This window comes from Sebastes fasciatus, chromosome 6 (assembly GCF_043250625.1).
Source record: "Sebastes fasciatus isolate fSebFas1 chromosome 6, fSebFas1.pri, whole genome shotgun sequence".
In the NCBI taxonomy this organism is placed as follows: Eukaryota; Metazoa; Chordata; class Actinopteri; order Perciformes; family Sebastidae; genus Sebastes; species Sebastes fasciatus.
The window spans coordinates 21201882-21490239 of NC_133800.1; the positions used below are offsets into that span (position 1 = coordinate 21201882).

Here is a 288358-nt window from a genome sequence, read left to right on the forward strand (position 1 = left end):
ATGATACAGTGGTTAAGATTCAATATATTACGATATATTGTGATACTGTAAGTAAGGCAATATATCTGTTATGACTGTCATAGTTTTATACTGGGCATACTTCCGGATAATATGACAGATAAAGATTTGATTTATTTATTTATTGAGAATACTACTTTTAATAGCAAAAAAATCTATAACAGCTTCCCGGCTGGAAACCACAGCCCCCCAACATAACACAATGGAGAGAATGAGGGTTAAAAATGTGTATATCTTGGATTTAATCACATCAAGAGTTCAGCTGGAAACAGATTTCCTGCATGCTAAAATGTCTGCTGTGAAAAAGGGTTGTTGTAAGATTTGAGTTTTTTCAGTTTGCAGGGAATTACATGACTGCTGGTGTCAAGGCCAAAGGCTATACTCTAAAGGATTGGTACACCATCTGTTGGTGAAGAGCTGCACATACAACTTATATATTTAAATCTATTTTATCTAAGAGCACACTGCAATGGCATCAGTCTGCTTCATTTCAAATGGCCAAAGGGTTGATATCGAACCCAGGCCGTTGCCAAGGACTCAGGTTAACGGGTGAGCTATAGGTCAGCCCATTAGATAAACTTCTTGCTTATTTATTCATCATAATTTTGCAGGCTACAAATAGTTTATCGATACATATCTCAAGTTAGCCTTGAGGTTATTGATATGATGCTACAGAAATACTGAGCAAAAAAGACCTGAAATACGGGCAGGAGTGGGCAGTGTAGAGGTTTCCCCTTTATGAATTTACTCTGTGAAGCACAGGTGTAATAAATATAACTAATAATGTCTCTGTTCCACTTAAGTGCACCATTAAGCCATGCTAATCAGCTTGCATACACAATACCAGGGCCTTGGAACTGGTTAACCTGAATGGACTGCAGCCATGCAACACACAAAACTGACATATTATCACCATGTGAAGTTGTTGTGGAGAACATGTTAAAAACAGTTGCCGACGACACATTTAACAGTCACAAAACAACATTATAAGATTCATTTGGAGTCATGTTTCTGTCAATCCTGACAAATGTAAGGCCAATATTCACTCTTTTAGCTCAGTTTTGCTCTGTGCTAATTTTACTGAGGTAAATATCGGTCTCTAACTGCTACATGCTCCATCAGCTAGTGTTTTCACTGAAAACAGCTGCCTCCTGTGACTGGAAAAGAGCTTGATGAGGGTGGAGCATAGATTTCTATGGGGTGGAGTTTGTGGGCTGGAAACAAAACTGAGCTAAAAGACACTAAAATGCTCCTTAGAGCTAAAGGAACTGCAGAGTCAGGCGATAATAGTGTGCGACAGGAATGAGTCCTAAAACCTGTAAATTAGTTGACATTTTAGTACTTCCGTTTCCCTCGTCTGTAAATCAATGTGTTTTTGAATGGCTTTTAGTTAGATGCTTGAAATAATGTCTGTGGTTAACACAAGCATAAGAGATTTTAATACATAAATCAACACTCCACTTGTGAATTTTGAAGCCTTCATCTGTCTTAAAAAAAGAGGTTGCTAACAAGTGGCTAAATGGGACTACTAAACGTAAACCGTAGCTTTGGTCTCCAGGGCCGGAGTCTCTGCTGTATTCTGCGCCTCTGCTCCTCTGCTCTTCTGCTTGCTTGCCTTCACTCAGCTCGCTCCACTCTCAAGTGCATTCGCGCACACTACACACTGTAGAAGAGTTAGTAGCTCTGAGAATATCTAGTGAATGTACAGTGGACGTTTGTGCAGAAATAACTGCTGCAGCTCCTCCAGACCAACAGAGGTTTCCCGTTTCTTGTGACATGACGGGGCTCCGCAACGAGTAACGTTATCGTCTCCGACCGGGTGCCGGTGTCTCCGCTGTTCCCTCCGGCCGTGGTCGGGAGGCTGAGGCAGGAAAAGCCAACACTAGGATCAGCAGGGATTCATGGAGAGACCTTCGTCTGGTCAGCTAACATTACTGCCAAGCAGGTGAAATATAGAGTGATATTGTAGTTTTAGCTGACGTGTGTCGCCTCACTGTTTTGAGCGATGCTCGTTCATGTCTATGTAGAGCGAGCACAAGCGCGAGCAACAGGACGCTGACTTTCGTTGACTTAACGGCCACAGGTGTCGCTGTTAACAAGCATTTCTGATTCTTACAAACAGTCCCTTTAAAGATGGAAGCCTTATCGTCACATCATTTAATAGCTTAGGTACTTTTGCGGTGTTGATGTATTTGGAGTGATTCGTTAGTATAATCAGATACAAACTGTGTGCAGCTCCTCTTAATTTATCTATTATGTTAAATGTTAACTGCATCAAAATGGCTATTCTCACCTGGCTTGTCATAATTATGGTTGAACAATTTGACCTGAACGCAGCATCACCTCAGCCAATGGGGACACCAAGAGGCTGGTGCGCGCGCGGGGACAGGTGCCCCCTTTCTCACCTTCACCCTGCGTCATCACACGCTCTGTGAACGCTTCTGGATAAAAGTTAGCCAACATTTGCTTTTTTTTTTTTTTTTACTTCCACTCTATAAAAGGTATGTAACCCGTCTAAAAAAACACAAACAAAGCATAAAACCGAGTGATACATTAATTAACTGTACTTTTTCTTCTCCTGACTCAGGCTCCCACAGACCTTCATCATGCCTCCCTCCTCCTCCTCCTCCTCCTCTGCTGCTGCAGAGATCCGCTATGGCAACAGGGGAAAAAAAGACAAGAAAAAAAAGGAAAAGATTTGACAACATGGCGCACTTTCCTTGAGAAAAAGTTCCTCCTGAACGCCACACACAGCTCAGTCTTTGTGGGGCTTTTCCTCGCAGCTTTTCTCGGCTACTTCGTGGACTTTTTGGGTAACTTTTTGCACACCTCGTGATACATAAACAGTGGATAAAAAAGCCAAGAAGGAGTGTGAGGGGATGAGAAGCCGTCGCACAAACCAACAGACAGGATGGAGAAGCAAGCTACTCTCAAAGAAAAGGTAAATAGATTAAAAAAGAACAACCACTTTTGCTACACTGTCATGCGAGCTGCTATTTGTTGTGCTTGTTGGCACACAATAACACTTTCTTTTACCTCGCATCCTGGACAGGAAATACCAAAATGACCATTCCTGCAAAAAAAAAACTCGTAAAAAAGACCTCTATCGATTTTCCAGTCATGCATACTGTACTGTAACTGCACACTGGGATGTGTGGGGCTCTCCTGCTGCAGACAACATCAATGTGATTGAAATGTCAACATGCAAAATCATGCTTTTGTGTTTTTTGCATGAACAGAAGCTTTGCACAGTAGCAGTACGTTTTGAGTAAATCTACACAATTCCCCCAACAAAAAGTGCATTCCAGACTATATTTGCACTTTGGAGAGCTGATCTCTGCCTCCTTGTGATTAAGTCGGTAGGGTGTCCTCTGTATTGGTGTAGGCTCTCATTATCTCCAGCCTTCCTGCCCACATGCAGTAGGCAGCCCCCCTAGTACTGTGTTGTTGGAGCAGATGAGACAGCAGCAACTCACAGTGGACCTTCCTGTAAAAATCCCTCTGATTAGTTCCCTTCTGTCTTGTCTCTGCTAATCATTTGAGATCAGCTGCTGGAGTGTTTGTTTGTAAAGGGGGGAAAACCAGCATGCTCTGGAAGAACTAATCTATAATAGATGCTTCTTCTCCTGACATTTCTTTGGGAGCAAAGCCTTTGAATGTCAGCATGCCGTGACAGTTGTGCTGTCAGTTGTGGTGTGTGTGGATGTAACTCCCTTCAGTCTTGTTTGTGTATTCCTGAGAGGTCGTCTGCCTCTCCATGGGAATTACAGTACAGCAACAAAACCCAGCAGTAAACACTTGTTTTAAAAACATCTGTGCACACCCACCCACTGGTTTACCTGTTGCAGCATAATTGATCTTTTTTTTTTTACCAATCCACAGGTGCTGAATTGGCTCTGAGAGGTACAATATTAAACAATATTGTAAGCCCTGACGAAGACCTACAGTGGTCGAAACATGCAGGCTTTTTAAATGATTTAACCACTACAATAAAGGCTTTTTAATATATTATCTTCCTCGTTGCTACTTTTTTTGATATTTTGTAGTGCCTGGATTGCCTTCCTGTTTATCCTTTGTACAATATTAAACACTTTAAAGTTCAATCAAAGTAAAACAGGACGTCTTTTTAGATTTTTATTATTCATTTTATTATTATTATTCATTTAATATAATACATAGAAGAACAAGAAAAGATGAAGGTCAAAGGGTGAACAGAAAGAAAGCAACTGGTTGGCGCTGCAATGTAACTTGATGTTGAATCTACTTGATACCCAAAGCCCTCACATTTGCTGCGTCTACTCCACGGGCCTCTGGAAGTAATTACCAAGCCTGCCCTATCCCAGAATGCAGTCTGAGGAGGTGTGGTGAGAAAGAGGTATAATGGAAGCTGGCCCTAAAAACATGCAACCCTGAGAGGACTTTCATGATTCAGTAATACTCAGCAAACCGTCCCTGATAAATGGATAGGGCGCTCATCTACTTAATCAATCAGACTGTACTGGTTGGATGCAGCTACAGTAAGACTTAAATATGATAATTGGTCTTACGGTCAAATGGTTTGCCTGCCAGTTTGTTCAGGAGTGTAACAAGTTGAATATGAATGGGGACGATAATAGATTCAATCCCACATTAATGCTGATGGCCTTGCTCGAAGGCAGATATTACCTTGATTTCCTAGGAGATTTATCAGCGCGATGAAGATATCTCTATTATTCCGGTTGAACTTTCGCTATTATTGTGTGTCTAAACTGCGGTTTAGACGTTTTCATTGCCATTATGTTGCTAGGGCAACAGCTTTGGTCCAAGATTATTTCTTGTCAGCTACTGCATTAATAAACATTGCAACAGAAAATACAGGTTGTCAAGTCTGAAAAGGTCTAGAGAAGAATAAAAGGTAAAAGGCTGAACATCAGAATAGATACAGGCTTTATTTTGAACCAACTGGATGTGAGAGATAAAACTTTACAGTATGTGCTAAAGACCTCCTTTATATTTAACCTTGGTGGACCTTCATAGACAAAAATGAGATTATTGAATTAACCCCACTTTGACTTCAGCACTAAAGGTTATATTACGACCGTTGCCATGGTATTCAATCTACAAATTACTATTTGAATGTTTCGTTTTCATTTTCATATATATAAGTATAATTAAGTATATAATAATAATGTATAAATCCCGAAGTAGCCCATGAAATAAGGAATAATCCCACATTATTCATTATCATCATTAATTATTTGTAGTTATTCTCAGACAGCTATCGCATACAGCCTTCGAATATTTCTCACCGAAGCTTCGAAGCCCAGAAAAATGGTATTCGGGACAGCCCTACTAGAGTCCTCTTTGAAAAAAACACAACAATTCAAATAACATGGATTATTTTGAAAGGTCATGTCACAATATATCCCAAAAGATCAATTGATCATTCATTTAGTTTTATTTTATTCATTATTATATCACAAACAATGAGATTTCCAGTGGATTTTGTCCCCCGTCCGTCTCAGTGTGCTTATCTGTAAAGTAATTTGTGATTTCAGCTAAATTAAAGTAGAGACATAACCTTCATACAGTTATATGATCCTCCCTGGTTTTTATCTTTTTCACAGCAGACACTGGTGTTCACTTTTCATAACAGGAAACGCACAAGTGGAACAAATTACAATGGCTCAGCTAAGTTAGTTCAGTGTCCCAGAAAGCCATAACACTGAGCTTGCATGCAGAATACCAAAATCCTGGAGCTGTCCAAACTAAATCAAACTCAGACATTATTTATGTTCATTAAAAAGTTTTCATGAGTGAAAAAGGTCAGTTCAGCTCAATTATTACATAGGACTACAGTATACTTTGTTTCTGTGGGAGAGTATCAGTCGGTTTGGCATACATGCAGTGTGATACACTGTTGCAGAAGCATCCTGCTTCATATTCACACATTAACTTTCCTTCACATTTTCACTGAACGTTCTAACTACAGTATATTCAGTTTGTTATTGAGTTCCTTGCTCAAGTGCATTCCTGTCAGTTAAGTTTTATGAGATTTTTCAATTAGACTGATTATAGCTCCTCTCACTCCTCTCTATCCATTTCTCCAGTTTTCCATCTTCGGTTCTCGGACAGCGGGCAGACCTATCAGATGTATTTCTGGAGACGAAGGTGCCAGGTATGGTCTCAGCAAAGCCGAGTTCATGGAGAAAGTGCAGCAGAGCAACGAGGCGTGTCAGCGCGGTGACTTCCAGTCGGCCGTTCATTTGTACACCAATGCCTTGCAAGCTGACCCACAGAACTGCATCCTGTACAGCAACCGTTCAGCGGCGCTTCTCAAACTGGGACAACACCAGTCGGCGCTGGATGATGCTGAAAAGGCTTGTGAGCTCAATCCCAAGTGGCCCAAGGTAAGTGTGCCTCAACAGCTTAAACTATGTATACACTAACATTGAACAGTGGAACGACATGAGGAAGAAGTTTTTCACCCTGCATTTTATAATAACATTTTATCTTGTTCTCAAGCGCACCAATAGAGCGTCCTTATCAAGAATTGTAAATCTCAAACATCAAATCTAATTTGGGGACTCTGATGTCCATATCATTGCCAATTGGAACTTTAATTATCAGCACTGAGCTGCATAGATTGAAATGGGGATGTGCTGTTTTTAAAATATGTGAAATTTCAAGTATGTTTCATAAAAAATTGAGTTTTTTTGTAAAAGTGTTGCTGACAAAACAAAGTGACCTTTTTGTCAATATAGTAGGTAATAATAGTACAGCAGGTAAAATATGATTTATCTTCAATTTGAAGTGTTTCAAATTCCACTCCCATTGTCACTCCCCAGTTGCGTTCCTGTGATCGATACAAAGTTTTCTGGGGTCTCGTCTTTGATCTTGTCCGGGCCACGTGGACTAACCTGCGATAGATTTCACATTACTCAGCCGCAGAGATCACTGGGAGACCAATTCCTCTCAGTGATAGAAACGCATTGATTTCATGATTTAGCATGGAGAGATACTTTTGTCTTTCGAGAGAGAGATTGATGATAATGTGGTAGAGTGGTATTGATGATAATTTGTCGCTACCAATGATGCATCAGTGGCCACCTCTTCTTTGATCTGAGGTCGTGTGTCTTTCGGATGCTCAGGTAGGTTTCCTCTGTGGCACCGCAGTGACAACTGACACTGTTGCCTTTTATTACATAGATCACACATGCTCTTCTTGCACCTATTGTTTACTGTAGTTCTTCATATTTTTTGTTGTTATGGACATACAGTTGCTGTCCTGCTATTGTTTTAGATGCTTTTCAGTACAGTGGTTTGTCTATATCATTTGATATCACCCATTCTACAACAATAGTCTCCCCTCCATGTTGTCACTTCTCCCTCTGCAGCATCTCTGAGCATTAACATACAGTACATCTCGTTCATTCGGGAGAGATTTCATAACCCTCTGAAACCAGTGAGGCCAAACTATAATTGAAAATCACTGCCAAAATCATTTCTCCTCTTTTATATGCTATCCAAGTACAATGAAGCTCTTTGTGGTCTGACTGGGGGATGGTTGGCTTAATCTAGGCAGTGTAGCTCTGCTTATTCTTGGATTTACTGCCTGACAGCTTTGACTGTCTCTCATGCTGAAGGTTGTGTTAGCAGACTCGGTGCCGATGTACAGCCTGCCTGATCCTTGTGTTTTACTTTGTAAAATGAGACAAAGGGATTAATATGTCTGTGGTATTGACAATTATACAGAGGGGTGCATGTTCATGTTTTAAATTAAGTGTCTTGAGTGACCACTAGGGGTCAGTCTTGTCAAACAGGAAGGCTGATCAAAGCATTTTGTCAGACAATTTAATTGCCAAGAGGCTTTTTTTTCTTCTAAATTCATTGGGTTCAAGGAAATGCTTATCATGACTGGCTTTAATATAAATATAGAAATGTGCTTAAACACGTATCAACACAGCCGCCATGGAGACCATTTTTCTACTTGGTTAATGTACAGGCGGAGGCCAAGGTCACAACAAATCCATCTTCCATTTTTTTAATCTGATATGCCAGGGGAAAAAAACAACGCAATTCTGATATTTTAATCAGAATTTGATAATATTGTATCATTGCACTATAGTGGATTGAACATATACATACATATGAATGCATATAAATGTCTTCCTGTATTCAGTTATTACTACCTCAAAGAATTGATTAGTAATGGTGGCTTTGACACTTATGGCGTTGGCCTGGGGGAAAGAGAGGTACAGACGTTGTACAGTCCATCTGCCACGCCTGGATGTTTGATGAAGGAACAGGGATTAAATCACAGGAGTGTGCTGGCATTCAGATCCTGTGTGAGTACATAATATCATCAATCATACCTCCCTATGACCGCACTTCTGGATTGGCCCGTCAAACAGTGACAGGCGTGGTTTTTTCGCTGCCCCAAGCAACAGTGAGCAGCCCACCCTCCCGAAGCCCACAGCCAGCCTGTGAAGGAACACCACCCCCTCCTCTTGTCTAATCTGTCAGCTTTGCCTGGTGTAAGTGCCAGAAAACACATTTTGAAAGAAGAAAGAAAATGTGTGGTTTAATGACCCAAGACAGCTTTAGGCCCTTTGTACCTCACCCCTCTTACTGAATATAAAAAGCTTAAATGAGAACAAAATAGGGTGTCATTTCATAGACACTTGTGTGTTCACATTTCATCTCTGTGAGCCAGTCCGAGAGGGAAACTGTGAGAATATAATCAAGCTTTTTTTCCTGTGCATGATTAATTTTTAAGCACAAAAGGAATGATACTGCAGCAAACTCTTCAACTTCAGCCAACACTTTTTTGGTAGACGTTGGTGCGAGTTGGAAAAACATTTCTATTTCCAGTGAGTATTCTGTGATTCTGTGTCGCACCGTATACCAGTGACTGAGAGGACAATACCCTCTCTAGATGGATTCCCTGTCTGTTCTGCTCCTCCATCTGGTCCCTCCCTCTCAACCCGGCTGTTCCAGTGACAGGTTAAACAAACAGCCCTCTCTGCTATCACTCCCATTTTCCTGCGTGAGCGCTGACAAGAGAGCTCCCAGGGAACCGAAAGACGACTGGCACTGCATCGTCACGGGAAACATCTCTATCATTTGCATATCTTCTGATTATAGGTTATGATGGTGCCTATCAAGGGTATTCTGTCTCCTCGAGTGTTGCTGCCGCGACACCCTCTCGAAACCCATCAAGCCTTGTTTCCCAGATGAGGCTATAACACATTTTTCTCCCAGTGCATGAGCATACTTGCATACATTTTTCTTTTTCTCCAACATAAAAACGTCCATTTACATCCCAGTAGAGGGGCCTTGGATTTAACGGAGACAATGAGTGTTTGCATTGGAAAAGGTCATGGTGTGTGGAGTGCTGAAAGGGGACTTTAATTACAGCAGCAGCATATCCAGTAATTGTGTAAGGAGTGGATGCTGACACCCCCGATGAGGCATAAAGCTTCTTTTTCCTGCAGTGCAGGGTGATGACATTGGCTTGTGCAGTTACTGTACACGGAAAAAGGAAGAAAAAAGGAATTGTGCGATTTGAAGACCTCATCCGTTGCCACTCTCGGCAGCGCTCTGCTTTTCATGTGGATGAAAACCACTGGGGTGTAATGCTCCCCTGTTGGTATGACAGTCCGTTAAACCAGCTCTCATCTGATCTCAGTGTGTGTAAAGAATAAAGAACCTGGCTTTTGATCTCATGTGGAGAGTGGTTATAGGTCTCGTACCTTTCTTCTGGCTTTCATTCGCACCGTCTGAAATATTTATTTCATAACATCTCGGTGACCTGTGCTATTATTTTGATACTTGCTGAATAATGAACTGAAAACCTCAGTGAAGCTACAGCAAGTGAGCTAAAACATGCGTGTGTTTGTGTTTGTAGAGCAGAGATCATGCATTAGGTGGCCTGCTTGTTTTAATGCACTATGATAGCACTGAGATATACATCACTTGTGTGTATTCAGTGTGGAGTTTATATTCTTTTACGTTGTTTTCTGTGGCTTTTTAGCCACTGGTAATCCCCTGACTTTTCCTCTAGCGCCATATTCAAATTAGAATTTTTAATTGCAAAAAGAAGTCTGACATAGAAGTCTATGATAAAATGATCCTACTTCTCACTTGAGTTATTACCTCAGTAAACATTGTAAACATGAGTTTATGGTCTCAAGGCTAGACTAGGTCGCTAGTTTAAAGTCTTCTTCAATACAGCATGATGTTCATTTAGTAAATCATGGTCCCGTTTTGGGTCAAATAGACCATAAAGCAGGGGATGCTTTACGGTGTGGCTACCTTGTGTTTGACAGGTCGCTACCGCGGCGTTGTCCGGTCTGGGAGTTTTCCCTGTTTTCATCTTACAATTTTAACTCCTTCACAGTGTGTTTTCACTTCATGAAAGTTAATTGTAACATTTTTTGGTCGCCTAAAAATGGCTTATTCAACATTTGGCATGTGGCACTTCTGGTTGCAAAAAAACAAGATGGTGAAGGCCAAAAACCAAGATGCCGACGGTCAAAATGCCGAACTCGAGGCTTCAAAACAGCAGTCCACAAACCAATGGGTGAAGTCATGGTGACTACGTCCACTTCTTATATACAGTTTATGTTAGCATGGCATGCTGACATCCTTTAACCTGAAGCACTACTGTGCCAACGTACAGCCCAACTGTGGCCTAGCATGACTGTAGACTCTTAGAAAACGAAAGATATATTTGTAGTTTGAACGTTTTGTTCTAACAAGACTGTCTTCCCCGTGCTGTCCTGTGCAGTTTTAGATTTAATTCAGTCTGGAAATTAAAACAGCTGACTGTTTAGAGCCCATATATTTCCTCACCAACTACTTGAAAACAAATAGAAAAATTAAATCTGATCAGATAAAATAGAAAATAAATGCAAATTCTTTTTAACTCTATATGTATATTGGGGCCGAGGTATGTATCAATGAATATTTATAATATCCTATGCTGCATATTTATGATTAGTTTGATTTGAAAGAACTGAATGCAGCTGACATCAACCTGCATATCTTCCCCTAGTTAGGAATAAACAGTTTTAAATATGAATGCTTCTAGTTAGCTAGTCACGAGAATGCTGATTGACAGCAGAGACTCACAATAGTGTGCAGAGAAAGTTGCTCTCCATGTAGTGCATTGCTTCTTGCTATTTCGTGCTTGCAAATTATTGGGTTATAGTGAAAAATGGGGCACGGGCGCTCGTCTACAACTGCACCTCCTTCACAAGATCCTGCTACACAGACGAGGCATATTTCGGGATTGTAATTGTCAAGTAATTACTGACGACTCTGAAGTGTTCAGAGGAGCTCAAGCTATTTAAAATTGAGTGGTGAGGCTGACGTAGGAGAGGAGCTCCATACATGTAAAAAAAAAAAAAACAACAAGAAAAACATATGAATTGCAAAACACAAATTACTTACCGAAACATTTAGCAAATGTTATAAATGAGCTGGATAGAGGTAGAGGAAAGGGTATACATTTATTGGAAGATGTGTGACTTACAGGAAGATATTCATTTATCCAAAGTAAACTCAAATCTGTGACAACATACTAGACCTTAAAATCTAGTATCCAGTCCTAGTTCTAGATCCTCCCCTATTCTAGTATAAATATAGCTGTTGGGCACAATTTTACAACTGTATGTTCTGTGGATTAAAGCAGCTTTGATTTGATTAAATTGTCTCAAAAGCACCACAGTGCATAATATGGAAAAAAAATGCTCCTATGATCTACACAGAAAAAGTGCTTCTTTGCCAGATATTTGGTTCATGCCTTTAGTTTTTGTTATCTGTAATATCAGCGTTTGGTGGTCATGGGTTGGTTGACCTTCTGAGCACCACAGCAGCGTTTCTATGTAAGAGGTTTTACGGATATACACTTATTATGGCAGTGTGCATGCCCTGCTGTCTCTTTCGGTGAAGATGTGTGCTTTGGGTTAAAATAAGGTCTTCCCGCCAGTTTCCCCTCTCCCACTGCTCCGCTGCTGTTTTCCACCGTAGCTCCTGAGCTCGCCATGGAGAGAGTCGAGTCATGAACCACTAATAAGAGGGTTCCGTTTTGCTTCTACCGAGCCGAGGCTTGAACTAATGAACAAATCAAATGAATGGCGTGTAATTATAGGCCAGAGAGAGCGGGATGGACAGAGGGTTGGCGCTAGCGGGGCACAAACCTGAAATTATTTGTCTGGAAAATCTGCGAAATGAGCGGGAGCAGTTAAATTCTGTCTTTTTCCTTTAGAAGGCCATTGCGGCTAAGCAGCGCTGCACATATGCACGGGCCATGATGGAGGGAAAGTGACCACACACACAAACTGAGTCGGCTGTTTTGATTTCAACAGCACTTCTTTGGCAGCTGTGTCGTTCTTTACGAAGATGAAACTAATCCTGCGCTGCTGTTGTCTGTCTGGTCAGCAACGCTGCTCTCTCTGGTATCTTTATGGACATGACGTCCTGCTGAAAGACGATTCTTTCTTGTATTAAGTGTTTTGTATCCCATGTGATAGCAGTCAGTAATATGCAGCATAAATGTATTTGAACGACTGCGTTGTTGTGAACCTGATGGATGCAATTTGCACCCCAAATCACATCCCCTTCTTTCAGGCTAATAACTTACTCAAAATTGAACGCATCAACATCCAACACAGAAATCGGCTCACATTACCATTTTCTACAATGTGTTGCTGCTTCTGTCTCTGTTGAATTGCCAGTGAGTAATACAGTTCACGCTCAACACGTAAATCATGCCAGTAATATGACTGATAGAATTTATATCCAGCATTGTGCCGCTATTATTTTAGTCCACTAACTCAATATACTGTTGATGTGTTCAGTATTTTTTCCTCTTTTTTTTTTCTTACAATATGGAACGGCTGATTCCAAATCCTGCTTACCCGGATCGCCGTGATGGTGGCCAAGTGGTTTTCCTCTCTGCCACCCAGGCGCCCCACCAAATTGTAGTGTTTAGTAAAATTTAATCTGCTTTCAAGAAACACCAGGCGTACACACACACACACACACACACACACACACACACACACACACACACACACACACATACAGTAAAAAAATGAAAATTGGTCTTTTCTTTTTTACGCTAACCATAAGCTCTGTACAGTATATATCTTCGGTGCTTTGCTGGATCCCACAAAGTTCACAAAAAAATCAGTGTCGGATGATGTAATGTGGTTTGATGTGTGTGTGATGACCTCCCTCTCACCCCACAGCTGTCTGTCTCTAGACCGTCCTGGGGGCACGGATGAGTTAGAACTGGGAGCTGATGTCACCCTCAGTATAATCTGTCAGGCCCATCAACACCCAATCAAACACCTACCGACCAGCTCACACTGATTTTATATCATCTTCTACCCTAAATATATTGAGTCCAAATTCTGTGTGTGTGTGTGGGGGTGTTTTTGTTCTAGCTAATTTGGTCAGTATTGAACTTTTAGTGTGTTAGTTTTGCATAAATCGGTTTTCTTTCTTTTTTTTCGTTATGCCATTTTGCAGATAAGCTATTCAGAAAATTAAATGCCACGGCCTCTTTGTCCCAAAAGAAATGAAATGTGTCAAAACCTAGGTAAGCACCACAAACAAGAAACTTTCAATCATGTTAGAGAACGTCTGCGCACTCAGAATGCTTTTTCCCTCCGGATACATCAATTGATTACCAGCTTAATAGCTTTTTTGCTTGCTATTACATGGCAAGAAATGTCAAAAGGCCCAGTAAAAGCCAGCTCATTGCCATGCTCGTGGCATAACAGCCCGCCGCTGATAGTGGATCAGCTTTACAAGCCCGAGGAAATGAGGAAAACAATTGCACCCTGCTCCTAGCACATAACCTCTTAGGTTATACAGATGCTCTTTTATTTTTTTTTCTCTTCCAGGGGTTCGTTTCGCTGTCAGCCTCATATTGTGCCGGCCCCTCCCACCTGGGAGAGCTTGGCAAGGCTCGGGTCTCGAGACCTGGATGTCTCCAGAATTAGCACAGCCTGGCTCTGCTGCAGGGAGGAAGCACTCCCATTGGGGAAATAGGGTAGAGCAGAGAGCAGCCTGCAAGAAGCCCATTAGTATACACTGCATAAGCATGGCAAGATGAATAGTGGAGCTGAGAATTTTTTCCCCGCTCTGATCTGCATCCTGATCCCTTTGTCTTCACCTCTGAACTTTAGGTGACGAGTACACTCATTTTTTTTCTCTTGTGTCAGTGCCAGCAGCTGTGTCAGACACATACGAATATTACAATGCAGATTAGAAGAAAGAAAAGTCATTCTGCTGATGCATAATATCCCAGATATATTGTTATATCTTTCACCTCTTTAAGGAGGTGCAAGGTTTGGTCTGTGCTCGTGCTTTAGTGGAAAGTGTTCCTCTCTGAGCTTGTGGTCTGTTTCATACGGCACCTATTCATGATGTAACCCCCTTCCCCGAATGAGTCATATGCCCTGGTTCCTCCCAGAGAAATAAATTGGTAGGGATAAAGGTGCCACTAATTTTGTTTCCAGGTGGCTGACTAGCATTTCTGGAAAGGAGAGGAGTATAGCAGTAGTTTGAGAGAATCAGCATGAAATCAGGTCTAACTTGAAAAAAAAAAAGTGGGTCTAGATCTAGTAGTTTGTCAACCCATTTCCGAGTGACTTCCCTGCTTGTCTCAGTATCTAATTTAATTGTTTTTTCTGTCATCTACTCAGCTTTATGTGTCTTTTATTTGAATACGGCTAAAACGAAAGAAATATTGATCTGTTATTCTCGGTAAATCTGTAATTACAATACAGGGATTACGTAATAGTTTTTATACAGTTTAATGGTTAAACTTAATTCGATATTCAGAGCATTAATATAGCAGCAAAAAACTATTTGCTATGTAAAGATATAGAGGAGTAATGTCTACCTGAGCAGAGAATGAAGTCACTCTCCCTCTTTGTGTGTTGTAATCCGAGCTTCTCTGCGCTTTGTTGACATCGCCGGGCTGGCGGCGCGTGCTATTAGTGCATGTGAGCGTGCGCCGCTGGCTAGCTCACGGCTGCTGCTCTGCCCTGCGCACATACAGTGGTTACAGCTGATGTCGTCGCGGAAGCGTAGCACCCACCTTCCGGTTCCCCCTCAGATATACACTGTTATCTTTGTCGGCACTTTCACCATTGTTTGCACTGTTAGCGCTGTTAGCGCTGTTAGCACCGTTGCTCCAAATCTCACATTTAGCACCTTTTAAATAGCCTGAAATAAGGCTGCAAAATGTGTTGTGTGTATCCTGAAAGGGATGGGCAACTCAAAATATGTTATTAGTATTATTCACTCCCCCTGTAGGCTTGAAATGCAAGTTACTGTGAATTAAAGTGAAGTTTTAACAAGAGAAAATGTATTGAAATGGCTGTCCAACTATAGTCTCAGTATGTTCTTAACAGTCTTAGTTTGACCAAAATATAGCTAAATACAGTGCATTGAGGTTGTTTTACCTCCTTAAAGCCCTGAAGCATGACCAGAAATAGCATATTTATGTTTTATGTACATGCAGGTGAAGTTCGATATATTGTTTGTGGAGCCACATTGCTCTATAGCGCCATCAATGGTCAAAAACTCCACATGCTGAATGAAATAATAGTGGCAAGGACATCTTTATAGATAGAAACGGTCCACGTTACTTTGCAAAGCACAGTATACACCAGTGTAAAATGTCAGTGCACATTAATAGAACACATTTGTTCAATAATATGTCACTTAAAATCTGTCACTGTTTAATTCGGAAGCAATCAATTGATGCATCAGCAAAGAATACACAAAGTCCTATTTGTCACTGTTGCTCATGTGGAACCAGAACATGAAATGTAATCAGGCTTTAGTTTAAGTATGACCTAATTTTGTCCGTTAAGTGAGTGCTGCATGGTCACATTTTTTCTGTAATTACTGACTTAACTGGCATGTCGTGAATGATTAATGATGGATGATTTCTAATAAATAATGGATGTTCGGAAGGCAGTCCGGAACAAAGAATGCAATATGCACAATATTATGTTAACTTTGCTTCTGTGATAATCTCAGATTTTTTTTTTGCTAAAACGGTAAGCAGGATCGTTTAATATTCAAATCCAGCCCAGTTAAAGATGGATCATTTTTTCTCTCTCTAAATGTCTTAGTGTGTAATGGCCTCCAGCCTAATTCATTCTTCTAAAGTGCTCCTTCTAGATCTCAGGGCTCGTTTTTAGGCAGCTAAATTACTCACTTGTGTCAGGTTATTACAATTAGCTGTTTGAGTGCCTGCACTGTTGTGTCTTACCTTGATACTTCCCTCTAATTCTTTCTCTCTGTAATGAGTTTTACAGGGAAATGCACCAGCAACAACAACAGCAGTAGAAAAATGGAAATGCCTGGGGAGATGTATTAGCTAAAAGACCATGGAATGCAGGTGGTGTATTTATGTGCGCGAAGCTGACAAATGACTTCCGTGGTTATGGATACAATCTCGGTATTTGACCAGAGGCTGAGCTGTTCCAGTCAGGCGTTAAAAACCACACGCACGTGTTCTCGAGCAGGACTCGAGTGTGTTGCTGTTTTAATGAGCTGGACAATCAAATATACAGTCAGTGACCAGAAAAACATAAACCTCGGCTCAGTTGCACCCTGAAGCATCTTTGGCCCCGATATTAGCTGGCAGGCATTGTGGCGGAGAGACCTGTAGCTTCCCTCAGTGTTGAATCCGACTATGCACACATTGATTCTTGCACCTTGACAAGGACACTATCTTTTTTTAATGTTTTTTTATTGAAGGACGCATGCAAGTCACACAATGTTACAACGGAAGCAATGTTTTTCCTAAAGATACAGGTCCAACATGCAATGACATTGATTCTATATAAGAAAATAAAGCACAGTAGAAAATAAAAATGAATAAATAAATGAGGAAAAAAAGGGGAGAGAAGGTAAATAAATAAAATGAAGTAGCAGTGCATGAGAGTGAATACAAATATTGCATAATTACATAATGTTCCTCTCCTATTCAGGGAGTACAAGGACACTATCTCGCTGAAAGTACCATCATCCTGGGAACATGATGGCCATGAATGAAAACATTTGTTCCAGTACAATGATACAGGATGCTCTAACACTGAGGCGCTGACACATACTGTATAATAATGAAGCCAGTGTATGACAGTTTTAATGCCCCCAAAAACCATCACACTTACTTACTGTACAGTAGGGGTGGGGGGAAAATCGATACAGCATAGTATCACGATATTTTGTGTGGAAATATTGTTCGATTCACGGCTGTCAAGTTGATCTTTGATTATAACTGATTAGATATGATTGAAATTATGAACTTCTTAACAATCTGACGGCCCGCTAGTCTGTCTCTCAGAAGGGACTCAGAGGGCTCAGTCTTAAAGCTAGAGTGAAATTTTATCATATCATGAAACTAGAAAACCTAAGAAATCGATTAGTACGAACCATGTCATGTTGTCGGGAAGAACGCTAAATAACGCTCCAAAGTTACACTAAAGTTTGGCAAGGAAAAACTGGCATGGCCATTTTCAAAGGGGACAAACCCTTCGTCCCATGTAGGTAACACCCTGAGTCTACCAGCCAATCTTACTGATGTTTCTTAGCCCACAGTAAATGCCTTCTGCAGCTTACTGCGAACAAGAGAATATCCTGCCTGGTCATCTGCTTGAAAAGCTTTTACATATTTTGACTCTCCATTACATGTACTTGAGGCCCAAACCACATGATGTCCCTCACATTCACCTGCCAGGAGCCTCCTGCCAGGAGCCTCCTCCCGCAGAGCAAATGTTTTGAAGTGTCTTGTATTCTGCTCCTTTCATTGTACGTCTTTTAAGATTGCTGCCTTTGAGAAGCGTAGCAATTCTGCGATCTTGGCAGTGCTCAAACCCGCCTCCCTGGAACCCACAATCATTCTCAAAGCCTGTTCATGATCATGATTTAAGGCCACTTTTGTTAACCCATTCACATGCAAAGCAAGTGTGGAATTGAAGTTGCTGTTGCATGCACCTGTTTACGTAGCGATACATATGCAAATGAGTGGTACCACTTTGACTGCAGGGGCAGCCGGATTTTTATTTTTTCTGATCACTTGAGTGTAGATCTTTGCATTTGTACAACACTAAATCTGTCTCAGAAGGAGTTCATTAGTCGATTAATCGATTAGTCAGCCTTTATCTAGAGATATTTATTTAATCGATTGATTGTTTCTATCGTTTTTAAGCCAAAACTGCCATCAGTTTTCTGGTTCCAGGCAGCTTCTCAAATTTGATGCTATTCTTTGTCATTAATGTAATTTACATTAGTTGTTATGTTCCCCTGCTGGTGTGTAGACTGCTCTGTCTTTGCTCCTTTTTTGGCCCTATATATTTCACACAGTCCTCTCTCTGACCATAACGCCAAGGTTAGCCAGGGTCAGGTCATGCAAATTACAATAAAACATATTTTTATTGTAATTGAAAAAATCCAGTAAATCCAGAGGCTAGGTTGCCGGGGTGTTCATTTTATATGCAAAGGGCATCAAGAAGGCAGCACAAACAATGGAAATAAGATCACTGTTTATCGACCTTGATACAATGGATTGTTAGACTAACCACTGAGTCAACACAGTTCCTTAACCATCATGACTATGTCCAATCCATGTCACTAACAATTGTCCAGTAGCCCTGGGCAACCACATCTGGACCGCTGTCTGCCACTTCATTTGGTGTAGTCGCTCCTATTGGCAACCACTTTTTTTGCGTTAAAAAAAACTTTACCCATGTTGTTTGTGTGTAATCTTCCACTTTGGCAAATGACAGTGAAAAGGTTATGTCAATAAGGAAAAGGTAAAAAATAAAAAAAAATAAAAACCATAATTGCATAATCCATATCCCTGTTTAACAGGAGATGGCAGCTAAAAAATATGAGGCAGACATCGCTTCAGCAGGCACACATTTACACCGTCTTTCAGAATATAAATGCAAAAAGAAAAAGTAAATAGATCGATAAATCAGGAAATGAGGCTGAAGGCAAAACATTTTAACGTTCACTACATTGTTCAATACGAAAACCCCTCTGTTATCCTCCTTGTTTACTGCAAATTCTGATTAAAAACCGTCTCTACAGGAGGTAATTATTATTAACCCTAATAATGATTACCTCGCAAATGAGTCGTCTTAAATTAGTGAGTAGATGTTTGTCTATCATTTAATTATTAATCAGACTGGCTGAGACAAATACTTTTTATGTGTACCTGTGTGAGAGCGAACCAAACCAGACCAGTGACTTAGTGATGTAGTTATTATCGATGCACAGATATCATACGTTACTCATGGCTGAAAGAAGGGATTCAACACTGAATTGTCTTCACACATTTAACTGTTACAATGTCTCCCCATTGGACTATAGGAGCAGATGTCGTAAATGTTGTGTCACACTGAATACTATTTTACTTAACCACATTATGTCGTTACTACTAAAATTTAAACAATTATCCAGAGGATGGGGAGGACAATAATGATGCTGATGTGAACATCAATTATGTCCACCCACATCTGGCATCATGCAGGCTCAGCAGAGCGTTTAATCTGGCAAAATCTGCCTTTTGTGTATCAAAAACTCAAAACGTCCACGGGAACTTCTGCAGTGTCCATCTGTATGCTCGGTTTGTTCCAAACAGTCATATTTATCAGTCTTAAAGCACTAATACCATTTTAATCCTCACACACAAGCTTGTGAGCAGTTGCATACGTTGGTTTTGTTGCACATCAACCCACCTTCATCGTCTACACTCTTTAATGTTGATCGAATCATTATTTTATTCTTACTCAGTCGTCTGTTAAAGCAAGTGTACATTGTTTTGTGATTTCTATAGATTTCAGTCATTCAGTTACAACTTAATTTAAAAGACTGCAGGAATAAATGTGTCAAATTAAACTGGGAGAATTGTTGCATCCATAATTGGGGTGTGGTGAGCTCCAGCATGTCTGTTTATTATTGATTAATGCTACCTAATTAGCGCTCGGCACCTAAACATGTTGGCTAAATGATGTAAGATTGTGAAAGACAAGAACGCTGTAAAAAGAATACTATTAAAGAAACATGAATTGCTTGTTCAAGACTTTGTAGCTGCACAGTTGGAGTAATAATCTGTTGCCGATGTGTGCTTGTAGTTGTATAAATGGTGGGATGAATCAAACGCTCTGACCAACTGTGATAAAGGTTGTGTTCTAGTAAACACTGCTCACAGAAATCTTTGTCTCGCAAAACAACCCACCTATCAGGTTATTGGGAGGAAACCAGTGCAATGCAGTTATTTTCACTCTGAGAGGAGAGGTGAAGCAGTCTAATCAATCACTTTAATTGTGACTGTGCAGCAGAATGACTTTTACCCACTGCCCTTCCTATCAAATGTCTCCACAAAACATTGTTCTGCAGCACCGTTCTCCATTTGTCATTTTACACAAATACCTCAGTTGACGTGAAAAACGAGGAAGAATTTTACACACGTGATGTTTTTGTATTTTTCCGCCATGCATGCAACGTTATCACCCCATCTTGTTCCATTGGACTGTTTCACTTTTGGTTTGATAACATACAGTGCAGCGTTTGACGTTGCATCAGCCACATGAAATTCTCTCTGTTCCACCAAAAAACACGTGTGAAACGACCCATCTGAAAAATGAGGTCAGAGCCTTCGTAGTGCACGCCGTCCTTGGGAAATTCATATCTAACAATGAGCTGAAAACAGGAAAATGTTTGGGAAGTTTGTCAACAAAGCTCGGAAATGACCTCTTGCATTTGCCAGGGTCACGGTTGTAGCTGTAAAAAAACAAAACACTTTGAGGAAATCTTTCCTTTTCACTTGATAAACCCAGACTGATGTAAACATAGACTATAATGGTTCAAGTATCAGCATCTAGCACCACATAGGAAAAATAATGACTGTTTATTTCAAGATTTCAGGGTTGTTACTCACGTCTGTCAGTTCATGAGTTGTTCCTGCAACTCTGACACACACTGACTGTTTCCTCATTTAACATAGTAGTGCAGTGCCAATCAAGGACGGCCTGAATGCTTGGCCTGTCGTGTTGTTGCTTGCAGCTTTTCTCGAGAACTGCTCATAATAACAACTTCACACTGTGCTTCCTTTTGTCCTGAGCAATACACCTGCCACATACTTGCATCACACACCCAAGTCATGGCTACTCATGGTCAGAAACCCTGGTGAAATACACTCTGGTTCACGGGAAAAAACAAACACGCACAGGTCGCGGCTAATCGCAGTCAGAAACATCGGTGAAAAACACTTACACGGACGTAGTCATTTCCAAATAGGCGTTTTAGTCGCTTGCTTCGATATGACCACCGCGGTTATAAAGTAGAGCATGGATTTAATGAGTGAGGTATTTTGCCAGCGGTAAAGTTACAAGTTAGTATGGCAAAAACTTTTTGAGTTGCGATGGCGCTCTTCCTGTAGGCTGATCTGCTCGTGCTCGTTGACTCCAGGGATGTGAAGAAAAGTTTGGTTGTAACGTTGCATCCGTGTGTAGCGGTAGCAGGATATATCCAAGGTCCAGCAGCTAAAGTGAACTGCAGTCAATGAGCCGCGGTCTGCCCGCTGCAGACGACATGCTCGTCTCAGTTTGCAGAACCCCGAAGCCCCGCCATCGCTGCTGCACAGAGTGCTATCGCTTGTTTATTCATAGTTTATTAATATTGAACGTGTCGCATGCCCAAATTGCACCAAATTCGACAAAGCACTCTATGGGGTCTCCAGCGATACACCCGCCAAGTGTGAAGTAGATCGGATGAGCGGTTCTTGAGATATGTGAAGGACAAACCCATATACAAAGATTCCTTGTGTATAGTAAGATAGAACTTTGTTATTGGAGATATTATGAAGACTCGCCTCGCTGTAAAGCATTTGCACACTGATCCTTTTTAAAGGCTGATGTGCTTTAATTGCAAAGTTGCTATTCAGTGATCACACTGGAATGTAAACCTATTTATCTGATATTATCATAGTTTATGTCCCAGTCTTTATTAAGTTTGTTTACAGATACACAGGCACTGAGCATCATAATGAAATATAGATGTATCCAGGATCCGAATGTTTCTAATTACTTCCACAGTTTTCATTGATTCATAAATAGAATAAATTACGCATTTACCCTAAGCATTGGCATGTTTATTTATGATGCAGTCTCCTTTAGATTTCATCTACGTACTTCATGTAATTGCATATTTGCATCCGCAGTACCACCACAGCTCTCATTTCCCCGAGCAACACTTATGGCACAACACACATTCATTCATGCCACATGGGATTTTACCATTACAAAGTCTGTGGTTACTATTACATTATTGGGGTCTGTTTGTGGAAACATTCAGTTTTCATTTCAGGAAAAATAGGGCAACAAAATATATGTGATAATATACTATATATTGCTACATAATGTGATACATAATGCTGCTATTTTAGCACATGGTTAGAATTATACATAAAAGCTAATGTGTATATGTGCTAATGTGCGTTTTTATGTGATTTTATTTTTCTGCATTTCCGTGCGTGTATGTTTGTGCACACCTGGATGTCAGTCCTTGGCGCATATTATACCAAAGCCTAATTAAACAAGATGCTTATGTGTACGTGCAGATAGAGCCCTCAGGGGAATTAAAATCTATTTTGTCTGACATGTTTTTGGATTAATAAATAGGCGTGTTTGGCCAATTGGGACGGGAGGAGGGGAAGGCAGTCTGGTAGGTCTGCAGAGGTCAACACAAGCTCACGGCTGGACAGTGCAAGCGATAGAGACATACAATATACATCTGAATATTGCCTTCACACACTGTGCTTAATTGTTTTTAGCATTTCAGTGTGTTCTCACCAAATGTAGTACTACTACTGTGGCTGAGATCATCTGCTATAGAAGCTCTGATATATGTCTTACACTAATGTAAGCTATATTAATACGTAATATTTGAGCATCCTTGGTGAATTGCCAAAGGTTTCCAGTTGTGTGGCCTAAATCCTGCAGGCAGCCTTACTGATAATTCACTAGAGGTTATGTTCAGAGAGACTCCACAAAGAAGCTGACAGGATGTGTTAATATAGTGGAGAAAACTAACCTTGCCTTAACTCCTCTCTGTTCCAAACAGTAATGAAACTGTCTCTTTCACTTGTTGCAGAGACCATACATTACCTGACATGTAATCACAAGTTGAAGTGTGTTCTGGATTTATTTTTTATTTGTTTAGAAGTTTCAGTGCCATAGGACTCACATTCACCTTGGCACGTTTAATTAAATAGCTTTTTCAGACCCGTTTGTCAGGCTAAAGCATTGGTCGTCTTTGTGATATTCTGATAGATACAGTATATAATTACCATAGATATGATTGAATCTAAAGGCTTTGCTACAGCTTAAAAGGGCTAGTTTTTTTCTGTCAATATTGGCAATAACAGGGATGAAGGCTCTGGTCACATTGCTCTCATTCTGATCATTGTTGATCTATTCCCTTGATGAATCGTAACGCATTGTTTGATTGCTCTCTCATCTTTATCCCTGCTGCTCCGTTATGGTCAATACCCTGGACCGTTTGGTGCCATTTCACAGAGATGGTTCCATTATGACGAGCAAAATGTAATCCATCTATGTGTGTGTTTGTGTGTGTGTGTGTAGTTATCTGTTTGTCTGGGAAGGTTGAGCAACACCCACACAGACGTGGAAGAGACAGATTGAGCTTCGAGAAGAGCTGAACGATTTTGAAAACATGTCTAATTGAGAGCATTTATTTATTAATATATTTTTGAGCAATATTACAATTGGGATGTGATTTGCAATATGAGAGGAAATTATCATTTTTACATCGTTATTCTCATTTTCATTGACAAACATCAAAATGATTATGGAGTGATTTTTGCACGGATCTGTATTAAACAAAGATGTTTTCTATAGACTATGATGTGTAGGCCAGGACATCTCTGCAGCACGACAATATTTAATTTAAGATGGTATTTTGATACAGATTTTGCCTTTAACAAACCTCCCTTGGATTTGGAAATTGCAGTAGGCCATATTGTGATTTTGATAAAATTCAGATTTATTGTTCAGCCCTAGCTTCAAGTGGAATACAATAAACACAAGTGTAAATGTTAGCATGCTAACACATTAAACTATGGTGACCATGGTAAACATTGTACCTGCTAGACATCAGCATGTTAGCATTGCCAATGTAAACATGTTTCAATGCTAGCATTAGCATTTATTGCAAAGCATCTCTGTGTGCCTAAGTACAGCCTTTTTATCTAATATTGATAATTTGGGAGTAAAATTATTAATATTTTATGTATCTGCCAATAACTTTTTAATATTATGTCTAGGCATGTCAAGATAACTAGTTTTGTTGGACATTATATTGTCCCAGAAAGTCCATTTTATGCCACTGATATAATGATAATATAATAGCATAATAATGCAAGGATATCCTTTTAAAGCTGCAGTTGGTAACTTTGAGTAAATATGATAAAATGTTATTTTTATAAAACTGTCACTATATCCTGACAGTAGTGCATGAGACAGATAATCTGTGAAATCAATCACTGCTCGCAAAACTCTTGAACTCCGATCTAACTGTCAAACTAGGTTTAGGATTCTGTTACTGTAATGCCTGTTTCTCAGCAGCTTTAAAAGTGCAATGAACTTTTAATTCTTCAGAATATTCAGACTTTGGAATTAGAATGAAAAGAATATTAAAATATCCAAAATAAATAAAATAAAACCACAAAAAAAAAAAATGCACTGTGGGGCTCTATTTACAAAAATGTGCAATGCCCAAGTCTTATAATGGTAGGGAAAAGCCTGCTGTCTATTCTGGCATCATGGTGGCTAACATGTTGGTGACACTCTTATTGCAGACAAACATGCATGTAAACACATCGGGCAATATCGAGGTCAGCAAAAATGATTGAGGTCGTGTCTATATATTGTACAATAAGTCGACGTAGTAATTATTGTGACAGGCTTATTTATGTCACCATCTTAATTCTGCTCTCAACCAAATTCCTGACCAGAATCCTAAATAAGATATCTTTGTGGTAATTTTGTTTAGAGTCGTATGTTGACCTCAGGATCAGAGCTAACAGTGGTACTCGTGCTGGGAAAGATTCATGGACACTTGCATAGCAGATAGTTGCCAACACCAGCATTTCGATCTCTTTACATCCACTTCCGCTCTACATGGACGGTAACGTGGGTTGGGCAGAAAAAGACTATCACTGTTTGGAAATATTGCCTGTGTTTGAGAATTTATTACACCCAGGGTAGTTAGAGCATCTGTGTGTTACTGGCTGGGTGATTGGCCGGTTACCTATCAGTACGTCTTGATGGGCTATGATATGGCTGAAGAGCGTCTGATACAGCTGTCTCAACCCCTGCCCTGGTCCTTCAACAGCAGGAAGGGAGGCTGGGTTTCATTCTCTTATATAAGGAAGGTTTTATTGGATGTGGCAGACTAATAAAGAGTCTCACTTTGGAGTTGAGGTGAGGGGTCAAAGCTGGTGATAAGGGTATAGATGAGGAGGGATGGGATTTTTGTGTGTGTCTCTGTGTGTGCGTTAGTGTGGATGTGCGTCTTTTGGGCCCCGGCTCATATTCCACAAATCCTCAGGGGACAGAGGGGAGAACTGGACCGGGATTACAGCGTCTCAACGCCGCGTTCCTGTCACTCACAGAGAGACACTTCCTGTGCTGAAAGAGTCTGAGAGGGATGTGAGACGTACAGGAGGGCCAGGGGTGATGATGAAAAAAGATACCGCACTGTTATCGCTGAAAAATATCATTTTCCACATGACACGCTATTAGAAAGATGGAGCTAACCATCAAATTTTATATCCGAGACATCATTCTTACATGACACCAATGAAATGCGAGCAAAATCAGACTGTGCCTGTTTTATGCAGATAATGTGCGCTGTATCGTTTATCAATAAAGTTTAATTTCAGTGAAAACGTGACAGTATTTCAAGAGAGACCGTGTTTACCAGACAGCTTGCAGGTTGACATGATAGCGTATTGTTTTTAGAGCCATCTACTGCTTGACTTTTGTGTTAATGTTGACAATGTGCTCATGCCGGGTGCACATTAGATTTATTTATGATAAGATTTCAAGCTGTCATATTGCTTTCAGTAAATCCATTTAGTCTAGTGGAAATAGGAACGTATTATTCTGGGTAAACAACTGGAGGCTCAGTTGACCACTGGGGTAATTTCCCTTGTAATAAAAAGGTAAATGAATCTTGGTGTAGCAGTAATGCGCACAAAGCCTTATTTTCTTTGTTTTTATTAACCTTGTGTGCCTTTGTGCGCACATAGATGTTTCATTATTTGGTGGGGCTTATTAGCTTCGTGGCTATGTGACACACATTTTTAATGCCGTAGATTGTAAACCTCAGTCCTCGGTGGAGGCGGCGATACATGTTCCCTATCTGTTCCCTGTGGTGTGAATGCTGTTGTTATGGTCGGGGGCTACAGGCATATAGGGGGTTGCACTAATTAGGACCTCTCTGCTGCTTTTGTGGCATTTTCATTCTAGCAGTTCCCTTGGTGGCCTTTTTATTACGAAAAAAAAAAAGAAACCTCTTTACATGGTCATGCATTATTCACAACACAGGTGTCAATCTGACCCTTGGCGACATCGGCTCACAGGACGGCACGCTCCACCACAAAACCGGTGCCCGCTCACGGCAGTGCGAAGGCATGTAGTAGTATACATCATGAAGGTAAATTTGCAAACAGATGCTTGGGGATTATGAGCTTTCTCACATTTTTTGCTGTTGTTTGGACCTAATTTCTTTCCTGTCTGGCTTCAATTCTTCTGTGTTTACTCAAATGAGAGTACATTCTGGTACATCATTAACCATATTTATCTGTGAAAGCACTTTAATCAGTAGATCTAGAGGTAGAAGTAGGACAGGGACCTGGCCGTATTTCACTGCTTAGAGAAATCCCACCGAGAGCTGTGGTCATCACTGCTACAGCTGGCCGCCCAGTTACCTTTCATTTTTTTCTATAATTGCTTTTTCTTTTTTGTAATGGAGTGAATAACAGTAAAAAACACCATAATTTCGAGGCTTTCTTTATGGTTGTTCACATGTCGCGTCTCCTACACCTTTCTGTCTGTCTGTTTCCATCTTATTATGCGGACCGTCCTGGTCCCATTATTCCACTAGTGAGGTCTCAGAGGGCATGTTTTTCCCTAATAAACAGCTCTCTGTGTTTGTCTAATTTCTCCTTATTAATGTGGGTGCGTCTGGCGCCGAACCGCTAGCTCTGGAGTATTAGGAAGCCCTAATTTGCCCTGCAGAGACATTGCTGTGTGAGGAGAAGGGAATAGACAAGGGCGTCATCATTAATGTTTCATGATTTAATCATGCTTCCCGCTCTAGTTTACCTACAAGGGGATATGGGTTATGTGTGTGTGTGTGTGTTCTTGTTCACATGTGTGTAATTCTACGAGAGAAGGCGACATATTAAAAAAGTTACAAGACAAAAGATGAATTGAAGTGTTTGTGCAATTTAAGATTGTGATTGTTAATCATAATTTCCAGAGGGATGAAGTCTCCTCCCTTTGCCCTGAGTGACACTGAATCAGTATCGGTGGACTATCCATCACCTCGCTGTGGCGGCATGGTCGATGGGGGTCACTTCTGAGCAGTTACCTGTTAACACAGCTAATGGAGGTCCGTATTTGCATAAGCCTGAGCAAAAGAGGGGACTGGAGCTGGATAGCAGACAAGCTAGGCGGGGCCTTACTCATTGCACAAATGAGACCATTCATCACAGCTTTGTTTGCCTGTATGCACCTTCTCATGAACAATTAATGTGCTGCAGACATTTCAGTGCGTATCTTCTCTTCCTTTATCTTACATTCCCTCTCTTTGTCTCACTTTCCTGGAACTGTCACTGCAGCACTAACCCCGCCCGCTGATTGTAACTTTAAGTCCATTTATTAATTTTGTCTTTCTAGGCTGAGGCTGGTGTTGTGTTTCCTTCATAGCCGAGGGGCTTCAGCACATAAAGCCTTTTGATATCCCCTCTCTGCCTTACCTGTTTTAGTGTTAACTGGCTTCTGCGTCTTGCCAGTGATGCGCTCCAGGCGTTTTCTGATACCTCAGACAACACAGCAAGCGGTGTGTAATGCAGGGGAGATTCAAGCACAGGATTAAGTTCTGCAATCTGCTGAGCAAGGCTCATCATCAAGATAATTACCTCCACAGATATCAGCAACATTTTGATGCTCCGCATGATTTTTAGGCATTTTAGTTGTCCGTTCAACATTGTTATTGTGCTTTTTTCCAGAGGAATCTTGTGTTACTTAATTGGTCCACATTTTTTATTGTGTGATCGATATATATTGTTGGATATTTACCTAAGCAATTTGGTTTAAGTGCCTGGCTGCTTGAGAGGTTATAGAGACCGAAGCCCACCTGGGAATAGATGCCGATATACCCCGGACAAGAGTTGTCAGCATAAATCAGCTGCCACTTACCATTAACAAAACACATCCATTAGAACATTTCAATTTTTTTTGTTTAAGCAGACTACTTAATGTTGTCTATTGGTTTTCACACCGGGGAACTATTTGTCTCAGCTTCTTCAAATATTAAAGCGCAGACATGAGTTATTTCTGTGTATGTGCCGGCCATGTTTTGTTCACTGCCTCGGCTAACAGCATCATAAAAAGAGAAGCATGAATAATAAATGATAACAGCGATAGACAATGGTGTCGGTTTGGACTCTTCATCTCTCACTCGCATGCATTTACACGCATGGTGTAACTTTACTATTGGCCATATTTCAATACAAGTGGTAATCAGGATAAGCTGTTTGAACAGGCTTTTGATACAGATTGAGCGTCCTAGTTTCCCTGAGTAGACCACTGAACAGGATATTACACTTTCCTAAACACATGCTGTATGCAACTTTCTCACTTGTAATTAGGAGTACTGAAAATTCAGATTTGTATTTAAAGGTGCTCTATACGATATCCAGAGAATTAATATAGCATCAAACAACGGTTTGCTATGTAAAGATATAGAGGAGTAATGTCTACCTGAGCAGAGAATGAAGTCGTTCTCCCTCTGTGTGTGTTGTAATCTGAGCTTTTCCACTGGCTAGCCCATGGCCGGGGCTCCACAATGCGCTCATACAGCGGTTACAGCTGATAACTCTGTCCTGACCGATGCGCCGTTGTGGAAGCGTAGCACGCACCCTGCGGTTCCCTCTCAGGTTAACACTGTTAGCTCTGTCAGCTGTGTTGCTGCTGTTTTTCAGTTAGCGCTGTGCGCAACGTTAGCTACAAGCAGCCAGCTACGAGCTGCCAGCTCAGCCATCGCCATGTTGAGAACCGTGTGGAGGCAATAGAAATGCTCCCAATCTCACAATTAGCACCTTTTAAGTAAAGTATCCAAAAAGTAATATACAGTACAGTATTTCCCTATTGTAGGGAAGTAAGACTACAGCCAGACATTTTAACTGGAGGTCTCAAAAGTAAACTTGGTAAACTTACTGTAGCCTACTAAACATTTGTGACTGTATTGACGTATACAATACAGCCCTTAATCAAAGTTATTTTACTTGACTGGGTTATAAACACAATTCTTTTTGCATGTAGACATAGCCAGTCTGTCTTGTCTCACTGCTCTGTGTGAATCTTTCAAAACATGAAACATCAAACCCGTATTTTGTCGTTTGATCTGGTGGGATTAGTGGACGTGTCAGAAAACTATTGGAGTCAAATACAGGCATTAAAGGGTGGCCGACTTTTTTCAGGTTTTTATATCATTTTGTAGCTTCCCAGTGGTGTTCCTTATGTATTCAAATCCGAACATTCAAATATTGGTCAAAGTATGTATATTTTAGTGTCAAAATGCTTTTTTCTCAAGCCCTTCTAAAAGCTTTTTCCCATGTGACCTGATGTAAGTTTCTGCATGATGACGCTGCTACATATACAATTTACGTATATATCCTTGTACAGTATATATACAGCCTTATAGTCAGTGTATTAACATTACATACAGTAACTTAGATGGTGGTCGGCACACTCCCTGTTTGGAGAAGCAGACAGGAATACCGGCACGGACGCTAAGCAACATACTTCTATGTAGACACCACATTAGTTTGAATCCGAAGGTCACACAATAACATAAACCGACTAACTGATTGATGCAGCGGTAGACCAGCTACTCCCCTGTTCTGCAAGGTAAAATTACTGTTTTTGTGAATAGTGTCTGGTCTGGTAGCTTTGAAGACGGTGATATAACAGCTTCAGTTCCCTGTCGGAAAGGGCTGCCTGATGGCAAGGTAAAACTGTGAAGATATTCTAGACGTAGCATACACTTTAAACTGATATTGATTTTTCTTTAGGTGGTCCATTTTTTAAGGTGGCTAAAATACGTATTTTATAAGTCAATGCTTTTTGCAATGGCTGAGTGGGTGTTTCCATTTGGAAAAAAAAACAGATTAGCACGCAGATGGATCCTTCAAATTCCATTTGCATATATTTAGAGTAAAATAGTGACCATTTCACATGTGATGTCACTTAACAAATGAAGATGATAATGATGAAATCCAGTACTCTTGTAGCTGCAACACATAATATTAATTACTGTTGAATATATGGCATAAATCATGCAGTTGTTATGTTTCTGTTGTAGATATTCTTCACACTACACGGAGAAGCAGCAGCAGCTACTGTCGTTTTCTACTCAGGGTGGCAGGACCCCCCTCCACAACCTCTCTGAGGCAGAGTGATAAAACATGCATTCAGAGACCTTGGGAATTCACACACATCTGTGCCTTTTCTATTGCACACACTGTTAAACACACTGTTTGCAGATAGAGATCTTGGGATGAAACATTAACAAACAACTGACACCCAGAGCTAGATCTCCCCCGTTTGAATTTCAACACAAGGAGCATTACCGCATTAAGCTATATCAATATTAAGACTCAATTTTTGCCATCTGGGCTGAAATACCAGAACAGATACGGAGAGGTTCATTTTGCTGTCGCTGTTTCTCTCTGCTGTGACAGAAACAGCAGTGTTGCTTTAAGCATCGCAGTGAAAATGGTAATAAAGATGGATTAAAAATCATAGAGTTGTTGTTAGAAAGCAATTGATTTAAATGTCAGGGAGCATCTCGCCCCTCCCCCTGCTCTACTTTATTGGATATTGTCACTGGGATTGTGTGCAGTCTGTTCTTAGGCGACTCAGTGAAGCTTGGAGATCCTTGCAGAGGGGCTGGTATGTGAGGGACTGGGGGAGGGAGGGAGGGAGACATGGTGGTAACATCAATAATTCACAACGGTATTGCTAGGGAAACAGGATGTAAAGGTATAGGGGAGTCATACCGATACCAATAACACATCTCTCCAAGCACCGTGCAAATGAACCAGACCCGAGAAACGCCATTTATTTTCAGAGCATTTCACAGCAATATAAATGTATTGAACCCATAAAAATCCTTAATGATTGCATTGATTTCAAAGAAGCTGTTTTTCCCACAAGCAGAGAGTTTAATTTACTGATGCGTTGAGGCATCTGGTTTTATAAACCCTGTAGTTGAGGGAGGAAGAGAAAAGGTAGTGTATAGCGAGCCCAGAAGAGCACGGGGCTGTTTCCTGGGCCTGCTTATTAAATGTCCAATCATAGCCCATGGTGCAATGGCATTACCACCATAAAACACCTCCTCGCTATGTAGCCATCTAGGCAGAAATTGCTATTGCTTGGTGGGAACTTGAGTGTTTCCTTAGCATTGATTTCTGTTGAGATGGATGGAGGGAAATAGAGTAGCGGCTATCATTAAAACTGAAACACAGAGGAATTCCTGCACACATTAGCTGCAGCTTCTGTAGCCTCTACCACAGGTGCTGAGTGGGCTTTATGAAGCACTCCCTCTTGTGTTTTTGGCTGCTCATTTTCACTGCTATGGAGGAGCTGGTCCCTGTTATGGATATAGGCTTAATCCATTATCGCGCTGATTGCCAGTGTGATTTCTGTCACACCCTTCCCCAGGCTTGGGTCAATTACAAAGCAGGCAGTAAACGCATCAGTTATTCATGGGGAGATCATGATCAGATGAAGAGTAATAAGTCGGATGATTACCTTTTTGATAAGCAGCGAAATCAGATTATGATTTGGATCCATGTTATGATGATGGAAGCCAGATTTAGTTCTTATTTCATAGTCTAACATTACACTACCTTTTTATCATACAGCTCACTGTACTGGTGTTTAGCTGATTTTTCATCTTATCCCTACTCCCCAGCGACTCTCCCTCCCTCTTGCCCCTCCACAATTTTCTCATTAGTGATTAGAGCAGAGTTTCCATTTCCAGGCTATTGACTGTGCTGTTGGAAGCTGAGAGCCCATTACATACGTTGCTCCCACTAATTGTTTCCAGTCATAATGAAGTTCCTCACAGTGGAGGAATGGTAGTTAAGGCACATTAGGTCATAGGCACGTACAATGCATTACTGTGAATACAACCTGTCTGCTGTTTCTTCAGTCATTCACTTCATGATTGTGTATTAATTCAGTATTGTAAAGTGGTTTTGGTAGCCATTAATGGGCGTAATCATTTAACATAGCTCCTCTTAGCAAAGTCAGACCTGATTAGTTTTCTCTTTTCTTATGTATTTATTTGGAGGGTAGACAAAAATGTGTCTGCAAGCGACAGTGAGGTATGGAGCATCTGTGCATGTTGTTGAGCACAGGCCACAAGAGTGGAGGATTGGATTTAAGGGATTTAACGTATCGTCAGTCAATCCTGGCTGTTTCTTGCTCTGGATGGCTTTTGTATGACCCACTTGTGAAAACACACTATACATCTGATACACTGATGGCTGTACAATCGATCCAACCATTTTCAAATCACTTGTCCTGAATATGGTCGACGTGGTGAAGATTCATTCCGGCCAGCTACTTCCTCCAGTTCCTCTTGGGGAGGGTTGTGTCTAGAAGGTAACCCGCAAATTGCAAAATGTAATCTGAAATCTGCAAAAACTCTTGTGAGACTCGCTGCCCGACAACCTATCCTAACCTTAACTATTCAAGGTCAATGCCTAACCTTAACTATTCGAGATCAATGCCTAACCTTAACCACCTTGCCAGAGTTTCCCCAAACTCACAGGTTACCTTCTAGACATGACTCTTGGGGAGCACCCAGTGCGTCCTGGATCTACTGTGGGGTCTCCTCCTAGTTAGTCGTGTCGGGAACACCTCCAAAGTTAGGCAGCCAAAAGGCGGTCTTGCTTGGTGCCCACATCACCTCAACTGACTTCTCTCAATGACAAGGGCAGCGGCCGGTTATGTATAGTTAGACAAGCCACCCTGTAGATATCTCGTCACGCTTTTCTCTGTGATCTCAGATGAGGGTCGGAACAAAAACTGAACTGGTAAAGTAAGAGCTGCGCCACCACTGCCTGTCTTTATAAATACCTCAAACAGAAGAGGAGACAAGGCACACCCAATGCCCACATTAAACATGCATGAATTGATGCTCAACACACAGCTCTTATTGAGTGTAAGCCATTGAAGTGCCATTTTACATTTTTAATTTGACATAACAATGTCATACGTTGACCACAGGCCACCAACATCGGACACAGTAGTCTTAGCTGCCAACTTTGTCTTTGATTAACCATAAAATAAAGGTGATGCTTTTTCAAAATGAAGTAGGCAATTTAGATTGTGGTATTATGTCAGAAATGATATCAAGTAAACTGTACTTATGGCAGTAAAAATCCATTTGAATAGATGTTCCTGTGTGCCCTAGATTGGATGAGATGGTCTTTGAGTGGAAGTGTAGGTACAATTGTATGCCAAAATTACACTTTGCCAAATGCACTGCATAAATGCATCCTTAGCCATGCCACTTCACCCAAAGGTGCATTAAAAACATGCCTTGTTCCCATCACAACTGGCTGGAATCAACCTGCCTCATGCCAACATGGAAACAGAGCCCACCGACTCCATAATACAAAATCCTGTCTTTAAACTCTGTTTATTTCCTCAGTTCCTTTCTTGCCTGCATATAAACGACAAATAAATGCAGGTACATGTGCACATTGCTCATACATTAAGCTCTCTGCCTTTCTGTATATGCGGTCATGCACGAGAACATCATGTTCGATCAGTCAGATCACGAGCCTCCATGTTGTTCAAACACTGAGTCACAGCAGTGCCAGAATGACAGGCGGTGTGAAATGGAGAGTGATGACACCAGTACAAAGAAGGGGTCTGGTTGAGATGACCCTTAAACATGGCACGATGCACTCGGCTCCAGTCAAGTGTTTAAAAAAAGCTTTTTCTACTCCATCTCAGCCTGCTGGGGAATGACTCACCCCCACGCTGCTCGCTCTCCTACCTGCCTCTTCAATATACTGTCATGGCTTCTGTCCCGGTCACATCTCTCTTCTGCCACTACACTTCGCTGTGGAGCAAGACTCATAATGTGTCTTCTGAGCAGCAGCATCATTCATCGTATTATGGTGTATGGACCTCATAATTTCGTAGTACATATATCAGTATACAGCGTGGCTTGGCCCCAGGGTGGAAGCAGGCGAGCAGCTTGAATCTGCTTGGAAGAATCAGTGCTTCAGTGATCCTCTAGAGTGATTAAATACAGTATTTTGTCTTGGAAATGGTCTCCGTCTTATTCCTATTCATCTTGCACTGCGCCCTACACTTTTTCCTCCTTCTCTCTCTCTTTCCTTTAAATGCAGCAGAGCCTTAGCCATTTCTGAATGATGAACTGGTGTTAGCACCCCAGCAAAAGTAAATAACCAAGCCTATGAATTATTGATGGAGTGCAGGACCTTTTTTTCCAGAGACCCATCTTGATGCTCTTACTTAAAAGCTCTGTTGCAATGCTGCTTCCTTATCTGTGTGTGTTTGTGTGTGTGTATGAACTTGGAGAGCTCATCTGCAATATGTGTACTTGGTTCTTGTTTTTCTGAACAATGCATGTGTAGAGACCCGTAGTGGATTGCATCTCATTTTAAAGTACTCTTGAGTCTAGTGCATCCGGGCCTTTTAGGCAGTTCACACACACACACACACGTATGCCTACACCAGACTTCAACTTAACGGTACCCTGTGGAGTTTCTGACCACTAGTAGCACTACAGAGCAATGTTTTATGTGTGGGTCAACGTTTTGTTTGCCCGAGCACACAGGTGACGGGATACACATGCCTGCAATGGTTTTGAATTATTCCACTGATCTACAGGTGGCGGTAACGCACCAAGAAATGTAGCAGTGTCCCAGCAAAAGGCTGAGAAGAAGAAGAATGCTCACAAGTAAACATGGAGGTTTCAAACTTAAATATTGGCTTTGCAAATGTTTTACAGTAGGAGGAAGGAAATGCATTCAACATGATTTTTAGACCTCAAGGTTATACACAGTTGAGTAACTCTGAATGTAAACAGAAACTTTGTTTAGGCACCTTTAACTCAGAGAGAAGTCACAACAATTAATTTGTAAATTAATCACACATTTTGTATCTGTTCAAAATGTACCTTAAAGGGAGATTTGTCAAGTAATTAATACTCTTCTCAACATGGGAATGGGCGAATATGCTTACTTTATGCAAATATATGTACATATTTGTTATTGGAACTGCAATATAGGTACTGCATTTAGCATAAAAAGTATGCTTAAGTCATAACAAGGCAAACTCAAGACCCAACAGGCAACAACAGTAGTCAGTGTGTCAGTGTGCTGACTTGACTATGACTTGCCCCAAACTGCAGCCCAACAGGCAACAACAGCTGTCAGTGTGTCAGTGTGCTGACTTGACTATGACTTGCCCCAAACTGCAGCCCAACAGGCAACAACAGCTGTCAGTGTGTCAGTGTGCTGACTTGACTATGACTTGCCCCAAACTGCATGTGATTATTATAAAGTGGGCATGTCTGTAAAGGACCCATTTGAAAATGGCGAGCTAGTATGACATTGGTTGGTACCAATGGATTCCTTAGGTTTTCTAGTTTCATATGATGCCATCTTCACTCTAGTTTTAAAACTGAGCCCGCTACAGCCTCTGACAGATTGAACATCACACAAACAATATGCAAAACTGCAGGTTTAAAACTAGTGAAGGGAAACTGCCTACTCTTAAATCATTATTATAAAACCGTGTGATTGCTTTGAGGATTTCTTTTTATAAGAGCTGAAGTTAAATACTCCCACCAAAAGATTGCAGTCACAATCACTTTGAACAAAAATTAAGTATTTTTGACAGGATGTTCTTTGAGTTTTTTTTGATAATAACATGTTGTGCTTGTTAGGAGATACCTTAGCTTCTGCCCTCTTATGCTAGAAGCAGAATCATGCAACATGAGAAGAATGATCAAAAAGCTGATGCAAACAGGGAGTGTAATAAAGAGTCACTGAATGAACTGTACAGTAAGACAGTAATTCTCTGCGGCTGATATCACCACGGACAATTTTGCTCACTTCATGATGCAACATAAGAATTGTTTCAGCAATAAGTTTACACTCCAGCATACAGTATGTGGAGAGATCATGTGTCTCAGTGTTAAGATGAACACATCGGAGTCATTTGGCTTAGTCTGTTTTGTGACTTGCTTGATTCTATCAACTGTTGTATTTAGTTAGTTTTAGTTTTAATATCATTCTGTAGCTTCCCAGTGGTGTTTCTTATGTATTTGAATCCAAACATTCACATTTTGGTCCAAGTAGGTGTGTTTTAGTGTCAAAATACTATTTTCACAAGCCCTTCTAAAAACGTTTTCCCACGTAACCTGACGTAGGTTTCTGCATGATGATGCTGCTACATACAGTACAGTATATATACAGCCTTATAGTCAGTGTATAAACGTTACATACAGTAACTTAGATGGTGGTCGGCACGGTCCCAGTTTTGAGAAGCAGATGAGAGTACCTCAAGGAAAGCTAAGCAATGTACTGCTGTGTGGACATCATGTTAGTGCCGATTCGAAAGTCACACAATAACACAAACTAACTGATCGATGCAGCGGTAGACCAGCAACTCCTGTGTGCCACGAGGTAAAAGTACTGCTTTTGTGAATGTAGGCTGGTGACTATGAAGACAGCGATAAAACTGCTTCAGTTCCCTGTAAGAAAGGGCTGTCTGCAAGGATTAAAATATTCTAAATATACCGTACACTTAAACTGATATATATATATTTTTTTTTAGGTGGCTAAAATATATATTTCTGCTGCTCCCGTCCACAGCCGCTTTACTTCACATCAGACAGCTCTTTCTGGGAACTGAAGCAGTTATATAGTCTCTTCAAAACCACCAGACTACATTCACAAAAACAGTAATTTTACCTCGCAGAATGGGGGAGTATACATACAACCCCACTTCAAAAAATCTGAACTAACTCTTTCAGTTTTTTACAAATTTAGCACAGCTATCATTGACTCAGCTAGTTCACATTATTCATAATCTTATTAATTGGCTTACTATGGTAACCTACGTCACTGCTTTTTTGCTAACGGCTGAGTGGGCGTTTCCATTTGGAAAAAAAGGGAAAAGAACGCAGATGGACCTGCCTTTTAAACAATAAGGTAATTTAACATTATGGAATAAACAGAGAACTAATACAACCGCTACTGTAGCATCCTGTGTACATGCATCATTTACAATTTAAAAATAAATAAATAAATGATTTACATTTTCTAACACTTGCTATACTTTAACATATGTGATATTTATTGTAACTCAATAATATTTGATTGTTGAGGCTTCCGAGGTAATAGAGCTGAATCTAGGTAGAGTTATCTGTAGAATTGCCTTAACTGATAACGGCATTATTTGTGTACACTGAGGTCAATGTGGTGTCGTACAATTCTGAATAAATAAAGATTGTACAGCATTTCCTCATTCTCTACATTTGTACCATTCATATTCTTAATTGAATTTCATTACTCCGCCAATAATGCATTTCACAGCAACGCACTGTGACCTCATCTGAAATTCATTATCTGCACGGTAAACATTTTTTTTTTGCATACATATTAAACTCTTGCACCAAACAGCGTGCTGCTTTACCTCGGGTCCTTTCAGCGTCTTGCTTCATTTGCATGTGCCTCATATTTGTTTTAGCCCCTCAGACTGTTGACGTGGGGTAATGCAATGCACATGGAGACAGACAGTCTCACACGCCTGCCAGCTTTCTCCATATCCAGCCGTCCGTCATGTTAACGGCTTTAAACGCTGGCGCTTTGCATCTCTTTCATGGAGGCTAAAGCATCATGTGCTGCCGCCCTACAGCGATGTAGCACCAGATAGTCTGCTTAATTATTTAAAATATCAATGAATTAAATAGTAACTTTGGATTTTTTATCATCCAACTTGTGGGATTTTGATTGGTCAGTTATATAATGTATTGGCCTCTTTGGCCCATAGACTGCCCAGTGCTGCAGCATTTTGATTAGTCACATTAGACTGTATTACCACGATAAATTATTCAAACCTCTATTTCTCTTCTAGTCTGCCCAGTTTCAGTATACTGTACTCCACATACACTCTGAGCACCTCATTTTAGATTTTCATTCATTTCCTCTTCTACGACTAACTTGCCCATTGTGTTTGGCTTCCTGTAACTGAATGGAAGGACCTCAGTGTGTTTTCTACCAGCTCCACACTCAGCCCTTTTTCACTCTCTTTCACATTTCACACCGATTCTCACCTTCCACTCATTGTTCAGCCTGTGAATGACTCTGACACCTCATCCAACCTCCTGTTCCTTTACCAGCTGGTTTAGAAATAAACAGGGTAGTGGTTTCTGTGTTGGCAGTGCCCCTCTGATCTGGCGGCTTGTAGGCGGCGTACAGCGCTGCCTGCTGCTCCAGATGCTCAAAATTACGCCGTCCACACTGCAGCCCCCTCGCTCCCCCAGACTGCTCGCAGCTGCCACTGAAAGGCTGGGATTTCATAGACGCTCAGTCGGCGTTTCTTCACGGGCAGCGTGCACAAAATTATTCTACATTACTGCAGTTTCAGCACATCCGAATCTTGCTCAGCGCTCTCTTTTAAAGACTACTCTTGACACATTTGAATAAGATAATGAACGAAGCAAATGTTGGAGCACAGATGGGGTTTTTAATGTTTCAGTGCTTCATGAACACGGCCCAATTACTAAAACACAGATAAGATGTGCAGTAAAGGAGCCGTCACTTTTCTCTCTTACTTTGACATTTGCACACACATAAAATCGTAGCTTTTGGTCCAGTGAGAGCTCCATTTGAGGGGGTCATCTGAGCTTAGCACGGCAATTAATCCTGCCACTCATCAGGAGCTTGCTTGAGAGTGGCAGTGGGTTATAGTGGAATTATGCTCTGCACTAATTAGCGGTTAGCATTGACAGTGTCAAGGAGAAATAGTGAGCTGGAGCGTTATCATGTGACAGCAGGGACAGAAGAGACTGGCTGTTAACGCCGTCTTTTACACACTTATCACTCAGAGAGGAGTAGATGTCAATATCCTACCCCCCCAATTCTATCCATTTCTACATTCATGCACATTTCTTTACAACCTTCCTCTTTCCTGTTCGCCTTTTTATCCATCCTTTTCTCCTCCACCCTTTTCTTTTTCTTGTCACCCAGCCAGCCCTCTGGCTGTGCTCCTCACAGTTGCCATGGTAATCATATAGTTTCTCATCTCTGTAATGTGATGTCTTATTAGGTTTCATTGGGGCGTGTGTCACTATTTTATTTCACGCGCCATTTGGTGAGCCTTCGGTCTCCCGTCGAAAAACCCTCGTGCCTGAGAGGTGAGCAGTGAGTGCACCGACGGCGAAGTGTACGTATGCGAGGGTCCTGATGGAGAGGAAGAGGACAAGATTGAGTGAGACCGAGCGAGAGATATGTGGGGCAGTGCCTGCTGGATAGCTACACTATATTTCCTTCTTGGTTCACAGTATTAGCTTGTAGAATAGATATATGAATAGTAATGTGAAAGGCGTGCTTGTCCCTGGGTAGCCCTGTCTTTCTCTCTGTTCTGTGAGGCTGGCACACCAGGGAGGGGTTTCAGCTGCTACCCAGCAGGAGGCACTGTGTGTGTGCTTTCAACCATCCACTGAGAAAGCACTTTATTCGCAATACTGTGTGCCTACTGTATCTCCATCTGTGTTTGAGAGGGTTTTGTAGATGGGTTAGTTGATGTGGACCATTGATGATCCAGTGGTGGGAGAGCTGCTGCTGCTGCTGCTGCTGCTGCTGTAGACACATTCCTTTCATTTTCCTCCTCTGTAGATATGCACAGTATTTGTGCTATAGCTTCATAATCAATGTTTTCTCACAATGGAGGCCTGTGTGTCTGTTGAGAACACGTCCTTTTGAGGTGCCTTGTATTGTTCTCCTCTGTGTGTGTGCAATTATAAGCAGTGCTTTGAACGGCTGTTAAAAAAAAGCGGTGGGAAGGGGGCTGCAGTCAATAGCTGATCAATATTAGCCCAGATGCCACTGTCAAACACATCAATAGAGTTTCTCCAACGGTGGTTTTTATCCCCCACCGTGTATTAACTGCCTTATGTCAGCCCACAGGGCCTTTTTAAAAATTACCCTCCTTGCTTCATCTGTCCTGTCTTTGCAGATGTGGACCTCCATAAGCGGCCTCTGTTGAGAAGTGACAGCTACGACTGTGCGATTGTGGCTATTGAACTGGCTATTGGAGTGGTAATTGCACATCGCCACTTCTCTTAATTTGCACAGGATTGCGGCAGCCGAATGAAGCGGTTCTGCTTCTCACCATTTTCAATTTGAAAGTACTCCACATTTCAGTGGGGGGTGAGTGTTAAAATGATTTTCAGCAGCCAAGATGACGTTTGTGTTTCATACTTGAAAACTGCCTATTTTCTGGTGGAGGTGCTGAAGCTGGCATCCCATTATACTGTTTTTTTTGCAAGACCAGAACATTTTGAGTGGAAAAATTAGACCACATATAAAGAGCCATTTAATTAAGTGTGCGGAATAACAATCAAGGCGGCGTATCATATCTCTCTCAGTGGAATCTTTTCATATCTCGTGCATCTCTGTTTGATTCGGTTAGTCAAATATTGGACTAAACTGAATTAAACTAAATGATGATATGGAAAGTATAACCATGTGTATGTTTTGTACCTTTTGGACTCTGTGCATTGGCCTCATAACAACATATGGTTTAATTTACACGATCTCCACCCCCCAAACTGTGCTGGAATAGAGCTTTGAAGTTCCCTTGTAGTCCCTTTTAATAATGCTCTCAGAAACCTCCTTTTGGCTCCGTGGGCGAGGAGGCAGGTGACAGAAATACCATCTTCCTGTATGTGTTAGTGATGAGACTTGAGCACCGAAATACCTTGTGTACAGTCGGCGTTTGGGCTTGTATGCAGAGCTTTGGTTAAACCATGGCGAACTAGGTGAAGCATGGTTTGGGTTTGTTCTCTTGGGGTGCACTTGTTTTTTTTTAATGTATCCTAGCCAAGCTCATATAGGAGGGATGGTGTGCTTTGGGTGGCATCTGTTGTCTTTCCTTCTCCTCTGGGCTCCATGCCAGGCATGTGTTTGTCAGATGGCAGTGCTGGTAAGATGGAGGCTTCTAATATATCTTGACACATTCGCTCCGCATTCTCCTTGACTGGGTCATTTGTAGTATTTTGAGACCATGGCACGTTCTAATTTGCACCTACATTCATCACAACTGAAATTAAAATGTTGCCCTCTGAGCACACATTTAGTAGTGTTACACCAGGAGCAAGGTCTGTTCAAAGAATGTAATTAGCATTTCACCCATAATAGACCTGGACTTTATAGCTTATAACTTGGCATGATACGCTGCCCTTAAAAATATGTTTTGTATCTTTTGTCTCTTTACAAAATCAAACAAAACAACTTCATTGACCTTTTGGAAAAATGCAAACAGTTTGTGATGATTAGACATTGACTTTGGACAAAGAGATGTTTAATTACTTATGTCATGCAGAAAAAGCACAATTTAATAATTCATGCTCTCGGTTTTGATAATTCATGCTCTCGGTTTATTATGTATTCTGTCTCTCTCCCTCTTGTAGAGGGCAGCAAACACCTTTGGCGCCTTCAGTCAGTCAGACGTTTGAAGAAAATGATGAAGACATTTATGACGTCACTCCAGAACCCGGGAAGCTGAGTTTTTATGAACTGGATGATCTCAGTAATATCATCAAAGTTGTGAAACAATCTATTATCCTGTAAAATATATTTTCAGGCATCTCAAACGAAACAAAACGTTGTGTCAAAATTTGACCCGCGTATCTCCGTCCAAGTTCAAAATATAACCGTATAAAACCCAAGCGATGCGTAATGAGAGTGTGAAGGATACACACAACAACGACTAATGGCATGAAGGTGATAAGATATGCTAAATCTCATGCATAAATTATTAATTTTAGAGCACAAATTATTAAATTGTTTGCAGAAATTACAAATTTAAGGAGCACAGATTATTAAATCGTGAGCACAGATTTTTTTTTTCTTCCTCTGTGACATGTTAGCTTGATTGGGTATCGGACTCTTGCCAATAAATATTAGAATATTAACGCAAAACTGTTTCTTTTTACTTTTACTTTTTTCAGGTGAATGAGTAGTATTCTCCTCTCGCTCGCTCACAGTAGCAGCTGCCACAGAGGTGCCCTTTAGTAAAGCACCTAACCTCAAACTGCTGCAGTAGAGCTGAACATTGATCAAGATTGAGAACTGTTCTCACACTGCAAAGAGGAAGGTGTTGATGTAGGTGACCGTGTGAATGTGAAGTAGGAAGATTTTAAAGGAATACTTCACCAACAAAAGGAACATTTGTACATCAATCACTCACCGCGTGTTACCTTGAATTCTTGAAGAGCCTCCACGGTGGACGGAGAATCAAAAAACGGAGAAACGTCTTGATGAATTGAAATAAATGGAACCGCGTTTAGCAAAATGATATCAAAACGCTGTGTAAAATGTGATATTTGAAGGTGTCCACTCTTCAGCTCTCTTCTCTGCTTGGGAGAAGCAGGAGCAGATTTAGGTCAGGGAGATTTGGGGGTGGCAGAGCAGCTGGAGAGCTTGTTCTGGACTGTCAAAGCTGCCCTGTATACCATCTGGATGGGCTGATAGTGCTGCAAAGCCAGTTATCCTCTTTAGAGAACTGTGGATCTGCATAGCAAGAAAGCCTCAGATGCAGCTCCACCTCTGGTGCATCAAAACTTCAGGTGATAATGACATGCCTATCACATTACCGCTCTCCTCCTTTTATACCTTTTGTTACTCACACATCCAGTATGAGCGAATGGCAATTCACCTGCATGCACACTGACACACAGACGCTAATGTAACCTGGCAGAGCGTTCACCAAACAGCCAGGACTTTGTGAATACATTTACAATTCGCCCTGAGCTCCAGAAAGTATTTTTCTCCTCTCAGCAGCTAAGAACAATCTCACAGATTTCTTCCTCACCTTCAGCCCTCCTCATCAGTACAGTCGCGCCCCGGACGTCCACACTGTTCCCAAAGAGTCACCCAAGCAGTCACAACTTTCATGCTCAGAAGCAGCCCTTTATGCCTCGGTAATAATCGCTACAGACTTATGAAGATAGAACACTTAACACTGAAAGCTTTCACAGCCGGGAGTCACTTGTCAGATTTGAGAAGTGTAACGCAAGTTTGGGTCCTCAGATATCACCGTTTGAGCGTTGGTGTGAAAGCATCAGCTTCCCCCCTCATTCTGCCTCTATGCTGCTCACATTTCTCTCCGGTTCAGAGGGTTTCTGATAAAGCCAACTGAACAGAAATGCCTGAATAGGGAATACAGTTGATGGGAAAATCCACTTTATCCCTAAATCCACTTCTTGTTGAGATGCCATTTACTGTAGTAATCGCACCTCAAGCACCACTTCTGCTCAGCCTTTTGTGGAGCTCTCTTCCCTGAGTGGAAGGTGTAAATGAGCATCGCACCTCTCAATTGATGCTGGTTATCGTACCTTTGGTTTCATCTCTAAGTGTTAATACATTTTGCGTCGATGTTAATGAGCGCATAATCCACTCTTAATGCCGCCTACTTGCGTGTGTTTTTTTTTAGTCAGTGTGGGTTGCGAAGCCCAGACAGTGATTTACACACTGTTGAACAGCTGGTAGTTTTCACTACGCAGTGAAATTGATCAAAGGTGCTCAAATCTTGATGCTAAACTGTGGCTTCCCATACGTTATCAGATCTAGGCTGGTACCGAGGGAGATAGATTTTCTGATCTTTCTTTTATTCATTATTTATGTACTCTGCCATTAGGAAAACACACACATGAAGCTTTTTACAAATCGTCCTTTGAGATGTTTGTGTGGCTGCGTTCTAGCTATATATAGAATCCATGCAGTTTACAAAGTATGAGATTATAGTTGTTTGCTCTTGTGCATTACGTCATTTTGCTTATCTCCACACGGACCACACACTGTGTGCAGTGAGCGTGATGAAAGACAATGGATGATTGATGCACGCAGAGCATCTACACATCTGTTGTGCTCCTCCGGGGGAGTTTTGAGGGATGCCCAGCCCCTTTGAGAGGTGCTGGGGTGTGGGAAACTGCAGTTGGGACGCGACGTGGAAACTCGGCAACTCTCAAACTCAAGCTTTCACCAGCATTACATCATCCCTCGGCCGTTTTCTACAACCACATCAAACGGTCCTGAGGCGAGGCTTGTTGACAGGGAAGGGCAGTAGATGGGCTCCTCTGGGCTTTTGGTTCTCTGAAACCTGGTATTCTTGTATTCATGTTTTCGGGCACCTGTGAACTCAAAGTCTGACCCAAAACAAATGGGATGATTAAAGTTTAAAAGACGTTCAGCTTCGACAGCCTGTTTGCCAAGTAAGAACGTGTTTAGTTTGACAATATCGCTGTATCGAACATCGTTGCATCTTTATTCATTTCAGTGATGCCACTGTGTTGGCAGAGCACGAGTCCTGACTCAGAGGGCTCTAGCAAAAAAAACAGTTGAAGTGTAGACCATGCGGCAACCTCCTTTGGTGACAAATAAAACCAACGTGGAAGTGCCAAAAACTACAGTGCTCTCTATTTGTATGGTTCATTGCTTGGACACCACAGAAGAAGAAATGCAAAAGTTAAAAAAAAACAATATATATATATATATATATATAAAAAGATCAGGGTGGCATTAATGATTTTTCTTTCAAATGTGGCCAATCAGAACAGGTATAAAAATGTTGTCACTTCTTACGACCTAGCTGGTGTCAAGAATACTGAAGCCTTAATGCAGCCTCTTGTGTTTTTGTAAAGCATCGCTGTTTTCATCCTGAACACCCGCTAAGATGTTTATGGTCACCGTTCAACTCTGTCACTTGTGTTTATCACCTGGTCATGACTCAACTCCATGAAGTGATTCAATTGTAAGCTAATAATAAATCCAGAAAATAGGCCACTGTCACATTAAGTACCACTGCATGCATCTTAATATCGCGTAGCCTTTAGTTACGAGTTGCCACAAATTTTTATTAAGTGCTCCGACAAAAGGGCATGACATAGTTAGGGAATAAAATATGGCTGATTGAAGTCGCTGTTTTTCTGATGTGTCTCAGTCGGCTGCTGATGGAGATGTTGTGATGTGATGAATGCCAAATTGAGTCCGATGAAGTGATGAGTCACAGAGGAGTGTGTCAGCACTGAGGCCCAGTGAAGGCTGTATCTGTTTCTGGCCGGGCTGGATACCGGAGGGAGGGAGGAGGGTGTGCAGCGCAGGGTGCGGGTGGTGATGGATGAGGACCGAGCAAGAGAAGGACGAGGCATGAAATAGAATGAGGATGAAGGACAGAGAAGTCCTGGCCGGCACTGGGGAGGGGGAAGGAGACTGTGAGACAGAGATGGAGAGACTGAGAGTGGAGAAAGAATGAGGGTCAGAGAGAGACTAACCTACTCTCAAAATTGCTGATGTTTGCTTCTCTGAGCTGCACCGCCGCTTTACGCTTAAATTTGCATTTACTCAGACAATATCAGGCAAACAGCATCAGGGAAGTATTCTTCCTCAGCTGTCAGACCTGTGAAGGTCAACATGTCAATGAAGAAGACACTGGAAGGACAGAAACCTCTGCTAACACTTAATAACTAACGAAAACTAACTCCGTTTTTGGATTTGTTTGACCATGAACATGTTCCCTATTCCCTAAGATATGGAGGCAAATTTCTGTCTCTGTTTATTTTAGCAGAATGGCTAAAAGAACATAGTGGTCTACCACTAAAATTGCATCAATCTGGCCGCAGAATTTTGTGTAAATTTGACATATTTTGAGTGTAAACATAATTTAATTTATAAGACTAGTAAGTGTAGTAAAGTAGATGTTTAAGAGGCACTTTGGAAATGTAAATGTAGACATTTTGTGTCTGAAGATACATATTTTTAGATTAAGTTCATTTGAGGAAAATATCTTTTTATTTATAAATGTTTAAAGCTTGGTTCAATGCATTCGATTTTCTACCACAGGGAGCTTTTAAGGAGAATTAAATCTTTTAGCCCTGATCAAAATGTAACAATTATTGCATTAATATGAAAGAACATTATCCTCATGTATTAGGAGGACTTTCGTTTGTAGAGTGAAGAAATGCCAGATGAAATACAGTATATAAAGATGTATTGCAATTTTAAAAAAGACAGAAAGTAGTGTTTTTGCACAGTACGCAACACATTAAAAATCCATGTCTTAACTTCTCAACCAGCACCAAATTATGCTATATCTGCGTGCTTCTTGCTCTCCAACATGAACTGGGATTGAAGATGAAGAGAACGCTACCCTGCTGGGATGGAACAAACCCAGCGGGCGGCGTGAATCATATTTTTTTCCTCCACCTTATTTCAAGGATGATCCAAGATTGAGCACATTCATATTCTTTACAGTGTCATAGTAATGTCAACGTAATTACTTCACCGTTCACATTGTAGCATGGAAAAGGAAAAAAAAGACCCTCTCCTGTGGGCTTTTTTAACCCCATTTTCTAATGACCTTCCAAATGGTCATCTATACTGGAAGTCCTGCTGTGGATCGGAGAATTACTGCTGAATTGTGGGTAAATGAAGCTTTCGTTCCGGCTGTGAGCTGTCATGATCTGTTTGAGAAAAGCGGGATTGTAGTCATGCGTGCACACATGCTCACATACAGTGTACACACACACACACACACACACACACACACACACACACACACACACACACACACACACTGTGGAGGCAAAGGCAGAAGGATTCATCAGTCATTGAATCACGCTGAGGGTGGCAGCTTAAAGGAAGCAGTGTCCTTTCTGTCTCTTACAGTCCCTCTTACTTTCTTTCTCATCCATTAGTCTGTCTGTCACTCCTCCTCCCTTCTCACTACTATATCCACTCCTCCCTCTCTCTCTCTCTCTCTCTCTCTCTCTCTCTCTCTCTCTCTCTCTCTCTCTCTCTCTCTCTTCCTGGCCATCGTAGGGTGGCCTGACCTTCCTTGGGTCGTCTTCCTGTCTGCAGCAGGCCAGCAGGGGAGAGGGGCCGGCTGTTACCGGGCCAGCCAGATGGCGGGGTCTAGCCCGGGACTGGAGACTCGGACTGGGGCAAGCCCACTGGCCAAACTGGTGACTGTGGCAGCAGACAGGAGCTCTGTGGGAAGCGGCTTCAGCGCCACTGTAACTCCCCCCACGGTCAAAAAGATGCTAATTAGCTCTTTTTAGCATTCGGACAGGGGAAGCGACACTCCTGGATTTGTGCTGTAGCTTTAGCGTAGACGTGGAGTCACAGGTTTGTCCCGGCGCTCTTTCACAGTTTCACTGCGGACTCTCAGCTGACAGGAGGCTGAGCCGGAGTGGGGTGAAGATGATTCGAGGAGAAAACCGATGACAAGGAGGTTTGACAGCAGGGGAGGAAGTTGGTGGGGGTGAGAGGCAGCATGTGTTGAGGAGTTTGATAGGAAAGGACTTGAGCGTTCCTGTCCTTGGAGAGGAGTCAAACCCCCCCCCCCCTACGACTTCCTTCTTCTGCTACATCACCTCCTGAGCCTCTACACGATGTGTATCAATAACACAAGCTGCTTTATTCCTGGTGAAGTCTTCGCCGCACCTTGTCCCGAGGATATCCCGTAAGCCACTCGTTAACATGGCAAATCATAAAGTATGCTTTACGTAACCCTCGTTTCAAAGGAGGCAGAGAGCACAGCTGTTTGATTCAGCCACTCTCAAAACGCCGGCTGCATGCAAATGAAGTCATCTTTTGCTGATATATTAGAGCGCGGCCTGCTATCAGAGCGGTCAGGGCGAGGGAGGACAACTAACAACAGCGCTGCTTTCCTGTAACTGAGCTCTCCGTATTCCAACCCATCAGTCAGGTGTTGAGATGAAAGAGAGGCCTGCCTGTGCTACATGGCTAATTTAAGGGATTAACACCTGTTCTACCAAGGCAGATTAATCCTAATCCTGCTTTAACCCCTTTGATCTGAAGTCGGAGTGATTTAAGAAGTAGACTGGCTTAATCCCTTCACAATAGTGACCAGAAACTACAGGTACACGCTGGCTTCACGCTACAGTATTTACTGTACCACAACTTTGTGTTCATTTACTTTTCCCTTTCTTACTCCGCAAAGGGAGTCATTACTGAATCCTCCCTCTCCACTTCAGAAGGGTTAAATCACATGCGCTCTCACAGTGTTAGATTAGTAAGGGTAGGCAGAGCTGTCGTTGGCATAATAAGCCTTTAAGTATTAAGGTATTATAGCCTGATCATTGAAGGAAAAAAATGTTTTGTTGAAGCAAAAGCCACAGTATCTGGTCTGGCTTTGGCTCAGCCCTGCTTAGCTTTTATAAATCTGCATTTTAACAACCGCAGTAACCAAACGAGAAGCTACAGAGGATCTCAGCAGAAGTAGTTAAAAAATTGGCGCTATTAATTGTTGTAGTCTGTTGAAGAGATCATCAGTCATAAATTGTGGCTTTAATGTGCTTATTATGATTACCAGATTGTGGTGTGTGACTTGAGTGTGCATGTGTGTGTGAGTGTGTGTGTGTGTTTGTGATGGTAACACATGGATACATTTGATACGAGAGACAGAGAAAGGGAAAAAAGAGACTGTGGGAGAATTTAGATAGATTTGGTGTGGTGACGATGGTGGGAAGAAAAGGTAATTGAAAAAGAGAGGTATGAGTTTGGTTTTGGGGTTTTCTAAATGAGGGACCAGAGATGGGTGGGTCTGACCACAGCATGATTTTGTGTGTTTTTATGTGTGCGTGTGTGTATTCGCATTCGTGGAAACAGATAGACACAACACACATCTGAATACATTGTCCTGCTCCGTCTCTATGTTTAGTACATAGACGGAGGAGGACCACACACAGAATCTCTGTCTCATGCGTCGGAGTATGTGGCAACGCTGTTATTATTGATCCTGCCGCAGACGTCAAACCCCAGCGCCTATTTTACTGCCGGCCTGATTTAAACAATATGCTGGAGCCTGTTTCATCCATGTCCAAGACCGCTGAATTATTAAACACATCTCTAAAGCAAATGGTCCTTCCCTTTGCATAATGTCTTCACACAAATCTACTGTTGAGCGTCTCCAGGGGATAAACAAGCCCTTCTTCATTAGTGTAATTGGGACTAGAAAAAGGAAAAGAAAAGAAAATTAGAAGATGGGATTTAAAGAGAATAAAAAGATCATAATCATATGCCTTTATCACGCTGTGTGTGAAGAATCATTGATTAAACACTATAATGTCTCAAAAGGAAAAGCTTTCAATAACATTTTCATTATCACACACTTTACAGAATACAGATAAGGGTGTTAATGTTTTCTCTGTGCGACTAAAGATGAGCTTTTGGGTGCATCGGGAAAAAACATTTACACTCCGGGGGCCTCAGTACAAATATCTGTGAATGTTCGGGTGTATGCATGCATGGATGTTCTTTATGTAGATGTAACAACACATCACAAATTAACTCCAACTCACACATGAAACCTGGCAGTTTTGTCTCGGGATTAGCAGTCAGGGACGTAGGAGCCAAAATCCATATATTTATACAGTTATTATAGCATCCCTTTATTGTGTACCATTCACACTTGTTTTTACTAATTGCCTGGCTCATTCAATTATGTTAACAATCTGGTAAAAACTGAATGACAGTTGTGGGCAGTATGTGTTGGTGGAAATGGGTGTGTTGAATCCACTCACTGACTCACTTCACAAATGGTTAAATGGTGGCATTTCCTTGGCTTGTTGTCTAACTTTCCACCAAATGTCACTAAAATCTGTTAAGTAGTTGTTTTTAAAAATAAAATGCTTCATAACAACAGGAAAGTAATTTTTTTGTCAGATGTAATGAAGCAGAATAAGCACATGATGTGGGTAATTGAAAGCGTTTACTTATGAGGTGAGTTTTGTGTGAAAGTGACACATTTAGTTTTTGATATTTAGTGATATAGGCTTTGTTGTTGTTGTTCCAGTTACAGTATACAACTATTCTGGTGCAATCATGTGTGTTTTGACATTTTTTGGACAGCCATGTGCCTCCTTTTATACACATTAAGACTTATTTTAACAGGCATTTCCTATTCCAGCCCATTCGCTTTCCCAGGGCGTAAAATACCGATGCTTTGTCATGCATCCCTCGGTGTGTAAATACCGAGACAAGGCACCCTGTAGCGCCTGTATGAGGCACACCGGCCTTTCAAGTGACTACAATGTAAACCCATCTGCGGCAATATGAAGTGCTCCCGGAATTTGGTAATGTAGTTTAAAGAGCGAAAAAACACACATAAGGAGGGCGGGAGGGTTGTTGGATAAGTCCAACAAACACAGGGCTTTCATCCAGGAGATCGATGTTTGTGTCTCGTGCGTTACGTTTCAATTTCACTTTACAAGCAGCTGTTTGTTCGTGTCTTGTAGTCACAACCTTAAGCTTCACTTTCACTTTACAAACGTAGTAATTTTAAGCCCAACCGTGACGTTTTTTTCCTAAACCTAAGTAAGTGGTTTTGTTACAACGTTATGCACGTATTTACGGCGACTGTAAAGTGACGCCAAGTGTTCTGACAAAGCGTCAGTATGTGACGAGATGGGATAAGAACATGTCGCCTATTCCAACTAGTAAAAATAGCAATTGTATTTACTTCCAGGATGAACCCGGGTCTCTATGTTTGCTGAGCGAATGTTTTGCCCTTGACTTCATGTGAATTGGTGCTTCTAGATGGGCTCAATGTTGTCGAGTGTGATGTGATCTGCCTGCAGCGCACATTACTGAGTAAGCAACCCGCCCACCAGCAGATGTTGAATTAAGGGCACTGAAGAAAGAAATTTGAAAAATGTGTATTTGTTAGAAAACACCTTGTGTCATTCAAGACCTAATCATCCCACTGTTTATTAAACTGCATAGTGGGTAGTGATGCCTCCAGCTGAACACCTGACTCATTCATCCTGGTGTGAGTGACTGTGAGTCTACTCTCGAGATGAGACACTCTGCTCCCCGTGGACAGGACCCAGCAAACAAATAAGATTTGGAATGGTTTTCAGGGCTCCGTAGCATCAGCCTTTGCTCTGGGGCACGTTGGGTGGTCAGTGCATGTGACCTTCTCATAGCGGGGCTCCCTAACCCCCATCCATCCCTATTAGAGGACACTTATCAGGGACAGCAGCCAGAGTGACACACTCCCAGCTGGGCTTCCCTGGAGAAAATGCTGTGCAGTGCAGGGAAAGATCCCTACGGTACACTGAGGTGTGTGTGTGTGCTCTGAGTATGGGTGCGTGTGGAGTTGTTCTCTGCAGATAGGACCCTGTGACTCCGAGATATGCACAGGCTCATTAATTAGAGCCTCTCATTATCCCCCCTCAGGCTCCAGACACTTAATCAACACCGAGCTCCAACTAAGACACACGCATGCATGTACTTACACACACACACACACACTCACACACACATGCTCGTGCACACTCGTCTCACATGATCCACAGCAGGCTAAATTCTGACACAACATCATCCAAGAATAGAGCACTGTAAAAGAGGTGAATGAATGAATGCTGATGAGGGTTATTTGTTTTCGGTGATGTACGGCACAACAGAGTGGGTGGGTGTCATTGCTGTTTAACACTTTTATTATTATAATGTTGTTAAGCATTTCAAAACAGATTCATCCATCTGTCACGTCTTACAGTGGAAGCAATCTGTCAGACACTGTAAATTATATTCTCCTGTTATAAATTTCCATGCTGGAAATATAATAAATTAGTTTTTAACGGCCCTCGTCGTTATTTATCGTGCATTTGGGTGATGTTTTTTTGTAATATTTTTCTTTAATATAGTCATTATTATTATTTATATGTATGCTCTCTTCCATACAAGCATGAAGAAATGAGACCTTGGAAAAGTGGACAATATTTTATGTGTGCGTAGTATCACATTGCATATCGCTATGTACACACGTCTGTGCATGTGGCATTAGGGTACATATCTCTGTGCTCTTCCTGTGGAATTTATTGCCTTGAAACTCCAGCCCTTGTAATTAAAAGGCTGCTGTTTATTCAAACGGGTGGCAGATAGCGCACAGCGACACTCCAGTGTCATGACTTAAGAGCAAGCGTCTGTGTGAAAATAAATTATCTTCACACATTCAGGAGAGCTTTTAGAGTGTTGCTCCTCGGTGGGGTTTTGAAAAGGCACAATGAGTCTGATTTTCCTTAAAAACTGTTTAGACTTGTACAAAAAAAATCCTTCCCAATCATCACTTATGCACAACTAGAAGTGTGTGATGGTATCTGTATCTGCAGAGACCCTGCCCTATGCTTGTATTTTCTTATTTTGTTGTGTTAGGGACGTTTCTGGGCATCTACCATTTAAGAGAAAGCTACAAAAATGGCGGACACAGCGCCGAAAAACCTCAAATATAGCAAGGTGAAACGCCAAGTAGACAAAGTTCGTTCCAAAACGAGAGTGAATCTGAGGTTGGCGTTCACCCATTAGCGAGCACCGTAATCCCCGTTGAGCCGGGGAGGAAGGGCCAACTTTGTTTACAAACCGCAACCGACAAATCCTTCTCATTGTGCCTTTAATTAAAGACCTTTCTGACAGTTTTATTTTTTTCCAAACAGCCTCTGTTACTGCTGTATCCCCTGGTTGAGGCACTTTTTACACCATGTGGACTTATTAATAAACACAGATACATCCTGGCTAATGATCAGCTGTGTACAAAACTGTATTACCCACACCAGATGTGATGGTTTCATGAAGATAGATTTCAGTTAGACATAAAACGTCACAGGTTCCACAGAGCTGTCTGATTTTTGACTTAAATCTTAAAATGGAACTGACTTGTTATATGTAGCCATATTAAAATGTGGCTGATTGAGCTGCAACATCAAGCTACTAAGTGTTCATTTGGAAAATATGTGCCTTGTAAAGAAATGTAACCGTTACAAGGACATTTTACTAGGAACATTTTGTGATTAAGTGAATCAATAGCAGTAACCAGAGCCGACCCTACCCATTAAGCGATACAAGCGGCCCCCTGGTCTCTGAGGCCCCCTTAGAAATGATTCAAGACAATAACAAAATAAAAATGTAACTTCTAAAAACTGACATTTCATGACATTTTTGCCAACAAATAATGACAAAACAATAAGCTCACAGACGGGTAAAATGAACAATTTATGTAGGCGAAGTAAATAATTTACTGTCCCCTACGAAACGAGCGCTCCCAGGATTCTGTGGTTAAAAGAAAAATCACATTTTGCGGTTGTATTAGATATGATAACTTAAACAAAATGAAAACAATAACAAAAGTCAACACAAACTGGGATAAGTATCTTTACAAGCTGTTCTTCAACAGTTTGCTTGCACTGCAGCTCATGATGATTTAAAGGTGCTAAATTTGAAATTCAGGACATTAATGTAGCAGAAAACAACTATTTGCTATGTAAAGATATAGAGGAGTAATGTCCACCTGAGCAGAGAATGAAGTCACTCTCCCTCTGTGTGTGTTGTAACTGGACATACCCAGTCTGGCTGCTCATTTTAGTGCATGTGAGGTGCCCTGCTGATTAACGAATCACCTGAGAAGGACCATTCAAAGGGTTAATGGGTGATACATAAATGCTGTAGCTATTTACTGTAGTAAATTTAAGGATTGTGTTACTGCTAATAGGTCCCACTTTAGTCTTTACATGCTTTTTTGTACATCATTATGTGTCCTTTAACTAATATATTTACAATACACAAGTTGGTTCAGTGCCATGTGAAGTGGCATCACGTTGCAATGAGGGGGGCCCCCAGACCAAAGCCTGCTTAGGGCCCCCAAACGTTCAGGGCCAGCCCTGGAAGTAGCATTCCTAAGGGTTGCTTGTACCTTTAACTATATCCCTTCACATTGCCCAGTCCAGAGTATTGTTAGCATACCACAACATAAGCCATGTTTTCCTCTTTTAGTCAGTTGTAAGACAGCTGACATTGGAAACACAGCTCTTATTTCTGAGACAGCCCTAGGGTGATGAGATTTTAACATTTAACATGAGTCAGTCTTTATTTTTGTCCAGCAGCTGTCTCATCCAGAGCCGAATTTAACTCTTTAGGCCACTCTCTAACCCATCTTTATGAAACCAGCCCGTGATCACAACCTACAGTGGAGAGACATTTTTGAGGGCATGATTGGCAAGAACAAGAAAAGGAAGCGCACACTTTTTAAATCGGCTCCAAGTTGTGGAAAATGAAAGAGGGGGTTTTTTGTTTCCCTCTGAAGGCTGTGGAGTCTGATTTCCTGTGCGGCTCTGATTGGGAAAGCAGAGGCACGCACAGGGAGTCTGCTTCTGTATGGAGATGCCAGATGACAGGCTTCACTGCGAACAGACTGTTGCTGAACAGCACGCTGAAGTGGCCTTTGATTGATCATCAAACATGCCTTTTATGAAACAATCGCTTGTGTAAACCTGTTTTAGATGGTGGGGGCTTCATTGTCTGTGTGTGAGCGTGTGGTTGAAAGAGAACATAAATGTAAATACAGGAGTCAGTCACTAGCTGGCCATATGAATAAAGGTGATCTATCAAAAAAATATAGATACAGTAACACATAAGCACACAAAAACCTCCTCTTTGACTACAAATGTGTGCTTTGATCACAGTGCTTGACCACTGAGTGTCAGTCTTCTTGGGTCCCAGCTGTGGCTGCGGAGGTAATGTCAAGCATTTTGTTCATGTTCATCCATGTGGACATACCAAATATCTCATGGACACCCTGTGCACAGCAGGAGTTTGTCCATTAGGCCATATGCCAGCTCACCCCACCCCTCCTCCTACTTGTCTTTTGTTATCTGAGTGACCCTTAGGTTCACTGCAGACCCAGCTGACCCTGAAGAGACATCAGCTTATTGACCAACTCGCAGCTCCATAGAGTCCATTAACCTAAACCAATTTAAATCACACGCTTATTGTTTAAAACTAATTTCACCTCGCTTCTGTATCGACCATTTCTTTGACTCACCCTTCCTTCCTTCACTTTGAGATAATTCCTCATGAATAAACAATAATGTTGTTAGTGTATTAATGCTGTCACATATCCAGCGATGCATATTTTGGTTTTGTGCTGCAGCAACGTGGGTTCAGCACCAGTAGTAACTGTTGATAGCTGTTTTCCTTCTGTGACTGTGGCAGTGATTGTGGTGGGAGGTTTCTTACCAGAATAACCATGTCCTCTGTTTTGAATTTTATTCAGCGCGCTTCCACATTTAATGATAAAAAAAAAAGTCTAAGCCTGGAAAAGCTCCGGGCAAATAATGCCCAACAAAAATCCTTGGCAATGTTATTCCTCTGATGGCCGTGTGCAGTAAAATATTGCACAGTGTATGATATGTGACAGCTGCTCTCAGAAGGAGGAAACGGGGAAAGTGTACACAAACAGTGCTTTAGTTGTCTCCAGCGTCCAAGGCTCTCGGTCCTTTGTGAATCATGTCTTTATATGCAAGAATTCAATCTACTATTCCCACATAAATAATCAAGAACTGTAGCCTCTATAGATATTAAGGCAACGAGTTGGTGGAGTGTGATATCATTTGAATCCCCTTAGCTCATTAACATAAGTTTAAACTATGATGAGCTTGTGTAGCATTGCGCGGTTTGAGCGGATGCACCTTGTTGGCTCTTTTCTTTATGTGTCAGAGTTTGAACTGTAGTAAAGCTCTTGAGTAAGAGATTTTACAACAATTTGAGCAAATCCTTACAGGGATGTTATTAGAAAAATGTAATGATGTGACTGGAGATAACTTAAACAAATCAAATATGGACATTTAGTTAAGGTTTCATGATGTTCCAACAGCCTGTGGGTGGCCATATAGCACGTTTATTATAGGTCCTGCTACACGTTGCATTGCGGTAATAGAAAATCTGTTGAAAATACAGTTTCATTATTATTGTTATTTCTTTTCTGGGTTTTGTTGTGGTTTTGAATGTTGAGGTTGTTTTCTCTAGTGTACTTGATGGGTTTGTCTGTAAGCTCTACTTAAAAGTTGGTTTATAGACTGTTGTAATTACAAACAGTGGATTGCATTATATGAAAAAAGCCTTGAAAAAAGAAAGTAGAAAAAAAAAGAAAATACAGTTTAATGTAAAGTGACAACTTTCACTTTGTAACCAAATTTAGTTGGGGACCTACATGCGAGGACCACCAAACAATGGGTCAGTATCGTGCGTATGCAGCTTGTTGGACTGGCACAGCAGGGTGGCATGTGGCTACAGTGACTCTTCAGAGGTTTAGTTCCTGGAAATGTGTCCTTGAGCAACACACACACCCCAAACCACAGCCTGCTGCCTCCTGTCTGGACGGCAGCAGCGTCAGTCAGCTCAGTGCGTAAAAGCTCTTTGGCACAACGTGTGTCCGGCGGCGCTATGACCCTGCTGCCTTCTTCTCCAGGCTGCTCAGCTCCAAGCGCTCCAAGTCTGGTAACTGCTGGTAAGGAAGTCATCTGAGACTGAGAGCTGTAGTCCAGTTTGTTGCTGTTGCTGGAATCAGGATATCCTTCCAGCTCCTCGCAGAAAATTCCAGGGATTTTTTTTGGTGCTTGTACCTCCTCCTCCTCCTCCTCCTCCTCCTGCTGAAAGTAATCTCCCTGCTTGTCGTGCTGTCTCCACCGCTCTCTGTTGGACTGTTTTCTCCACTAATACTTCCAAAAAAAGTGTGTTTTTGACCGCTGGAAAACGGGATTCGACCACTGTGATGAATATTTCTGCGTTTTGGCACACATCCTGTCGTTTCCTCTGGATCGAAGCGAGCAGATTGGACACAGCCTATCCGTCTGGACTAATGCTGTTGTAGCCTACTTACACTTAAAAAGTTTAAGAATACATTTTTTCCTAACACACAGTCTGGATTGGTCCTGGAGGCGCCGATCCTTGTGTTGAAGAGGGAGTGGGTTCGTATAAGGGACTCATACTTTGGATTTACGCACAAGAACCTTTCCTCTCCTTAAACACCGTCAGTCGACACCATGCGTCTCTGATTTATTCCTGTGGATTTAACCGGTGTATATGATTTGTGTTGACTGCGCTGTCTCACCCCCTAAAAATTGCCGCAAAGCTTGAGACTCTGCACATCACCACCACCATGCATCGCTTCTTGGAGAAAATCTGCTGCAAAATTGAGGGAAGTCGAGAGGCAGCATGACTCGCGCTCTGGATTTCTTTGCGTCTACATTCCATTCTCGTATAATATCTTAATGCTGTTCAATTTTGGTTTACAAATATGATGAAATGGCAGCCCCGGAAGAAGGTGAGTCTGGCTGATTTATTTTTTATTATATCTTCCAATTATGGCGATAAATAAACGTTTCTCTGTTATATAGAGCACAAGTTGGAAAGAGGGACTGCTGCTCTTTCTATTCGTTTACTACAAAATGCAAGGACCTAGAGATAGTCATATCCAGATCAGCACTGAACTGTAACTAAAAGAGTACTTTATAAGGATAAGCAAGTTTCTAAATCCTTTCCATTTGTGGCTATTTATACATTTTCTCTCACTGTCCTTCTCAATGATTGTGAGAGAGACTGTTTCTCACTGTAATGTATAGGACATATAACATACCTGCTTATTACTAGTGCTCATCCAGGGCTATAACGTGTTGCTATATGTTAATCCTTTATTCCCTGATCTGTGTTTTGTTAATTCTGCACCTCTTAACAACATCAGACAGGCCTATACATTCTTTATCTGGACTAATCAAGACATCAGTGATTCATGTATCCTGTAGGGAATATCTGGAGTTGTGGGCACAAACCATGTTCAAACCAGGGTCCGAATAGAAAACAACCTTTTTATGACAATTGAATGTAGAAGAGTGAAAGATTTGCACCTAAAAGTTTCCTAATGAACTGCCACCCCTCCCCTCAATACCTCCATCTTTTTAGAGGATTCTGTAAGAGAGACTAAGACATGTGTCTTGGTTTCTTGTTTCCATGATTAGACACACGTTTTGTGAGACAAATTTGCATTCTGCATGCATTCTCTTATTGCCCCATTTTTTTCGTAGCCTTGGAGTATTACAACATGGAAAATATCTGAAAATCATCTGGGGTCTATAAAAAAATTGGTAGCACTGAAATGCCTATGGTTCGGATTTTTACCAGCAGGGGGCACTTGTCTGACAAGAAGCAGCCTTCCTTTGCAGAAGTGGGCTTTTACACTGGTCCAGAGTGAGAGAAAGAAAAAATGAAAGGATGAACAACTGTTTTCTGTCCTCCATCAAATGTTTTGCATCATCCTAAACTGTCTTTTTCCCAAAAGAATTTGTTCAACAACAGCATACACATTTGCAGGATTTGTTTTCCTTCTGGCCTCGATATTTCTGCCTTCTCAGCTGAGACATGATGATGATGATGTCACGTCTTTACAACTACCCAGTATAAAGAGCACTATAGCTACCAGTACCAGAAGTAGTATAACCACCACCACTACTAGTACTGGTATAGGAGCTGAAACCCACTTCAGTTGCTATGATAACTTGCCATCTCTTTGCCTATAAATTAATTTCTGTTAGTTTGTTCCACATCAAGTGTCATTAATGTGGATGATCTCACCCCGAAAGATGAGATGAAAGTAAATAATCAAAACCAAGCTTCTTCTTAACGTTGAGTTATCAACAGAGAAAATAAAAGCTGTGAGCATGCACTAATGATTTCTACAGCTGTGGTTGTATCTGCCAGAATCATCCACGAGACCCCCCTTTGAGGACTAAAAGCCTCTCCTCACTGCAGGAATTGATTCCTGCCACACTGACTGCAGTCGTATGTGCTCAAGCTTACAAATTCTTAAAATTAACACTGTCCTTCATGTGTAGATTTTCTTTTCATCGTCAGATTTGTAGTAAGATGAGCACACCAGAGACAGCACTCTCATCAAGGAGGGAAGTGGTTACTGTGTTTTGTGTGATGTTGATTAATTAACCTGTTGGTCAGGTTGGATGCTGGATGCATACGTATGAACACAAGCACTCAGAGCAGTAAACACAGACACACACACACACACACACACAGCAGTGCACAATATTTTAAATTACTTGCCATCCACATTGTGTGTGTATGACATTGCCTCTTCACCCTGGCCTCTGGTTTATTGCCAACGACGTCCTCAGACTAAGATATTGAACATAGCAGGCAGGACACTTGAATAAAAACAAACTATTGTGCTCCACATGGTAAAGAAAGTGATTTCTGTAGAACGTAGTGCTCCCTTTCAAAAGTGCACACACAATGATGCCACAAAAGATCCCTCAATTTCCCCATTCTGGCTTCTTGTTTATCCGCTTTTCAATCTGTCTCTTTACTCCACTTGTAGTTCGATGGGAATCAATAGAAAGTGTGGGAGAATCAAATTGATTCAGGCTGTGAGCGTCCTGTCCACCTCTTCATAATGGATTACACTAATGAGTCAAAAATGTTGAAGAGAATCGAGAGCTATTACCTTCATGTTGCCGGCAGATAGGTTTATCTGCTCTGGAAAGAGAAAGAGAGTAAAATCGTTTTATTTTCAGGGGATTTATGCGATTAACTTTTTATACTGTGCTTTTTGAGTTGCTCTGACCACCTGAGCCGATTCAGAGAGTGTCTATTACACAATGTTTAAATGTGGAAGGGGAGACATATGACTAAAGGCTTTCTGATAAAGGTTAGATAAGACTGTCTCTCTGGCCATAATCAATGTTTTCTGAAGACATAGCTTTTTTGAAAGCCAAGTGCAACAATGCACACATAGCCCCTTTTCCTTTTAAAGTAAAGAGACAATGATGTGTTAAGTTGGGGTAGGGTGGGTGTTACAGCAGCAGCCACTGCAGTCGTCTGTGGTCGGGTTGTATTAGAGGAAGGTAAGCATTAAAAAATGTGGACAGCAGCTGTCCTGAGGGAGAGCTAACTCATTGAGTCAGGTAAGAGATGGCAGCGTGCCTAAAGTGCACTGAAAGGAATGAAAGCCACCAGGTTGCATTCAGAGAATGAAGAACCTGTGGGATTGTTGGTTTTTAAGACACCGGGTGCTTTCATGTGTTTGTGTATGTGTGTGTGCATATACACACACTTGTGTGTACACAAGTCCAAAGTGGTTTGGACATGAATTATGGACTCCAGCGGCTTGGCAAGTTTCTATGTGACTTATACCTGTCTGTATCAGACACTGAGTTCCACTGCGGCTTTTCGTTGTCCATGAATTTCTTTTTTTGCAACAGCTGAAAAACATTCCATGCGTCCCCTTTTTTTGCTGCCAGATGTGTTTTTAAGTCATCATCAGCTTATGTTTTCTTGGGCAAAATTGCTCACAAGCTGTTAATATGTTGGGTGGTCTCATATTACGAATCCAGGCTCTGCATTTTAAGTTCACATTATGCCCTGTGGCAGTGTGACCAAGTCAGAAGGAAGCGACTGTTTGTTTTTGTGGTTGTGCCAGATGTTTCTGTGGGTTCCACACAGTTGACATGAGGCCTTCCCACCTGAGAGGGACAGGATGCCCTGCTCATGTTTCTGCTGCCAGGCTCACGGGGAGCTCGGACTTTTACCGTCCAGCAGGCGCACTCTTACATCCCTGACCGTGTTCATTGGCTTTTCACTTCGGGGAGTTTCTCATGCTGCTTTTCCTCTTTGATTCGGTATTATTTATGAGCTCTCCGGCAGGGGGAAAGGGCTATCTCTCCCTCCAGCGCTCCATCAGTCCCTGTGACGTCTCCTGGCTGGCAGCAGCGCAGCAGTTTTGGAATACATTTACAGCGGGGGAAAACCCATCAGAATGTGAAGAGAAGCGCCCAGAAGACACATCTGAGTGGAGAAGAAAGCGGGCAAGGCTGTCAGTGGGGGAAGGATTCACTTGGGGGAAGCTGAGAGTGCTGGACATAGATTGAGATACGCCAGGGAACAAATGAATGAAGGTTAGATTGTGGGATTGTAGGAAATAAGGAGATAAATGGCTGGATATTGAGGTGGAGAATTGCCGTAGAGCTGCCGACAGAATTTGAGATGGTTGGAATTTGAGAAAGTGAGAGAAAATGGGAAAGGGTTGGCGGCTAGAGAATAAGATGGTACAGGAGATTTGGAGTTTAGGAGCGAGCGGCCCTAGAGTGATGCAGCAGGGATAATTAATGATAGGGAGTGATAGCACCTGCTGTTCTTGATGCTGCGCAGTATTTACGGCCCAGCATGCCGAGTGGAACGGGATGCGGCTGCGTGGCCAGCCCCCTGGCCAATCCTCCTGGGGCGTGAAAAAAGATAGGGGTGGGGCGGGCAAGGAGGGGGTTGCGTGGGGAACAGCGACTCAGCAATACGGCTGAAATTTATGTGCTGTACTCGCTTTGTTAATCCCAGTCCACCGCCTCCCACAGGGAGAGCTGGACAGAGATGGAGGACGGAAAGAAGAAGCCTCCTGGAATGCCTTCCTTAGTCGTATTGTGACGCAGTGGTCTGCAGTATACTGAATGCACAAGCTGCAGGTATATGCCAGGTACTCTTGGGAGTCCACTGTCAAAATACAACAGGAGAAAACAATGGAGACGACGGTGACTGGGCCATCGTGCTCCCATTAATCCTCATTCCTGGGACCTGCACATCTCACTGCGAGTGTGGAGATGGATTTTTGGATAGCAAGTGGTAAATGCAAAGATTGATTTATGTGTAGAACGGTCCATTTGTAATGTTTTCCTCCAAGCCTCAGAGCACTCATTTCTGATTTGCTACAGCGTGCCTTTACCCCCCCAGTGCTTCTGTTGGAGCAAATGGAGCCATGTTCGAGTTTATTGAGGTCATTGTTCCAGGGGTGTGGTCAGCTGCTCTCGGGGCTCAGGAGGTGCCTGCCTCTGGGTGCCTCCGCGGGGGAATAAAGCGAACCTGACTTGATGGACCACATCAATAGGAACACATTTCCTTGTTCTATGAGGTGGAACAGTCCTCTGCAGGATTTAAGCTCTTTTCTTTTCATTCTTTTCACTGGTTAAGCTTCTGTATTATGCACTCAGTCTTGCATATACTGAGAGAGCCAGTGTTTCAGACCTAAGCTGGCTAAAACATGTTTTGAATAAGGGCTGCCAGTGGCACTCTAGACACATCCCTTCAGCATATGGCCTGAAAAACATGCATACTTTTCTCTGTTTCACAACATTTATCAGAGCACAGCTGCCAAAACCGCAGTCCCCTACATTCCTTTATAACTCCACACTGGACTGGTTCCAGTGGGCCGGGCATAGTATCAGCTCAGGCTTCAGGCCCCGCAGCTGTCTCCATCCAACGCAGTGCTGTGTGTTGTGACAGACATTTGCTGCTAGTGTGTTCCAAAGAGGGCCTGTGATCCAGCCTGGATGGAGACGTGTGAAGAGCACCACTAATACCACCCTGCCTCATGCTGAAGCCCCTAAATCCCACTAATTCCATCTCTTCTTTTGTCAGAGATGGGATTCATAAGCCCTCCTTTGAAGGCTCAATTTTCCAGGAGTGTGTCCGTGGCTTAGCTGTAGGCTTCATGTAGACATGCCATTCCTTGGATTGACGGTCGGGTGTGGCACCTGAGTGGTCAGTATCTAGTTCTTGAGTAGATTATTGATGATTATTGACCGTGAAAAAACACGAGTCAATTAACCCCTGAATCTTCACGACCACTGCCCACTTGAATAAACGGTGCATAGTGTGAGAGAGAGTCAAACAAGATTAGCCTGAGCCTCTCTTCCCCCTTCAGAAAAGGACTAGGTGCTGTGTAATGTTTTTGCAGTCAAACAGTGTAGCACACACACACACACACACACACACACACACACACACACACACACACACAAGGCCTCAGCAGAGTGCTTCTCCAGGGGTCACAGAAACAACCAAGACTAGAGCAGATTGTTTTAGTTCCCCTCGCCGTCACTCTGGTCTATCTGGCCCTGCCTCTCCTTACTTTTCCTGCCATGCTGAATGTGGTGAGGGTAGCTAAGAGAGAGGCTTTTTTACTGCCGGCTGTAAAATCCTGCAGGAAGGAAGGAGAAATGGTGCCGAGCACGACCCACTGAGCCCTTTTCCCTCTCTGTCTCTCAGGGCTTGGTGTAGCTGCCGTTCCCTCTCGTAAGTTTGGATTTATTTATACGAGGCTTATACTGGGATACTTATGTCAGGCATATGTTTATAGTCGCTAAGATATGTGGGCCAGGAGCGCCTCCATACACTCCGTGGGCTTGTCTCCTAAGGGAGATTCATGATTCCAGCACCCTTAACAAGGCAGACCGACAGGTGGTGACTGACAGGCACGCTGAGATAGATTCCGTAATGAGGACTACAGAACAAACCCCCATGCTTCCCTATCTCAAATGATCTCATGCCTCATAGATTTTATATATTTAAGTAGGGGTTCTGTTGCAGTCTAATAGAGCCGTAGCTACTGACAGTACAACGCCTCCTCCCCCCCTCACTGTGGCTCCTCTCTGCCCCCTCCATGTCCACCCCAACAATGGTACCTTCTGTTGTTCACGTTCTCTCGGTTGTCTGCGTCTTAAACCTGAAAGTGTTTTGGTTGTTTGTTTCTCTGCAGCCCTACATTTGTGGATGTGACTTGAACCTTAATGCATACCCCACCCTCCCGGTTCCAGCAAATTGCATTGCCACCTTCCTTTAAATGAGCTGTGTAGGAAAAACAAAAGATCTATTTGTGTGTCCGTGAATATAACGTGTCAACATGTGCTGTGTGTATTTGTGCATTTTAAAATGTTTGTCTCGAAGTCTCTCAGAAAATGGTTGTCTTGACAAGTGAGCGATATGCTTGTGTCAGATAGGACATGATTTATGGAAGCTGCACAATATTATCATCCATCAGAGATGCTGAAATACTGTACCCTTTCCTTCTCTCCGGCAGCCCGTTCTTCCCCTCCTCCAGCCCTATAGCTTTTGATCTATATTCCTGTGACTGGGGTCAGAGGCCACATTAGAGCATGCATTGTTCAGCAGTCTGGAGAGTGCTCCAGTTACCACTGAAATCTCAAGCATCAGCGGCTTCTTAGCTGTTTAAATATACTGTACAAGGCTGAACACCGCTACAGGGGCCGGCCAGACACAGCACAATGTCTCTGGTGTGACGTTACATTATTTTAAGTAATGCCTGCCTTTATAGCCATGTAAAATGTGTTTGCCGCCTTCGCCACCTGTCTGGGTGTTCTGCATGATGAAATCAAGCTGAACAGAAACATGTTTAGTGCTGTGAATGCTACTCTGTCTTCTGCTATAAAAACGGGTATATGCACTCGGTCCAGCTGCTTGAATGAGGGCTGTAAAAAAAAAAAAGATACATAATCACTCATTGGAACAAAAGACCGTAAGTTGGCACACAACAGTTGGTGTAACGCTTCAGGTGTGAAATTACCCTCCCAATTTACATTTGGGAGTAAGCGTTAGCCCCCTCCTCTGCGTCCTCCTGTGAACAATGTTTTCTTTTTCAGTTGCAGAGAAAAGCTGCAACTGATGTAGTTGCCAGGCAAAAATGCTGCAATAGTGTCTCTGACAGAATAGTACAGTTCAGCTGCCCCATTAGGTCCGGATGAAGCTAAGGCACAGCTCAGGTGCTGACTCAAGCTGCCGAGCCTTGTGGTATAATGAATGGATATATTATACTGTACAGACACTGAATGCTTCTCGTTTGTTGCTGCTGGGCAGTGCACAGTTTTACAACAGTGCCCTGGGGACATTGTTGTAACATAGCCATGCTGGCTGGCATTTGGACATGTGAAATTATCCATGCCTGAGACTGTCAGTGAACACGACTGCATGTGTCCATCAGGCTCTGACCGGCAGCAGAAGCCCTCAAACAGGCTAAGCTGCCTGCCTTCAGCAAGTCCCCGAAAAGGCTGCACAGCTCAACTTGCATACAAACTTCTTACCTGGAAGCACTGGGGTTTTTGTTTTCTCCCAATGCAACTGGGACGTTGTATTATTTATAGCGTTGCCGTGCACACAAGCTCAACAGCTTGAAACTCATATGAATTCATATTAGGCCCTTCAAATGCACCATGGGCTGTTGACATTCACGCCAGCAGATCTGTTTCCCCCAGCTTTCTAACACTCCATCCCCTCACTCCTCCATCTCTGCATTGTGCTGCTGCTCCCAGCTAACAGAGTAGGGCCTCAGGCAGAGCAGGTGCAGGCTGCTGCGATGGTGGCTCTTCTGACGCGCGCACACACACATGCATGGGTACACTCAGGGGGGACGGGTTGGCTGTGGTGCCACTCACAGTGAAATGGCAGACCAGGATTGTTTGTTGGAGAGGAGGAAAAGCTCTGTGCCGGTTGTATATTGTGGTCTAAGTAGAGAGAGAGCAGGTGTTTAGAAATTAAAGCAGTCCTCCATGTGCCAACGTACTCTCGGTCCCCAAAGGAACAATTCTGATCTGGTAAAATCCTGTTCGCTGCAAATCTGTTGACAATGCTGGGTGTTTCTCTGCCAGTTGGTGTTTTGAAGTGTGTCTTTTTGGCACGATGTTAAAAATCGAATTTAATAAGTTGGTTTGTGCCTGTTGCTGTGATTCTGCAGTAGATGAAATTACATGGTTCAAGGCCTTAATCAATAGAAATCCTGGCTCAGATGCATTGTTATTGGTACGACAGGGCTGGGCGATATGGCCAAAACTGTTATCACAATATGTTTTTTTATATTGATCGATGTATATTTAATAATAATTACAATAAAGCTCAACTTACAGTTTTACAGTAAGTCTAGTCTCCTTATGACAGAATCCTAAAGAAACCAGAAGGGTAAAAGAACGGACAGGTGACAAACTGAATAAAAAAAAATAATGAATATGTAAACAACTGCAGTGATTCCCATCACATCAAATGCCTTGTTTCAAATGACGAGGAGACATTGAACCACCCGCCTCCCTTCGAAGGAAAGAGGAGATTTGAGTACCCGGAGGCTATGGCTGGGTATCGTTTAAAAAGTTATGATGTGAGTACCAATACTAGTACCCTTAAACTGATACAGATACCAATAGAGTACGTTATTCGATACCCATCATGTGAATGGAAGCTGTGTGAGTGTCCCACTGGCTAGCTAATTGCTGCAGCACTGCACAGTGCTCATACAGCGGTTACCCCGACCAATGGGTTGCGGGGCCGCGTTGTTGCGGAACCGTAATGGCCACCCTCCAGTTCACCCCCCCCCCACGTTAAGTGTTAGATCTGTCAGCACTTGTTGCCTTTGTTAGCGCTGTAAAAGCTGTGTGCAGGCAGGCATTTCTGGCTGTACGGGTTGCAGCTGCTGCGATGGTGATCCAATCACACGTTGCAATAAATCGAAAAACACTCGCGGTGATTGGCTGTGAGCAAAAAATTATTTTCTAGATCTGGGCACAAAAATAATCGACTGCAGGTATCATTTGACTGGAGACGATTCGATACTACGATACGATAGGATACTACTTCAATGCACAGCCCTACCGGAGGCGCACCACACTTGGGTTAAGGTTCCATATGGCGGGCCAGGACTGGGGGCACCGGACGGGAACTCCAGCACCCCCCCACTGTGATCGCACCTCAGCGTCAGGTCCATTAGCCGGAGACAAAGACTATTTTGCGTGCACCCACCAAGCCAGCGACCCACGTCGCACAGCTCTGATGAGGAGGCAACCGGTAAAAGTAACTATTGAAAATAAATCTCATAAATGTATCATCATTATCTGAGAAGATTTTATCATGGAAATTTTGGAGATCATTTTATCATCCAGCCCTAGTACGATATACAATAACGTTGTTCATCAAGAGAGCATATTGTCAGAAGTAGTAGGGAATAGGCCCAGTTATAAATATGGATTAATAGTAGTTTCCTGCTCTTCTTGCTTCAGCGGTGTCTGTCCTCTTTTGTTTTTGTTCATGCTTTGCTTTTGTTCTGTAAAATAAAACTTGACTTGACATTTGAAATGGATTTCTAATCAAAGTGAAAGACGAATGTAATGGCTGCGTGATTGAGCTGTCAGTCTGATGACTGTCGGCGAGGCGGCTTTGATCAAATACTTTGGAATTCTTTATTTCTACTATAGGAGTAATAATTAGAAACTGATGAAAAATGTCGAACAATGGCAAAATTGCTGATCAGCGTGCCGCTTTCCCCTCATTGCAGAGTACATGTGACACGTGTTTCCTTTGTCAGTGGAGTTTGTCAGTCTTCTGAGCACTGTATGGCACACAGACAGATGGACTGGCAGGTTGACAGATAATGGAGATGCGAATGTGGCGGGCGACACTCCTTCCGAGACACCTCTTTGACTGCTATCACAGCCACTTGTCCCCGTTCCCATAAAGGGAGACTCATTTAATTCCCTGTCCTCGTTTCCTGATATGACGGAAACTGTCGGCCTCACACGGGAACCGCTCATCTCGGGAGACGTACACAAAACAACACGAGACACAAAGATGTTTTTCATCCAGAGCGCATTCTGTTACTACATTCTGTTTTTTTTCATCAGCTATTGATGCACGTGCTCAGTTGTCTCAATCAGAGCGCGTCTTTAAGTGCTTTCCTGTTTGGGAAATTAGCGTCAAATGATCTTGTTTGAGTGCCGGTCTCTTCTTGGCGTGTGTGATGGCGAGTCCCGGGGGATTTGTGAGAGGATTCAGATCGGAGGTTGTTAAGAGGAGGGGGGAATTATGAAACCTGATTAGAATATGGTTTCAGTTAATTACCTAAGATTTTGTTCTCATTCCGTCTATCTATTTGTAATCTAATTACAGATGGTGGTTTTCCAGTTCCTATCAAATGAAAATGTAACTGGTCCCATGAGGAAGGGAGGAGAGGGGCGGGGGGGTAGAGGCGAGAAATGATACTCCTCCCAGCCTCCCACCTCCTCCTTCACCTCCTGGTCTCATCCTCTCAAAGCTGTGCTGAGGAGTTAACAGATGTGATGTCAGAGCAATCAGGGAAGCTTTGTCTCCATCAGTGCTCAGTTTATTCCACCGAGCGCCGTGAAACTGACACCACATCTGTCAAAGATCCTGTCGGTGTCTCACCATTTTAATTAATTTAGAATAAAAAGGCAGTTAAGTGTTGCAGAAAAACAATGACCTGGTTTCTACACGTGTCTTCAGACAGCTAACACCTCCGCATGTTATGTTGCTGTCAACAATTCACACACGTATAGTTGAACATAAATTGCATCATGCTTTTTCTGTGTGATTAGATATCGTAACAGCGCTACGGCACTATCTAGCCTAGGAAATGGTGGGCTACAGAGTATTTCAGCTGCAGTGTGGACCCCAGACATAATTAGGAACAGATGTCGGGAGGACCTCTCATATTCGTTTCTGTCGTCCTCCCTTCCACCGCCTTTGTTCTCGCCTGCTTCTTCCAACTTCTTCATATCTCTCAAACTTCTCCGAGTGTAGCGAACTTCTTCATGCTGACACCCTCTTTTGTTTCTGCTTGTTGAATATCTGAGCAGCTCTTGTCATGGTAGCTGATTGGAAAAGATCAAGAGCCGCTCTTCATCTCCAGTCTCTTTGTATAAGAGAAGTTAAAGGCCAAAAATGCAATTCAAGCACTTCTGTCTCCCCTCAGAGATGACACTCATATTAGCGCCAACGTCTTGCTTTCCTGTCTCACATCTTTTTCTTCCTTTTTTTTTCTCGCTCTCTGTCTAAATTCAAACCCCTCATCTCTTCCCCATCTACCTCTGCATATCCTCTGTACTCCATCTTTATGTCGGTGCCTCTTAGGAAGAAACAGCCTTTAGCTGTAAATTGGCCCATTTCTCACATTTCATTTCCGAAAGTTGAAGCAGGTAGAAACGAGTGTGGTGGGGGGCGGGGGGGGGGGGGGGGGGGGAAGAAGCTGCTAGCCCAGCACATTGGTAGAACTGTGAATTCATTAGTCTCCCCGGGTCCATGAAACAAGAGAATTTTTTTTCAAATCAGCCAGAAATTGTGTCCTTTCTGTTGCTGCGTAAGCTCATCAGCGTATGTACACAAGCGTCTTAAATGCTGGTCATGAAATGAAACAGAAGCAGGCAGTTAACACAGGACATTTTACAGCACACCAGGCAAGAAGAATATCAGGACATTTCCATTATTCTGAAAATGTGTAAGTCCATAAAAGCATAAAATTAGATATCTGTGGAGCATAAAATTAATTCTGAGACCTCTACAAAAGGTCAAAGGATATTTTCAAACTAAACCCACGATTAGCTTCTTGTTTGACATACACTGTTAATGCTCGGTAAGAAGTTACCCAGTGTGGAATTGGTATGTCCAGTCACACATTAATCCAGCTTTGAAGTCTTTTAAGTCTTTTGTGACCTACTAAGGATTAGGGATGAATTTCCCATATTGTTCCGATGCGTGTACATAACATTTGAGACATTATTGAAATTTGTGGTTGCTGCAGAGCACTTTTTGCTGCTGTGGCAATCTGTTCGTGCTCGCTGTGCCATTTTCCCCCCAGTCGCCACTTTCCGTGGTTGGAGATTAGGGGAAGGAAGGGGGAGTGTAGCAGCCAATTACAGTTATATCTTTGTCCTGCCGTCGACTCCCCACTGTCTGCAACCAAAAAAGCACCCTCTTTTCCCAAGCAGCCCAATTTGTCAAGATCACTCATTCAGATTGGTGTCATTTTGGAGTGGGGGGCTGGTGTCTGCCTTTGGAGAGGAATGATTACGGCGAAGGCGGATGAAAAAGGCAAAATGCAGATGATCCTTAATCTCTTTTGAGGAGTAGCACCTCCTTTTGCTTTTCTTCACCTCTTTATCTCATGATCCCATTTCCTTTTCATTCAAGGTCTTCCCGGTGTCCCGTTGACCTCTCATTTTTTTCTCCTTGATTCCACTCTCTCTTGATCTCCTCTCTACTCTTCATTATCTCTTCTCTGCCTTATTCCATTTCCCAACGTACCATCGTCCCCTTTTTTTTCTCGTCTTTTACTTTCCGCTTGGCAGCAGACTCCTTTTAATGTGTGGACGACACAGCCACCGACCCCGTGTAAATATGTAGGCTAATCTGGGCTTTCATTAGTTTGTGTACATGAATATTGCATGACTGCTTCTCCTGTGCTAACCCAGATTAGTCTTTTCCCTTGGTTAATTGAAAACCATTATAACTGACTGCAGTCAGGAGTCGTGCTCCAAAAAGCTCCTTTCTCGGGCTGCACGGCGAAGGCTGCTCTGATCTCCCCTACCCTCCGTGCCCCTCCCGTCAAACCCAAAGCCCGCTTTTCAAATGGACACCAATCAAAAGGCTCTTCTGGGAGAAGCAGAGAGCAGAGTGTTGGGGAAATGACGTTAAGTGCGCAGACTGACCGACCTTCAATATTGCGACGCCCTTCCATATCGGAATCTGACAGCCCGTGAGAGTGTGGAAAGGAAGGGCTTGGTGGGACGAGTTGTAATTGGACTGGGATACCAGAGAGTAGATGAAGCATTTAAGACTCCGACCTGTCTATTTGCAGTGCATGACGGGTACGAGATGACAGCCCATGTTTTTTTTTCTTCTGTTCCTTTTGGACTGCGATAAACAACATAACAACATCCATTCGCGATACATATATACTTAATCCCGTTATTCATTTTGGGTGGTAAAAGCCAAACGTGTAGAAAATGTCAACGCTGACTTCCAGATTTTCCGCTCTGTATTTTTTTTTTTTGCTGGTAGTTCAAATCTTCAGAAGAGTGTCTGTGGGGTGCTATTTTAAACAGGCCCGCTCTCCCTTCTCTATCTGATCTTGTGTGTTGTTACTCGGGGACATGGGGGGTTGAGCAGAGTGTGTCGAGACTCTTTGGAAACAAGGTCCTCCATGTTGCCCCTGGACACGTTCCCCTTGTCAAGCAGCTAATTTTATGCAACCCTCATCACGCCTTTGGAACAGAGAAAGAGACGGAGAGAGATATTATCTTCGGGATGGTGCCGAAATAAGAGGAGGAAATTGAGTGGAAACTCTCTGCTATGCATAAAAGCCAGCGGTAGATCATCATGGGAGCATCCTTCTTTCCTCCATTTATTATTTTTTCCAAAAGAGACTATCCTGCTGTTGTCAGTTTTCATTTATTTGCTATATATAAATAAATACATATATATAGATGTGTGTTTCTCCTAGATCATCTTGAGAATGCCAGTACCTGTGGTGAATGTTTACCCACATCGCAAGACTCGATTACAATTTCATATATTTTTTCACACCATTATTTCCCTGTCAAATATCTGTGCTGCACTTTCCTGCACCTGTGCCGGTTTGTGTAAAAAGAGCAACAGAATTCTATTTCCTACCTTGACCTTGATGATGTTCTGCTGACACATTTGCGTGCGCGAGCCATATTATTTTTTAACCTGAATACTCAAGTGTTTTTCTTCTCGCACAAATAAAAACACGTCATTCTCTTCCTCTTTCCTTTTCCTCTTCGCCTAAATTTGACTTCTTTCCCCCCTCTCTAGTCCCACGGCATGACACTGCAGTGCTGGCTTCAGGAATGGAAATGAGATGCGCGGTGGCACTGTGTCAAAGAGCAGCAGATTGAACATTAGCCTGAATGGTCCAGCAAATGTTTGCAGATTTTTTTATTCAAATTAGCCCAGAATGTTGGCTCGGGAGCCAAGGGTGCAGAGAGAGCTCCGCAGTGGACACCTGCTCTATTAACCCCACATGATGCGTTCATGCGTCGGTGTGTGATTGCACGAATTATCGCGAGCTACAATTCAGTGTGTGTGCTATTTGTGTTTGCCTCTGTGTATGTTGCCCAGGAGAGCATGAAAACAGAGAACAGAAAGTTAGAATTAGCCGCCTTTAGCATCTTATTAGTTGTTATGTCTGCTTTGTGTTTGTTTTCCCGAAAGCAAAGTTTACCACTTTTAGTCTCACATTTAGTCAAACAATGAATCTAAACTTGAGCAGAGGGAGGGCTGCTCCAGCCTGACATCAGACGGCGTTATTTATGGTGTATGTGGCTGTCGTTGGTGTTTGACTTATTGCAGGGTCACAGGATGTGGGTGGATTTAGATGGTACTTTATCACTCTTACCTCGCCATTCTTAATCAAGTCACGTCCCACCCTGTCACTGCGCTGGGTCACCTCCAGTATCTGCATCTGTATCTCTGTGTGTGTGTGTGTGTGTATGTATAGTATATACTGTATACAACTGCACTTGATACTATCGACTTGGACCACACACACACCATCTTCCTCCAGACACTGACGACATTTGTAGAGCAGCAAACAAACTCATGTCGCTCTCATGTTCACAGGCAAAATTAGAGGCTGTGACTTGATGCGTGCAATATATTTAGCAAGTTTCTGGCAGTCGATTCATTGCAAAACAACAATTTCTAGACTCATGTACCTTCTCCTCTGTCGACTCAAATTCTCTCTCGATCTCTACTCATAAATCTATGTTTCTAACATTCAGTTAAATGCTGTCTGTCATTTACTTAAAATAGAGACATAGATTTAACTATTTGGTATCAGCATTCATTAAAAGAGTCCACCGATGGAGCATTGCACTCTTTTTGCTGGACTCATCATGGACTGTTTTTGAAAAAAAAAAAGGTTCAAAATCAATGCAGCAGAACCAGAGATATTGTCTTTTCTTATTCCACACATCCTCTTCCTTTTCAAAACCTTGTGCCTACATCACCCACAAGGCAATTCAATCACCGACAGGACAGTTCGGTCGCCGATTCTGATGTGTTGTGCTAACAGTCTCGGAACCCATCGGCTATCGGTCTGACGACAGATAAGCCTCTGGGGATAAGAGGTTGTATTTCTGGGGTCCCGGTGTAGCCAGCAGATATCCGGGCCAAGACTTTGTTTTCCGTGTGCTACTCATTGTTTACAGTCCGATTAGCAGCTTGAGACGCGAGACTTGAGTTAAGAGATGATGTGTTTGACCGGATTGTAGTCAAATAGCCAGTTTACAAGCTACTTATAAAGCAATAAAAAGCAAGTGAGTGTTGAGATTTCATTTCAGCCAATGCGTTCCGCCTCTTTTGCTCTCCACATGGACTGTTTACATGCATTCAACCAAAGTCTGCTTGAACGTGATTGGTCAATACTACTCTGACTAAAGACGGAAACCAGAGCGCTACCGATACCAAAATCTTGTCCCGTCGCCTTCAGATTCTGCATATGAATGTAGAATATGTTCGTATAGATTACTGTGCTAGTAGTGGCTAATTCAGCCTTGAGCTAATTCAGACTCAAGTGACATCACTTGAGGCAATTTATAACATTTCAAGCAGCTCCTTATGGAGCCACAAAAAGCTTTATACACACTTTTTCTCACATATGCAGTTGTACTCCCCAAGACCTGTCAGCAGACTTTGATGTGTAAAATCGGTGGAGCTTAACTGGGAGGACTGACTTCCTTGTGGTTCGTTGCATCAACAACTGTAACGCAACAGTGTCATAACAAACTCTGCCCTTGTGTGGATCTGTGATGTTATATCTTTACGGTATACAGCATGTTGCCCTCAGCCCTCCCTCTCTGTCCTTGGTTGGTGGCTGCCGTGTCCCGCTTTTAACCTTAGTCTAAAGCCATGACTGATGGGATTCAAAAAGCCTCTTCCCTGCTTCGTCTCTCACAGATGATATATGTTTGGGAAGAAATTTACCTTTGCCAGTGTGTTTGTTTGTGTGGGTGTGTTTGTCAGATCTTTGATTTTGACCTACACTTGTGTTCTGTATTTATTTATTTTTCCTGTGGGATTTTGTCTTTGTGTGATTTAACTAGGAAGTGTAAGAAGTGTCTGTAGCTCTCCATCACACACACGTGTCTTGACTAAGTCTCGGCTGACTAGATATCATGTCAGGCGGGTATTAAATGTTTAATGCTAGTGGATGTAGAAGATTGCCTTCTACTTGTCCTGATTAAATATTTAGGGGTGTCTGAATGGTGCATTTGACATTGCTAGGTGCTGAGGGAGCCTGTTCGCTGTGTGAAGTGTGGGAACATAACTGACTGCCAGCTGTCTATTTGGTTATGACCAGGGTACAACTGGGACCTCGGCGAGTAAAACTGGTGGCAGACCCAGAGTGGGAGGTGAGAGGGGGGGAGGTTATATTTAGCCATGTCCTTCCAAACACAGCCCTGTTTCCTCTCTACGCAGCTCGCCACTGCCTCTGTATGAGAACCTCTGCTTTGTCCTTTTTGAATATAGCGGACACAAGACGAGGATAAAAAACTTGGGCTGGCACACAGACCTAATTTAGATGTCTGCAGACGACTGTGAGACGTGTATTTCTTAGTTTAACTTGACGGAGACTGCGAACGCTGCCAATTTCAGAACACTGTGAAATGGAGTATACATTAGCTAAAAAATAGTGTTTAAGACTACGGTAAAAGTTCTCCAAAGGAAAGAGATTGAGTTTATTTAAGTTTCCATCTGGAAAACCCGGCGAGGCACAAGTACAAAGACAGACTCGGATTAATATCTAAAAATCAAAGAGCCGCTCACGCACCGAATGGCATGATCCATTTACCTGACGTCTTTGTCCACGCTCAAAGTGGAAAAGACGGGCGAAGCAGCAGTATTTTTTTTGGGTTGCTGATAATTCTTTATAGTGGATGCTGACAGAAACTGTTTGGTATATAAATATATTAATGTGGAATTTAGTTCTTTGGCTGCTTGGTAGATCAAGTGCCTTCATTTCTTCTGTGGAGATTACTGTAGTGTTTGGCTTTCCAGCATTGGCAACAATAATGTATACACTGGGCTTTGATATGAAATGGCAGAGCAGTCTTGTAATCATAACAGTAATTAACTTCACAAGGATATTTATATCAATTTATTGAATAGATCACAGTATCTGAAAATCTGTGTCTGAAAAATTGGACATATGATCTCCTGTGTGTTTAGCATACGTCTGTGGTGGGACCTGATCTTCAGGGGCCTCTCAAGTTGCCCGATCTGCTCCCCTGCTCTCCATATCCTCCTTGGAAGCAGTGAGAGGTGTTAGGATATCAGAAGCATATCTTGACATGGGACCCCTGGGATCAACTCAGGAGACACCTGGTCGCGCCACAGACCACTTTACAGCGCTGGCTCACACTGGCTGCATTGTTCTGCGAAGCTCACAATGGAGACACACAGAGACATATTCTGCCGAGAGAGACGATGCATTCCTCTGAGGTTACGATAGTAGTGAACATCCTGGCGCTTTTCCTCAGCGCGCACATCCATATTCACATCCACATGGCGGAGACAATCCAATAGTGTGTCACCCAAAACAACTGCAGTCTGCTACGGCGAAGATAAAGAGAAGGGAGGCAAACTTAGTCCAGCTGGGGAGCATTCCCTCCGGTCAACAGAGCAAGACGAAAGTAAGCGAAAAGCATGTCTGACTTAGCCTGTCTGCTTGGGCCGGGCCTGTTGGACGACCCACAAAGAGACACGGGGGATTGATCAGAGGAGGAGAGGACCTTCACAGGAACAACCCGGAGGCAGGAGGAACCTTCTGTTCCACAGTCAAATCTACTTCTGAGGAGACAAACGCTCAGAGGATGAAAGCAGACTCCGCTGATGTGATCGCCGCCTGAGCTCAGTAATGCCACATGATGTACGTAGATGCTTGGATCACAGTTTGGCACACGCTCCAGCAGTCTCTGCTTCTGCTCTACCGGTGGTTGGCTTCCGCTCGTAATTGCCGGCCACACCTTTAAATGATAGCTCAACAAGATGACTCCAGTTCGTGGAGCTATTGGTTGGCTAACAGTCAAACCAGTCAAACTCTCTGACGCCCAGAGAGCAGATGTGGCTTTAGTGTGTTGATGGAAAAAAAGCTTCAGAACTCTGTGGGGGCTAAACTAATGATTTAAAGTGACTTGCTGTGGTCTCACACAAAATAAGCAAATTTCATGACTGTCTGCACCCCATGTCTATTCTTTTACAATATTCCAGAGGTTTGTGGTTGGACTGTAATGCTATTTTCATTGTGTGGTTCATTGTTTGCGCTGGTATCTGTTTGTTTGTCGTACCATTCTGCTTAGGAATGCTGTTGGGTCTCTGCTTTTCATTAGCTGGACTGCGTCAGGAGAGTCTGACCCATGATGTAAGGAGGGGTGGGAGGGATTAAAGCACGTATAGGCTATTGTAATCCTGTCATGCCTCTCTCTCTCTCTCTCTCTCTCTCTCTCTCTTTCTCTCTCTCTCTCTCTCTCTCTCTCTCTTTCTCTCCTACATCACAGTTCATTAGAGTTTCTGTGATTCTGAGGCTCCGGCTCCAGCATTTAGTCTGTGGTCAGAAGCAGGACTGGATGGCAGAAGCAGCTTCACTCAAGTGCTGCTTGTTAATATGCTAATGTGTCCACATGACTGATTGGTTTACACATAAAATGATAATCTTTTTCTTCCTCTAATTTAATGTCTGATGCACCACTAAGTTGGCTTTATCTTTCTGCGATAGCACTTAAAACTGGACACACACACACACAGGCACACACACACACACACACACACCCCAAGGCAAACAGGGCTGTTGTGCCCAGTGTTTAGGGAGCCTTGCTGGGTGGATCAAGGCAGGATAAGTGGTTAAGGTATGAAGGGGGCCTTATAGGCCCCGTTATGGCTGGATGGTTTAGCTATAATCCGATTGAGCACGCTGGGGAGACTTGATGCGGGCGGCATCAGGTCCTCACAGCCAGACAACCAGTGTGCTCACACCTGCCACTCCATTTCATCTCAATGTTCTAGCTGATTACTGACAGTAATTCAAATTTCTAATTATATCGGATTCACTATCAAGCGGGATTTGTAGAAATTCAGATTATTAGCTGGTTTTGTTTTGGCTCAATTACCCACTTGCCTCTCGTGGGAGCTGTAGCTCGTAATCTAGATACGAGCTCTGCCAGCTCGATATCTCCAGCAGCTCACCACGGCTCCGCCACCGTAACACCTGCAAGCGTTTTACACCAGGTCGGCCGTTTGGTCAGTGGGACTGTGTGTAATGTTGTGGCGTTAGAATAAGATGTCTTCCTGTGATGAGAGGCCCGCACATTGGTGGCTCTTGTTGAAGGGAGCTAATGAATATTCAGAAGCTACATCGCCATGTAAGGAAACAGATGAGCAGAGTAAAGTATTCAGAGCGGCATGTCATTGGGGTTGTTGAAGTTTAACCAATCAAACCCACAGGAAACATGAGCAGGATTCCCGAGTGGCGAAAAAGAAGGAAAAGACTTCTTCAGATTAAAAGCGAGAAACCAGTGGTGGAAAACATGAGTGGCAGAAGCAATCCTCTAAAGCAATCTATAGCAGCCCATCCAACCTTGAAGGAGCTTACAATAGCCAGAGCCCTTTCCTCGGCATTAGCAGTCTTGTGTGGGATGCTGTATAATCTACCTGCCAGATTAAGATGACATGGTCATTGTCTAGAAGAGAGAATTGAATTATGGTGTGTGAAGGGGGTTTAAATGAGATTATGGGGAAAGAACTCATCCAGCATGCGTGAGATGTGCAAAGTCAGGGGCTCGGCACACACCGACTACACTCTCGCTCACATTTGCACTCATGCAGTGTAAGCTATTTTGCATACACTTAAGCATCAACACAAAAAGATGTGAACATACAATGCACACTTACACATTCAAATGCACATGTGCACCCATACAGTACACACGCAGGCCACACTGCATTGGGGCTCATTCCCTCCTGGTTTGCTGCAGAGACGATGATTTTCTTTCTTTCTTTCTTTTCTTTTTGTGGTGACAGTGCATCCTCCCTCTGTGACTCTGTTTTCTCCTCACTAATGTGCCTACTGTGTTGGCTTGCTTGGGTTTCCTCTAACACAAGTATATGGGCTAATCCCCAGGATGTGTGCGATTAGCCTAACAACTCTGCAGCATATTTATTAGTACATGTATCTGCTCTGTTTAAGCGCAGCTAATCTCCTAGCATCCCCGAACTGCAGAGTTCTCATGATCCTCCCTCTCCATGTTTACACTTCAACTCTATCTCTTTTCATGTTTTTCCTCAGGCTGTGTGTGCGTGCATGTGTGGATGTTGTCGTGTGTTTGCTCAGAAGCGTATGCCTTACTGTGGTGGCTGAGCGCGTGCATGTCTGTCACACGTTTGTCTACCTGTGTATGTGTGTGTCTGTGTGTGTGTGTGTCTGCTCTGTGATGCAGTTTAATTCCTGTGGATGCCGTTATCTCAGAGGATGTTGCTCCCCGGAGGGACAAGAATATGTTTAGAGATGCTGCAGCAGCAGCCTGCCATTTATTTTATCATCATTGATCATCAGGTGATAGGACGCACAAAGGCTTTATAACAACAGTGATGGTATCAATTAATCACGTTTACAGTATTGTGCTCCATCAGATAGGACGGGATCTCATCCCTCAGAACTGTGTTTATGCCACACATATACGCAAATGCGTGTGCGTCTGTGCCTGTACATCAATCGAGCGTGGATGGATTAGAATTAGCAGATGGACTGTATTTGCATTAGCCACCCGGGTGCTAACACAGACGGAGTCAATCTGGTGTGCAGGGCTGAGACCAGGTTGTGGCTCACTGGGGTAGAGCCAGGCCAGGACACCCTGTCTGGGACTTTGCAGCAGCAGGGGGTCCGGGTGGGGGCCAGAGTACAGTCTGTCTGCATGTGTGGCTAATAAGGGGGTCAGCAGGACAGGTAGAATAAGTGGGAACTCTGATTTGAGTAGCTGTGTTTGTGTAAAGATCGAAACAGGCTTCAAAAATCGGAAGTTGAACTGTGCTGCTGCTCTGCAGAGGCGAAGAAAGACAATATTACAGGAACATAAAAGGAGAAGAAGAGTAGGAGGTTACAAGTTGAGGAAGGCAAGCACAGCGGGAGGGAGGGAGGGCATGTGAGGGGAGCTCACAAACCCCAAAAAACCCTCTTGCAAGTGTTTTGGAGTCAATTAGCTTTCTTCCTGATATATTCATGCTTTTCCATTTCCCTTTGTTCTCCGTTCTCTTGCTCAGTTATCGCAGTCCCAAGCTCTCCGCAAACACTGTTGCAGTGTTTTGCTAGGCGAGGCTTGTGTTTGTGTCAACCAACCATCACATTCCCTGCAGAAATGGCCAAATCTTTTCCTTTTCTCTCTGTGTTTCTCAGATATATATTTCACTCTGCCCTCCTTCCTCCTTTGAAAATATATACAGCATGCTTTCAAGGCAACATTTCGAACCATTACGGATCCACAATTCAGCCAATTTGTTTCCTTAAAAAGCTCTGCTATAAATGTTTGTCCTATTTGCAAATCCCTTTCCTCGTTGAAGGCAATATATGTATGCTCCTTTAAAACCTGCCCTTTACAATAACATTCTGCTATTGTTGTCTAAATGCTAACAAATGAGTCTTGGAGAGGTCAGGCGAGCCAGACTGCTGTGATTATTGCTCATCAGGACGTACAAAATCGATGTGAACTAACATTCCTAGTAGAAAACAGCAAATGGGAGGAACAAGGTTGTCGCCGTGCTGGTGCCGCCAGCAGCCACATGACTGTGCAGGGTGAAAAATAAGCAGCCAACATTCCCTGCCAAAAGCAGACAGCGAGAACTCCTCTTTTTAGGATCAGCTCTCGAGTTAAGAATTAAGAAGTGATGGCAACTTGGCTGGAACCACCCAAGGGTGCTTTGCAGTGAAAAACAACAGAGATACTGACAGATACTTAGCGGGTTGTTTTAGTGGCGGTTTACAAGCATGGCAGTTGTGGAACAAAAGGAGAGATGAAGGCTACTAGTCCCCAGAGTTTTTTAAGCTTTAGTGCAGGCTTCTATTTTTGGGAAGAATGATTCTTTGAGAGAACAAGAGAGTAGGAGCGGAGCTGCCCTTTTTTTATTGCACCCATTACATGTCATCACTCCAAACTAATCATGTCCTGGAAATTGAGCCTGAGGAGGACTGCTGAGCTTGGATTTTACTCTGCTCCCCTCCCCCCTTTTCTTCACTCGTTCCCTCTATCTTCTCCCACCCTCGCATCATTTTGCCTCTTTATCTCGGTCCAATCTGTAATCCCTCCCTTCCTCCATCCATATCTGTGCCCTCTTTTATTACTTTCCTTCTCTTTGCTTACTTTTTTATTCCTCCTGCTCCATTTCTCTTTCCTCCCCCCTCTCCTCCCTCTCTCTTGGTATTTCACTGTTAACTACTGAGCCAGGGAATAGTGCCTCAGCTCCTCTACACTGGATTGTTTGCTCTCAGACAAAGAAGTGGATTTTCAATTAAATTGGCTGTCATTAGAAAGACGGCGGCACTCTGCCGTTCCAGGGCAGTCTGCAGCCTTCGCACATGCTTTGATGATGGCTCATTTTCCCCTCAACGTTGTTCCCCTTCTCTTCCTGATCCCGTCTGAGACACTTGAGCTCCACGCCGTCCAACGTCTGTACATCTCAGACGCAGAGCTTGTACGCCAGCGGTCAGGGCTTCCAGCAGACCTGCTTATAACAGCAGCTTCCACGGTCATAAGGTGGAAGTCTGCTGCGTGTTTAAGATGCTGACTGAACCAAGAAACCCCCTGTCTGGTAATTGCATTGGCTTAATAGTACCAAGAATTCTATCTCCGCATGACAGGTGGTCACGAGATGTGACGTGATAAATCGCCGCATGAATTACCCCGAGTGGTGGAATTGCAGTTTTGCTGAAAAGGGAAGAAGTGCAGGCATTTCAAGGGGGGAGAGGAGGCGATAAGCTACTGGATGGGAAATGTGATGGGAGGTGGAAGAGGGGACTTAACCATGACACAGGGGAAGCACAGGGGGGCTTTAAATGGCTGAATTCTGAATGCATTGTGGGCAGTTGTTATCTTTCAATACAAAAACACAAATGATTCAGGTCTGGGTGAATGAGTTTGAAGAGCAGGAACACGGGACCCTGGGGACAGACAGCGTGCAGATTACATACGCGGTCTATCCTCCAGGGTGGGAAGAATACGCTTTTTCTCTGTAACGCGGTATTTTCATACATATTTGAACCTCTCCTGGCTGTGATTACCACTCACCACATTGTCAATCTCCATTTCTCACCACTTCCAGTCTGCCCTCCTGTATGTATGTATGTGTGTGTGTGTGTGTGTGTGTGTGTGTATATATGCGCTCACTGTGAGAGGAGAAGGGGGGGCAGTTATATTAGATTTGGCAGAGGCAGCAAAATTTGTCTGACGTGTTGAGGGAGAAGATTAGAAGGGGGAAACACAAAATGTATTCAGTATTACACTCTCATCTCACAGCTGTAGCAATTGATTTTTTTTTAAAAGTACACATCGGAGCGCCTGAACCGCCGATAGCTGAGAGGGAGGTGTGGAAAACCCGCCATTATCAGGCCAAAGACTCCAATTCACGCATGTAAAAATTCCGAATGAAAAGAGGATAAACAGCAATAATCTGTTTCTGCGGATGGAAGCGTATCTAAAGTCATTTGGGGGGGGAAGCCGCTGTGTATGAGTTTCTCCACCGCTCTGGCTCATTGTCCTTTACTACATGGCTCGGCCTAAGCCTGCCCTCTGGGTCAGATTACTCACAAAATGCCTCGTAGCCTTCCCAGGATTCCCCTAGTCTGAGCTTATCATTCTCGCACACATTCAGCAGCAACCCCGCTGGAAAGCGAGGGCACTGTCTTAGCGCGAGTCCACGTTACGCCTGCCAGTTGACCAAACACTGAACAGTGTGGACAACAAAACAATGAGGAAAAATGCATTCATCATCAGCGGATTGCTAATATGGGTCAGGCACCTGCAAAAAAGCCTCCACAGCAGTGAAAAGACAACTGTAGTGTGTGTTTGAAAAGTGAAATAGATTGAGATATTTCTATAGTCCTCTGCTAAATAAACAGACTTCTCCCACGCCATCGATGAGGGTGAACTTCAAATGAAAAGGCACCAGTCAATGTCAGCCAGTTAATGCCGTCCTTTGGCAATGAATGGTTTCTTAATGGTTAGTCAAGAACGCGTGTAGTCTCATATGAAATGATTAGTGACGCATGGCTGTGTTAAGAGAGGGAACATCAATCAAGCCTGAGAGAAAGGATGGCTAATGACACATGTGTCTGAGAGGGAGGCCCGAGGGGGCGGTGGGTGGCGATGGCGGCGGCGTAGCTGCCTTTCACACTCAAACGTGTATTTTTTTCTTCGCTTTGTTCTCTCTTCTTATCTCACGACTTGTAATTATTAGCTGCTCGCGCAAGTTCACTCTCTTTGGCTCCTCTCGTGAAAAGAGTTTTAAAAAGATTTTTAACAGGAATACTTTTGGTCTTGCGTACATCTTCGCCACACAATGGAGCACACAACAGAATCCCCCTGGTTTTGTGGTATCACAGCTACAGTCAGGTAAACATACGGGCCTCAGGGAGTGTGTGTGTCTGCTCTGTTGCTGTTGACGTAATGCCTGTGTTGTTTTTATGAGTCCCCTCTGCTCCTCTCTGACGTCAGCATGTGGCGCGCCGTGAACCGTGAAGCCCCGCATATCATGTGAGCGTAGGAACAGAAGAGACTCTCAAACTCTCTCTTTGATCAGTCTGGAAAACTCAAGCCAGCTTCCATCATCCTCCAGTGTGTGGGAACACTTTCACACAGTATTTACCTTGATGGGGAATCGAATCTGACTTGGTGGAGGAACGTGACTCTCCCGGGGTTCAGAACAAAGTGCTTGTGTTTGTAAACAGACGCATAAATTGCATTCTTCTTCGCTGTGAGTAACAGCTCGCAGACTTGCACAGCTTGCGCGCGGGGGTGTATAATTTCAGCATCCCTCGAGCTTCTCAAGGCTTTGGTTAAACATTCCGGAAATACCATCCTGGCGATCCGTCTTTGGCCACCAAGCCAAGGAGTGGCTTCCTGCTTCTCCTCCTCCTCCTCCTCCTCCTCCTCCTCCTCCTCCTCCTCCTCCTCCTGAGGTCTAGTGATGTGTGTACAGTTCCCTTATGGAGCGATCAGCTGGCACTTTGTGCTCCATCCATCTGCTCACACTTTTTTCTACTCTTGTCGTGTTCATAGCTGTCACTCAATGTATATAACCCATGTGTTCCTTTTTATGGAGCGAGCAGTTCTATTTTATCGTATTGTGCCACTGGCAGTTTGATATCACTATTTTCCCCCCCTGTGATTATAGGTGATTATTATAGCACAGATTAACATTTTATACCCACAAAAAGTAGATACCATGGAGCTTGGCATGCCATTTCTATCAGTTTTGGTCTAATATGTGGCTTTTACTTTTTGGTAAGTCAAATAATACAATAGGGAAAAATACGCCATAAAAAGGTCTAAGGAACTAAAAGTTACTAAATTAAGTTGCATTATTTTTTGACTCTGTAAAACATTAAAATATATTTTAAAGGTGCTAAATTTGATATCTAGAGCATTACTATATCAGCACACAACTAATTGCTATATAAAGATATAGAGGAGTAATGTCTACCTGATCAGAGAATGAAGTCTGTGTGTTGTAATCCGAGCTTCTCCTCGCTTTGTTGACATCGCCGGGCCGGCCGCACGCGCTTTAAGTGCGTGTTCGTGCATGTGAGCGTGTCCCACTGGCTAGCTGACGGCCGCTGCGCTGCACTGCTCTCATATAGCAGTTACTGCTGATAACGCCGACGGTGTCATCGCGGAAGTGTAGCACCCACCCTCCGGTCCCCCCTCAGGTAAACACTGTTATCTCTGCCAGCACTTTCGCTGTTGTTTGCACTGTATAGCGCTGTATAGCAACGTTAGCTACGAGTCGCTGGCTCGCCGTCGCCATGTTGAGGAGCAATAGAAATGCTCCCAAATCTGTATTTAGCACCTTTAAAGGAAAACATTACAGTCAGGTTTTTGCTAATTAAATGATAACTGTATTTCCAACTGGGAATCAGGTCATGGGCTAACTAGCCAATGCCAAGCATCCTAAAGCTACATGTCACACTTTATATACCTTGGTAGAGATTCATAGCGTGGTATCGCCCTAATTCTAACTCAATTACGCCCTTCCCTCCTCTGAGCCCCAAGCTTAACCTTATCTTAGATGGCCATGAACCATAACTGATATAATCATAGCAGTCCCTGTGTGGATGTGTTACCAGCACATTATCAGATGTAGTAAATCAGTTTATGGATTAATCAAATTTAGCTCCCACATTTTTAAATAGCAGTCCTCCCTCCCCTCCCTTCCTCCTCCTCCTGCGGTGGAATCAGCTGAGCGCTCTGCCCATTTCCAGAGCATTCAGGTGTGGCTCCACCTCCGCACTCTGCTAATAAGGACGTAATGGCTCCATATCTGCTCCCAGGCCAAATGAATTGAATCAGTTCCACATTGTGATTAAGAACGTGGAGCCGGTGGCCCGAGTGTCCTGCGCAAGGCTGCGCTGGTGCTCCGGCTTTGGCTGAGTTTAGCGGAGTTCAGGGGAGAGGTCTCGGCCCGTCTTTGCTGGGTGCCTGAAGCACCTGCCTCCGCTCAAACGCACATGATCAAAGCTGCTCAGTGGGAGACGTGACTGCAGAGTTTGGAAGGAAATATGTTTGGTATTTTGAATATGGAAAGTCTATTTGAACCAGTGACACCACCATTCAAGTATTGAGGTAATTAAACCCATATTGTCTTATGAGGGAATTTATAATGTGAAACATAAATCTTTCACATGGGCTGCATGTCGTTTTCACACAGACATAAATAGAAATCAGAATTATTAACCTTTTTTTTGTTCACACATCTTTAGTATAAAAGCAACCATCACCTCTCATCTTTCTGTGTTTTAGTGATAAACCATATACATATGAAGAACAAAGGAGGCAGACAAAGCAACAGCACACACCCAGCCACCTAATTAAGTATTTCTTTAGCCAACAGCCACAGATAATGAAGGAAGCGGGGGTTGGTGGGAATTGGTTTGACAGCCTTTTCTCTGTTTCTCCCTCCCGCAGCCCCGTCCTCTTCAGGTCCTCTGTAAATACCATTGAGATAAATTAGCGTCAATGATAAAAACAGGCCTGCTTCACAAAAGGCGCCATAAGTGACGGTAATTGTCTTTCTCAGATTACATTTCTAACCTTTGCACCTCATTCCCTCCTCCTCTTAGCGAGCCTCGGCTCTCAAAGCGCAGCGGCATTGAACTGACAGGCTGTGTTATTCAGACGCGCTGTTACTTTGTAGAACTTAAGAGCTACTTTCTCTCCTATTTCTTTGACTGGTTGTCACACACTCCAGCGCCGCTGATGGAAAGAGTCGTCACTCGCTGTCGGAGCGGCCCCTTGCGCAGTGGACAAATATGTGACAAAACACCTTTGGTGCTTTTTTTGAATCGCACATCTCTGCTTTACACTTCTAACAGTTATTTATAATATGCATCTAAAGTCTCGGCTGGCATTGATGCAGCCAGAATACCGTATATTGATGCATGCGTAACATTCACAGTAAGCTATGTGCTATATTGTGTTCTTTTTGAGGAAAACAAAGCTGCAGGAATGCTCACGGAGACAAACTAAAGTGATGGATACAATAAGGCATAGAGATGTAGGGATGGGTGGAAAGATAAAGCAAGTGTGAGGGAGGGGAGGGACTGAGAGAGAGGAGAGAGGGAGAGAGATGAATAACTGTTTGACAGGTGGAATGAAAAAGCCGCAGAGGGTGTTTGGAGCAGTGTGGTAGGAGTGTGTGCGGTGCGGTGTGGCGCAGCACAGCGTTTGGGTCATACATCACACTAATACAGCAGGAGGACATAGCCTAGCGCAGCGCTATGCAGAGCAGGGGGGAGAATAATGTGCTGCGCTTGCACCCGCTCAATCTGATTGAAACGCACAGCACAAGGGCTACATTTACTCACCCCCCACACGCACACTTTATAAATCTACTCTCGGCCTGTATATTCTCCTCAGATAATCCCCGAAAACAGAAACAGAGAACCGACACATGGGTTCTCCATCATGGTGGGAGGAGGGTCTACCGCATTGTGTGCGTGTGTGTGTCAACTAGCTACATGTTGCTGTGTGGAGCAGCCTTGCCAGGGCCTTCAAGACATTAAAGTACAGTGACACGGCGGGTTAATTGCAAGGCTTGCAATTAAAAAAGCATTAGTTTGCCATTAAGAATGGGTTTGTCTTGCTATAAAACATTGATTAGGATTGTTTATTCATTCATAAAGACAGAGAATGGGGGAATAATAACACAGACATTTCTCTTCTATTGTCCTCATAGTATATGACATGCTAATTTATCTCATATCTAAATCTCTGTGTTGCTTTATTCTTCCCTATATGAGTCTTGACATATGGGTATAAGGGCCCCAAATTATGGGTGGAGCCTTAAAAGCTGCTGAAACATCGACAAAAAGTCATTATTGCAGATGACTGTGGTTTAAATGTTTCAGCTCTCTCAGCGTATGAAATACTCTAACATTCATTAAACTGGGCCTGGCTCTGCGCTGCTCTCTCTGCACGCCTTTGATCACTGACGCAAGATTCAAAGCAATTCTGATGCGAGCTCAGAGCCTTTCTCTCATGCCACTGACATTTACATTATCCAGCCTGGTCTTTTTCTTCAGCCCTGATAATTAGCTCCATCACCGCAGCGCTGCAAGAGAAAAGTACGACGATATATTTACCTCTGGATGGATGCTATATCAGGCAGCCTGTCACACAGACTCCCGAGCTAGGAAGGTGATGGCCCTCATGCCAATCACACCTAACGACATGCGGCAGACAGGAGATGTGATATTCATGCGACGAGTATTACACTGCCATCCCTTCTGTGGGTGCATCTAATTGGCCGAGGTTTCAGGTCTGGGAGCCTACCACCTGCTTACGCCGTCATTAGCATGGGGAGTGTGTACTTTACATTTGTCACCTCTCACCTCCTCCAGGGAGCTGTGGTGTTAGGTGGGCCCTTTGCTGTTGTGCCACTCTGACCTCAGGAGGTGATTAATTAAGGCGGAGGGCCAGCCAGATGATCGCACTTGCTAAAAAACACACGCTGAGGTGATGATGAGGAGCGTTTAGATACCCCCCGTCCGGTCTCTCACCTCCCGGCTGTGGAGCTGATTGAATAGAGTCCTCACTGATGGCAACCTCTTCCTCAGATGTGGGTGGGCTACTGGGGACCTCAAAGTCCACCTTGGAAACAGGATTGGATTCCCACCGCTAATAAGGATTTGCTCACCAGGGAGTTAAAAAATGGATGGAGGTTGTCTTTGAAAACTGTGCCTGTAGGGTTTTTAGGTGGGGGTTGTGTTAGGTTGAGATATAGAGGTGTATCCCACTGTTGACTAGGATGCTATTTTCATTATTGTCCTGGTCTTGTCTCTGGCCTGTGTTCATTAGAGTTCAAGGGTTGGCGTGCACCAACTTTCACAGGGGTTGAAATTGGGGTTTCAAGGGGTATGAGAGGGCCCCTCAGGCGTTGAACTGGTCCTTTGGAGCGGTGTGGTATTTGACAGGGCAGCTGTAATTGCTCCTCCGAGACCGAGAAGAGTCAGCATCATCAAAACGAGCACTTCTGAGAGGGATTCACTCCCAAAAGGGAAGAGATGCTGCATGGGGAGGAGGAAGACCTCAAGAGAGCCGGGCAGGAAAAGACATTTATTCATTTTGTTTTAATAACTTTTATATCTGTGGAGAAATTACCTCAGATGTCTTGCTTAGGTCCTTTGGGGCATTGAAATCTCTTGCCCCCTTTTACTGCCACGTCCCTTTTTCCTCTTAGCAATTTTTTTTCTTCCTTCAAATTTCTTTTCTTTTCATTTGTGTCAATGGCTGTGTATTGAAAAACATGAGAGAGTGAGGCCAAGGCTCAGGGTCCCCCTGGGGCCGGCACTGAGGCTCTCTTTCAGCATGCGGCACGATGTTCAAAGGCTCCTCCGGTTTTCAGCCCAGTTGAAAGCCAAGTGTTTAGGTTGATTCACAGTAATGGCCGTGTCCTTTTGCTGCACTGGGTCATGAGAGTGGCCTGGGTCACGGGTGGACGAGGGGGTTTTGTGGACGGTGCCGTTTGAGGATAACTAGCCTGTAATAGCCATATTCACATCTGCCGCTAGGAGATAGTAGTCGTGGTGTAGCGCTTGGATTGAGCCTTTCTGCGTGAGGTCTGTGTGATAAATATACCTCTGTAATTGACCAGGGTGTCAGAAACCACTCACTTTTGTTTGTCTGGATTCAGCGAATGTTGGTTTATGACTGGAGGGCAGAGACAGCTGCAGGAACTGCATGGCAGCATCTGCTGTTGTGTAACTGTGTGTGTGTGTGTGGGTGAATTATCCAGGTCAGATGGGTCACCGCTGGAGTGATGGGTGTGTTTTTGATGGGTGACCTAACTTCCCTCACCCTTTCACCTGCCTCCTCTCTCTTCCATCCTTCACTCTCGTTCTCTACCGAACATGATGTATCGCTGTACACCCCGAGAGAAGAAATACGATGATTTAATCGTATCAGCTGGCAATTAGTCCGCCACCTCCGCCCTGTGTAACGCAGATATATTTGCATTAATAAGACCAGACCTTCACGGCTGATTGCCTGCAGAAAAGATCCCTTTCCATAAACAATAGCTGGCGTCCCCCTGGGTGGGGACCTGGTAGTTGACCCATGATGAACTCCTGACCAGAGCTGCCATGTCCTCCTGACTTGGTGCAGTGACACTCTGGATTGTGACCCACAGACAGCGAGAGCGAGAGACAGACTGACAGTCTGACCCAGACACACTGGAATGCAAATAGGGGGATCTATGGAGATTATACTGCCTGCCTTTTTAAATAGCCTCGCTCCTTCGGTGTGCAAGTCACCCCCCGCCGGAGAGGCCTGGTCAAAGAGATAGGTGCTTTTTTTCTTTTCATGTTGCAAAATGTAGTTTCACTGGAACTGATTTGTCGTCACAAGCAAATTATTTCCTTTCTTTTTTCGTCGTTTTTTTTAGGCACTACTTTCGGCTGGGCTCAAACAGAGTGCAGTGGTGAAAGATATACGGTTGGCCCTAATCTTATCCTCTCTTTTGTGTGTATGCAGTCCTAAACCGGCTGCCTCTTAACTACCTTTGCCCCTTATCCTTTCTCTCTCTCTCTCTTTCCTCCCCTCTCCCTCACCTCCCCGACTGCCACATTGAGATGGTTTAATGGAAATTATTCAGAAATGGAAATAAACGAAAAAGTCCAGGGTTCACTGGCTCTTTGTCAAACTGTATCTGTTCAAGTCAGAGAAGGCACAGAAGCAACTGGGGCACACATTTCTTAACTTTGCTGAAAGGCCATTTGTTATTTAGGCAGTGTAAGCACTGCCTTTCTTTCGCTTGCAGTGGAGTCTTTTATGACTGTAGCGCTTTCTTCCCTGTTAACAATGAGGGACAGTGTCCTGAGTTCACATGCTTTATTCCTTATTTAGTTTATTTAAAACCTCCATCTGACTTTGGGATCTTTGGGGAATGTGTTTCCTCTGCAAACAATCTGTTAAGGGTTACAGATCATCACTGCATTGAATGGGACCAGATCACCAAATTCCATTAATCACCAGAGGCAGATCATAATGCATCAGGGCTACATTACGTTTTATCATAAGGTTCCTTCATGATTTACTTCCGTTTCACTGTTTGTTCTTTAAGTGCCTTTGAAAATATAAAGTACTAGGGGTTGGGGAAGAAATGTATACATCATAGTATTGTGATATTTTGCGTGGCAATGTCGTATCGATACACAGACATCAAGTATCAATCTTTTATCTTAAAAATACGACTTTCCGAGGTTGTAGCGGGCTCAGTCTTAACCCTAGGGTGAAGATACTGGTATCATGAAACTAAAACCTAAGGAATCAATTGGTACCAGTGTCATGTTAGCTTGTCGGGAAGAATGTGAAATAACGCTTCAAAGTTACGCTATATTTTGGCGAGGAAAAACTGGCATGCCCGTTTTCAAAGGGGTCCCTTGACCTCTGACCTCAAGATATGTGAATGAAAACTCTGAGAGTGAAAACTGTGTCTTATTAGATAAAACAGATGTTGACAAACTGCATAATTTGTAGTTGAAGAAAGGTAATAAATCGTAATATATTTTATCGCAATACTCAGCATAATGTTTAAAATCACAATTAGATCGTATCGTGACTTAAGTATTGTTATTATATCATATCGTGGGGCCTCTGGTGCTTCCCGCCTATAAAGTATCACCTGTCATTTAATACTCCTTTTGTCTGTCAGTGTCAACATTGCCTTTAAATTCTTCAATTTAAATGAGTGGAGAGGTCAAAGCTTTGACAGTTCATTGGCTTTAAAGGTAGTAATTCAGGGGATTTACTTCATCATGCTCATATTTGGAGCAACACATGCAGTCCTATATGACAAACACGTTGTGTAAATTGATATTAGAGATGTTCTTCTGTGTTTGCTTTGCATATTCTCAGTGGTACGTGACATTAAAATGTCCTTCTCAAATCCTTCCCTCCTGCTCCGTGTTGTCCCCGTTCAATCACAGGTAGCGGTGGAACATGGGACTCCTCTGTAAGCCCGGTGTCACTCTCTCAGAGCCGGAAGACAGCAAAGAGAGGAGGGGGATTTGTCTTCCTTTCCCCTTCACTTATCTCTTTTGTTTGTCCTGGTTTCCATAGATGAGCAGCAGCCCTCCATTCTCTTCTCAAGCGAAACTAAGTGCTGCCGCTACTCTCGACCTGCCAGCTCCAAATTGGCAGCCTGACCTTCTTTTTCTTCCTTGGGGCGTCTGCACAAAGCCATACCTCTACCATGGGGGAAAAAATGCAATTAAGAGGTGACATAAACACTGAGCACCCGTTGTAGCCGTGCCCAGGAAGAAGGAGAGGGGGGGCAGCTGCCATTGTGACACGCATGCATAGATACCGGTCCATTAATTGGACTTTACGCATTGCAGAGTGACACTGGGGTGAACAGAATAGATGGAGAACAGTGCGTGTGACTTTGCCTCACTGAATGAGCCTTGACAGCGGAGTGGTGTCAAACTTTGACCTGGCTGGTGTTAGCATTAAGTGTGGCTGCTCTCTGACCTCCTGTTTTGATTTGTTGTAGGCAATTATCACCCAATGTTTCTGCACTCATGACAAAGACAATATGCAAAGTAGGGATGCATATTTTTAGCACCATCCTAATTGATATAACTACTAGCTACTAAATATATTTCCTCAGTGAAAACTTTATAAAATCTTTGGTCATATTTTGAAATAGCTCAACTATTTCAAAACGGACCTTGTACAGAGATTGTTTCGCGTCATCATGTTGTACGCTTGTGATGACGTCATCACATTATGTTACCTGCTTACGTAACAAAACTACGACACTATCAAAACGCTTTTGCATCTGCTCATAATAATGAGCATATCTCAATAACTAAAAAATGTGCATAGTTCAAATAACTTCTGGAGTATTGAGAAATATCTTGTTGATGTTTAGATATTTGGAAATCTTTTGGATCAATATGTTTTGTGTGTTTATTTAATAATATTTTAAGAAAAAAACATGTATTATTTTTTTTAATTTCTGACACGATTTCAATACTTTTATCAATTATTGTGGTTGATTGACATATATAACCTTTTAGCTTAGGTTGTACAGATCTTAGGGATATAATACATTTGAAGATTCTCCAAGAAATGACATCACAATAAGGAAAAAATGCCAATGAAGGCACAGGCAATCATTTCTATTCAAATGGTTAAATTTCAAACAAATCAGAATTAGATGAGACACTTAAAACAAAACCTAATCAATTCTTGTAGCAACAAAAAAGTGTTATAGCTTACAAATGCCAATATACTGTAAATATAATGGGCTGCCCGTATCTCCTGGTGAATGTTGTCACTCATACAATACAAAGACATCATGTCGCTCTAATTGAGCTTAATAACTTGTATATCTGCGAATAATATATGAATTAAGCTCTATAAAAACACAATACCCTTTATTGTTATGTGATATGAGAATTTATTTTAGAGTAGAGGAAGCCCATTAAAACAGGCGCTGAGGGAGAGCGGCGTTTAATTGCCAGCTAAGGTGTGTGACATTTGAAGCAGCACATCGAATCTGGCCCAAAGTCCAAAAGGTGTTGTGTAGGGAGTGAGTAATTACTCTGGTCTCTCCAGGCAACGAGTTTAATAAGACAACTCGGTGATGGAAGGGGAGCACGCACACCACACCACACCACACCACACACAAACATTACGTAGACCTTTGTGGTGTCACCTTTAGTTTCTTCATGCCTGTGTTTTTGTGTTTGATGGCGAGGATTTCAGGAGATTAAGATTATTTTTTTTACCATTTATGGTGAGCTTGAGACTTTTTGTTTGAAGGCAGTGGTCAGAGATATGAATTTTATCTTCTTTTACCTGTTGTTGAAGAACTTGTTTTTCATTTCCACTGAGTAAAAAAACAACAAAACCTCAAAGCAATGTTTATTTAAGCAGCTATTTGTCACAGTTAACCTCCTGTGGTCCCAAGCTTTCATTTATTTGCATCTGTAAGAACTCTCAGTTAGGGCTGACCTCGACCAAAGAAGTTCTCAGTCAACTAAAACTCATACAACTAAAAAATTACACAAAAGCACCTCTTTAAATCTCGTGTTTACCACTGTGCTCCTAAGTTTCTAATAAATAAATCATTCAGCATGAAAAAAGCATAAAAAATGTCTAATCGACAAAAGAAATGTTAGTCAGCTAAGACCAAAATGGACGATTAGTCGACTAAGTGGGGGCAGCCCTACTCACAGTCTCAATGTATCTGCTATGTACTGTAATTATTACAGTCTAGAAGGTAACCCTCAAAATGTGAAAACTTGCAAAAACTCTCGTGAGACTCGCTGCCCGACAGCATATCCTAACCTTAACCATTCAAGGTCAATGCCTAACCCAAATTAAGAATTTCAATATGTTATTTCCATGACCTAATAAAGTTCAATCAATATTTGTGAACATGAGCTACTCTCTCTCAAAGCCAGAAACCAGAGAAGTAAGTCTCAAACTTGTGATGTCATAAAGTATAAAGTCTGGAGCTGCTCCATAGACAATGAATGGGAGACTTCGTGTTGTTTTCTTTTTTATACCCAAATGATGAGCTTTATTCTATTGTAGTGTTGTCAGTTGTGAAACAGAAAATGTCCCCATATACTCAGAACATTCCCCTGGGTGCTCTGTGTCCTTTATAACATCTCTCCCCATTCATCGTCTATGGAGCAGCTCCACACTTTATACCTGATGACATCACAAATTTGAGTTTTAGCACTCTGGTTTGGGATTTGGGAGAAAGTTGTTCATGTTTACTAATATTTTTTGGACTGTCATAAAACAATAGGAATAACTGGTATGAATTTTGAAAATGGGCGTAGTTCCCCTTTAACTATTCAAATTCAATGCCTAACCTTAACCATATTGCGAGAGTTTCGCAATTTGCGTATTACCTTCTAGACACAACCTTATTACTGTGTATGAACATATCTTCATATTGCCCCTTCGTTCAGAGGCCCTCTGAGAGAGTGATCAGGAGTGATCCATTTGCTTGGTTAGGCTTGTAAACAGCCTGCCGCTCCACCATGTCTATGCTTACCATGTTTGTACAGTAGATGAGTGGCTCCCTGGACCTCTCCTCGGGGTTGTTTAGCTTTCAGACCCCTGACAGAGGAAAGGAAACCCCCCCCTTGGGGGAAAACATGAAGCACTACAGGTTGAATGAAATTCTCTCTGAACACTCCAAAACTCTCTTCATCTCCACAGGCTCTGGGGGAAGAAAGCAGCAGAGAAATGTTTAAAACAGGATGCTTAATCCAGCAGCACCGAAAAAGCATAGTAGCGCATGGACTTTTTTTTTTTCTTACCCAAGAGAGAAAACACTTTAAAAGAGGCCCAGCATGATAGGCCGGCATAATGAGCCATCACTGGCTGATATTAGGAAGTTTATTCATAGAGTAGCACTAGAAGATGGCTTAGCGCAGGATGTTATCTTAATGCCACAACATGATAAATGATGCAGGGAGGATAGTGTTAGGAAATAGTTAGAAAATATGTTGTAACATATTTTTTTTCCAGCACGGAGAGCAGTAACATATTTTGCGGAAAAGAGAATATAAGCAAAAAATGAAACCATGTGCTCGTGTTATGTGCTGACATATAAAGACTACTATGGGCGTACAAACTGCAGGTAAACACAGTATTAAACGAAACGGACGCATTGGCGTGGGACCCTTTGCTCATGTTTTATAATTAGCTCAGTAAGCATGATATAATATGCTTCAATATCTGTATTGTAGTTAAGTAATAGAACATCACTCATACACAGTGCCGTCTAATGATAAGTTATGAGTCCTCCTTAAATGGTCCAGAGGGTGTGTGTGTGTGTGTGTAAGTTATGGCAGGGTCTCAAAGAGGGGCAAGTAGCTCAGTAAATGATGGCAGTGGGGTTGGCTACACCGACTGGGGTCATCACTCCCTGGAAAGCCTGATAGGTAATTCATACACCTTTGCTATATCGGGGGGGGGGGGTCGGCGCCTTTTCACCATTTATCACGCCACATCTATTCCTAAAACCCCCAACCCTACTGGTCTGCAGGCAAACTGTTGCATTAATACAGAGAGAGACGAGAAGTGCCGTGTGGGGGGAGATACAAAGCCTTCAGTATTTAGCTTGAGCCAGAGAATCATTCCTCTTATTAGCCAAACGGCGTCCTCGAGGTATCGCACCACAGGGCTGCATGCGCCGACCGGCAGGTCCGGACAATGTGCTAATTTGAATTTGCAGGTTTTTCTGATGTTCATTTGCAAAGCGGTGTGTTGCGGACCTGCACCTTGCTCGGGGTAATCATTAGCACGAGAGGAGAATTTAGTATTCTGCTCAGCCGAGGCGCTGACATAGAGGGGTCCCTGGCTTCTGTTTCTATTAGCGTCTAGGCCCGCGGCTGCACAGCCAACACTTCAATGAGCGCTTTCTCAACGCGTGGCCATTTCTCTGCTGCAGCTGCTGCCCTTCTAACTCTCTAGCTTAGGGATAGAAATATGACACTAGAGAACACCCGTAGTATTCTCATGCCTCTACCCCTCTGTCTTTTCTTCTCTACCCCACTCACGATTTCACATCCAATTTTCCCATCACCCGGTGACGCCCATTCCCCTAAGACCCCCAGCTATACTGCGGGATCACTGGACTCCCCTGTGAATGTGTGTGTGTGTGTGCTCTTATTGATCAGGTCTCTGTGGCTCTGGGCTCCTGCTGCTGTTATCACTGCAGTGAGGAGGGCGGGGAGGAGGGAGTGTGGTTCACAGCACTGAGAGCCTCAGGACAGTGTGTGTGTGTGTGTGTATGTGATCTAATGGGATTAACAGTATGCACAGTGTATTTTCAGTTTCAGCTTTTTCTCTTAGCTCTAATTTTTGCAATAAGCACAACAATTTGCACAATTAAACTGGCCATAATCACGGCCTATTTGGTCCGACAGCTAGATACAGTAACTGTCCAGCAGGAGAAAGGTAGCGAGAGAATACATTAACAGTGTGTGTACACACATGCTCTCTAGAATCACTGCAAGTGTAAGTAGGAGTAGGGTGTCTAATGTGATAAAAACAAGACCACTTATAGATTCGTCTTTCAATTAAAAACTGTTTGTACGAGCAATTAAAATGTGATGGATGCGAAATTGGTTTTAAGGATGTCGCTGAAACACTCCAGTTTTCTTTTCAGAAGGAAAATAAGTGATTTCGAGAGAGGGAGAGACTGGCCGTGATGAAACAGAGGGAATGTTGTTTATTTCATTTTAAGGAGAAGTAAGTTGCCTGCAGCAGAAGATGTAACCCCTTCATTTCACTCAGAGCAAAGTGAAGGTGAAGGAAGGAGAATTCTTCCTTATTTCCCCCCCATTCCCACCTCCTTTATCCACAGTTCCCCTTGACTGTAGTTCTCTGCTCAGTGGGTGTGGATAGGACTCTTATGATGGATTGCACTACTGGTCCTCTTGAGTGCATGCATGTGAATAAATGGGTGCAGTGTGCGCATGTTCCTCCCTTCTCTACCCTTTTTCCTCCATCTGCCTGCTTTTTTTCTCCCTCCTTTTTCCCCAAAGTTCTCCTCACCACCTCCTCGCACTTCAGCTGTTTCGGACATGCGTGCAGAAATGTATGCCGGGGCACGCGTATGTACTTGTATTCACATATGGCTATGCACACGCAGACGCGCAAACACACTCAGCAGAACTGCATATAGCACTCCAAGGCGCCATTCCTCCGTGGCCACAGTGATTAATTACTTTTAACAAAGCAAACAGAGTCCTGCTTGTCCGGATCAATCTTTTCCCCGTCTTGGTGCGAGGCGCTGTCACCAGTAATTGCCAAACTCTGTGTAGTATGAAATGAGGGCTATTTTCACCTCTCCCTGGTCCTAAGCTAACCATAGCCTCAATTTTCCACGCTTGTGCTCCTGCTCTCCTGGCTCTCCTGGCTCCCATGGCTCCACTGTCCTCTTCTCCTCTTTTTTTCCCTTGTAATGCAACCCCTTCCATGGGAGTTATTGTGCCTTTCAATATAGCTGTGAGACGGGTAGTCATGTCATCTCGTTTGAACTCTGTCGTTTTTTAGTAGCTGCCATATGCTTTTAGCAGCACATACAAAAAAATCAAGCATCATGCCTCTTGCCATCCATGCATACTAATCGGCATCGCTCTGCCAAGCTGATCAAACACCATTAATCTATTTGTAGTATATATTTGTTTCTAAATGGGAAAATTAATACATTCTGCTACTACAGCCAGCTGGGTGCGGTGAGCCCCATTGATTGTTGGCACCCACAGTATGACTCATAGCTCTGAGCAAGTGTGTGTGTATGTGCGTGTTTTCTGGCGGTGGATTTATTTTATGTTGAGACTAGTTGCCAGAGGAGTTTCAATTACCATATTTACTTTTTTTTACATATAAAGTGTCCACAGGTGGTACGGAAACCTGTTCACTTCATCTTATTACTGGACAGGCCATCGGGTCACGCAGCACGCGCAGAGGTATAGTAGATATCAAAGCCAGGGAAATACAGCTAACGTGATTAGCAGGCGGCCGCAATTAATGATGCATGGTGATGGCCAAAGAACGCTGAGGGAACTTGCTGTTTAATGAGCTAACGCAGAGGCTGTGCAGATGTGTTACAGGACCGCTCAGTGTTATCAGAGGCGGACACCTCCTCTCAATAGAACTCTGCCAATTAGCCCAATTATGGGAGTTGACTGTCAGGATTTCAGTCTAAAATAGTACTTCTTTCTAATGTGTGCATTAGCAGCATTGTGCTTGCTAAAATGTGCGTATTTTTTTCCCTCTGTGGGTGTGACATATCCTGTGAAAATGGTACCACTGTTAAGCTCGACTACATCTGGGATTGACTGATAATTCTCAATAGGAAAGCAGCCCTGAAAACCACTTTCCTCATTAATAATGAAAAACCCACACTGGTCCAGCCCATAATCTTACTTTTTTTTCAGCTTCTGATATTTCCCCCTATCCCAGCAATGTGCCGGAGCATGTCATATATATGATAAGCAGAGGAGCCTGTCCGCGTGGGACTCATCACGCACTTAAATTGGTGCAGCATGGAGTTCATATTGCAGTGTGGCCGAGGGGGAATTAGCGAGTCTATATATAAACTCCTGCCGCATGTGTTGTGAATTAAAGTGCATTTATCTGGTAATCGCTGGGGAGATCTCCGTGTGCACAAGCATGGCAAAGCAGCGGCACTGAGGCCACAACAGCCCAGTATACTGATGCTGCTGCTGCACTGGGAGATGGGAAGGAGAAACAGGTCATACGCAATAAAGAGCTCTGATAGCCTGGATGGTAGCCGACATGTATAGCACACTAGGAAGGAATAACAAGAGGCATCTCTGTGTGTCCTTCATGTGCTAACCTTTACCTCTCTCCTCCGCCCTCTTCCTCTGTATTTACTCCTCTTCCTAGTTTCCAGTATACGTCTAACCCTTCGGGTTACATCATCATTGTCTTTCCTCACCCTGCCCTCTTCTCTCTCCAGTCTTCTCAGCCTCTCAGCACCTTATCTGTGATTCAACTTGCTTTTTACTCAATCATGTATGACTCCTTACTACCAGAATCAAAAGCAGCGGGGCTCATGCCATGCTTTTCATTAGAGCTCCCTCCATAAAGGCAGGCTGTGAGTCTTTTGAAGTGTTGCAGGGGCAACTCTGGAGAAGCCACACTGTCAAGCAGCCTGTGCTGCTGCTGACTCTTGTTTGATGAAGCAACTTCCCACCGAGGCCAGAGCAACCTAATGAACCCAACACAAGTGCTGACACTGACAAGGAGCTGTGCCTACTGTGTGGCAGTGTGAGGGGGGTAATGACTTGGTGGACTTTGTTTCTCTTTGGGACCTTCAAACTCAGCAAGTAATGATAACCAACCCCCCAAAAAACACCTCAGGCTCAGAAATACTTCTTTCACTTGGCAGTCAATTTTACACCTCAGAAAATGCCAGTTTGAACAGCTTTCATTTTGCACAGGCTAAATGGTTTGTGAATTGGATGTTGCATTGTGCACTACATCGGCCTTTGCCTCCCACCAGAAATCCAATACGTCCGTTGAGATGGCAGCAACGTTTGAGATGTGAAGCTCGGAGTGTCATGCTTTGAAGAGGCATTGAGAGAGGGTCAGTTGGACATGACTACCCATCCTAATGGCTAATGGAGCTGCCTGGTTTCCCATGTTGAGAACATGTGTCTCTCAGCCAGTGTTTACTAAGAGGAGGGTATTTTTCAGCCATGCTTGAGTTCACTGTCAAAGCCAATTAAGGGAGTACAAATGAAGATGGAGGATGTGGTGCCTCAGGCCAGGAGAGTACAGCACCGGGGCCAAGTAGCCTCTTCTGTCGGCACTGTGGGGCTAAACACGTCAGGGACACATATGGTCAGGCCTGCTTATTCAGATGGTTATTGGCTTTGCATAATCAGTACCTACAATTTGTATTACAAAGAGTGTGTTTTAGTTCCATCATTAGCTTATTTGTTGCACTCTTACCATTCTGCCTCCTTTTTTTTTAGAGGGGTGGGGTACAGGGGATGTTCAGGGGTAGATAAATGATGGTCATTCCCGTCCTCACTTATGGCTCATAAGTTGTTGGCAGCAATTTTTAGGTTGATACCATTTGTTACAAAGATTTGGTGCTAAATTCAACCACTTTTTACCTCAAGAATTGATAAAAATTGTAAAAAATCTCTCCAAAATACCACATTAAGACTCCAAGATCTTGAGGAACACTGTAGAAAAAGCCATGCTGTGATTTGGTATCAAAAACTTTTGACATTTGGAGATTTCTGTAAGAATTGCATTTTCCGGCGATTGGATGGCGAGCACTTCTGTTCTGTAAACTGCTTGGTAAACCCCCTTATTGTCAATCTAGCTAGGAAAGCCATATGTCCTCTGAATGCTCTAGGTCTCTAGTTTGTGGCTGTAAAGTTTCATGAGGCTGTGATTATCCTAGAGGTCACAGCAGGTAATTTTATACAGTGAGGTCAAGTGTCAAAAAATAGACTTTGGGGATTAACATCATCACACATGAATATGATTGGGCTCCTTGGATCCACAAGAGTCTCAGCTTTACAGTGATACCCAATGTATGTAATTCCAAAATTGTTTAGAGACCCCGGTATGCATGAATGTTACAAATATTACCATTTTAGTATAGGCAAAAATAACACATTTATGCAAAAAACTGCATGTTTTTTTTTCAAAGTGGGCATGTTTGTAAAGGGGAGACTCATGGGTACCCATAAAACCCATTTTCATTATATATCTATCTTGAGGTCAGAGGTCAAAGGACCCCTTTGAAAATGGCTATACAAGTTTCTCCCTCACCAAAATTTAGCCGAGGGTTATCTAGCCTCCGTTGCCGACCATCTGGCATGACATAGTTGGTACCAGTCGATCATATGATACCGGTACCTACGCTCTAGCTTAAACACTGCCTGCTACAGCCTCTGAATGACAGTATGTTGGCCGTCAGATTGCTAACAGCTTGGTAGGAAGTTCAGTTGTGACAATCAACACAATCATCAGCGGAGATCGCAGCTCCCTGCTTAATAAGCCTTTTTGGTAGCAAAATAAACTCTGTAAAATGTTAGCCTTGTGGGGATTTTGTAATGAAGCCTTTTATGGCCACCTCTAGGCTAGTCGGGGTGGAAAGCACTTCTGCAGCTGAGAGTTTGCTCTCTTTTTCAGGTTCACCATCTGGCCTTGATTGATTAAAGCTCCTTTAAGTAATTAATGCCTACTTTAATTGAGAGTCAGCCCCTGTGGCTGTGGGGTTCGTGTGCAACGCTCAGGCAGAGCAGAGCCAAGGATCTAGTTGAGAGGGGCACGGAAATCTGTTTAGCACCCTGACCCTCTCAGCCTCGCATCTCAAGACTCTTAAGATGCTAATACGAATGCACGTATGCTAGCTGCATCCATGTGACAAATCGGGCTATAAATCATAGTGGAAGAGTGTGACATGGTTTTCCTAACATTGGAATTAACATGCTCGGAATGAGCTACAGGCATATTGCCATTTTATCTGCCGGTTTATCACTTTCCGTTGCTGTGTTTCCTTTGTGAAAGCCCTCAGATATGGTGGACATGCACGCAGTGGAAAGAAAATTGAATTCCTTCTGCCAAACAGTGTATTGTGACAGCGCGTCACCGCGCGACCCCACACAGCTTGCCACTATTGTGCCGTTTCATCTGTTTGTGATGAATGAGAAATATCACGTTTTCCCCTTCTATTTCACTTTGACTGTCACAATGGATGTGCACCGCCTGACACTTCCCAGATCACGAGCCCTGACCTTTTTTTATTGAAGCTTCTCTTTGTCTTTTGGTAATTGTTTTTAGAAAACGTTAAACCATCCCCCCAGCCAGATAATACGAGACACAGTGAATACAGAGTGATCAGCATTGATTCCACATACCTGACTATGACCTTTTCCAATCTGAAGTCCGGCGCTGGCTGCCAGTTTGATGTGAGCCGGCTAATCGATTCCTCGCAGCCACGAGAGTCTCTCACGCTGAAGGCTCCACCAGGCACTCTGAATTTTTACCTGGGTCTTATTGTCACCACTCACTGAATAATGAAACATTTACCCTTTAATTGCCGGCTCCACAAAGAAAGATCAGTTTAATTTGCTCTCATTAAAGCCATCTAATCTAATGGGCTAATTAAGGGCTTTGGATGGAACAGCAATCACCAGAGTCTACAGCGCCCTTAGGGAGGCATACATCAATGGATCATAAATATTTTACAGCGTCTACCTACATGCAGATTGTAAGGTGTTTCAGTTTGACTTGCATAAGTGCCTAACATGCACCTTTGGTGTGGCTTATGTTGTTAACATAAAATCACTTTAGACTTGAACGGGGTTGTTCCACAAAAGCCCTCTAGGTCAGCATATAGGACAAAACAAAATCCTGAAAAGGCAACATTTTTCATCGATTGGCTGGATTAATGCAGAAATCTTTCACTCCGTGTGAGGAAAAATGAGTCTGTCAATGTTTTTTCTACACTGATGCAACACACACACACATGATCGATGTAGGTCAGGGGTGTTTGCTGGTTTAGGGTTCGGTCTTATTAGATTGGGGAGATGGTAATAGACAGGCAGCTGTGTCATGATTCTATCCCAGTGACCTCGAGGCCAGAGGTTTATGTTTGGCCCGAGGCGACGGGTGTGATGCCCCCACCGCCGCCGCCGCCTCTGTGAGGACCGACCTCAGACCTTTTCAGTCCTGGGGAAAGAGATCTGTACCTGCTGTGAGGCACAGGAAGATAGGTAGAAACTCACTGACTTGGCTTCAGAAATAGATTTAATTAAGTACAGGCTGCATTGTGCTGTACTGTGGCTTTCAGCTTGTCAAGTTGAAGGGCAGAAGGCCCAAAGCAGCAATCATTCCATTTCACTTTTTCTTTTTTTCTTTTTTGCTGTTCTCCCAGCTAATTTGTCATGGCCGACAGTTATCCCTGGATATTAAATTAAGCAGTTGACATTTTGTGTACCCGGCGTATCGACTGTGTCACCTTGAAAGCGTAGTGGCAGAGATTTGCGAGGGACGGCGGAGGCACATGTCTGAAACCCTGGTCGACACATGACATTTCTGGGTCACATTGGAAACCAGGCAACGACACCTATAGTTAAAGAGCCAAGAAACGGAGGGAAGAAAGGCAGCAATCCCTTTGTTCCTGTCACACCATTAGTGTTAATCTGATCCCAGCGTCCTTGCCTGTGTGGAAAGCTGATTTCAAGTAATACATGTTTGTTTGAGACAGATGGGTTTTCTCGAGGAGTTATTGATGTATTTTTCTCCAGTTTGTATTTGTGTGTGTGTGCGCAGTGTGTTTGCAGCCCGCTGTCCCTATTTGATGGTCTGATTTGGGTTCCATTATGTCGGCAGCAGGGGTTCTGTTGAGAGTCGCCGCATTGGCACCAACCGCGCTGTGGGTGATCAGAAACCATCTGCAGCAGGCGTATCCTCAACACACTACAGCAGTGAAGGGCGTGGCACGGTCTAAACGGAGCTTCTATTGATTTCCACATTTGAGAGCATCTCTATTATTGCTGATCACCGATCAGGGCACAGCAAGCCATGTAAGTCCTTGGGCTGCTGGAGCACAGCTGGAGCAGTCGGTTCAATGACAGGCTGCCTGCACTGCTTGTTGGCGAGGAGTTATGCTGTTTGTTTAGAGAGACATCATTGTGTTTGAGATTTTACAACTATAAAAATGTGGCAGGAAACAGCTTCAACTGTCTGTAAATAACATGACTACATGGGCGGGTTTCCAGCTCCAGTACCCTCGACACAAAGGATTTACAAATTACCTTAGCTATTTGATTTCTTGCTGAAAATGACAGATTCAGGATAGGGTAAACAAATAAATTTGGCAGTCTTTAGTAAGCATTTTGGCTTTGTAAGCACTGCATACATCTCATAGTGCTACCTGGGGAAATTGATTTTGATGTAGGATACATATATAGGCTCTTGGAAATATGCAACAACTTATTGACCCATCTCCTACAAATTACGTTCCCGTACAACGAAACTGCATTGAGAATTATGTTTGGAGGGAAACATATTTTGTTGCGTATTATGTTTGTTTTTGACGTTTCACAAATACGTTTGTCATGATAATCTGCGGAAGTCCGCGTAGAGGAGGTCGGGGTGGTGGAGGGGTCAAACAAACACATGACTTTCGCCCAGGATCCGGTGTTTGTGTCCCTTGTGAAACTAAAACTCCACATCATAAACCGTATAGGTGAATTGTTTTTTGTCTGTCACCATGTTGGATTTTTTAAACCAGAAGTGACATGAGAGGGTGGAGCTACGAACAACCGAACGTTGAATAAGACATTTTTAGGCGACCAAAAAAGGTTATAATTAACTGTCATGAACTGAAAACACACTATGAAAGGGTTAAAGTTCTACGACGAAAACATGGACAACTCCCAGACCGGACAACTGTCAATCACAAGGTAGCCACGCCATAAAGCATACCTTGCTTTATGGTCTATTTGACTTTAAATGGGACCATAATTTTCTAAATGAACATCATGCTGTATTGAAGAAGACTTGAAACTAGCGATTGAGACCATAAACTCATGTTTACAATGTTTACTGAGGTAATAAATCAAGTAAGAAGTAGGCTCATTTTCTCATAGACTTCTATACAATCAGACTTCTTTTTGCAACCAGAGGAGTCGCCCCCTGCTGGCTATTAAGGTTAATGCACTTCGGCATTGGCTTCCTGTCAACATTGTCACCTGGTCAACATTTACTTATTTTAATCATGATGTTTTTTTTTAGTAGACCTAACCATGTAGTTTTGTTACGTTTTTGTTGTTGTTTTGTTTCAATTTACAACGTTAACCATGTGTTTAAAAGTGCGACAGTAATCCGGGAGAAAAGAGAGCAGTTTTGTTGTATGGAATGTAATTTTTTTAGGAGACGGTTGATTGACTGAACAAGCTTTTCCACATCCGTGGGAGACTGTGTGTTTTTGTCAGCATTCATCCTGTTTTAAGATGATAGATAAGGAACTTTGTACAATGCACATACAGCATATCTACCATGCTAAAGCACCAAATCATACTCCTGTTGTTCACATCCGTTTAGCAAAGATAGACAAAATATATTTTCAATGAATTCTTCCTTTAAGCCTGTTAGGCCCAGATCTTGAACAGGGATAGACAAGCGCAAACATAGACATGCTCCCAGGGGCTGATGACACCCCTGGGGTTACAGGGTACTGACGAGGAGTCTAAGAAGGGGGCAAGGGACATATGTCGAGGCATTAATCTGCTAATAGGAAAGGAGCCTCTAACAGCTGGTCTTGCACCAAACTCACAATCTTAATCTTGTCAACTTTCTGTTCAGCTGCTCCGACTGTGGGGCCTTATTGTGAACAACAGAGCTGTCGCTGAGAGAAAATTGTCCATGTTTCATTCTAAGTGTCTTGTTAGGAGGGAAAGAGAGCCTATGCGACTGGTGTGCATGAGCTTGTTTGGGCACATGAGTGCGGAGAATGTTGGATCCCCGCAGTGTGTAGCACAGTGTACCGGAGTGAATAACTTTTTTTTAATTTTGCATCATTTCCCTCTTCCTCCAAAGCATAAAAACATGAATATTTAAAACGACATCAAACACGCATTCATGAAATATTAAAATGTGCGAGAAACAAGAAAAGCTTTTATCCTCTCGCTTATTCGTATGTGTTTTCTAGCCCCTCTCTCTCTCTCTCTCTCTCTCTCTCTCTCTCTCTCTCTTTTTCTCACACATACACACACATATGAACAAGCATGTACTGGCACACATGCGCATCAGCACTCCCAGAATTTACCCACGGGTAAGAACGACAAAGCTTCCCTCTCGATCCACTCTTCTGTGGTATCAGCACATTGCTGCATTAAACAGAGAGGAGGCAAAGATGCGGGAAGGTTCAATAATTTACCCTAGATTGAATTTCAGGCAAAACACATTATTAGAAGTCTCGGTTTGTGGATGTCATGTTGTACAAGATGCCTGAGAGATGCGTCACATTTCAGGAGGGCCTGTGTTCTGTGAGAGCTTCGCCTTTGGAGGAGTCATTCTCTTAATATACCTCCTGTTCAGGGAGATGGTTTTTGGCTGGGAGATTAAACACTAACTTGTACCATTCTGCTGTATGTTGACAGGGCAAAGTTAATCTGTTGAGCCCTCTCTTTTCCTCTCTCCCCCCCTCTACTGTACCTCTCTCTATCTCTCTATGTCTGTGCTAATCACTGTAGCAGCAGCTCTAAGCAGATGCTGCTGTGTTTTTAAAAAAATATCCTGTTAAGCGTGAATTAAGAAAAGGTTGTGTAGGGGTAAAAATCGTGCTTTCCCCTCTCCCATAATGCCAATAGCGTAGCCAGCCTCTTATGCACTATTTGGCATTCCCCTACCTACGCTAGGACGTATTCAGCTAATGTAAATTCAAGTGAGCCCTCTGTTTTATGGGCATCACTGGATGAATTGACTTGTTGGATTATGCAAAGGCTGAGGTTATATACCGTGCGTGTATGTCTTTGTGCAGCTACATGATGTGTTTTGAAGGCAGGGGGAGAATAATGGAAGAAAAAAAAAATCCTATGAGGCTGAACGGCACATTGATTCTGTCATTTTTTTGCCGTGGCTCTTTCGTTTATGCATTTATTCTCCTGCTTGTGTTTGCAGTATTTTTAATGCACTCTCCGCACACGGTCTAGTCTTTCAGCCGTATGTATGTAGGACAGCAAAGGGTAAAATAAAAAGGATTAAAGAAGATTTTTAGTTTGAAGCGAGCCTTATTTTTTATTCATCTTTTTTTTTTGTCATCCTCTTTCCCTGGTCGTCTCAGTCAGGGCACGCCGCTTAAGAGAATGAAAGAAAGATCTCTGGGCGAGCAGTCATATTGTAGGCTAAATCTAATCAAAGGGAGAAGTGCTTTTAAATGTCTTTTGTTCCCCCGGGCGAAACGTTTGTTGGGCCTCCCTGCTCTCGCCAATGCGTCCTGCCCAAACTCCACCGCCACTAGATGCAATTAATATTGAGCGGCTACCCTGGCCTGCACTCCCCTCATATAATAACAGTGTTAGAACAAAGGTTAATGCTCTGAATCTAATCTCTGTCCTCGTCATTTTCAATGGAGTTGTGATGCAAGCGGAGGGAGGTAGAGATGTTGAGGGGGGCAGCAGGTTCTGGAGAGAGATTGGTAGTCAGCGGGGGGCTCGGACGGAAGCAAAATTAATTACTGGTCTCTATAAATTCGATGTCATGTCTCATTTTCTCTAATCCTCCTTCGCTGCCTTGCGGTGCTAACGGAGAAGCTTGGGAAGACTAATGAAAAGGCCTCTTAGATGCTAATGGCAAATTAGCCCTGGTGTCACTTTTGGATGCTGCGAAGTGGAGTGACTGTCTGCTCGGTGAGGAGGTGACCAGACGGCAGCTTGGACTGCCACAAGCACAAACACACAGAAACACCAGAGAAGGAAGAAGTGTTAAAACAAGACAGATAGCTTAAAATGTAGACACATTCTGCTGTTTCTTTGCCTCACATGATGCTCATCCCTCATTTTTCCCTCATGCTGTGCTGCTATAATTGTTCGTTTCTGACACGCGAGCCCAGATATAACTATTCTGAGACGGTTTGATTTCTCTTGGGGGGATTTAGTGGTTTGGATGGTGAATAATGAGCTGGATCTAGTTCCATCCCTCTCTTTGCTGCTGTTGTTAGACTGGACCCGAGTCAGGTTTAACAACTCACTAGGATTATTTTCTGATCAGGCCTCAGACGCAAACATACTGAGTCACAAACTTGCTTGGATAAAACGTTTCTTTTCTCTCTGATGGTGAGTCCAAACAGACATTGTGAAGAAGAAAAAAAAAAACACACTTATTGATGGAGCTTTGGATCCCAGAGACGGCGTCTGTTTTAGTTTTCAATCTGAAAAATGTTCCAAAACAATTTAGTCTCTCACAGAAAGATACAGTATGTCAGCAGTCGCATGCAGTTTATATCACAGTGGTGCTGAATTATTATCCTCCGCCGCAATGTGACTTTCTCAGCTCTGTAAATAACTGACTGGACGACAAATGCATTTAATTTCTGTCTGCTTGCAAAAGCCGTCCACAAATCCAAAACATGACACGAAAACAGACTCCGGCCAGTTGTGTTGTTATTTTACAACAGTGCCCCGACAAAGGGAATGCACAATCTGAAGTATTTATGGGTGTTCTGTTATTGAGCTCCAGACCGACTTGAGTAAGCAGCTCTCTCTCATTCTCCTTTTTCTTTCTCTTTACTTTTTTTCCCAACACGGCCCAAGAGAAATCCCAGTTCTCTACTTGTGTGCACTTCACTCCCACAGCAAACAGAAGAAAACTAAAATATTGAAGAGAAAAACAATAGTTGCTCCTGACGAGGCAACCAGCCAGAGTGTAACATGTGCATTTATGTAAAACTTATAATCCAATTAATAAGTACAAAACCCCAGTGATCACTCTATTATGGGAATACAAAGGAGAGAGGTGCCATGTTCAGAAAACTGCTCATGTGGAAAAAATGCAAATGGCGTGAAATGAGTGTGTCTGGTAATGTGTTTGTATAGAGCCCCATGCTGTGGCACTAGACTGTAGCTGATGACTCTTACCTCTCTCTCCCTCTACAGGCATACTTCCGACAGGGTGTTGCCCTTCAGTACCTTGGTCGCCATGCCGACGCACTGGCCGCCTTCGCCTCCGGGCTGGCCCAAGACCCCAAGAGCCTACAGCTACTGGTGGGCATGGTAGAAGCCGCCATGAAGTCGCCGTTACGAGGTAAGAAATGTCGTACGTTCGTACGTGTGTTGACAGAGCGTTCATGTTTCCTGTCTGTCTGCTTTGCCACCTCCGAGTTTTGTCTGTGAAATAATCCTCACACTCTGTCAGTCAATAAGCGTGTTGGGGTGACTTTACCTGCCAGTTTTTCCACCCGTTCGGCAGGCCATCTCTCCATCTGTCCGTCTTTCCGTCTTTGTGACTGACTGCTGGTGTCAAGTACTTACCTCCGGACTCTTGAGTCCTGACGCCTGCAGCTTCAGCATATCTTATTGTCAGACGGGCTGATCACACACACAGATAGCCCGTTATCTTAATGAGCATCCAACACTAATGCCATTGTCTGCGTCTGCCCCTGTGTAAGCCTTTCTCCTAAAGCTGAGTGGATTCATAAGTAGCTCATTCAAGCCCAAGACTGTTACTAAAATGGGTTCTTTCTGTTATTATCTGTTGTATCAGCCAACTGCAGTGACCTGATTGTCCATGAGTAATCAGCGTGGGGCCAGCCTAATGAGCCTCAAAACAAACCTGGCAGCAATTTTACCTTAGATGACCACTGCAGAGGATTTGATATTCTTCAGATCTGTATGCCAGCATAGACTGAGTCATCTTGCGGTCTCGCTTTGTCATCGACTCTTTTTCCTAAGTGTGCGGAAAACGGAGCCTGTGAATAAACGTGGCCTTGTGTGTTTTGTAATCCAAAATTTACTGAACTGTACAATGAGATCAGCAGCTCTGAAGGGCTTTGTTCGGTGAGGAATCAGTTTTTCTTTGATTGAATACAGTGCTCCTCTGAATATTCGTGTGCAAATGCAGAAGGAAAAAAAAATATTCCAAAAGAGAATAAAGAATGGAGAGCCCATCTGAGCGACATTGAGTGTATAAGCCTGTCGCTGGAGCCAAAACAAGAAAAGGGTTTGGGTGCGAGCCCAGACCTGAGCATCACGGACCAGAATGGATCCTCTCTGTAGGGGAAGACCAACATTTAGCCCGAGCCATTTAATCTCTTAATTGTTTACCTTATTTCCCACGGCGCCAGGCAACCAGCAGAGGACCTAATCCAAGGTGTGTTGAGGAGAGGTAGCTAGGTCAAAGGATTAAGAGCAATGATGATCCTCTCAGAGGGGCTCCTGGCACAGGGGGACGATAATCAATGTTACGCCAGCAAACAGGGAGGATAATCAGTGTTACGCAGCCAAAGTCCCCTGATAAGTGAAAGGTAGGCGAGCGTTCTTTCCTTCAAGGAGGAGCAGCGCCACGTTCTTGCCAGCCGTGTTTGTCAACCACGTACATTAGCATCCCAGAATTCAGCTTGTTGATACTTCACCCACCAATGTCATTGCAGTTGAGCAACGCCAAAGCTTTTAGAAATGTTTCTTTAACACCTTGAGCCACAAAAACGGCTTCTCAAGTCGCTATACGCCCATTTACATGAAGTCATTGTACACAGCTGGTTTTCCACCTTCTTATTTTGGGTTGTAACAACATTGTAATTACAGTTGTAATCCATTTTAATCTCTTATAGCAGTTCAGCAAACACTGCATTATTCCCCCCTGTGTATAAACTCAATGTTGCTGCCATGTTGCCAAGAAAGCGCTGATTGTATCTAGCTGTGATTGCAGTGTTCACTTATCTTACTCATTTGTCTTACCACACAGACTTCTCAGCACACTGTGATGTTTACAGTCCTCCCAAAAGCACCTTTATGTTTATTTTCTGCCACAGAGCGAAGAGATGCATCCGAAGACATCCATACCAAATGAGTAAATAAATAAATCAGGAGAGAGGAAGAGCAAATAATGAACCTCAGAGCACCATATCAAGGCATATGTCCTCAAGGAAACAGTGTAGTGAATTCATCAAAGCCTGCTTTGTTTCCGCAGTAAAGTTAATATTATATGTATAATGCCCCAATTCTTAGCGTGTCATATACAATTCAGCCCTCTCTCCTTGACACACACACACACTCCCACTCCTCCTTGCATAGATCAAGGTTTCATCTCATTATTCCAGAGTCAAGCAGCTGTTGTGCTCTCATGCGATTCATACTGTATTTCCCACAACAAAAGGCTCTCACACAGGTGGAAACTGGTGCATTCTCACCTCTCTCTTCTTACTGTATCTGTCTCTCCCCATCTGCTTCTTCCGATAAGCCCGGCAGCAGTTCCCCCCCAGAAAAAATCTGCATTGTCCATCTGTATCATTGGGAAATGAGCCTCTCCTAATTTTATGTATTGGACGCTGTGTTTCATAATGTATGTAATCACATGGGTAATATTTTTCCTATTCATCCCGCTCCAATTCTGTCTCTCACTCGGCTGCTCGGAGCCAGAGAGAGTAAAAAGCAAAGGGTCCATTAGCCGTTAATTGTCGGATTGTTTTTCACATATGCCAACTAAAAAGGGGCTTTTTCACTTGATGATCCCTCCAGATAAACCATAGAGAAGATGGTTTCACAGCGTGGCAGCTATTGATCCAGGCTGGATCACTTGCCGTTACAAACATTGTCCTCAAACTGGAGGATGTGGAGCCTGTGTTCATTACCATCTGTCCTGCTGAGGAGCCTTTGAGCAAAGTGCTTTTGATTCTTAAACACCACGAGTGCCAGAGGGGCTGCTATGTAACTCACCCTGACAGCTGATCTCCCTGGAGACGACGAGCAAGGGGAGAATTTTCCGACAAATCAATAATTTATCACATTATTACTAAAGGGGAGACACCACAGGTGAATAGGGTAAAACATTTTAACAAATGGATATCACCATGAAACTTCCCCGACCCCAGCTAATTATTTATATTAAGGCAATTATTTTTTGTATTACAATTTTTTTTTTTTTTATGTTTAAATATGCAAATGAGGCATTATCTTATTGAATATGTGCTAATTTGCATACCTTTCCAAAACAGAAATCTGGATAAATCCAGGTTCAAAATTCTTGTTTCATGTTGTTGACATGTTAGAGTCAAATGTTTTTAAAGAGGGAATTTTGGATATCTCTTTGTATCACTCCATAAATCAGAAAAGACTGCAAACAGCCATAAAAAAAATCAATTTTCGCCATGTTTTTTGGAATAAAATGTTCTATAAATCAGGCTATGAATGATATATGAACAAACCTCTCTTTGTAGAAACATTCAGAATATAGATGAGAATGAAACTGGAAAATTTGGTGGATGTAAGTGCTGCTGAAGTGGAGATTAAAAATAATTTTGAGAAAACAGCCTTTAAAGATATGTAATGTAAAATATCCATACATTTATCAACACTACAGATAAACAGGGTAAAAAATTTAACTAATAGATATCACCATGAAACTTCCCCTGTTGATTACTTACATTAAGACAATTATTTTTTGTATTACAAGTTTTCTGAAATTATATATTTAAATATGCAAATGAGACATTATCTAGTGCTAACTTTTGGTGAATTTAGGAGAAATCTGCAGACGCAAATAGACAAAGTGTTGTAAAATAAACACTTAAATGTGTCTTTAGGATATTTTCTTTCCACTAGTTTTAAAGAAGACGTGTTGTGGAAGCAAAATGGCCCAAAATCTAAAAATAGCCTGGCGTGTCTCGCCTTAGAAAATAAAAGGTTGCATTCTATAAGTTCTTATTGTCAACAAATCCAATGAAAAGACCAAAACCTACAATTAACTGAGCCTACTAACAAGAAAGCTTGTGTAGCCTAAGCCTGATATAGCTTACGCCATAAAGCTCCATAGTCCAAAACTATATAAAACACATCAGTGGGCCACAGTGTTGCACTGGGTGACATGTGCCTTCATTACAATCAAGGGAATTGTAGTTTATTTTGAGATGATTCAACATACACCATCCTACTGCCATAAATACTATACTAGTGCACCAAATCCATGGCGGAAAAAACAATCATAGCTCATCAACATCATAGTTTTAGGAAATGATCAAGCCCTATTTTTATAATGAAAGTATAAGTTTGTGACCCGTTTTTAAAAATGTACATCTTCAGTATGAACCAATGGACATAGACAGAGTGGAGTCAGAAAGATAGACACATTACTCAAATACAGGAGGGAGCATGAATGGTTTTTATTCACATGAGATGTCAGGCAGAATAACTCTTTGGTACATTGCAGATGTGTATTTCCGTCCATGAGTATACTGTCATTACAGTAAGGTGTGGTCCTGGTTGCAAACGTTCCCTTAAAAAGCCTTACTCACAGTACAAGACAAAAGAGGAGAAAGATAGGGGGTGAAATGACTTTCTGTTATGACTTCCTGTTAGCTGTGTGCATATCAATGAGGTAGAGGTTGTAAGTCTTGCTTCACATCTTGATACAAGCCTCAGTAAACACTTTAGCATTTGACTTTGTGTGTACGTGTGCCTGTATATGTGTGAAAACAACACGCGCCGATGTTGTCATAACTACCTGTTTATGAATGCGGCAGCAAAAAAGGATTCTTCTCCGCGTGTGATTTATGACTCAGCTCTCGGTGTCACTCTGAAGGCAATTACAAGCTATGAATGGATATTATATGCACACACCGACTCGGTAAGCACGACATTCTGCCAAGTGCTGGAACAGAGGCAGTGCTCTTGAAAGAGCATCATCAGTTATGCTTTTGAGTGCTTGTGTGGGGAAGAAGCATCTCATATTGTGTGCGCGCGTGTGTCTAGGTGAATTAGTGTCTGTGTGTTTCCAAGAACTATTGTGACCATTCACTTGTCGTGCCTAAATGTTTGTCTAAATAAATGAAAGATACAGTTTCTGAAAGCTTGTGCCTTATGCTGAAATGCAGACTACACAAAACAGCAGCCATACATAGCTACAGTTGTACAGGCACAGTAACACCATGCAGTCTTCTGTAAAGCGCTTTGACCTAATTAGTAGCAATCCTGCTCAAAATATTTGCAGATACAGAGCCATGAGAATTAAGCATCCCCCAGATACACTCCTATACATGAATGCAAATATACTCTGACACACACAAATGCATCAATAGACACACTTGGGCGTGCCCCCCTTCCTGTTGTTCGATGTTGGTGTCTGCCAGAGGGCTTTGTAATCTGGAGGGGCTGTGGATCCCGAATCCCGCGCGGCCCACCATTGATTTATGTCATTGTGTGCATTTTCAGCCTCTTCAAAGGTCACCTTGTGTGTCTCCTTTGCTCTGCATTCCTCTGCTGCCGCTACTGTTGTGCATTAGCTGCATTAGTTTCCCTGTCACTCTTTAAACTCTATCTCAGAGCCCACTCAGCCCTCTGTATTCTCCTCAAACAACCATATCAGCTGACACGGAGAGAAAGCAGAAATGTAATTTCGCTTTGTGGTTTTGTAAAGACAGTTGGCCACAATGCTCTAAACTGCTGTTGGAAATTGCCTGAGATTACCCCAGTCAGAGTGGAGGGAACAGAAAAACGGCTCATATGTTGATTTATTGTCAGATTGTCAGTGAATGCCATCACTCAGCCCGAGCTACAGGCTACTCTTATCCAGGCAGACAAAACACAACCACTACTGGAAAAAAGTACAATCTGAATTCAGACAGCAGTCATGTTTGTCAGGGTCGGTGAACACGCAACACAGTTACTGCAATCAACGTCACATACTGTATTGTTGTCAGTCACCACGTCAGCACAAGGTTATGTTTTGTAATGTTTTGGAGCCTGTTTCTAATCTCCTTCTTACCCATGTTCTTTCTGTACAGAGTCTCTCGAGCCCACCTATCAGCAGCTGCAAAAGATGAAGCTGGACAAAAGTCCCTTTGTGGTGGTGTCTGTGATTGGCCAGGAGCTGCTGACAGCGAGCCACCACACGGCCTCTGTTGTGGTGCTGGAAGCCGCTTTGAAGATCGGCACGTGCAGCCTCAAGCTCCGCGGCTCCGTCTTCTCGGCCCTCAGCAGCGCCCACTGGTCCCTGGGCAACACCGAGAAGAGCACTGGCTACATGCAGCAGGACCTGGAGGTGGCCAAGACCTTAGGTAAGAGGCCTGAGCTGGGAAAGAAGGAATAATAAAGTAGATTAGGGCTTCAGATAATGATTAGGGTTAGGATTATTCTGTTGATTAATCGTTTAGTCTTTGAAATGTCAGAACACAAGTGCAGAACACAATGTCCCCGAGCCTCAAATCTTGAAGATGCTTGTTTTGTCCAAAAATCTAAATATATTCAATTTATAATTATATAAACGGAGCGTCTATTTGCACCCATGTGAGAATAGTCACATGGCAGCTGAATGGCTTTCTGCCAGAGTCGTAGTAGTAGTAGTAGTAGTAGTAGTAGTAGTAGTATAAAGAGCAACAAAGTTAGTGCAGGTAGTAGGTTCAGATGGACTAATGGGTCAAATTCAGGACTTTCACACAGGAGGCCTGAGTTTAATGAGATGCCTTGTTTTACACTAAGTTGACTTATTATTTTCTGTCTTTATTAATTTCAGTTTTCAGTCGCAGTTTGATTAAGTTTAGGCAACAAAACTACTTGGTTGGGTTCAGGTAAAATATACATACACTACATATATACATACAGTATCTAATGTGTGCCCGGGTCGGGTGCAAATAGCATTGTTTGCTACAAACACCAGGGTGCTTGTTTTGCCATGCTACATAAACCCGGGTGTAAATAGCCACATTGACTATTCCACCCCGGGTGCAAATAATATTGTTGGCTACTTACATCTGGGTGCTAATAGCATCTGCCTTATATAATACAGAGAAAAATAGCAAATCCTTACTTGCCAATGTTTGGCAATAAATGACTTAAACAACCAATAAATTATCAAAACGGTTGGCGATTCATTTTAGCCAGTGATCAATACGTATACACATATTTTCTGCCACCCATTTTTGACTCTGATGACAATGTCAGTCTGTCAGTCGGTTCACCACTTTGGTCCAGACAGAATTATCTGAACAACTATTGGATGGATTGCCATGCAATTTTGTACAGACATTGCTATTCCCCAGAGGATGAACCCTACTGTCTTTGGTGATTCCTGACTTTTCACCTAGTGCCATCATGATTTGTCCAATACTTTGACTTCTGACCTGCAAACTAATGACATTCCCATCAGCCTCAGCTGTACTTTTTACTTTTGGTTTTGAGCATTGTAAGCATTATACAGTACCTGCTAAACATCAGCATGTAAGCACTTAGCTCAAAGCACCACTGTGCCTAAGTATAGCCTCACAGAGATAAGAAAAAACAAGATTTGTTTACCTTTCATCTCTTTGTATTTTTCCCCATTTGAGCATCTTGCACAAAAATTTAAGGTATTTAAAATATGCAAGAAATTGACCCATTTCTTTGTCAAAAACAGATGTTACTAACTATACGGAAAGTATGGATGCACTGTGTGGGCGTTAATATAGGAGGAGGAGAGAAGGTTTGAGAGAAAGACAGTTAAGGAAAGAAAAAAAACTTGAGGTAATGTAGGAGAAAAAATGAAAGGAGTAGAGTAGCACAGACTGGCTCCACTCGTCTCACCCCCACACAGTTTGACACATGACTGGGCAGAGCAGCTGGAGATAAGGAGCTGTGGTTCTCAGGTGGTGCACAGAGACTCGCGCTTTACTTTGGCCCTGTCTGTGGGGCCTCTCTGTCAGGCAGAAATAATAAGGCTTTCCCCTCTCACCCTCTGGAGCATTGAGATCAACACTACCAGCTGTCAGGGAAGCCGCTCTACTGTGGAGAACTTTTAACGGCCACTTTCCCTTTTAAGGGCGCAGTGGCATGTCAGTGGCATAGATGTGGTTCATCACATCGCTGTTCAACAGTGGCGGTGGGATGATGGGGAAATAAAACACCAGTTGCTTTGTAATCACGTAGGCTGTACTGTAAATATGCTTTGTTGACTCTTTCATTCCTCTTCAGGTGACCAAACGGGGGAATGCCGTGCTCATGGGAACCTGGGCTCGGCATTCTTCTCCAAGGGAAACTACCGCGAAGCGCTGACCAACCATCGCAACCAGCTGGTTCTGGCCATGAAGCTGAAGGACAGAGAGGTAAGAAGCACACACAGTTACAGCAGTCTTTAAAAGGGTGGAGCAGGCGAACTGTCACTGCAGAGGACAATGAATTGAGGTTAAAAAGTTATTTTTTATTCCGAGCCTCTTATCATGTCGTAGGTATGGGATTGTGCTGTGCCCAGCATTCCTCTGTTCTGGCTGTTTAGAGGGTATCTCAAGGAGGAGTCTGAAGGACACAGAGATGCTGCTGCTCTTTGTCTATTTAAAAACATGGGTGTCAAGTTGGTGCGGAGAACGGATGAAGGTGATGGGGGGAGGAGAGATAGAGTGCGAGGCAGTTGAAGGAAAGGCCAACAGGGTAGCCTCAGCAGCTGGTTCACCTTATTATCAATGCAGACCATTTATGCAGATATTATGCAGATGTTTATCTGATCCATGTAGCAGTAAGTCTAGGGCTTTGTAACGTACGCCTGTTTTGGAATGCAATTTACACAGATTAAGTTGTTTGAATATGGGGCAAAGAGAGAGAAAAGACGAGTGGGAGGGGAAAGAAGAAAATGAAGGAGAGGGAGGGAAATTAGTTAGACAGACTGATCCACTTTTCTGTTCCGTTTGGTGCCCTCTTTATTTCCTCACTCTGTCTCCTGCTTCTCTCTCTCTCTGCCCGACCTCTGTGGTCATTGTTGGGGTGGGAGACAGGTGCTTGTTCCAACACAATTCCCGTCACACGAGGAGAAGAATGGCCTCCGTTTCCCCTTCATTCCTTATCCTCCCCACCAGGCCTGCTTGTTTGTGTTCCCTGATATCAGGAGACATTTAAACAGTCCAGTCAAAGGCAGCACAATGCGCCAGGATGAAACTTACGGTTGAAGAATGAGGCCGGAGGTCCCCTTGACACCTCTCTCTCCCACAGTTTGAGGATATGTGCAGAGCAGACGTATGATTATGAGTTTACAGACAGCAGTGCCAAAAAACCTCTGTCATGTAATGAGGTTAGAGAGAGAGCGATGGGGTTGAGTCATAGAGGACACACGCAAGGTCCTCAGTGTGTGCTGTGAGGGTTTGACTGCTCGGCACATGGTTGGCTGTAGCAGCAACCGGCCGGCCAAATTTCTGATTAAATGTTTTAACTTGTATGTGTGCGAGTGTGTATGTGGCCACTACCATATCCAGTGTACAGACTAGTATGAGTGTGCTCCTAATGGTGTTTAAAGACCTAGCAGTACGGTATCAGTATATCAGTATCAAGCTGCTGTAATCCACAGTGCTCCACACTCTCAGCCACTGAGGCCCATGCTGCTCACATGTTGCTTCTTAGAGGAAAACAATACCCAAACTGCAACCCCATGCTTACACACTCATGAGTGCCAGAGGGTCCCGGGACCCAGTGGAGGTCATTGAACACCTTTGATAGTTGCATCATATAGAAAACGTCCTGATTGGCCCTGCACGCCCCCCCCCCCCCCCCCCTTACTCCTCTTGTTCCTCTGAAGGCCCCCTAATCAGAGTCATATGTGTGTCACACCACCTGGTCTCCCTCAGAACACACTGGAGCCTGGCGGATAGCTCATTACGGCCGGCCCGATGTTTTTGTTTCTGATGTGGACGTTTTATCTGGCCTTTCTGAAGCTGAGGTCACTTCCTAGAGGCCGGGGACAGGATGTTGATTCTGACTGGATTTCCAGTGTGCGGCCTACTAGTCTAGGAGAAGTGGAGAACAGAGAGAGACTTAGACTGAAGAAGTGGCATCGATTCCAATCCTCAGTGATAAAGAAATGTGTGCCATATGTGAATTGTAATAAGTTTAATGAGAGTGCATTGAGAATGTCCTGGAGACTTTAATGAAATCATATCCATAGTGAAATGTTTGATGTGATAAAAGGACCTGGTGGACCATGTGGCTTTGATATGACGTGGGATGTGGGTTTTTGATTCTGTTGAGCTTCAGGTTTTGATCGTGTGGGAAAAAAAGCTTGGAAGATGATAACAGATGCATTTAAATGAACTCTATGAACTTGTTACAGTTTGTGTGTGGGTGTGTGTGTCTAACCAGCCCAATAGTCAGCTCTTGTTTTTTATGTTCGCTGATAGATTGTTTTTGTTGTTTTGGCCATCATTCCCATCGATTACAATGAGATTGTACTCATCTGGGCATGTGGGGATATCACTGGCTGAGAAAGTAAAGGTGAATGCTAAAATTACCCAAACTGTCAGTTGTAAACATCCGACATTACCAACATGTCTGGTGCACTCACCTTCACTTTTACCTCCAATTAAAATGGTTTAGACCAGGGGTTTTCAAAGTCTGAGACTGTGGGCCTCCCCTCAGACTAAAAGGTAGGACTGGCCCCTCTTACGCCGGGTTCACACTGGATTTTCGGAGAAGCGCTGCCCACGTTCTTTCGACACCCATGTAAACCAATTGGGCTGTTTCCACAGGACGCACCGTGCAACAAAGCTCCGCGGCTGGCTCGCAATGTCCAATGATAGTTTCAGCGCCTGGTCTATTTTCTCTGTCAGTCGATTAGCAAACTAATTGGTTGTTTTGGTCTCAGTCGACTAAGATTTCTTTTGTAGATGAGTCGTTTCTTATGCTTTTTTGTTTATTTCCAAGTAATTTATGAGCACATCTCTGGTAAACACAAGATTTAAAGTGGTGCTTTTGTGTGATTCTTTGTGGATTCACAGATCTGTTGATTAAATCAACTAATAGATTAGTCGAAAAAATCGTAAGAGTGTTAGTTGATTAAGAATTTCTTTGGTCGAGGACAGCCCTAGAAAAAGGCGCCCTCTCTCCCCCCCTTTGTTTACTTACTTCATTTCGTTCAATTCCTGGATGCCTATGGGATCATGATTATGTTATTTGATCCCATAGACACTCAACAACTGAGCCAAAATATTCTAATATTGCTGTTTGACTTAACTTCAGACTAAGTTCAAACACATGAAAAAGGTCTGTCCTACGGCATTTATTAGTTTCTGACTCCGGGGAAGTGGGAAAAACAGTAAACTACAATATCTCTGAACTATCTCTTTAAACAAATCAAACACATTCAGCCTATTCTACATGATTTTCTTTTGATAACTATTATAATATTTTTTCGCCTGAAACTGTTTGGATTCCCCTTGGGAGGCCTGCCTCCCCCTTTGAAAACCTCTGGTTTGGATAATCTGACTAAGCTGTTGGCTTGTTTACAACCTGTTTGATCATTTTACCGCCAGAGTTATTTTTTCATGGTGGACTTTGTTGTAGCATTGTTTCCAGATCTCAGTAATGTTATCATAGCTATGATGATGGACTAAACTCAGAAAATAAGACACAGTTGTAATAAACTGGAATTATCATTTATTTTTTTATTATCATTATCACCTAATCCCTTAAAGGTGGCAATATGATAAACTGTTTGTCACTAGGCAACATTTACCTTCTGCGTATGTCTGCTAATACTTCTACTGATACCACCACTACTGCTAAGTAGTACTGTAACTCAAAGTTTACCACAACACTTCAGCTACTGGTCTCTACTACCGGGTGCCTGTGTGTAATGAAGGAGCAGAGAGAGACAAAAAACAGAGACTCCAGATGAGTGTTCTCTATAAATCAGGAGGCAGTACAGTACCTGGGTCCTGTTCTATCAGTAATGGAGCCATGCATCGGATCTCTTTTCTTCTTTTAGGGAAGAAAATCTCTGTTGTTGCTCTTAACCGCACAACGCAGCAAAGAAAAGTTAGTTCTAGTGTTGTCCACTTGCCTGTAGCTGACCAGCAGACACTAATAAATCCCCCTGATCCTGACCAGGATAATCATCTGTAAAGACGGAGAGCTGAGAGAAAAAAAAAAAAGAAAACAGAAATGAAGGTCGAGCTGGGGAAAGGCTCAAAGAGTGAGTGCTCTGTCATCCGCGACTGGGACTGGAAGCTGCGGTCCAAACCTGTGAGGTCATAGGCTAGCGTGAAGTTAGTGTTTTTCTTTTAGCTCGCTGCCTTTTGGAAATATCCTTAGCAGATTTTCAGCTGTCATATATACTGCAGATAGAACATAAACACACTCCCAAGTCTTTTCTAGCTGCGTGCGTCTTTTCCAACTTTTTGTTTTTGTCCCAGTTTCCACACCTGGCTTTATCCAAAAGGCCTGCCAGTAACCATCTTTAACAAAGGCCTTCTCTGTCATTGTGAAACAAAGCTGTTAAACTAGGTCTTTCCTCTCCCAACTCCCTTTCCCGTCCCCTCTGTTTGCCTGTGACGTTTTCATCTTAAATAGTAGGTTTAACCAGAAGGAGGTAACCCCTAATTTTGGGGTGTGAGTATTTAGGAGAAACTGAGGCGGGCTGGCAGTGGCGCACTCTGTAATTATGTCTTGTGTGATGTTAAAAAGAGGCTCCGCTGCCGACTCCCCCAACCCCAAGTTGAAATGGAAATCACGATGAGGGAAAAGGAAAAAGGATACAAACAATGTTTTTCTTTTTCCATAGGCTCCACAGTTCTACTCTGTCTCCTACCGCCATTCTCTTCTTTCTCTTTGTTTATCTATACTCTCTCTCCCTCCCGCTCCATCTGCCCAAAGGAATTTACTCAAACTTTGCCCCTCACTCTGAAAGTGACACGGACTATTTCATCACGGCTGTTTATCTTGCTGCTAGTTTGGGGCTGTATGGATTCTGCCGGACCCCGGCTGATATAATGAGGCGGACGGCTGAGAGATGAGCCTCTAAATAAGGGGTGAGGAAGAGGGCCAAGTGTGGGTGTTCCTCTTGTCAGGGTCAGGGTTTGTCAGTGTTTGTCAGCACTCTCGCAGAGGAGGGGATCATTAAGGAGTCATTAGGGTATGGACGTGTGCCTCCGACGCCTTCCTTGGGGCCCCACGCTAATAGAGGATGGCAGAGGGGGGAACTTGGCACCCCTGTCTCCTTTCTTTAGCCTCCACTGCTTTGCTGATTAAGAAGGAGGATTTGGGGATGATTAGAGGGGCTAATTTGGCTGCAATGCTGGGTAGGGTAGGGGGGGGGGACGGTGTCCGACTAAATAAAAAGCAACACTTCTCACTTCACAGGGCAAAGGTAGTCTGAGGGTGCACTCAGCTGTTGATATTAGCTTTCTAGTAGAACCACATATATAGAGGTACCTGCTTCTTCACCTCCTGGTGTGCTCCACGGAGGCATAGAGCTGGCCGCGGTGGTGCAGCGGCTCTAACAGCATGTCCAGCCCGCTGTGCCTTAATGACACACAGGCTCTCCTCGGCCCAGTGGTTCAGAACTGCTCTACAGCAGCTCGCTTAGCCATGAATCGTGAGAGATGGACGGCAGGCATCGGCCAATGGGCCGTGACCAGAACTGGAAAACAAGGATGTGTGTGTGTGTTAATGGGAGCACACATCTGTGTTCCCGTATTTCCAATGTCCTGTTCATGTGCATGTTTGTCTCGAAACGTTTCCGTGTGTTTGCGAAGAAATATCGAGCACATTTCACAGAGGAATGTTGGATAGTAAAATGTGTGTAAAACTCGAGATGGTTTTCCACTGTAAAGGTTTGCTTGAACTGCCCTTGAGATGTATTGCTCTTGATTTGATTGTTGCAGCACATGTGCATCAGTTCAGAAAAAAATCAGCAGATATGTGTGTGTGCATATGAGTGAGAGAAAGCATGTGTAAACGTGTGTGAATGTCTAACTGTGGCTATGATTTGTGCTTTTACAGGCTGCAGTGTAATGGTGTATGTACTGACTTACCCGCAACATACCGTTGACCCCGAACATGGAGCTCTGTGTGTACACGCGCAGCAAAATCAAGGTTCATAAACATGTATTTCCTCCGTGTGTGTGTATGCACATGTATGTGCGCCGTGCATTTGCTGCATTCGAGGTGACGCAGCTTTGTGGCTCCCCTAGTGGAGCATTTGGAAGGCTGTCAGAGAGATGAATGACTGCCGTTACATCGACTACTGCTCTCTGCCTCTCCGCTACCTCCTCCCTCCTTCCTCATCGCCCTATGCTCCATTTCTCCTTCCCTCCGCCCTTCCACATCACCTCCGCTTCCTTTCTTTACTTCTCTTCCGTCTCACCGCACCTCCTTTTCCCCCTCTCTTCATCTAATTCTTTTCCTTTCACTTTATTTGTCTTATCCTTTCTCCATTTTACAGAATCACAGTCACCATATTGTGTGTGAGAGTGGCCTTTAGAAAGAGCAGACACAATCCGCTGTTAAAGGATTTCTCTGCCGTCGGGGGCTTGGGTTTTTAAATTGGCTCCGCAAAGCTGAATGCTGTATGGACTCCTACATTTACTGATCAAAGCGTCAATACACAAGCATCACTAGCCCCGCCGCTAATGCTACTCTAGCAAGACCTTAATCCAAACACCGCAGTGTCTCGTGTAGATTGAACCGCTCACAGTTGGGAAGTTGAGTAATTTGTCTTGAATATTACACCTTGTCTATCTTTTTTCTCCCAAGCTGCTCCAATCAAGGGCAATACAGAGGGACGGATTAGATAACAAATAAACAGTGACATGGTCACAGGAGACTCCATCGCTCTCTGATACGCTGCTGTGGTGCACTGTATGATTATAGATGACATAGATAGTGCTCATCAGAGGGAGGAGGGAGTCCAACAGGCTCCTTGGGGCTTCCTACTGCACCACAGGACACCGAGTACGCCGTAGAGACTTTAATCATTAGGAAAATCAAAAATCCGATCATTAATCTTGGCAGACGGGGTTTGATGTCATGCGGCGAGAGGGATGAAGACGGAATGTGCCAACTCATCTTCCCTAGATAATGGCTGACGATAAGGGACGGAGCCTGATCAAAGGCGTCAGCCAGCTGAACGTTAGCTCGCATGGCTTAAATTGAAATGAATTGTCAGTGTAGCCAACTGAAACACTCCCACCTCCACTTCTTCCCAGGCTTATGAGCAGTCCCATGATAGTTCTCACTTTCAGGAGAGCCGGCGAGTAGCCTGAAGAGGCAGGCTAATGTGTTGGCTTTCAACCTGCGTGATTAATTCATTATCTGATCTCATCGGTGTAATCCTCGCTGTATTTCAGAGTCGGTGAGTCATTTTCATGTCAGTCCTGACCCCTGCCATCACAGCAATCTAGCTGTTATTCACAGGTGACCAAAAATGCATCAGAGTCCAGACTCGGGGCAGACCTCCCGGCTAAACCCGGCACTCCCTTTTCCTCCCCCTCCTCTCCTCCTCCGGCCTCAGTCCAGCCCAGCCCTCATCCAAGCTGGCCAGAGAGCCATTTAAAGCTCTGGAACTGCATCCCTTTCTCCAACCCGATCGATAGTGGAGCTGTCAGCAAGACGAATGGAGGCTTTAGGAAGTCCATTTTAATGAAGGAGAAGGAGCAAGGGAAAGAGAGGTACTTGGAAAAAGGGGGGGTGGAAGGAGAAAGGGAGAGCCACCGAAGGTAGTTATGAAGGGAAGGAAGGAAAAGGGAGAGAGAAAAGGAATGTGTATGTGTTTATTGAACGTGTGTGTAGAATTATGTGTGTAATACTGTCTCCAGTGACAGGGGGAGGGGAGGGCTGGACTGGGTTGATTTAGCTACAGTAAGACCTATTTCTAGCTCAGCCGTGTGAAATGGCTCCTTAGCTACAGTAACTTGTAAAGCACACCCCAACACAGAAACCTATATTAGTGGACTGAGGGGATTTCATCTGGCCGGCACACCAACACCACATCAAGTCCTCTGGCTCATGAATCATGTCAGCAGCTCTGTGGTAAAAAGATATTGTTGTGACAAGGGAGAGCTACAAATCCAAGGCTACTCCCTCCACAACTGCCCTCAGTCGACACACTGGCTCACTTCAAAAGCTTTGTGTACATTTGCATTTGGAAGCAGAGGATGTCCTTTGGAGCAGTTGTTTAACTTGGGATTCTGTTGATGTTGTACTTTTGTTTGTTTTCAGCCTGTTTAATAGGCATTCTGAGCTGATACCCTTTACCTTACATCAATATGCAGAAAAGGGCTGCATGCTAATTGATGATTAGGAGTTGAGGTCAGAGGTCAGGCACAGCCAGTGATGTAGAGCAACAATCTCCTCTGGGCAATGGCCCAGCCCAACCCAACCCTGTTTTCACTCATTGGAGCAATTACTAGCCCTGATTAGTCAGTGCGACTGTGGGAATGATTGTCGATTTATGCATATGGCCAAATGGTAAATGGTAAATGGACTTGGACTTATATAGCGCTTTTCTAGTCTTCCGACCACTCAAAGCGCTTTACACTACATGTCAGTATTCACCCATTCACACACACATTCATACACTGATGGCAGAGGCTACTAAGGTGCCAACTTTGCCCATCAGGATTTAATCTAAATACTCATTCACACACCGATGGCTATGCCTCCAGGAGCAATTTGGGGTTAAGTGTCTTGCTCAAGGACACATCGACATGTGACCCGTAGCAGCCGGGGATCGAACCACCGACCTTCCGATTGGTGGACAACCTGCTCTACCCTCTGAGCCACAGACGCCCAAATACCTACTCTGGTCAGCCAGAGCTCTACACGTCAAGAGTGCTCAGTGCCCTGATAAAACCACTGACATCCAGACAGATAAAAGACAAAGTGGACCAGGGACCTGGAACAAAACACTGAATAAAGATGAGTGTTGTAGAAGAAGCCTCATTTAATGCCTTCCTGTCTTCTTACTTCTTTCTGTCCTTCTGTTTTAAGGAGCCAAGGTGGTTCTGTGTCACCTGAGGTAGGAGGCTTGGTCAGTGTCCCTCGGTGTCTGATACCGATGCACCGGGGCACCCTTTAGCATCTGTATGGGCCGCATCAGGCTTTCAACTAACTCCAAAGTAAACCCATCCGCCTCATTATTAGACAGACAGAGCAACTGACGTAGTATAAAGACCTGGGTGGGAAGGGAGGTTGGACGGGTCAAACAAACACAGGAATTTCATCCAGGAGACCGTTGTTCATGTCCCGTGTGAAACCAAGTCAACGTTGACTTATTTAACCATAATTTCGTTACATAAATTCTGTACTTTACTTACGTGAGTTATGCAACAAGCGTAGTTTTTTGTCCTTCCGTCTATCCGTCTGTCCGTAACTACGCCAAGGTCACTGACCTCACGTCTATCCCATTCTTGTGATATCTCAGGAACGCCTTGAGGGAATTTCTTCAAATTTGGCACAAACGTCAACTTAGAATCAAGGATAAAGTGATTCGATTTTGGGGGGTCAAAGAGGTCCTAGAGCATCATAGTTTAAAGTGTGGGGCCGCTGACCAAGCTGCCGTATTTGACGAGTTGGTTGGTGACTATTGTGTTAGTTTTCTCTAATGATATCTTGAAGAAATGTATGGATTTCCTTTCAGTGGCCCAAAGTAAGCAATAAATGAATAAATAGACAAATCAACAATGTGTGCATCATTCCTGAAATTATCTTTCAATGTATGTGCAATTGTCTCTGTATCCTTATTCCTGTTATCAATACATGAGATATTCCCGTTAACAACACTCGGCACAGTGACAAAGAAAGGAGCTACTGTATGTTCATTATCATGGTGCAGCATATTTTGTTCTCCTGTCTCTGAAAGAGGATGCACTGTGAAGGAATGCCCCTCCTCCTTCTTTCTCAGATCTTTTAAAGAGTGAAATCAAAGATAGGAGCCAGATTAGTCCTCACCACTCACCCATCTGTAAAATAGAGACGAGCTTGTCCTCAGAGATAAGGTGAAACTCAGATGGTGCGCTGGAGTTTTAACCAGTCTCTGTGTGTGTGTGTGTGTGTGTGTGTGTGTGTGTGTGTGTGTGTGTGTGTGTGTGTGTGTGTGTGTGTGTGTGTGTGTGTGTGTGTGTGTGTGTGTGTGTGTGTGTGTGTGTGTGTGTGTGTGTGTGTGTGTGTGTGTGTGTGTGTTGGGGAATGGTTTCTGTATTACGAGGGAACAAGGGGTCTCCCAGGGAGAGAGAGGTCAGCTCAGTTACAAGCGTTTGATGTTTGCATTATATATAGCTGCGGCGCACACTGGGATGTAGGAGACAGCATTTTTGCAGAGTGAGGAAATGGTCTTCTGCAAGACTCCCTGACATCACGCCAAAGACGGGGATTATAGCTCCACAGTTTGGCTCGGCTGAAGCCTCCTAACAACTCCTATACACTGAGACACTCTCTTTCTCCTCCTCGCTCTGTCTCTCTCCACTCTCATCTTTAGCTTTTGTCCCGAGTTACAGCACTGTCAGCATTCTTGTCCCTGTGGCACAGTATCCAGACCTTCCCCACTCTCTCTTGGACGGGAGCCCTGTGTCTGTATGAGGAGGTGGAATGTGTCTTTGTGGAAAGCGCTCAGAGAAAGCAATAAAATGGAGAGAAAATACGAGGCCCCAAGTGAGTGAAATGAAAGTACTCCATCTTAGGAGGGGATGGAGGCCTACGGTTCTGCTTATACTTGACCTTGCAGCGCACACAGTACGGTCTCTAAATAACAGTCGAGACAGACCTTCGCTGGCTACACATCAACGTCAGAAAAAAAACACTATTGAATGTTCTGTCTTAAATAGAGAAAGGAACCGAGTGGAATCAAGGTTGTAAAATATTCAGTGGAGGGGCCCAGAGGTAAAGGCTGCTCGGGTATTTTATTGTAGCCACACTCAATTTTGAAAAGTTAGTAGCTATTGCTGGTGCTGTCACCTAATTTAATTGTAGCCATTGGCTTTCGCTTGTGGGGAGATGTGGCTATCACAGGTTGGTGCCACGCACACACACACACGTAAAATTGCACACATACACTTTTATGAGATTAGTGATTACAAGGGCATATATTTTGGTTTTATAATAAAGAGAAATGCTGTGTAAATGACTGCATAATTAAAGCACTAACACAACCTTAAAATAATGTTTACATTCCCTGATCAAGACCTGGTACTTGACATACTACGACACATAATGTATTTTCATCTTTACTACAAAGAGCACTGTGCTTTACCGTCTTATCGGACCCGATTCGACTGTTATCAGGCCATTAAATAGGCATTATCGGTTGCTATAAGCACCATAGATATGGGTCAATAGGGGTCAATAGGGGCCTAGTTTTTTTAACATGTTGTAAAACTGAATGAAACGTTATGATTTGAGCACAAAAAGGCTTTTTTAGGTTTAGGCAACAAAAACAGTTAGGTTTAGAGAAAAAAAAATTGTGTTTTGGCTTAAAATTACTACGTTTCAAATGTGAAAGTCTCCTGTGTTTTGTGACCTATCCATCACCCTCAATCACAACCCCATATGGAGTGTCATGCTATCAAAACTACAGCGCCTGACTTCTGCTTCTGCTCCTGTCAGAATTTCTACGGTTGCTAGATGTCACTGTCGTGTTCTTTTATACCTTCTTTCTGTGATCTTCCATGTGAAAAGATGATAAAACCTACTATTGGATGTAGTAGGCCCCTATTGACCCATATCTATGCTGCTTATAGCAACCAATAACGCCTATTTAATAGCCTGAAAACTTTGATTGATATTACATTTTGGTGTCATTTTTAGGAGACTATTAACTCTAAATAAAGGCGTACCTCAATTAAAAACCCCAACAACCTTCAGTAATAAGATATGTTGCTCAAGAGAGAAAATCCAGGTTTAAAAAGTGTGCACATTACAGTACGGTTGCACTGTTGCTTATAAAGCTTATTGCTATGAGTACATGGTAAAAATTGAAGGTGACAAGTGTCCCAAATGAAAAGTAAGGTGGACATATACTTCCCAAACTCAGTGGTAATTACGCCCTTGAATATAGAAGTGATCCTTTAGTTTTATAATCTTCCTGAAAAATGTCTATAATTGGTTCCCACAGTGTTTGGTAGAAGACTTGTTCTACAGACTGCACACAGCTGCTTGTGTGTATTACATTTTGTGATTGTGGTGATGAAAAAGCCGTTATGTGGGTGTGTGTGTGTGTGTGTTAAATGAGTTGGGCATCAGTGAATATGTGCATGGGCACGTTTTTGACTTCATCGCCATTCAGAGAGGCTTAGCGTGATTAGAGTAGCGTGATCCTCTGAAGAGTTAATGATGAGAGAAGCAGTAGCTCCACAGAGGCCAATCACACAGCAGCCTCTGACAGCATGCGGAGGCTTATCTTGCTCTATGTATTGTTTGTGTCTGTCCATGTGTGTGCGTGTGCACCGCATGGGTTTTAATGCGTGGGAACATATATGATGGGATTCCAGCTATCATTTCTCACATGAGAGTGTTTGCCATCATCTACCGTGAACACCATTAGAATATGCATGATTCCTTTGTCTGGATGTTTGATATTTGTGGGGTTTATGGACATACAGAGCAGAATTTCTAATCATATGGCTTCATTATGCTGGTGTCAGACATGGATCCAGCTCAGGAGGGGCTCTCGGTACCTCCGGGTCTAGTTCAGGGCTGCACGGCACATTGGAGAAGGCCGATGGCGGTTTCCCCCTCCCCACACACCAGGGGACTGACTGACAGGCTTAATGACACTGTCGGGGTTACAGCACGTCTCCAACTCATTTTCGAATGTGATTGAAGTTCGCAGTGGGTAGCTTTTCATCAGTGTTGAGCAGACAAAAGGGACCTTTTCAGTGTTGTCTTTTCATGTGTGCGGAGATTGTGTGTTTGAACGTGTACGCCCGCAGTCCTGAAGAGATGCACAAGAGAAAAATCACTTTATGGTTGTTATCCGCGCTGTGTCGGAATCTCACGTTCTCAGAGATGATGAGTTTTGTATGGGCTTGTCTCCAGTGGGTACTCCGCTTGTTTATTGCATACCGCGTATACACACTCAGGTACTTGCAGGCAGACACTGAACAGAAGAGACTGCACAAATAGGATTTATGTCTGGGTCAGTGTGTCATTAAACCAGGTTGCCATACCCAACTTTACATCAAGACTTAAAGGGATGGTTTGGGTGTTTTGAAGTGGGGTTGTATGAGGTGCTTATCCATAGTCAGTGTATTACCTACAGTAGATGACGGTCGGCACGCCCCTTACCTTGGAGACAGGAGTTACCACATGGAACCAAAGCAATGTACTGCTGTGGATGAGGCCGGCAACAGAATGTATTTTAGCATCCTAAAAGAAAGGCCCATCTTAAAAAAATCTATATAACTTTAAGTATATGTTATATTTAGAATATTTTCGCTGGTTTACCTTGTCGTGAGACAGCTACAGTCTATGTTTCTGACGGGGAACTGAAGCCCCTATCTATGCTCTCGCCAAGTCAACCAGACACCATTGGAAAAAAAAAATTAATTTTACCTCGCAGAACAAGGGAGGTGCTGGTCTACTGCTCCCTTGATAGGTTAGTTTGTTTGTGTTATTGTTTCTTTGCTTAGTTTGGATTTACCAAAGTCACACAATAGCACAAACAAACTAACCGATCGAGGCAGCGGTAGACCAGCAACTCCGGTGGCTTTAGTGAGAGCATAAATGAATGCAACGGCTTCAGTTCCCTGTCAGAAAGGGCCGTCTGACGGCAAGATAAAGCAGTGAAAATATTCTAAATACAGCATACATTTAAAATGATATCTATTTTTTTGATGGACATTTCTTTTATGTGGTTAAAATAATGTTTTGCTGCTGGCCCTGTCCACAGCAGTACATTGCTTTGCTTCTGTGCATTAACTCCTGTCTGCTTCTCCAAATTGGGGGCGTGCCAACCATCATCTACTGTAGGTAATACACTGACTATGGATAAGGACCTCATATAACCCCACTTCAAAACATCCAAACTATCCCTTTAATATGAACAGAAGTTAAATGCAGAGACAACACTGTCAGAGCCTTATTGGACAGGTCCTGTCCTGAGTAATACAATATACAGGAAGTGTTATGTAAAGAGTCTAGTCTTATTTAGTGTACTTAGCAGTGTGTCCATTGGCTGTACTGCTCAGCTAGGCTCTGGTTACAGTCCACCTTAGTCCAGACCCGAGCCATTCGTGGCTGCAGATGTGGGATGAGTCATGCAATAGTTGTTGGTGTTGGCTCAGCTGTACTTCTAACCCCCTCCTCTTTCCTTTCTCATTTCCGCCCCTTTCTTTGCTCCCTTTTTTCGGAGGAACTCTAAACTAGGCCGCTCTCCTTTGTTAAGCAGCAGATAGGCATATGTTAAAGCTGTGAAGCCTGCATCCTCTCACTTAATGGCAGCGCAAAAGTGGCCTGTGATTGCTCCATCACTCCAGTGTGAAGAGGCCAATCTAGCACAGACAGAAATCCACTTTGCTTGAAGCCACACTGGTGTTTTCCTATCATTCTTGCTCTTGACTGGTGGAAGTAGAGTTCGATTGGTGCTTATGCGTCTGCTTTGAGTCAGCTGACACTCTTCTGCTCTTGCTCAGCATGCACGGAGCAGCACCTTCTTTTAGCTTCAGCTTGTCGCGTTGCTTGGGGAGAGTTTAGCAGAGCCAAGTATTCCTCCTACACTGGCAAATCCCACTTCTTACATTCCGTGACCTGAACGCAACATGCATTCCATAAAAAGCAGGTCCTCAAATTCCAATACAGTCCCTGCAGAGCGTTTTTTGTAAACATATTCCCCTCTCTGCTCGCCGTCTCTTTCTAGCTCTGCCTCCTGAACACCCCCTTTCCCCTCCATGTATCTTTATCCATTAGGATGTGCTCCTCAGAAGGCTTATGTTAAAGTAGCAGAGACAGTTTTTTTTTTGTGGGCACCGGGCGGGTTGTAGGAGCAGAAAGCAGCTCTAAGCAACGTGCATCTCGGGTGGCTCGGCTGAGATGCCAACTTAATTTGTTGCTGAAGGGCTGTAACGAAAGCCAATCACCCTTCCACTCTGGCTTCCATTCTGCCAGAGGCGAGAGATACAATCAGGGCCCCTGCTAGCAACTATTTACCCTCCCTGTCAATCAGAGTCCTGTGGCGTGCGCTCGCAGCTGGAGGCAGCACTGGCAGGTGGCCCAGCATCTCCCGGAAAACATACCTTAAAAGCAACGATTATTTCCTGATCGTCCCTTCCTGTCTCATCTGCACCACGCCCCGCGCTACAACCTGGCACGCCCATAATCCTTCATCCGCCATCGTCTTTATCTTTCTGTCTGCCTGCCTCTCGGTAGTCCATATTAACTCAAAATGAATGGAATCAGTGGAGATCTGCTGTACCGTCCTGGGAAATTTTGGACTTAAGGAAACTAATTAGGCGATTCTGGTTTAGATCCTCCTGCCTTTCCGCTCACACACACACACATACGTTCAAAACAGGGACACAGTCCCCCCCGAGAGGCAGATGTGTCTTACATGGGACATGGGAAGGAATGTTGCTGGGATTTGGTTTCCATCATGCTGCACTAAGGAAGCTTACCATCCTCATGGTCTTAAATCTCTGTCACAGTGGGAGGTAGTGTGTGCACACATGTGTGTGTGCACAGTGTGCATATGTGGATAATGTGTTTATGGATGTGATAATACAGCCCAGTAGGGAGATCCTCTTTTCAGTCTTTATCAGTGGGACCAGTTCTGTCCGCCCGGGGCTAAGGCGGAGGACCCAGCGGTGCTGAAAGCACGGGGTTAGTCTGGTGTGGCCTGGAGGAGCCACAGTCTACGGAGCAGTGAGGTGCGGAGGTGCTTTGGAGGGACAGCCCCGTCTTTTGATCCTACCAAGTGCTGGTGTTGATGCTGTGTTCTGCAGGCTTCCCAGGCCACAGTAGCCACCCTCAGCAGGCTTGTAATTACATTTGGGGAATAAAAGCACAGAGGGAGGAAGGGATTTAAATGGTTCGTGTGCCGGGCTGGAGGTAGAACGAGGGTCCTTTCGCTCTCTTAGCTGTATGTCATTGTAGATTTATTCGCCCAACACTTCAGAGCATGATGACAAGAGTCAGTATAAGGCATGATAGAGCTGGATATTTAAGTTACAGGTGAGAGATGGGAGGTTATGTTTTTTTTAAAGACACATTGACAACATAGATCTCATTGAGCTGCACTTGGTGAGGTATACATTACATTAGGTATACCTTGATCTGTCAACACGGCCGTCTTTGAATTGGCTCAGCATGCAGAGCATACTGTATATTCGTAGTTGTTCCCTGACTTTTATTTTCCTTATTTGATCACTTTCAACAAGTCTAGCCACTCAACTTAATAGTGAAAATAGTTTTTTGACCACTTGGAGGCAGAGGCAGAAGCTGAAAACACAACATCTGACATAATGTTTTAACGTGATAGCAAATGTGCCTATCGGCCTTCATTTGGAGTCCTGGTTCAATGTAAGTCCAATATTCACTCTCCTTTTAGCTCTGTCATGGTCACCACCAACTCCTGAGAAAAATCTGTGGCTTTTTAAGCTGCTAGATGTTCCAGTTTCTACCAGTATTTGTCTTAGTCGCATACTGTAGGTTTATCAGAGCTATTTTGTTGACAACAGCTGTCTGCTGCTGCTGGAAACGGGATTGATGAGAGCAGAATTTTTTGGGCCAGGAAACAACTACAGTGAGCTAAAAGAGGCTACAATGCTTTGCAGAGCTGTCCTCAGAGTTTGTCCTCACCTATCACACATCATTTGATCTATTGTTAATGTAAAAGTTATTGATTGGTGTAGCTTTGAGTATCTTGATGGAAATTGGATGCTGTGCAGATTTGGTTTCCGTCTCTCTCGGGGAAAGTTCAAAGGCTGTCATGGGTGTCTCTTAACAGTCAAACTGTTCATTTATACAGTTCACTCACAGGACCGTTTCTAACACATAATTAAAGCAAAGCCACAGAGAGACTTGAGCCTTCTGGCCTGTGGCAGTCACCAGTTCATTATGTTAAACAGGAACCAGGAAAGCAAGGTAACCTCTGTTTCACCGCTGTTCACCTGATCCTGACATGACAGGAGGTGGGAATAGGTCAATCTGCTTTTCACCACTCCAGAACTACACACACTGACTGACTGTAGATCTGGTTAGACTTTTCTTAGATATGAAAAGAAAGAACTGAGAAGGTGACAAAGGTATATGGTACATACAGTAGTACAGCCAATCTACACCATACCAATTATTTCTCTTGACTTCTTTCAAAATTGATTTTCTTTTTTATTCGCAGTCATTTCATGAAGCTCACCTTTACATATCACAAAAAACAAACAAAAAAACACTTAAAAACAAAGCAATTGAAAGCAGCCATGCATCCTTCTATTTCACAGAAATCTGATTTGGTCTAAGTGCATTAGGCACTCGCTGTTGCAGATGGATTAGAGGAGAGCAGCACAAAGGCTCTTGTCTTCTTTCTCAAAGAGGACGGCGAGGTGCTGAGAGTCTGGACATTTGGTTGTCACTCTTCATTTCTTTCATTGTGTCAGGCTGCTGCAGGCAACAGCTCTGGCCAGCTCATATTGATCCGGGTCCTCAGACCTTAACCTGTGTTCTCTTATCTCTCCTCTCCTCTCCTCTGCCACTTAAGAAATGGAATTTTTCGTGTCCCACTGAAAAGGGCTGGACTATGTGTGGTCCTATATGTCAGGCCTGATTTGTCCAGTTGTGTGGGCTGACGGGGGGACAGCGCCTCGCCTCCCATCCCCGGGCTTCCAAAACGCCCTTGAATAACCCTGGACTCTTGCGTCCTTGGATCGACTGCCTGGCTTCCTGCTGAACGCTCTCGGATGCAAGTGGGGGCCTGCAAGCGGTGCTATATTTGGCACTGTGTCCTCCGACCCAGCAGGAAGCCATAAGAACAGCTAATTAGCTTATAATGGATAGACTTTGAGATATATTTTTTTTGCTGTGGCTCAAAAGAGTTCTGCCAACAGGTAGCGTGATTTAGATCATTTCTGATCACATTCAGCAGCGTCACTTGAACTGCTCCTAACCTCTATTAGTGTTTAAAGAAGGAGTTATCCACAGCGTTATGCGTCTCTCTCTGCTCTGTCCCTAGCTTGAGGCCTTGCAAAGTGGCAAACCTTGATGTTTACCTCAAACCCCTCCTGGAATGACTTTCAAACACCACTGTGATTTCCCCTTCTGTCACCACCGCAAGGTCTCTCAAGAATTGATTCCCTGCACCAGCAGGCATCACACAGCTATGCCCGTGGAGATTTGACTTCAGTACAGAAATAAACAGCAGCCCCGTGCAGCCCTTCAAGGCTTTGCTCTGATTTAGAGTACATTAAGATTCATTCACAGTGCCCCGCTTCCCCCGGTGTGCCACCTCTTCAATTTCCTCCTCAACCAGACTTAAGATTCATGTGTTTATATCAGAAGGCAGGAGGGCTGTTTGTGCATTTGAACAATGCTGACATCCTGTCACAAGGGGACATGTGCTGGGACTGAGGTAGGGGGCTGTGGGGAGGCTGGAAAGGTGGAGCCGCCAAGCTCCAGCTCAGTTACAGCACCTCCCCTCCCTCTCTTTTCCTCACTTAACATTTGGCCGTGTCTGTAAACCTTGTTTTGTCTAGCGTATTGTCAAAGAGAGGAGGGGAGCTTGAAATATCAAACCCCCACACCACTTGAAGGGAACAGTCAAATTTTCCACCAACACCAATGGAGACTGTCGGATCCAATTTAGTTCGGTGCCTCTTGTGTTTCTTCCTCTTGGCTGCCTCTTTGCCACCAACTCTCACAATATGGCCTCAAACAAACACACAAGCACAAGCATAGTGTAAAAGCACACACACACAGACAGAAGCCACAGAGCTCTGGGATACATTTGCTATATTTGTGTACTACTTTGTGTCTCTGCGTAAGGATGTGTGAGAGAATGTATACTGGGGTCTCTGGAGTAACCACAAATGATCCGCCATTTGCCTGGCACCACTGCACAGACTACCCACAGCTCAGATGACAAAAAAATAGCTTTTTCACCAGCGTAAGCGTTGTCTGCTCTGCAGCATGTCTTAAGTTCACTTAATGAAATGCTGCATGGCTGTTTATGTGCTTGTCCCTGAGTGTACAGTATGTGTAGCGCGTGTGACCGTTTGAGCAGCAGACAGTCTGACAGACAGCCTAGTAGCTGTCACGAGTGCCCTTACCCGTAGCTTGACCTTTGGTGACAATCAATCCTCTGTGAACATCTGCTGTGAAGGCTAAAGGAATTATCAAGCCTACAGGCCCTCTGGCGTCATTTATCTACAAGCTGGAGGTCACACAGGTTACGGAGACGCAAGCGGCTCCACTGTTAATTGATCTGATTAGCGCTGATGATTGATTAGAGAAATTGGTTAACAGCCAGATAACTTATGATATCTGTGTTTGTTTTCTTCCAGAGTCTTTTCCATAAGTAGGCTTTTCCACAGTAAAGTATACTGGAGGACACTGCCTGTTTTGCATTGATTTGTGATTCTGGAAACCACAGAGAGATGACTTTCATGAATATCATTTCAAAACTTGGAGAGGTAAAGAGAAAGGGGGTCTGTAATTTGGCTCCAGAGGAAGCGAATTCAACTTGGCCTGTGCCGGGCTTATCCGCCACAGTGGGCCGCTGAATCCTTCTGTGTGTGTCCGTGTATGAAAGAGAGCAATCAGGCACAGCTGTACCTGCCCTCACTTGGCAGAGCGCAGCATTTGTCTGGTTAGAAAAAGCAGAAGGTTTTGATATGGCAGAGAGGCAATCGTTTGGCTGATCTAATGGTGGCTCCCATAGGATCCATATCTGTGTGCAAACACTGAGCGAGGGAAAAGAATGGAGTACACACCCATAAAACCAGCTGAATATTTTATCACATCCATCCCCGCCCCCAGCCTGTACACCGGCATCACCAGCATGCCTCCTCTCATTTCTCTCTCATTTATGCACACACATACATGTCTCTTTGCACACACATACAAGAGTACGCATCCCTGGAAAGCGTCTTTCTTTGAGCGCCTCTCTGACTGGTCTGTTCCGTCTCTCAGTTTATTACACTTGAGATATTTCCTTTTTTGTCAAAATGCGTCTCTGCAGGTGAATTCAGATCTAAAGACATCCTCGTCCTGGGGATGTTTCCAGCATTCTCTTCTCTCATCCTTCAAACACAATCTCTCCCGTAGCCTTTTATCTGCCCCCCCTCCCCAGCACACACACACACACACACACACACGCTCAGCTCTCTCCAGTGTGTGCAGTTCTGTTCCCTGCCAGCCAGCTCCTGTTGCTGCCTGAGCCCAGCTCGTTAAGGGAAACACTGGTGCATGGTCTTCCTCACCTTCCCTCTGCACTGCCTTTTAATTAGACAGCTGTTTGTGTGTGTGTGTGTATGTGCGTGTGTGTGTGTGTCTGTGTGTGTGTGTGTGCGCGTGTGTAGTGTTTCTGTGGAGTGTTTTTTAGTCACACGAGTCATCTTTTTGAAGTGATTGGTATCACGGTGGCTTGTTTGTTTCTCTGATGTCCAACCCCGTCATTAAATAGCAGTCTGCACTCAATACAAACCGTTTGTAGCTTTTGGACACACAAATATTTTCCCAGGATTATATTTGATCATTAAGCTGTGCAGTTTTTAGTGCTGAAACAACTGTGGAATGAATCGGTCAATAGACAGAAAACATATTGGATAACTGATCATGTATTTTTATCAATAGTTTTAATCAATTATCAAGCAAAAATTGTCAAAAATGTGCTTCTCAAAATGAAGGTTTGCTGCTTTTCTCTGTGTTATACTAAAGTTAATTTATTTGGTGTTGTTGACAATTGGACTGACGAGATGAGTATTTGAAGATCTTGTCATCCTCCCATCTCTGGGAAATTGCAATGGGCATTTTTCACAATTTTCTGACATTTTATTGACAGTTAAATGATTAATTTAAATTCATTCATACTGTGAATTTTAATTTGTCTTTTTAACCATGGTAATAAAAGGTGCAGTGTGTAGGATTTGGCGGCATCTAGCAGTGAGGTTGCAGACTGCAACCAATGGAAACTACACATAGGAGAACTACAGAGGCTGACGCAAAAACGTGTAAGCATGAAAATGTGAATGGCTCTATCTAGAACAAGTGTTTGGTTTGTCCGTTCTGGGCTACTGTACAGAAACATGGCGGCTGGCTCCGTGAAGAGGACCCGCTCCCTATGTAGATAAAAACAGTTCATTCTAAGGCTATGAAAATACGAGGAATCTTATTTTCAGGTGATTATAAACTAAAGAAAACATATTTATTTATATAATATTCCATTTCCGCCAATAGATCCCCCTAAATGCTACACAATGTTCCTTTAAGGTATTATATAGCAATGTAACATCATTCGTTTCTTTATTCCAGTGAATGCAGTTAGTTCATGTGTCCGCAGTCGTGCGAGCAATGTTTTTTTCCCAGGCCAACAGCCTACTGTAACATCTGTATTGGTACAGTGAAAGACGGGGTTGTTGTTCCCACCTCTGCGGTAATGGAATCAAACCTGTTCTCCATCCCCTCTTGTCAAGAGAGAGTCACTCCTCTCCTCTCCCATATAATCCCATTAACAGCACTTTACTGAAGTAGTGGCTGCCCTGCCCTCCTGCAGGACATGGCGTTTGGACAAAGGGCAAACTGTGGGCTCTTTAACACCTTACACCTCCTAAGCCTGCCTCTCTCTCTCTCTCTCTCTCTCTCTCTCTCTCTCTCTCTCTCTCTCTCTCTCTCTCTCTCTCTCTCTCACTCTCTCACTCTCTCTCTCTCTCTCTCTCTCTCTCTCTCTCATGCTCATCTCACCTTAGTTTCCGTGTGACAATCAGCGAAATTGTATACAGCGAATATGTATTATAATTACACTTTTGTCTTACTAGCATCAGGATACACCAGGTTATACCTTGGTGATTTCTGTTCAGGTAGAATTAGCAAAACCTTGTCAAGGGAGGCTCTGAATCAACAATCACAGTATCACAATATTATGTTTTGTGATACTGTATTGATTCTCAAAAACACTATTCATTTTTAATTAATAGTTTACATGCAAAGATTCGTGGCAGAGAGTGGCTCAGATTGAACAAAAAGTAGTCCTATGATGTTGGATGGAATATCTTATTTTAAAAATCGCAATATATCGCCTTGCTTACAGTATTGCAATACATCGCAATATACTGAATCGTAACCCCTGTATCATGATACATATCGCTTCACCAGATTCTTGCCAATACACAGCCCTACTAGCAAATGTAGTTAAAGAAGGCAAGTCTTTCTGTATGAAAGCGGTTGATGTCAGAGCACCGGTTGCTTGCTTTGTTTGCCTATTTCTGTCCCCTCTGAAGGAGATTCCACACGCGTGTTCATGAGCTTCTACAAGGCCTGGCAGGCCCTAATCCAACTATTTACATCTCCATGACAACCCCGCTTGTCCCACAAGCTCCGCCAGCCTGTGATGATAGCCTTGGTTGTTTGGAGTATATCAGAGCTCAGAGGTCCAAAGTGAAATGAGGAGGATTTTCAAAGGCATATTCACACAGCTGCAAGGCGAGGCATAACCACACACAGCTCAACACAGCAGTGAAGTGGTGGGCAGCCCGACTCTGCTGTTTCAGAGTAAGAAATAAAACACACCGGGGGCTCAGAGGAACAGATCTTGCACCAAAACCCAGCCATCAAGAGCAGCTCTGCTCTGCTGCATGACATAAGGGGCTAATTATGCTAAGTACAATGCATTACCTCTTGCATGTGCTATGAAAGCAGCCATTTCTCTAATGTGCTGCAGAATATAAACATACTTAGTGGAGGAGGCTGACAGAGGACAATCAGCAAGGAGTCCTAAACCACTGTCCTTGTCAGAGGAAAGAAATGGAATCATGTTGTTGGAGCCAAGCATTTCTGATTAACATGTCATCTCTCAGCCCTCCCCTGCTGCCTCCGTTCTCTCTTTCCCATCTCTCCCAGGCAGAACTAGTTTACCTTTCATTAGGAGACCCTTGGCGCAAAATGTGTTTGCTGATAAGAGCCAGCGGTTTATCAACAGTTTATAAAGCACGGCGCTAGGATTAATCAAATCAGCACACATCCGGAGAAGGGCCGGACTCTGTAAACACAATCAGATCTGACTTTGCAGACGGATTGAGAGAAGTGGGGGGAGAGAGAGAGTGAGAACAGGGAGGGAGGGAAGATAAGTGCGGAAAAGAAATGGAATCAAATTAGAATGAAGTCAATTTGGCAGAAATTATGTATTTCGGGCAATTATTTCTCTCCCAGACAGAATGTTATTTCGCGATACTGGTGGGAAGTCAAAATGAGCAGTGGTGGGAGAGGTCTGCAGTCAGAAGTGAGAAAGATATGGTCCCAGTGTCTGTCCCTGAGCCAAACACAGTGCATCCTCTGTGACTAGCAAGGCTGGCTCCTCATTATCTTGGCTTCCATCTGAGGAGAAAATGCAGCGTTGCAGTCTCACTTTAGAGGGACACTGATCACAAGAGCAACTCATCTCAGCTGGAGAAAGATTGCGCCCCCCCCCCCATCTCGCTTTCTCTCCCCGTGTCTCCCACCCTGCTCTGTTGAAGACAGACAGAGATGAGGAATCCTCTCTGTTTTTGGCTCAGAAAAGTGGAAGTTTGAGTCGGAGAGATGGAGCGAAGCTTCAAAAGGCACATGTAATTGAGCAGCCCTAGATAGGCTATCTGGGAACATGAAACAGCAACAGTTGTGACGGAGGGTAATTGCCTCCCTGGGCCTGTATAATGCCTTGTCGAGTCTTTAAACTTGAGCAAACTGCTGGAAGTCCTTATGTCAGCAGGTAATTGGTTCCAGGCATCAGCAGCTATGTGAAATGAAGGAGAGGTAGGTAGGTGGGGTGTACGCATGTGTGTGTTTAGAAAAAGAATGTATGAACGATTCAAAGAAAAGCGTCTTTATAAACATCTTCAGGAGTTGAATTGATTTTTTTTCTCAGCTATGTGCTTTGCTTTTCATTTATTCAGAGTTTCATTATGTAGCGCCAGAGCAAAGAGAAAATATCACCTGCTCTCTGCAGGCACATTTCTTCAAATTACATCTTGATGTATATGCGGGATAGTATCTATGTAAATTTCGCATTGAAGATGGTGGCGCTCGTGTCTCCTCTAAAGCCCAATGCATGTATCAGTGGCCAGTTTTGCAACATATGGTTATGAAAACTGCTTTCACAAACATCTCACAGCTGAAACTAGTCCATCCTTTACTGTAGCTGACTTTCCAGTTGTCTGGCTCTAAATACCCCCAAGATGACCCAGGTCATCCCTGTTGCTGAGGCAAGATGTTGTGGCCTTCAATGTCAGGGTGTCTGTCCTCTCTGCTGGCCTTCATCCAACCCTCTTTCCTGGCTGGAGGATGCAGAGTGGGACCTCGGGAAGGAGATGCTTTATTAGCTGGCCCTGCATGATTAATTGAACATCTGGTCACTCAAAGACAGCTGACCCCAATTCCCAGCTGTTTACCCTCTGTATAAACAGTTAATAAGCCGGCAGTTAATGTGTCACATCGGGGGTCAAGACTGCATTTTGAGAAAACTCTCCATTTCACCGTTAAACCTCTCTTCATGCAGTTGTAGCTAGTGTTCAGTGTTGCTGTATTTTCACAGGTGAACGCTGCTTTAGAAAATGGAAGATGAGAATATACAGAATATTGTTCTCTCTGTTGTTAGCTCGAGAGGTCTTGCCAGCAGTCAGCCAGTCAGCCAGTTGGCCCCCCATGGCGCTGCTGTGGAGCTAAAACCCCTCTCCTCTCCCTCCTGATTAGCAGGGCCTTTGTTCCGTTGGTGGTGGCGCGCCATGAAGCGTGATTGCAGTGGGCAAACTGACGGCTTTAAAACAAGCCTGCCGCTGCGCTGATCTGCATCGCACTTTACCCCCCCCTCTTTGCTTAGCAAAGACAAAATCAAATCAGGTTTTGCTTGTTGTTTGGTCTCTGAGCAGTAAGCCCCCTAAGAGATTTGGGAATTCAGATTTCTTTTTTTTCCCCATTTGATGTACAGTCCTTCTGGCTAAAGGGACGTTTAAGTGCGGGTGGGGAATCTGTGATGCAAAGGCAACAAAATGACTCACTGTTGATGGAATGTGGGTATAATTAATGGGGCTATTTGAGATTTTTTTTTTTTCTCATTTGCCTACAGTTTATTACCTTGCTGTTTTTCTTACTTGCTGTCTATCTGTCTCTTTATCCATAGGCTGCCTCAATGGCGCTAAGCAGCTTGGGCCATGTATACACAGCCATTGGGGACTATCCGAACGCCCTTGCCAGCCACAAGCAGTGTGTCCTGCTGGCCAAGCAGTCCAAGGATCAGCTGTCTGAGGCTCGCGAGCTGGGAAACATGGGGGCGGTCTACATCGCCATGGGAGACTTTGAAAATGCTGTCCAATGCCACGAGCAGCACCTGGGCATCGCCAAGGCCTTGGAGAATAAACGAGAGGAAGCCCGGGCTTATAGTAACCTGGGCAGTGCCTACCACTACCACCGTAACTTTGACAAGGCCATGTCCTACCATACTCACGTTCTGGAGCTCGCCCAGGAGCTGGAGGAAAAGTCCATAGAGATGAGAGCCTACGCGGGACTGGGTCATGCTGCTCGCTGCATGCAGGACTTGGAGAGGGCCAAGCAGTACCATGAACAGCAGCTGTCTATAGCTGAGGGTTTGAAGGACAGGGCCGCAGAGGGAAGGGCCTCCTCCAATCTGGGTATGTATGCAAAATCCACTAAATGACTAAATGAAATGATGAATTTACATGTAGCTGTTAAGCCAGAGTCTTCCATATGTTCCTGGTAGATCATCTTACTTTCTATGGTAACATTTTAACATACTGCATACTGGATATATCACTATCATTGTCTCAAATTTAAGGAAGTGATAACTACTAGTAGCCTTTAAGATAAATCTTAATCCAAAATATGTTTAAAATGTGTCTATGGTAGAACATTTTTTTTTGTTGGATTAGTATAAGGTGAGTTTGATTAGCAAGACCAAGAATAGTACTTTGTTGAGGGTGTTCTATTTGTTATCCAGCATTAATATAGCAGCAAACAACGATTTGCTATGTAAATATATAGAGGAGTAAGTGACTCTCCCTCTGCGTGTGTTGTAATCTGAGTTTCTCTGTGCTTTGTTGACATAGCCGGGCCTTGAGCACGTGCTTTTTGTGCAAGTTCATGCCTCACCGGCTAGCTCACGGCCGCCGCTCTGCACTTCTCTCATACGGCGGTTACAGCTAATAACGCCGTCCATCCTTAAAACAAGTAATACATCCCTATTTCTTTCAGACACCAAAGTGGTTTATGATGCTATGACTGGATTTTACAACTGCAGAAAGTTAGTATAGCAACAATCATTTTATCCTCTGTCTTGACAATCAAGACACAAACTGTAGATTGATGCTGTTCAGGATACAAAGTAATCTACCAGGGATGTATACTAGCATGCATTGATTGGCCAATGCAGCACCTTGCTGGAGGTGTTGTTTTGCGTTGTGGCAAAAGTTAAGCCAGGTTCAAATCTTTTGTTATTTTTGCTGTTGCCCTCTATTGTTGCTCTGAACGCAGCCTCATCAGTCAACAGTTGTCCATTCTAATGTATGCGTATTAATCACTGGAGTGAATCTCCCAGTACAGGGGACACATGACGGACGTCGGTATTAGACTTCTCCTTAGAATTGAGTAGTTGGATCCCCCAAAATACTGGGCATCCCTTTTACACAGATCATCTTATCACCTCTAATGGAAATCCACTCGCAGCATGTACAGTATCTAGTGAAAGTTGTCCTTTGAGATTTCTCCTAGACCCTTTCAAGGACAATGTAAAGATTAGTGTCCAGCAGCACGTGATAAATCTCTGTTTCAGCACATCCTCAGAGAAAAGGAAGCACCTGGTAGAAAAGACAGTGTGAAAGGTGTACTTGCTGCCCTTTTGTTGTTGTGAGGATACAGTATGAGAGCTTCCATTTCCTGCTAGTGTTTTCACTGTGCTGCTGCTGGCTACGGTCCTTTGTTTGTCTTCATTTAAATGAGCTGTTTACTTACAGTTGTTCCCAATGATATTTATGGTTAGTGAGACCTGAGTGTTTTTGTTACTTTTAGGCCGAGGCCAGCTGCAGTATGTTACTGTATCATCATCATAACTATTTTATGTAAAGTTGTTTTTAGATACAGTATTTAAGGGTTGCATTATGTATGTTTCTACAGTGAACAGCACCCAGTAGATTATGTAAGCAGCATAAGGTAGTGGAGTGCAGGCTTTCTGCATGGGAGCCAGGAGAGAACACGGTGCATGTAAGAGAGCCAACAGTTATTCATGAGCCCAGGAAGTTATATGATGACAGAATGCCAACATGTAACGCACACTGTCAGAGTATAAATAAACCACGTAAAACATGTTTAATTTATCACGAGAAATCTCTTCGCATTAATCTGCTCTGCTCTCACCTTCACACTAGCTTGGATTTAATCACGTCTTGAAATGAAAAGTGGTGTGAAGATAAATATAAAAACGAGATGGGGAGGGGAAATTAAATATGTACAATCAGGTCTTTTGATCGAAACTTAAAATGTAATTATTGTCCCCTTTTACAATCCACAGCCAAACCCTGCTAGAATGACATTATTAGCAAGGTAACCTTGTGTGAGTATAACGATGAAAGAAACCTTGGTGATAAAGGTGTCCCTTTGGGTATTCAATACCCCATGAGATAAATGGTATGGCCAATTCTCCTGTATTTAGTCCAGTAGTTCCAACCTGCGCTGGGTGACTTATGATAGCCATCGAGACCGTTGTAAACCTGACTCTAATGGACAACTAAAAGGCATAATAGTTCCTCCCAGATGAGTTATTCTTTAACCTAATGTGTAAAAGTGTGCAAGCACAGAGTGGGGGTTAATCAGCCAAACATAAATTGAAGTCGTCCTCTGACCGGCCTAATGTTCGCACATCCTGGAGTGCTCTTAGCACCAACATGCACCTGATTTTAAAACTGAGCTGGTAACTGGTTGTCATAAATTAGGGGGTGAGAACATTTTATGATCCTACAGTACAGCACAGTACACGTGAGTTTTATTACGAATGACTATATGTCATGCAGCAAATGTATTCCTATCTGTAGTGTGATCGCCTTTATGATGGCAAGAGCGCTCTTGTTCATTATTAGTTGCAACATTGCAGTCCTGCCAGTCCATGACAGAGTAATGATAGTGTAGTTGACGCAGTGTCAGAGACCTCCAGCTGGTGACAGGGTAGAAGCTAAAGAGTGGGTGGTAGCGATGAGGCCTGTTGCTCCGTGAAGACGGCCTGAACAAGCCGCACCATCATGTGGATTCAGTATCTCCTGACACCCAGAGAAGGTTCCTACCCATCTCAGTGCTGCCTGATCTGTAGCTACTTCTTGTCTATTTTCTTCCTCTCCTCTTTTCAGTTTTTGACGCCTCCCTCTCTCACTTTCTCCCCTCACCCCTACTGATTGTAATCTGCAGCTGTCAAGCTCCCAGTAATTGAAACTGACTTGATGAATCGCTTAATTACCTTTAATAGCTGATTCAAGAGGAGCTGAATAATGAAGATAACAGAGAATGAAGTGGAGGGTTGCGAAGCATCAGTCTGTAATTGCCCCAATGTTGTTGTTTTTGTTTGCGGCGGTGGAGTGTGCGTTGTTACTCCGTCGTCAACGCCCGCGAGCCTGCTTAGCACAATAAGATACGGGCTAAAACTAACAGGATGTTGTTTCAGACTTCAAAAAAAAAATGATGCCTTTTACGCCGTGCTCAAACAGGGGAAGGATGATCGAGCGAAGATTAACGAGCCAGCGATAAAAGCAAAAAACACAGTGCAAGAGATGGGAAGGAGAAGTTGCAGAAAGTTTTATTATGCCCTCTCAGCTTGTCGTTAATGTTGCGTGTAGTGTGGGTGGAGCAGCAGCTGACACGGCTCGGAGGTACAGTAGTATAGAGATGGCCATGCTTTAATATCTAACCATGATGCCCAGCGGTACCAGCAGCCCCGGCTCGGCACACTCTGACCTATAAAGCATATGAATATGTTGCATTCCAGCCCCATTTATTATTCATTAATTGGCTAACTTACCCCCTAGTCAGCAATATTTAATATCTGAGAGGAGAGGACTGAAGTGGTGGGTTCCCATGTAGCTCGCATTTCTGGTATTCATGAAACAGAATCTAAATTGTATTATTTTCCCTTTGCATTTCACTTCAAAGAGGCTTTGAATAAGTTTGTTTGATAGCGTTTGTGTTGTAGCCCGGTCTCTCTTGTGCTCCTCCGATTCACACCTCCTCGTTTGACCATGTGTCTCAAAGAAGTCACTCGAAATGTCGACTCCATCGGCGACAAAGGCCGGAGGTAACAGTCCTAATTAAGCGTTTTTTTTCCTCCTTCCTTTTATCCAGCATCCCCGGGGATTGCTTTCTGCTGATGCTCACAAAAACAAAGCAACAGAGAGAGGAAAACAACAGGAAGAAGAGTTCAACAGAGAATCAGACAATGTGCACTGCGATGCTCTGTATTCAAATCGCATCGGTGGTATCTAAAAACAGGGCACATAACTTCTGCATTTAATTAGTTTCAGAGCTTTTATGTTAAACCCCTTTTACAGCTTTTTCCACTTACGGATCATGTGAGAATCTACATTCCAGAAAATCACTTGTGGAAATCTGCTTCGTCCAGACATCTGATTACCAGGTGTTGTAACGTGTCTGACGGTAACAATGTCACACCAGTGGATTAAGCACTGGGATTTGTATTTTTTAATAGGCTGTGTGTTTGATGGCGGTTGAAATATAGCAACAGCGACCCTGAGACTGAGAGCTCTTCAGCATCGTGAAAGGAACTATTATGTCAGCCTTTTAAGTGAATGGCATTTAAATAGGCGGAATCATCAAATAATTAGCAGATAAGATAAACATCCTTTCTCATGACATGCTTTTACCACCAGTGCATCATCATCACCATCATTATCATCATTATAACAACAACAATGGTCGCATGAACATAAATCCAGTACCTTTTCAAAACAGATTTCCGACTGCCTCTCAGCAGGGACAAACTACAGACGTGGACCAGACTTGCCCGGGGCACTGAGGCATAGAGATTATTCCGTTTTGTACCTAAGCCTTCGGAAACAGCACTGATTGTAGATATATTATTAGTCTGACCAGGAAAGCGAGCAGGAGAGAACTGAATTTACAGAGGAATTTAGCGAGCCTAATGGCCCAGACAGGATGAATGAAAGGCCGCTGTAAGGGGGGAAGACAGGGAGAGAGCCTAACGAATACATAAAGAAGTGCATTTATCTGAGATCGGTGACATCTTCAACTCTCCGTTAATGACTGGGTAAATACCTTGAGTAAATATTATCCTGCAAAAGGAGAGAGGGGGCAATGGTTGAAGAAGAGGAGGTGGGCTTTTTAGGATGTTATGTTACTGCCCTGGAGAGATCTTTAGCTATCTAGCTGGAACCCAAATGTTCTGTTTGTTGGAAAAGCAGCAGACGCTCCCTGCCTCCCCCTGCACGGCCCCCTTCAATCTCCTGACAGAGGACCATGCCAGAAAACTGGACTAGAGGCCCTGCGAAACACACTCACCCTAGTCTTTATGCTTACACTAAAGTTTTAGCTCACTGTACGCAGACTTATTCTCCTCACTGCTGAGCTATTAAGTGAAACAAAAGAGCCGTAGCATTCTTCTGCGTTAAGCAACTGTGCCCTGCGTTAAGCACATCTGCAGATTCAGCATGAAATGTGATCTGTTCCTAAACGGAGAGGCGATTGTGCGAAAAAAAAAAAAAAAAAAAAAGTGGAGACGCTGAGACTGAACATTGTTGGATTACGTGGTCGGAGGAATCAGATGTCGTGCGTGTGGACAGCACAGCAACAGTTGGTTTGAAGGAGGGGTGAGGGTCATGAGAGCTCAGCTCGTGCTTCAGGAGGACACGTTCAGAGAGATCTGTGTGTTTCTGTTGGCAGACCACCCACACTGCACGCATCCATGCCCTGTCCTTTTTTATCTTCGTCCTTCCTGTCTCTCTGTCAGTCAGACTGTAGGAGATGTCTGAGTCTGCTGGTGAGGATTTGCTACCTCAAGCCCAGAAACCCCCCCCAGCTCCGCCCCTTCCCGACTCCTACAGACCCAAGCAGGATCTAGACTCTGCCTCGGCTCACTACTCCCCCCCACAGATCATACAAATACATTAATGTATATTGTGCAAATCATACAACTCAGTTAAGACACTTTGCATATTATAATGGGGTCTTTCAACTTCCATTCACCCTTTCGTTTTCACAGATGCGATTAGAGTGGAAGTCTGTATGAAAGTAATCCAGCGTATTATGATACAGTCATCCATATATCATCTGTGGAGGTTGCACATAACCCGGTATGAGCCGTTTCAATCCGGTGTTTCCCTTTCTCTGTGCTCGGTGGTGCAAATTTAGATTATTTTTTTGACTTCACACTAGAACCCTTAAGTATAAAAATGGGTTAAGGCGGTTAGTCCCGTTTGCCATTTCTGATTTTCTGTACTGTGTGGGGGAAGAACTGAATTATTGTTTGAAGAATTCTTAGGAAAAAAGGAAAACAAAATCAAAACTGGTGCATCTAATAAAAAAAGGGTCGTGAAGGGTTTTCTACCTTTACCTTTTTAAGTGCGTCTCTTCACTTACCTCACAATTACTTAAAAACATATTTATTCTGCATTTTAAAACCATTATATGGCATGATATAGCCTTGATTTGTCAGACACATTGCATCCATTAGTACTGTCCCTAAACTGAATAATTAAAGTAAATGCTCTAGAAATTATAAAAGGTATTCAGAAGCACTAAACTAAGTATGCTAGCTATGGCAGAATAAAATGTTTTGTGAATGCAGCTCAGTTTCATTGGAATTTCCTTCCAACATTGACTTCCCTATTATGGTATTTTACACGTGCCAATCTCTGTGAGCCAAGACCTGTTTTCCACCAACAATTCCAGCATCCGGTTCTGGTTTTCTACTTCTCAAACATGAATGCAAATTATAATGTTGACCTCATTCTAAAATATAAATGAGGAACACACCCAAGTCATTATTTCGGGCTCAGGCTGGTCATCTCCGCTCTATTCCTAGTATCATGCTGGCCCAGTGGCAGCCGCACCATTGTTGGTGAAATCCTCTTAGCCGACTGTAGAGCTCTGGACCTCCACAGCTCCCTGGAAGAATGACACAGTGATTTACTCAGAACAAGACACCATCCCTCAAAGTCATCACTGCTGCATATCCCTCTATGTACAGCCAGCTGTGTAATGAAAAGTGACAACACATTGCCATGCTTTTAATGTCTTTGGTTATGGGGGGATGGAGCGGGCTATGGATGGATAGGGCCCTGTGTGAAATGTTTTTCACAGGCGTCGTCTCAAGCTGTGCACAAAAGAGAAATAATTGAGGCGTATTGTTTAATATGTTACAGTCAAGTGCATTTAGTACGCACCACAGACTTACAATGTTAAGACTCAAATTAAATTGAATCTGATTGGAGTCATTTTCAGTTGGATACCACACCACAGTGACCGCCTCAGCCAGAATACCCGCACTAATTCCAAATTTTTGTGTTTCAGCAGTATTTACCGGCACGTTTGGTACGGTTTTATTTACTATCCTGCTAGATGCTATTCCCAGAGGGTTCCCTAATCCTCTTGCCATATGGGGGGGAGGGCAGAAAATATTTTCTTGCTTCAAGTGTGGCTCCAGGCATAGCCTAAGGCTTATGGCAATTTTGGCTGCAGCTTCCAAGCCCAACCTCAGACCCCGCCATACACCCCCCAGCCTCTGTCCCGGGCTGTCTCTCCTACCCCTCCGTCCATCGCCGAGCCCCAGATCCATTTTTAGCCTGCAGCATGGAACATGTTTGCTGGTAATACATCAGTAGGCATTATATCCTCAGAAAGATCAGCCTCCGTTGGGGGAAGCATAACCTTGGGAGTGACTTTGTGGCGAGAGCTGCCAGTGCTCTTCCAACTAGCCTGCTGTGAATCTTAACATGCTCCCACTCTTAGGAGAGACTCCCAAGAAAGGCAAAGCTGAGGGGTTTGTCCAAGGTGGAGGAAATGTCTCTGCTAGTGGAACCTTAAAATCCAAAACGCCTCATTAATTTATTTTGGCTCAAGCAAAAGACAGTTTTACAGTATTTGTCCTGTACATAGTCCAAAGAACCACTCGTTGTGCAGATATGTCATTTTCTTCCTGTATTATTTGCCAGCGCTGCTTCTCTCCGTGTTCTACTCTGTGATACGCCGAGCATACCAACTCCTCAGGGCGGCGACCTGATGATTACAAGGTCAGAGTTCAGGTTGTACCACTTTAACCTGAGAGCACAAACAAGCAAGCAAACAAACAAACAGCAAATCAGGTTTTGATTTGTCAGTAGGTGTCTGCTGCATGCTGAATCATGGTCTGAATTAAGTAGGCAGAGAATCTCTGATGATGTTTTCCCAGCAAAAATCCAATCTGTCTGCAGAAAAAGCTGTTAGATTTCTTCTCAAACACCCAATTTAGGCAGGTTTAGTTTGAAACTAATCTCCTCATTTAGGCTTGATTTAGAGTGAAATACTCATGATGCATCTTTCACTCTCGTATGGATTTCTTCCGTGTCCACCAACGTACCAAAGTATATACTGTATGTATGAATGTATTAATATCCATACATACCTGGTAATGTGTCAAACCAATATACAGCCCAGTGGCTCATACTTCAGAGGCGCCAAAGCTTTTTTTTCCTTATTCTCGTTGGACTAATGTGCAGCATTTTAATTGAGCCAACATCTGAATGCATAGCCACATCTATCGTTCAACTTCTGCAGTCGTTCGAGCCGTCTGTTTAGTTTCACTCCCACTGTTTATGTAGCCTGTGTTCAGGCCCGTAATGTGGCAGGTTTCGGATGAAATAAATGGGAAAACACACATGGCGGTAACTAATCCCGGCGGCACCATCGCATATTCACCACAAGCCACAGAGCCCCCCTCCGCCCCCCCGGTTCCCACCTACTCTAGCCCTCTCCATCCCCGGTGTCCCATCAGCGGCTGTAACCCCCGTCCTAGTGGCCCATTAGTCTCCGTGCTGATGCAGCAAAGCAATGATGGCCAGGCTGGTGGATGAAGTTATTTGCCTTGTAGCTGGTTTCTCAGTCTCCATCCACCAGCCTGCAGCCATCCTGTCTTCTCTCAATTATTATCATTGAAAGCTGGGTGACGATGCAAAAAGGAGAGACCCAGAGATTAGCGGTGAGTCTCAGGAGGAAGGAGGAGAGATACGGTAGATGTGCTGTGATGTCTCTTTACTCTCTGCTGTGTATTAGTCAGTGTGTATGAGTGGGCGTGGGAGCACATTTTGTTTGGATGTTGTGTGTATGTACGTGTGCCTGGCTGTGAGGTAAAGCTATTATTTTTCAGAGGATGGTATTTTATCAGAGATAATACTCTCAATGCACCGGCTCCTCCATTATTTATTGTTTCTCCACACTTATCTCGTTTTTCTAAAGTTGTTTGCTGAGCTTTCCATTGGCTCTTCAAGCTCTCCCCCCACTTTTACTTCCTCTGTCTTTCTTTCCTGTTCTCTCGTAACCATTTTCAAACCCTGTGGAAAAGTTGTTGGTTTTGTTAAAATCCCTCTAAGACACGATCATCAAAGGCAGCTTAGACAATCAAAAGATTCTATTTTGGTGGTACAATAACTCTGTTTGATTGCACTACGTTTTAATGACCATAATTCTGTGGAAGAGCGTGTTGTGTAAGCAGAGAACAGATGGCTCAGAGAGCATATTTTAACAGCCAAATGACTTGTTTTGTACACGAAGAGCTGACTAGGCACTTGAATTTCACTCAATTACAATTTCCCCCCGAATGGGTCTTTAACTTCGTGCTGTTGCGCTCTCTCCCTTCTCCACAGGCATCATCCACCAGATGAAGGGGGACTATGAAACTGCACTGAAACTCCACAAAACACACCTGGCCATCGCTCAGGAGCTGAATGACTATGCTGCTCAGGGCCGATCCTATGGTAACATGGGTAACGCCTACAACGCCCTGGGAGCCTTTGACCAGGCTGTCCGCTACCACCGCCAGGAGCTGCAGATCTCCATGGAGGTCAATGACAGGGCGTCGCAGGCCTCCACTCATGGAAACCTGGCTGTAGCGTACCAAGCCCTGGGAGCCCATGACCGCGCTCTGCAACATTACCAGAACCACCTCAACATCGCTCGCGAGCTCAGAGACGTCCAGAGCGAGGCGCGGGCTTTGGGCAACCTCGGCAACTTCCACTGCTCTCGAGGAGAGTTCCCTCAGGCCGTGCCCTACTACGAGCAGTACCTCCGCTTGTCCCCCGACCTCCAAGACATGGAGAGCGAAGGGAAAGTTTGTCACAACCTGGGTTATGCCCACTACTGTCTGGGCAACTACCAGGACGCCGTCAAATACTACGAGCAAGACCTAGCTCTGGCCAAGGACCTTCATGACAAACTGAGCCAGGCCAAGGCATACTGTAACCTCGGTTTGGCGTTCAAGGCCCTGGGAGACTTCACTAAGGCGGAGGAGTGTCAAAAATACCTGCTGTCGCTGGCCCAGTCCCTGAACAATGCACAGGCTCGCTTCAGAGCTCTGGGGAACCTCGGGGACATATTTGTCTGTAAAAAAGATGTGGCCGGAGCCATTCAGTTTTACGAGCAGCAACTGGCCTTAGCTCACCAGGTACGCCCACACACACAATGATTGTAGCACAACATATACTAGAACAATTCATCATATAAATAGGAAATGTCATGTGGAATGTAATGTCGATATCACTCACTCACGTCCCTCGTGCTGATATTCTATCTGGTTTCAGGTTAAGGAGCGTAGGATGGAGGCCTGTGCCTATGCCGCCCTCGGGGCCACCTACAGACTCGTGCAGAAATATGACAAAGCCCTGGGCTACCACACCCAGGAGCTGGAGGTGTATCAAGAGCTGGGCGACGTGCCGGGAGAGTGCAAAGCCCACGGTCACCTGGCTGCTGTCTACATGGCCCTGGGGAAGTACGCCATGGCCTTTAAGAGCTACGAAGAGCAACTGGAGCTAGGGCGGAGGCTGAAGGATCCCGTCGTGGAGGCTCAGGTGTACGGAAATATGGGCATCACTAAAATGAATGTAGGCGTGATGGAGGAGGCTATTGGCTACCTGGAGCAGCAGCTGGCCACTTTACAGCAGCTGAGTGGCAACGAGGCAATGATGGACAGGGGCAGGGCCTATGGGAACCTGGGAGACTGTTATGAGGCGCTGGGAGACTTTGAGGAGGCCATCAAGTACTATGACCAATATCTGTCAGTGGCTCAGAGCCTCAACCGCATGCAGGACCAGGAGAAGGCCTACAGAGGCTTAGGAAATGGGCACAGGTGAGTCTGCTTTAAATGAAAGGCATCCTGTTTCAAATTCACTATTTCACACAGCTAGAAAAACACACTCCAGTATCAATATCCCCTAGCTGTCGCAGTAGCAGATAATTGTATTGACTAATAATCACAGTAATCCTACTTTGCATGTTATTTTCCTCCTCGCTCTCACTATAAAGGACCACCGTAGTTTAGAGACACCTTGCTGGTGAGCAAAACCTGGATGTGAGCCTGGTGCTAGCTGTCTCAGCAGCAGCCTAGTCAGTGGCCCCGGCCTTATCTGTATGCAAAGAGGCTTTGGCACACAGACGTCTGAAACTGAGAAGCGCAGTTATTTCGAGGCAACCTCTTACATCTCGTGTCTCTTTCTCCCTTTCTATTTCTCCTTATGCTTCAAAGAGCTGATAGCATCCTGGGAGACTACGCTGCAAAATAAAACACGAAAGGCTTGCTGAAAATCCTCATTTCGTAGATGATTTTCTTCTTATTGTGCGGCATCAGCATGGCACCACAGCAATCACACACGGCAGTATTAGCCATGCATGAGTTCCGGGGGTAATAATAGACATCGCACTCAAACCCTTCTCGTCTCCTAACAGCTCTTAGTCAAGCACATATATTATCACACAACATTAATTAAGCTTACGGCTTTTATTCTTTTAATGCTCCATTTGAACCGGCATCCGGCGATTGTCGGTGTGCCTGAGCGTGTGAATAAAGTCTGTTTGAAGGCTGTGAAGGCGAACAAAATGCCGGGATGGGATGAATGCCACTCTGTCAACACATTCACCAGAGTATGGAAGCGAGGATCCTTTGACAGATGATGACCCATCTCGTGTTAAAGGAGGGTAGACAGTGTTACTCTTCAGACACAGCCTCAATTATAAATTCCATATCAGTGCTCAGACATTTCTCATATAGCCTTCCAGTCAGTCCACATCAGCAGCTATCAGGAGTGTGTTGGACACACTAATAGTACTCTGTTACAGGAGAATAATATCTGTATGATAATCAAGAATACATTTGCCCCGAGATATGAGATAAGCAGAGAGTGTTGAGGGCATTAAAAATATCTGATGTATTTGCTAAATTTGGACAGAAAAAGCCGATGACAGTTTTTCTTTGAGGTTGTCTTGTTGCTTTCTTATCTCACATATCTCCCTCCTGATCTCATTGGTTTTCTGTCTGTACCTGCAGGGCCATGGGAAACCTACAGCAGTCGCTGGTGTGTTTTGAAAAGCGGCTTGTAGTGGCTCACGAGCTGGGGGAGTGTGGAGGCAAGGCTCAGGCCTACGGCGAACTGGGCGCACTGCACAGCCAGCTGGGAAATTACGAGCAGGCCATCTCCTGTCTGGAGCGTCAGCTGGCCATCGCCCGCGACACCCAGGACCGACTACTGGAGGGCGACGCCAGTTGCGGTTTGGGCGTTGTGTATCAATCTATGGGAGAGTACGAGACAGCCCTGCGATGCCATCAAAGTGACCTGGAGATCGCAGAGGAAACGGGCAGCCCCGCGCGCCAGGCCCGCGCCTATGGGAACTTGGGCCTTACCTACGAGTCGCTTGGAAACTACGAGCGGGCAGTGGTGTTCCAGGAGCAGCACCTAAGCGTGGCGGCTCAGACTAATGACTTGGCTGCCAAGACACTGGCCTATGGCAGCCTGGGGAGAACACACCACGCACTGCAAAACTACTCACAAGCTGTCATGTACCTGCAGGAAGGTGAGTGAGTCTGGGGTAACGGGAGAGAGGATTGCCTTTGTTGCCTGAGCTGATAGGCTTAGAGTTTGTGAATTCATGAATATGAAATGCAGAGCATATTTGTTGCTAAGCCTTTGCCACATTTTTATTAGTCTGTGTGCATGTGTGTGTGTTTGTGCTTATGTGTTATAAGTGCACAGGGGGATTTTGTGTGCGTATTATGCGTCTGTGTTGTCTTCTGTGCTGTATAGGTATACCAGCATTTGTGTGTGTGTATGTCTGTGCAAACCCATCAGGATGCACGCCAAGGCATTTTTCCTGTTTACTGCTAGCTGTTATTCACACCTCTATATCTACTTTTCTCAGAGGGTTCTTTGCAGCGAAGTGCCAAAGGATCTTTTCACACAGTGGCTGACAGACTCCTGCCTCTCATGCTTCATTGTCCCCGGCAGATTATGGTGAAATAAAAACCTGCAGCTTGCCTGCCCTCGAAAATTCATTATGTCAGTGACAGTGCAGGAAGGGTTTGTCACCGAGGATGTGATAAGTGAGAGCGTCCATGGATGTGAGCTGAATGTCCACACCACCAGCCTCGCCCGTGCCCATTGGCGGACCTCATTCTCAGGCACACCCGCCGTTTTTACGACCCAAACCCTGTTTGAATCCGGGAAAATTGCAGCTCGTGCAAGAGGACAGTTGTATATTTCACCCTGCGGGGAGTGAATGCAAGGGAACAGGAATATAGCTCCTCTATCGCTCCTCCGTCCGCTCTATTAGAGTTAGCCGGGCCTGCAGTGACCCATACACCCTCTGCAGGCCTGCTTGTTGAGCTTTAATGGAAACAAAGGCGACAGGCCATTCTGTCTCCACCCTGTCCTCCTGTTGTCCCCCGCATTGTCCTTGTATTGTTCCTCGGTCTGGCTGTGAAAAAGAACAGTGCCTTCACTATCCTTGACAGCCAATTATTTCTGGCCAACCTACCCAGACCGAAAAGTTGGCAAGGTTTTTTTCCCTTCAGTTTTTCTATTTTTTCTACTCCTACTGCTAGTTGTGTGTGTTTTTTTTTTTTTTTGTTCTTCATGCTGCACTGCTTGTTTTTTGTTTATCGAAAAAGATTAATTGGAATGAGGGATAGAAAGGCAGCTCTGAACTAGTGCAGATACCGTTGACAACATGTGACCTCCAAATCAGTGCGTGTGTATTTATGTGTGTTTGTCTGATGGTTAGTCTGTGTTGCGCAGTAATACGGAGTGACAAGGCTACAGCGGAAGACACGTGAAGACACCAATTAGTTTGCTAGTAGGCAGACATAAATTCTGTCACTTCCAAGTGTTCACACTGCTCCCCAAGTTATCTCTCTGTAATTTTACATTAAAGGACATTGCACATCGCTGTCTCAATCTTAAACAAAAGAGGCATTTCACACCAAGATGCACTTTTCAACGATTAACGCGACGGTGTCATTAAATCAATGCCGTCATTGTAGCGACTAATGGAGGTATTAAAGTTTCTACACGCTTCGTTTATGGAACCACAACTAATGGAATAACAATACAACATTAACCTGCAGAGACTGTTTTTGGTCAAACTGTACTTGATGCTTAATATTTGAACCTATAAAAATGAAATGGTATATCGATTCACGCAGATTGGAAATAAAAATCAAATATGGAATATTCAGAATATACCCTTATGGAAAAAATGTAGAATTTATAGAATTTGTATACGAACAGACCATGTTTTGTTTCTTGGCTTACATACAAAACATGCATGGGATAATAAACTCATAGTATATGCTTGTATAAATTAACTGCATAATCTGTAAGAAAGGGGCCTTAGTCGTGTGTAAGACAAAACAGACCTTGTAGGTTCATATACAGACTATATAAATGGTGATCTTATGCAGTGTTATAAACACTGATAATTGTAATAAAACACATTTGAGTAGCTAGGCCTTTGGACAGCTTGTCAGGAGGCATATAAATCTTAATGCAGCTAGATGATAAGTATCACAGTGTGAAATGACCTTTCATCATCGTATATGGACCCCTCACAGTTCTCAGTGTGTCTGTTTTTATGCTATAAATCTTGGATGTTGGTTGCTGTTAAAGTGGCAGTAGGGGTTTGACTGGTGGCATAATGAGCAGCTGATATACTGTTTTTGCTTTCAACTTTTGTAGATCTTTGAGGCTGTTTTATTTCTCTTATTTTATTTCTTTACTTCTTAGGCTCAGAACAGACACATATTTCACTTCACCTCAATATATTTTAATGAATACGAAAATATGAAGTGACCTGATCTAGTGCTGGACGATTTGGAGAAAATCAAATATCACAATACTTTTGACCAAATACCTCAATATTGGTATTGCAACGATATTGTAGGATTGACTATTGGTGCTTTCACAAAATATTCACACGATGAGATTTTTGACAAATAATCATCAGTAATGTGGATATAATAATTAAGAGGGTAAAGACAATAATAGAAGAGCTAGAACAATATGGTTCAGAAAATAACATCACTTTACTGAAATGCAGCCTTTAAAACCAGAAAAAAACAACACTTATACACTTACATATTACGATATCCAGGAGACGATATCTAGTCTCATATCACACTATCTATATATTATCGATATATTGCCCAGCCCTAACCTGATCTGATTAAGGGGAAAAACAAACCTAGCCTATTGTAGTATTATCTCATAAATTATTAAGCAAGCTCTCACAACAATATTTACTTCTCAACTTAATGCAAATGTCTGTACTGTCTTACTACCAATGTGAATTTTCTTTATGAATTTGGTGTCAGTGTCACACTTCCCATCATGCTCAGTGTTTAGACTAGTCAGAGGTGGAGTGGAGTGGAGAAGAGGGAGTCACAGCACTGAGAATTTGTATCATGAAAACATCTCCAGGATTTTTACTCTACAAAAATAGTTTATGCTACACTTGCTGTATATGACACACTGTCTCTTTTCCACATGTGGTCATGATCAAAGAGTACTGCGCTGTCATGTGCCTGGGTATTTTGTTTCCGGCGCAACGCACTTGCGGTTCCACAGTGCATGAGATTTCGCTGCCTTGTTCCGACGCACGTGTATGTGGTGTCTGCATTTAAAGCTTGTGTCTGAAGCCAGAGGTGCGAGGGCCTCAGGGGCTGCAGAGAATCTCTCACCCAGCTGTCAAGCAGCCTTTAAAGTGTTCTCTAGTTGCTCTTCAGGGTGCAGCCAGCCACGGCCACATCCTCGTGTCAGCCGCCGCTACGTGACTGTGCCTGCGGGGCGCACCAAAGGCACGCGCGGTGACAGTGACAGACACTGAATGATACAGGGCGGGAGAACAGAGGGAATAAGAGAGTCGGGGAGGGATGGAGGGAAAGAAAGAAAGAAAGAGAATGGCGGGCGGGCGGGCGGAGGGGAAAGACAGAGATCGGCGTGAGTCATAATTCACATGTATTATTTCACTGTCAACTGGAGAATAAAGAAAACATAGAGTTGGTTGACATTCAGGCTTGATCATAAAGAACTATCACAGAGCAGCTCAGAGAAAGAAAGTATTTCTTGTGTGAGGTTGTGTGTGCGCGCAGATGAAAGGCTCGGAGCCGGAGTTGAGATGAGTGAGGGGTGAGGCTGTCAGAGAATGAAAAGGATAATTTAGATCTGTTTCCTCTCTCTTGCTCCAGCGCCTAATGAGCCCTAAGCATCGCCGAGTACCCGCAAGCACTGCCACCACAGCCAAGATGAAACAGGTAGAGAGAGCAGAGGGGGGGCCAGAGACACAGGAACGGAGATGAGAAAATGAATACGGGAGGTAGAGGGAGAGAGCGAGGAGCACAGCAGATGCATGGGGGAAGAGGGCAGACAGAGGGGAGGGTGTGTGGAAAGATAAGGCGAGAGGGGAGACTGTTGCAGGCTTCAAAGGCTGCCGGCTAACGTGGCCATGGAGGAGCCATGAAGTCTATGGCTGCGTGGTGTGCTGGGTCTTGCGGAATAGGCTGGCTGTTTTCGGGTCACGCTCTCTGTTCTTGGCTTATCTGGTCCAGCCACAGACTGTTTTCCAGGAATGCCGCGGAAAGCAGACTCGGATGAGGGTGGCTTGGCCCATTTTCCTCCTCTCTTTGACCAAAAGCATGTTTAGACCCCTCCGTCGCACAAGCGAGCGGAGAGAACGGACTTGCAAATACGCAGAGCCCGCGTTAACTGAGACTGTGCATGAGCAATAGCCCATTGCAAACGGCAGACTGCTTGCTGTGCGTTTAGCACCTTGTGGGTGATATGTGGCCCAGCAGCTGTCGTTTTTTTTCATCATTGTCCTCTGCGGAGTGGCATTTTCATCTCAGTAATTGGGCAGAACCAAGTACTCGGCAGCCAGACTGAGGACACATGCAAAGATGTGACATACGCCTCACTGCTTGAGGGATTGGAAGTGAAAAACAAACCGCGCGCTCGCCAGGTGATCTGACACAGGCGCTCTCACTGAGCACACACACCTATACACACACACACACACACACACACATTCAAACTTCCTCTGGCTTCCCAAACAACTGTGAGAGTCTCTCAAACAAAATATCACAATTAAATCGACTTTTGCACCGCGAGTTTGCACACGCTCTATTATTAGCTCATCAATGTGTTTGCAAATATTTGTAGACGTCTTTGTGATATTGTCTGGCTTCTTCTCTGCAAGCATTAAGCGCGTGTTTGTGTTTGCTCAGCCAGTCGATGCTTAGCATTGATTACTATGCAGTCCGATTAGTGCTCTAACAGCTTCCCTCTATGGCAGAAGAAAGTGTGTGAGTGTGTGTTGTAGCCCCAGTGTGAGAAGTATCTTACAACTGAGGCCAAATATCCAAACCTGTTCGCTGTCAGAACATCAGTACCACGCTATGCTTACATCTGTTACTCTGAAAGATACCTAAGAGTCTGCCTGCTCTGAATAATTTTGACTCTCCTCTACTCTCGCCTGCTCCCGTTTCCTCCCCTCCTGACAGGCCTGCGGCTTGCAGAGCAGCTGGCTCGGCGTGAGGACGAGGCGAAGATCCGCCATCGTCTCGGGCTCTCTCTGTGGGCCAGTGGGAATCTGGAGGAGGCCCAACATCAGGTAAAGCATCTCCTTCGCCTTCCTCTTCTTTGCCTCGACTCACCTTGACTCATCTCTCGTCTCGTCTCCTCTCCTCTCCTTTCCTATCCTCCATCTGGACTCCCTCCAGCAAAATCCAGCACCTCTTGTAGTTAAAACTGACCTCTAATAAGCACACATCTGTTGGTCGGCAAAGATTACAAATGAGAGCAGGAAGCAGACGTCCAAAGACCTGGAGTGTGAAATATAACTTTTCAGTAATGCCCTTACGGTGAAAGAAAGAGCCCAGAGGAGAGAGAGAGAACAACAGGAGGAGAAGATAAAGGAGAGGTGGCTATAGAGCTCGAACACGGCTGCTGGCAATATGCTGTGGAGTCTGTTGAGCTGGTAAATGCTGTCGTCTCAGCAGACAGGCGACAGATGACTGAAGATTTTCTTTTTTGTATCTACAGTACGTGCATGGTCTCAGGAGTCCCAAGCCTCCGCATCACACACACTCTCGCTCCTCTTCAGCCCACTGCCCACCTGGCAAGCATGGAATATCCCCGTAACATCTCTCTTTGCAGTCTGTCCACACACCACAGCTCAAGATTTGATTTTTTTTTTTTTTTACCCTTAGCTTGTGTATCCACGTATAAAGTCTGTGAACAGTCAGCCAACAGCAGTGGCTGTCACGTGTGTCTGTGGGGATGTTATTCAGCTGCTTTCATTTTCAAAATCTAGTCCAAAACATTTCTGTTATGATACACACGCACACTACGTACATCTATGTGACCCAGATAGCTCTCCTTTTTCTGTCAAAAAAGTAACTTTGTCTGTTTGCAATTATCTGCAACAGGAGTTGGAAAAGAAAGACTGGACCAAGGTGGTGACTAGCGCGGAGGCTCATGAGTCATATTGAGGAATTTGTGTTCAATTAAAGCTAAATATTATTCTAGCAAGCCGATGCAACATATTTTCCACTGCGTGTTTGCTTTCCAGTTTAACGCGTGCCCTTAAGACCTTAGTAGTGCATATTAACATTGTGTTGTTTTTGTTGTAACATACAGAGATCCAGTGTTTTGCCCACATATACCACAGCGATTCTCCCTGTGTCAGCTTGTAGCCCCCGGGGCGAATTGGTGGTGGGAAAGGACACTGTTGTCCTCAGAGTACACATCAAATGGTTATTCATGAGCTGGCCTGTTGCTACAGATGACCTTGGTAAACACCCCGACCCACTTCAAACCTCATTTGTGTAGTCTTGTATTGAAATTCATAAAGCATCCACAGGTGTGGAAGAATGAGTGTACTTGACCTCCTGTTCCTCATTCTCTATATATTTGAACCCAATTGAAGCTTAACACCGTAGCTGTGATCCCGCTCTTCACCGTGTCACGCAGATTGACGTGTCCTGATTCTAATCCGCTATTTCTACAGTGCACGTTCCCTTCATATATCTGAGGAGAACATGAATCAATAAATTCAGGTTTACTTAAGTATCAGCGGTATTCTGTGGATTTTTTTTTTACCTCTGATATCATCTGTCAAACAGAGAGAGAGATTACGAGGAGGTTACTTTACAAAAATCATTAGTGTGTATCAAGCTTCGTTCGGGTTCACTGTGACATTGACATTCACTTAACATGTCAGATAAAAGCCATGTAAGTGTCAGTGACGGTAAAACACGAGAGTGCCATCTGAATGCATAGCAGCTGAAGAATGTAGCAGATTTCACCTGTACCAAAGCCAAGGCGAGTCACTGCTGCGGACGCAGCACATTTGGGATTGTTTCCCTTTCATCTGTGCCAGGAGGGGTCAAGCCTAGAGGAAAGGCGCCGTGAGAAATTAGTTTCACTCTTAAAGGGATGTGTGCGAGCCTAACAGATTAAACTAGCACTGCAGCAATCCGTCCACACAGTCCTATCAGCAGAATCAGCCTGAGACTAGCAGCTCCATCTACTAGCTCTAATGCAGCAGAGCTTGCTGATTCTATGCTGATCTCTACTCTCCCCATTCACTCCCTCTGACACACTTTTCCTGCATGACCTTGGGATACGCCAGACGAGCTACAGTGTATGCATATTATGTGTGCGCACAAGAAACACACGCGCTCTTTCTTTCTCTTACCCAACCCATTGTGCTGATAGAATCCATTTCATCCACACCAACAATCTTTTCTCCACTGCAGCTCTTTGTCTTATTTGAACTGTGGTCAAGCAGTGTGAGCAGAGTGCTTTACCCTCTCTGCTGGCCCCGGACTCCCGGAGAGTGGCTCTATAGCAGTCCCAGTCACCCTACGGGGCCGCCATAGGCGCAGAAATAGGAAATCAATAAAGGCTCCCATGAATCAGCAGTCCTGGGTAGCTCTGTTCGGCCAATGTGCAACACCACGTGCCGCCCCACCTCTCCATTGTCTCTCTCCGTCTCTCAATCCAACATCTGGCACTGAAGAGAAAGGTCTAATAACACAGACAGGCCTACTGACTTCACAAAGCATTTATTTCCTGTCTGTCCAAGATGTCCAGGTTAATGGTTTAGCTCCTCATCGCCCTTTCCCATGTCGAGGCAAATAAGAGCTGAAGAGAGGTTTACTTGTGTTGGGAGGCGATTCATCAAGCTACATTACAGTACTTTCCTCAGTTGGGAGAGAAGCAGGATTAGAAGGCAGCAGGTCTCGTCCGTGGTGACCAGTGAGGTGGGATGGTGCCATCTAGCGGCCACAATCATTCTCATTCTTCAGAAGTCTAAGCATACATGCTTGTTGTATATGAATGTTATCCATAGTGTCTTACTGTAGCTTCAATTTTAGCATGGGTCAACCCAGTAGGAATCAAACTTGTAAATCAAGCGGTGATGCTTCCCTCAATAATCAGAACTGATTCGAAGTGTGATGTTTTACTTTGTAAGTGAACAAACAAAGAATATCTGATTGTTGTTGTTGTTGTTTATCCTCAGCTCTACCGGGCTTCTGCACTGTTTGAGACCATCCGCCATGAAGCCCAGCACAGCACGGACTATAAACTCTCCCTGTTTGACCTGCAAACCTCCTGCTACCAGGCACTCCAAAGGGTCCTTGTCAGCCTAGGTATGACACCCATAGATAGACACTTCTCATACCTTCACTCCTTCAGTTTGTTGAAAGATTAACTTTTAGCATTTAGCTGTTAATCAGCATTGATCTCCAAATACACACACAGGCCACCATGATGAGGCTCTGGCGGTGGCGGAGCGGGGTCGTACGCGAGCCTTCGCCGACCTCTTGGTGGAGAGGCAGACGGGCCAGCAGGAATCAGACCCCTACACCCCAGTGACAGTGGAGCACATCTTGGACACCGTCAACAGCCAGAGGGCCCTGGTGCTTTATTTCTCCATGGCGGCTGGTTACCTGTACAGCTGGCTGCTGGCTCCAGGAGCGGGTAAGGACCGACTCTGCTTGGGCTGCTGCTCAGGTTGTAAATTGTTTTTATTGGGGTGCTGAAATCCTATCATGTCTGTCCTCTTGTTATTGTTTTCTGCCATAAGACATTTTCTCCGTCAGCCACCATATGTGAACAATTAAATTTGGTGACTAGGTTTCAAATGTCCCCCTTTTTCTCAGGTAAAAGAAATGATACCATTTGGCCATATGGTCCCACTATGACTGGCCATTTTACACTTTAGCCAATAACTCCTGATTGTACTTGTTTTTCCTCACAGTTCTTTGTTCAACACATTTAAGCCACAGACTTTCTACAATTTTTACTATTTCTCTTTCGAAGTTGTTATATTCCCTGTGAAAAATTGCACGCAGCATGTATTCTTCTTGTAATACCCGCATTAACATATTCAAACAAATATAACACAATAGTTCCTTGGTGGACGCTAGATGCTAAAGCAAACAAACACAATGTAATTGCAGGGATGGACTGAAATATTTACTAAAATGTAACATATACTATAAATATATCGACATAAATAACGCTGATCTCTTCTGTGTTGAAGCAGCTTTCTTGTACATAGTTTTAAGCTGTAACAGCCACACAGGTGAAAGCACGTACACAAAAGTAAACACACAGACTTGCTTGTTCAAATCAAAGCGGATAAAAGGGCCTGAGGCTGTAGCTTGTTCTCAGCTGCGGGGGTAAGAAGGCCAGCTTTAACACCGAGCGGCAGTGCCACCTGCCACTCTGCTGTTAGGATTTGCCCCCCGCTTTGCCTCTCACCCCAGAAGGCATCTGCCAATGAACCATGCTAATTGAAAGTGACGCAGCCAAACAACATCGGCAACATCTTCGCACATGCCAACAGGAAAACGCTTTGCTGTTGCACCAAGACGAGACATAATTTCTCTGTCTCTTTTCATCCTGTCTCCTTTGTTTTTGTTTTCTTTGTTTGATTTTTTTGTGGTATTGCTATGCTTTTTTGCACTTCTTCATGTACTTCTCCATTTCTGACTCTTGTGTTGACACACCAAGTAACACCAACACAGAGGCAGAGGGATTAAGATGCAGCTTGTTTATATGACTCGTGAGATTCCAGTTTCACAAGGAGAATGTGCAAAGCTGTGGTTGAACTACAGTGCGTGTTGCGTGACTCCCGTGGCTGCCATACTGTTAGCTGTTCTTTGGCTCTCTTATGCTCTCTGAGAGGAAATGAGAGCCGTGACCCACGTCCCATGACGCCAAGCCTGAACATTTGATCAAATCCAGCTCCCAGGCGATCAGATGAACTTGACCCCCCAGCACTACTAGTCATACGGAGGGGAGGAACACTACAGGGACCAGTGGAGATCTTCAAAGTGCTGAATATTACCCTAGGCTAACAGGGAGCCACTTGCTCACTAATCGCCTGTCTGTCACTTCCTGGCATTCCCTGGCATCCAGCTGGCACACAAACATGGCCTGCTCTAAAGAGGCAATACAGCGGGCTACAAGGGTTCTAATTACTTCAGTAGTGTCACACTCTATAGACCTGGATCACATATACTGGTGTTCATTTTATTGCATTTAATACAAAATCTACATGCAAGCACACCCACTTATGCAGCACTGACACACACACAGCCTGTACTGCATCTCCCAGTGTGCTCGTCCCCGCCCCGCTCTGATGTTCCTGCTCGCAACTCAGCGGAGCTCTCATGGCGGGCAGCAGATGGCACAGGCAGCCTACTCTTATCTTTTATTGAACATTATTTGTTTTATTCATTTTGCTCAACAGATGCGCTACTGCACGTGGCCCCACTTACAGCTTCCAGTTGAAACCATCCAATATTCCCTCTTGTCGGGGAGCAAGTAATACACATGTATTACTTATTAAACTTTTCACTTCATGAACACCTGAAAGCAGCCGGTCATGTTTGCCCTCCCTTGTGTCTCCACAGGCATCCTGAAGTTTCATGAGGTGTATCTGGGCGAGGGCATGTCAGAAGTAGGGTCAGACTTCCAGGAGGGAAGCGGCGGCGGGGTGATCAGCGGCTCCTCACTGGAGCAGCACATCGCCAGCGCCCGCGAGGCTCTGGGAGTAGAGTCTTATTACAGCAGGTGAGATGTTTACAGCTATCACAATGAAATGCAAATTGTTCTGTCTGTTTGTTAGCTCATTATCTATATCATAACACACTTGTTTAGGAATAATTTGCTAGGATGTTTGCACGAGCCTGCTGCTGGTATCTAACAGGTCAAATCTCAAGTCTCATACGGTTGTAATGAGCGTTCTATCATCTGCTCCATGCCATCCGGTCTGATTAAATCACTGCATAGCTATATCTAAGGAATTCAAAGCATGTACTGTATCATTATCACTCCTTTATTTATTAGCATACAGTATCAGTATTAGTGTTGTCACTATACTGGACTATACTATATACCATTTTCGATAAATATAAAAAACATTGAAGGGCTAACATTTTTTATTAAAAGATAAATATAACAAGTTAAATGCATCAATCTGGTGCACTTTGAGAGCAAAATTAAGAGGCTAGATCTATGAAGAACTTGCTCTCAGGTATTTTGAGGATGAGTCTCAAGTCAAGTCACAAGTCACTGCGTGTGCAACTTAAGTGCGACTCGAATCCAAGTTGCAGACTCGAGTCCCCATCTCTGGTATCTAATCTAAGTCTAAAGATTCCATTTTGCTGCTATCACTGATTTATATGAGCCGGCAGCCATTTAGTCTGTACCCTGTTCTTTGTTTTTGTTTTGTCCTGAGCAGGGATAGTAATTATGGCTGAGCAGACAAAGAAGAAAACACACCCACATACACTTTATTGACCAAAAAATGAAGGAAAGGCGCCACAGATCACAATGTTTGTCATCACAAACAAGTGTAAAACCAACATGACTTCTCATCAAAAATGTATCCCAAACAAAAACAAAGATCAACACTTTTTTCCACAGAGATTTCTGAGGAAGTGTTATTTTATCATTCAGAAAGTGTGTGTGAGTAAAAGAGTGTCATTCTGCCCCATTACACCCTGTGATGACAGGCCTCCACTACCTTCCTAAAGTACTCCTCTCTTTCTTCCTCCTGTGGGAATAAATGAGACGGAATAATGGCTCTTTGGATAGGCAGACTATTGAACCCGCCAAACAAACATCGAACCTGACAAGTGAAGGAATAGAGAATGGGGTTTCCTGAGAGTATAAGGAAGAATGGGAAGAAGAAGGTTAAGATGCGCTGGTAAAATCAATGGAGTAAAATTCAAAGAAGCAGAGGCTGGTGGTTAAAGACCAGAACAGACAACAGGGAACGTAGCCAGAGGGACTCTGCAGGAGGAGATGGAAAATGTGGCGAGATATATTGACAGCTAAAATCACACATTGACATCAGTGTGTGTCTACACACCGCATTTGGCGTTGCCGTCGTTCTCTAGTTGGTGTTTGATCCATAGAGCCCAGCTGGTCCGCCCAGTGCCAGCCTCCGCCACCCCAGCAGCCTGGCCCTCCTGCCCCATTACCAGCTCATTTACTACTCCAATGGGAAGCTGCACACACGCCACCGCGCCTGGATGGGCACAATATGGCACCACTTACCAGCCCATTCATTCTCCAGAGTGGAGAGAAAGGGAAATGAGTGGAGAGGGAACATGAATGGGATGGAGAAGAATGGGGGAGAGCATAATGTGTGTGTGAAAGGAAGGATGATATAGTGAGGGGAGGATGCAGCCTCTGTGACAGTACAAATCTATATATTAACAAATTGACTTTTTTCTATTACTATCATCTTTTAAAACTGCATTGTACTCTGCATTCAACATTTCTTCAGGCCACATAGGTCTGTCAGTATGTACACCCTGGGAGAATGAATCTCAAATGAGCCACATGGGTTGCATCCAAAATTCCATACTAACATGCTATTTATTTAGTAAGCTAAAACAGTATGTGAGATATTTTAGTATGTCCAAAATATTAGTATGAAACCGTGAATTGCATACTATTTTCGGTGAGATATTACAATATGCAACGCTGGAAACTATGGCGGCATAAATATCACACAATGCAATGCGCTAGTGAGGACAACGTTCATAACAGACGTTGACGGACAGCTCTGTAACATTGATCATTTTTCAATTTAACTGTAAGTATCAGAGTTCACTTTGCTAGTCGTAATACATATTTTAAATTAATTCCGACTTTGATTCTCACAAAACGTTGTTTTGGTCACACTAGGTTGGTACCGGTTACCATGGTTACATGTTTCCAACCGGCTAGGAGATCTCTCAGGAAGTGACGACGTAAATTATTGCTCAGTGCATCCGAAAAGATACATACTGCTGTTTATTCACACAAAAGTATGTTGAACGATAGTACACCTATTGGATATGTAGTGCATAGTATGCGATTCAGACGAAGCCAGGCTGCAAGGATTTAAAAAAAAAAAAATGGTAGTGGTGGTAGTGGGAGCATAAGATGATAAGAGATCCCATGGTGCAAGTTCACACTCAGCTACCATGAAAGCAAGAGGCTGACATAAGAGTTACATGATATGGGTGCATCAGAGGAGAGGTTGAGGCATGAAGGGAGAGATGGGTAGGGGGGAAGTGGTGGCGAGGTAGTGATTGTGGGGCGGGGGTGGTGGTTGACTCCCTACTGACTGGATCAGCATCACCAGCATTATAATGAAAGGATTTAACTCTGCTTATCATCATCAGGGTGTTGGACCAAGCCTGGGAAATTAGGCCAAGTGTGTGTGGGTTGAACAGTGTGTGTGTGTCGGGCAGATCAGGAGTATGTGTGTAGTTGACTTATCCGCAGAGAGACAATGTAAGTCTGTGTATTGTCTACTTCGCTGAAGGGCCTTTTTCTTGCCAACGTTTCATGTCTCTCACTCCATCTCTCTCTCTCTCTCTTCTCTTTCAGAGGGTGTTCGAGCAGCGAGACAGAGAGCGAGGCAGGAGATTTGTTGGACCAACAATTTGAGGAGCTCAACAACAAGCTTAACTCCGTCACCGATCCAACAGGCTTCCTGCGCATGGTGTCCAGAAACAACCTGTTCAACAGGTGGGTTGCAAATCACCTGGACGTTCCTACACTCGTACTGTGAGACAGCCTTCATCAACAAGCGCTACATAGACCCACTTTTCCACGCACACAGAAAAAGATTAAAAATATCTGCTTGGGTAAGGAGATTGGTGGGTATTGTGGCTCATCTGTGAAAGGAGTCTTTTCTCCATTGTTTAGCCAGCGCAGAGGCAGCATGTGAATCCTCCTTATTAAATAGACTGAGTAGAGCCAAGCTGCTAAAGCCCTTATCAACTGCCTACTCTGATGGGGCCTCATGTGTGTGTGTGTGTGTGTGCGTGCATGCCAGACACCGATGTGGTTTTAAGATGTTTGCCCTGCCTGTGTTTGTTTGCGGTGCAGATTTATGATTGTGGATATTTCAGTGTGGAGCCTGCCAGAGTGGCTCGCTCACAATATTATTCAACGATAAGATGCAAAGTATTCATTTACTTTGCGCTGATTGGTAATGTATACCAATAGAGCGCGTGTGTGCATGTATGTGTGTCTGGGTCATATTTCCCTGTCCTCGTCCACAGTTGAGCTGCTCTTTGATGAGAGGGTAATTCCAGCTTTAATTGAGTCTCGGTGCTCATTAAGCCCCTTTAATGGGCTGCCGGTAATAATCCGCTCATTCTTTTGGGCCTCAAAAAACTCTGAATTATAAAGCTCCTCGTGCTTGGGAGCCTATCGTCTATCACAGTGTTAAAGCAAGGGAAAATGAAGAAAACCTCATTGTCATTTCAAGTCATCCGTCCCGGGGTTTCATGTCAGATTATGAACATGTATGTGCTTCTCAAAGGCTTGCTTTGACTTCACATCCCCCTCCCCTAACATGTTAAGATTTAGGCTATTAGTGGTATGAATACCTCAGTATTTCCACAATTACTCATAATTAAGAGAAAGGATAAAAAATTATAATGAATTCTAAATTGAATGACATTTAAATCAAAATAGGTACAATATACTCACATTAAAAGATCAGTGCTTCTTGGTGTCTTCATTTGGTATTATCATCGATTGCCCTATTTCAACACGGAGATCTAATCTCCACCGGGGAGCTTGGAAGGATTACTATGGGAAGGTGATAATGAAAGTCTTCTCGTGTCTAATCCTCTCACTGTGTAATTGAATACGTTTTTATGCACATTGATGGCATAATGAGATTGTTTGAGGATCTCGATGAAGTTGTCAGTAAAGAAGCAGTAAGCGCTGATAGAGCAGGACGCCTGCATCAAAAGATCCGAGCGGCCGTTAGCAATAATTTAGAAATTAGGTCAGTAAAAAAAGCTTAATGTGCGTGTAATAGAGGCCAACTTGTCTACCCTTGTATCACCTCTAAGATCACACTTCAACACGTCTTTCAACTGGAGCCCAAAATAGGCAGTCGCTGAATGCAATCTGCAGTCTTTTCTTTTCGCTGTTTCCCTCTACACTTGACACTCACCTTCTCCTGGCTTATCCCTCTCCTCCTCTCTCATTCTTCCTGTCAGGCTAACAAACGATTGTTTGCTTTCCCATGGAGGCTCATGCCAAGGCCTGGGAGAGAGAGAGACAGAGTGTTGGGAGGCTGGAGAGAAGCCAGTGGCCGGGGGCTACCAGAAGGACAGGATAGATGTCTGTTGGCTGGGGCCCTTAGGAAACTCTGGCTGGTGGAACAGATGGAGAGTAGTGACAAGTGCGACCGTAAAGCTCGGCCCTGTGTGCCTACAGCACCAAAGGCTCCTAACCCCGCAGCCACCATTAGCACAGTTCTCAGTATGTTGTGTGTCTCTGCCTGAGCGGGGAGCCGTCACCCCTGTCACACAGCAGACACGTCTCAAACGCACACCTTATTTCTGTTAGTACTGCAAAATACTCATTGGCAGTGCATCACATTCTCATCTTTCATTAACTGGAAGCTCTGAGTGTCGATTGCATGCAGAGAAGGTCCCTGTTAAGATGGGATGAGCCCCGCTCTCCGACTCCTCCGGTTGGGATTCTGGCAAGCTCCTTCATGTTTCTGTAAGCGCTAGACTACCACAGTGCAATACTGCCATCTAGTGGAGCGTTTCATATTGGCATCATATTCCCAGTGGTATTGCTTCCTGTCATGTGAAATTATATATGCGTGTTCGCAGAGGGATTACAGCACATCACAATGGAGATCCAGTGTGGCCTGCCTTCATCAGTGTGATTTAGATCTGACAGGGAGCATGTTAGATAGGCCTCTGTGATAGAGAGAGTTCTTCTGCTGCAGCTTTGTACTGCTACCACACACAAACTCAGAAGTTTGTGTCTTGCTAGAGCCGCATCTGATGTAACACTATGCAGCAAGTTAGACATAGAGCCATGTTCCCAACTCATATGCAAGGCTCATTGAACGCAGCAGGGTGGTTTGTATGTAGGATTTTTAAATTGCATAGTCTTATTACAGCCTATGCATGTTTTTTACAATGGAGACTTTAATTATTACACAGTATTTTCAATTACAAACCCTCTGTTGACCTTAAGGTTACAAAAGCATCTGTCGTTTTTGTCGGACTAAATGTGCATTGTTCAACTTTTTTATGTAGAATAATATCAGATAAGACCTGATACCGGTATTGACTCAAGGACACTCCTGGGGACTAAAGCATTATGATATCTTGAATATCTGGAGAACGGGAAGGTAATTTTGTAACTTAAAGAAAACAGAAAAAAAAAGATGTTATCCATGCATATGCAGGAGCTTGAACTGTAAATGCAAGATGCCTTTAACTGCCTTGGGGTTGCAGCATAAAAGCATGAGGTACAAAATAAAAACAGCATTCCTCTGTGTTGTGTTTGTGCAGGAGTTGCCAGAGTATGACCAGCCTGTTCAGTAACACCATGTCACCTGCCAAAGATGGCAACTCTTCCCTGCCTCGCCGCTCCAGCAACCTCGGAAAGCCTCCGCTACGGGCACTTTATGATTTGCTCATTGCACCTATGGAGGGGGTGAGTGCTGCCTCTACGGGTCATCGCCTGCCTGTTGGTGTAGTAGTTGTGTGGTAGAGAGAAGAGCATAAGAGAGAATGCAATTATATCATACTAATCCTTTTGTCTGACAGGGCTTGATGCACTCCAGTGGGCCAGTTGGCAGACACAGACAACTGGTGATGGTGCTGGAGGGAGAACTGTACCTCATTCCCTTCGCCCTGCTAAAAGGAAGCTCTTCTAATGAATACCTGTATGAACGCTTCAGCCTCATCGCTGTTCCCTCCATCCACGGCCTTGGATCCAGTGCAAAGGTTGACCTTCTCATTCAGATTACTGAAAAATAATGCAATACTTCAATTTGAAACTCCTTTAAAAACTGATGAGGACTTTTAATGGCCACAAATTCTACTTTGAAGTCATCTTTAACAAAATACTGAACTACTGTTGTTAGATTTTAGATGTAACCTTTGTTGTTGTGCTCCTAGGCTCACTCCCGGCGCCCTGGACCAGCTCCCTGTGGTGGTGTCTCAATGGCAGCAGTGGTGGGGAACCCCAGACTCCCCTCACCTGTGATGGACCGCTGGCTGTGGGGACCCATGCCCTCTGCAGAGGAGGAGGCCTTGATGGTGGCGGAGCTGCTGGGTTGCCAACCCCTGGCCGGCCCTGCCGCCACCAAGGAAAGGGTGATGAGTGCCCTCACACAGGCCGAATGCGCCCACTTTGCAACCCACATTTCCTGGAAATTGGCAGCCCTGGTGCTCACCCCAAACCCGGAGAGCGTGCCTGGTGGGGCAAGTGCCAGTGTGGGAGTGGGAACAGTGGGGAGAGGTACAGGGGGGAGGAGAGGCAGCAGCGGTCGAGGCAGGAAGGGATCCATTGGAAGCGGTTACACCATCCCAGAGTCTCTCCACATGCAGGATGACAGCAGCGACGTGGAGAGCATCACTGACAGTCCGCCCCTGCAGGAGTTCCTGCTTACAGCTGCAGATATATTGGACCTGAGGTTGCCTGTCAAGCTGGTGGTGCTGGGGTAGGTTGGCTGGTTCAGGGAGACACATTTAAATAGTGGTCTTTATGTTTTAGGTTCAGGCATTTTAAATTCTATGGCATTAATTAGGTTATTTTATGTCTAAAACTATGATCAAATTAGTCACACTGTAAATGTGAATTGAGGATTGATTTACAGACATGAAAAGCGTTATGTACAATGAAGTACTAAAACAGAGATTGTATAATGTTACTGATGAGAATGGGATAGAATAGCCTAGAAAGATAATAAAAGCAAATAATGCTTGAAATATTGCTATTAAATGTTTTATAGCTTTCTAATTCAATTATTCGCTTGTGTGTCATTTTGGCTACAGGTCGTACCAGGAGTCCAGCAGCAAAGTGACGGCAGACGGTGTCGTGGGGTTGACCAGGGCCTTCCTGGCCGCTGGGGCTCAGTGCACCCTCGTGTCCTTGTGGCCTGTCCCCGTCGCGGCCTCCAAAGTTTTTGTCCACGCCTTCTACACTGCCCTGCTGAACGGGACCAAGGCTAGCGCAGCGCTGGCCGACGCCATGAAGACAGTCCAGAGCAGCAAGCAGTACTCGCACCCCTCCAACTGGGCAGGTTAGAGATGCTGTTCACTTGTGTGTTAATTCTACATTCACGTAATAAAAAGAGATGACCTTGTAACGGAGCTCTCTTTATTGCATGTTTTCTCTGTCCAGGATACATGCTGATTGGCAACGATGTGAAGCTTAACAGCCCATCATCCCTCATCGGCCAAGCTTTGGCAGAGATTCTACAGTATCCAGATCGAGCGCGTGATGCTCTGAGAGTTTTACTCCACCTGGTGAGACATGGACACACACACACACACACACACACACACACACATACACACACACAAGGACTTACTATAGAAAGTATCACAACCAAAAATACTGATGCTGCACTTCCCCGGTACTTGCAGGTGGAGAAGTCTCTCCAGAGGATACAGAACGGCCAGCGTAACTCCATGTATACATCTCAGCAAAGTGTGGAGAACAAAGTAGGAGGTGTCCCTGGCTGGCAGGCCCTGCTGACAGCTGTGGGCTTCCGTCTCGACTCTGTGGGCACCGGTATGCCCTCTGCAGTCTTCTTTCCCACTGCTGATCCAGGAGACAGGCTCCAGCAGTGCAGCACCACTTTACAATCACTACTGGGTATGCACCTGAGACGAGGCTCTACACAGTCTAATAAGATTCAGAATCTGTCCAGTGTTTTACTGATATGGTGTTTTTGTATTTATTTGATTTCCTTTAACATTGTTTTCCACATACACCATAGCGAGTCCTCATATCACTCCACAGATCACCTGTTTAGTCATAGTGCTCCTTAGTTTGGGTTATAAAGGACGTGCCTTGTGTATGAATAATGAGGAACTTTCTTTGATCCTGTCCCTCAGGTCTGCCGCCGCCAGCTCTCCAGGCTTTGTGCAAACTCATCACAGCTTCAGAGGCAGGAGAGCAGCTCATCAATCGGGTAGGCCCCTGCAGATACTGAATTTTCTGAATCTAATGCACAAGTTAGAAATTGGTCTTTGGCTCAAAACGACAAACACCAATGCTGTTATTCAGTGTTAAGAGCTATTGAGACAGTCCCTCTCACTTTCTCTCAAACTTTAGTAGTACCATGCAGTTCTTGCTGGAAGAGAATGGGCCTCATGCAGCAACATTTACTTAGATTTCTCTCATATTTTCTCAACATTTTCTGTTAAGAGAAAAAATAAGAGTCAACTTCCAGATGCACCAAACGTTCCTGACCATCTAACCCTCTTACCAGGTGTGATGAATAATGAATGATCATAATAAATTGGAGCCGTGTGGCCGATGGTTTATTATTAGCATAGGTAACGCACCCTAAATACTACATAAGGGCAGGTGTTGTGCCGTGTGCAAATACTCTGGCACATGCACCAGAATAGGATGTAAGAAGAAGAAGTGAAATTGAGATGCTGTTAAATAAACTTAAACAAAGTAAATATGATTTTCAAGAGCGTCAGTACTGGCATTAGAGGAAAATTGGGATCAAAGGACCAATAATATTTCTTTAGCCCATAAATTTAATAATCCAACCATTGTAATTACTCTTAAACATTACAAGTTACAAGTTACAAGTTCAACTTTATTGTAATTTTTCCACATACAAAGTACACGGTTAAAACGAAATGTCATTGCTCACGGACCAAGGTGCAAACACAGACATACAAAAACAGTCACAAACATAACATTGAACAAAGTGCGATGGTGCAGCACAATAAAAAGTGGACGACAGGATATTAACAGAGTAAAGCAGTATAAAAGGAATCAGGTCTTTAAAAGTGCTATATATAAAAAACGAATAAAACATATAACAATCAAAATGTTATTATATGATATTAATGTGTTTTTTAATGTTCCTCATGTTTCTTTGCATTGGACAAACAATTTGTGGACTGAGAAAACCAGATGTTTTTTCTTATCTTGGTAAGAGGGCTCTCGACCACTCGTACAATGTTTTCTTACCTAAGAGAAGAGCAACAATAAGAAAACACTGGTGAATCCAAGAAATCACTGAGTACTAACAAAATAAGAACAAATTGTGGATACGAACAAAAAAATATGTGGAAATTTGTTCTTATATTGCTTCCTGCATGAGGCCCAATATCAGGGATATATCATTGCGTAACTTGGTTATGTCAGGATTGGATACACATTAACATACTAGCAACTCAAGCTGCAGCTTAATCTGCATTGAAATGCAGCATGGAAGCCTAACTAGCAGTCCTTCAAGTACAAAGTCTTAACTACAATCTGAGTCCTGTTCTCGAGCTTGTGACACCAGAGAATTAATCCTACGCCTTTATCCCTCTTTACGTGTAACACGTGGCTATCACATGCTTTAAGTGAAAGTCCAGTTAGTTGGGGATTAGTTTTTGTTTTCTGGTCTCAATGCAAAGAACATGGAACAAGTTCAGCTTAATCTATGTATGTTGATTGCATCAAACTATTAAACACCTCTGTTACTTGTTGCTGTTATCCTTCTTGTTGACCTGAACCCTTGTAACCTTTGTGAATGGCCTGTGTGCATGCAATTAAAAGCCTATTCTCTCTCCCCTGCCCTAACGTGCGGTCTGAAGGCTGTTAAAAATATGGTGGCGATGGTAAGTGTGCCTTCACCTACCTGCTCTCCATCCCATTCTACCCTTTTCCTCCACTCTCCACTTTCTGCCCTGCTAAACTTTCTACAAACTACCTTCTTGCGTAGAAGCTGCATGACAATTTAATGATCAGTTTTGCTGTTTTCATGCCGTTTAGCATTTGCATGCATGTAGTGTAGCCGAGCAAACATTTACTGTGTTCATAATGTTTTCATTGCTGGTTCCCCTGCAGTCAGATCTTAGGGATTTTGAGTATTAAAGGATTTACAACCCAGGTTCATTACAGGTCAGAGGTTTCAGGGTGCTAGAAGGGATAAAGCTATGATGTAAAAAACAAACCTCTCATAATTATGAAGTGAGCAGACGAGGCATGTTTCTACTTTCGGCACAGTTAGGTCAGGTTGACAAAGGTGTCTCTGTCCCGAGCCAAGTAATCCCCTAACAAAACAGGCCAGTGTGCTCCCAGGGCACTTGTAAACCCCCATAAAGCTGATACCCTTTCAGCTCTGCTTCCCTACAGATGTTCTGTAGCCCTGAGTACTCATGCATACGACTCAATATCTACTCCAGAAAATATGTTTACATTAGTTCCACAATAAGATGTGGCTGTCATTATATTAGATAGATAAAAAGGCAATATTCATTGAGAGCATGGAACTATATAACTTAATAGTTGGATGATTTAAGGTCTTGATAGAATAGAAATTGTTTGATCACACAAATTAATTTACCCATTAATCACATCTCCAGTAGAATTCACCAGTTTATTGTAATATTGTACTCATTCCTAACCGCTCCATGCGTCTTTTCCCTTCTTGTCTTCTCCCCTTTGTCTTCTCCAGCTCCACCAGGTGCTAGTCCAACTCCAGACAGGAGAGAAAGAACAGGATTTCTCCCTCCTGCCCATTCAGGTGTCCATCAGTGTGCAGCTATGGAGACTGCCAGGATGCCATGAATTTCTGGCTGCTCTCGGTGAGTCAACTGTTGCCTTAGAAAACTGTCGGTTCCTGCCCATCATGCATCCGTGTGTCCCTGTGGATTCACAGACACATTGTCAAATGTGTAAGTTACAACTGTGGTGCTCTTGTGTGTGTGCAGGATTTGACTTATGTGAAGTAGGCCAAGAAGAAGTGGTGCTGAAGACAGGCAAGCTAGCCAACCGTCGCACCTTGCACTTTGCGCTCCAGTCTCTGCTGGCGCTGTTTGGTAAATATACTTATATGCACATTTCAGTCACTTGGCTGTACATTGGAATCATCCAGAATGTACATTCATCCTTTTTACCACTTTTTATCAGGTGTCACATTGTTTCCTTTTCTCTTCTTGTCTTTGTTCAGACTCCACAGAACTGCCCAAGCGTCTAAGCCTGGACAGCTCATCTTCCCTCGAGTCTCTAGCTTCAGCCCAGTCTGTGTCCAACCCCATGCCCATGGGATACTCAAGCCTTCCCTTCTCTCCTCCTTGCCTGGACAATCAGGCGTCCGATGCCATCTCTGTCTATAGCCTCAGCTCTGTAGCCTCCACCATGAGCTTTGTTTCCAAGTCAGACTGTGATTTCCTCGGTCATCGGCAACGCAGCGGGGCCACCGCACACTACTCTATCCACAAGCACCCTCACGTTCCCCGCAGTCGCTCCTCTCCTCATGGGGCAGCTGCTGCTGCAGTGGCAGGAGCCCGGGGGGAGGATGAGGAATACGAAGGCTTTTCTATTATCAGCAGCGAGCCGTTGGGAAGCCACTGTGATTCACTGCCCCTGCCGCCAGGCCACAGCCAGCGCCACCACCGTGGAGGCAGGGGGAGTGTTGGTGGGTCCAGCTCAGGAGCAGGGAGAGGCTACACTGTATCAGTATCGTCAAGGGGCAGTGTCAGCACCCCCACATCCCCTGTTAAAACATCCCTGATGCCCAGCCCAAACTCGCCGTTCCAGAAGGTTGGTAAGGTGACCAGCTCAGATACAGGTGAATCTGACCAGTCCAGTACCGAGACGGACAGTACTGTCAAGTCTCAGGAAGAAAAAACTGTCCCTCTGGATCCTCAGGAGCTGGCCCAGAAGATTCTGGAGGAGACTCAGAGCCATCTACGGGCTGTGGGTAGTCTTCAGCGGGCTGGGCCAGAGGGCGCGACAGCTGGAGGAACCTCGGTGCGGAGCAGCGCCTTCCGCTCCTCTGAAACTAGCGCATTCAGCCGCCCTAACAGCAGCGCTAGTGGCCGAGCTCAATCTTCCCCGCGGCCCAAACCTCCCTCCCGTTCCTCTTCGCTGCAGAAGATAAGCTCTGGCTACAATAGCCCTGCAATCTCTGAGTCTTCCCAAAAGGAGGGCAGCCATCCTTCGCCGACTCTGGACAGCCACGCACAGTTCAGATTAAAGTACCCGAGCTCTCCGTACAGCGGCCACATCTCTTCTCGCTCCCCGAGTAATGTGTCTCCCAGTTCTGGTCACCAGTCCCCGTCTGGTAGCGCTCCATCCCCTGCCCTGTCGTACTCCTCTACGGGCTCCACCTGCTCTACATCGGCTGATGTCCCGGACTTGGACCGGCTAAGAAGAGGGGTCATTGATGAAAAAGTCCAAGCTATCCACAATCTGAAGACCTTTTGGGCTAACGCTGCAGCCCAGCAACAGCAACATCTACGTCCTGTCCGAGGCGTCCACGGCGGTCCCGGACCCCTCGCTTCTGCCAGTAGGGATGTACTGAGCCTTCTGAACCTCTCTCCACGCCACTGCTCCCCTAATGAAACCCAAGACAGCCTGGAGCTGCGGGAGCTGGGGCTGCAATCACTAGATAGGGGCAGCAAGAACTCTTCCAATGGACACCACTGCTCCAACCCTAGAAAAATGGCCCCGTCACCTACTATTTCCACAAGCAGTAGCCCTGGTGCTCGTTCTATCCGACTACCTGCTGGCAACGGATACAAGTTCCTGTCGCCTGGAAGATTTTTCCCTTCCTCTAAATGCTGAGACATTTAAAACGGTCCTATACTTTTATCTATCATTTACTATCCTGTGCGCTGGAGGAGTAGGGCACTTTTTGAGGATCACTGTTGGTCCGCCGAGCTTGACCGGCAGTGAGAAGGATTCGATTGGTCAGTGAGTGTGATCCTGCAGAGGCACATGAATGCTTTAGAGAGTGTCTTGTCTTTGTGCCCATAACACTGTAAATGGCAATGAGAAATACTCAACGACCTGATACTGTGTTTGTGTGTAACTGTGTGTCAGGTAGATGTAAATGCCATTTGGTATTTTTCTTTGCTGTTTGTGTGGGCCAAGATGCAACAGCTATGACTGATTTCCTCCATTCTATTTTTTTGTTTTGTTTTTAAATTGAATGGTTATTGTTATTATTGTTTGTTATTGTTATTAATATTATAATAATTATTATTATTATGTTTTGTAAATTAATTCCAGTGTTTCACAATCAGTATTAAGCGTTTTTATATTATTAAAAAGTGAACAAACCTGTACCATGTAAAGATGGATAGAGTGGGGGAAAAAAAGATTTAATATTTTTTATTGAAATCAAAAGGGCACTTTGCCTGATTTCTTTGTGAATTGAGTGTCTGCTCTGAAGCATGGATTCTCTTGCTATTCAATGTTAAGTACCATGTATGACTTTTTAGCCCATGATTTTTTGAGATTAAACATGAAAGTTTCATGACAACCATCTGTCATTTATCAGTAAACTGTTTCAATAAAAAAAAACATCATGTTTGCTTTGTTGTATTCCTGACTTTACATTATTCTGATGTAAGGCACCATTGAGATTTACTTAGTTTTTTGCTTTGTATTTTTTTATACCTTTTTCTTGGTAAATACTTTCACCTCTTCAGGCTTTTAACAAAACAAATTTAACAGTCTGAGAAGGAAAAATCACATGTCCACAGTAAGGATATGATTCAAGATTCAAGATTCAAGATGTTTATTGTCACGCCGGTTATACAGGTACAATCGTGTGAAATGCTTTTTGCTGGGAAGCTCCATTAAAATAATAAGCTATATTACAATTATAAAAGGAAATACTTTGTACAAGGGCATATTAAGAACATATACATATCAGGAAGTATGAATGTACATATATAAGAAATACTTTGTACAAGGCATATTAAGAACATATACAGGCATATTAGGAACATATACAGTATATATTGAGGGGCCACAAATAGACATAGTTTGCAGAAAAAAAGAAGAAGTTTGGAACCACTGCCACCCATGACAGGTACCAGGTCTAAGGACACGTCATTGTTTAAGCATGTAGGTTGTGCAGCAGATAATGAAAATGCATGCTCAAAATCTTTAGAAACTGATGTGGTTGATATGATTGACTGACCTAAAAGAACTGGTGCTCAGGGAATGAAACTAGCACCTGCCACCTGCCAAATACAGGGTAAATGTTGTCTGTGGCAGGTAAACATTTCAGGCCACCTGCCATATTCCTTATATTAAGAAATATGATTTTTAAAAAGCAATTTCTAAATTAAAAATAGTCCGGGATTAAGGTTACATGATCCATATTTCTACTGTCTGTTACCACTGACTCAGTGTTTACTAGGGGTGGACGAAAATATAGAGTATTGCAATATTATGTTTTGTGATACTGTATCTATGAATTCTCAAAAACTCTGTATTGAATTCGAATTAATAGTTTACAAGCAAAGATTAACTTAGTCAATACTTTTTTATTTGCAAAGATATGCACCGTCTGTGATAAATGCAAATTGCAGAAAGAAAAAAAAAGTTTGGAACCACTGCCACCCATGAGAGGTACCAGGTCTAAGGACACGTCATTGCTTAAGCATGTGGGCTGTGCAGCAGATAATGAAAATGTATGCTCAAAATCTTTAGGAACCGATGTGGTTAATATGATTGACTGACCTAAAAGAACTGGTGCTGCTCGGCTGTGCAGTAGGCGGGTTAAAAGCCCCCAGAAAGAGCTTCTATTGGTTATAATACTAATCAGCAGGAGGGGCAGCTCAGCAGCTCATCCGTCAGCAGCCATAGCGGTCTCTCTGGGCAGTACCAGTAGTTACCGAGAGGAACAAGCTACCATGGTCCTCATCAAGGAGTTGTAAGTGTTTTTCTCTTTTAAACTCTTTTTGAAAGTGTTGAAACAACTACATCGCGTGGTAACGGATTGGATTAAGCAGGGGCAGTTTTTCCAGTGTGTTTTGACGCTGATGAAAACTTTTATTCATCTGGTGTGTCGGACACACACACACGCGCGCACACACACACACACACGAGGGCAGGAGGGTGGAGGCATTGCTCAAGAGCTGCTGCTCCGGCCTACCGGCGTTGACAAGCGGTACAGTGTGTGACAGCTGCTGTTTATCTTCTCATGTGTTCACTTAAAGGTAGCTGGCTTCTAAACACTTCAGTCTACTGGTTGTATTGTGTGTTTTAAACATAGGAGTTGCAGCACGTGTGCTTTTTAAGCTGTAAAACTTGAGCTAACGGTTTAGCTTCAAGGCCTATATAAAGGAGGATGGGACACTCGTCATCATCGCGTCTTTTACACATGCACAGCAACATCTGGCCCGCACTTGAGTTACACTGCGCATGTGCAGTACCCCGCACCCCCCAAGACCCGTGTCCCATCCTCCTTCCATAGGCCTTGTATAGCTGTTAGCGTGAATTAGCACTGCTAATGTTATCTTTACCACATTTGACACACATGTACACTTGTGGCGGCGACAACTAATCTTATGCAAGATAAGAGACTTTGATTAATAGGCTCTCAGGTGTCAAACCCATGGTCAAACCAAGCTGATGTTATATCAATCAACTAGCCTGCTAGCAGTGGTGACTGAGCTAGCTGTTAGCTGTGTGAGCTACAGTATGCAGCTGGAGCAACAGATGTTTGTGTTGACATTAAAGCCATCATCAGTGAGATAGATGTGCCAAACCACAGCAGTAAACTATCATACTCTTGCTAGTTAGTTTTAATCAAGGCAGGAAGTCTGTTTACAAAATGATTCTTCCCAGACTTAAATATGTTTCTTTTCTCCTGTTTAATTTTAATTTTTTTAATTATTTTATTTATTTGCACATATATATATAAAACTGCACAAAATCCAGTCAATGAAAAAATAAACAAGAAATGTGTCAGGAGAGGTATACAAAGGACCTCCCCCAACCCCAGGAAAAAAAAAATAATAGCAAAAAAGGAAGAAAGATCTAAACTAACATAATTTAAAAAATACAACAAAAGTTAAACAACAACGAGGAGCACACAAAATGTGCAGAAAAACCTAACCAAATAGTGGAAAACAATCCAATAAAAACAATGAAATACATTCAAAAAACAGTACAGAAGAAAAGAAAATATATATAAACATATCAAAAGATAATTAGACATCATTAATTAAATGTGATGAGAGTTTCCTTTTAAAATGTTCTAAGGATAACGAGCTCTTGATAACATGTATTTTGGTGTTCCATATTTGTACACCACTATATCTGAGGGAGGAATTAAATTAACCATAAGTCAAAGTCCTGTAGCACAGGAATGTGACACCAGTCTAACAAATCAAATATACAATTATTTTGTTGATTTAATTTATTATTACTCTCGTATTTTTGTATTATTAGTTTTTTTTGTTTGTTTTTAACTCTATTCCTTTTTTATTATTATTATTATTTCTTTTCTTCATTTTATTTCAATTTTGAATGTTGAAGTTTTTTTCTCTAGTGTACTTAAGGAGTTTGTCTATAAGCTCATCTACTTAAAAATTGGTTTATAAACTTTTGTAATTACGAACTGTAAATTGCATATATGAAAACAACCTCGAAAAAATAAAGTAAAAAAAAATATATATGTTTCTTTTCTCCTGTTCAAATTAAATTAACTATAAGTCAAAATCCTGCAGCACAGGAACGTGACACCAGTCTAACAAATGAATGCTAGAATGTAATAGAGAAATACCTATATTAAGTTTATTGTAAACTTTATTAAGCGAGATCAGCAACGTTTTGAAACAAGTCCCAGATTTGGTTAATGCATTTCATCTTGTTTGATTGAATGTTAAAAAGATTAGTGTGGTATGATTAGTGGTTTGATCTGGCTCTCTTAATGAACTTTATTCCTGTCCATACTCCCGACCTTCCTTTTTTCTGTGTTCTTGTGCTTGAGTCATGAACTCTAAATTGAGCTGTGATGCTTCTATTGTTTTGTTCTTATTGTGCAATTTTCTCCTGTTGTAATGTTTGTTTTGTACTCATATTTTTTTCATTTGAATCATTAATCCTTTTGTAAGGCACTTTGTAGCCTAGGTTTTCAAAGGTGCTTACATACTGTATTTCTGTTCAGGAACAGGCCTTTACCTTTTGCTTGTTTTGTTTTTTTAACATGTGACCTAAGGTGTCCTTGTATTTATGCATATTGCAACCACTTATTTGCACTTACAGTTGTTGTGGTTTATGCCTAAATGGCAGGGTTGAAATTAGCACCTGCCACAAGCCAAATGCTGATAAAATATGCAAATGGCTGCTAGATTTGCTTCACTCACCAGCCTAAAAAAACAACGGTAATCTATTGGGTGGATGGTAGATTTTGGAATCATCCAGCCACAGTGGCAGGTGGACAAAACACTTAATTTCCAACCCTACTAATTGGTATTAACACCCTGTTGTTCATTTGGATATTAGAGTGGATGCAAGGACGATTATTGCTCTTTTTAATTCCACATACCACAGAAACTCTGGCAATATACAGATTAGAGTTAAGCTAAGTACAGTAAAACCGTGTTACCACAGTGTCCAAGTCAAAACCATTATACAGCAATACTTTTAACATGTTTAGAAATACATTTAGTTGCACCTCAACGCTGCATGGCCTTAATTGATATATATGATTTTAAAAAAGTTTAGTTTTTTGTTTTTAAAAAAACAGTCACTATATCCTAACCGTAGTGCATGAGACAGGTAATCTGAAAAAAAATCATGTTCCTCTGTGTCCTCCGGTGCTCCTAACGGCATCTGCAAGATTTCACAGACCGGAGGAAAACAACCAATCAGAGCTGATCTGGAGCCTGCCGTCTCTGAGCAGCTGTCAATCACTCACAAACTCTGATCAAACGGTCAAACTAAGCAGAGCTGATCAAATATGAATCAATATTATGTTACTATAATATCTATTTCTCACCTCAAATGTTTTCAGAAACATCTTGTAGTGTACTGTTTAGCTGTAAAATGAGAGTTTGTGACCCGGCAGCCATGTTGACCACAGAGATGAGAGTGACGGCTGGCTTTACCATACGTTATAGTTATCATGCAGCTTTAGTCATGATGTCTAGCTCTGCTTCTCCTGCCAATGTATGGAACCCAAAGTGTTTCGATACTTTACTGTATGTGTGGTGTTTACCACTTTGGATTTAAATTGTGAGGGTGCAGGTCATATCCACGAGGACCCTCCGCCGTTCTCTACTTTTTTTGTTTCCTGTCACTGCTGCCGGCTGATGTTTGTTTTGGTTTTTGAAACGGATATGACGTCACGTTACTCCGAATTCAGCATTATTCAACAATAATTATTCAACAATAAAAGCAGTAACTTCCTTCTACCTCCGCATAGACTCAAATGAAGCAAATATATTGATTCTGGCATTAAAAAATCAATTTCAAAATCGTAAAAAAAAAAAATCGTGATAAATAGGTGAATCGATTTTTTAGTTTATTTTTCACCCGTAATCCACACCCACGTAATGTTCTTCTTAAGTGCTGTAGCAAATGCCGTGCATAGTTTTAAGACCACTACTCCTCATTTACTCACTAACTATGCTCCTGTCCAGCTCATTTATCAAACTTGAGAACTAATATGATGTGCCCTGTGCCCTTGATTGTGTCGAAAGTCAACGTCACTCATCATTAAGCTTTGCTTTAGAGTTATCAGTGACCTTGTCGCAGCAGCCTGGAGAGATAAAACATCATCTGTCACTGGTGTCATTAAGATTAACCTAATTTCCACACAAGTTAAAAGAGTTAATTCTGGACAAAATGCTAAATCTCATTGTTGTCATGGGTTGCCACAGCTCATCATCAAAAGAGCACATGGGGGGGGGGGGGGGGGGAAGTGCAGTCAGAAATAATACAACAAAAATGCTGTGCCAAGTGTTTTACATGTCAGCGTAGAATACAGCCCTTGCTTTAGATTTATACTTTGAGAAAACTTCCTCCGCCTACTTTTTTTCTCTCGCCCTAATGTGAGGTTAGTGGTCACTGACTGAAGCTTCATGTTCATCGGGGTAAATGATGCAATTGGTTTTGGCATACCACACCCCGAAGCAGTAGTCTGTTGAGACATGAAGAAAAAGGTTACCGTGTCCTGAACTATGCAAAGAGTAAACACTGTCTTTTAAAGTTTGGATATCTTGTCTTATAAAGATTCAGATAATGTTTTTTTTTCTTTTTCAAACAGCTGTACGTGCTGTCACTGGTCTGTGCAGCACATTTGTTGTTTTTAAGCAATGTTTTTAGCCCTCACTGCTTACATTTTCCTTTGCTCCTCTTCCTCTTTCGCCTCCTTTCATTGGAGTTTTCTTCATCTCATAACCATATACAATATCAGCTTTATTCCACTCTGGTTTAGTGATGGGTTCCTCTCATCTTGCTGATGTCAGCACTACTGTGTTGAACTGGGAGCTGACCTCGACTGGCTTCCTGTTCTCTAGCAGTGAGGTGGTTCCTGTGCATTGTTGAGGTTATTTCTAATGCGTGGCTACGGCATTACTGCTTCTTCTGCAGTGGTTCTTTTTTTTTTTTTCATAATGTGTGGAGATTTTTTTATTATTTGAGTGTTTTTATACATTTTGGATCATGGTCCAAACTAAACATTGAATTGAATCATGTTTTTCTGCATCTTCCTTGAGTGTAATGTTATTTTTGGTGGTAATGCTATATTTGTCGTTCACTTTAAAGTAAAATTATAGTGCTTCTTCTGGCAGGAGTGCTTATTGAGCAGTGTATTTAAGAAACAAGTGTTGTGTGAATGTTACCAAACGTCTCTCTCTCTCTCTCTCTCTCTCTCTCTCTCTTGCAGCCGTGTGGTTTTACCCTGTAGTGTTGAGGAGGTGAGTAATCCCTCTTATTATTACATTGACAAAATGAGTAATGTTGAAAATGGCTGTATTATTATTTTCATTTTAGAACTTGTGGGTTCTTTCCTGTACTCTTTGCTCATTATTAAATGACAACAAACAAGTCTATGCCAGTCAGTGCAGAGGATGTGAAATACTAGCCTTTATTTCTCTCCTACATTTCTCTTGCAGCCTTAATACTGGTCGACGTTCACTTTAATTAAAGAAATCTATATGAATGAATTGATCCAGTTCCACTATTCAGATATTTTACACTTGGATCATGTTTTCTGTTAGTGTCACCTGCAGCAGAACCGGATGATCCCTTATTTGGGCTTTAAGTGTGTCACAGAGTGGGGGTTTATAGGATTTACAACAAGTCTCTGTAATGCACCTTTCTTAAAAATAATTGCATTATCCTCACAAAGGTTAAAGGCAGTGAATAACAAATGCACTACTCTTTTATCATTTCCAGTGTTTGGCTTCTGGTTGCAAGTTAAAGCAACACAGTCTCAAAATATCATCATTTATAATTCTTATGAAGGGCAGTGTGTTTATAAAGGTTCATGTCATCAATCCCAGACATTCACCGTGCTGCCTTATATGGTGATTAAAATCTCTTGGCAGTTAGTGCCGCGTTTTTTTAAAGCTCATTCCAAATAATTGAAAACTAAGTGTTCTCTTTAGGGGAGAAACACTAATAAGAGCTCTGGTAGCTGAAATATAAGCAGACATCCACCCTTCTGTTGCACCGTCATGCGACACTAGTTAACTTGGAACCTGCAGAATGTGGGATAGACTTAAAGTTTGATATGCAAATAGACGGTACAGATTATGGCTGCTCTTCATTGTATTTTAATTTGGAAAGACAGCCGTATAATTGAAAAAAAGGACCCTTGCTCCTACACAACAGGTCCGACACAAGCTTATTTGTCTATTGAGTTCTGCGGTAGTTTTTCTTGGCACGTTCTGACAGCAGTGTAATAACACATCTTTGTAAGTTTATGTTGGCTTCTGTGGTCAATTTTAAAACACAAAAAAAGTGATATATGTGCTATGTCTCTATAAGCACAACTTACGACACAGTAGGTCCCAACCTGGGCTTTATATATTCTTTCTGACTTTTCTATAATTAGTATTCTTTCTCTTGTACAATCCTGCAAAAAAATCCTAATGAAACAGTCTGAAAAGGAAACATAATTTTGTCTGAACTGCTCACATGTCATGGGCACAGTAATGGTCTGTGATGAGGTAGACATTGCTTCATTTTAAGGGGTCACATGCAAAGAAAGGTTGGGAACCACTGGCCTAAAACATTGAAAAACAAATAAAATGCAAAGAATAGAAAAACTTCTGACATCATTGGCATGGCTAGTAATTCAGGCAGCCTTTAATAAGAAATACTTAAATTTACTGAGATTCTGTTTATATCTTTTTATATAAATAAAAATAGAAAACAGCATATTTTACTTATTATTATTATACCTCATTGAACCTGGAGCATCAATACGTTGGTTTAGACCAGCTTTATTTTGTTTCCTGGATGTACTGTAAGTGACTGATGTATTTTTGTGTTAAGGTTGTGTTTTTATGTGTTACAGTATCAAGTGGGGCAGCTGTTCTCAGTGGCTGAAGCAAGTAAAAATGAGACAGGTGGTGGCGAGGGCATCGAGGTACTCAAGAATGAGCCCTATGAAAAAGACGGCGAGAAAGGACAGTATACACACAAAATCTACCACCTAAAGAGGTACCGTTTTCAATCAGAATCCCATAATTGCACCTTCTCACAGTGTAATAGCATCGTTCTACCAGGCAGTGGCAGCGTTGTCTTAGCTTTGTTGTGAGGCATTTCAAGTTGTTTGTTTTTCCACCTGCACAATCTTTCCTGTAGAACCTCTGATAACTGAGGCGATATGTCTTCCCACTCCCTTTCTCCACTTGCATCAACCCGTTCCCATCCTCTTTCCCGACCCTACAGTAAAGCCCCCGGGTATGTCAAGCTGTTTGCCCCTGAAGGCTCCCTGGTATTCCACGAAAAAGCCTGGAATGCCTACCCCTACTGCAGAACCAGTGAGTCCCCCTCCCCATATCACTTTACCTTTGCTTTACCCTGAGTCCTTTCCATTGTTAAATACACTTGTGTTTTCTGTTGGTGTGGATTTATAGTGTTTGTTCTATTCTATATATAATGTTGTTTTTCCCGCCTCTTTTCTCCTCGTGCCTAACCGTGATCCAGTTGTGACGGTAGGTAACCTTAAATAGCGTTTGTTTTATTGCATTTATTAAATTCTCAAAATAGTCCTTCAACTAAGTTTAAGGTGTTTATGCACACTCCATGTACTTTCTATACATTCAGTTGTGTAATATCATATCCTGACTCTTCCCTCTAGAATGAGTATATGAAAGACAGTTTCTTTATTAAAATTGAGACTTGGCACAAACCAGACCTTGGAACGCAAGAAAACGTGAGTACCTCTGCATCTTAATGAGCTAATATCAATCTAATCTGAATTTGTATGCTCTTCTTCTTACAGTTTTATTTTTGTTTGGTTGTTCAGGTGCACAAACTAGACAATTACACGTGGAAGACTGTATCGACTGTGCCCATTGACATTGCAGACAGAAGTCAAGTGTCCAATGCTGTAAGTAGAAACTCTTCTGGCAAACTTCCAGTGTAAGATAAAAATGCAGTTTGGCGCCTTCGTGTGGACAAGCCTGATCATTACCAAGCTACCTGCCAAACCCAATCCACTTTACATAAAGACTGTTCTTATGGGGGTTATTGGTTTATTTATGATGAGCAGTAATTGTATCATTTCATTTCATTTTAAGCAGATTTTACTCTGGAGACACAAGAACTTTTTTAATTTCTGTGTTGATGGATTTCAGAAATTTTGGAGATTTAATAAATAGGAACAAAATAACTGATAAACATAAGTATTGTCACATTTTATAATTGTATGTGTACAGCAGATCAGCATTCATTTATGTCTGTGTTTATCAGTTATTTTTGTAGTCTATATGTCAGAAGAACAGAGCAAATCCCCAGAGCCTGGGGCGACGTCATCCTGTAGCTAATTTTTCAGAACAAAAAAAACCTTTTAATAAATTAATTTTATTTAAAATTATTTGAAATTTAAAATTATAATAAGTAAAACTTGCAAATCATCACATTGGAGAAACTGGAATCTACAAATGTTTGACATATTTATTAGACGATTACCTCAATAAGTTAGCAATATTTAAATTGTTGATTAATATGTTGTTAATCGACTGATTAGTTGTGCTATGTACTACCTTTGTAAAATTAACTTTTTTAGCAATGCTGAATAATTTTATCTAGCTATTGAACCCACTCACTGAACAGTGACGAAGTACTTGTTGTATTTAGTGGAACTGTTTTAGTAGAAATAGTGGATCCAAGGCGGGAAAATGTATTTTAGTGAAATGCATTACCAGAAGGTGAAATACCATGAAACACATAACTGTCTGGCTGACAGTGGATGGGAAGAACTGACAGCAGAAAGTCACATTAGACGGTTGGAGTAGATTGATTTAATCATTTCATTATGTTGTCAATAAATGTGAATTATCTTAACATTTGGTCTCCACTTGACATGAGCTTCACTAGCTTGAATTCATTTTAAAGCATTTGAAAACTACACACACACCATTTGAGCATCCTAAGATTGCCTCAGTAATATTTCAAAATATAAATATGTGCTTTTGATACTCTTTGAATCTCTGAAATCTCATTTGAAGATGTTACACATTATTGCTGTTATTTGACATCACATTGCCTCATTTCACTGTGGCTCTGTGTGTGTGTATCTATGTGAGGCTATTTGGTTGAGAAGCATTGGTTTCTGTGTGTGTGTGTGTTTGTTTGTGGTGGGTAGTTAACGAGGCGGAGGTGTTTGCCTTGCTGGAGGAGTGTGTTGTGTCTGAGGACCCTATCAGCCCTCAGCCTCAGGCATGGCTGCAGGGCCTGGGGCGTACCGCCAGCACAGATGAGTTTGTTAGTGTAATTAAGGCTCACAGTGCTTCGTATGCCGGAACTAGACAAACACACACACACGACGCAAACACGCTCGCAGTCTAACACACACTGTTTTACTTGTGGAGTAGCTCCTTTTCGTCTAGCACGGCATATCGATTCACAGACCTCATTAGTGCAGCACAGTGTATTGTTATAGTGATGGAGCTCTCAGCATTAAAACAGCCAAATTATCGTGTGTGTGTGTCTGTGTGTGTATGTGTAGGGGTGGGTTTCTATCTCTTTCCACACGTTTGGCACCCTCCTTTTGGCCGATAGCCCTGAAAAGTAGCTTTTAGCTGCAGGCGCATCATGATTTATTTAAAATTGCTGGGCCCTTGAGCTGTTGATAATTTGAAAGCCATTTCATTTATTTGTATTACTATTTCTCTCGCCTGTTTTTATGAAGTCAACGTTGTCATGTGCTTGGCATATGCGCTCAGTATTTTTTCTATATGCTTTAAAATGTTTTTGCCATGGGACCAAGATTCTCCAGTGCAATGGGCAGTAAGTGGTTAGTTCACTACAATGGGTTTAGCAGGACATGACTGTATGTAGTGTGTGTGTGTGGGTGTGTAAAAAGAAAAAAGAAAAAAAGAAAATAGAGTAGGGACTAGGGAGTATTGTTGCAGTTAAAGCAGCTGTACTTGGCAACTTGTGTGCTGCAACACAACCTCACATTAGCACACATGCAGCTAGATGCAAGCACATTCAAGTCTATGAAGCGGCACCAGTGTCGCCCTAATTAAACAGATGTTGCCGGTGGCATCAACGCCCCATACACACTTTTATCTGCGAGCCACTTAAGGCTGAGTTGTGCTCTGGTCTTGCTGCATGACATTATCTCCGGGGGGTGGGAGGTTTTTGGAGAATGAGTGCGGTACTCTTTGGCCTTTCAGTGGCAGCGACTGCTGTGCTGCTTAGTTTACAGCACAGTGCACGAACAGCAGTGTAGAGCAAACACAACACCAATTCTGTAACCTATTGAATGCTATCATGAAATGAAACTTTCTTTTGTTTGATGCTTTGTTTTAGAAAATTATAATAAAAAATGATCTTAACAGACTTTTTTTTTTAAATTTGACAAAACATTCAGATTTCTTAAAGGAACAGTGTGTAACATTTCAGGAGATCTGTTAGCAGAGATGGATAATATTCATAACTATGTTTTATTAGTGTATAATCACTAGAGAGAGCCTTTTGTGTTTTTATGTTACCTGAAGGCCACCGTAGTTTTTCGACACACTTGTGAAATTGCGGTAACATGAGCTGCAGAGTGCAAAACCGTGGTACCGCTGTCTGACTTCTGTTGCTCCTAAAGTAGTGTTATTATGGTAAGGATGACCTCTGAGGGAGATGTACGGCGTTACCACGGTTTTGCACTCGGTGTTACCGCAGTCTTGCAAAAGGCAGGCGTTAGCGGAGGGGTACTCAGTTGTTTGCAATCTGCAACCACACCACTAGATGCTGTCAAATCCTACACACTGTACCTTTAACATCTTTGTTGCCAAATAAAACAAAACACCTACTTATTGCTCAATTCATACTTACTCAGTTCATACTTACTCAATTCATGGTAGAATGGCAGTATTCATGTATAAACATTCAAATCAGTCATACAGATTACCTCCGCTTGTTGAACAGTTTGTGTCAGCTAAATACAATGTGCTGTGTACTGTGTACTGTATTAATTATATAAATTGCTCTCGCTGTAGGACTACAAGCCAGATGAGGACCCTGCCAAGTTCAAGTCAGTTAAGACCGGCAGAGGACCCCTTGGGCCCACCTGGAAGGTAAGGCTCTTGTGAGCTGTGGAAGTTGCATATATCGCATTGACACCCAAATGGTAATTAATGTCACAGGAGACTAAACAAAGATTCAACCCATGTTTGAACCCTGTATACCAGACTATATGACGGGGGTTTATACCTGGTCATTGTCGCTCACACAAGACCCGGATCCGCAGCTTTATTATTTACACATATTTTGCAGACCATGTATAATTCTGTGCAGAAATTTTCCAAAGCACTAACTAAAGCAAAGTGGGTCATAATAAAATGGAAAGAATATGGAACATCTGTAAATCTGTCTGGAGCAGACTGTCCTCCCCACAGAGAGGCCTGTGCCAACTCTGAAGAAGCTACAGGGTTCAATGGCTGGGGATGGGAGACGGAACGCATACAACAAAACAAAACCCCACTGTTGAAAAAACAAAACACATCTTGGCTAGTGTTGCCAGAAGGTACACAGTGGAAGTGAGTTCAGTGGTCTGAGACCAAACAAAGATGGAGCTTTTTGTGTGCTGTTTGGTGGTGGCAGCATCATGCAGTGGGGATGCTCCTCTGCAGCAGGTCTTAGACGGTAAGAGGGTAAAATGAATGCAGCAAAAGACAGAGGAATCCTTGAGGGAGAACCTGCTGCAGTCTGGAAGAGAACTGCTACTTGGGAGAAGATTTATTTTCCAGCAAGACAACAACCCCAAAAATAAAGCCAAAGCTACTCGGGGAAATGCCTAAAAACAACAATGCTCATGTCCTGGGGTTACAGAGTCAGAGTCCAGACCTCAATGCAATCAAGAATCTGTGGCTGGACTTGAAAAATGCTTTTCACTCGTGGTCCCTACGCAACTTGACAGAGTGTGAGCAGAAGAATGGAGAGAAATCGCAGTGTCCAGATGTGCAAAACGGATGCAGACCTATTCACAAACGGTAGACTCTGAACAAAGATATCACCACTAAATTTGACGTGAAGGGGGCGAATACTTGCACAATCAGTTCTTTTGTGTTTTTATATTTTTAGATCAATTTAGAGAGATTTCTTTTCACATAAACATTAAAGAGTCTTTTTTTCCCCCACAGCAGCCCCATCCCCTGTAATAATCAGAATAGCTCTGTGCACAGGAGAGCACAGAGCTGGAGTGGGGTCGACAGAACTGTAACGGCTGCAATTTGATGAAGACAAATCACCTCTTTCTCAGCCCTAATTGGATGTAATAGAAATTTCTAGTCACCAGGTCAGATAAAGGTTTTACTCGGAGCTCCGTCTGCCAGACTTCGTGTGTGACAGTAGATGAAGACAGAAATGGGGAAGAAAAAAAAAACTGCGCATGGACATTGATTCTAAATTTGACAAGCGGCAGTTCTGTATAAAGACTGATGTACTTTTGAAGGAGGGTGATAAGACAATAAGACGTAGCTCATCCACACAGAGAAACTTTGTCAGGAGTTTTGTTGCGTTCCCCTCTAAACCCCGCCGTATACCCCGCAGCCTCAAACGGGTCCTGCTCACTGTTAGAGCACTGAGAATTTCTACTCTGCAGCGGAGCCCTCAAAGTTCACCATGGGAAACTTTCCTCTGCTTCAAGAATTGAAGAACAAAGGCAGCCAAACAGCTTTAAAAAGTCTGAATAAAGAAGCACAACTTTTTATTTTGTGTTTTTTAATTAGATCACTTTCCCCGTCCGCTGTGGACATGGAAAAAGGCTGTTTTTGAAAAGGTGGAGAGAAAAAAAAAGTAGTTATGTGACAACAGAGGCACAATTTCTGCCAGCTTCTCAGAGCAATAAAACTCTTGTCTATCTCTGCATGCACACATGCTTGCATATCGGTACCCTTTGTATTTCTGAAAACTTCTGCTCCTTTGAGTGGGGCACAGAGAGGGAGAGAAGAAATGTCACCGTAAGTGTTTTGATGTAGAATCCGTTTCATGTGAAGTTCTCCTTTAGCGATGACAACTTTTCTAAACCCACTGCAAATTTAGAAATGTTTCTCATTTTCCCGCTCCCCTCCATGATCGCGGCATCAAACGGCAGTGGGATGAGGGTGATTGAGGCGGGTCTGTGGCATTTTCTCTTGGAATGCCGAGCCAGAATGAAGTGATTAATTAAACAGGTGTTCTCGGAGGGAGAGTGTGTGTGTTCTGGGGGCGAGGAGGTCCTAGGTGTTAATAATGTAACCAGCTTTGCACCGCGACGCCCTTATCGCTTCGCGAGCGCCGTTTTATCTGCCTTCCGTGGCCACAAAGGCATTCCTGTCGGGAACGGTGTCGCTGTCAGGGCGGAGGCAGAGAAATGGTCCCTTCATCTGGAGTTTATCCACTTTGCTCTGCCCCAACCCCCCTCCTCCTTTTCTTCTCTTCTTCTTCACAGGGAGACAGAGTGCAAGCTGCGGATGGATTTAGAAAGTGTGTTGTAGATTAGGCACTTTTATCTCTGCACAGCACATCTTCATATTGATAATTATTTCAGCAAGCTCCATACCCAAAGCATTATGTATTAATGATTTTTAGCTTTGAATGCGGCCAAGATTAGTCTAAAATAATATTCTCTCAGCCGTCTGCTGTTTTTAGGATTATTCTCTCATTGGGAAGTTTCTGTCAAGTCCTGACTTATTTATTCTGATCCTGAGCTTTTAAAAGTCTTGTCGTTCTTTTGCTGTTCTTCTCCTAACAGAGAGACCTGGTTAGCAAGACTGACTGCCCGAGGATGTGTGCCTACAAACTGGTCACTGTGAAGTTCAAGTGGTGGGGCCTGCAGAGCAAAGTGGAGAACTTCATCCACGAGGTTAGCGTGACATGTTTTTACACAGTTAAACTTCACACAGTCGCTTATCTTGGCTCAGGAGTTGCATTCTGGTTCAGTGAGTTCCATTTAGTAGTATTGTTTTTTTTCACTTCCAGTGTAAATGTATCGTGATGCTAAGAGTTTTGACACGTCATTTATGCCAGTTTATGTACATTTTCCATATTGAGTATACACATCTTTTAAAGAATACTCTTAATATTGTGATCACCCAGTCCTAACCAAGACTACCACTGTCTCCCTCAGCAAGAGAAGAGGATCTTCACTAATTTCCACCGCCAGCTCTTCTGTTGGATTGATAAGTGGGTGGATCTGACTATGGATGATATCCGGCGGATGGAGGCAGAGACACAGAAGGAGCTGGACGAGGTGGGTGCATAAGTAAAAGCTTCTAAACATTGTGTATCTGAAGTTCTTATTATTGGTCAGTGATGGGTCTTGTGCACAGAACTGTCTCCAACATCAAGAGTGTACAGTCTCTGGCAATACATTTCTGAAAACTTGCCCGAGCTTGAAATGAACCAGTGCAGCACGCGTCGTGTTTTTCTTTTTTTTTTTATCCTGGTGGAGCGGTTGTCTTCTAATCACTAGATATCAGATAAGTTGAATAGACAAGTGGTATGCTAGCGTGATAGAACAGGAAGCTTGCTGGAAAACATTGTGTGGCTTAACCCCATGTTTTTGTGTGCTGTTTAATGTCCTGATCACAATAACTACTGCAGTGATGAAACATGGAGTACTCAGAATATTGAGGTGGAAGAGAAGGATGTTGATTTCCCTATTAACTCAAATAGGGTATGTCATGATACCAGAACTTTAGTAATCGATGCCAATACCAGCGAAATTCCATGATTCTCGATACCAATTTGATACTACGGTAAAAAAACAAAAGTAAAACAATAAATCCCATGTACTTCAACATCCACTCCTTTTATTACCGTTTGCATACTAGTTTTTGTTAGGAAGTTAAACGGGTCATAATTCCCTCTGTATTATCTATTTTATATTGCTGTGAAAACATCTGCTTCAAACAACTGGATTAATTCAAGTTTCTCACCAAAAAATACATTTCACAAGATTGCATTTGAACACATCACGATAACGTTAGAATTTACCTTCACCCATCCTGAGTGCATCATAATGTAAATCAATGGCTCCTCCCGTGTTGAAATCGGCAGTACGAGAGCTAGTTAACTTTAGCTGTTAGAGCACGGAGCTAACGGCTGACATTAACTAGCTCTCGTCCTGCCGATTTCAACACAGTTTATTGTTCTCAATGTAGCATTATCAAGGAAAAATATGGTGCGTCAATAGTGAGTTTACTGCGTCCCAAACATCTTCTATTGTCCTTGGGACGACATTGGTTTCGAGCCCTGGCGGTACCGGCAGTACTGTAGAAAAACGAGTACCATCATGTTGTCGGTTTTCTTGACATCCCTAAACACAACTTTTTCACTGGCTTCCCAACAATTTGGCACGCTTTTCTTTGTTGATATGTTGCTGTACAAATATGACTTCCTTGATCCCCATTGCATTTCAGAATACATTCTGGGATGCATAATTAACAACTTTCCATGATTACCTACTCCTGACTGCCCTCACATGCTTCCTAATCCCTGTTTCTGTGATTTGCTGTATTTTTATTTTTGTCTAGATGCGTAAGAAGGGCTCTGTGCGAGGCACAAAGGCTGCAGAAGAGTAGCCAGGCCAGGTGTAGGTCTGAGTGTTGCTGTGTAAGTTCTTGCTAGTATAAGCCAGTCTCTTAGGTGCTCTCTCTGCTCGCTGTTGGGTTTCTGTGTCGCTGCACGCCTAATGCTGCTTTCACTCTTCGGTGTTGTGAAAGGGATTTAAGTCCACTATGTCTATATGTGCACGTGTGTGTGTGTATGCTTTCACTTACACCGCCATAGCTCACTCTGAATTAGTTAATCAATAACACCAGATCGCTGAGAAATAGGACTTATGTGCTAGGCTGGTGTTTTGCTGACCCAGTGAAAACCTCCTACCATGGTTTGTATGAGTGCCTGTTGCGTATGTGTACACACTTGTATATGCAAGTGCCTCAACATCTGGGGCAAACTTTTCTCAGAATCACACACGCTGTTTTTTAAGAGGTAGCCAGCAGTTAAAAACATACACAGAAGACCTGCTCACAACCAGTACCTGCAAACTACAGCGTCCACACAGAGGACAACAAAGCAGAGAAGAAAAACAGTCCTCTTTTTAAATCACAGGCTTTAATTTCTGTGAATCACATTCTCTGTAAAAGCTTACCACCGGTTTGCTCTTGGAAGTACTCTAAATATCAGTCTGGGAGCTTTTGGCCGTACAAGGAGAAAAAGGGAGGAATCCGGGCTGGACTGGCCAAAGTGGGCCCGGCTCAAACATTCCTGGCCTACTACCAACCGCCCCCCCACCCCCCTTCACATCTCGCCCAATTCAGCATGTGTTTCTCATTTTGCCTTGGAGTAAGTAAACAGGCGGGTGCCATCAAAGAGGGATGTGGTGAGGAGGCCGACGAGGCCTGGACCTCTGGACTCGAGGGTTAGCAGTTGGGACTGTATGGGAGGACACAGTACCTACATACAGATGCACTGGGCGAATGAGAAACTCCATGCTATGGAGAAGATGCACCAACAGTCATGTCTGCCTCTTTTTCGTGTATACTGGTTGGGTGCTGTTGGTGGAGAAGGGGGGAGGCGTGAGGAGAGGAAAGGGCAAGAAAGGAGGAGGGGCGGGGGGGGTCTCCAAGATGGCTCCTTTTTTCCTCATTAACATACAAATGGAATTCTGCAGTTGAGAAGGAGTCTGTGCTGTGATTGAGAAAAAAGGGGGGAGGAGGATGGGTAAAAGGATGGAGAAGTCGGGAGGGTGAATCCTCGTGCCATTTCATCAGATCCGTCTATTCCTCTGTTTAGAGCCAGTGTTGGTTTGAACCGTTCCATTAAGGTGTTCGGCTATCAGATTCTCCCACTAATTGACTTTCCAAAGCCATCAGCCTCAGGGTGGGAGAATTTGAAAGTGATGCTTTTATCTACCTAGAAGACAAACAAGGGGCTTGATGAGGGCTGTTGGAGCAGATTTCCAAGGAGAAGGCGAAAGATTTCAGTTTGCAAAAAAGGACATTTGTTGTATTTTTTATGGGTTTATGATGCAAGAAGTAAAACTCAGTCATACATAATGAATAGAAACTTGTGCGCCAGTAACCAGCAGCCATTCATGAAGGGTTCCACTGAAATGCATCCACTAAACCTTCCTCTCACCTGTTCAGCTCACATAAATCTAACGCGGTGTCCTCTGTTCCCCCACAGCTTCGCAGACGGGGAGAAGTGCGAGGAACCAGCGCTGCAGACGAATGAAAAGGCAAAGGATTTTAAACGCCCGCGATGACGGCAGCGACGGAGATGGCTAAGAGGCCTCCTTTGGTGCCACTTTTTTAACCAGAACTGATCCAGGCTGTGGAGAGGGGGGGATTTGGGGGGGGCAACTCTGCTACCTGCAATCAATAGAGCAGATCCCTGACTTGCATCCAATCATAGACATTCTATACACTGAGGAATTGATTTCTAGAAACCAACACGATCGTAGCTGATAAGACTCTGGTTCGTTCTGATCTCCTGGGCAGAGAAAGGCCAGCTATCAGCATCATGTTATTGACAAGACCTAGCCTTCCTGGAGAGATGTATGAAGAGGAGCTACTTGCAGCAGAGAAACATTTTTACAAAAACAAATTCTTGATTCCACAGTGAAAGATGTTGGACCAAATATTTCCTCCTGTCATATTTAGATTTTCCTTTTTCTCCAAAAAACATTCCTCTCAAGATGATGCCCCGTCTGACCTCTCTTTGTCTCCTCCTCGGTCTTAACCGTACACACTGTGGCTCAGCGGTTTGCATTCCCCGGCATGAGTCTGTCTGTTTGTCATACTCATGTTCCTTCCTGCCACAGCCTCAATTAAGAGATTACTAACACCCTCGGCGCCTTGGCCCATTGTAATCCTTCCCCCATCACCCCACCTCACCCAAAGCACTGCATCTTATTAACACTGACAATCATGCCCGTACAGGTATTCACTCTCACTCTCTAAATACAGATTTAATAGAAACCCACATACACACATGCATATGACGCATATACATTGTGCACATGAGGATAAACATGTGAATTCATTCTCACACACTCACAGGTGTGGATGCCTTTGCCGTGACTGATCTCTTGAAAGCTCAAGCTGGGCAGATCCATGCAAGCTTGTTCAGCTAAAGGATGTTACTTTGGAAGTGTTTACAGCTCCCACTGATTTCCTTTTCTTTCTTTTTTTTCCCACCCCCCTGCCCTACACACACACACACACACACACACTCCCTATTCTGAAGACGTTCACACATAACATACAACACAGCATTCACCTCCCTAACAGATGTCCCCAGAGACAAACTGCACTGAAAAACAGCCACAGATGGTGCTACACCCCTTGAGCCTCTGTCACAAGCCAAACTGCAGCGCACCGTTCGCCCCACCTCACCCGGCCCACCCCCAGAGATCCGTCTCACTCATCTGGTTCTCCGAGGTAGACGGTTTTCCAAAAAAAGGCCTCGTCTCTCCTGCTTCATTCTAGGTGTGTTTACAGATTCATAACGGCCTTACCAGTCAGTCGACACCAGCACCGCACACTGCTTGCCTTAATCTCCGGACCTGTTGGACCTATCGGACCTACTGTACCTCTGCTGCCAGCTGTTGCTCTAGCTACCTCCCTTGTTTCTGTCTGGCAGTTTTTCCTGACACCTAAAGGTTAGCACGAGCTATTAGCCTGCTACCTGTTAGGAGTAAATCATGGCAGACAGAGCTTTGAGTTGTTTGTGATGACTCTTTATTTTCTTCTGGGTTGCAGAACGAATTGCATGTGACTCCCTTTTATGTTTCCTGATATGTGTTGCCAGTGCAATTCCTTCAGCAAGCAAAAATGATGTGTAAGTTGCAGCCAGAACAGCCTGTACACTGCTGTTGGTGCAAAGAGCTGCAGATTTACATCTTTGATATGCCATATTAATGATTCTTCAAAACTCCATGGTGCACTTTCTCCCCTCAGGCTTCAGAATGGTGTGGCACTGGCCTACAGTGTTGGCCATCACTAGTGTTACATACTTAAATAGTACAAGTGGTTCCTCATTTCATCCTTGTTTTTTTGTGATGTGTCAATGTCTTAAATTGTGCAACAGGAATTGGGGGTTTGTTTTTAAGAGATCTATTTTCCATATTTTCCTTTCAAGACACCGATTACGTAATGAAATAGTCTGGGTTCAATGATCTTAATGTTTTTATTATCTGTAAATCGTATGAGGGAGTGTGATCACCTCCTCAGTAATGGGTTATTGGCTTGTCCAAAGAGTGTGAATGGATTTCTGAAATGTTTACATGACTTCAGCATTTGTAGGCTGGTATTATAGGAAAGATTTGGAAGCGATTGTGCGAGGCAACATTTTTGTAAACAATCAAAATCTCAGGTGAACAATACGACACAAGGATCTTTTGTTGATATCAGTTGCCCCAAACAATTGACTTCTTTTCACCATACCGTATTCTTTTCTGTGGGAAATATGGTAATACAGTGTCAACATGTTGATGGGACGTGGTTTGCTATATAGCCTGTTTTCGTTTCATCACAGTATGTGAGAAAGCCAGTTGGTTTCTGTTACTGTACTGGGAGTGTATGCATACGTCTCAAAGAGCGAAACAATTGATCTTCAGTGTTTCCAAGTCTATCTTAATGATTCCTGCTGTCTGATGAATAGAGAAGCAGTGGCTAAAGAGAACAGCCTCAATCAATGGTTCGCCATCTGTCAAGACAATGATATGGGGAGAGGGGAAGTATTCGCAAAAGCAACTGTACAGTTGTATTCTAATTTATAAAAATCTACAATCGTTTATTTCTGAACTGCTCGCTTTTTAAATGTTTCTGATCAGCTTTTGAAATTCAGGGGACGTGGTAGTGAATGTATGAGATTTTGTGCCTTTTCTTTTTGAGAATCTTGTGTGCCATTAAGTCTACATATTGTATCTTAATATCAAATAAATTTCATCTGGAAAATTGAATTCCAGATTGTGCTTCTGTTGTATTGATTGTTTGCAGGTGGTTGTTGAAGATTGAAGGCTAAACCTAAAGGGGATGTGGTAATACTCCTTTCCTTTTGCTTTCAAGTTTGCTTTTAGACCAGGGCTGCCCAAAGTGGGGCCTGCGGGCCAAAGTTGGCCTGCCAGATGTTTGCGATTTAAAAAAAAAAAAAATGTTTAGATTAAAAGGCCTGCGTAATCACTGGCAACCCCGACCAACTTTCCTGTCTTTCGGTGGCATCAGCAGGCTCAGTTTTAGAGTTAGAATCCAGTGGTACCTGGGCGCCTGGGTTAGCTCAGTTGGTAGAGTGGGCGCCCATGTAACAAGGCTTGGTCCTGACTGCGGCGGCCCGGGTTTGAATCCGGCCTGTGGCCCTTTCCGCATCCACTCTCTCTCTCCCCCCTTTCCAAGACTCTATCCACTGTCCTCTCAATAAAAAAAAAAATGGAAAATGCCCCCAAAAAAATAACTTAAAAAAAAAAAAAAGAATCCAGTGGTACCAACCATGTCATGATAGCTTGTCGGGAAGGACACTAAATAACGCTCTGAAGTTGGGCTACATTTTGGCGAGGGAAAAACTCATGGCCACTTTCACTGGGGTGACATATATGTGAATGAAAATGGGTTCTATGGGTACCCACAAGTCTCCCCTTTACAGACATGCCCACTTTATGATAAACACATGCAGTTATTTTCACCTGTTCTAAAATAGTGTATTTTAATATTTTTTGGAATTGCATAAATTGGGTATGACTGGAAATGATCCCAATTGTATTCAGCAGGTGGGTTTTAAGGGGGTTAACTATGTAAAAGCTAAAATAATATTCATTTAGGGGAGCTTGGGATCCTAGTACCATTTTGCATCTTAACAATACAATACAATACAATAGGTGTCTGCTTTTGGCCTGTGGCCCCCCATCGAGTTCCAGTTTTGGCCCTCCAAAGGAAAAAATTTGGACACCCCTGTTTTAGACCAATGGGCGATCAGATCCGTTTCTCCCCTCGTATAAAAACCTTGGGTGGACAATAGCAAGCCCGTAGACGTGCATACTAGCTTGGGATACAGTCTTCACAACATATACAGCTTTTAAACAACTGTCCACTAACTTTTGAATCATTCGCAATAACAGATTTGAATTGAAAATGTAGCGAGAGCTCCATCTTGAATTCATTTTGAGTAGTTTAGACGAGGGCTGAAGCTTGAGTTCTCTACTGTAAAATGCACATCAGAGAGGATAAACATCCCCTCAGAAAAAGTTACAGCATGGACTAGACTTTCAGTGACCCGCAGGTCACAAGAGTCACACAATAACAGCGGAATCCGTGCTAAAGAGCAGGAAGAGCCGCCAGTCTGCTGCTTGAGATATCCGCCTTTTTTATTGTTTGCGGAGGAATGGTCACATGCGCCTGCTGCAAGGAAACCAGTCATATCTGCCCCCCAGAACAAGCAAATGATGCTGTTTCTAAAAGCGGAGATGGGCAGGCTCGCCCACACACCTCCTGTTAAGTGGCAGCTCGCAGTTAGTCTACGAGTAGGCATGTATCCATCCATCCATGTGTCTCCCTCGCAGCGAAGATGAAGGGACATGTCATGAGTGAGCCCCTGTCGTTTAAATAGACGAGGCAACAGATGAAGAGAGGGAATGGATCTCGAAGGGAGGCTCGAGACTTGACACAGCAGGACGTCCAGGCGTGATGCCGAGGAAAGACTCGATGTTCGGTGCTAAAAACACTTTGTGATAGCCAGATCGACCGGCTTATTGCTTTCGACGCATACGCAGAAGCAACAATATTCTTTACCGTGTCAAAATGAATTGTGTAGGTCTCCAAAACCGAGAAACAAAAAAGCTCTACCACTGTGTTGCACCACATGACTGGGGGTGAGAGTGTCTGTTTTTGGAGGAAAAGGCGCAGTGAAGATTTAGCTCCAAGTCAGGTCCACCCCTACTGTGTTTGCGTGTATGTGACCTTCCCCTGCGGCCAGATTTTGCTCAGGGGCCTGCAGGTTTTCTTGGAGAGGAAAGTTATTTCTGGCCGTTTGTTGGCAGTGATGTCACGAGTGTTTCCTCATCCTCCGGGCTCGGGTCAAGTTTAGCTCCAGAGATTCTCCGGAGTTTTCCTGTTGTTCTGGGAGAGGTGGAAAAGGTGTGGAGCCAACCGACGAGGAGAGGAGGGTTAGAGGGGAGGGAGGAGGAGGTCGTCTCTGTCGCATCCCTCCCCTTAATACAATGGTTCTTCTCTGGATGACAGATGCTGCTTAACCCACCCTGACCCAGGGAGTTGTGATGGCTCCGCTGAGTGACAGGCCCATAGAGGACACACTGGGCTCCGCTCCGAACGGCACAGGACGCCGTCCACCCCCCCTCCAACAACGGAAGGAACAGTCTCTTTGGGCAACCCCCATGGTAATATACGTCTACCCAAGGAACGCCATGAATTAAGGGTAGAGGAGGGCACCCACTTGTGCTATCTTGTCCTATTGAGTGAAATATTGAGACAAATTGAGTCCTAAATCACTACAGAGAAGAGTGGTATTGTGACAGTGCTTGAAAGCCTGTAGACTGTCCATTGTCATGGAGTCGCCTCCGCAGCAGCAGCAGCTCTGAGCTGCATTTATCATCACTGGGGACAAGAGGGGGGGAAAGAGACCATGCCATCGGTTTGTCATACTTAACTTGTCTGTCTCCATCTGAGATGACTGGAGTCAGAGCTGGCAGCAACTGTATCACAGGGGTATTACAGTCAGAACAATATCTTGATTTTTTTTGTTTCTAGTGTTGTTGATGGGGTTTTGTGATACAACGGGCCTTTATCAGTTGAGAAATGAACATGAATCGTGATATTCCTGAGGGGCTTCACAGAGCAGTGATGGCTGCCTCGGCTAAAACAGTGCGTTATGCACACACACTTCTGTGTTTGTCTGACTCTAATGATGCTACATCCAGCTGGCTCTCGGATATGAAAGCGGTCCTCTAGCAAGGTGATAACTGAGGAAAAAGTGTTTTTTCTTTTTTTTTCTTATCCAGCAGCACACCACACGAGCACAGCAGCTTTTCAGAACATCTCAACGTGCTTCTTCTTCCTTCTGGAGAAGACAGGTACTTTACACCATGTCTCCTTCACACAACACAACCACCGTCTCTCCCCCTGCCTCCTCGCTCTTGAGCTGCTGTCCTCTCCGCTGCGAGGAGTGCACATACACACACATACCCCACAAATTCCAAATATAACACACATCCCAGCACCTTCCAATGCCTTGTCCTGACCTGTCTCCAGCCTCAGCCCTGACATATACAGCCCTCCCCTCCTAGCACATAGTCTGCTGGTTATTTCTTTGCACACATTATGGCTAAAAATGACCTGAGACATCCATAAAATTTGAAAATGCAGTGTAGTATAGAATATCTGATTCTATTTGCAAATCTAAGACATTTTTTGTGAAATATCATACACATGCGTTACATTTACTTTACATTTACCTCAGCTGTGGTTGAAGAAAAGGAAACATGTTGACATTAGTTGGTGATTATGTTCCCTCATATTCCCTTAAAATAATAGGATTCAGTGAGACTGGACATAGTGTTTTTTTTTTATATATATATATAATTAAACAATGCACTGCTTTAATATATGACAGTTTAAAAAAAATAGAACAGATTCTACAAAACCATAATTGATAACTAGTAAATTATCTCCCTATTTACACTCTCACACCCAAGTGTTTTATATGGTTTTTATCTGGTTTTATAAGCCACAATTGTAGTATTTATTTGCAATAGATTCCTATTCAAATTTAAAAATTGTATTTACAGCATGTATACCAGTTTAGAGCTACATGCCTCATGTCCTCTAAAACTATTCCCTGAATGCTTCAGCATGATGGTGATCAGCCTCTAGGTGGCACTGTGTCTGTTTGGTAGAAGTCCTCCTGGTTTTCACCCCCAAAGGTACAGAGCTGTCTGACACCAGATTCTCTAAATGCCCACTGTCCACAATGTCGGGAAAAGGATAATGTGGTGTTCTCATTTCACCAAAGTAAATATCCATGGTGGTGAATGGAAGTGCATTGAGTTCAGTAATCCCATATGTTCCCTTTATTCCAAAATAATGACTGTTAATCTTAGGAGGCAAGATTCCCACAAACGCACACACACACAGTCCTGGATTAATTGTAGGATATTTTTAATACATCTTTATTAGCATTTTTCTTAAGTAGTTTAAATTTTACACAGGAAAATGAATGTGAACTCTCAAAATTGAAGAAAAGATCCAAGGAATTCGTATGATAAATACACTAAAAGAGCAATAAATAATAACAATAAATACATGTGAAATATGCCTCTGCAAAATTCTAAGCTTTGGCATAACATTAAAATATATCAGAAAGTAGGTTATTTTGTCTTACTATACCAGAACACATTATTTAGGCTGACATTTTTACACTATAAATTGAGACTTTTGTCTCAAACTCCCATGAACATGAAGAGGCTATTTGCAACAATTATAATGCCTTATCTCAGGCTATTGCACCACTTAACCTTGCACAGATCACCTCGACCATTGTAGGTTTATACAGCTAATTAACCTGTAAAGTAAATGATCCTAATTTGGCCTTGGAAAACTGTTCTATTTTACAGACTATAATACTAAGAGAATGCTATTGATTATCGGAACCGAAGCCCAATATCATCCACATGATTTAGTTCAGATGGTCTTTTAAGGAGGATTTTTTTTCTCTCCCTCTTGGGACACATTCACATACAAGACTGGAGTTTGATTGGTCACTGGGGGGTTTGAGCGACACTTAATAATATTAGTCTATTTTATACTTTCATTCCAACAGACACAGATATTTAGGTTACATTATAATCTACTGAAGCCAAAGCACATTATTTTCATTTTACACCTGAGAACAAATTTAACATCCTCAACATTTGGTGGTTGCTTGTTATTGTGTGGAACTATATCAAGTTATTGCATTATTATATGTTGTTGCAGTAGGAGATGATGCTGGTCCACTGAAGTGGTCACTGCGTGGATGAGATGGGTGCAAAGGCTAGAAAAAGTTTGTTCATCAAGTTTCAAGTTTATTTGTCATATGCATTTAAAAGTACAGTGAAATGCAATGAAATGCATTTTACCCTGGCTCTCTCTCAGCCCTTAAAATCTATAGATAGTACAGTTGATAAATACTACAATAAATAAAACAATACCTGAGAAAAAAAATTATAAAACAACCTAAGACATCATAAAACAATCCAATCCAATCATAGGTGAAGAGGGCTGAATTTCACTTCAAGCATTATTCCAGTGGAGGATATGAGAGTTGCAGAAAGTGTTTCACTCACCTCACCTGTAAAACAATTCAGTGGTATAAAGAACAAATCAGAATCAGAATCGTGTTTATTGCCAGGTGTAAGAGGTGTACACTAGGAAATTGCTTTGGTTTTGTTGGTGCAAGTAAACAGTATAATAACAAAAGAATAGATAAAAACGTTAGAATAAAATAAGAATAAAAAAATATTATATTATTATTATTAAAAAAAAGGATCCCTTTGGAGAAATTATAATTATCTTCAAGACCAGCTCAAATGTGATGCTGGGTTTTAATGTGAGAATACTATTTTAAGTGAAAGCCATCTGATTTTTTTACCCAATCTCCTGGACTACCTTAACAGCGTTTGTCCCGCCCCCTCGGAGCTTTTCTCCGCTCGTCCTGATTGGCTGAGCCCTCGTGGATGGAAGCGGCTGCAGAAATGCAAAACTTGTTGCTGGCTCCTCTTGGACGCGTTGATCTCACACAGCGCCAAGCGGCAGAGCGGAGTGAGAGTGTATCTGTGAATCTGCTCCAAAAGTGCACTCAGTCAGACCATCACCAGACAAGACAGGACTCGGTAACCGGAGGGACGCACACACACATTATAGGAGCGGACACACGCACTGAGAGGACTTCTTCTTTAAGGCGAAAAAAAGGCGCTTCACTGCAAAAAAGGCGCATGACCGAGCGACCGGCAGCGGGGTGAAGGATGCTGTCAAGCCGCAAAGTGGTTGTGGAGTGCGGCTAGTGCACTCCGCGCTGCTCCGGTCGGACGCTCCGGTTCTCCGGTCCCTGGGTTGGAGATCTGTGTTTTTGTGGACTTTTCCATCAATTGGACTTTTTTGGCTACGTGCCTGCTCAGCAGTTGTCTAAGGACATCAGTGGGCACTATTTATTTAAAGAAATATTTTTTTTTTTCCTCAAAGCCACCAGAGATAGTTTTTAACAACACAATTGGACTTTTCCTTTTCCCCCTTGTTTTCCAGTATGGGACCTTCTACAAAAAAGTCGCTCTGGGACATTTGTTACATTGGACTGGAATAATGAATTAGCTGACAGAAATTTGCCATATTCCCTGTTCGGTCGGTCCAATTCTTCTCCTGCGCTCCTTCTCCTTTTTTGAGTTTGTTAGTTTTTGTGTCATGTTCGCACCGAAGAAATGCGCACAGAAAAAAAACTGTGGAATATGGTAGGTCACTCATGCAGCAAGTTAAATAACAGTGTTTTATATTTGTTTGCTTAGTCAAAGATAAAAAAAATTAAATAAAAAAAAAGAAGAGCAGTCAAGTGCACGCATAAATACAGGAGCAGGGACACAGTTTAGGTGCGTATTTGGACACAGTCTGTCCTCGGAGAAGTTAAAAAACAAAAATTCACAACAATAAGAACTCAAGTTGGTGAGTTTTAACATTTAAAAAAAGATAAAGCAGTTTGATCAGTAGAGTGAAACAAACATTTGAATAGTTTCTTGTATATCTTTTTTTTTTTTTTTATCTTTTTTTGCTTTTGGGGACAGACAGAGAAAAACAAGACAAACAGTGGTTGCCAATGTCTGGCAAACTGGCCGTCATGTGGGATTGATTGCAGAGGAGTATGTTTGGGCTGGAGCAGTTTGGTTCTCAGATTAATAGCAGAAACCCTGGCCAGTCAGAGAGAAACATAAGCCAACCGAGACTGAACATGGGCTCCCATTATAAAAGCCCAGCAGGTTTTCACTCTGGAGGCCCTCCTGGAGCCGTGGAAGCCGGCATGGGCCCTCTGAGCGAGCCGCAGATGCTCGGGCTCAACATGAACATGAACGGAGAGCAGCAGCAGTATGGGGGCTTCCACCCCAGGGGCCACTCGGACATGCATGCAGGAGGAGGACTTCAGCAGCAGCAGCAGCAGCAAGGACCCATGCATGGATTTTTTAACAACCAACAACCTCATCAAGGACATCCTCATGGCCATCAACCTCACCCCCACCAACCTCACCCTCATTTCAGTGGGAATTTTGGGGGCCCAGAGCCGGGGTCTTCATGCCTGCATGGTGGCAGGCTAATGGGCTACAACAACAATGGCATGGGACCACAGCAGGGCTTTGGAGAAGGATTTGATCCTCTCGCTGAGGGACAGGCAGGGGATGGCTTTCCCCAGCAGCAGCAGCAGCAGCAGCAGCAACAGCAGCAGCAGCAGCGGCCTGGTAACATGCCTGACTTTACACATCACGGGCCTCCCAGTGGCAGCCATGCTGTGCCTGCTCCCTGTCTACCCCTGGACCAGTCGCCCAACAGAGCAGCATCCTTCCACGGTCTCCCATCCTCCTCGTCCTCCTCCTCCGAGTCTCACGGCCTGGAGCCTCGGCGGATGCCCAACCAGGGAGCTGTGGAGGGATTAGAGTATAACTTCCCAAGTGAGCCTCCATCTGGACATTTTGATGTACATGTATTTTCCCCATCAGAATCAGAATCTCAGTTACCCCATTTTGGCCCAGGAAGGCCTGTTCCCGGCGGTAATTTCCCAGGGAACCCTGGCATGCCACGGACACCAGGTATGCCGGGCATCTCTAAAGGACACCAGCCGCCCCCGCCACAGCCCCAGCAGCCTCAGCATGGAGTGTTTTTTGAGCGTTTTGGAAACGGCCGGAAGGTGCCCGTGGGAATGGAGCCGGGGGTCAACGCGAGGCATCCTCTCATGCAGCAGCAGCAACAACAGGCTGGCTTGATAGCCAGACAGAATTCATGCCCCCCTGGCCTCCCCCGACCCCCTCAGGCTGAGCCCGGCTCCACTAACCCTAACATTCTGGACGGAGGGGTCATGATGCCTGGCCAACACAACCAGTTTGAATATCCCATTCACAGACTGGAAAATAGGGGTCTGAATCCCTATGGGGACCCCATGTTTAGTATGCAACAGCCAGCTCCCCCTCCCTCCCAGCAGCCCCCGAATCAGAGGCTGCAACACTTTGACTCTCCTTATATGAACATGGCAAAAAGGCCTAGATTTGACTTTCCCAATGCACATGGCGGTGAGGGCTGGTGTGGTGGTATGGATAACCACCTCTCTCCCTCGGCCTATCCCGGCCTGCCTGGAGAGTTCACCCCACCTGTAAGCGAAGGTTTCCCACCAGGTCCCCTGCAGCATCCGGGGCCCGAGCAGCAGTCTCTGCAGCAGCGGCAGAATGCAGCTATGATGATAAAACAAATGGCCTCTCGCAACCAGCAGCAGAGGATGAGGCAGCCCAGTCTGCAGCAGCTGGGTCACCACGGCGATGTACCTCCCGGCCCAATGGCTCACGGAGGCCCGGTCGGGAGCATGCCCCAGCCTGGCTTCGACAGGGAGAACGGTGGCAGGATGCCCAACATTGATGGACAAAATCCTCATGTAACTCAGGAGAACTCCTGGTTCCAAGGGTCCCACCCACCAGGGGAGATGATGTCACGGCGTATGGGTGGAGCGGGGAATGAATCAGGGCCCCATGACATGGGGCTACAGCAGAACGGGGCTGGGATGATGTTTAGGCCAGGCATGGGCATGCAGGAGCCCATGAGAATACCAGGAGATGGGCATGTACAGGCTCTCCATTCCCCGGGCATGCACTCACAATTCAGCGGCAACATGGGCAACCTCTCACAAATGCAGTCTCCAGGAGCGGGGACGGGGCACCCGAACGCACCGGCGGAGAGGCGGCCGGCTGACTTCCCCGCACCTCCAATGGGAGCTCAGCCAACGTTTCCCTATGGGGGGGCTAACCGTCAGGGGCCGGCCCACAGTGCTCCCCAGGGGGTGAACACCTCACCAGGGAGCTACCCTCCTCAGTCTGAGTTCCCCCCAGGCCAGCGGGCGTCTGTTAGTAAGCTCGGAGCGCTGTCCCTCGGGAACTTCAGCAAAACCAGCGCTAAAGACAGTGTTTTCGGCCAGAGCTGCCTGGCGGCCCTTTCCACGGCCTGCCAGAACATGATCGCTAGCCTAGGGGCCCCCAATCTTAACGTAACATTCAACAAGAAGAACCAAAATGAGGGCAAGCGAAAACTGAGTCAGACAGAGCAGGACATTAATAGCAGCACATCTAATGGGACTGGCAGTGCTGGACCTGAATATTTTCAGAGCAGCACTTCCCAGAACAGCCAGATGCCTGGCACTGGGAATAGCAACTCTAAGCCTGCAAGTCAAAGCCAGACGGTGCAGGGGGAAGCCAGTGCCCTCTCCCCAAATTACAACATGGACGCTACCCCATGCAGTGAGGGGAAGGCAACAACAGGGAGTGGGAGAGGGAGAGGCAGGAGAAAAAGAGACAGTGGACATGTGAGCCCTGGAATTTTTTTTTCCCCTGACAATGGTAACCCTGTTGTAAGTCCAGGCCAGCAGACCCCCTCTGCTGGCGTTGGGGAGAGGGGTGGGGGAACGCCCCACGAGAAACACCTCCAATCACCCTCTTGGGGAAAAGGAGGCGACCTAATGTTGGGGGACCAGGCCGACCTCATGTCTTCTTTGGACAGTGGCATTCAAAGTGTCGCCAAGTCTGACAGTAGCTCACCACGAGTGGACTTTCCTGACGATGTCAGCACCCACTACGGCAACGAGGACGAGGTGTCCTCCAGCTCCGACGCAGGAGGGGCCTCGGCCACCAAGCCCAATCGCAGCCCCATGATCACCGGCTCACCCAAAATGCAGAGGAGCGACCACGGGTTGATAAATGGACAGAAGCCCCTCGGCATGGGCATTAACAATCATACTACCTCGCCGCCAGACAGCTATGGACTGAACGCTGGTGGGGCCACAGGGGCCAGTGGGGTGAGCCACCCGGGCACTCCCGGGGTGGAGCAGGTACGCACCCCATCCAGCACCTCTGGCCAGGAAGACATCCATCCTCTGGAGATCCTGCAGGCCCAGATCCAGCTCCAGCGGCAGCAGTTCAGTATCTCTGAGGACCAGCCCCTGGCCATGAAGAATGGCAAGAAGAATGGCGACTGTCCCTCACAGAACGGAGACAATGAGCTGGCAAGCTGCAGCCCGGATGCTGGGAAGGGCTCAATGGGCACTATTGACCTTGACACCCTCATGGCAGAGCAGCACGCCACCTGGTACGTGCCCAGTGACAAGGCCATGATGGACGGGTCAGAGGATGACAAGGCCATGGGACCATGGGAAAAAAATAAGAGCCAAAACAACAGCAAAGAAGGTAAATGAAACTCCTTCCTTTTGGTTATATTTCACCCACTTTTTCCTTTCACTCTTCCTCTCACCCTCTGTGTGTCTCACACATGCAACACACTACCTGATCCATTTTTTGCTCATAAAATGAGTTTTCTTCCTTAAAATGCTTCATATTTTGATGTGAAATGCAGTGTGACATGACATGCATAAGAGGTAAAAAGCTCTAGTAACGCTGAGAACCTTTTGTCCATATTGTGCGCCAGAAAGCAGCCGTCTCTGTTTAACTAGGCTCTTTGGATTTTAGAGGTTTAGCCTATAGGAAGATAATAAATTTAATGGTAGCGCCATTCAAGTCTTTACAAAGAAAATAATAAAAAAAAGAAGATTTATGTGGTATTTTTCTTGTTAAATTGCTCCGTGTTGAAGAATGTAAAAGTGATATTTCCAGAGTGGAGCACTTTTTAAATGCCATCTGACTGAACAAAGTCAACATTACGACTGAATGTATTTTTCTGGGTTTCTTCATTGTAGAGGCGCTTCAAAAGAAGAGCTCAAGTAAAGTCAACATTTCCTGCGGTTCTTTATCTCGGTTTTCAGGGTGAACAACTACATTGAGAAGATTAATAGCTTTTTTTGAGGATATGCGTTGAACTCAGCGGGGTTTCCCTCGTCTTGTTCCGTGTTTGTTTTTGTTATTACCATGAGATAATAGCGACGATTGATTTGAGATTGGCAGGACAGGATTTCAAGGATTAGATGGCATGGTGAAATGAATACAGATACTTTCAAATTTATTTTCCGTGGGAAATAGTTAATTTAGAATTATTTTTTTTTTAATATGATTTAATATCTAGTTTAAAATTGCAGTTTTATTATTGTTAAGAAATGTGTTATTTATTATTGTCTTTTTAAATAATTTATTAATATTATAACATACCTTTTATAGTGTAAAAATATTTTTGGCAGTATTTAGGATAGAATATAAAGTTTCTCAAGGAAAATGTAAAATGTTCTGGCCTAAAGGCAAAGAGGACGGAGATCTTACAGTGTGCAGATGGAGGTTCATGGTTACAAGTAGTTTTTCTGTTTTTATGGTGACTCTTAAATCTAAATGCAGATGAACTATTTTACTGTTACGTTGCTGCGGATTAGTTTCTTCTTTTAATTCTTCTTCCTATAATAATAATAATAATGATAATAATATTTTTTATTATTATTATTAATATTATTACTACTTCATTATTATATTATTTTGTGTGCTTTAATTTGAATAGAAAACGAATTGCATGCATTAGTGTGCATTATAATTGCAGAATTAGGCGAGTTTATGTACTAGAATATGCTGGTTTTATTTATATGTTTATAATTTTTTTATTTCTTTTTAACATTTCTTGTCTTTAAATTTTATTTTATTATTACTTTTTTTTTTTTTAAACGTTGGTTATTTCCAAATCATTTCAAACCAAAGCAGCAGACGGAAATGTTTTGACGTTGCAACATAAGAAAATGTGGAAGAGCTCCCCACTGTCAGGGTTAAAGCTCCCGACAGGCCTGTGGCTATATGGATATATATAATAATATGGATGTATGGATATATAGTCATGTGGATGTATATAGACTATAATTGTGGAGAGCGCCTAGCGCGTCTCGAGCGCCTCTTTGTTCTGAGCGGTGCGGGTGCAGAGAGGGGCGGGTGCGCGCGCCGAGTCTGGAGCCCATGCAGGCGCAGCGCATTGTTTATATGAGCCTCACTGAGCTCAGGGTGTCCGGCACTAACACTAATGCCATTACTTCCAACGAGCAGCACTGTAACTGATGAAGCAGACTTATATCACCGGTCAACCCAATTATAACATCACCAGAAAAATAACAAGCAGTGAGCATTTTAATTTGAGCCACAATGATCAAAACTATCAGCTACAGTTCACTTGCAACTATTTGTTTTCCTCCTAATTGGACTCCACTGGTCCTCAGCTAAATTACAGGACAAATGACAAGATCATTGAACATTGTGGCTTTTTTTTGTTCCCATGATCATTTACAAAATTGGTAACCCAGTTCTACTAATTTATTTATATATATATATATATATATATATATATACTCTTACACTTATACACTTATATATATAATATATATTATACACGTGTATAATATATATATATATTATACACGTGTATAATATATATATATTATACACGTGTATATATATATATATGTGTAAAAAATAAATAAATAAAATAACAGAGCATGGATGACAAAAAAAACAAAAGAAAAAGCCCACTGATGCCAGGAGATGATAAGTAGCCTAACATCATCACTTTTGATATTGATTAATGAGTATTCTTTTGAGCCGGAAACCCAACACTGATAAGCAGTCACCCTGTTGCTCTCACTGTTTTAATTTCTCTGGGGCTGATAGCAGGTTTAATATTATAAATTCATAAAAATCAGTAGGTATTTAAAAGCAGAATAGTCTGATTTCTGCTCTCATTTCCTCTCCCCTCCTCTATCTCCTATCTCCTGTCTCCTCTCCTTCTTCTCCTCTCCTCTCCTTCCACTCCTCTCCTCTCCTCTCCTTCCTCTCTTCTCCTCTCCTCTCCTCTCCTCTCTCAGCCCTCCCTGCATGGACACGAGGCATGCAGCTCTGGAGCGATCGATAGCTAGTTAGCACAAATCACGGCTCCTGACAGTTTCTCATTTGAGTGCTTCAGACAGCAAAGATGAAAAAAAGGGTGGAGGTGTATTTGGGAGGGGAGGGGGATTTCGAGATTGAATCTGATGCTTAGGCTACACAGAAGGGAGCAAAATAACATAATAATTTAAGATAAGTCATAGCCCACAGTGTAGTTCCATAAGAGCCAGCATCCCACAGGCTTTGCACACTGCAAAAAAAATATCCACCTCTGCCAGCCAGTCTAGTCCTCAGTCTAGTGAAGAAAAACTCTGCCATTAGGGAGATAATGTCAGTGACACTAAATTAGGCCAATTCATTAGTCCATTAGCATTAACTTAATGTAGCTTGGTCAAGAAAATTCTTAAAAGATGATCATTTTCATTAGGATGAAATTAATTGATGTAATTCCAGTGACAGTGGAATTTTTTTTTTTTCTCACTCATAATAAGTTGAAATAACATTTTAATCATCAGCACAAGATGACATAACCAGTTAAGATATTTTTTGCAGTGGAAATATTCTGAAGGGTTATATAAGTCTGAAATATAGACTAAGAAAATTAGCTGTCTAAAGTGGTAGATATGATATGATAGGACTTTTTTTTCTGTCCACTTCCCAAAACTCCTTTTGTCATCAGCATTATTTTCTCTCTCAGTTGTGTTGTTGAACTATGCATAGATTATTTTCTTTTTTAAACAATTAGCATTCTATCAGGTTATTAAATTCAATAGCGATAAACCGTAATTAATACATTGATTAAACACCAAAAAATGTATTGTTAATACCTAATTAAAAATGAAAATGTCATTGAAAATTCATTTAAATTAAATATATTATAATTACAAGCAGAACTTTGAGTGATTTCTCAGTTCTCAATGTGACTAAAAATATGAGATTTTCTGTTTCTGGTGAGATTTTGTCCTGAGAACTACATGATGCGTATTATTTGTTGTGTTTTAGGTAGTGTGTTTTTAATCGCTGTTGTATAATAAGTTAACTTTTAACTGCTTGAGTGGTGAATTATAGTGTTGTGTGTATTTTGGTGATGGAGAGGAGTTTGCTTCAGATGAGTAGATTGCAGTGAAAGTAAAAGACCTGGGGAGGTCAAAGGTCAGCGTGGTCGTATGAGGTGAATGTTTCCATCGCTCAGTGCAGCTTCACTATAAAGCGAAGTTGTGTGAAACTTCAGAGGGACCTCAGATCAGTTTGTTGCCAGGTGCGTTTGTGTCAGCGCTGTAGAGACGACAGGAGCCACAAATCTTGCCATGATTCGAATACAAAATTCCATATTTAGCAAACTTCCTCTGAATGTTTGAATGTGAGGAGCTGTGCTCTCGGAGCTGATGTCTGTCCACCCAGTGCATCCCAGCTCACCCTCTCTGTGCTCCCTGTGTGCCTGTTTAAAGTGATGCGTGCTGCACTAATGGCCCCCTTTGGACCCCATATTTGGCCTCATCTCTCTGTGACAGCATGTAGCTCAAGTTTTTCACCAAGACACAGTTCTACCTGCCGCTGTAAGCTCACGGCCTGCAGAGTCTCGTGTGTGCAACACGTCTTCTTCGTGTGCTCCCACAGAGGCGAGGGGGGAGAGGTGTATGCGAGCAACCTTTCCTTGTACGGCGTCAGTTAATATTATTTCCCCTTTTTAAAATAAAAAAAAAATTCTTTTACGCTCTTCCTCTTCCCTTCTCTTGTGTATATCTTAGCCAGAAGCCGACCGTTCATTTGGAAACTCGTGCGCAGTCTTGATAACAGGCAAACCAGCAGGCGTAGGAAGTGATTCAGTTATTTTTACTTTTTGCCACATACACACTTACTTTTTTTTTTTTTAATCAGCAGTTAAAACACTTCACAGTTGACCCTGTGGAATAGCTTCACTCTTCACTCTCAATAATCAGCCCATAAACAGCTCTAATCATGATCAAATCTCTTTCCGCTCTGACTTTGACAGGTTTGAAAAGAAGGAACTTGCATCTTATCACACCTACTAGAAAGCACTTAAATCCACTGAAAGAGCCGTATTGATATTCCACCATGGAGAACAATCCTGTGAGACTGGCTGCCTTTGACATTTCAGCACGACAACAACCCCACAAATCACACCAGTAATTTCTATTTCCTTTTTTCTAAAAAAAAAAAAAAAATAAGGAGAAAGTGATTGGCACATGCTTGAATGTGGAAAAAAACAGCTCGGGGCAGTCTATGTTCTTTACCTGTCATTACAAGGTGTTTCATATTGACTTTTTTACAACAACACACATCCACCAAGTCCCTCGCACACTCCCGCACTGCAGTAATGATTATCATTATGATAATCATAGCAATTAGCCTCGGTAATATTGTTTCCAAAAGTCATAATTCATCCTCGGGCAACTCCTGTAAGTTGACTTTGTTATTGACGGGTTCATAGCGGCCACAAAGAACAGCTAGTTTATGTCTACAAGTGCTGAGTTCAGCAACATAAGTACATGATTGTAATGACAGAGCAAACTAACGTCCTCCTGAGCAAAATCGTCCCTGATGTGGACACAGAAAACACTTTCTCGCTGTATGTTTGTGTGCTAGCGTGCACGTGAGTGTACGACGAAGGGCAGGTTTGTAGACACTGCAACTTGATAGTGTGGATTTGTCAGGTGTAGACATAAAGTTTGATTTATTTAGACTCGGTGTCAGGCTCACGGCTTCAGGTGTCTCGCTCGGTGGAACGCGCTCACTTAATTCTAATGTGTTGAAAAATATTTAAGAGTATTTACTTGACTTGTAATTTAAATAGTGCAGGACTGAAAAGTGCCTATCATGCATTTAAAGCGTCTGGAATTTTTGCGAGTGTGTGTATTCGTGTTTGTTGCATTATGCTATGCGTGTGCATGTGTGCTCCATGTTCTCGGGCTTTTTTTGCAAGACATTGAGCACTAGTGACAGTCAAAGGAAGCCTATTAAAGAAGCTTGTGACTGATGAAGAGAGAGAAAAAAGATGAACAAAGGTGTCAGGCCTTTCTGGATTTTCAACTCTTCAAAAAACTAGCAGCTCATCCGGTGTTTTGTTTTCCCTGGGGAAGGGTGTTAGAATAAAATAAAACTTGTCTCAGCATGTGGTAAATATTCTCCTCGGATGCAGCAGGGAACGGAAAGCTGAGTTTATCTGACTGGGAGATGCACAGAACGAGGAGTTTCAGACCCTTCGATCGTGGATGTATGTGACGTGCCTCCAAATGGCCACTGTCTTGTTGAGTGACTAGACACGAGGGGGAAAAAAAAAGCAGCGCTTGAAAGGTGTCCTGGGTTCATTCATATGTTCCCCGGGATACAAGCACGGCTTTTAAAAGCTGAGTGTGTGTGTGTGTGTGTTTTCAGAGGTGTAGGTGTTGTCACGCTGCCAGCAGCGGTTATGTTATTAACCATACAGGTAGTCGTCAGGCGCCTTTAATTTGTATTGAGCAATTGACAAATGGGTTATGACACCGGAGCTGTTTCTCCTGGGTGACAGAAGTAGAGACTGATGGAGTGAAGTAGAAAGTAAGAGAGATAGAGTTTTTTTTCAGAGAACATCTGTAGTTTCGCTCACGAGGCGAGTGGCTGGGTAATAGCTACCGTTTGCATGTATGGAAGAGAAAATAATTCAATTTAAAACATTGTTTTCCATCAGTTTCATACTCCATGACTATTGTTCATTCTCAGTCTGTGTGGGAGTTTTAAGAACAAATTTATCTTTATCTATTTAAAATAACTATAACACACAACAGCAAAAGACGAAATAGAGAATATAATTTTTAAGTTTAATTTAATTACAATGATTAAAATTACCTTTTTTTTTTTTTACTTTTTTTGCATCTCCTGGAACATAATTGATAATAATTACCCCGACTATTACTTTCATCTAAAACAAATGTCTCTGTCATGCATGTGCTTCTAACCTCAAAATAGTAACTGTTTTCACGTGCGGTTGACCTTTTCCAAAAAGGTGAAAACACAAAGTGTTGCAGCAGCACTGTGCTGAAGCAAAATAGAGACAGCGAAGTAGATCAATATGTCACCGACTTGGACGACATCCTGGACAGGTCCTGGACATGGTTGTGAGTTATGAAGGAGGCACTAAATCACTTCCCATGTTCTGATTTGTGTCTGGTTTCCTAAGCACTTGTGGCCAGAGGGGGAGGTGTGTATATATATGTGTGTGTGTGGGTATGAGTTTGAGGGGATGGGAATGGGTGTGTTGCTGAAGAGAAGGTAACGAATGCTGGGGGCAATGCCTGCCTGGGCAAGTTTTTCCCCCTTTATGTTGCAGGCCAGAGAACAACAGAGAGGAAATTCAAACCAAAATAACCCCTGTGTGAGAAACGTCCCCCCTCGCTCCCTCTAGATATCCTCCCTGCTCTGAGGGAACGGTCAGTACCCACCCTGAGGCAGGGGATACCTGGGCTGGAACAATACCTCTGTTAGCCCCCACATACATCATTAACTCAACATAACTGCACTTAAGGGACATTATTAGATTTTCTCGGTGGCTCACGTATTCGGCAGACGTGTCCTGTCACTTGTCTGAGATGATATGGGAAAACTTTAAGTTGCTATATTTCCAGAGAAGATGTTTTCTTTGGTTCCGTATCCGACCTTTTCTCTGCCCCCACTTTTTTTTTTTTTAATCCGACTTTCTCTCTGTGGATTGTGACGGGGCGTTTTGTGCTGACAAAGACAGAATCCTCTCACAAGGCCATAGTGGTGCTAGTTGTTATGCTAAAGGAATCTGACCTGATGTCACACACTGTCATAGGAGCGCAGGCCTTTGGGTGTTTTTGTCAGCGAAGCGGAGCCTCCTGATTGGGCCGGTTTGTGTTTAGAGAGGACGGGGTCGCGCCCTCCGGAGCACGGGGGTCAAAGGTGAAGTGTCGTCATGGAAGTATAGAGCTCGGGATAGAAAGGGCAGAGAGGCCTGCCGCATGGGATTCTGGGGCCTGGGAAATCAATGTGACGGCTCTGAGGAACTTCTTTCATTCAGCTTCTTTTCTGCCCTACTTGTTTATTTTTACAAATAGTCACAATATCGGTGTCAGTTTCTCTGTTATTATTTTGTTGTTTTGTAGGCTTAATTGAAAAAATAATTGCACGCTGTAACACTTATTATTAAATTGCTCGAAAACACGGTCTCCGAGCAGCCATTGTTTACCTCCCATGCGTTGCTCGGAGTGTGTCGAGTGTGTGTGATATGACATGTAAACCCGTGTCAGGCCGTCAGCTCCCAGACACATTGGTGTCATCCAGACAACCGGAGCTGTGCGCTGTGTGTGCTCCCAGCCTTCATGGCATTCGAAGCTCTACTCATCTCTGTAAATCGTCTCTGGCTGCGTCTGTGAGACGGCTCCAAAACCCCACTGCTGTGTGTGCATGCGTGTGTGTATGTGTGTGTGTGTGTGTGTGTGTGTGTGAGCATCATCGCCAGGCACTAAATAACAAAGTACTGCACTTGGGGCGAGAGATATAGTGATATAAGTGCATCACATTAAATTCCGTATTTACTTAACACATCACAGTGGTAATCTTGTCTGGCTGTAATGTGGTTAAGGATATTTAGGTGTATTTGTGGCTCGGCGCAGCTGCTCGCGCTGTTACTGTTCCCTTTTTTATTAGGTATTTTCCCCCTCGCTTGTTGATGCTAAGCACTTGTTCCCGCTCAGATGAATAGGCCATTATTGAGATATTACCGTGGATATGAATTCTGCGTTAGTCAATGAGCAGCCATAACAAGATGGATCTTTATTATATATATAAAAAACGATTTCCCTGCTTGTAAAATGTCATGGTGATTTGGGATTTAGACTTGTGTGATGTAGAATTTCACACTGCCGCTTCCACTTTTGAAGGAATGCGCCGCCATGGATAATGCTTTTACAATTTAAGGGTAGTGTCTTGATTTTTCCATAAAAAAATCACATCTCTTGAATCCCCCTTTGGCTACCCTGTAATACTAGGTGATATTTTAATCCTGTGGTGGTCAAGTGTTTGGCTTATTTTACAAGTGGTGGATTTTGCATCTGCTGTTAAATGAACAATGTATTGTAACAAACAGCCCATTCAGAAATATATTTCTTTTTTACAGCATTTCTTAAATTGTGTTTATATGTATTTAAAAAAGTCCTGTTTTTATATGAGCTCATACCTGAACATGAATCCTGGGATTATACAAGCAATACATTTGTGTGAGTGTGTGCAAGAAGAGAGTTTGTAATTTGATCTATGTGTATTTTCTTCTCAGTGTATTTTCCACTCTTGTCCTTGCGTTGAAGCTGAGTGACGTGTCTAGCTGGGATTGTGTGTGCACGTCCATATGTATGTGTGTGTGTGTGCGCATGTGGAGCAGCAGCTGAGGGCTGGTGTGGGTACGGCGGAGGCAGTGGCGGCGGCGGCAGCGGCAGCGGTTGGCGTGTTGTGTGTTTTTCGGCTGTGCGTGTTGTCAGTTTGCTGTGTGTCAGCAGTGAGCCAGGGGAACGCTTGGCTGCCTATTCAGGCCGGTGCGGACCCTGCTGTGCCCAGCTAGCATGAGCTGCTGGCGGCTGCTGGAGGGCACAGCGCTGGGAAGAGGGAGTGTGAGTGGGTGGAGGGGGGGGGGGGGGGTTGATACTGGCAGGGGGTGGGGATCCGCCATGCTGAGGTGTATGACTGGACCCTCTGGCGAATGTTAGATCTTGTCACCGCCACCACCAACACTGCTCTAAATCCTCATTTCTCCCCCTACACCCTCAGCCCCCACTTCCACCATGTCGCTAGTCCTTGGGAGGGAGATGGAGATAGAGAGAGAGAGAAATTTACAGAGACCGGCAGTCAGAGAGACAAACGAAACAGGGAGCAACGGGAGGCTTGGCTGCTTGACCTTTTACCAAATCCCCCCCTCCCCACTTTTCCATTCCAGTGGTCGCAGCCCAGACAGGCTGGGGGGCAAGCCTGCCTCACTGCCTGCATGTCTGCCTGCCTCTCTTGGTTGTCCTAGCTGCCCGGCTTGGGTCGGCCTTCTCTCTTCCCCGGCTGTGTTTTGTTAACACTGTGTCACTGCTGCCTCTGGGTTTGTGAAAGCAGAGAGGGAGGGAGATGAAAACAGTACGCAAAACAAAATAAAAACAGTTTAAGTAGCAGAGAAGGATGAGCTAAAAAGAAAAAAAGGGGGGGTTATGGATGATACGGAGCGTCGCTTCTCTCAGGTGAGCAGCAGACTGACTGGAGTGTTGTGATCTGCAGCCTCTGTGCCCAGACTGTGTCGTCTATCACAGCCTCTCCCCTTTCTCTGACACATGTAACTCAGCTTGTCAGAGCTGTTTTCTGCCTGTCTCTACACTCAAGACGCCCTGCACCTTAAAGCTCTGTGTCTTTGTGCAGCGCACTGATCCGCTCACCATCCACACGGAGCAAGGCAGGCGTAGATTTTGTGCGGTGAGGAGATGAGCGGACTGATTTTAGCGAGGGATCCCTAACATCTTCACACACGCTTTCCCTGCGCTTTGGGCTTCCTTGGAGGCAAAACCCAAAGCACACGCTGCAACACTAGTGTCGCAACACACATTACCTCTCTCCTAGTTGCTGTGTGTCTCTTTCCCCTGTTGTATTTTGTGTCTTCAAAACTTTTTCTTCATTTCTGCCCTCTTCTCCCCTCAGCATGTCTCTCAGCAGATGAAGTGTGACGCTGCGCTTTTATGTATAGTTTAGCCAAGCACTTCCTGTCCTCCTTAATCTTCTCCCCGCGACTAATTTTTTGGTCACGCGGCACAAAGTGATTTTTCTCCATATGTGAAGCATCTCAGACGTCAGCATTTACTATTTTTTTATATGACTTATAATCAACCTGTGTATGGATTTTGGTGCAACCATTTAATGTGAGGCCCCACACCTTGGTGACACAGGGTCGATACCGTGGCGTGGTCATTATACCACTAAATTGGGTCAAGCAGGGTTAAAGGCCAGTATTCTCAGCGCCCTTTGACCCTCTGACCGGAGGTCATGCAGGAGCGCTCTAGATTTGCACGCTTGACTGGGAGCAAATGAATGTATGTTTGTGTGTGTGTGTGTGTGTTTTCACTTGTGTATATCGGGCATGAGGAGGAGGTGGAGTGTGAGCAGAGGAAGCTTTGCTTACAGCCTCCTTTTCGGGTGGTGGTGGTGGTGGTATTGACGGGGCGGTGGAATAGTGTTGAATTCATTTCACAGTGCAGATTTAGAGTGGGAAGTGAAAATGACACTGGTTTAATTAAAAGTGTGTATTTTAAATGCTTCATCTGTATCGGAGAATGCCAATTCGCTTGAAGTTGTTTATTTTATTTTTTTGGTACACTGTCTTAATTAACCTTTTCCTCTCTGTGCTTGTCTGCAGAATCAGAGCTGTCCCAGAGTAAGGCTGGAGCCGGGGCCCCAGGAGCTGGGGGTGGTGGAGGGGGAGGAGGGGGAGGTGGAGGAGGAGGAGGTGGAGGAGGTGGAGGAGGAGGCGGAGGAGGAGGAGGGAGCAGCGGAGGGAACCACCTGCAGTGCCTGTCCGTCCACTGCACAGACGAGCTGGGGGACAGTAAAGGCCGAGGGGGGCCCGTCTCGTCCTGGCGCTCTCTCCACTCTGATATCTCCAACCGATTTGGGACATTTGTGGCGGCACTGACTTGAACGAAAAAGCAGGCCCAGCAGGAAGACGCAGAGAAGATTAAGACGAAGACGAGCTTCAGAGACAAATAATGATGATGAGGATGATGATAAAGTGTTGATGAGGCAACTGCGAGCAGCTCCTGCCTGTTCAGGGACAGAAAGACATTTACACTCATAAACGCAAACAGACACTCACTCTCTCACACACACACACACACACACACCTACACACTTACACACACACACACTTACACACACACACATGCAAATACCATGTTTTTTCCTGATACATGCAGTCACACTTTAGGACACTCTCTCACATACTGCTGGACAATTCAGCGCGGGCTCTACCCAACAATGCCCACATCTGGAAAACCTCAAATCAATATTTTTTTTTCTCTTATTTTCTTTGTTGAAGAAAAATAAAGAAATGTCAAAAGGAGGAGAACACAAAACCAGAAGAAGCAGAAGAAGAAGAAGAAGAGATATTCAGTTGTCATTGGCTCTGATTGTATACCAGCGTTGAGTCTTGTGATGCGACCGTCATCTCATGGCTTTTAGTCTGTTGCTTACTACAGCCGGCATGCTCTCATCTCAGCTCTGGTTACAGCTCTAATTATCCTCCCATTAAAGGCTACTCTACTGTTTGCTGCCCAAAATCTGCCCCCTAAATTTACAGTCTCCTAATATACACAGAAATACAGAGATTTCCCCCTCACACACACACACACACACACACACACACCCACACACTCAAATGAGGCCTACTGTTTCAATAGAAGAGGCAGAACTAGAGGAAGATAGGAAGAGGGGGAATTTTGCATGAATGTAACTCAACTTTGTTTTTTTTGTGAACACACAACTTTTCCCCCTCCTTGTCAAAGAACATTTTAAACTTTATCATTTGCTGCTCTTAATCATTTATGAGTTCTTTATTATTTTTATCGGCAAGAACAACTTTCCCTCTTCTCTTCTAACCTCTGCTATCGACCTCACAAGCTCAACCGCTTGAGTACAATTCAGCCAATGGGAACTGAAGATGGAGGTCAAGGGATTGTTTAATAAGGGAATTGAAAAAAAAGACTATTGGTATTGCACATGTATAATAAGAGAAAAATTTGCTGTGTGTTAGGCAATCTTGTAATCTTTAAAGCTTCTGTTGAATTTGAATTTCTGAAACAATAGATGGAGGACTGTGACGGCAATTTACAAACTGATTTTTTTTTTTGTTTTCTTTTTTTAATAATATGTAAAGTGCAGTCGTCTGTTTTCCTGCATATTGTATATATCTGTATATGTTTTATTGAGTAACTAAATAACAATAAATATGACGTTAAAGGTGGCATTTGGTGGCATTTCCTTTTGGCGATTAGTTTTGTTCTTTATAAAAAAATATTCTTTAAAATATATATTATATCGCAACAGCAAATATGAAATAAAAAATAAATTAGGGGTGTAATGATACACCGATTTGGATCGATATGTCAATTCAATGACCAACAATCCAATATCATTGATGCAACGTGAAAACTTCGATACATATCGTCAGTCTTTAAGATACGCCTTTATTTTGAAATTCCAATGGCACGTCTGTGTCATCATTTCCGTCCAAGCGCACCTCCTTCCTACTAATAAACATGTCAAATCATATTTTAGTGTCCTTTTGTGAGTTTATATGAATATAACTGATTGTGATAAATGGGCATATGATATTGTTTCATGCCGATCGCAGGCCCCTGAATGAATCAAATCAAAATCGTATCGTGGCAGCAAATATTGTATCGTTGTCCAAAGAACTGATATATCTTATCGTGATGAAACTTGTTATTTACACCCCTAAAGATAAGTTGGTATTCTGTGCACAGTTCAAGGAATATTCAGTACTGTAGAGCAGTGTGTGTGCACCCTGAGAATCATCAGAGAATTGCAGAAATAGATGTGACAGGGAAGTTGTGGATTGATGCACAATATCCTACAAGCATGCAGGAAGCTGCGCCATATTTGAACCCGAAGCAGCAACATCAGGAGAACTAGAAAATGTGGCTTCCTGGTGGATTAGGAAGTCATGACAGTTAATGCCATGTACACCTGCTCACAGCCTGTGTCGCATTTTATCCTGCCATCGTTCCTGACATCTTGACTGCGATGACAAATGACAAACTTACCTTCAGAATAGTCGTTATGTTGAATATTACTCCAAAGACGATGCATGTAACCAAATGAAAATTTAAAATCATTTCTCTTTCTTGCACTATTTTGTTTTCGCCAATATTAAGACTGCTCTGATTTGCCTGTTTTCCTCATCATCTCTGTTGTTTTTGGCGACCCTGCACCATCTTACTAACCGCTCCTCCCCCTGCACACACACACACACACACACACACACACACACACACACACACACACACACACACACACACCTCCCCTCTCCCCAGGCTCTCTTTGGCTCACCTGCTCTTTATTGGCCATCTGCATGGATGCTTAATGCTAATCAATAACTCCCCTGTGTGCCAGCTCTGAGGTGGAGACGTCAATGCTACCTAACAGGGCTAGTGATCAACCTGCATCGCTGCTGTCCAGGATACACACACACACACACACACACACACATACTGTATATGCACACACTACTCAAACTGGAGCTCCCTGCAGGACCCTGTCTGTGTTATTCAGGTGTGTTTGTGCTCGCTGCTGTACCCGCCCGCCCGCTGTGTAGGATTGCAGAGCCTGTTGTGAATGTGATGCTCGGAGAGCTGCAGCGTTAGCAAACAGCAGAGACTGGTTTTGTGAGAGGCTGTCATGTCACCTGGGAGGGCCTGTTTAGGGAGGGAGAGAGTGGGGGAGAGAAAGTGGCAAACGGCTGGGGGAATAAATGCTGATTACACTGCTCACTGTGAAATTGAAGCCGGAGATTCTCTGTAAGGTTTAGTCACTGAATCAGTCAAATATTGTCTGAATATTTGAGGCGTTTTCTGCTTTTGTATACACAATAGTTTGCATGTCAATATCTTTATATTATTAAGCACTTAATCCCGCGACACGTATAACACGTTTGGTGCGTGTCATTTAGTCACCTTTCTATTGTTCGCAGAGGACACATTGTACAAAGTGACAACATGTTCGCTGTCATTAATGACGCTGGTTTGTCGTGTTTGGCAATGGTGCAAACACGACAGACTACATACGTTAATAGATCAAAAGGTATGTCTTTGTCAGGGGCGGGTCAGGCGACTGCTTACGGATCAAGTGCTTCTCTATTGTTGACTAAACCTTGAGCTGTGCTTTGTGCTTTGTATTTGTGCATGCCAAGGTTCTACATTTCCTTAAAGAGTCTGTGTATGCCAGGAGAGACTCCTGTGGTGACACACTACCTGCCTGTCTGGTTTGGCTGACCTCTTTAACGGCAGGAGAAGGGCTTGTGCTCACAGGTTGTTGATGAGCACAGACAGGTTATTGTTGTGCACACCGCAGCTCTGTTGACTAGCTTTGCCTTCTCGGAGACAAAATGCAAGAATGAATTTCGGTCCAAAATGACATGCTGTCCCCATAGAGTGGTGCAGGAATGAGCGGCGTGTTTAGAAGGTAACCCGCAAGTTGCGAAATTTGCTGCCCGACTACCTATTCTCCCTGAACTATTCAAGGTCAATGCCTAACGTTAACCATCTTGCGAGACTTTCCCTACTTGCGGTCTACCTTCTAGACACGAACAGGAATGAGCAGCTAAAACCAGGAAATGAGTTAGTATTTTAGCACTTCCGGTTCCCTCGTCAAGTCAATGGGTTTTTAGATAGATGCCTGAAATAAGGTGGTTAACACAAGCTTAAGAGATTTTAACGTTTTGTTCTACAATATAAAATACATTAGTACATGTCCCTTGTGAATTTTGAAGCTTTTATAGGCCTATGTCTTGGTGGTTGCTAACAAGTGGCTAAATGAGACTACTAAACGTCATCACGCCGACTCGTCCACCTTTACAGTCTCGTTGTGTACACTCGCGCCCATGCAACCGTGGTGTAGCATTAGCTTTTTACTTCTCGCAATTGCATTCACACTTAAAAAAAAAGTGGCGTTCCTTTGTGAAGATTATCAGTATCATAAACGTTTGTTTGCCACGGAGCTTATTATCTGCAATAATCCAAAACCCAGTGGAAAGATCCCATTGGCTTTTTGTTGAGGGACCTAGGGTGATTCTAACTTCCTGGTTGGCCTACAAAAATATCTCATTCCTGCATCACTCTATTATCTACCACAGTAAGAATTCGTTGCTGTGATAGATCTGAACGCAACAAATACTTTAGGTCCAAACCAGCAGATGAATTGTCTGGTGTGTGTCTCACGGAGCCAGAAGCGGAGAAGTTACCCTGTTTTCCCGAAACATGCCTGCTGCCTAGCCACGGCCGTGTGGCCAGGCACGCTGACAAAGAGGCCTCGCGATATTGGCTCCGGCCAAGATGTATGGCGCTGGACCTTTTCCTTCAATGGGCTCCTCTGCGCGGCAGCCATATTGGGAGGGAGAGTACTGTGTGGTCGCCTGAGAACTTGTGTGTTTCCCAGCCAACGCGCATCTAAAGAATAACAATTTCACTAGCCATGAAGACCATCCGTGGAGCCGTGGGGGCCGCGGCCAGAAAGCTCGGCCAAACGCTCTCCTCTCATGCAGCTTTCTATGTACTCCTATAAATACATCTCCTATTTGTATAGAGGCGATATGCATCTTTGGGAAAATACCACAATGTTGACATAAGAGCACCCTCTACACCCCTGTCCTCCTCCCCTTTTACTGCCCCCTCCCCTCTCCAAACTCTTTCTACCCCTTGCTGAACCTTTCACTGCCTGAGAGAGAGAAGGAAAGAGAAATGAAGGGAGACTGGGAGTAAAAGAAGTGTCTCTTAGAGGCCTCCACGGTCTTTAAGCCACTATGGTATCCACCAGAGCCCTCACATACACTCGGCCTCTAAAGGGCTTTTGTCCTGTAAAGAGGGGGTTTGGCTAAATTGGGGGTGCTTGTGGATTGGCGGGTGGGATTGGGCTTGGTGGAGTATATTTGGCTCCCACGTCTCCATCACTGAAATGGTGAACTTTTTTTTTAAGCTAGGGAATTGAGAGGTGGGGTGTGGAGGGGCAAAAGGGGCTCTGGTTTTTTTTGGGGGGTGGTGGTGGTGGGGGGGTTTGGAAATCTTCCAAACAGTGCCTTTTTGCTTTCAAAGAAGGCTCCACTTGTGTAAATGTGCTCTTTGTCCCTTGGCCTATTGTTTGAATAGCATTGTGGACTTTTTTGTGGGAAGCTCACGGGGGCCTGGGGGGCCTAGGAGGCCAAAGAGGGACCGAAGGGGGATCTGCCTGAATGACTTGGACCCAGGACGATAGGGAAGGTACAATTAAGAAATGTTCATACACTTGAATACACTAAACGCAAACATATGACTATCAATTTAAAGTATAGACACTGACTGCACAAACGTGAATGTGTTAAAATGATTGGGCTCTAATCACCAATCTGAAGTTAGTGCCTTTCTGAGGACTTTCCCATTGTAGCGCTCTCTCTGCTGATAGACACAATATGAAAACAGTCTGCCTCCCTCGCTCCCCCCTATAAAGGGATTTCTTGATAGAGCTGAGTGTCTGGGGTCCCTCGCTGCAGCCAATTCATGACTTCCATCTGTCCTCTCAAAAGATGCCGGCAGGTGGAAGAGAGGCACAAAGCATTTGCATTATGGGGCCATTTATTCTGCCTTTACAGAGTCCATGGGTCAGCTGAGTAAAATGTTGTAGAGTTTAAGTATATTAAAAAGACTCCTGAGAGTTTATTGGATCTGGGACCTGAAGCAGAGTGGAATAACATACGTTTGTGATAAATTCCTTATATATCTATACGTTTGCATCATTCCAAAACACATGAGTGTGCAATCAAACAATGCGGTTGTAAAGATAAATATTGCTGCAACAGGTGCATGTAGTTACACAGACCAGAAGCAGACTTAAATTCAAATCCAATGAGGATAATCCAGTGAGGATAAAGTAAGGCCTAGTAAATCTCTCCCTTCCGTGTGAGGGACGGTCTACCTCTCTAGTTTCTGTTATTCTGTTTGTCTCTGGTAAATCCCCGTCGCAGCCGTATGGCCAAACTTCAAACATCCCCCTCTACTTCTCTACTCGTGTCTCTACTGAGCTCTCCTCTACTGTCATCACCAGATATCCCGTGACCTCTCTTTCCTCCGAACCCCCCCACCCCGGAGCAGCACTCAAGGCTTTCTGCTGGAAGGTGATTGAGCATGGCACCCTGCTCCAGCCCTGTCCTGCTTTGTCTGGGGACGTGTGCCTGTGTCAGGAACCACAATTAGTGGGGCGCGTCCCCTACCATTAATCACAGACCAGTCCTGGATCTCAGCGCAGTGCTGTGAGTACCCCATAGACCAGCACTCACTGGCAGTTCACTCAGCATCAGCATCCGTACGTCACGGCCATTGAATATAAAATTCAATGCAACCATATAAGATTCTGTTTTGTTTTTGTGTCTCATGAAGTTTCTGCCACACTATAAGCACTCACCGTATAGATACGTCATAAATTATTTTACCCCGAAGTGACACCAGATGAGCCAATCAGCTACTAATGCTTACATCTGTGTTGTTGTCACTTCAATTGTCTTTTAATTTATGTGCATTTCCAACTCAAATCATTAACTTTACTTCCTATTTTCCAGGGGATTCATATTCCAAATTTTTTAGACTTTTGGGACTCTGCACTCTGCACCTTAAAAGCTATTTTCTTGACATCTAAAATAGATATGAAATTTTAAATCAATGTACCACTTCACAGCTTCAGATGCAGCGGCCCACCTAGACGTTGCTTTACAGTGAAGACACGGAACCAATGCATGCATTTTGCAGAATGTAACCCCAGACAGAGGGCAAATACAAGCCTGACCTCGTGGGAGAAAAACACATCCTCGATTCCCCCCTTTCACTCCGAGCAGTCAGATCAATACCGTGGCAGGATGTTAAATATTTGTCATCGGACGATCACACATTGATGAAACAAATCAATGGATGATAGGAGGGAATGAGAAAGGGCGGCGTGCTTGCTTACCTAGCAGCTCCTAAGGGATGGGGAGGGAAAAGGGGAAGGAAAGATGGAGGGAGATGGAGATTTGTGGCTCTCAGGGGCTGACATTTTTCTCTTGGGTACTATCTATTTTCTTTTTTTTGTAGATGGGGAACAACCATGAAGGAAAGGATGAGGGGACTTGGGGGTGTGGGAGTGTGTATGAAGAGATCTCTGTGAAAATGCTGTCAAATTGAACTCTTTGTACTTCGTCAGTTTGCCCAGCATTCCTTCTACACATACATGCATGCAATACATAACACATAGATAATGCTCACAAACATAAACATACATGCTGAGGCACACACACACAAACTCTATCTCAGTTTCACACACATACACACACTACTCTGTATGCTCCCCTTTCTCTCACTGTCTTTATTTAATGCATAATGAATTTTGAGCCCGGTCTCTTTCGATCTCTCTCTTTCTCTCTCTCTACTCTCTGTTCCTCCTTGCTTTATAAAAACAGAGGAATGAAAAGCAGCCAGATGGTAGCTCAGGCCTAATATAAAATCAATACGCTGCCTCCAAGAGAACTGAAGGGAGGGAAAAAAAGAAGAAGAGTTGGTGAAAAAAATAGCACTCAAACACCACGAATGCCAAAATAGAGTTCTTTGGTGTCTCCTTTTTTCTCCACCCTCTCTCTCTCTCTTCTCCTCTTACACAAATATGTGCGCACACACACACACATACACACACACATTGCCTCAGTGTGCTTCAACCACGCTCTCCAGCTTTGAGTAGACCCGGACCTCCAAACTTCCCCACCTACTGCCTCACAATACACCTCCAGGGAAGGCAAAAGGAGCTGCTTGTGTGTGTGTGTGTGTGTGTGTGTCACTGCAGGCACACAAGAATGTCAGGACATCTCATTGGGCCGCAAATTGAGAGAGTGGAGGAGGACATGGTAGAGATAGCCTTTGAAGAGGGAGAGGACTGAGGGCCATTGAGAAGTCATTAGGGTAATGATAATTGGCGCGGTGAATAAGCAAAGAGAGAAAAGGGGGAGGAGAGTGTGTGTGTATGTGTGTGTGTGTGTGTGTGTGTCTGTGTGTGTGGAGGGGGGGGGGGGGGTTAACAGATGCAAAGAGGTGATACGTTACAAGTTAATTTGATTGACAGCCACGTGTCGGATGATGATGTGTGTGAACCCCAGATGCACCGGTGAAGTTTTGGATGCAATGTGAAATAGAGAGAGATTGTAAGCGATTGAAAAAGAGGAAGGGAGTGTGTCTGTGTGTGTGTGTGTGTGTCAGCAGCTCCACTCTGTGTGTGTGTGTGTGAGGAGCAGTAAAGCCTGTCCCCTGGTGACTGGGCCTGCTTGCTGGGTGACAGATAGCCCAGGGAGAGAGGGGACACCAGGCTGTTTAGCTGATAATTAAGGGGGTTTTATCTTAATTTGAGCTGTTACTCTCCATCCTCTCCTGTGATTTATGAGTCGCAGGCCCGGCCCTGCTCCCCTTGCTCTGCCCCTTAGCATCGGGAACAAGACAAAGGAACCTCTTCCCTCTATACACATACACTGTAACACACGCTCGTACACCGCACACGTACACACATTATCGCAACCTCTGAAGCATTGACACACAAACTGATAATTATACAAGGCCCAAGGAATATATTTGCACATTAATTCTCAAAGGAGTACAAAAGCGCGCAATATCAGCACGCTGGCTGATTGATATCTGCCTGCAGTGGTGCAGCAGCTCTCTCTTATGGCTTTTATTCATCCTCCGCCAGGCTCTGGTGGTAATGAATCATATGAGAAAAGGGGGCTGAAGTTTTAACCTCTCGCCGGCCGGCCCAGGAGAGAAAAAAATACAGAGCAGGCGCAGGATTGAGTTCCTGCGAGGTGGAGTGACCGCAGGCAAGAGTTAACTCGATCTTCAGCTGGGTGGGGTACAGGGTGAAGAGAAGGCAGGGTGGAGGAGCAGAGGGGGGGGGTTAGTACAGGCAAACAATGCAAGCCACTGTTCTCAACCTATCAACCCCCGGGGTCACAGAGGAGAAGACATGCTAGTGCAACCTCATCTCCTCCAGTCACCTCTCACATAAAGGCCGGGGATTTTCTCCAGCGCCCCGGCTCGGATGTTGTTTTTTACCCAGATTGCGGGTAGGTCTTTTGGCCAGGCGTGTTTCAGGCTGCGCGGTAATAATACCAAAGGTATTTGGCTGGAGGGAGGGACCTTCACACCTCCGTCAAAATGGCGGAAAGGCAAGAAGAGCCGAGACGGCATTCTCTCTGTTGTCTTTTGTCTCAACTTTTCCTGTTGGTCTACATTCACGAGATATTTCTCTCAGGTATTAGCGCAGTCATGGTCACTAAGTCTTTGCCTCGCGACTATGCTGTCTCTACAGTTGTCAAAACAAGTTTAAAACTAGTTTGACAATATAATAGCAGAGTGCAACATATCTAACAAGAGGAATACCTCTGTGAAGGAATTCATAGATGCTCTGCTCTCTATAGACCGAGACAAAAGCCCTCTTCAGTCAGAGGGCATGTATGTGCATGTGTATATGTGATGAGATGTACAATAGGGATAGGTGTTCACCGCTGGAAGTTCTCCCGTTGACCCTTGACCCTTGTGAGTCAGAAACCTGTTTGTGTTTCCAAAAGGGCCCTCCTCCTTTTGCTCTTATCTCTCGCCCGGTGGGGGGGAGGAGAGGGAGGGCTGCAGGGGAAGTAGTGGTTTCAGCCAAAGGCACGGAGTCTTCTCAGGGCATGAAACCTCATCTGTCCTGTCCTCCTCCTCCTCCTGCATCCATCTAGGCTCTTAACTTTCACCCCTGACCCTGTCACACCCTCCTCTGGGCTCCAGCAACAACAAAAGGAGGAGATTAGGGAAATCGACAGGCTGGAGGGGATTACTGTAGCAGCCCTTTTCATCTCGCCCCGCGCTCACAGTTGACACAGTCTGTTAGCGGTACTTCAACTTAATCTGAGCGCGGTTTACTTTTTAGTTTGTGTACTTATGGTTTGTACATAGACTTGATTGTAGCGAAATCCGCAGAAATAACAGGAGCCGTCAGTTTTCGTGTTCTTCTGGCTCGTACTATCCACGTACAACACTTACATTAATAAACAGCCACATGCAGCACACGTGTGATTGAGTAGCTCAGCTGAAGGAGATGTTGACATGTATTTGCTACTTTCTGTCAACATCAGAGGCTGTCTCTGATGTACAGTGTGCTGTAGAGACATCAAACCCAGACAGGAAGTGGAGAGCCCCAATAGGAAGTCAGTGGATTGAGTGACACGTGGGCCAGAGTGTTCAATTTCACAGCCGTGTTTATAGAACTTTATACGTGTTGCTGCAGTGACACGCAGGTGATAAAGGTTGTGTTACTGGACACATGGTCATAACAAAATTGGTAGAAGATAGTGTGTAGACTCGTAAAAGTACATCTTGTCCCTTCCCGAAGCACAGTGTCCATTTATGCACACCTGTGACTCTTAATTATAGTTAAGTCCTTCTTCCATCCACCTCTCCCTCTCGGTCTACGCGCCCCTGAATTGCCTCGGTTCTCAGAGCCCTGGCAGCAAGTCAAAACTATGTGCTAGACCCTCTAGAAGCACGTCTGCTAACCGTTAAGCCGTTTAGCTCCTAATACCAACAACAAACACTCTTTCTGTGCCGGCCCTGGGCACGGAGCACAGTGAGCTGCCTGTGAGAGAGGTCAGACAACTCTATAATCGGACTCTACCCATCTGCCCTCTGCTCTCCCACACTGAGCGGCAGGTTGGGCTCCTCGGCGGGGGACTAAGTGGGACACGGGGACACAGATGCCCATTGACACTGCACCATTCACAGAGCTTAAGCCACCAGCGTAGCCACCCAGTGATCTCACAATGAGCAAATCATTTAATGATGTGCTGTGCTCTGCCCGTGTGTGCGCGTACTGTATGTGAGTGGGAAGTGAATGTGCGGATGTGTGAGAGCCGGTGTTATGAACGTGCATAATTGTGTGTGGAGAGGTGTGTGTATTTATGAAGTGCTAGTTCAGACATTTAATTTGCCACAGCCTGGTGAATGTGCAGAGAGGCGTCTCGGTAGATGTGTGCTGTCACCACCCTCTCCGCCCCCCTCTCTGCCTCCCAGCATTCCTTCTCCTCCACAAGTCTCCCACCCTCATTCTCTTTACTCGTCTTCCACGCTCCCTTCCTCCCTCAACCCCCTGCTCCCCCTGTTTCTGCACCCCATGCTGGGGCTAATTTTAGAGCTTCTTCCCTGGATCCCAGCATCCAGCTGGAAGTGTCTCTCCACCCCTGCCTAGCTGGGGAGCATCTCTCGTGGATGTGCTCCGCCGAGCGCTCCAGCGCTCCTCCAGGGCATGTAAAAAGGTGTGCTGGAGGGGAGGGAAGGTGGAGCATTGGGGGGAGGTGGGTTAGCTCAGAGCTCTATGCTCTTTAACCATACCAAGGTGCCATGGTAACAGGAATCTACCTCTCTGATGGGTGATTTTCTCCTTCTTTTTCCATTGTTTTTGTTTTTCCCCCGTTCACCCCATTCACTGGAAGAGTGCCATTCTCCACTCAGGAGTGTAAGCTTGCAGGTGATTGGCTAAGCAGGGTCCCTGGTGGTCTATTAGGGAGTACACCAAATAGTGTGGTGAACACAGTTAGAGGCAGCTTTCTGTCAGGCGAACCGAAATGGGACACACACAGCTGCACAGGCACACACAATTTACACACATGCACGGGTGTCAGTGCTAAATGTGTCCTAACTGGGATAGTTTTACTGGGTACGGTGCCGTAATGTAATTTTACCCACTATGTGTGTAATTCTGGAGAATGATTAATGTGGGAAAAAGGAGCTCTGGGGTTTCCCTGAAATTACAGTTTCTAGTCTGATTGTAAACCATCAGTTGTCAATGAATAAAATCGACTTTTCCAAATAAAATCCTTGATTACTTAAGACTGAACAAGAGATGAGTCTCTGCACCTAATAGCTGTATGAGGTGATATTGATTTCCAGCTTGTGCTCATGATTTATATCCATGTGTGGAGTTTTGGAAGGGGTCACAGAGATGTCAATTTGCACTGGGTTGCTTGTAACTTTACTTTTCCAAGGTTTTGTTTGATGAGAAACAATATTTGGCCCAGATGTTTCACGTTAGATTTGTTGTAGAACACATGGACATAGGCACACGCATTCTAGTGCAAATGGGTAATAAACAAAGGCATTTTGCAGTTTTCTTACTTTCAGTGAGTTTGTTGTTTCCTGTTTGATGTTAGCTCAGACAGAAAGGCTATGCCCCTCGAAGCAGAAAGGAAGAAATGGGACGAGCACATTTGATGCTCTCCTCGAATCGAGCTTCTTCTTCTTTTGTATCACGAGCTGTAATTGAAATTGGAAGTGTTTTACCAGCAGACAACAATGATCTCAATGACTGCTGTGTGCTGCCTATAAAAAGCAGCAGCGGAAAAGTTACAAAACAAACTGGGCGATGTCTCACTTTGTCGTCTGTCCGCCTGGATTTGCTTTCTTGTTGTTGTTTTTTGTCCTAGCTTTTGGGGCGAAATCCTTACATGTAGGCGTTCATTCAACTGCTCTAACAAGCCTACTGGGGCATGAGCTGAGCTATCTGTGGGACATGAATCGGACCTGGCCGAGGGCACAAATCACGGAGAGAGAAGAAGAGAGGCCCTGACAGCAGAGGGCTGCGGCTCAGCTTTCTCCCTCCTCCCCTTTGCTCTTTGGTGGATTTTCTGCTTTTCCTGCTCTCCGTGCTGCTGTTCAGAGCTCTGTTGGCTTGTTAAAAATAATCTCCATGCACGACGAGGGAAGAGGGACAGTTGTTTCTCTTGCCTGGGCCGCTCTGAGCTGTGCTGGTGGGTTAGCCTGTCGTTTTGGACGGAGCAGAGGGATGTGATTCATCATGTGGTGGTCAGCCGGACTCAACAGGCATAACCACAGCCAGCCACACCAGGCCATCTGAGACCATGCGGCGCTGAAGGCATGGTTGCTCTCCACACACAGCATCGCTCTAAACACCCCGGGGAGGCAGCAGAGGTGGCGTGTGAAACACACACCAGGGAGAGACTGGAGGGAGCATGAGCTCTCACATGCGTGTGTGAATGTATTTCCTAAAAGATGCATGCAAATCAGCGGTTGTGGAGGGATATAGAACACAATGTATGTGAAAAAAAAATATCTGAGAAAGTATGTCTTTCTTTCCACGGCTCGCCTGTGGGGAAAGTTTCCGGTCGTGGCTGAGGCCTCAGGTTCCTGAGGGTGAGAGAGTGGTGGGGGGCTGTATTTCTATCCTCTCTCCCTCTCCGTCGCTCCATCCCTCTCTCCTTCTCTATCTCTCTTTCTCCCTATGGATTGAGCTGAAGGACATGTCACCACAACAGGGCACTGGATAAGACAGGCCCACATCTCTCCCTCCCTCCTCTGCCTCCCAACTTCCTCTCTCCACACACACTCTCTCTCTCTTTTATTTTCTTTTTCATTCAGTCCCCACAAACACAAACACATAAACAAACTCAATTAGCTAATGACACTGGCCTGGCCATTGGGTGGTCCTAATTAACGTTTACTGGCTGCCTGATGTCAGCTTTCAGGCAGTGATTAATAACTAGCCCCCTACCAGTGCACACACACACACACACACACACACACACACACACACATAGACAACATGCAGGCAGTAAGCACAGAGGTGAGGATGTGCTGCTTTTTTCACATTATGATATTACCATGCAACTGTTTAAGGCTGCGACAACTCAACATGTGCCAGTTGGCCGCAAACCAAACCTGTGTTGTTTTTTTTTAAATAGCAGACAAGCACTCCTGAGAGGTAGAAGCTGTAATATGATCATTAAACCCTCTGTGCTGTAAAACAGATTAGTGGAGTATGGTGGAGTAGTAAGAGGCTCAGTCCAAACACAGCGGACCCAGCAGACAGTGTGCGAACAGGCCCTGTGGAGCGCTCCTGCAGGAAAGCTGCTGTTTAGCTTGCAAAGGGTTAACATGTGTTGGGCTCGCAGACTCCCCGCGTGTGACGCACTGTCTCGATGAGGGAAAGTCTAACAGGAAAGGCAGTCTAAAAAAGGTCCCTGTGCAGCGAGGGCCCAAGGTACGTTTTCTTTGGCCCTCTCCTCGCATTTTTTGCACTTGTTTTTCCAATTTGCTTAACTGCAGTTCAATGGCTTTCGGATTTGTAAGATTGCTGCACGGTTCCTCTTTTAATTCCGGTGGTGGAAGCTTTGGCTTTTATTGCTATTGTGGGGCTCATTCTGTTTTTCTTCTTTTTTTTAAATCTACGTTTTTGGCATGACTCCCACTTTGCCTGCCGCTGGCCCCACTCACCCTCTGCCACTCTTGTGTCCTTGCTGCCCACAAGTTCACCCCGCTGTTGGTGCACAAGCCCTCTAAGAGAGATTTGTGGTGATAAAACACCATCACACCTGACCCAAAGGCTCCATGTGTGTGTGTGTGTTTGTGTGTGTGTTTGTGTGTGTGGGAGTGAATGTGAATGAGGTCAGTTGGGAGGGTGGACACACAGCAGTGACAAGGCTTCATATGTTAATATGCAGCACATGTGGCTCTGGCATTGGAGGGCTGCGGTGGTCAGAATGACCCCCTACCCATTTCCACCCCATCCCATTCATCCCCACTGAATGTGGCTCTCCATTCACGCTGTTTTCACAGAGGAGGGAGGGAAGGAGGGGGGAGGTGGAGGGAGGAGGAGGAGGGACGGTGGTCTCAGAGGGAGAGAGGTGGTCTTTCTCTTCTGCCTGGCTCAGAAAGAAGGAAAAACAATTGGTGTGCAAATGGATGCCTCTCCCCTTATTCCTAGATGACCCGCCCCTCCCTCCCTCCGTCCCCTCCATCCTCTTCCTCCATCCCCTCCCTCCATCCTCTCCCTCTATCCCTCCTTTCTGTCATCTCTAGATGTTTAGAAAGAGGGGCACAGTGGAGAAAAGGGCTGAGCATCTGTGTAAAATCTGAATAAATAAAATAGCTGAGGGTGTATCTTGTGGGTGTGTGTGTTTATACTGTTTGTGTTCATGTGTGTGTGTGTGAGTGTGTGCTCGCTTGTCTGTGTGCTAGCTAGCCTGTCAAAGGAGAAAGGCCCCCAGTGTCCTCTGTAATTTTCATAGGTCAGAACTGACAATGGCCACTTTGATAGAGAAGCTGTGGAGATGTAAATCAGCCAATGGAGGGAGACAAAACAACTGTCCTCCCACTGGCCCCCACACCCCACCAAAAAAAAGGGAATTTAGATTTAAAAGAGTGAGCGAGGGAGCAAGAGAAGAGAGAGAGAAAGAGCAAGAAAGACATCCCCTCTGCCTTTGACGATAGTCTCCTTTTCAGATTGTCAGTGAGGTGGTGGTGGTGGAAGGAGGTGAACTATTTTAGTCCGTCCGCCTCATTCCTGGGAAAGTTTGGAGCATCTCCTCTATTGCCTGGCACCTGGAGTGGGTCACTGGGAGGCAGGACAATAGCATTGGGGTTGGTGGGTCGTCGGAGCACGGTCCTGCTCGGCTCCAGACGTGGACACGCTCCAGGCCTCCCCCTAATCCCATCACTACGGCAGCCCCGGGGCTGAAAAGACCCTCTGGAGAGGGCGGGAAAGCCTCCAGCAGCAGCAGTCACATTGAGAATATGCCTCTGTAGGATATGTAAATAAGCCTGTATACTTCTAATAAAAGAGGGGAAGATTGAGTGCAAGTATGAGTATGTGTGTGTGTGTGTGAGACGGAGATGAAGTCGTGAACAAACTTAGAGAAACACATTAGAGATGAAACAAACATGCTTACAACTTGATAAGTGCAGATTAAACTCATAAAGATGCCACAGATAATGGATGTGTACCAATGCGCCCTGCAGGCCCGGGAGCATGGAATCTACCCAATTTCCGCAAGAGGATGACAAATTGCTTATACATGTATGACTCTAGTTCAGGACATGAATGGGCTTGAGGGAGGCCCAACAACGGTAGTGAGTAGTCATGTAGCGCTCACGTATATGTCTGCATACCACATAGATTGCACACACGGAGAGAGTGAAGACGGGGTGGGGGAGATGTTTCACTTGCAAACCTGCCTCCGCTAATGGTTGTGGTCATTGAGTATGGTATGTGTGGTAGGTGTTTTTTTTTAGTGAGAGCTGCAGGGCTGTGCGGAAGCCTCCGAGTGTGAATGAGCAGTGAGGCGGTCAGTCAGACAGACAGTGGTCAGAGATAAGCAGATGAAAGCCCTGGGGATGGCTGGTGGGAGAGAGATTGATCCATCAAAGTCTGCAGACAGCCCTATGTGACATTTGATGCCAAACTCATGAAAACAGCACGTTGATGGTTAAAGAGTTTATGAAGCAAAGTGTTAAAGGCAACACTGGAAATAAATCTGTATCGTCACTTAGACTGCAATCTGCTTTTTTCTGTTTTCTTTGCCATAGAGAGAGATACAAACTTTACTCTCCAAACACATTTTACTCTATTTGAAATAATGATAATATCAGAAATAAGAGCACATCTCAATCTTTTAATGGCAAAATGATTTAAGACGTAATTACGGATGAAACGATTTGTTAATCAAACAGTTTTTTCAGTCAACTTAATTGAAAGTTTTGAGGAGGAAGCAGCTGTCAGGGAAATCCCTCGCAACTTGGCTTTCGGTGAGTTTTATGGATTTTACCCGCGCTGAATATTTACACGGTTCATTATACGTGGAACATGTTTCATGACTCTGGGGACCATGAAATCCACTCAAATCCAAAGTTGAAAATGAAAAAAACCCACATGGATTGGCAATTCTTACACCTGACAGCAGTGATCTATCACTAGTTGGAGTACTAGTGGAGATATAATATAGATGTATAGGTAATTTGTTTTTTTCTTCGCCTGTATTGGTTGGGAGCTTGTCTGTTTACTACTTGCATGCAGGGATACTGGCTGAGAACCACCAGCGGAAATTGCTATTAGATAATGAACTCTGTTCACCTCCAGTAGGTGCCAAACAGCCTGAGGGTTCAGAGCAGTCAAGTAACAACAACTCCTGGGTATACAGTGGAGCTGACAACAAGTACAGACCATCTTAGGAAAGGGCAACATACCTCATTAAAATGTATTTCCTGATTGTAGTGAGTGAGTCAGTCATGGAGCTGTTCTGTAAATGATACAAATCTGTATAAAGCTGTCGTAGGGATATCATTTTCTACTATTGATTCCATCTTTATGAGCAAAAACTTAATGGGCTGCAGTAAAATGTTGATTTCAGCCATTGGGTATTATGACTGACCATTTTGGTCATTTAATGGCTCACATATTCACTCTATGGGACCCTGTTAGTTACTCACTCCTGGCCTGTGTCTGCTGTGCAGTGCAGTTTTACTGGCGATGGGGAGCAGAGTGTGAGAGAGTTTTCGCTCAGAGCTCCTGTGCTGTGGGAGCGACACATCAAGACACAGAGAGCGCTCTGTTCCAGATATCTGAAGAAGAGGAGCAGGAAAACGATGGCACCGAGGAGTCATGAAAAAGTGTCTTTGTGTCAGAGGGTTGAAAAACAGCCCATTTAGAGTGGTCTGCCTATTAGCCGAACAAAGACAAGGGTCTGTCTCTGAAATCTGCTGCAAAGACTATTTAGTGTGTATACTGTATCAAGGGACGGCAAACAGGATCTTCTTTTTGCGCCCGGCTCTGGCTGTCCCCCATCTTCTTAGAAAAGGACTCGTCCTTTCTCTGCATTCCTCCTCTGGGCCCGAGATCCTCTCTGGCCCCTCTTTCTCTCCCTCCATTCATCTTCTCATCTAAGCCTCTCTGAAAACGCCAGCTTTCCTTGAGCTAAAACTGCAGGATAGTAGTGTCTGCGAGTTGCACAAGCGGCTAACCTAAATGCACTGCGTGATCTGACTAAATTCTTACGACAGGGCCAGTGGTTGGTTGTTACGTCTCCCGCTGACCTCTTCTCTCCATTTTGCTCTCTATCTCTCTTCTCCTCTCTCTTCCATCCAGCTTTAAGTCACTCTAACATCGCTCACGACCGTCCTATCTCCTCGCTCCAGCTTGTAGCCATGTATGACACTGCTTTGTCATTTTTTTGACACAGACATGTTGTCTTTGAGGCCCTCTAGTCAACACGATTGTGTGGGACACAGCTGTGGCTCCGTGCCTGCATGCTTGTTCACCACGGGGCAGTTTGGTCGATGTTTATTTGTGCCTATGTGTGAGGCAAAGCAACGTAACTAATCTGTCGGGCATGATAGTTTATTTTGCAGGCATGTTGGGTGTGTCAAAACTCATCAAGTCACACGTTCTTGCGTGTGGGGTTATAAAAATGGATCAGTCTCACTTTTGAGGTGGTGACATTAAGTATTTTACGTCACACATATAGTTTTGTTAAGTTGTAACTGAGTGATTTACCTCAGGCTGATAACGGTGGAGCTTCCTGTGTTTGAGGAGAACGTGATCTCACCTGTTCTGTTGTTCCTAACTCCATTGACTCATTGACACCTGCTTTGCTGACGAACTCTGACCTGTCAACCATTGAGCCACCACTAATGCATGTTAATCTCACTCTGTTCATCAAATGACCTCTGGCCTCTGGGTATTCCTTCCCTTCAGCGATGAGGCAGAATTGTTCCTTTGGGGGTAAAGTAATAGGCAGCAAGCACAGGGATGTCAGGTGAGCCAATGTAAGCTTTGTGTGTATGTGATATGTTGTTTCCCTTTAATTACTCTGCTTGTAAGTGTTAAATAGCAAGTGATATATTCCACTCCTTTGTTTGCATCTATGATACCTCCATATGTGCTTATTGGCAGTGATATGAAAATGGAGTTAGTGATGGAGATGATTTGGCTTAATCAATATTTTTTCAAATAAAAGAAATAAAAAAGAAATGATTTCACCTAATTTGAAATAATGCAGATGTAAACTGCAGTTGACACTATTCAGAGCAGATCAAACTTGAGCAGAGAGAATCTTAAAGGGTCAGTGTGATATCCAATTTGCCGTCAGCCTGATTCCACGTAAATGCAGCATTCTCCATCAACATTAAAGTTCTCTTTATATTTTTCCCATAATGCCTTAGAGGAAAGCCTGCAGTCAGGAAATAATCATCATTAGGTGCAGCATGGTATAGGCAATCGATAGCTGCGCTTTTTATTGACACATTTTTAAAGTCCCTTGAAACACTTTTTCAGCTTTGACAATTTTCCAGGAATTTTGAGTGCACCCCCTCACTCTCGCCCCCTCTCTCCCGATCTTCATATGGAATATTTGCCTCGAGACCGCTTTATCGAAAGGTGGTGTTATGCTCAGCAGTGGCTCTAAACCATACAGTACAATGTGCATCTCTTCACAGTCTAATTTTAAATCCTTGGCAAGCGTTGGGAGTAGGAGGAACCGGTTAGCCTACTCCCGGTCTAAGCACTGAGCTGTTTGGCACCGACTCCATCTGCTTGAATGTGTGTAGGACAGTATAGATCCGTCCAAGGAATGTTGTACCGATGCCATGTTCATATTCTAAAGGCTTAGGTCTAGACATTGTATCTTAGCAGAAAAGAAGCACATGTATATCTGCTTTAAGAGACACCCTTTATGTTTAGTGTCATTCGTTTGGAAATGTGTAGACAGAAAAGAAGACAATTAAATACAAGAGACTTATTTAAGTAAAATAATCTGCAAGTCTTAAAGCCACAAGAAGCCAGCACTACATGTGGGTTTCCAGGTTTGAGTTATTCCACAGAAACAGGCTGTGGACATGCATTGCTTAGCTCCCTGCTGTATAATGCACTGTCAGGAGATGTCACAACCTGCGCGGAATAATCCATACGGCCTTTCCCCGGCGCCTCTCCTCTGCCCCTCTCCCTCTTATTCACCTCCACCTCTACTTCCCCTCCTTCTGTCTGGATCTATCCTTCCCACCCCCCGCTGTTTGAGGACGGGGCCGAGAATAATGGGAAGAAGTAGCAGGAAGAACACAGAGCAATAAGAGAACGAGAGAAGGTGAGATCGAGAGTTTCCTCCTACAGTGACCGTATAGAACACGATGTGTGCACTTGTGCGCTTTGTACTTCGCGGAGCTGCCCTTTATGCTCATAGATTTTCAGATGATGTTGGGAAGGAATCAATGGGACACAGCCAGTACCAGGAATGCAAGTCCATTGGAGGAAAGCTGCAGTTAGATAGTATTGGGAAATAGATTTTCCTCAGTCCGCTCTCCCCCCCCTCTCTCCAGCACCACGGGCTCCACAAGCTTTCTCTTCAATACTCACTGCAATTACTTCACAGTCAACGGAGAGAGATGGAGACCTAGCAGAGTAAATGTGTGTCTATGTGTGTGTGTGTGTGTCTATGTGTGTGTGTGTGTTTGAGAGGGACCGTGGACAAGGGGAGATTTAATGTAGGTGGATACGTCCAGGTGTTCACCCTGGGAAAGGTGCGGACCACTCATTCAACATTTACATGTATAACAACACAAGAAATCTCCCAGAAACCCTCTCTTGTCAAATTCCATACTTGTGCAGGCATGTGGAAACGGACACACACACACACACACGCACACGCACACGCACACGCACACGCACACGCACACGCACACACACACACACACACACACACACACACACACACACACACACACACACACACACACACACACACACGCACACACACACGCACACACACACACACACACACACACACGCACACACACACACACACACACACACACACACTGCTTGTGTTTTATCCCCTTAGGAATCTGGAGGAAGGTGTCAGGTCTGTCTCTGGTCTATCTCTGGCTCTGCGCACAAGCTTCCCTCTCCTCCCTCTCTCTCTCTCTTTCCCTCCATCTCTCCTCCTCTTCCTCCTCCAGGCTTCACTATTATCTCTCTCCTTCCTCATCCTCCCTGTCTTCCTCTCTCTCTCTCTCTCTCCCTCCTCCACTTCTGTGGCCTCCCTATCTCCTCTCTCCTACTCATTTCTCTCATTCCCTGCCTCTCCTCTCTCCTCCCCCAGACCTCTCTATCTTCCCTCTCCTCCCTCATCTTTTTTTTTTCTGTCTGCCTCTCCTTCTCTTCTCTCTCTTTCCCCCCCCCTCTCTCCTGTCCTCCTCCAGGTCTCTCCATCTTCCCTCTCTGCCTCTTATTCTCCCAGCCTCTCTTTGCTCCCCGCTCGCTTCACTCTGCAACAATAAATTACGCACAAACTCAATGTACATCTCTTTGTTCTCCCCGCCAGATAATTCAATTCATTTTAGCCGGGCTCTGCATTCTGAATGATGAATGCATTGACTATGCAATTAAACAGGGCTATGCATTAAAGCGCTCTCAGTGAGCTCCCATACATACATGGATTGCACATATATACTCTCTAAGACCAATATTCAAATGCAGCCGTGTATCTGCAGAAAGGCACGGAGAATTAATTCACACATTTTCACATGTTCTGTGCTTATTATGGCATAACATAGCCTCCTGTTTTCACCTATTTTCACACATTCATTGATATTCTGAGTGTCAAAGGCAGTGCAGGAATGCATGCAGTATTTTTTATCCGAAAACAAGGAAAAAAATGTGGACACTTTGGAACATGGATGACAATGTTGTGGCCTCCGTCCTACAGCGAGGCAGATGGAGGACTGTCTGCATACCATTTGGGGTTTAGGTGTCCTTCTAGAGGTGACCCTGCAGTCCTTGGAGCCATTGGCGGGCGGTTTCTCCTCCTGTCCTCCATCTTCCTCTCCGCCTGTGGGTTCCTGTGGTGTGATTAATGTTTGCTCAACAACATCCTGTCTGCATACCCTCACACTCCGCCGTCAAGACATGAGGGCAGTGTCAGTCAGCTGTCGGGACTGGATTAAACGGCATATAGGGTGGCGTTAGGTGGGCCAGACCGACTCGTGCCCAGGTTGAGGCGGCGTGTGAATGTTTGGTAATCAGACCGCTGCGGGGCCCGTCCGAGTTGGAGTGATACGTCGAGATAGCGATCGGGGCCAAGGGCAGAGTAAAGAAGAGATAATAGGGGAACCTGAGAGGAGAAGGTGACCAGAGGTCTGGGAATCTTCATTTCCTTCTTAAGAGGAGAAGAAAGAGAGATTTACACTGGCACCTGCGCTGCACACACAGTGTCCCCGGGACGAGCACCCACTTTAAATGCTATGGGATTGTGGGAAGGCAGCAGGTGATTAATGGGGCGTGTGTAAACAAAGCCCTTGAAACAAAAGCGAGAGTGTAAAGAATAGAGATAAGGCTCGACTCCAGTCAAGTTTGGCATCATCCCTCTTCCACTAACGACCTCTACTGTCGCCCAGTGATGGCGGGGGCAGCGTCGACGGAGGGGGGAACTCAGAATAGAAAGAAAGAGAGTAAAAGAAGCCCTGACATGCACATTCATTCTTTAAATGAAAAGAGATAATTGTGAGAGGAACCGACCTGTCTTCATTCTTTGAATAAATAAAAACGCATGACCTGCCTGAAATATGGACAATGCCATTACTGATTTAATTTGAATAGACCACTTGTTATTGTGCCTTGCTGTGGCTTGCCATGAATGCTAAAATGGTTGACGTAAAAACAGTGTAGAGGAAGATAAACCCAGCCTGCTTTGTTGAAAAAAAATATGCAAAACAGGTCAAGTAGATATATGCTTCAAACACAGGTGATGGTCTATGCAGCATTTTACAATAGACTTATTGAATTTAATTTTATAAGCGGTTCACCCAATGTGGCCACACTCAGTCGATCTTGCATCATTATGACCGCAATCATGAAATGAGCCACTTTGGAGATGAGTTGTGCCGGTCCTTACACCTTTTTTTCCCCCTCATATTTCCTCCCTCCGTCAGCCTCGGCGTGGTCAACTAAGGGAAACTTGTTTAGTAAGCACGATAAATCACAACAACAAGCTCAGTGGATCCTAACTGCTGAAAGCATATTCATTTACACTCTTCAATATAATGGTCTCACACAGGTCTTAAGCTAATATATTTGACAAAAGCAGACCAATTAAACAGATTGATTCCTCACAGTGATGTAAGCGCGCCTTAATCAAGACGGGCTTGTTCTCTGGCGATTTATGAAATACAGCCTGTCAACCTGTGGCACGGCCCTGTGTTTACATAATGATATAATGGAAGAGAAGGCGTCCGTGTCCTCCCCTCCAAATACTTTAGATAAGGCGAGTTAGCCTCCCCCCCTGCTCCTCATCCAAAAAACCCTATCTGAGGGCTCATTCCACAGAGCATCTCTCACCACGTAGCAAGGGGGCTAAATCATTGGAAACACATCACGTCATGCCTGTAATCCCCAGGATGCTCTCCTCCGCAGGAGCTAACGTGTCGGATTGAGGGGAAGGAATTCTGGGTCAGAAGGAGAGATTGAAATTAAGAGGTTGAATGAGTCAGGGGCTCTCTTGTTGACTGTCAGGTATAGTTGCTTGGCTCTTGCCATCTCCCATCCCTCTAGTGGAGTCGTGTCAACTATGGCAGGTTCAGCAGCGGGTCAAGGAGAGAGGCAAGCAGCCATCTTATTACCCACAACCATAAAACACCTTACTACTAGACTGAGTGCATGTGTGCATCCATGCAGCTCTGGGGACGGCGCTGATCAACACTTTGTGTTCACCTTCAACATATCTGGCATTAATATGCATATTACGAGGCTGAATTGATTGGTATTGTGGTTACCACGCTAAAAATGTCTTTATGTTGTGTAAATTCAGCAACATAATCCAGTTATCAAGACCCCTTTTTCCCCAATTTGTTATTCCATGCAGTCATGTCATATTCTGTATTTCTGTTATACGTCTCTTCTCCTTCATGTCTCGGTGTGTTTACGTTTAGCTGTATGTTGTCAGTGTGTCTGTACGTGTCAGTGAGCTCCATTTGAGCGAATACACCAACCAGCCATCCGCTCATCCCGTCGACCATGCAGTGCTTCCCTGTCTCCTAGCAACTCGGCCGGTGCCTGCGGCCGGCTGCTACCTTTCCGTCAGGGCCCCGTGATTTCTCCCGGTTGGAGTGAGGTGACTTTCATGTGTGATGTGTATTTGAGAGCCCTCCTCCTCCTCCTCCTCCTCCTCCTCTTTCTCTCTCGCTCCCTCCCCCTCCCCGCCCTTCTCCGCTGGTGCTGTTGGGCTGTAACGTGCAGGAGCGGCCCTGCTGTCGAAAAGCATTGGTTCAGATTCCTGTTCACTCTCCCCCCAACGGCAATGGCTCTTTGAAACAGGGAAGACTTGAAAGAGTGGAATCACAGTGACTGATCACTGGATGTGCTGTAACAAGAGGAAATTCTGGAGGCCCCTGTAGGAAGAGAACAGGGGAAGAGAGAAAAAGACAGAAAAGAGACAGTGAGAAAAAGAAGAAGAAACCGTAACAGAAGGAAGTGAAATGTTTTGACAGGACGAGGGGTAAAGTGCAGATTAATAAAAGAGGGGACCAGTTAGGCATCCACTTTTCTGCATTTTGTTAATGGTTTCCGAAGAAATAGGCGTGGTGGAACGGTAGTCGTCTGAACCAACACATGCATTTTAACACATGCTTTTGGAAGCCTTGTGCAGGATTGTCAGAGTGCTCCGTGGCAATAGACATTTTCAACACTTCATTCACACCAAAGAGCCACTTCAATAATTCATCACTCATTCTCTGCACAGCGCCTCTCTGCAGCAGGCTAATAGTTTTCAACACCCTTTAAACTCTACTTTCACACACTCACACACTCACATGCTCACACACACATCGTGTATTTTGTTGAAACGAAGAGCACACGAAAACTAATTTGCTTAGGCAAAAAATACAAAAAAGAATAAATGGTAAAGTTTAAGGGAAGCTATTTTTATGCTTTCCGCACCCCAGCGAACACGTCAAAACTAGTTTGATGTAATGCTATTACCACAAATGCAATGCACATTTTATATGCTTGAATTGCAGGGATTGCTGGAGTCTAATATCAGCCCATTCTGACCCCATAATGACCCTTGATATGGCGACTCAGCAGTACAGTGCTTACAGTCTGAAAGGGAGGCCTTAGAGGGATTTCTGGCCTGGCAGTGTTCACCACAGTTTGGTCAGAGTGAGGTCATTGGTGTGTGTTTTTTGTGTGTGTGTATGAATGCATATGTGTGTGTGTTTGTATATGTGAATGCGTGGGCTTATATGTACGTGTGGGATTTTTCATTGTGCCAGGGGGATATGGGTTTGGAAAGGCTAATTTGGGTTTAAGGGCACTGGGCCCTTGCCAGGCGCACCAACCAATCTCATATGCCATTCGTTATAGGACAGCCACAGCCTGCATGCACACATGCGCAAACATGCACCCCCCCCCACCCCCGCCCCCCTTTCCTTTCCCCGAGCACAGTCATTCATTCATCAGTGACTTCAGCTATGAAACAAACTGTACGTTGAAACCAGTCGCAGCTTGTGTGTCTCATTCCCATAACTAAACTGCTTATTTACCGTACATGTCCCCTACTCCAAAAAGTCTATGAGCCACTCTGTAAAATGTCATTTCATATTAATTAAAAGTAAATGCTCTCTTAGGGAGGTCTAATGAGTGAATGTTAACTTGAATAGTAATCAGGAGAAGAAAATGTCTTTTATTTTCCAACATGTCAGATGTTTAACACATTTAAACTGACCCAAACTGGTGTTTGTCAGGAGGTAAAGGGCATGTTTGTGCTTTGTTTTCTCTGTTTAAACCAATCGGAAGGCCTTTTTTTTTTTTTTTTTTAACTCTCACTGCCCCTCCATCTTTGTTGTTGAAACAGTTGCTCCTGATTAGGGTTCAGTCAGAAGCCTTGAAAAGGATGGAGGGTTGGTGGAGGGGCTACAGAGGCATCAATGACACAAATAGCTTTTCACTCTTCTTCCCCCCCCTTTTCTCTTTCTTTCCCTCTTACTTAGACTCTGCCGTTTCCACCCCTCTCCATCTGCAGTCTGACCTCTGCTATTCTTCACTATGATTCCTGTGTGTTCAAAGGCGGCAGGATGTCAGTAATTGGAAGGGATGTGATGGAGCGGGGGGCCCCTCCTTGGGGCTGGGAGGCCCCTAGCGCTAGAGAGGTCAGGGAGAGCCTGTCTCACACTGACATGCAGGCTTGGACGGCAGCATCCAGTCACAACAGGCCCGAGGCAGCGCGATCAGCAGCAGCTCTGTCAGGAGAGGAGCTGGCAAGCAGGGGAAGGATCTGCTGCTGCTGCTATTCGGAGTCAACCCTCCACAGATTTCCCATTGGATACGCTGCACTCATGGATCCAACTGTGTCGCTCAGATTGCCACTTCACACTGTGGTATCTTTTAAGATACTTTGTCGCCTTTGAGCTAACAACTAATGCTCTATCCTTATATACTTTTCAGCTCTAATCTGCCCTCATACCTGTTCGCCTTGTGGGCAATGGGTGCGTCTCTAATCAGCTGTGATCAAATCGCCGGGGCTACAGGGAACTTTCCCGCTTGTCTTGCACGCAGACATGGCAGAGCGATTAGCACACCTCTTCACACTGGCTTAGACCACAGAGGCGTGGAGAGGGCGGCTTAAGAGGCTACTTTAACCACATCAGCTTTAAATAAAGATGTCTGGACTGCATCAACATCAATAAGACCCCCACCACCCCACCATCGGTCTGGGTCCACACACACACACACACACACAGGCTCAGTCATACACGTGCACTGTATACACTCAAACATGTAGTGACAGGCAGGCAGATGCTTACACACAGACACACACCTCCATGAATACATGCGTATGTTTATGAAAAAAAAAGTCATACAGGCGTGCATGTGTGTGTGCATGAAGTGACATAAATTACACATTACACAGAGTCAGTCTCTGCCTTCAGCATATGTCATCTCCAGCAGCTCATTGTGGTTGAGGGCTGTCCTGGTGTAGGACGAGGCTGATTTGGGGAAACACCCAGCTGACACATTAGCCCTGGCTAGCCATGACACAGAGCTGCCACTGCTCTCCTAAAACACTACCTGGGGCTTTGCCTGTGCCAAGTAGGATTACCACTGGACCACGTTAGCTCCACACTATCCCACCCACTGTCTTCCAAAAACCCATTCCCACCACACCCAAAGGCCTGGCATTTCTGCAAGGACGTGGCAATGAGAGGAGGCGAGGCTGATGCCCGCCACTGTTCCCATCATGTTAACCCTATGTGGCTCTGTCTGTCTGTCTTGCCCCCAGGGGGGTCGCCATGCTCGGACACCCCTCCCTTAGGGGACATGGCCTCCTGCTGGGCTCACAGCTCGGCCCCGATGCACTAACCCCCCCTCCCAATTTCTTCATACGCCTCCAAAATTCACCCAAATCTGAGTGACTCCTCCTTTCTGTCTGTCTCCTCGAATCTTCTTGGGTCATGAATAATGCTGAGAAATGACATTTTCATGCACACAAAGAAATTGTTTGTGGTTATTTATTGCCTTGGTTTGAAACAAATGTTGTTATTGTACAGCAGGCTATGTCATTTGTTCATATTTCATTTTATTTGGCATATCATACATTGGATGCCATTGTAGCTATTGTAGAACAGTGGTTCTCGACCTTTTTGGCTAGTGACCCCTTAAAATAAAGCAATGACTATGTGCGACCCCTCATCATCTGTTCTCTATTAGTTATGACCATGAGTGACTTTTTTTCCACTGTTTTACACAAATACATTTTAGAGACCTGAAGAAGTAAAATGATCCAGTTATTCAGAAGATAAAAAGAGCAAGGATGAGAAGAAATTTTGGAAAAATTAAATAATTTTGTGTAAAATAGATTATGTTTCCTGCTCTCTATCCTGTTTATCATCCCGCGACCCTTCAAACCTTATCTTGCGAACCCTTAGAGGGGATCCTGACCCCCGAGTTGGGAACCTGTGTTGTAGAGTACCATCTTCATTTACTCTCATTCCAGGCTCTGTCCAAAAGGTAACACAATTTTCTAAGCAGCAACTCTACAAACTCTAACTGACTCACTAAAACTCATTAATTAACATGTTTTAACTAGTTTGTTTAATTCATACAAAAAAACATGTTTAAAATAGGCAAATTGCCTTTTTATGGTTGGCCATGTGTCATAAAATGCAAATTCTTGTTTTTACATTTCGGTTTCACTTCATATTTACTGTAGATACATGGGAGTGATATTAATCTTCTTATCTAACTCTCCACCAGAATAGGCCTAAAATGTTCCCAAAATGTCAAACTTTGCTTTAAATACAATTGACATATCATGTGTTAATTTTACAAAAAAAAAAGTTAAATGCTGGTGTACCCCAGGTTATTTTCTGCCTCCTTAATTTACAGATGTTCCCTAAACAGCTCTCACAAGCTAATGATGCGTACATGTCATATCGTTTAAACCGGAATCACTTTCAGTCGAGTTGGCAATTAATGTTTGGCTGCAAATGCACCACTGCTGTCAGTGACATGATCACAATGAAATCAAATAACTTAACACAATCGATTCAGCTAATTTTGTAGGAGCTATAGGCGACCGTTTTTGTTTGTATCTGGTTTCACCTACTAATGAAGTGCTTTAAATACATAATGCAACAAAAGTAGCTAATTTAGGTTGTTTATCTGGGGTGACTTCCTGTTTTTCCCATTCTAGCGACGTTACGTGAATGCAGCATAAATTGAGTCTTGACAGCACGCAACCCAGACAGGTGCTTGACACGCGCTCTGTCAGATGTGAAAAGAGTGAAATCATACACTTATAACGTGGTTTCCAGGACTTGAAACTGAGTGGATCTGACATTATTACCAGAGAGAGAAAACTGCTAAACTGTAGAGCGGATGTTGGGAGAAACTTCGTCTGGTTTGTCCTTCCAATTAATGCTTAGTGGATTATCCTGAGTTAGATACGAGAGGTTAACGTTATCTAGCTGGTTAGAATAACAATTTCGCCCCAAAAGAGTTGTGTTATTTTTCTATTACACTGTTGTGTTGCAAAACCAACCTGCATATAATGTTTTTCGTGTGTGATGTGAAGTAAATATGGTTGTGCTTAATGAGCTGTTTGGCTGCCCACCTCTGTCGGCTTAATTGTGGCCTAGAAGCCCAGATAAGTGCAGCATGTGTATGTAGCCAGGGGGTTGGTTGTGCCACTTTGGAGGGACCAAGTCTCATAGTGATTTTTTTAAAGGTCAATGTCCCTAGTGTTGGAAAATGTATGATAGCATTGCAGCAATGGTAGCTTTCTATGTGCTATCCCTCCTTTTTTCATCCCTCAATCATTAAAATCTTTCCATCTGTTTTTGCCATTTTACACATACATCCAGTATAAAAGAGGGTAACCAACACACAATATCATAAAGTCATATATCATTGTAAAGCTTAGACTATAATCTATCCATCGGTCACATTGTCATGACACTGAGGTCAAGATAATTTGACCTTTGACCTCTAATGCTGCAATTGGGCAAATTCTGGATGCCACTCCAAATGCCCTTATAACTAACTTCATATTGATCGTATGTGCCCATGGATAGTTCCATAAAGAGAACAAAAAGAGCTTTAATGATATATTATATGACTAACAACAATAACAACATTTCTTATCAGAATAAATGTAACTTTCTTTTATTGGGGTGGTTGTAAATGGCTTTCTAAGCAGCAAAAACACTAAATAATACAAAAACTCAAATAACTTTCCCAAGAAATTAATTCTCTTTCCATTATTTTATATTTTCCCCCTCTTACCTCATTGTCAATATAAACATGTTCCACTATATAGCTGCTGCTGTAGCTCCAGTAAAGCACATAAAGGTAGTTTGTTAGTATTGTGAATTGAGGTTAAAGCTGTATACACAGAACAAAACATGTAAAAGGCCAGAGATGTACATTATTTTGAAATTGAAATAACAGAACAGAGAATGAGACAAATTACTTATTGATCATGTTTGATGTAAGGATTGTTTATGTAAATTCTAATATAGACAATGAAACTATATGATACCTGTTCTCCACACTTGTCCAACTGTGTGCAGTTTTTTAATGAGGGGTGGAGTTGCTTCATCTGCTGTCCGGATCATCATCGCTGCTTGTGGATCCCTTCATCTTGTCTGGACGCTGACATCTGGATGTTGGGCCATTCCAAGGGGCTGGTAGGAACAAAATTTATTTACCCCTTTTTTCTTAGACTCTTCTGTCAAGCAATGTAGTTCTTCAACAACATTTAGCAGAACGGTTGCCGAGCAACACTCAGACGCAGGGGTGACTATTAACATTTATCTGGATATCACCATTAATTGTGCAATTGTTGAAGTAGTGTTCAATTATGTTAGCACTCCTCTTTGCTGGTACCGGGGTGTTTGTCTCTGGACAGGTGTATTTTAATTAAGCGGTGCCAGGAGTGAGGATATCGCTCCAGCATCTTCTCTCGCTGCAGTTTGGGTGCCAGTAAGATTGAAGGGGCGAATCACATTTATGCCCTGTCACTGACATGATTTCTCTTGCCTCAAGGCCAACATCAGAACGTTTTTGTACAGTGGTGCTTTGCAAGCAGTGGTTGATGTAGATTGTAGCTGTGCCGGCTGCTTTACAAATCCGTGGCAGCATGGAGCCAAGGAACTTTATCCACATGTGCTCTCTAGTATAACTAAAGTTAGGAGATGTTGCAGTTACATTATAACCACATATGTATCTACCATCGGCAACTATTATGCTCACTTTCCCCTAGCTGTTGACTCTTGCCAGCAATATTTTTGTTACTGTGTTACGGGACCTTTTAATCTATTTTTTTCTATTATTTTTCCTAAGCCAGTGGTTGTTTTTGTGAGGAGCTATGTTCAGTACAAGCATCAACTACAACAAAACGGCCATCATGTCCAGCTACATTGTCGCAGAGTTTCCGTTGGAAGTGTTGCTCAAACGCTCGTTGATGTAGTTATGTCGTTAAATAGCACTGGGAACTAGCTAATGGCATTTTTGCAGACGGAATGGTACAGGGTGAAACAAAAACACATGATTGGTTGGCGCTTCACCGCGTCATTGGAGCACTACAAATAAAGTTGAGACCAGCTCAACATTATTTGTAGTGCGCCAAGTGTCAGGCGTCAGTTTGTAGCTTCATGTCACCGGCTTCCATTGAAAATGACTTGTAGCCTGCTACTGTGTCGCTCGAAGTGTGAACACAGCATTACTGCTTTGTGTGTAGAGTCTGCTACTGCCAATCTCCTTACTGAACCGTGTGAATTTAGCGAACCAAGTCAACGTGTGACCAAATCAAACTGTAAGATCTTGGATCTTGGTATCTTGGGTCTTTTAGAGAACCCCAGATATTGATACCTTAGATACTAAACCAAGGATCAGCAGTTTAGATACCTCATCCAGGAAAAGGTTACATATTACACTTTCAGTAGTCTCGCATAGCCAGACTTATCTCCACAGCGCTGTACGAAAGAAAGGTCTGGCTCCACACATTATCATTCTGCTATATGGGGAAAAAACACTTGCTTGTTTGTATTTCTTTAAACCATTCACAATCGTATTGGGCGGCGTTTAGCACAGAATTCAGCGATGGTGCCCTCACAAAATAAAGCGGAAGGGGAGGAGAATGCCTCGTAAAATACACGGCCAATGGCATGCTTATACCCACAGTCTACATCCGGTGAATAAGACTACACCTTCAGTAACTGACTTGATAGGGCAGCTGATCCTGCAGGAGTTTACAGTATGCACTCAAATTTATTACTTAATGGTTTATCCCGTAGAATTATCATAGCTTGAAAACTAATAATTAAAGTATATCTCTAATGAACAAAGATAAAAAGACACCGCGGCTTATAATTCAGTTTCATTGGTGGCCATGGTCTTGGAGGGGTAAGAGCGTGAAGTTAGAATAAGAGACAGTGTGAGCTGGTTAGTGATGGTTGAATCACAGTATATTTCCACCTGCCAGTCTCGTTGCGAAGCGCACTTCCAGGCTACGTGCTCCTCCGCTGTCAGCCCTGTTTTCTGGCCAACGTACAGCAGAGGTTTTTGAGAGACTTCAGCCGGAACATCACCTGACTGCAAAGCTCTCCCCTTACACCGTAATGAACTGGCCCTGGAAATCAATCTGCTCTCTCCCGTTCAAGCAATATCATCTATTTGATCTTGATTGTGCATCAGTGGACCAAAACATACAAGTGAATGAGTAGCACTGCATCTGTTAGCCATCCCTCTTTGTCATCCTGATGAAGACTCGTGGGGGTGAATAGTATAGATGACCTGAGCATGGCAAAAGGAAAGGAGGCATGTTACAGGAGGTGAAACAGGAGGAGTGTAGACCCAGGGAATCCAGGACACCCGAGCTGGCAACTTGAGCCCAAGAGAAAGAGAGAAGCTCATCCCAGGGGAGAGTGGTGGAGCCGGAGTCGGCCAGGGTACGAGTCGGGGCCCAGGTACAAATGCGAGCCAACACGCTGCGCAGACAGTAGGATGAGGTTTCACTTGAATGGGATTAACAGGTGAGCCAAGCCGGTGGCTCGCTTAGCTGTACAGTACACCCTATCTCATTAGCAGAACAGCCAGTGACATCTCTGTGTGGGATGGGCGAGATAAGGTGTGGGTGTCCAGTGGTTTTAATAAGAGGAGTCCACACTGCAGGCTGGTATTCAATGCCTGCCCATTCCTTTGTTATCTCTCCTTGGCGGTAAAGCAGTCAGTGAAGTGGAAGGAATGTGAGGTATTTCCAGGGCCTGACAGGGGAGTGTGTGTGTGTGTGTGTGTGTAGTGTAGTGAGGGGGTTCAGGAAGGTGGTCAGTCAGTGCCCACCCAAAGCACCGCAGCAGCATGATGCCTCCTAACACACATAAAAGAAGCCTTGTCTAACGCTCTACCTTCATTCACTTCCCTCTCCGAGACGTCCACACGCTTTCCTCCAATTTCTTCCTCTATGGTTTGTCTCTTTTGCCCACTCCTTCAATCTTCACACACACACACACACACACACAATTCAGGCGCACACAAACCGACTGAACTAAACTGGCAAAAAAATGATAATTATATAAATCTTAATTAGTTTCCAGGGATTAAAAGTCTGCAGATTTGGTGAGTGAAGAAAATACTAACAGCTTGAAACCATGATTATCTCACTGCGTAGGTATAAAATTGGGGTTAATACCTGAGATGAAACAAACGGCTTAAAAGTCCCAAACCTCCTTGTGCCTGCCAGGGGATTCTGGCAGCATCATAATGACAGGGATTGAAATACTGTTCCATCACAGAGAGAAAACACAGAATATTCACAATTTATTCAAGAGACATATTTCATCTTACTAGGCTTTATGGGTCTCCGTACATCTTCTAAATAAAAGATGATGAATTGCACGCGCAGCCGTGTCTCGTACAACAGGAAAAAAAGTCTCAGTGTTTTCAATGATAGATAAGGTTTTCTTATTTTCTTTCATCCTCAGTGTTGCCGCCTCTCTCTCTCTCTCTCTCTCTCGCTCTCTCTCTCTCTTACTCCCTCTCTTACTCCCTCTCCAGCCGCCCTTTCTCCTCCTCCTCTGTGTTAATGCAGTTAATGTACACAGCATTATTGAGAGTGGCTGTGCTTGCAGCAGGATTCAGATATTAGGTGGCTCATTTGGTTAGCTTATTGACTGCTATCAGATTACAGGTCAATGACCTTAATGACCAGACAGCAGCACAGAGCAGGGATGGAAAGTGGAGAAATGAACACCAGCGTGGTTGGTTTGTTGGTTGGCTGGATGGATGCCTGCATGTGGGGAAGGACAGATGAAGAGATATCTATCTGCTATATTGGCAGGTTTCACTGCAACACTATTTCAAGTTTGACAAATAAGGGGAAAAGTGTAAAAACCAGCACTAAGAGACAGCGCACGGTGAGAGCAATATGCCAAGAAATTGGTATATATTACACTATGCGATGGTTTATAAGACAAAAGAAAAGAAGTGAAACGGTAAGAATGTCATTCAAGTTTGCAGACATAATAACATTCTAGTTGTAAATAACTTGCCTGTTCATTCCTCAGCTTCGTTAGGTCGTGTTCAAACAGACAACAGCACTGCTTGAACAAACGCCCCCTCGTTTATTTAAATGTTGAAGCTCCGTCGATGCAGCAAGGGTGTCAGTGCAGAGGGTTATGGCAAAACAATGCAGGATCAACAATGCGCAAACCTGTCTCCTACAAAGTTATGTTCCCATACAATTAAACTGCTTTTTTCAGTTACGTTTCGAGGGAAACATATTTTCTCCCAGATTACGGTCACAGTTTTAAACAGTTTTTAAAAAGTTTTAAACCCGTGGTTAACGTAAATTCAAACAAAACAAAAATGCAACTACTTGGTTATGTTTAATAAAAGCATCATGGTTTGGCTTAAAATGACTGTTTGTTACGTTATTTAAGCTACGGACGTAAATTAATATAAGTGAACGTTGACTTTTGGTTTCACATGGGATGTGAACAGCTGGGTGAAAGTCCTATGTTTCTTTGACCCGTCCACCATCGACCTCCTCCCTACGCGGACATGTGTGGACTATCATTAGAAATGTATTTGTGATGCATAAAAAACAAACATAATCCACGCCAAAATACCTTTCCCAATCAAATGAGGAAGGAATGTAAACTGTAGAGGTTTATTTCTGCATGATATTGGCATGTTAATTTGGAGTGTCGCAAATTATTAGGTGATTCAACATACAAGCTTCCCCTCTGATAATTCCTCCTCGATCATTGACCCTTTTTGTGGAGATAGTTGATGCTAAGTTGTTGCATTTACACAGTATTTGTGTAAAGTATTTGCTCATTCTGCGATTGAGCAACATGCCAATTTTCACTGTATTGCACCTGTATTGTACACTGTAAATACATTAATGCAGTGTTAATTGCTTCAAACCTCCATATGCTTAAGGTGCCAGTCATCAGTGTTGGTGAAACCCCTGATTGAAACCCTGACCCCATAGCAACACATTTTGCTGACATGTTGTTCAGTTGTGCAGTTCAGAGCAAATAAGCTCTCCCTAGTCTTTGTGGTTGTTCAACCTTCCAGCTGATCAGGGAGAAAACTCACTAAGGCTACGTTCCAAATCGCATACTTTTTCTTTTTACTTTAGTACATACTGCAGCTGCCTTTACAAAGTACGTACTGTTGCATGCCATTTGCATACAATTGGTACATACTGCTTCTTCATAACATTGCGTCTTGAACTTTGACATTCTTGCTCATATATCCGCTGCGCAGAGGATTGTGGGTGAGAATAGCCAGAAAAGCATGCAAAATGCGACCGAATGTAGTATGACATCCTGGTATTTTTGACATACTATGTATTGGGACATACTAAATCTTCTTCTGGCATACTAAATGGTATGGTAGTATGGGTACTGGAACTCACAGTAAGTTTAGAGAAGTATAGTATTAGTGTGACATTAGTAGGTAACTCAGTCAAGTGAGAAGAGGTACATATTGTTGTCAACAACCGAATACAGTTATTGGAAGGAGCTCTGCTGGATGGAATAAACTTGGGTGCATGCTTGTGTCTAGTTACTTATTGTGCTGCTGCTTTGCCAGATTTTTTTTCTAACAACGGTGTGTTCTTCGAGCAGTAACTATTTATGGCATGTGTGATTAAAAGTATAGAAAATGTATATGATTTTTGTTTCAAAAAACAGACTTACATCCTGGTATTAAACGTTCTGAGAACAGGCAGGAGTCCAGAGAGGTTGCATTGAACACAACCTGACATTTAGATTATTATGAAATGAAATTCAAATGTATTATGCACACATTGACTTTTTGAAAGCATATAATTTTGTGCAATGATGTAAAATGTTAAAAATCTTAAAAAGTGTGGGCTGTGGTACCATTATACTTAAGTCCCTGATGTCAACGTACAATGTCACAATAAGTACTCTGGGCTCCGCTGTAATTACATCTACAATAGGAGTGTGACAAGGTTCACCTACATGATGCTTCTTTCTTTGTGCTATTTGTAGATGTGCTGATCAGAATGATTAAACAAGGACGTAGAGAAGGTTTTCTATAATGGCTCTGCATGTTGATGCTAATGGACGATACTGTCATTCTGGCAACATCAAGAGAGACATAATAAAAAATGGCTGTAAAGTAAAGCAAAGCAAATTCATGATAATTATGGATTATGGAAGTAAATTGACCTTGGTTCCTTTACAGTGAGGTGTTGTGATTGGTACACTTGCCTTAGTGTTCTCTTCACTACTGACAGAAGCGTCCTGACCTCACTGAAATTACATGGGGAACAAAAAGTTTTAATCACTTACATAAGTTTACAATCTTTTGCTCCGTACTATGCCAAAAATTAGGATGGAAAAAGTGTTTGACGCATGTCCTGTAGTCCACCATTTTGTACGTTGTACAGATGTGAGGCTTGGCTCGGATGGAAAAACAAAAAAACAGGCCAAGTTCCTGCTGAAACATTGGCTTGATATGCGTGATGATCCCTTGAATGCACTCTGACTGACTAGACATGGATGAACACACACCCGGTTTAAGTGAGGTGACGGAATTTATCAACACGGACCGAGAGGAAGATGATAAAAAGATGAAGATAAAAAAGATAGGTGGAAAGGAAGGAAGCAAGTAGAAAACCCACTAAACCCTGATTTAACTTTTACATTTGCAATTTTGCATATCATCACACAAGTTGACCATTGAACTGCAAACTGTCACCCCAGGGCACTCTGTTTTTTTGCACATAGCACTAGTGCTACAGAGACTGAAAGTTTTGTAGCACAGGCACGAGTACAAAAGTATCAAGTAAGTCCTCTGTAGTTCGAGACTATTCAAATTTTGTGTTGGGGGGCGTGGAGCATGCGAAAATACAGTTTAAAAAGTAATTTTCCATGAACTTTTAAAGGAATATACTAGTACTGAAAAAAATACATTGTTTTAAATACAGGCCTATGTATTTATTTATTATTATTATTATTATTATTATTATTATTATTAATATTATTATTATTATTATTATTATTATTATTATTATTATTATTATGTATGCACATAACAGGGAGGTAGGAAGTAGGGGTGTTGAGGGGGCTGCAGCACCTCCTAAAACTAGATATTATAAAAAACATCAATTGGCAAAAAAGTTTAAACTTAGTGTTTAAACTTTAGTGTTTCCCATTTCTTACTGGGATAAAGGCTATATGTGTTGTACACATGTATTTGTGGTGGTGAGTTTGCTTTGTTTTTTTTTATCTCTTTATTATATATATTAGTCCAGGGGGATAATTTAATTCTCTGATTTTCCCTAGTCTGTATTGTCACTGTGCTGCATTTTTATAAAATAACATCTCTCGCCTGTGTCTCACTCCCTCTTCCTCTCCTTGTAGTTCTCGTACTATTACTTATAGAACTGAAGTAACAACTATTTTTGTGATTTTTTTTTTTTTCTTTTTCCTGCAGCAGCAAAGATGTATGGACTCTACGCAGCCAGAGATATGCATTTTAATTGTTCTCTAGACACTACTTTTTTCGTGGAAAGTTTTGCGCTGTATAGCCCTGCACCATGTTGTTAAATAAAGAGTTATTTCACTTATTTAGTAAAAGAAGTGTATTGTATATACTATACAATATAATAATGCTTTGACGTAACAGTTTTGTATTATTATTCTAAAGTATTTCAATATTTCTTAATGCTACCAACATTGTACATCATGACGTCATACAGGTCATGCAAAGATGCATTTTCTGTCCGCTAGCTGTGCCTTGATAGCCTCGATTGTTTGTAAAAATGGGAACCAGTCTATTTTATTTCACCCCACCCTTTCTTTTTTTTTCGGTTTTCCTCTTACTCTCTTTCTACATGCCTCCACCAATTTCTCTTCCACCCATTCCTCACCTCTCCCCCCCCTGTTCTCCCTCTCTTTGGGTCATTAGCATGTTGCTGATGGGGGCCGGTCATCCATTGAGCGGTGCGGGGAGGTTTGGCCGGGGCTGCAGCAGGCCTGTCAGGGCAGGTCATTAAGAAAACGACGGGTCGGGGAATACACAGACAAGGTTGATTGGTTTCCTGCAGCCGTCAGCAGAGCCCTGCAGCATCTCCTGACCCTGTGAGCCCCATCTAACCTGTACACACACACACACACACACACACATACATGCACCTGCACAAGAACACGCAGACACACACGGAGAGCACATGTATATGAAGCCACACAAAGCACAAAATGGGTCGTATGTACACACAGACACTCTCATGCACACACCTAACCTACCTCTGACCAAAGGCTAAAGACTGGGAAAGGACAAGGAGCCACAACGAGGCGATTACCCTGATCCTGATCCGCACAACCCAGCCTGTTGCCAGTTTTTTAGATCTGCTAGTAATAGTGTGCAGCTTGGCACTAATCCAGACCGCACGCCTGCTGCTAACCTCTCTCAAGATGTGTCCAGGGTGGAGCTAAAGGAGAAAAGACCCACTCAAAGGAGAACTGACTACATGAATCAAAAACGAGTTGCGATATTGTTGTCTCGCCTTTTAGAGTCAGTGCCGCTGCAACAGAAGAAAAACCCCTGAAGTTGACCCCAGTTTTCTTGAAAGGTCACATGTGGGATTGAATGCGGTTGTGTGCAGGGAGGGGCTCTGTCATGCGTGCATAGATGGAATGCTACCCAGCATCCTTCTCTGCTGTCTGTTGTGCTGTGAATGTCAAACCCAGAGGCTCTGACACCCGCCGCCCTTCCAACCCCCCCCTCTTTATACCCCCCTACCCTACCTGACCCTCCAGTCTCAAGCAGCCCTGGCCTACCTGATGAACAGAGCCTCCTGCCTGGGGCTTCTGTGCTCCAAATGAGCCCTATAATAATGTTACTTCAAATGTCAAAGCCAGGGTTATTAGCGCATGTGTGTGTGTGTGGTGCATGGTGTTGGTGGGCGGTGGGGGGGGAGGGGGGGGGGGGGGGGGGGGGGGGGTGTCTTGTGTAGCTGCCACAGCCTTCCATCCATCGCTCAGTGTAATCAAATGCATTAATGTGTAAAAATGCCATTTAGCACAACACATCCGACTGCGGGCTGGTTAGCAGACGCTGATAGACAGATAGGGTTTGACTGACAGTCCCCGGCTGTGGCCTGTCTGTGGGTGTCAATGACACACAAGCCATTCTTCATGCTTAGGCTCAATCATGGAGCCAGCTTTCTACTTGTGGAATAGTTGTGCAGTGATAACGGACCCACTAAATGGCGCACAAGGACACACCAGCACACACACACATGTAAGACAATGCACAAACTCCAACATTAACCCACACACTGTGATTGTTAATGCACAATATAATTGCTAATGGGACCTGTCTTAGGGGTGAAGTGGTGTTAACCTCTGATCAACCCTAGGTCAACCACTTATAGGCTAGATAGAATTCATTACATTTTACCCACTTCATCATCAGCATCTGACTGACCAATTTCACACCCATGACAATGACAAACACACGAGCGGAGGGATGAAAAAGGCATGAGGCATTTCAGCAATGCTCCATAGTAGATGCTATTTATTTTTCTGTCTCGAATATAAAACTCATTGCAATTGTCATTGCACCATGCAGGCAATAGGGCTGGCATGATACACCTATCTCCCGATTCGATACTATCACGATACTTGGGTGCCGATTCGATATGTATTGCGTTTTTTAAATCTTGCGATTCTACAATTATTGCAATTTGATATTACGATCTATTGCGATGTTTGTTAACTTTTTTAACATTAGATCATGGTAAAAAGTTGAATCATACATTTCTAGGGACTTTTACTTTGGAAAATATCTAAATTGATACGGTAAAAATGTTTGATTTTCACCATGTGTATAGTCTGAGATGTCTTGAAGTTAAATTTATCAATCATTGTCAGGAATTATTAATTTTTTTTCAGCAACTCAAAAATCAAAGAATAAAGACATTTCCCTCACAGATTAGTGGTATTTTCTGGTTAATTTATAAGGGACATGTAATGTTTTATACTTCTGGTCGATATAATCCATCAATCTTATATCCATATATGTATTTTGTATATACAGTTCTCTTTAGCACCTTATTTTGAAAACCGGACGTAGTCACACGTGTAAACCTTCGCTAACTTCGCCAAGTCCGTTGCTAGATCTTATGTCAACTCCGTTCTCTTTATACATCCATGGTCAGCTCCATCGGGGCCGTTTGAATTTAACATAAATATCAGTATATGGGTGCTCTACAGTTGTAGCATCGGGCGATTTGACCACGGAGATGCGAGTGACCGTTGGCTTGACCGCACGTTACCGCAATATGATAATGTTTCCTGTCCATGACAGAGTTAGCCTGCAGCTTTAGCCGTGATGTCTAGCTCTGCTTTTCCTGGCAATGTGTGAAACCCAAAGTGTTTCCATACTTTACTGTATGTGTAGTGTTTACCACTTTGGATTTAAAATGTGAGAGTTCAAGTCATATCCATTTTTCGATTGCGGTTTGTTTTGGTTGACGGATACGGAACGGATATGACGTCACGTTACTCAGACTACAACAATGAAAGCAGTAACTTCCTTCTACCTCCGCATAGACTCAAATGAAGCAAATATATTGATTGTGGCATTTAAAAAAAAAAAAAAAAGGGCGATACATAGGTGAGTTGATTTTTTTCCCCCACCTCTAGCAGGCAATGCTGATTGGATATTTTGTTGTTTGTGTTAATGATCCAGCCAAAAAGTGTTCCCTCAGCCAGCTAGCCAGCTAGCTAACTAGTCAGCCAGCCTCCAGAACTGCATATCAGGGATGCTGTGTTTAACTCACTGTGGCTGCCACAGCATAACACAGCCGACCAGGCGGCAATTAAGATGTTAATAGATAGCTTCATAAGGACGACAAACCAGAGGGAGGGGGGGGGGGAACCGCAACAGATTTCCAAGACTTCTAATTAATAGCGATGGCAATTAAAGTGTAATTCAGCCCATTTCCCTCTGTAGCGTTCGCTCTCCCTCGCCTCCAATTGCCTTTTCTCGCTCGCCAAAAGCACTGGAGGGTTGTGACGCATCCTCTTTTTTTTAAATGTTAAATTTCTTCATGCACGCCGTTGTTGGCAGTTTTGATAAAACACCCATGTCGAACAAGTGGGCAAATAACTAAATTACTGGGTCATCTCCTCGGGGCTAATCCTCTGCTTAAGATATTGTAATATAGTAGCTTTTTTTTTTGTGGATGAATCTAGGTATTTTGCATTTATATGTCATGTGCATGTAGTTGTCTGTGTGTGTGTGTTTGTGTGTGTGTGACAGTAGGGCCAGGCAGGAAGACAGGGGCAGGTGAATGATAGCAACTCTAATTAGCGGGGTTGTGGCTCCTGTGCTGCGCTGCTCGAGAGACGAGTCGTCGGGGACTCCGAGGTGCCAGGCTCAGTGGGGAGGACTCAGAAAAACAGCTTTAATTGGTGGGAGTTATTTATAGACAAAGCACCTCTTTCAAGGTTAGTGGGTTAAGTCTGTTCAGTCCTCTGTGGGGACCGTCATGTTTGGTGGCAACAAACAGGCCGCTGCCAAAAAAACCTGCCCCACCTCCTCATCTCTCATAATCCAATGCCACACACACACACACACACACACACGCACACACACACACACACACACACATAGCTACATATTGCAGAACTGTGTTGCACCTTCCCCATGCACTTAGACATGCTGTTGACACCCTTGGCTTTGTGCAGAGCAAGAGAAAGTGAGTGATAGAAAGAGAATAATGGAGAGAAGCAGCAAGAAAGCGAGAGATAGAGAGAGAGAGAGATAGGCAGACGTGGATGGAAAAGACAAGGTGGGGAGGTTGCTCCTGGGTTGAATCCCTCATTGGAGGCGTCTTCATCTGCCGCCCAATCCTCCCGGGGGCCCCTACTTCTCCATTTCATTAGTTTGTCAGCCTGCACGAAGGATTGTGCATTAGGCCTTTAATTTAGTGGATAGCCAGAGGCTGGCTATGCTGCCTGGTGCGACTCTCAGCTCCAACAGGCTGGAATCTAACTAGGATCAGCTTAGCTCAACTTAATGCAGACACACACACACACACATGGCACTGCACCCACCCAGTGAGACACAGAGAGAAGGTGGGCGGTCCATTTATGTGGTATGTCTATCTGTATATCTATCTATCACTGTTGCTGAGATAGCTCGACACACTGCAACTTAAGAAAACATGCCAATGGACAATGTGTTCACCACTTTGACAACGCATACGACACATTTAGAAAAAGATGCAGCAAAAATAACTAAAACAAGCGAATTGAAAATCGTATTCACCAATTTGACAACTCATATGCGGTATAAAGAAGCACACTGCAACTACAGAAAACATGGAAGAGCTGGAACTTGTTCATAACGCAACAGACGTTCATCACTAAAAACTAGGGGTGTCAAAGTTAACACGATAATAATGCGTTAACGCAAAATAGTTTCGACACTACTTATTCCTTTAACGCATTAACACAACTTGCGATATGTAGGTTGTAGCGGGCTCACTTTTAAAGCTAAAAAAAACAAATGAATCCATTAATACCAGCCATGTCATACTAGCTTGTCGCAAAGGAGGGTAAATAACGCTCCAAACTTAAACTAAATTTTGTTGAGGTTTCTGTCATGGCTTTTTTCAAAGGGGTCCCTTGAAGATGTGTGAAGGAAAATGTGTTCTATGGGTACCCACGAGTCTCCCCTTTACAGACATGCCCACTTTATGATAATCACATGCAGTTTGGGGCAAGTCATAGTCAAGTCAGCACACTGACACACTGACAGCTGTTGTTTCCTGTTGGGCTTGAGTTTGTCATGTTATGATTTGAGCATATTTTCTATACTAAATGCAGTACCTGTGAGGGTTTCTGGACAATATTTGTCATTGTTTTGTGTTGTTAATTGATTTCCAGTAATAAATATAAACATGCATTTGCATAAAGCAAACATATTTGCCCACTCCCATGTTGATAAGAGCATTAAATACTTGACAAATCTCTCTTTAAGGTTCATTTGAACAGAAATACCAAAACCAAAAATGTGCAATTAATTTGAGATTTAATCGCGATTAACTATGGACAATCATGCGATTAATCGTTAAAAAATTTAATCAGCCCTACTAAAAATGGATGAAATGCCCAGAGTTGGAGTCAATCGCTCGTCAATGATGTTGAAAAACTAGCGTACACTGTTCATTTTAGTTTAACATTCTGATTATAATGGTTCAATATGACCGGAACTATTGGCTATACATCTAGCATACAGTAATCTACTAACTACTTGGGTGTTTATCAGTTTTCAGTGTCCCCCAGAAACTTCTGTTTCATAAGACTTGGAGCATTACATCTATCTATCTATCCATCTACACGTATCCATGAATGCGCTGTAATCTATTCTATTTACTGTATCTACAGTATCGGTTTGTAATGAGCTATTATATAACTAGTCACACCCTTTAGAGGGTCTATCCAACAGTCCAAGCTGATAGCTGCTTCCCTCAGTGAGTGTGAAGTGATGCTGGTAGCGATACCCGCAGCATCAAAGGCTTTTCTCTTTCAGACTGAAGGAGCTGCACTTTGAAGGCCTGTCTCTCAATGTCATTCAAGATATCTATTCAGCAGACTGACGTGCAATGCGGGCTGCTGAGGACTGGGTGGGATGTGGGTGGACTTCCAACAGGACAACGACTGTATGTCACAATACGACGAACAACAAGCGCACATGTACGCGCTCTGAGACACCCAATTATAAACACACTCGTGTGCATTAGCGTGAAAGCCGCGCACCCACGCAGTGGCAGGGACACTGTTACACGGAACAAAGAGCGAAAGACAAAGCCCCTGTGCGAGAGAGCGAAGTCGTCCATCTGACACCCCAGCTGAAAATGTCCCTTCACATCTCCTCTTGTTTTCTTCTTTAAGTACTGCTCCCCCTTCTCTGTGACCCACCACCCCCTCCGACTTTTAACCCTCCAGCACCCCTCACTCTCGCTCACCCTCCCTGGCTAGCTCCACAGCCCCCCCGCCCCCCATGTTTTTGGGATGGGAGAGGAGGCTAAAGGGGGTGCTGTGGCTGTTGGTGGGGATGGGGGCCCTTCTTTTGTTTCCTGTTACAACATGCATTTCATGGGGAGGCCTGGCTTCTGACCCTGCCGAGCACACACTGCGCCATGGCTGGGAGCTCCAAGGGAAAGGCCCATCTGTGGCATCCATCAGGGCTGTGCTCTCCCGCTGAGGTACTGTCAGAAGCCGGAGGGGGTGGCGGTGGCGGTGGTGGAGGGGAGGCTTGCGGGGGCACGATGGAGAGGGGCCGGGGGGGGGGGGGTTGAGGTTCGTTGAAGAATGGGGATGAGGGGGGTAAAATCAGGCCGAAAAAACAGACATGAGGAACACGGGGTCCTCCCAAATTTGAATTGGAGCTGAGGGGAGGAAGGGAAGGGGGCAAGTGTGTGTGTGTGTGTGTGTGTGTGTGTCTCGGTGTGTGTCGGTGTGTGTGTGTGATTAGAGCAAAGAGTGTAGAATAAACACTGAAACATATGGAGCACAAGAATCTCAATGGAAGTGGGAGTAAGGTGGACAACTCCAACAAATTGCAGTAGACAATTATGATTAATTAACTGTATCTGTTTATGCTGCTAGTTGCATAATATATATAATAATATATTTGTAATATGATGTTGCGTAATACAATACTGAAAAGAAACAACCAAGCAACATCGTTTTTGTTTCACGCAGTGTCCATGATTTTGGGCAAACAAACTCATTTTAAATTAAGCAGCAGTGGATCAACAAATTATTTTCCAAAGAGCACCTGAACATTTGAGTGAACCCTAGCACACACACACACAGGAGCTGACACACATACAAATGGACGCAGATGAAACAATCGCTTTATTTTCTGAGGGCATACCAGAGACAGAGGTTTTCAAATACCAGGAGCGCAGGTAAAAAGCTGCCGAGGGTGGAACTGAAAGACACCAGATGTTGCTCTCTGCCTTCCCACCGCCATTCCTTTCTCTCCGAAGACTCTCTTATGTTGTTGCACATACCTGAGGCACTATAGAGGGAGAAAAGTGGATTGGTTTGAAGGTCAGTTTAAATAAAAATACTTCAGCAAGTATGACAGGCAGGGTGTGCTCTGGATAAATGCAGTGCTCTCATGCCAGCTCGCTGAAACTGATTGATTGACTTGTAAGATGTCACGGACAGGCTGGGGAGGCAGGGAGAGTGAGAGAGGCAGAGAGATGGCGAGAAGGATATGGCTACTGTTGGATGGAAGATGAGACGTATATATGTGTGTGTCGGGGGGTTGCGGAGCTCAAATGCACACACACACTCACACACATGCACGAACACATACAGCTGGCCAGCTCTGGCCTGGTTCTGGTCAGTTGCCCGTGGCCACGTCGGGCGCAGGAGTCAGCTGTCAGCCTGTGACGGATTGATACAGACACCCCACACCCCTCCGCCCCCACCCCCGACACTCCCAAACCTCCACCTCCATCCCTCAATCCCTCCAGCCCTGTACCTCCCTCCCTCCTCTTCCTCGTCAGCAGCCGGCCCATGCCTGGTGGGCATGTTTGAGAGACCTATTGAGGAGGGGGGGTGGAGGAGGGGGGGAGCTAGCCTCCATCTTGACTGTGGCCTGTATTAGAGCGTGCCCTCCTGTCACCCTCACTCAGCCACTCTGTTGGCTTCATATCTGTTAGCCGTGTTAGCTACTAGGCTGTGGTCCTTCTACCACTTCATCTGGCCAGCTGACAGCAGCCTGCTGGAGGTCCCTCTGTGCCTGTTGTCCTGTCCAATGTGGACTGGATGTCTTACTCTCCTCCAGCTTCTTTACTCTCATGTGGATGATACTGTAGAAGCATATCGGACCATGTCTGGCCACATTTTCATCAGTGCAGTAATAGAATACATTTATATATATATATATAAATCCAAAATTTAGTTTTAAAGGGGCTCTGCATTGATTTTACTCATGGAGATCAGTTTACTACTAAACAGTTGTGCAATGTCTACAATGTCTGGGTTCTGGAGGAACTTTATCAAGTCTGAGAAAATGAACCTGATGATGTCGTCAGGGTTGAGTTTGGGACAAGAGGCAGACGTTTACAAACTATCGTATCGGAAATGGGCTCTGATAGTAGCCGATGGCTGCACAGCTGCCACCAGTCACGCGGGGACGTACATCACCGTTTTGCATGGAGACTCCATTCTCAAAGTCAAGGTAGAGAGGGATAAAAAAGTTATCTCTTGAATATATAACGCAACACTACCAGCTCTTTGTTCACAATACCAGACAGGCAGACAGGGAGGAAAAGAAAATCATTCACTGTTACTTTAACTGGCTTTCTGTACCAATTTGGCGTTCTCTCTTCCAAATAATCCAGCCTCGTAACCATCCATTCATGAAATGAAATCGCACACTTAAGGAATCCTTCTTACCCCGGGAATATGCACAAACATTAATGGTTTGTAAGAGTGGCATTTAACAATGTACGAGACGCGCAACAGAAGTAATCCTGGCCGATCATACTGTAAACCACAGAACAGCGAACATTTTCCAAGAATGTAATCCACCAAATCACACTTCTCCACCATTTTAGGCATGCGATCAAATGACGGATGATGTCATTTTTCTCTTCGGAATTTGTCTCGCTGACTGAAGAGCCATCAATCAGCTGAGTTTCTGTGTTTTGATCAAAGTTGTTTCATCGGTGCTGGTCAACAAACATAGATCATTATTGTGTATTTGGACCCATTAGCTGTTCGCTCCACTCTATATCTACATTGAGATCTCTATACCTCTCACTGTCTCTCCCTCCATCTCTTACCTTCTCTGTCTGTCTGTCTGTCTGTCTCTCTCTTTCTCCCTGACCAGTGTGAAGTGTAATTGAAGGAGCAGTCTTCACATGGCCCACAGGCATGGAGGGGACATTGTGTGCGCTGTGGCGGCAAATTGCTCTCCTTGCTCCTCCGAGCCCTATACCTCTCCTTCACTTCTCTCCTCCTCCTCCTCCTCCTCCTCCTCCTCCTCCTCTCTTCATACTCTGCCCATCCTTTCACTACTTTATTAGTCAGCCCTCTCTATCACCACTCTCCTCTCCCTTCCCACCCCATCCTCGCTGTGTTACTTAACTATTCCATCTTTGTCTGCAGTCCTTCAACAGGTTTAAAATACTTACAAAAATTGTAATGCATTTGCGTTTATTGGCGAGAATGCAGTGAAAAGTGTCACGAGATGAGAGAAGGACACTTTTGAGGTCATAAGCTTAATTTTCAGCAAGGATGCTGCCTTCATCTGCTGCAAGATCCTAAAGAAGCAACCATCTTTCATTAGCTCAGAACTCAGCTCTCATGTGGTGCATCATTGCAATGCGGCCTTGAAAGGACCACGAAATTAATTGTTCAATAACTTTGTTACTCAGGCGGTCTGCCAATCAAATAGACAAACAACAAACCAACAGGTCTTGTCCAAGCACGATGCGTGAGCACTGCTTGAGTAAAACTGTGAAAGTTTAAGCTCCAATTGAGGAGAAATTTAGGGTGCATGAGGAAGAAAGAGAGCAGAGAGGAGAGTGATCACACACCCACCTGGGTTAGTGAAAGTGACAGAGCGTCTGTGATAGGGGATGCGAGAAGTCTCCAATATGAAGAGCGATTTGAGCAGCCTGCCTGGAGAGAAGCGCACAGAACAGAAAAGAGCTATACAGAGAATGAGTGAGGGAGATAGACGGAGGAGAAAACCTGAGGGAGGGAATAATATGGAGAGGGGAGAGTGGTATTCGGGCCGAGACGAAGAAGCGCATGCTTCATTAAGTGAGGAAGTAATCCTGGCTAATTAAGGCTCTCCATGACAGCACTGTCAGGGATGACTGATCCTTCAAATGGCACCTCCCTCTCCTGACTGACAGCCAGCCTGCTCTCACCGCTTTGAAGGTGAGAACTTTCTTACTTATTCCCACAGCTTTTTTTTTTTTTTCCTTCGTCGCCTCTTATCCACAATTCAAAGTGTTTTTCTTTGTTTTTGTATCTCATTATCATTTTGTAGGCAAGTGTATGTGAGTGTAAAGGAGGGAAAAGTGTGTGATGGCTTGTCTGTCTGTATGTATGGTTTCCTGCATACAGTGTGCATGTGTGCGTGCGTTTGTACGTGTGTAGTAATTGCTGCAGTACCTGGGCAAAATACTAGAGGAAATCAGTGGATGGAAGGCGCAGCCCATTGATTGCTTGACTAATTAATCAGCTGCATTGGCTCCATGTGGATCCAGGCTTATTGAGTGGAGGCTTGGCGCAGGGCGCTTTATGAGCCCATAATGATTCCTTAGCCCACGGAGTCAGGGCCTCATCTGGCCTTTAGCACAGCTGTGGTAATACTGCACAATATAGAAGCTTAGAAAGCAGCCATGCCTTGGCTAAAAGTTCATCCAGTCCTTAAATGTAAACTTTAATGTGATTGGAACATCAATGCATCGACCCAAGCAATATAACCGTGTTTGACTGGGAATAGCAGCATGTTTAGCTCTTATTTATAGGGTTCATTTTCACAGTGGGGTGCTTTCTCCACGTGATCCATTGTGAGCACCAACTAGACACCCTACAACCACATGTGTGCACTGACCTATGCCATTCACAGAGGAGCTATGTTGACAGTTAGTGTCCCCCTGCAGGAGAGCCCACATGAAACAGCAACTTGAGCTGAAACCAGAGAGAGCAGAGGCCATGGTATATGACCCAGACGCCCAGACAGGGTCGTACTGTCCTGCCTGACATCAATCCTTGCCTGCCCCCCCCCCTCGCTCTGCCCAGCTCAGCTTAGCTCAGCCCAGCTCAGCCCAGCCTGTCCCGAAACGGGGGACTACGACCACCCGCTCGTAAACATGCCTATAAAAGTCCTGTTTGTATTGCACCAGAAGGCGGCTCTGTCCCAACCCCCAGGAGTGCACGTGAGTGCGCACTCAGAGATGACCGACTATCTTGGGGCTACGGCAATCTGAGTGTCACAACAGGTGTCTCTGTGGGAATGTGTTGCACAACGTCCGTGCATATGTACCGTATCATTGTTCTGGACTTTGTTTACACCCAAGTATCTGTGGAAATGTTTAAAGAAATATTTTCATTTTAACAATGTGTGGATTCAGTGGATGTCTGTGATGCTGCCTGTTTATAAGGCACATAGTATATGTGCACATGTCTGTGTCTATGATTGTATGTTTTTGTGTGTGGATGCATATTTATCTGTGAGTGCAAGCCTTCAAATACTTAAAGGTCACATATTATACTCCATTTAAACTAGTTATTATAGGTCTCAGACACCTCCAAACCATGTCTCTGAAGTTTTTTTTTCAAAAAAACAATCAGATCATGCATTCCAGCATGTCTCTATAACCTCTGTTTCAGCCCATTTCCAAAAGTGCTGATTTCTGTGTCTGTAGCCTCTGTCTCCTCCCACTCTGCTCTGATTGGTCAGCGTTTTCTGTCAATCAAACGTCCTCAACAACACAGCGTCACCCTCCCCGCCCCCCTCGCGGCCTGAGAGCAGGGAGAGATAGCAGCTAGAATAGAGCTTATAAACCACTTTAAAGTTTATAAACCAGAAACTTCACCCAGCGCACGTTACCGGAGGAATCTGATCAGAAATCGGCGACACATGATCAACATCTGCGGTCCAGATTCCAGGTTTTCCTGACGGTTTCTCTCAGGTAAATAATGCTGTTTATAGCTCTGATAGTTAGCTCAGTGTTTACCTCATGTAAACCGTAAACATACACTCTGTTTTACGTCTGTCTTTACAGATCCATCTGTGAGAAATGACCGACAGAATCATCCCAGAGGAGAGCAGACAGCTGAGAGCAGACAGCTGTGGGCAGATGGCTCTGTTTACATGGAGATACAGAGCTAACCCGGTAGCATGTAGCTAACCCGTTAGCATGTAGCTACATGCTAACGGGTTAGCTACATGCTACCGCTATGACACGGTGTGTAAACACAGCGACCATCAGGGTGGAAAATAGAAGATGTGAAACAGTAGTCAGTTCATTATTTCTGCTAAAAGATAAATGTATGGAAGATCAGAGTAATGGTATATTATTTACAGTAGTAGCTGTCTCTGTGTTACCATGACTACAGACCACCGGAGCTTAGCTTACCATAGTTTACCAGAGCTGAAGACTTTCTCCTGTACCATGTTAACATAACTGCAGGTGGGATGATTACAAATGCTGTGAATAATTAATATTGTCATCTGTCTACTCAAATAAAGTTTGACTGTGAAACAGAAATGTGTTGTGTTGCTTACAAGTCACTATTTACTACCTGTATTCTGCTACATGCATGACATCAAATATATATAATATATAAATATCATCTGTTTAAACAGTGTAATTACATAAAGCCTTTGTGAAAGAACATGTTATATTTAGATGATGGGAGTACATGAAGCCTGTTCTGCTGGTTCTTGCAGACTAACAGTAGGAGCTACTTTGCTCAAGTTCGGTTGAGGAGAGACAGTGACGCGCTGTGGGGCGGGGTCAGCTACTGAAGGTTCTCTCTGGTTCGACCAGGAAACCCTCACGTGGCTTGCATTCCCTAATGACGTCAGAATACAAGGAAAAAAGCGAATTTTTTTCCTGCACCCATTTCCGGACAAACGGAGGAGGAGAAAAAGAGAGAGGATGGTCTTTTATGATACTATGGTGGCCTGTAGACACACTGGGGACAGATATTGATGTTTAAAAGACATGGAAAAGTGCATTTTGCATAATAGGTGACCTTTAAAGTGTAAGAGTCCACTTTCCTTAGCTCCGTGGGGATTTTTTAATGGGTGGCTGCATTAACGCAGCCGGGCTCTAATAGCCTCCTTTAGGTTTTTCTCTTAGAGTGGCGGCAACTCATGAAATAGATGATTTAACAGCAAGAAGCCTCTCCATCACATGCAGAGTTGGAGATAAAAGCCAACTCAAGCTGGAGAGGCAGTAAGCTATCAGACTAGGGGATTGGGAATCAGTTTATCCATATCCTCCAACCATGGATGAAATAGAATATACAAATTATAGTTAGCGGTTGTTTTGAACATGTCTGACGTAGCGTATACGCCTGGGCTGGGTGGGGTTGACATCACGAGGACTGTTTAGCTAAGTGCTTGTTAAGACCATATCCATATTGTCTTCAAATATGAATAAAACAAAAAATTGTACCCCATTGCGTATAGACAGGTATACCATGTGAACATAACTTGCAAAAATACTGCATCTTAATGGCTACACGGCAGTGTGAGAACAGCTGGCTGTGGGCTGTCATGCTGCTGCTGCTGCTGCCGAGATGGACAACAGTGGCTTTCTCCCATTCAATCCCATAAGCTCCCTCCGTAAGCTCCCTGGTTCCCTCGGGTGGCTGGACTGGAGTTAAAGCAGTAAGACCCAGGCAGTTAAAGTTTACAGTGTCGTAAAGAGGTCTCACGCGGGCCAGCTCTCTAAAGATAACGCTAAACACACAGTGATTACAGTGTACGGTCAGCGGGTTGGAACTTGGAACTGCACATGGACACAAAGATGATTTGCAGATTGTAGCCTACATGCTACATGTATGAGCATTTTGAGACTGTGACAAAGTGTGGGTGAGTCTGCATGTATCTGCATTACTAACATAACACCACTTAACATGTGCTGACTGAGCTTGATTGTATAAGCATGCATGTTATGATCGTATGCGTTTTTCCCCCCCCACATTATCATTATGCCTCGTACCCAGAGAACATTTGATTGTAATGATGCCTGTGACTAACACTGCAGAAATGTAAAATAAGCTTAACACGGGACCACATGAGGCTTCTGTGGCTTCACATCCCCTAGTTTCCACTTTGCAGCTCCCCAGTGAGGCCTTGTGTGTGACTGCATGAGAGAAGGAGAGAGAGAGAGAGCGAGAGAGAGTGATTGTGTTTTAGAGCCAGTGAGCACATAGGGCCATTTTTAACCACAGTCACAAGACGCCAGTATAGGGTTAGAACAGAGATGAGCTCCTGCTCTCAGAATAGTCCCTCGGAGGCCATGAGGCCCCCGCCACTGACCCTGGCCCGCATTCCAGTTGGCAGACACACAGTTGTTGGGTCAGACATGGTTCCTGGGCCGGCGAGGGACAAGATGACATGGAGAGGTGGGGGGGGAGAGAGTGATGCAATATGGCCCATTTTACCGCCGACAACTGCGCTCCCTCTGACACGCCCCTATAAGGGGAAAAAGGTGTTATACAGAAGTGTGTTATTTCTCGGTTTCCTACCGTCTTTCACTGTATCCAAGTAAGCTTTTCTGCCTCAGTCTAGTATCATCATGGTTCCCTAAACTACACATCCCTGCTTTTTTCATGCAGCGACCTCCTACCTCCTTACGCCCAACCCCCTCGAAGCTTGACCATAAAAATATCCCACTGTTGCTTACATGATGCATGCTTGGAATAGCTTCCATTGGGAATATAAAGACCTAAATACAGCGGGACAATTTCGAGTGGAGGACGGAGAGGTTGGGGGAAGGTGAAGGGGTACAGTGACAGTACAGAAAAGGTATTTCAGCCAACCTTACACAGCTGACTGTAGTGTATTATGTCAGGGAATAGGACCCGGTGTGCAAAAGAGCCGATGCTGCCCTTGGCATTGAATGTATGATCTCAGTCAGATTAGAAAGAGTGCCAGAGAATGAGAGAAAAAGAAGGGAGACTCTGGAAGTCACCTCAGTCTAAAGCTGGGAACACTCCAAGCCCACATCAAAGAACTAGCAGCTGCGTCGCCTCACGTCTCCTTTGTTTTGGCCAAAAAGTTGCACTCTAACACACTGCAAAGACTACAGCTGACGGCCAACTACGTACATTCTGCGTTATGAAATAACCTTCCACACCAGCAGGCGGCGGTAGTCTGTATTCGTCATTCAAAAAGGAAACCGGAAGACCGAGGACTGCGGATATACAAGCCGTTGTTATGATACGTACATGAAAGAAGGCAGCGTCTGCCGACCATTTTCACACCGCTCTCACTCACCTCTTAGCTTCAGTTCCAGATGGCCAGTATTTTCAGATATTGCATTTATTTAATGTTGAATGTCTGATCTGTTTCATTAACATTGTGCTTCATATTCATGCAGTTACAAACAGTTACACCTGCAAGCAGTCCAGTCCAACCACATTGCTCTTCTGTCGGCCAGATGGAAGTCAGAGGCTTGCTTCGGGGAGTTGTGTTGTGGCAGCGATTGTTGCTTTCTCCACCCACAGTTTTCCAGCCAGTCTGGCAATTTCAACCATCGACACTTCAGTCACAAGCCAGCTTCTCTGACCTCTGGGCTACCGCCGCCCCCCCTGAGCACAAGTGTTACAGACACTCGGTTTGAAGACTAGCTGTGTGTATATGGAGATTGAGCACTGATCTGTGTCTCCCCAGTGGGAATGAGTATATGGAGTGGTATGGAAGAGTTGTATGGACTCTGTCTTTTATTTTCAACACCCTACTCCCAGGTGGTGACAGCCCAGTGCTAAGTGCGGTAATAGCCAATTGATTTTGTTCTCTTTTTTTGTTGGTGGCTAGACATAAATCAAAGTGTCTGTCAGGACCTCGATGTAGTTGGGAGGGGTTGTGCGTGTGTGTGTGTGTGTGTGTGTGTGTGTGTGTGTGTGTGTGTGTGTGTAATGGGGGTAGAAGGGGTTCTGTTTGGACTGGGAGTGTGTCAACAATTAATCCAGCCTCTGATCTGCAGGCCACCGCTTTCCTGACCCTCAGTCACAATCCAATTGGGACAGCAGCTTCACCAACGGGCTAAAATCAACACAGAGAATCCTCCTGCTAGTTCCACTGGATTTTTACAGCTTCATTTTATGTTACCGCTTTATGCTATTTGATTTAAAACCTCAATATATAGAAACATCTTTATATTCAGCCTTTGCTGAACATTTAGTTCAGTACAATCTAATGGACTTTTTTAAAGCATGTTTTTGCTTTTTGTAGAATGGGCTTTAAATATGTAAAATCTTGCATTTATTTTGTTGGAAACATATTTTCTAAGAAGCTCCAAATCCCCCAGTCTCCCCTCCTTCAAGAATCCAAGACACGGGGAGAGAGAGGTGGAATCATAGAGAACACAGATGTGAGCAACACTGGAACCATGTTAATCCTTTTAATTCAATTATGGTAAATAGGGACAGAGCTTCCTTCTAAACAAAACCCAGTATGCAGGGGTTCAGCAGGCAGTGGCAGGGGAGCCTCTGATGTAGGCAGGCGACCCAGTGGGAGGCCTGGTGGTCTCCTGGGATACCTCCCAGCTCCCGAGCCCCCTACTGGGGCTCTCCCCCCGAAGGCTTTTCCTGGCCCAGCACTAGCCTGCGGAATAGGGTGGCAGGGCTGGACAATATGCCTGAGACAATGGGCTTTGAACCACACACATAGTGTGCCTATGTGGCCAGCTGTGGCCATTCCTATACAGACCTAGTAGGGAGGTGGAGGAAGAGGGAGAGGGAGAGGGAGAGGAAGAGGAGAGGGTTGGATGGCGTGTAATGTGTCAGGATTGAGTATTAAATGGGGATCTGCCAAAGTGCTTTGGGGCCTAGCAAGCTCATTCCTCCCAAAATGGTTCTGTGCTGCAGTAACCTGCTAACCCGGACCAGACTGACACCAGCACCTCCTCCACTATATGAAAGAGAATGTCTGTTCCCCGGGATGAACACAGGACAGAGAGGGGGAGCAGAGCGGGCCGAGAAAGGGAGTATGTTTTTGAAACAGTTAGACAATCTGTTTGGATTAGGCCCACTGCCGAAGAGACATGGAAATGATGGGCAGCCGGGACGAGGGGAGGAGAGGAAGAGGAGGGAGGGGAGGAGGAGAGGAGAGGAGAGAGGGAGGGAGACAGATGGAGAGGAAAAGTGGTGGTGGAGGGGTTGAGTAGAGGCAACGGGGGGGGAGGTGAGGAGAGTAGAGGGGTCGGAGACTGGAATCTCAGGATCTAAGGCTCTTTTGGCTTGATGGTTCCCAGATGTTGTAGCTGCCCCCCCCATCCCTCGCCTCTCCTTCCCCTCAGTGTTGCTCCGCTGTGGTGAATACACAGGAGCCCAGTTAGCCATGCGGGACAGATGGGTCAGTGGCTGTGTGGAGATGGGCCTCCTGTGGACCAGGGGAAATGGGAGGCGAGAGGCATCCTCTCCTCCCAAACAGCCACAGACCAGAGGGGGCAGACCTGGCTATGTTTTCTTATCCTCTTTCTACCCCAGGCAATCTCAGATGGCGAGGGATGTGCGTGCGACTGATGTGTGCATCGTGTGTCTCTGAATGTATGCGTGTACCTGTATCAACATATTTTTTGTGCAATGGCCACAAACTTCTGCTTGGAGTGAGTGAATAACAGTAATAATCCTGGTAGAAACATGCATAATTGTCTGTCGTTGTCTGTAGTGTGTTTTTCCACCGAACGCTGCGGCGTCTACATTGCAGACTGCAGAACGCAGGTGCCTTGTCGCGCTGTAGCCAGCGCTGAAATCCTGGCGCTGCTAGATTTACAGCCTCTGGCTGCAGCCGGCCATGTTTCAGGATGACGGCGTGTTCTCGTCCACCTCTCTGCTAAAACGCTTACACTCCTCGGCCCTGCTCCGCGCCGCCTCTTACCGCCTCCGTCCTCCTCCTCAGCAGCAGAAAGTGTTGTGGTTGTATATTAGCAAGTTGTTGACTGGCCACTGAAGCACACATTTGTCAACATATTAGAAGGTGTCAACACTTGAACAACAGCCCATCAGCCCACCCACCTTAGTTCACTGCCACTTGCATCCTTACACCTTTATTAGCTTCAGAATTACAGGAAGCGTGCCATTACCACCATTAGTATAGGTGATAGTTACTGTTTGTGGTTAACTTTTAATGAGTTTGTTTTCAATTAGCTCATATATAATCATTTAAAAAAACATGAACTAATCACATTTCGCTGTTCACAATTTAAGAGTTAGTACTTTCGGGAGGAAAACATTCGCTGGCACATGGATACATGTAACAGTATAGTTTTCCTTACATCTGCTCAGCTCAGAGGTGTGCTGTGTGGTGAGCTGCATTCACCCAAATGTTCTTATCCCAACTTTGTGAGCCAAAGCCGGGTGGCTCAGAGACAGTAAGCCCTCTAGTTAGAGAGGGCTTGAAAAGGCTGCTGTATCACTTAATTGTGAATTGATGTTCAAGTGTTCACACATATGTTCGTTTCTAGACTGAGGAGTTCCTGTATCCTTCTGGGCGCTTTTAAACCCAGAGCCACACGAAGGGAATATTTCACAGAAGCCCTCACTTAATTTGCGGTCATGGTTGCCAGATATGGAGAGAGACATTCTATCTCCCCTGAGAGGGGTGGATATCCTCCTCTGGATGTGGTGGGGGAGGGTATTTTTGGAGCATCTCATGGCTATTACAGGAGACCTGGGAATGGGAATATGCTTGTGTGTGTGTGTGTGATGTGAAGGAGGGGAAGATTTGGGGGAGCCACCGTGATCAGGATTCCACAGCTGGCCCATGTCACTCCTTGACCCTTTCCTCCCCCCCACGTATCCCCCACAAAATAAAAAGTCTAGACTGCGCTCTGCGTCTCGCCACTTCACAGAGACGGACAAAAAGGCATATGGAGAAGATAGGCAAGATAAACGAAGCCGTAACTTTCTCTTTTCCCGTAAGGACTCAGTTCAAGAGACTGCTCCTCATGGCAAGACACGGTGTCTATTAAGCCCATTAATAAATAAAGAAAGGCAATAGCGCCACCAAAGAAATAGATATCACACTATTACTTATTTACCCGCCCTTCTGAATTATTTATTGTTTATTCCAAATGATCTTTTTTTTTTGAGTGTACACTTTCAGCTTGGGTATCCCATGTGAGCGCAACCAGCGGCGGATGATTTGGACAGCCAAGTTCAACTTGGATGAGTTTGTGAGGGGGGAAATGCGTGGCTGCCGGTGCAAAACTACTGCAGGGGGTTGGGGAAAAGATCCTTGATGATCGTGTTACTGACATCAAAGAATGAGTACACCAAAGTCAACAGCCAAGCAGTATTAAACACCCACTGAAAGACAGACACAAACTCTCTCTCTTCCTCTCCCGCTCACACTCATTTACTCTCCACGTCTTCCTCGCTCTGTTCCTGAAACACTCGGGGTCCGCGGAGAGAGATAAATTATGGGCCTAGTGGCTTTTTGAAGTCTGCTCGGCATCAACACCAATAAACGCCAACCATGGCCCGCCTCCCCGCTCCTAAATTAAGTACTTATTACCCCCGGTGTGACTTGGCCATGTGGACCATAGCAACACTGCGCCGGGGCAGGGGCTGAAGGCCTGGGGTCGGCAATGAAGAGAGGCAGTGGGAACAAGCGGAGCATATGTCCTCTAATGAAATAAAGACCTCGGGTATATCCAAGCTGAATGATTTACGCTGATGCATAGTGACCTCTGAGAGTCAAAGCTTGTGTGTGACTTCTTCACTACCTGGCACACTAATCATTCAGCCCTTCCGTGGTGTTTGTTTGTAGAGGATTTATAATTTCCATACCTCTCAGCTGCGGCACACACTTCAAATAATCACTAAAATATTCCCATCAAGCTGATGGTTGAAACCACACAAAAGGCCTTCAGTTAGTCGGATATTGTAAGACAATGCTTCTATTTGAGGTCTGTCTGGGTCAGTTATGCAAGATCGGTTTCTGCAGAGCTATAAACCAATAACAGTAGCTGGCACTTTTATCAAATTAAATGCCACAGTACCAAGTGCAGAAAAAAATTCGGCAGCTTAAAACAAAAGGATGGAGGAGTGCCAAAGCACACTGGAGAGAGGAGAGTGAAGTTGAGGGAGAGCAGGCAGCTCATTCTCTCGGAGCACCCTTTAAAGTAGTGCCAAGGCCCTTTCTGGTGCCATTGCTCTGCATCTGCCTCCAGGGAGAGATGAGGTGCCGAGCCCACGCCTCCTCTCCTCTCCTCCCTGCTCCTCTCCTCTAGTCTCCTCTCCTCCCATCTCCTCTAGTCTCCTCCCATCTCCTCTTCTCTTCTCTCCTCTCCTCTCCTCTCCTCTCCTCTCGTTGCCTGACACACGCCTGTCTGGCCGCTGCAGCAGGGAGATTGTATAATCCGAGTGCGTAAAACAGTCTTTTACGGCATTGTAAAGATTTACTATTGGAGTAAATAACGGTGGGAGAACAGGGCTTTTAAACGGAACCCAATCAATATGTCAGAGGAGGCTGCAGTAGAGGACAGGGCTGTGTCTGACGCCACACACAGGTGGACGGGGCACATCAGTGAACAGTACAGCTAGAGATACCAGGACATCTCAACATCTTACCTCAGCAGAAAACGGCCAAACAAAACCTCAACCTGATCAATAATTCTGCATTTTGGATGGCAAACTGCTACACAACCTGCTACACAAGATCGGACAGAGTGGAAGTTAAACAAGACACTGCGGGTTGGGAACTTGTCATAAGTTCTCCAATAAGATCTCCAACTTGTGTGGCGTAATATATAACATTGTCAAAGATGAATAATATCCATGCACACTAACACATGCTGGTATAAATTCAACACTTAGCTCCCCTCACACGGACGCACGCGCGCATGCACTGGTGTGCAGAGAAATGCAGACATGCAATAAATTTCAAGCCCTGTGAAAGCAGAGTTGGCTAACACACACACACACACACACACACACACACACACACACACACACACGCACACACACACACACACACACACACACACACACACACACACACACACAGCCCCTATAGACACACACATTCACACGGAGACACCCCGGCCTCATGAGCAATAAATCGCACAGCCCATCTAACAAGTTCATTTCCGGAGGCCAGAGAGGATGGGTCCTCTGACTTTGGAGTCAGCAGCCTTGTGAGGATCAATGGCAAGAGACGGAGAGCGAGGGGCAAGGAATCGAGCTGAGATACAAAAATCAATCAGCAATTTAATCGCTTTGGGAGGGGAAGACAGAAAAAAAAGAGGGCAGGGGAGAATTCCACCGCTTTTTTACTTAAAAAAGCAACACTTTGATTTAACCCTTTGACATATAGTATACATCTCTCAGTTTTATTGAAGCTTTCCTCTATGACAGGAGAGGCTCCAATGGGAGCAGATCTATTTTCAGACTCATGATCACACAACTGCTGTTTCTCTCTACAGTCTCAGTTAATGTGTCAGGAATAGAGCAAGGCGTAAATGAGAGATTTCCATTGTAGAGCTTTTGCTTTTAACTACGTGCACGCTTTTGTCAAAGCCTGCACACAGTCGTTATGTGCAATCTGAGAGCGTCAGCAACTTCACTGAAAGATGCAGATAAATACGTTCTTTCTAGCTGGAGCTGTGAGGTCAGGGGGTGAGCTCTCAGGGAGGAGTTGTGGGGCATTTTACTGTTGATGGTGAAAGTGCAAGATGGAGGAAAATTTCTGTGGAGGAAGTGGTTGATTTGGGGCTGGGTGTTGAGGAGGAACTCCTTTAGGTCAATGTCCGAGGCTCGGAATTGACACTATTGAACGAGCAAGCTTTAGACTAATAAAATGACTGACAGCCTCTGGCTGTAGAATCGAAGATATGGATTTTCTGAGGAGGAAAAAAGCAAGCTGGAAAAAGGGAAACGTAGAACCACTCTTCAAATCAGCTTGGCTTGAGGAAGAGACTTAATAGGAAGGGGGTGAGTTAATTGAAAAATGTTGCAGTCTTTCTGTGAATGCCTGGGTGTTTGAGTGTCAGTATATTTTGCAATTGTGCCCCTGTGTGTGTCCATGTATTGTTGTCATTTAATGAATATAATGATTAATATACATTATATTGTGTATTTGTCTTAAATTAGCAAGTTTAGGTTCTTTGTATATAGGGATGCCACAAGAACCGATACTTTGATACCAAGTCGATGCCAAAATTCTGAAAATGTGACGGTACTCGTTTTCCAGTACCGCAGTTACCGCCAGGGTTTGAGACTAACGGCGTCCCGGCGTCCCGGCGTCCCGGCGTCCCGGCATCCCGGCATCCCGGCATCCCGGCGTCCCGGCGTCCCAGAACAATAGCAAATATGTTTGGGATGCAGTAAACTCACTATTGACGCTTCAAGAGGATGCAACCTATTTTTTCCCTAATAATGCTACATTGCGAACAACAAGTCCGTGTTGAATTTGGCAGGACGAGAGCTAGTTAACGTTAGCTGTTAAGGTTAACTAGCTCTCGTCCTGCCTATTTCAACACGGGAAGTGCCATTGATTTACATTATGATGCGTTCAGGCTCTATTCAGTAAGTATTGTGTGAAGGTGAATTCTAACGTTATTGTGATGTGTTCAAATGTAATCTTGTAAAATGTAGTTTTTGGTGAGAAACCTGAATAAACACAGTTGTACGAAGGAGGAGTTTTCACAGTGATATAAAGTAGATAATAGAGAGGGAATTGTGACCTGTTTAACTTCCTAACAAACACCAGTATGCAAGCGGTAATATGGAGTGTATGTTGAAGTACATGGGATTTATTGTTTTACTTTTGTTTTTTCCCCGTGGTATCGAATTGGTATCGAGAATCGTGGAATTTCACTGGTAAATTTCTTCTTCCTATTAAGTCAGTGGTTGTGTGCCCAATTGACTGTTGGTGTATGTGCAAGAGTGTGCTCGTGTGTGCCCACATGCACATATATATATATTTGTGTGTGTGTGTGTGTGTGTGTGTTAGATTGGTGGGGCGTAACAGGCTGATTCCTCCAGAACTCAGGCATTGCTGAAACTTAGCAACAGGAGCCAGGGGCCTCCCTCCCCAGAGAGGCTGGCTGCCGAGACACATTCATTACCAGCCCAGAATCTTGGGCTGGATTAAAAATTCATGCTGTTTACAACAACAAAAGGCCCCCCGTTAAAGAATATGAGCCCTTCTGAACAATGGCTCCACCAAACCGTGAGCAGATCGCTGACATCTCAAAGGAGACCAGCGGTTGTGTACGAGTGTGTGTGTTTGAATTTGTGTGCCGCTAACAGCCAGTGTTGTGCTTTCCCCGTGTATGCACACACCCTCATAGGCAATGGTGATATAAATAATGATACTGTTTACTGCAGCAGGGAGTGAAAACAGCTTAAGAGCACTTGAATAAGGACACGATTCCCTCAAAGTCTCGTGCCTTGTCATGCTGTTTACACCCATAATAAAGGAGCATGTATTCTCAATGTGCTGCACATGTGTCTGGAGGTGCCAGTGCGCGCTTTTCCTTGGAATGAGCTGGATTTTGTGCCGAGTGTGTGACCCTGCCTCGGCTCATTGACAAACGCCTCTGTGCTGTGCTGCTGTCGGCTGATTTGTTGGCAAAAGGGCCGCGCTTATGAGCTCTATTCAGTGTTAATTAGCACACTCCACAGCGATCATTATATCAGGTTCCTGTGGTGACGTCTGATTGCATTGTCCCTGTGGGGGGGGGGGGTGAAGCTTCACCGATGGGGGGAGCACCACACACATACAGTACACACACACGCACACAAATTTCTCTCGGAAGACCACACACGCAAGCGCATGCATAAGGAGGCACAAAAATCCCGCACAGGCATATAAAAACATACCGTATCGCATGAGTGCACTCAAAAATACAATGTCAAGATGCACTGATGTGAAATACACACGCTCACATGAACAGCTACCCCCCCATTCCATTAAAGCCACGCTGAACAGGTGCAAGGTCAAACCGCCGCGCCAATAATAGACGCTCCTCATCATTCTCAGAAATAGTTCTCTCATAGTCACTAAATGTTTCAGAAAGGTTGTGTGCTGTTTGTATTACTGTGACGTGGATGAGGTGAGAGGCCGTGTGTGCACAGGTCAGGGAGATCTCCTCTGTGTGTGTGCCCAGCCCTGACCTTTGACCTGCCTTCTCCATCGGAGACTAGAGAGCAGCAGAGGGGCTGACAGCACATTGTTGCACTACCTTGGCCTGCTTCTGCTTGAATGTAGGTTGTGTTAGAAAACAAGTTAACATGCTAAAATAGGCTACCGTAGCAGCGCGTAGTCAGGGCATTGCTTTTTTGACAAAAACTGTGGCCTTCAAATGCCACCCTTTAGAGAGGTTAGTCACCGCAACTCTCTGTTGGGACTGGACTTCATAGAATTGATAACAAGGTGTTATTTCATCAGAACACTGTGTCCTAACACTATTCCTGAGGGGGCTCATGAGCCCAGTGACATTGCATGGTGAGGAGGATCAGGGGTGATTGTCAACCCCCCCAACCCGCCGTCGGTCGCGTCATGTGCAGGGCACCTGTTTTTCTCTGTGGGCTGCTCTCCAGGGGGCCCGGTTCAGGTTTCAGCATGATTTTCCAGAGTTCAAAAACTGCCATCTCCCAGCCCTGGCATCCCACTGCAACACTGACTGAGTGACAGGACGCTACCTTTGACTGTCATGTGCTCTACAGCACTGAGCCTTTCTCATCATGGGGCTGTCATCAGGGTAGCACATCTACTGGAATAGCGGTCCGCTTGGTATGACTGTGTGTGTGTGTGTGTGTGTGTGTGTGTGTGTGTGTGTGTGATTGAGTTTATGTGTGTGGAGCACACAAGCATTCAATATGTTTGTTGTTTTGTTTTTTTATTATATGTGCAGGTGGTATAAGCAGCATAAGTTTATTTCTTACCGTTCAGCTGGTGGTATGCTACACTTCATGAGTTTATTATTATGAGTTATATAATTCTTGCTAAAGTAATGGACAGTGATATGGCAGTGATCCAAGTTCTAGGTCATTTATACATTTGGATTAAAAAGTCTGCACTCCAAACTTCAAAAACTCCTTAAACTTTACAAACAGTGATTCTGTGTGTGGTAAGGATAAAGTATAGCGTTATTTAGTGACCTCAGGTGGGCTTTGAGATATTATTTAAAGAAAATCTTAAAAACGCAGGAACTAAATCAAAGTATACTAATAAAATACACTAAAGATACTATTAGAATAGAGTGCTGCAAGGATGACATATTTTTGTAGTCCAACCCGGAAGTTAGCATCACCCTGGTTCCTTCGACAAAAAGCTAATGGGATTTTTCCATTGGGTTTTGGATTATTGCAGAAAATAAGCTCTGTGGCAAACACACGTTTATGATACTTACACGGTTTGTTCAGAAAGATAATCTTCACAAACGAACACTTTTATGATTTTTGAAGTGTGAATGCATTCAACAGAAATAAAAAGCTAACGTCAAGCTATAAATGAACTACACCACGCTCGCATGACTTCACTTCATCTTGTCATCACGTCATGACTTTTTGTGGTCTCATTTGAAGTGTTAAATGCTAACTCACTTTTTAGGACTCATTCATGCAGCACTGTATTTAGTGACCTCAGATAGGCTTTGAGATAATATTTAGGGAAAATCTTAAAAAAACAGGAACTAAATGCAAGTATAGTAATGAAATAGACTAAAGTTAGCATTAGAATAACCCAAGTTTTTTGTATAATGTAAACATTATTCAGTATTTACATTCCGTATTTCCATCTTTCACACAATTATCTTTGCATGCTACTTTGCCCAGTAATGATAAACTTAAACATAACAAATCAGATATCTGTGATCAAAAATCAGGATTGCCTTGGGACGCACTGCCTCATGAAAGTGTACTGCAGCCATGAAAAGGCAATTGTTTTAAATGACCTCATCTGAACATGTGAATTCATGTTGCTTACAAGGAATGAGTCTCCGTTAAACATGGGCCTCGGGCAAAAGCAAAGAATTCATTCAAGTCCTTGAAATTTACTACATTCAGGGACTTAATTGAAGCCCTGGGTTGGTGTTACAGTAAATGAGACAAAATAGTGTAATAGCACAAATTAATTTTACAAAGTAATGTGTGTTTGTGTTAATCCAATTCATGGTTGAAGATCGGCCCCCAGAAAACGTTTAGTTAAGCTCGTCGTGTTGGGACCCATCGCGTGGATGTGGTTCCCCTCTCATCAGATGTAAAACTAAAGGTTCCCTACGGCACCCTGACTGCTCATCCTCATTCAGTCTTCAAGAGGCACAGGAGAGGCCACTTGATAGCAGCGACTGAATAAAACCAGAGGAATACGATCCCGATGCTAAGCAGGTAAATGCAAAAGAATGAGCTGGCCTCTTTGTCGCCGAGGAAAGAGCAAGTGGCTTTTGTGTTTGTGAATGAAGCCGAGATCATTCTATGAATACTCTCCTCGCTCGCCTCTCTGCGGGATTGAAATGCCAACTATCGCTCCGTTGCACCCCTCGTTGCTCTCAGCCCTTTTTTCGCTCCCTAAATGCGAGGCCCCTAACTTACACAACTTGAAAGAGAGACAGAGAGAGACAACACACAATTTTACACTCGCGTGCACACAAACAAATAAGGCGATATTGATTGGAGCCACGGCTGCATTCACACTGATGCTCCTCTCAATAGATCAGTCATGCTCTTGCAGCTTGCCCTGCTGCAGCCCTGCAGTTTAACACTGCTAGCCTCCTCGTAAGGACACATTCAATCCACCTGACACCTAAATAGCCCCACTAACTGCACATACATTGCACACTGTGCTCCTTAGAGCATGAACAAGCTCTGAAAATCTAAATGTGATTGTTTACCTAAATGATGGCAATTCCAGTTCTAATATTACAATAACAAAACTCTATTGATCTCTGTGGGGACATTGCTTCTTCGCTTGCTGGGTTAAAGCATGGACAGATGTGGCCTAAACAGTAAATACTGATGAAAGTTTATCAAAGTGAAAGATAGAAGACACCTAATTAAATTGGAAGAATGTCCCTTTGTGTATGTCCACGTTGCTTTAGACACGTTAACACATCTTCTGATCACTTCGCTGTTTATTTACAAGTGGTGTTATTCAGTTTTTCGGAGATGTGTTTGTGTTGTCACATTGAGGGCACATGAAATAAACTCTCCCTCAGAGCTCAAGCCTCGCTAGTCACACTTACTTGTGATCCAAGAGACACATTTTCAGTCACAAAGTGTGGGAGTGGGAGTTTGCAACAGTCCTGATTCACACCGCCACCAACCCACAGATTGGCTGACGCCTCTGAGGGAGTGCGAGCTGAATCATCAACGTGACTCTTTCTGCTGCAAAAAAAGGGCCACGAGCATCCTTCCTCTGCCTGGTCCTGAGGGTGGAGTTGCTTGATTTGGAGAATGTCAACCAGAAATGCCGTTTCACACACACACACACACACACACACATGCACACACTCGTACCCCTCGTTTCACGCTTTCACAAATCTGGAGTGATATGCTTGCACGCTTCCGAGAGAGACAGATGCATGCGTGTAAACATGTGCATGATGCAAGCAGGAAAAAAGTGATATGCAATTTGTGTTTGACCTTTTGCAGATCAAATTCCCCACAGCGCCGCTGTTGTCTGTGCATCTTGAGATAATGTCGACTGTTTCTTCCGCACAGAGAACCGTACGACGTATCTAATCTCTAATCCTTGTGATATTTCTCTTAGCTTCTCCCTCCCACCTGTGCAGTTCCCATAGAAGGTGTCTGCGTCTGTTGGCTGCGTCTGTTGGCTGCGTCTGTTGGCTGCGTGGCTCGTCTGCGGATTAATGACTCATTAAGGAGGCTCGCGAAAGGCTGTTTTACACCCTCATACATACATGCACACAGACATAAAGTTCTGTGTAGTAGCCTGGTGTAGATTTCTTTCGCATGTGTACATATACACAGAACTCAAACTCAAACACGTGATTAAGAATTTGAAAAGGACATTATGCTCACACATAATGTGGGAATAAACACAGAGTACACACCATCACAGATAGAGGTGGCATCACCAGAGGCCCCACAATACGATATTATCATGATACTTTAGTCACAATACGATTTTATTGGGATATGCTGAGTATTGTGATAAAATACGTATATTGCGATTAATTACCTTTTTTCAACTGCTAATTATGCACTTTGTCAACATCTGTTTTAAGATTTCAAACAGTTTTCACTCTGTTCATTTCAGAGTTTTCATTCACATATCTTGAGGTCAGAGGTCAAGGGACCCCGTTGAGAATGGCCATGCCTGTTTTTCCTCGCCAAAATTTAGCGTAACTTTTATACCAGTATCTTTACTCTAGCTTTAATACTGAGTCCGCTACAACCTCTGAAAGCCGTCAGATTGTTAAGAGGTTAATAGTTTATATAATAAAAGATCGAGACTTGACGCCCGTGTATTGATACAAGATTGCCAAGCAAAATATAGTGATACTATGCTGTATCGATTTCTTCCCTCTCCCCTAATCACAGATAACTTTATAGACTCTATAGTATATACAATCTAGAACAAATATTATACAATGACGGAGTGGTGAAGCCAGTGCAAAACTGCCTTAATCTGCAGTTCCTCTGATGGCTTATATGCTTATGCTGACTCCAAAATATCCATCTCAAATACAAAATTATTTTCCCGCACAATAAAAGTGTCTTGGTGGTGATTTTCAGAATAATTGTTCCATTAAGGACATTTTAGGGCTTAAAGAGAATTATGTTTTGGCGCGTGTTTGCTTGATTAACGGGTGTCTCTGCCCCGTCACAGTCAGCTGTGGTGTCTGCCACTGATTCCTCCCACCTCTGCTCCACCAAGCCTTCCTAGTTTGGATTTTGTGGCTGTTGCGTGGCTCCACCAAGATGACGGGGGCCGAGCAGTAAACCGAAATCAAAGCTTGAAAACATCCCGTCAGGAACCTTTGAGTGATGGCACAGATGATACACGCGTGTCTGTGATCTGTGCCCGCAGTTATGCCAAAGCAGCCACTAGTAAGACAGTAGCGCTGCTATCTGGTCTACAGGATTTGGATTCCTTTTAAAGCAGGAAGTGAGCCTAATGATTTAATATTCTGAGGTTATGCAGTAAATCACATCAATCACCACTTGGGTCTCTCCTCTTCATCAGCTGACAAAATGATTTAGGGTGGAGAATAACGATGTAATTGGATGACCACAAAGTGCTGTATGTTAGACCAGAAGAGATCGGGTGTTGCTGTGATACATATTAAAAGCCTTACAGTACAGCAGAAAATTATTTTGACAAATAATTGTCTCCGTCTTTTTTTTTTCTGTCGTCATACACAGATTTAAACATAC

At 43.8% G+C, this 288358-nt stretch overlaps 3 protein-coding genes and 2 long non-coding RNA genes across 8 annotated transcripts in view; 4 read left to right on the plus strand and 1 right to left on the minus strand.

The window, feature by feature from the left end:
* Positions 1-2399: 2399 nt before the first annotated feature.
* On the plus strand, positions 2400-178439 carry LOC141769367 (tetratricopeptide repeat protein 28-like). Of its 3 annotated transcripts, XM_074638348.1 has the most exons (26): positions 2400-2519; positions 2606-2959; positions 6108-6407; positions 108087-108234; positions 113927-114199; positions 116088-116218; positions 141160-141667; positions 150905-151701; positions 151838-152382; positions 153577-154100; positions 159079-159188; positions 162105-162234; positions 162347-162565; positions 164509-164668; positions 167486-167626; positions 170440-170584; positions 170698-170877; positions 171052-171596; positions 171931-172178; positions 172280-172404; positions 172525-172756; positions 172999-173075; positions 174712-174735; positions 175575-175704; positions 175831-175938; positions 176070-178439. In XM_074638348.1, the coding sequence occupies exons 2-26, from the start codon at positions 2930-2932 to the stop codon at positions 177686-177688; spliced, it is 7449 nt and encodes a 2482-aa protein (XP_074494449.1). In that variant the 5' UTR covers positions 2400-2519; positions 2606-2929; the 3' UTR covers positions 177689-178439. The 3 variants fall into 3 exon arrangements, with proteins under 3 accessions (XP_074494449.1, XP_074494450.1, XP_074494451.1); XM_074638349.1 differs by lacking the exon at positions 174712-174735; XM_074638350.1 differs by lacking the exons at positions 2400-2519; positions 2606-2959; positions 6108-6407 and adding an exon at positions 56939-57815.
* Positions 114061-120332, minus strand: LOC141769368 (uncharacterized). The gene is made up of 3 exons (XR_012594288.1): positions 119803-120332; positions 116819-116981; positions 114061-114213 (listed from the first exon to the last, which is right to left on the minus strand). It is a non-coding gene; the product is annotated as an uncharacterized LOC141769368 (long non-coding RNA).
* A 1224-nt stretch (positions 178440-179663) lies between the features above and the next one.
* LOC141769369 (phosphatidylinositol transfer protein beta isoform) lies at positions 179664-199499 on the plus strand. Of its 2 annotated transcripts, XM_074638352.1 has the most exons (12): positions 179664-179792; positions 184758-184788; positions 186396-186541; positions 186773-186864; positions 187031-187038; positions 187185-187259; positions 187353-187436; positions 190546-190623; positions 193281-193391; positions 193656-193778; positions 195064-195142; positions 196721-196860. In XM_074638352.1, exons 1-11 carry the CDS (start codon positions 179773-179775, stop codon positions 195109-195111), a joined length of 816 nt encoding a protein of 271 aa, XP_074494453.1. In that variant the 5' UTR covers positions 179664-179772; the 3' UTR covers positions 195112-195142; positions 196721-196860. The 2 variants fall into 2 exon arrangements, with proteins under 2 accessions (XP_074494453.1, XP_074494452.1); XM_074638351.1 differs by lacking the exon at positions 195064-195142 and having other exon boundaries at positions 179666-179792; positions 196721-199499.
* Positions 199500-205271: 5772 nt separating this feature from the next.
* Positions 205272-222603, plus strand: mn1b (meningioma 1b). The gene is made up of 2 exons (XM_074638354.1): positions 205272-209996; positions 221002-222603. The coding sequence occupies exons 1-2, from the start codon at positions 206429-206431 to the stop codon at positions 221280-221282; spliced, it is 3849 nt and encodes a 1282-aa protein (XP_074494455.1). The 5' UTR covers positions 205272-206428; the 3' UTR covers positions 221283-222603.
* Positions 222604-249973: 27370 nt separating this feature from the next.
* LOC141770201 (uncharacterized) overlaps positions 249974-288358 on the plus strand; it is a 116663-nt gene continuing 78278 nt past the window's right edge. The window contains exons 1-2 of the long non-coding RNA XR_012594462.1: positions 249974-250128; positions 251300-251416. This is a non-coding gene — a long non-coding RNA (uncharacterized LOC141770201). The remainder of the gene's footprint in view (positions 250129-251299; positions 251417-288358) is intronic.

Bases quoted from the DNA above. Each gene is read 5' to 3' on its own strand.
- LOC141769367 (XM_074638348.1), top strand. From the start codon at position 2,930: ATGGAGAAGCAAGCTACTCTCAAAGAAAAG. The intron at 2,960-6,107 runs GTAAATAGATTA...CCATTTCTCCAG, and splicing joins AAGCTACTCTCAAAGAAAAG to TTTTCCATCTTCGGTTCTCG. The intron at 170,585-170,697 runs GTGAGTGCTGCC...TTTGTCTGACAG, and splicing joins TCATTGCACCTATGGAGGGG to GGCTTGATGCACTCCAGTGG.
- LOC141769369 (XM_074638352.1), top strand. From the start codon at position 179,773: ATGGTCCTCATCAAGGAGTT. The intron at 187,260-187,352 runs GTGAGTACCTCT...TTGGTTGTTCAG, and splicing joins ACCTTGGAACGCAAGAAAAC to GTGCACAAACTAGACAATTA. The intron at 187,437-190,545 runs GTAAGTAGAAAC...CTCTCGCTGTAG, and splicing joins GAAGTCAAGTGTCCAATGCT to GACTACAAGCCAGATGAGGA.
- mn1b (XM_074638354.1), top strand. From the start codon at position 206,429: ATGTTTGGGCTGGAGCAGTTTGGTTCTCAGATTAATAGCAGAAACCCT. The intron at 209,997-221,001 runs GTAAATGAAACT...GCTTGTCTGCAG, and splicing joins CCAAAACAACAGCAAAGAAG to AATCAGAGCTGTCCCAGAGT.